General features: G+C 42.7%; 3 protein-coding genes across 4 annotated transcripts; 2 read left to right on the top strand and 1 right to left on the bottom strand.

Moving 5' to 3' along the window:
- The first annotated feature begins 5,724 nt into the window (after positions 1 to 5,724).
- LOC130488109 (solute carrier family 15 member 1-like) lies at positions 5,725 to 42,524 on the top strand. Its single transcript, XM_056861690.1, has 22 exons — positions 5,725 to 5,784; positions 7,146 to 7,230; positions 7,317 to 7,458; positions 10,132 to 10,251; positions 12,730 to 12,829; positions 13,558 to 13,648; positions 14,396 to 14,479; positions 17,833 to 17,915; positions 20,903 to 20,989; positions 22,632 to 22,721; positions 23,234 to 23,278; positions 23,537 to 23,569; positions 23,660 to 23,748; positions 25,498 to 25,579; positions 28,142 to 28,264; positions 29,235 to 29,381; positions 30,574 to 30,623; positions 32,541 to 32,648; positions 34,584 to 34,677; positions 35,248 to 35,394; positions 37,583 to 37,690; positions 42,304 to 42,524. Exons 1-22 carry the CDS (start codon positions 5,725 to 5,727, stop codon positions 42,490 to 42,492), a joined length of 2,157 nt encoding a protein of 718 aa, XP_056717668.1. The 3' UTR covers positions 42,493 to 42,524.
- Positions 42,525 to 50,263: 7,739 nt separating this feature from the next.
- Positions 50,264 to 91,075, top strand: STK24 (serine/threonine kinase 24). The gene is made up of 11 exons (XM_056861691.1): positions 50,264 to 50,367; positions 56,407 to 56,637; positions 70,410 to 70,466; positions 79,278 to 79,386; positions 80,861 to 81,018; positions 81,419 to 81,604; positions 83,584 to 83,729; positions 84,601 to 84,724; positions 86,424 to 86,492; positions 87,595 to 87,731; positions 90,977 to 91,075. Exons 1-11 carry the CDS (start codon positions 50,275 to 50,277, stop codon positions 91,011 to 91,013), a joined length of 1,347 nt encoding a protein of 448 aa, XP_056717669.1. The 5' UTR covers positions 50,264 to 50,274; the 3' UTR covers positions 91,014 to 91,075.
- Positions 91,076 to 96,220: 5,145 nt separating this feature from the next.
- FARP1 (FERM, ARH/RhoGEF and pleckstrin domain protein 1) lies at positions 96,221 to 272,309 on the bottom strand. 2 transcript variants are annotated; one of them, XM_056861737.1, is made up of 26 exons: positions 272,120 to 272,309; positions 170,704 to 170,808; positions 167,274 to 167,316; positions 163,433 to 163,511; positions 161,598 to 161,695; positions 157,784 to 157,898; positions 156,504 to 156,651; positions 155,885 to 155,980; positions 151,686 to 151,849; positions 146,125 to 146,193; positions 144,389 to 144,464; positions 141,810 to 142,050; positions 129,744 to 129,931; positions 126,263 to 126,352; positions 124,301 to 124,434; positions 113,720 to 113,801; positions 112,158 to 112,395; positions 109,119 to 109,249; positions 106,949 to 107,017; positions 104,854 to 104,943; positions 103,161 to 103,243; positions 102,334 to 102,446; positions 101,411 to 101,574; positions 98,703 to 98,810; positions 97,686 to 97,837; positions 96,221 to 96,685 (listed from the first exon to the last, which is right to left on the bottom strand). In XM_056861737.1, exons 1-26 carry the CDS (start codon positions 272,288 to 272,290, stop codon positions 96,604 to 96,606), a joined length of 3,129 nt encoding a protein of 1,042 aa, XP_056717715.1. In that variant the 5' UTR covers positions 272,291 to 272,309; the 3' UTR covers positions 96,221 to 96,603. The 2 variants fall into 2 exon arrangements, with proteins under 2 accessions (XP_056717715.1, XP_056717716.1); XM_056861738.1 differs by having other exon boundaries at positions 102,334 to 102,443.
- Positions 272,310 to 285,520: the final 13,211 nt, after the last annotated feature.

Genomic DNA, 285,520 nt, shown 5'->3' with positions numbered 1-285,520 from the left:
TTTAATTTTATATGGTGGAAAAGCAAGTATTCCCAGATCAACATATTTTCCCCCATGCAATATACAGGCCCAGGGGGCTTTTTTATGCTGCCAAAAAAATAATGAATGCATAATATATAAGTTGTTTGTGAAAATACATATCTGAGCCTGCTGAATGTTACCACCCTGGTATTATAGTAGAGAGGTCTTTTGTCAGCTTCTGCATAAGAGCTCTGCTCTCAGGTAGCCATTGTGGTAAAGGAGAACAAAGAGGATTTGCATTGTGAAGAAGCAAAGGCGGGTGAAATAAAACTTGAATTGTAACAATTCTGTTTTTAACTTTACTTTTGGAGCGAGGAAACAAATCTGGCTTTCTATTTCATGTCCACTGGGGTAAGCGTGGAGCATTCTGATACTAATGTTTACTGAAGCAGAGCTTGTTCATATATATCCCTGACTATGCCAGATCTAAAAAATCTAAAGCAAAGGTTTGCAATTTCACATGGCGGTGTGGCCTATGGAAGTGTCTATGGAAGTGTATATCAAAGTGATTTGCCTACAGTTTGCATACAGTTTCTTAGAGGATATTCCACACTTCAGAATGCTAGAAAAAATTTGATCGCTTCCCCCCTAAGATGTCTAAAGGCCAGCGATGCCAGCGAAAAAGAGCAGAGTGGGATGGGATACATAGGGAGGCCAGCCTCTGGGTGGGACCTGAGGACCCCCCTGGAATGACAGCACATCTCCAGACTACAGAGTTCAGTTCCCACGGAGAAAAAGGATGCTTTGGAGGATGAGGTCTATGGCATTGTACTCCACTGAGGTCCCTTTGGTCCCCAGGTTCCATCCCCAAATCCACAGGAGTCTCTCAACCTGGATTTGGCCACCCTATCTCCCCATCACCCACTGGTGGCCAGGGGCATCCTGGCAACCCTAGGAATGTGGCATATTGATAAAGAAAAATACTACAACCATGTTCATATCTAAGGTTACTGGAGTAATATTACTCTTGAACATAATCCATTTGAAAAGTGGGACATGCTCAGGTTATCACTTCAAAGGAAGTCTATCGTAGGACTCCCTGCTGTTAACATTAATTAAAGTGTATTTTGATCAACTTATTTAGATTGTCACGTCCTATCCCAGTGATTTATGGCAGGTAACAGTGTGAAAAGAAAACCCGTGAGAGAGGCAGAAACAAGCTGCATTAACTCCCAGCAAGGGAAGGATCCTTTCCCATGTACGTTGCTCATGTGTTCATGTATGAAAGGATCTCCGTCACAGATCCCTGTTCTTGGATTGTGTTCACAGGCACTTCACACCCAGGTCATGTCTACTGAGCAGTTACTCTATTGCTTCCTGAGAAGGCTAGTCTATGCCATGGCATAAATACTTCAGATTCTATAGAATCTTCACAACCTCCTGCATGAAAACAGTGGAGATGAATGTGGGTATAAGCCTTCCCCCAGGTCTCATTTGGCTTTTGCAATCTTTTGGCCTTCATCAAGTAATAATTGTGAGACAGGTTCCATACTATGGGTGTAATACAGTTACTGGCTTAATCAGAAACTGATAAGTGAGTATCCCAAGAAAGGAATGCAATTATGACAAAGTGAATAGGTGTTAAAAAAACATTTCTTCTGATGCATTCAAATGCATGGATTGCTATATGGTTCAGATCAGTTTTATTATCTTATAAAGAGAAATTGAACAGCTACTGATCCTTGTATCCCTGAAGACTCAACCGAAGGAACGCGTGCAACCACGTCTTCCTTTCCTCTTCTTCATTTATTTGTGCAACTTCAGGTTGCAAAACCTTTAAAAAAAACCTATGTGGGGCAACTAGCAGCTCCCTGGAGTTGTTTCTTTGAAAATGATGTCTGTAAGAGGCTTTAGCTCCTTTTCTTTCCTGCACTGAATTGGGCCTGTGCATGTACCTAAGTTCCCAGTAGAGAACTCCTGCAACAAACATAGGAAAAGTCCATGTAGGAAATATGTGGACTGTGTAGTATGTTAATTGGCCCTTAGCAGCACAAGATAATGACTTTGTAATCGTAAAGATTAGATGTCTCTCATTCCTTTTTGTCTTGATGGCTGTAGTTATAACAAGCTCCCTGCTGAATGGTTATATGTAAATAAGACAGTTATATGGGTTGTGGGTCATTGTACCTTGTGTGTGGGCAACAGACTCAGAAGCTGTCTTCACCACAAAAGACAATACGAGAGAATTTAAGCATTGTTTTGTTCACGGGAAATGACAAATCAAGTAAAGAATTAGATGGGATGACTATGCAGTGTTTAGTAATTGTTGCATTTAAAATAGTTTCCAATCAATTTTCCATTTTTATTATATGTCTTAGTACTTGCTTTGCAGTAGACAAACGCTGAATACTTGACATTAAGTCATTCTTAATGCAGCGATGAAAGGCTTGTTTTATATACCGTGTATTTTTCCTTCCACAATCCCTGGTATACAGCAGTCTTTTCAAATCATGCTTTGCTTTGCCACGAGGAACGATTGCATCTAGATTTATTTTATTTATTTATTAAATTTATACCCTGCCCTCCCCAGCACTGCCCTCTGTGCATGTATCCCCTGCAGGTGCCCAAATTTCAGTGCTTGGTCTTCCTACTGCAACCTTTCTCATGCAGCCTTCTGCATACCTTCTGTTGGGTTCTCACTAAAGCTGTATTTTCACATGTAGGAGAACAAAAGGGTGCCAACTCCAGGGTGGAAAATTCCTGGAGATGTGGGTATGCAGCTTGGGGAGGGAGCTCTGATGGGATGGGATGCCAATGAATCCACCCTCCAAATCTGCCATTTTCTCCATGGGAACGGATCTCTGTAGTCTGGAGATCAGTTGTAATTCTGAGAGAACTCCAGCCCGCCCACCTGGAGGTTGGCAACTTTCAAAGGAATGCATCACTTCAGACAGCAGGATGTGCATTCCAGTGCTGAATGCTCCTTTACATGGAAAACCTCTTAAGTAGCAAACTACCACTGCAGGGAGAAATCTTTTGCTTGTTGTGCTGCTTTTCTATTGCAGGGAGTTCTCCACACGAGTAAGCATTCAAACGTGCGATCCTCCACCTGAAGTCTGATATGGTACATTCCTATCTACTACCTCATTCCAGGTGGAACCTGGAGTTCTCCTGGAATTACAAGAGATCTCCAGACTACCGAGATGTTTCCATGGAGGAAATGATAGCTTGAAAGAGCAGACTGTATGATGTACCATAGAGTCTAGGAGAAATGGAAGTCCTAGAGTGACATCTCATCCCTGCTGAACTCCACCTCCCCTGGCACTGCCCATTTTTTCAGTAATTTTTCAAACCAGAGCTGGCAATCCTATCTTATTCCTATGTATGTGTCAATCAAGGTCTCAGTTCCTCATAGAATCATAGAGTTGGAAGGGACCACCAAGGTCATCTAGTCCAACCCCCTGCACAATTCAGGAAATTCACAACTACCTCCCCCCCCACACCCCCAGTGGCCCCTACTCCATGTCCAGAAGATGGCCAAGATGCCCTCCCTCTCATGATCTGTCTAAGGTCATGCCCTCTCTTCCTCTTGTGACTACAGTTCAAAGGACACACCTGTAAGAGGTTTGATATCAGACTGTGGTAGGTATCTCCTGTGTAATGTCTGTTTTGCTCCCAATCCTGAATGTCTCTGAGGACCAGACTCATATTTTTTTCTTCAGAATTCTTATATCCTCCGCTGCTTCTTGATATTTGACGTTTGGGGGGAAAGAGAGAGGATTTTTACAGAAATATTATTACTGCAGAGAGTACTCCAGTAAGGCAGTTCAGCATATTTACAACACAGGTTTAAACTCTGTGGTGCTGTAGTTTGGGGGTGGAGGGGAATCGAAGACAGAGCTTCACTGAGTTACAGTTCCCACTGTTTTTATTCATTCCCCTCCCCAAATGACTATGTAGCTTTGACTATATGGGACTGACTATGTAGAGACTTACTCTCCAGTTATTGGATATACAGCAATACGCACTTTGATGAGTATAGCAACATCCAGAAAGATGCATATACTCCAACTTGATGGAAAACAGCCTTCTTAAATGGAGAACTAACAGAAGAGATCTACATGAAAGTTCCACCTGGACTAAAAGATTCTGTCAATAATCAACAAGTTTGCAAACTTCAGAAAACATTGTATGGACTAAAGCAGTCAGCCAGAGCATGGAATCAGAAACTGACAACACTGTTAAAAGATCAAGGATTCAAACAAGGAAATATAGAAAAATGTTTGTTCAGAAGAAAGAAAAATGGACAATGCCAATACATACTTACATTTGTAGGTGATATCCTGATATGTTGTGAAACAGAATCAGCAGCAAAGGAAATAGCTGATAAACTAAATCAACTCAGTAGTAGAAAAGGGCAAGAGTCCAGTAGCACCTTAAAGACTAGCAAAAATATTTTCTGGTAGGGTATGAGCTTTTGTGAGCCACAGCTCACTTCTTCAGATACAGCTAGAATGTTTATCCATCTGTCTTTAAGTAGAGGAGAGTGGATTCAGACAAGCATTAGTATGTAAATGTTAACAGTATGTAAATGTGAATAGCAGGCGTGATGGGATTAGGTGTGGTATGCAGAAGAGTCTGTGATGTCCAGGGGAGAGATGGGTGTGGAGAAATCAGCATTGGTAAATCAACTCACCCTGACCTGGATGGCCCAGGCTAGCCTGATCTTGTCACATCTCAGAAGCTAAGCAGGGTCAGCCCTGGTTAGTATTTGGATGGGAGACCACCAAGGAAGTCCAGGGTTGCTGTGCAGAGGAAGGCACTGGCAAACCACCTCTGTTAGTCTCTTGCCATGAAAACCCCAAAAGGGGTCTCCATCAGTCGGCTGCGACTTGAAGGCACTTTACACACACACACACACACAAATCAACTCAGTGAAAGATAAGCAACAAAAGGGGATTATAAACGTAAAATACTGTACATCAAAAGAAATGGTGGCTGACATACTAACAAAACCAATCAACAATCAGTTTGAGTATTTGCGTGATAAGTTGTGTTTGCATGCCTGACGACGACTAAAACTTGAAAAGGGGTTTGTTGGGAATTGGACGACGAGTTCTGTCTGGATCAGGAATGCTAGTTAAATGTGTTTATTTATTTGCATGATTTCAGGGAACGGTGCTGCAGCACATAGTGTTATTTGATCAGTTGGCCGTGTGACATTCTGCTGCGTTCTGAGGGGCGGCAGTTAAACTGCCGTTTTAAGTGGTCGAGACAGACTGGCTATGAAAGAGGACATACTCCTCAAACCATAAGCGACAAGACAGCTGTTGTTATGTATCCCATGTTTACCCTCCCTATAATAAGCAAACGTTTGTTAAGTTAAAAGAAAACTACAAGTTCAGAGTCGTTTACTTGGTGTGCTGGTGTGCAAAAACCCACAAGATCACGGTCTATCTAATATTCAAACTCAACAGAAATGAGCAGATGTCTGACCCAGCTTTCTTTCTCGGTTCACCCAGGTAACCAAGTGCTTGGCGGTATAAAGAGAGCTGCCAAAGGTTTTTTTTTATTGGGAGCTGGTTACAGCCCTCTCCCATCCTGTGGTTTGTAGCAACCAGAACCACGGCCTTCCTTAGAAGCCCATTGGTAGGGTTGCCAATCTCCAGGTACTAGCTGGAGTTCTCCTGCTATTACAGCTGATCTCCAGACGACAGAGATCAGTTCACCTGGAGGAAATGGCCGCTTTGGCAATTGGACTCTATGGCATTGAAGTCCCTCCCCAAACCCCGCCCTCCTCAGGCTCCGCCCCAAAAACCTCCTGTCAGTGGCGAAGAGGGACCTGGCAATCCTATTCTATGTGTTTATATACGAGTTACAGCCTTAACTGTAAAGTACTTATACATTTCCTCAGGGATTTCACAGGCAATTGCTTCCATTTTATCTACATTCAAGCTTGTTGGAAATATGACCCCCAAATCCCTTCAGGGGCTTGTTGGTTTTTTAAAAGTCTGTAATACATAAAATACAGCTAAGATCTTATTTTCTCAGTAGTACAGTAAAACTATAGACTTGTGTGTTTTCTAACGTTACATTTGTGAAAGCTGCTTACGGATTTTCACATTCTTTCTTTCCCCTCTAGAGAAAGAAAAAGGACCTAGAAAATCGGTGGTAAGTGTTTTTGATAAGTACTATGGATTGGATCCAGATGAAAGAGAGGGGTAATTTCCACCAGTTCTCCCTTCCTGCTGCAGACTCCTGATTTGCCTCTCATGCTTCTTCTTGAGGATTCCCTGGACCCCAGAAGCAGCATTTTGGGGAGATCCGTGGTTTGCAGTGGGGAGGGGGAGGAAGGAAAATTGTTTTAGCAGAATGTATGAGCGCCAGCATGGTGTAATGGTTAAGAGCGGCAGACTCTTAATCTGGAGAACTGGGTTTGATTTCCTGCTCCTCTACATGAAGCTTGCTGGGTGATCTTAGGCAAATCACAGTTCTCTCAGAACTCTCTCAGCCCACATGGAGGCAGGCAATTGCAAACCACCTCTGAACATGTCTTTCCTTGAAAACCTTACAGGGTTGCCATATGTCAGCTGTGACTTAGCACACACACGCGCACACACACACACACACTATTATGTATATAAATTAAATATTATTTAGTTTTGCAAACTTTATATTTTTAGTACATTTTATTTTCTTAGTTGCTAAGCCACTGGAGGCTAAGGGGTAAGAATGAGTAGAAATCTGCATAAATTATGTTTAGGGCAACAATGGTAATTGGTATGTTATTGATGCATTTATTTTGCTACATTTGGGTTCTGCTTATCTTCTATTAAGTTCGGACCAGTAGGCATGCCATGCCTAGCTGATCTCCCATCCTCTTAGGCTGCCACCTGTTGAAACCTAGCGATGAAAGCCATGTCATGTGTTCAAGCTGTTCTATAGGCACATGCATTTCCCCATATTCACATGAGGATGGTAGCATTATATGTTCACATTCCTGACACCAGGTTACCAAAATATTTGGGCTTATATGTTGACTTATAGTCAGACAACAGAAAATAAATATGTTGCTGTTACAATCAGCTGTGCTTATTCTCTGTTTTCATTTGCCTGAAATTATATTCACTTAATTGGTCGTAAATTGTTGTGGTTCAATTTCTTCTCTCTCTCTGCTCTATCAGCCAGGTTGCTTTGGTTACCCAATCAGTATCTTCTTCATAGTCGTCAGTGAATTCTGCGAAAGATTCTCCTATTATGGAATGCGAGGTGATTTTTTGTTTCTTTGACTCTTGTTAGAAATTGGTGCCTACCGAATGGTTCTTTTCTAATCCCTTCTTGTTTCCTTCCAACAGCTGTGCTTGTCCTCTATTTCAAGTATTTTCTCGACTGGAATGATGATCTTTCTACAGCAATATTCCATACATTTGTTGCCCTCTGCTTTTTAACGCCTATCCTTGGAGCACTTATAGCTGACTCCTTTTTGGGAAAGTTCAAGTGAGTGCAAACTTAGAATGCGAAATAATTACACTGGAGGGACAACCGATCAGAGTGAAGAAACATATTCATTGGACCTGAGCGGTTTGGTTGTCATCATGTGGCTTTCTCCACTTCCCTCTTTTCTGCTGCAGTCCCCGAAAAGCCACTTTTGAGGATCAGATGCCCTTTGGATGGCATGCGATGTAGAGGGAGGGCGTGTGTGAGAGTCTGTAATAACGTTCACCCTTCCCATGTTGCAGCAGAAGGCACTTCTGCTACAGCAAGGCCACATTTGGATCCAAGCCATTGTTCTGACATTACGAAATTACTTCAGGTGGCAAAACAATACTTTTGTGCAACTAATTTAATTAATACAGACTTATACCAGCTCCCTGCTCTTGGCGGTGTGCAACTGACATCTGCACCCACCGTCAAGAGCTTTGGTGTGATCCCGGATACCTCCTTCTCTGTGGAGGCCCAGGTCACATCCATGGTCAAGGTGGTTTTTTTCCATCTACACGGGGCCCTGCAGCTGGCGCCCTATCTCTCCTGCCCTGACCTAGCCACAGTGATCCATGCGACAGTCAACTCTAGGCTAGACTACTGTAACTCGCTCTATGTAGGGCTACCCTTGAGACTGATTCGGCGGCTCCAGCTGGTACAGAACGCGGCGGTGAGACTCCTCACAGGGGTCTCGCCCCGAGAGCGTATAAAGCCAGTGCTCTGCCAACTGCACTGGCTCCAGCTGGAGTATCGGATCAGGTTCAAGGTGCTGGTTTTGACCTTTCAAAGCCTTACACAGTCTGGGACCTTTGTATCTTCAGGAATGCCTCTCCTGGTATACCCCCCCCCCCGAAGGTCTCTACGGTCATCTGATAACAACTTACTGGTGGTCCCTGGCCCTAAGTGTGCGGCTGTCCTTGACGAGAGCCAGGGCCTTTTCAGCCCTGGCACCGGCCTGGTGGGATGCTCTGTCTGGTGACACAGGGCCCTGCGAGACCTTAAAGAGTTCTGCAGGGCCTGCAAGACAGCTATTCTGCTAGGCCTATTGTGTCACCTGCTGGCCTCCCTGTCCCCCACCCCCTGTTATATTAATGATGTCAACTGAGGGGTAACCTGCTGCTTATATCCGGCAACATGAGTACTATTTAAGTGCCATCTGTAGTTTCTGTAGTTTTTAAGTTTTAAATTGGGATTTTATTGTTCTAAATTTAGATTCTTTTGGCTAATTTTATTATTGATTATATTAATGTAACTTATATGATGTTACCTGCTCTGAGCCTGGCTTTGGCTGGGGAGGGTGGGATATAAATAAATAAATGTGTGTGCTGACATCAATGCTTGGCTCAAGAATAAAACAAAAATTGGAGTTATTTTCTCTCTCTTTCTGGCTGCCATTCTGTCCTTTTAACAGATGCCAGCCAGCCACAACATAAATGTGCCTTTCCTTAGTAAGGTGATGCATCCAATTTCTGCATCTGTTGAATTTCTGCCTGTCTTGCTTCTGTAAAGGTTTGACACTACTCATATTCTTGTTATGGCAAGTTTTATATTTTTGTTCTTGACAAGTTTTAATCATGTAAACGAATGTAACAAACTTTTGTGTGTGTGTGAAATACAACTTTTAAAAAAGTATTTATTGTTTTTTTTAAATCTCTTACACCGATAGAAACTGAAGCATGGGCTACCAAAGAAATTTATCGTTTTGAAAAAGTGAAGAGCGAGAGAGAGTTTGTTAGTTATTACGAGTATCAGAAGCTTTGTCGTAACAATTTAAGAGAAGCCCTGGCTCTTATGTTGCAAGCTCTTGTGGAGCAATTTTGGAGTTTTCTTCTTACTTCATTGAACTGGGAACTCTGGTTAGTGGGAGAGAGTAGGTGCCACGTATGAAACCTTGTGTATGTACAAATTGTGTAGCGGTGTCTTAAGATGTAATCGATCTGCGAGCTCTTGAAATAATGATAGTCAACTCATTTCTGTGTGCCTTTGTCGATGGTGACCCACTTCTTTATGAAATGGTTTCTTGGGATTTATGAGCAATCAAAGAACTTTTTGCATTAAGTGACTTTTGTTTTTTCATTGCATTTATTTTAAAATTGGTGTGCATAACAGTGCACCAAATTGAAAAGTCCCTAGAGTTCTTTTAATTTTTTTAAAATAGAAAATCAGCTCATCGAATGCAACCTGAGAACAGAAACAGGTTGCTGAATGTAGATGTGCTTGACTGAGTGCATACAAACCAGCGTTACCCAAATGAAATTATGTGGGTATTTACAAGTGTGCATAGGCTTTCCATGCTCCATGGATTTGCTGCAGAAAGCACCACGTAACACCAATGTGCACACAGCAACAACAGTGTGAAGTGTGACATTGTCTATAGTTCAAACTAAAATTGGTCAAAATCTATTAGATGTACCTTCAGGCAAGTATGGTCAGGTTTAGACTGTTAATCTCACTCTATTTTTCATATCTGACAATAATGTACACGGTCACATTCACATATAGGGGTTGTGGGTGAAGCAGGAATAGCCCAGCCATCGGATATTGAACTGACATTCAGTGATATTTACATATGCCTCACAATAGGAGCTTGTATCTTGTCATGGATTACTTGTCCAAACAGTGAAGAACATGTTCAAGAGAGAAACAGCTGTTAAAAGATGCATCTTTTGTCTGCTTCCTTTCTGATAGGACCATTATTTCCTTGTCCATTGTATACGCAGTGGGTCAAGCAGTCTTGTCAATAAGTTCCATAAGTGAGTTGACAGATGGCGACCGGAATGGAATCCCAGATGATATTAATATTCACATGTAAGTTACAGCACTTATTTCTCATTTTACACACAAATGCACATTGGGACATGCTAGAGAATCAGTGTACCACAAATACTATATTTACTGTGGCTTTATCTGCTGTAACCTTGGCTCTTTCTCTTTGCTACATGATAGGAGTAATATGCTGATGCAAAGTCTACCGAGCATTAACAATAAAACTGCAGATCTGATTTGATGAAGGAAGTATAGTAATTGGTTCTTGTAGGTTATCCGGGCTGTGTGACCGTGGTCTTGGTATCCGGTCACACAGCCCGGATAACCTACAAGAACCAATGAACTCTGACCGTGAAAGCCTTTGACAATATTTTGAAGTATAGTAATCCTCATGTTAGCGTCACACACTGAAAGATCTGCAAGACTTTAAATGTTGCTTTTGTATGTGTGTGTGAAGTGCCATCAAGTCGCTTACGACTCTCGGCAACCCTGTGAATCCATGTCCTCCAAAACATCCCATCGTCAACAGCCTTGCTCGGGTCTTGTAAACTGAGGGCCTCGGCTTCCTTTAGAGAGTCAATCCATCTCACGTTGGGTCTTCCTCTTTTCCTGCTGCCTTCAGCTTTTCCTAGCTTCTGTATACAACTCTTGTAATCTTCACTGTTACTTTAAGAAATCGTCTGTAGACGATCACCGAAGCTTAATTGCTAGATGTGTATAAATTCAGATAGGCAACCATTTTGCACTTTTAATTTAAATGAGGCATTACAGGTTATTGGAAGCACTTGGCTTTAACATAACAATGCAGGCACATAGAAAGAGGGGGGAAATGTCCACAAAATTAGAACAAACAGGTGTCTGCTGAACAGCAATAGTAAAAATTATAACAATAGGAAGACAGCCTGTCTCACTACTGCGAGGTTGCAAGGCAAGCTGGAATGAAGATGCCAGTTTTGGGACAAAACTTGGGGAAGGGATGTCTGTTATCACTGATCAGGGTGAGACTTGTACTCAGGTGTGTAGTGGTATTCTTATGATTTGGGGTGAGGAAAAGCCTTAATCTGAACAGCTAGAAAGTTAAGTGAGTGTGAACCGGTGGCTGTTTTCTGTGCCGACAGGCTTCTGCTCCCCTGCCTTCAACAGTGTCAACGTAGGATAACAGCTCAGGTGGAGTTGTAAAGCTGGCTAAGAGAGAAACTGCGTTTTTAAAAGGAATGATGGAAAAGCTGCCACTAGGATTTGTTTAGAAATTTTTTTGTGTGCTGCCTCTCCAGGGAACCTGCCCGAGGCTTCTTGCAAAATAAAACACAGCAACATAAAATATTACAAGCTGTTAATTAGAGCAAAGCGTTTATCAAAACCAGGATAAAGCGGGTGGCTGTGAATGGAATCCTGATTTCATGGAACTCACTATGCCTGAACCAAGCCTAGAGCGTTTAAGGCCTTTTATGCATGGCTCTTTCCTTCGCAGTCACCCCTCTGACGACTTCGGGTCTTTGTGTTGATTATGCATGCCGTTTCCAGCTGTCAGAGGTCGCCTCGCTCTCCCCCTGTGTTTCCCTGCGTTTTGCCCGCGTTTTCAGAGACCTGTTTTTATCTCTAATTTGAAAACGCGGGGAAACGCAGGGGGAGAGCGAGGCGACCTCTGATGGTCGGAAACAGCATGCATAATCAAAACACAGACCTGAAGTCATCGGAGGGGTGACGGTGAGGGAAACAGCCGTGCATAAAAGGCCTAAGAGTGCATGGGGCGTCCTGCAGTATTTTGCATATTCATGTTAAGTATTAGATTGCCCCGTTTGGTTTTTGTCTACCAGCACATGCCTATTGCTTAAAGGCGTAATCCATATTCCAATGGAGGCAAGTACACATTTTATTCTTTTTTATATCTCTCTCAACATACTGTTGGGCAGACAGTACTGCCTCTTATTTCATAGCAGTGATCCCTGTGGGCCATTCAGATAACCTGTTCCATATGTGTTTATTCCTTCACCAAATGATGTGAAAGTGTCAGGGTTCATTTTGATTTTGTTTCAGTTCTCGTGATAGTAAGATCCCAGATATAAGAGGATACAACATATTTGTCTTTGTGAGTGATTTACTTCCATGTAACATGTTTGGGATAAGGCTATTAGCGAATTTTCCTTGTATAATGTTGTTGCTCCTTCTGTTTATACACACTTGCTCCTTCTGTTTATACACACAAGTACATAACCCCCCAGCATCACAGTGATCCTTTTTTAGAATGCATATATCATGTGATCCCACTCAAAGCAACTTTCTAGGTTCCAGATTATAACTCATGACATCTTTGGGAAGCATATGGTGGTCTGGTCCATTTTCTCGCCGAACCCACTGGCAAGTTTATCTTGACATCAAAAGCATTTTGTTCATTTTCTCACCAAACCCATTGGCGAGTTTATCTTGACATCGGAAGCATTTTGCAGCTGGAAGAGAACATATCAAGTGAACAGGCTCATGTTCCCCCCTTTTATTTGTCCCTGTTTGTTCTTGTTGCAGTGCTCTTTCTATGGTTGGCTTGGTTCTTATTGCTCTCGGAACTGGTGGGATCAAGCCATGCGTGGCTGCATTTGGAGGGGATCAGTTTGAAGATCATCAGGTACAACAGTATATGCCAAGAAAAGCGTAGAACCCCCCCCCCCCCTTTGTCATTTGCATTGGTGGTTTGGTTAAACTTATCCCTGTTTATAGCAGTCAAGCTATAAATAGTGTTTGTAATGGAAAAGCTAGAAATTGATACAGACAACAAGGGTTGGTTCCAAACTGAATTTTCCATGGGGGAATGGAACTTTCCTGGAGCTCTGTCCCTACAGCCCACTGATTGCTGGCACTTGTTAACAAGGGCTTGACAGTAACTTCCCAAATGCGCTGCCATATTGCTCCTAATATATGGGAAGACTATTTTGGAAAAATCTATTGTTCATCTTCCTTGCCTGCAAACAGTAGTATATATAGTACTGCAGATAACCTTCCTTCTGGGCCCCAAATAACAGAAAAAGGAGTGGCCAGTCTTATTAGAAATCTTAAAACAGGTAAGCCCCCTGGTCCAGATTTCATTGTTAATGAACTCTTTAAGAATAATGTTTCTGGCTGGAGCAAGACTTTAGCACCTTATTTTTCTAATAATAATCCCACTGATTGTCACAAAAATGCTGCTCCTGGGAACAGGAGTCCCTGAGGAACAATATGAGGGGGAATCTGCAGTTGGAATGCGGAATTGGTGGGAGACGCTGGATCAGTTTGTCTATGTGGTGCTTGTTCTCTATAAGTAAATGCTGAACTTAAAAAAAAACACCACAAAATATAATTTTCTTCTTTGTACTCTAGGAAAAACAAAGAAGCACTTTCTTCTCTATATTTTACCTGTCCATCAATGCTGGAAGTCTGATCTCCACCATAATCACCCCAATTCTCAGAGGTAAAATTTATGCTACTTATAGCCAAAAGAAAATCCTTAAAGGATTGAAAGCTTACTTTTTCCATTATAACCATAGCAGTTTTCTTAACAAATGAAGGCAAGGCGTTTTGGAAATGTGTACCATTTAAGAAGGGCACGGTGGTCATTCCATATGTTTGTGATACGACTGTTGTCCAACAACACCTCTACCACCAACTTGTGAATGGCCAGACATGGGTCTATATATTGAGGCGGTCATTGTTAAAACAGTTAAATGGGGTTATGTACTAAAACGTACAGCCAATGGCACAAATTGCTTTGTTGGGATGAAGTTGACTAATCTGTGCCCATTATATTACTATAATTGTCATGAAGTAGTAAACCCAGACCTGGATGGCCCTGGCTAGCCCAATCTCATTATGTCTCAGAATCTAAGCAGGGTGGGCCCTGGTTTGTACTTGGATGGGGGACTACCAAGGAAGTCCAGGGTTTGCTATGCAGAGGCACACAATGAGAAACCACCTCTGTTTGTCTCTTACCTTGAAGCCCCTATGGGATGCCATAAGTGAATTCAACAAATGTATGTAGCTACAGTCCTGAATATATCAAAAAGTGGGCCTGAGAATCTTTCCCCCTCCCCAAACCTGAAGGCTAGGAGGAGAAAAAAGGCACACACCAAAAGATGATGGGTAAAATACAACCTGTACGCACTTCTGCTCTCAGAAAAAGAATTCGTGATGAGATGTTTTATTGTTTTACCTGATTTAGGTAAAGAATGTGGAATTCATGTCAAACAGAAATGTTATCCTCTGGCATTTGGTGTCCCTGCTGTACTAATGGCAATTGCGCTAAGTAAGTTAAATATTTTTTTCACTGATAACCACATTTGCTTTAATTCCATGTGGCTGCATTTGTTTCCAGCCTCTCCTTCTGCCCAGAATTCTGCTCTTGAGGGTCGAGGGGCCTCCGGGAACACCAGGAGGGACAAAATTGGGACCTGTAATAGGAGGGGGGATTGGCAGAAACCGTCAGCAAAATGCCATTATGCTGTAGTTGTCAGTAAAATAGCCCCTTTGGAGTTATATACCATCTATAAAACATTTTATATAAGTTCTCTCTAATTTCATTAGTTATTGTGAATTTGAATTCTTTCTTCCACAAGTTTCCCCATATTTCCAAATCAATATTATATCCTAACTCCTTCATCCATTTCAGCATTGCTGGCTTAATTCTTTCTTGTTCTAAACCACCACTCCTAACCACTTCACCACGCTGGCCACTGGCCACTTTGTTTTGCACCACATATCTCCCATGTGGGGAGCCAAAGCAGCTTACATCATTTTCCGTCTTATCCTCACAACAACCTTGTGAGGTAGGTTGGGCTGAGAGACTATGACTGGCCTAAGGTCATCCAGCAAGCTTCAGTAGCAGAGTGGAGATTTGAACCTGGGTCTCCCAGATCGTAGTCTGACACTCTGAATCATGGAACTGACAAAAAAAATTGGGGGGGGGGGGAGATTTAGCTATTGTGCCACTATCTGAGATGAAAAAAGAGGTACCAGATCAACATCTGAGAATCACTGTTGATGGAAAAATACCTGGCAGCAACTCATTGGGGGGGGGGGGTGACGATATGAAGGAAATGGCTATGCTCAAGACACTTGTGGTGATGCTAAAACAGGAAGAAGCAGGTACCATATCTGCTCTGAGTGGCCAAAAGTGTTAAATGGGAAAAGGCCATTCACAAATGTGTACAATATTATGGGGGGGGGGGGAGTATAGTGGGTAAGAAACTGAAAATGTGTCTCAGTTAAAAATGGGTCTTTTCACAGGTGCCAGAAAAACAATGCAACAGTTAGGAAATGCAGTTGTAAATTGACTTTCCTGTGCGGTGAATTGACTTTGCTGCGTCATCGTCAGTCAATTAAGAGAGCCAGAGACAATCACAGTTACAACTGGATTTCTGTCTTTCACACACGCCAGTGGGAGAAGGGCTCAGAAGGGTTTCAAGTGGCACAAGTGAAATCTGTCATACGCTTTGACTTGAAGCCCCATTCTCCAGTGAGCCTCTGTCCATTTTAATTACTCATTAATGGGGCGGGGGAGGCTTTCTGCTTGCAGCTCTCTCTCTCTCTTTTTTTTTACTATTCCTCCTTTTCTTCCAAAGGATTGAAAAATGTCCTGGAATAGTGCCCTGGTGTTACCATAAACAGGTCCGGGCTCTGGCAGTATCACTGGGAAGGCTTGGTTCAAATTAAGCTGAGTGTGTGTACGGGGAAGGGAAAAACGGGAAAAGAAGAAGGAAAAGGGAACTGGGGAATTGGTAAAAAGGAAGGGAAGGGAAGAAGTGGGAAAGAAAACAGTTCTATTCTCTAGTTTTGTTTTTTAATGGAGAGGAAGAACGGCCCAAAGAATTATGAAGTGGAAGGAGGAAGAGATGACAGGAAGCAGCATCACGGGAAAACTGTACACAGCAGGGAGTTGATGGATAGGAGCACCGTGTGGGAGTTTTCCACATAGGAACAGGCTTATGTGGCTTGCCCGTGGCTGCTGAATCCAACACAGCAGAAATCCCCACCCACCCCCAGCCTTTCAGACGCCAGCAGGCAATAAATGGGTTTGGGAGAGACCTGGCAACCCTAGGAAAAACCAGCCTGCTTCTCAACAGCATTGAACCTGTGGCAAATCATTCATGTGGAGAAGGTCTTAGGCTGCTGTGAGAGGCAAGGGTCTTGACTGAAGCGGCACGTTCTGGCCTGCTATCCAAAGCTTTTCCCGGCAGGGCCTAAGCAGGCTTCAGTCCAGAGAGGGGAAGGGATTAAGCTCATCTGGGTTGTCCTCTTCTCCTGCCGGTGCCCCTCCCCGCTCTAAGTCAGAATGGATGGTGTATTAGAATCGCAGTTACTGGAAAAACTTGGGTGGAACCATGAAAACGTGGTCTTTCCAGCCTAAAATTGTTAAGGTGATATGCCTGTATCATTGTATTAATTCCCAATGACAATAACACAGTAGGAGGTTGAGAGTTCAAAGCAGTTTGTTTATTAGGCCCAATATACACACCGGGTGAGAAGTGCCCCAAATGCGCAGGACAATGCACACACCAGAACAAAGGATTGCAACAATGTTTATAACTTCTGGTCAAGGGTGTTAAAATTACGTCATATAGTGCGTAGAGACACAAAGACCCAATAATGGATACATTTGGATTAGCATATTCTATCAGTGTGGTTTTGAGGCGTGGATTTAGGTGGCTACATGATCTGTAATGGAGAAACGAAACTTAACATTCTCATCTGAGACCCCTAAATCACTGCCTTGGGCCTCATTAGGGTGGCTAGCTGTACCAGGCCTGCAAGGATGATCTCACTGGCACCTGATTCGTAATGGATGCCAGTTTACGCTAACACAGTGACCACACAGGAGTGAATTGGAACCAAAGAATAATACTTGACCCCTTATACATGGGGTATTGCCATTATATATGTGTGCAGAATATGGTATTGTGCTAGATGCTAACCCTTATACCCCGGGCTTAGCATCTTTATAAGTGTGAGTATGCGGACTGAGTAAAAAAGCATACATTTCCAATAACAATGAAGATTATATAGGCATTACAAAGGAACCTTTATTTGAACATAGGAACAAATTGGAGTTAGACCGAAGACTTCCAGGAAGTCTCCAGTTGTGACTCCACATTTATTAAGTATGTGTTTTTTTTATTTGGGGTGGGGATAAACAATCTCAAGAATAAACCAGATTCATACTTGATACAAACAAACTCTGGACTGAGGCTTTATTCAAATAAGGACAGAAGTACACACAGGAAGAGATGTGCTTTGTTCATTCTTCAGGAGACCAAGCCCCAGTCACCCAGGCCCATTTCTCAGGGAATGGATGCACAAATCTTGACGCCCCAGCATGATTCTGTTTCTTAGCTGTGCTCACTGTATATATATATAGTACAATATGATTGCTTTCCTTGTTGTGGCAGTAGTTATGTTCTCCTGGCAACATTTGCAGAAATAGCCTGTGTGAAGCTATTAGAATATAGGTGAAGAGCTCAGCCTTGCTTGCACAAAATCTAAGCTGGGAGACATCCTTTCTATAGCTCCCAGCCAAAGCATTAGGTTCTTCTACTGGCATAGAATTCCTGTCTAATTATAGCAGTTTGAGCAAATCTTGGTGTCTTTTATTTATCTCTACAGTTGTGTTCATAGTTGGAAGTAGAATGTACAAGAAAGTTAAACCTCAAGGCAACGTAATGGTCCAAGTTGCCAAATGCATTGCGGTAAGGTATATACTGTGTGGAAAGCGGAGCTAGCATTTTCAAGGGTCTTGAAACCAGCGGGTTGGATCCAGCAGGAAAAGTACCTCCGATGGAAGAGTGATGATTTTCATGGCAGACCCCCGCTGTGTTTTTTTCTGGGGGGGTCCTCTGTCCCCCAAGAACAGCATTTGGAAGGCATTTTAGCTGCAGCGGGAGGGAACAGGCAGGAGAGTTTTGTTCCACAAATGGAAATCCCTTCCATCAGCAGAGAGTTTTTTGTAGGATCCAACCTAGTATTGTGTGTGTGTGTGTGGGGGGGGCCTATTCCTAATTAAATTGAAAACTGATACTCAAAAGCAGAGCTTTATGACATTCAGTCAAAAAGACAACACGTAATTCTGAAACTAGATAAGGAAGAGATGAGGGTATTATGGGTAGACAAAGAATTTTTGCAAATGCAATTACATGTACACGTCAAATATATTTACCAGTAAATACACTGTACACCAGTAACTTTTCCCCATTCTGCTTTTAATTTGTTTGAATATTTCACTTGAGTTGTAAACCCCTTATTTAAAAAAAAAATCTGTTTGGTTCCAAATGAGTTCCGTTTATTAAAAATCCGCCAGTGTATCTACATTTAAATGAATTGGTAATGTTATGCAAGGTAAAGGTAAAGGTCCCCTGTGCAAGCACCGGGTAATTCCTGAACCATGGGGTGACGTCACATCCCCACATTTACTAGACAGACTTTGTTTACAGTTTGGTTTGCCAGTGCCTTCCTCAGTCATCTTCCCTTTACCCCCAGCAAGGATGGAAGGCTGAATCAACCTTGAGCCGGCTACCTGAAACCAACATCCATTGGGATCGAACTCAGGTTGTGAGCAGAGCTTTTGACTGCAGTACTGCAGTTTACCACTCTGTACCAGGGGCTCCTAATATTATGTACTACAATATAATGACTTTATTCTGTATATGTAGCTGTTAACTCTCAAATCCCCTCTGCCTTTTTTTATAAACTACTGAATAATTCAAAGGAGACATTACTCTTTCCAAAGAATGCACAGCTTTCAGTACATTGATTCCACAAGGCCAATTCTATTCCCCATGCTTTTCAATCTCTGTGTAAAGCCCTTTGGTCAAATCACAGTTTTGGGGTTGGTTGTCATCAATATGCTGATGATACCCAGCTCTACATATCCTCATTCAACTCTCCTGGTGATGCGGTAGTAGTCCTAAAAAGCTGCCTGGCTGCTGTGCTTAACTGGCTAAAAGTTAACAAATTGAAACTAATGCCTGAAGAGACAGAGGTAAATCTGGTTGGGAAGGTGGAGGTCTTGAAGGACATTGTTCTCCCCACTTTGGATGGAGATCCACTGACCCTTGCTGACTCACTTAAAAGCCTTTGGGTTATACTGGATCCAACTTTATTATTGGATAAGCAAGTTAATGCAGTTGCAAAATAATGCTTTCTGCCAGCTCAATCTAGCCTGTAACATGGTCCCTTACCTTGATATGACTGATCTGGCCACCTGGATCCACGCCAAAGTAACACTGAGACTAGACTACTGTAATGCATTGCACACTGGTCCCCCCTCAAAATCAATTTGGAAACCCACTGATGCAGAATGCCACAACTCGGCTGTTATTGGAAGCTAGACGAGGCATGCCCCGACCTGGATGGCCTCTGCTAGCCTGATCTCAGCAGATCTCAAAAGCTAAGCAGGGTCGGCCCTGGTGAGTATTTGGATGGGAGACCACCAAGGTGGTCTAGAGTTGCGAGGAAGGCAATGGCAAACCACCTCTTGCCTTGAAAACCCTACTGGGTGGCCATAAGTCAGCTACGATTTGAAGGCATTTTCCACCACCACTACCACCAGACCGAGCATGCTCATTACTCCCATTCTGCAGACACTCCACTGGGTGCCCATTTGTTACCAGACTCAAGGTTTTGGCTATCACACTGAAAGCCCTTCATAGCCTTGGTCCCTCTTATCTATGGGATTGCCTCTCCCCCTGTGCTGCACCATGACAGTTTTTCTCATGTTAGCAGGGACATGTGTGTGTGCCAACCTTGAAATGAGTTAAATGTGCTTTCTCTGTTGTGGCTCCCCCCTTATGGAATGGCCTGCCCAAGGAAGTCATAAAGGCTCCCACTCTCCTGGCTTTTTGCAAACTACGCAAAACGTAGTTGTTCAGTTGGTAATGTACTACTTCCAATGCTTCTGTGTTAGAACTATGACCTGTGCCTATACAATATTTGAAGATTTGATCCACTATTTGAAGATAATGGATCATTCCCCTGGTACAAGCCTCGGTATCCATCATTCTTCTAGGTCCCACACTGTCTCAGGCATCATCCTGGGATTGTCATGAATGTCTGCCTCAAGCATCAAGAAAGGGCATTCTAATCCCCTTAAACAACAATCACTTATATAGCATAATTGCAGGACTGCATATTTTTTTAATTATAAATATCTTTCAAGTAAAGTAGTAGTAGAAGAAGAGTTGGTTTTTATATGCTGACTTTCCCTACCAGTTAAGGAAGAATCAAATTGGCTTACAATCGCCTTCCCTTCCCTTCCCCACAACAGACACCCTGTGAGGTAGGTGAGGCTGAGAGTGTGTGACTAGCCCAAGGTCACCCAGCTGGCTTCAGGTGTAGATGTGGGGAAACAAATCCAGTTCACCGGATTAGCCTCCGCCGCTCATGTGGAAAAGTAGGGAATCAAACCCGGTTCTCCAGATCAGAGTCCACTGCTCCAAACCACCGCTCATAACCACTACACCACTAAAAGTGCAAGAGTTGCACCCCTCCTAAGCTCATTGAAGTCAGTGGACTTGGAAGGGTGTAACTCTTCTTAGGGTAGCACTGCAATGCAGTACCACATCTGGTTAATAATATTTCAGTTAGTAAGTTATGCTAGGAAAACTTACTTCTTTCCGTAAGTTATGTTTGAATTAATATATAATTTTAAAAAATAAACTATCAAACTCTTTCTTTGCAGTTTTCCATCAAAAACAGATTTAGATATCGCAGCAAAGAATACCCCAAGAGGGAACATTGGCTAGACTGGGCGAGAGAGAAATACACTGTAAGTTGTGCTATTTAGCTATATCTTTTTAATATTAAATCTTTTTAATATTAAAATTCTTTTTATTAAAATGTTTGCCTCAAGTATTCATACTTTGCATTGACCTATTCTTATTAAATTATATGTATAGCCAAGTTGCCCAGAGCGTATGGCTAGAAATGCCATTTTCTGCAGCCTAGGGTTTCTCTGCCTTGACCTAAATAGCCACAGGCTAGCCTGATCTCGTCAGATCTCAGAAGCTAAGCAGGGTCGGCCCTGGCTACTATTAGGATGGTAGACTTCCAAGGAATACCAGGGACATGATGCAGAGGCAGGCAACAGCAAACCACCTCTGAACGTCTCTTGCCTTGAAAACCCCACCAGGGGTTGCATAAGGCAGATGTGACTTGACGCCAACAAAATGGGTTTCTCGGATGGCCCAGGCTAGCCTGATCTCGTTAGATCTCAGAAGCTAAGCAGGGTCAGCCCTGGTTAGTATTTGGATGGGAGACCACCAAGGAATACCAGGGTTGCTGTGCAGAGGAAGGCACTGGCAAACCACCTCTGTTAGTCTCTTGCCATGAAAACCCCCAAAAGGGGTCGCCATAAGTCAGCTGCGACTTGAAGGCACTTTACACACACACACAGGTGACTCCTAATGTTAATCACATCACTGTTCCTCTTGATTCTAATGGTTTATATCATTGTTCATAGCAGGGAAGAAGAGCAAAAGGCTTCTGTTGTGAAAGGGGAGGGAAATGAGATTCAAACCCTGAGAGACAAGTGTTTTACATGTCCAGTCAAAGAACAGGCAGATTTGTGTATAAAGCATTGGTAGGGGCCTCGATGTCCCTGAGCCATAACCAATACTCCTTCCTCTTCAACATTTGTATACAGTGGGTGTGCTTACTGGAGAAGACCTGGAGCTTCCTCTCTGGCCTTTTTCTTTTTTTGGCCCCCTATATGGGCCAGGCCTCTCTGTCATAACCAGCCAACTCTGCCTTTCTCCTAATAAGCCACCTGTAGTCTGAGGAGATAAAGTGAGACAGAATATTTTAAATGGATATAAATAATCTCCTTGGCTTGGGATCACCCAATCTGGGATGAGATCAGTTTGATTTGCTACCAGATCTTTGGCATTCAAGGATTATGCCCTTTGGGGATCTTATGCAATAAACCCAGTATTTTGGCCAGACTGCCAGATTTTGTTTCACAGCTTGTAGCTTGTAGCTTTCCTTGTCTTGAGTGAAAAGCCCCTGTGTTCCCTCATCAGCCATATAATGACTGTACATCAGAGTCCCATCTGGGCTGATTTCCTTCGGTATGGTTTTCTTAGTGTATTGTTAATGTGACATTAGTCCGTAACTATATTTTCTAATAGTCTGGTTATTAACCAGTTTTACAGGAGGGCCATTTTGAGAGGGAAATGGATGGTGGTGGATGAGGCACCCTCTGATCCCCCCACCAGTGACTTTCCACACATTTTTCTTACATGGCCATTAGCTACTTTTTGAAAGGCCTCATGGTGGTGGGGGTACATTAGTTGTTACAGATTCCTGATGTAGTATATACATGGAAAAATCTGCTTGTCACTCCACAGATAATGCTTTTAGTTTGTATTATTTTTTAACGTCAACATATATTTCTTGCTCCTTTCTTATAGAAACGTCTTATCACTGAGATAAAGATGGTCATGAGAGTACTGTTCCTGTATATTCCAATTCCAATGTTCTGGGCTCTTTTTGAACAGCAGGTAACTTAGGGAAACTGTTCACTGTTACTGGTGATCATGCTTCTCCTATTGGGGGCATACTGTTAGACACACATTTTGTTTTAGTGTGTGTGTGGTTCCCCCCCCCCCCCTTATATATCTTTGTGCATTAGCATTTACATTAATGTGTTTTGGCTTGCAGCCCAAGCATTCCTGTTAGTAATTTTGTTAATTCACTAATTTAATAGATAGAGCAAAGTGTAAGAGAAGGTACAGTTGATCTTCAGTTAACGATGTGTTTCCATAGATACTATTTGTCAAGTGTTAACTTCATTATCACAAAGGCTGTAGGCAAACAAAACTTTTAATTAGTTTTTCTTGACTTTTGCTAGTTTTAACAACCATTACATTTCTTCTGTTTCTTGTCTGCCCTTCCCTCAAAACATAGACTCAAGGCGCGCACGCACACACACACACACAAATCTTGATATTCAGAAGATTCCTACTTTAGTGTTTAAATTATTTAGAGATTTCTTGTGTGTTTTGTTTTTAAGGGATCCAGATGGACACTCCAAGCCACAACGATGGATGGAGATTTTGTAAGTTATTTCTGAAACTCATGAGTCAAAATCCAGGTCTGGTTGCGCTTCCAAAAATGCAGTCTTTACAGGTTGTGCTGTCATTGAGAGCACATACTGTGTCTATGGTTCATAGTATTACACATTATATCCTTGTAGAAACTTGTTTATTTGGCCAAATAGCCTTAGTTGGATTTTGACAATGATGTGTAACGCTTACTTTTTTGAGCACTTGTAGTAATTTTGAAAGTAAGACACATGTCCCTCTCTCTTCTTTAGGGATCTGTTCAGATTCAGCCAGACCAGATGCAGGTACAGTAAGCTGCTACATTAATGCTATTTTACGAAATGCATATTTGTTGTTTGAAAGTTTCTAACTCTCTTCCCACCCACCCCCAACAGACTGTTAACCCGATCCTCATTGTTATAATGCTCCCGGTTGTAGATATGGCGATTTATCCACTAATTAATAAATGCTGCTTTAACTTCACGTAAGTAAACGTATGGTTGGAATCCGCTTTTAAGTCTGTTAAGTTTTTTTTCCTTTATTTTTGAGGCACACATGAATACATGAAGCTGCTTTATACTGAATCAGACCCTTAGTCCATCAAAGTCAGTATTGTCTACTCAGGCTGGCAGCCATTCTCCAGAGTCTCAGGTAGAAGTCTTTCACATCCCCTACTTGCCAAGTCCCTTTAACTGGAGATGCCGGGTATTGAACCTGGGACCTTCTGCATGCCAAGCAGAGGCTCTACCACTGAGCCATGGCTTCTCCCCACAGAAGTATGGCAGTGAAAATAAACACTGAGGGGCAAGAAGCATAGAGGTGTGGCTTCATATAAATATAATTTTGATTAGTTTCCTATTAATTGGTTTATAAAAAGGGAAAGATGGAAAAAGGAGAATTGGTTTGTAGGAAAGAAATTGGGAATATGTACCTGTCTTCTGTTAAGCAGAGGTTTAACCAAGCAGCAATCAGCCCAGTGTAGCTAGCCTGTAATGAAACACAGAAGTTTGACATCCTAGTTTTGTAATATCTGGAAGCACTCGCTTTCTTCAAAACAAAGGAGCCGTGGTCTGATTTCTTGAATGATTGAATGCCACTATAGGAACACAGAGTGCCAGTTGCTTTAAATGTTGGAATGAGTCTTCCACATATTGGGAATGAATTAATGCAACTGTTCTGATGCGGATTCCCCTGGTTGTGCCAGAACTTTGAGCCAGCGTGGTGTAGTGGTTAAGAGCAGTGGATTCTAATCTGGAGAACTGGGTTTGGTTTCCCAACTCCTCCACGTGAAGCCTGCTGGGTGACCTTGGGATAGTCACAGTTCTCTTAGAGCTCTCTCAGCCTCACCTACCTCCCAAGGTGTCTGTCGTGGGAAGAGGAAGGGAAGGAGATTGTAAACCGGGTTGAGTCTCTTTTAAGTGGTAGAGAAAGTTGGCATATAAAACCAACTCTTCTTCTTCTAAATAAATAAAATACTATAAAACATCGCTAATTAGGAAGGACATTTATTCCTTTTTTCTATTTTTAATGGCTATGTATTTCCATTCTTACTTTCTGTATAGCAGCATTGAAGGGGAATTAAAATACGTCATGATGCACAGTTATTTGGTTGGATCCAAAGGTGTGTTATTTTACTGACAACTCCTCCTCCACATGAAGCCTGCTGGGTGCCCTTGGGCTACTCACAGTTCTCTTAGAGCTCTCTCAGCCTCACCTACCTCACAAGGTGTCTGTCGTGGGGAGAGGAAGGGAAGGAGATTGTAAGCTGGTTTGATTTTCCTTAAAAAGGGAGAGAAAATGGGCATATAAAAATCAAGTTGTCTTCTTCTATTCCTATTGGAGCTTTGGCCCAAGCAGAGAGATCTGTTCAGGTGAGTTTAAAAAATGCAGCCTCAGTGCTGAGAGTCCAGATAGAAGTTTCCTGTTCTATATGTCACATAATTAGGGATGATTTTGTGATAGTGGTCTGAGGGTGTACTGAATCTGCCACTTTCTGAGCTGTAGCTAAATGTGACAACGAGACGGATGCCTCTTATAGGCAGAGGAATTAATTCAGTAAAACAATAATTACAGCTTAAGGCAATAGTAAAGTTCATTAACTATGAGGTGTCAAAAGGCCAATGGTGATCTTTTTTGGAGACCTTGAAGCAACAGCAGGTTTGATAACAACAACTGGAAGATTCAAGTAAAGCATGTTACTAAACAGCCTCCTTGTTCATTCTTCCTTTACCAGGCCTCTGAGGAAGATGACAGTTGGGTTGCTTCTGGCTGCTTTGGCTTTCATTGTTGCTGCTGTGGTGCAAATCGAAATAGATGTAAGTAAACTTCAGCTGCCTTGACCTGGATGGCCCAGGCTAGCCTGACCTCGGAAGCTAGGCAGGGTCAACCCTGGTTAGCACTTGGATGGGAGACCATCAAGGAAGAGCAGGGTATACAGAGCAAGGCAATGGCAAACCACCTTTGTTCGTCTCTTGCCTTAAAAACCATAAGTTGGCTGCAACTTGATGTCATTTTCTACCACCAAAACTTCAACCAAGGGGTTTCCTCTTGTGTTTTGGATGTGATACGGACTTGGGATTTAAATTCCAGTTTAGGCTCCTTTTTCTAATTTTGACCTAGTTAGAAGAAAGGTGTTAATTGGTGCGAGGTCAATTTTTTGAAGCTTAATAAGTATACACCTTTTTCAAACACAAACGCCAAATCCTGCAACTGAAACGGAACATGGAGCTAGATTTGAGTGATACTTGAGCGGAATGATATTGAATAGAAATGGAAAAACAAGAAGTGTGCAGGGAGTGGGGCTGATCGTGGAACACTATGAGAAGTAGTTAAAGAAAAACAATTTTTCTTGGTTGACAGAGGAATGACATAGCCAGTAGGTTCTGCTTCCAATCCCCAACATCTCTGCTAAAAGAGCCTTAGGTAGCTAGTAGGCATTATAATGCTTAGCTAAGACAGAGTAACTACACTGTTATTTTTATGGGGCTACACAATTAAGTGTCTTTGTGAGGGAGGTGGAGAAGGTCGGGCAATGAAATGCACATAATCAGAATCATATATATTTCTATACCTTTGGGTACAGGCATATATTTGCTATCCAGTACACTGTGATCTAATATGTATAGATGTTAAGTTGTTTTCATCTGAGAAAGCCCTCACAACATGTCTTTGTTTGGCTTGAAGGTGTTATGATTAATACAGATTTTAAAGACACTCTTTAGCAGAGTTCTAAAAATGCTTAGCTGTACTCAACCAGTTACTCCATTTGATTTTTAGGTTTTATGTATACTTGGCCTCTTCTAAATTGGAAAATACAAATATTTTTTATATTTGTCTTCTTCTAACTTGGAAAAGGCAAATATTTTTGATAGCCTAACGAAATTAGGAAGTGGTTGAAGAAGTCTGGCTGAAAAGTCTGGCAGAAGAGGTGGATCTGGCTTTAAGATTAAATTTGTCTTCTGCTTAATCTGTTTTATTCTTTTATCTACAGTTGGACCAGGTTCTTGATTACTGTCAAAACAGATTAAAAGCATTGCTAGATTTATTTATCTAGATTACACCTACTCCACTTTTCATTACCAGACCTTTTTAAAGCTGCTAAAAGTACTATAAAAAAGAATTGTACATTAAGGAACACAGAGGAGAGGCAGGATGGCAAGGCTGAATGGTTGCTTCTTGCCTGGCCCTTGATGGCAAATTAAGTCTTCCCTTCAGAGCTGCATGAATCTTATACTGGTCTTCTTGAAGAGGAATTATTTTAAATGACATGTTAATATTGCTTAAAGATGAGCTTAGCAGCCAAGTGGATTTCCTTGATCAGTGGTGTCCAGTTTTTCCAGATTTACTGAGTAGTAAGCACTTGGCAGAAAGCCACACCACAGTCATGTGACAGATAAGCATCCTGAATCTCTGGGCCTTTCTTCTGTTTTAGAAAGGAATCCTTGTGTTTCCTCGGTGACCTCACCTTGTAGTCCTACTGGTCATCTAAGTATGTGTTCAAAGAGAGGCAGGAATAATGGCACCCTTACTTTCTACATAGGTGCTCAAACAGAACAACCTTCCAAAAAGCAGCAAACAACTGGCGGCTTTTTAGGGGCTGTGCAACCCACCTGAAGGTCCCATGCAAGGGCTGGGTTGACCCATTACTCACGCTGACGGGTAGCAGCATGTTTTAGGATTATAGGAAGGAGCAGGCTGCAGAGTGGTTGGTTTCTTCCCATCACAGTAAACTCTCTGCCTTGGAGGTTTCTGTCCAGAGGTTTTGGCCCGTTGGTTTTAAAGGTCTTCTTGCAACTAATAGTACTGATGACACAAAAAGCATTGAATCAGCTCAAGCATCATGCAGGCCCACAGGAAGATGACTAGCAGCTGCAACAACATTCAAGAGTGGTTATGATTTAAAGTAGTTATATTGAATTGGCCATAGAAAGAAACGGCAATTGGGTAGCAGATATTGTCGAAGGCTTTCACTGTCAGAGTTCATTGGTTCTTGTAGGTTATCCGGGCTGTGTAACCGTGGTCTTGGTATTTTCTTTCCTGACGTTTTGCCACAGCTGTGGCAGGCATCTTCAGTGTTACTCCTCTGAAGATGCCTGCCACAGCTGCTGGTGAAACGTCAGGAAAGAAAATACCAAGACCACGGTTACACAGCCCGGATAACCTACAAGAACCAATGGGTAGCAGATGTTTAGAATAAAGGAAGCGTAGCAGAGATTCCCTTGCTCGGGACATTAAGGTGGCTGTGGAAATAGGCATTGGCATTTTTATGACAACCTCTTTAGAATGTAGACAGATTACTGTTGTTTCTCTTTCCAGGTGGATGTTGATAGATCACATTTGATATTGACACAGCATCTCTTTGTTTCTCTCTCCTACAGAAAACTCTCCCAACATTTCCTGAACTAGGCGAGTCCCAAATAAAAGTAATAAACTTGGGGAACAGCAATGCAACCGTTCATTTTAACACTGGAACATCTGTAAATGTGACTTCTTTGAAATCAGTAAGTTAAGATTATTTTTAATTTCCACTGTAACTTCAAAACTATATAGTGAGATACACTTTTTTTCCCTTCTGTTAATTTGATACCAGTAGGCTTATATTCCTACCATTTATATGTAGAGTTTAGTGGTCTTGAACAACACCATAATTTATTCACAGGTTTTAAATTATTTTAATGCATTGTTTTCTTTGGGGAGTTGAGTAAAAATGGGATTAAATGGAAATAATAAACCAGGTAAATCAAACGTATTTTGGGGTGTACCCTACTTCCGTGTAAAGTAGAGCTGTAATCATAGCAATTTACAACTATCCATTTCTTTTTTTTAGCTTAGACATTTCAAGACTGTTGCCAAGTGCTTCTTAAATCTCATTCATTCTTTTCTAAGCTCCCCTGATTTGACCCAGTTTGTAGATACTTAACCCATCCATGTTTCTGTTTAAAGTTGCTCCAGTGTTGTTGTACTTAAAACTGTCACAATGAAAAATTGCACAGAACAGCCCAAGCAAAGCATAATTTTTCATGTCTTGGGTTTGCTGCTTCTGTAGTGCATCCCAAAATAGCATTTTGATTCCCCCACCCCACATTCAGCTGAAGCCCCTGTCTCTCTAGGTCTTTTTCAGATGGATTACAACCAAAGTGGTTATTCTTCCTTTGAATATGTTACAACAGCAAACTGGGAATTAATTCAGTGTCACTGGAGTCATTCTTGAGAATCAAAATATTTCTTCCAGGGAGCTGACATTTTTTAGATAGTAAGTATTAGAAACAAGTGGAGAGAAACCGAACAGTCCAATTATTCTAATAGCAACAATTCTGGCAAATCAAAGGCAGGAATGGGTTTTTGTGCCAATCTTCAAGTAGCACAATTTATTTAATCTGCAGAATTCAGAATGCAGAGGTAGTCTGGATAAACCTATAGATAACATGTAAGGGCTGCTACTGACTAACTGTACATTCTTCTAATTTGTAGACGGGCTACCTCTCTTTTGACACTGCAGACTTAAACTACATCAATGTGACATATGGAACTGAAACGAGAAGCAATCAGTTTGCATTTGTGGGAAAAGAACGACACACCCTTGAAATAACGAACGTGGCTGGGATCCAGGCTGAACTGGTAAATATTTTAATGGCTAGTAAGAAACCAGCCTCTAGTGTCACTGTTCTGTTTTGATATGCTCTCTTTGCTTATTTTTTGTTTGATATAAAACATATGCATTTATAAATGTTGCGAGTGTATGTGTACATTAGTTCTGTACAGGAATTATTACAGCTGATATAATGTACGCATGATAGTCTTTCAACTAACAGTGTGAGAGAAACTGAAATAGTCTGATTCTTCTGACTGTTTAATCAATCTTTAACCATGGCTAAGGCAAACGAAGATTATAATCTGGTGAATAGCTGGTTTCAGATATTGGTCACTAGGGCACATTGTAAGCCTTTATTGTGGCTGACATTGGTACCAATAAACAGCAGTCTTGTGGCATCTTAAAGACCACCCATTAAAAAAAAATTAGGCTAAGCTTTTGTGAACTGGTGTCTACTTCATCAGATGCATGTAGAGGATCTCTCATTTGGCAGCCTTATGCATCTGTGGTTATGAAGAAAAAAATTAAGCTTCTCAGCCTTTTGGCTAAGATCAAGTGTAGAAAAAAAAATTAAGCTGCCAAAACGCACTTGTTCTTTTCTTCAACATACTAACCTAGCTTACTCCTCTGGAACTGGTAATGTTATAACACTTAATTGTGGTTAAGGCACAGGTATGTGTGAGTGGGTGAGAATTTTCTCTCCCACTTCCAACTACATAAATATTACTTAGGAACACTATGGGTGCACTGTTCTTAAGGCCATAATTAGAATACTGTATATATGCTCTCAGTGAACATATGAAGTTGTCTGTCAAGGTCTGCTCTAGCTGGCAGAGAATCTCAGGTCAAGGTCTTTCCCATCATCTACTACTGGATCCTTTTAACTGGAGATGGCAGGGATTGAACCCAAGGCCTTCTGGGTGCAGAGCTTATGTTCTACCATTAAGCTACAGCCCCTCCCCAAAGTTCCTTCCCTTTGTGTACTCTTTCATTATGTTTGGAATGTGTAAATTTCAAAGAAGACTTTTTCACTAAATATAAGTTAAGCAGTCTTTGTGCAAAGCATTCCTGTTCGTTAAATCATGAGATAGGCAATGTTAATAAAAAATAACTGTCAGACGACTTAACTGCATGCAAGCATTCAACTATCATATCTGATGCAAAAGATTCTACATCTTGACACGTGCTCTACTTACTTACACTATCTTTTCCCACCAGCTTGTGGACGGTCTCACAGTAAAGCCGGAGCAAGGAAACAATAAAATCAGGTAATATGAACTGTATTTTACATATATATGAAGTATTATTAGGTGCTTTTCATCTTTAAAGTCTTCAGATACATGCTTTTGCTCAGTGGGAAACTTACAGTATACAGTAGGATGCTGCTAATCCAGTCCTGTGTTCCCGTTTCTCCCACATAGCATCTAGGGATCCTTAGTGTGTCCAGTGACATCATCTTACTGAATGTTTCCCTTCTACTTATCTTGTGGGGACAGGGGAGCTAAGCACAATGCTGTTGATATCAGACTGGGACCGTACCTTCTCTTGGACTTAACCAGGTCTGCAGCAACTGGCCATAACCCCAACTGGCCATTATCCCAGTCCAAACCTTTGGGCCGTTGACAGTTTCGGTGGCCACCCAGATGGCAAGAGGGTCAGCGCTGCCAGACCAGGCGATGCATAGCTCCTGCACAGCATCAAGCAGCCCTTTATGGAGCTGCCGGAAGTAGCTTCAGCTGGGCCAGATCGACTAAGCTATCAAGCAAACGGAGAACAGGTGTGAGAGGTTAGAGACGGCTGTTGGGTATGCGTGCAATTAAGCTTGGCCAAATGGCAGGCTGGGGAGGAGGCTCCAGGTCTTCTCCAGGGGCAGAGGGAAGACTTGGGAAGAGAAGAAATGGAACAACGTGCAGTTAACCCCCTCCCTTCTCTGCATCTGAGGCCTTTGCTGGCCCTAGGGTCTTGGCTGGAACCATGGAGGTGGACAGGGAATACCAAGTAGCTGCGGGATCCCTGCAATATCCTATCACATTTTGATAGGGAGAAGGGAGATATAAGAACACAAGAAAGGCCATGCTGGATGAGACCAAGGTCCATCAAGTCCAGCAGTCTGTTCACACAGTGGCCTACTAGGGCTGTAGTTTTGGCATCATCCTTTCCCCTGCTGTAATGCTTAGTTCCCAGCCTAGTATCTTTGCTCTTTCATATGTTATGAAATAATGCGATGGTGAACAGAGAGAACTATGCTATGCGCGTTCTTGTTAGAGGTTGATATGTAGTGATTTTACGGCATATCAGTATATTGAATTTTAAAAACATTCTCTCAACAGTATTAACTCAAGAGAAGTTAAACGTCAGTAAGGAAATCTCTGTGAAATACATATTGCCGTGCCAGTGTAACAGCAACTTCTAATATAAATTTTGATGAAAGAGAAATACAGCATTGTGGAATGATGGCTGTTGTCAAAGAGTCCCGAAGCCTGTAAAAATCTTGGCAGTGCTGCCACCACCTGGGACAGCCACACTGCTGTATTTCAGTCCTCTTATACAAGGAGCAAAATGTTATCTATGTTTATTCAGATATGATGAGCTTGAGTAAGCAGAGTATAATGTGGACATTCTTCATCAAAAAAATTAAAAATTCACAAATGTCAAAAAATTGCAGAAGGTGTACAGGCTCGCTACAGTATCTGATCGTAACAAGTTTTGTACTTTGTCTGGTTTAAGTTTCTGGCTATTTCTGGAATCACGCTTCAGACAGAACCCAAGCAGAGTTAGAAAGATAGCTCCATATTGTTTAGAAACTGTCAACAGAACTTGTCTCCTACTGGCAAAATACGTCCAAGTCCTCAGTTTCTTAGATGAAAAGGCTTTTAACTGGATAAGGGAGGGTTAAAGACTGGCTAGTTAGATGAAACTTGATGCAAATGAAGGTCGATTGACACCAACCGCCTATGGAGTACCATATTCTGGGCCACCTAGGCCATATGGACTAGTCCAGCAGAAAGGAAAACAGTCTACAAAAGCAATTCCAGGTCTTACTTATGGAGGGAGTTGAGTTTTGAAGGCCTGTTGAGTTAATGATCAACACTAAAGAAAATTTCACCATTTGTTAGCAAATAGGTACCCATAAGGCTGAATAAAACTGGTACAACATTGATATCTTAATCTTATTTTTTTTTAAGATTTATAAACAGCTTGAATTCAACTATAAATATTACTATGGATGGTATTAATTTTGGAGAATTGATGTATTTTTCTGCCACCAATTATTCATCTTTCCAAAGAGGAGTGTAAGTATTTCAGCTATTTCCTTTTGTCTTGGTGCCCACGCTTCTGTCCAGTGATGTAGCTTCTGCTTAGTTTTGGAAAGAGTGGGTGTTGTTACTTTAGGGGGTAATATGAGTGCAGGAGAGGGGATAGTGGGACTTCTGGTTGTATCTCCTAATAATTTATTATATAATAACAGAGTAATATTCGTAATATGTGGGTCTGAAAGTTATGGCATTGGGAGGAGTGAATATTATTGTTGGGTGGGGAAGGTGTTAAGCATCTTGGTTTCTGAAGCTGTTTTCCATTCCACATCTAATGGTCATCCCAAACTAACTGGTAATTGTGAGTCGGTTGGTTTCTGTAGGAAATTTAAGTTTTATAAGGGAAATCCTTTGGGTGGAGGCAGCTGGGAGGCGAAAAACAGACACCCACGCGTTGGTAGCCATAAAGGCCACTGGAGGGGAGAAGTCAAAAGAGAACTACAGAAGATATTTTGGACATGCCTTTCCTCCCTTTCATGGTATAGGTTAATGACTGGGCTGTTAAAATATACATGAAAATACGCATGAAGCTGCCTTTTACTGAATCAGAACCTTGGTCCATCAAAGTCAGTAGTGTCTACTCTGACCCGCAGCAGCTCTCCAGGGTCTCAGGCAGAGGTCTTTCACGTTACCTACCTGACTAGTCCCTTTAACTGGAGATGCCAGGGATTGAACATGGGGCCTTCTGCATGCCAAGCAGAGGCTCTACCACTGAGCCACAGCCCCTCCCCGAGGCCTGTTATTGCAGTACGTTAGTGCTCTTGCTGGGGTACCATCTACCTCACTCCCCAGGGAATTTCCTGGCTGAGCCAGGAGATGATCTCTGGAGATGATCTCAGGCATGTTGGAAGCGGCTAATAAGTACCAGGAGGTTTCAGTAATCATGCTGTGTTCCCCTTGTCCAGCCACGCTTGTGACCCGGTAGCATAAATACAGAGGTGGCTGGGTGGGGAGCAGAATTAAAACCAGAGCTGTCATGGTAGGGGAAGGGGTATTTAATCTCTTCCCTCTCATATACCTTTGCTTCAGTCTGACTCCTTCTCCCCCTGCAACTGCTGCTGGCGACACAGAGTGAAATACGTAGTGGTGTAGTGTGAGCTCAGGAAGCCTTGCTAAGGTTGCCAACCTCCAGGTGATGGCAGGAGATCTCCTGCTATTCCAACTGATCTCCAGCAGATCAGTTCCCCTGGAGAAAATGGCCGCTTTGGCAACTGGACTCTATGGCACTGAAGACCTTTCCCTCCCCAAACCCCGCCCTCTTCAGGCTCCGCCCCCAAAACCTCCTGCTGGTGGCGAGGAGGGACCTCGCAACCCTATGACTAATGCTTTGTGTTCTAAAACAATGTTATTGAAACTACCTGAACTCTGCTGGTCAGTATTTTAAAAGAACCGTTGTTTTGAGTTTGGCCAAAGGAAGTTTCAGACTTGTAACCCAAATGCTTCTGCGTGGCTACTGGACAGCATTTTAGGATCTCGGGTATTGAACTGATGATGATTTTGGCCTAGTGTTGCTTGTGTATGTGCATGCGTCCTTCCTGCAGAGTCAACCTGAATGTTTATAAATACCCCAAGTCTTTCCTCACAAGTAAATTGAATCAGTGAACCTGAATCCGTGTCTATGGTTTCTGGAAGTGGGAAATGCCATGGAATAATGTTGACTTTCATCACTAGTAACACTGATGTTTTATAATGTTGCATTGCTCATTATGCACATCTTAAATGATATTTTTCCTACCACTCCCTTAAGATCAGGAATCTGTCCCGTTGACCTCAAGTATGTAGGCAACATTAGCTTGTGGATGATGTCTAAAATGTTAACAGGCAATAGTAAAACTTTCAATAAGGTAACAGTTACGGGAATTAAAAAACAATGTGATTTAAATTAGTCATGTAGATTAACTTTTTTTCTTCCAGAAAACCGATTAAAGTTATTACTGACAATCAGCGTTGTGAAGCACAGTCTTTGCCATTTGGGTATGGTAGTGCTTATACCATTATAGTAAAAGAGGTAAGTTGTAAAAACAGCAACACAGAGGCAGATTCAGAATTGTGTTGCATATCTTTTTTAAAATTAAAGCAACCCTTGAAGTTCGTAGTGTTTTTCTCACTAAAAACTAGTTGCATTATTATATAGCTTTCTTGCAACTTTTTCTTAAGACCTGCTGCACTGCTATACAAGAATTGTGCCAAATGTTTTGCTGGCCTAAGATGACGTGATTGAAGCAAAGGGTATTTGGCTTGGAGACAGATGTGCCTTAGACTCAAATGCCCATTTAGTTGTATATAGAAGTAGCAGTTGTGACTCACCATTTTATGATGTAAAGGCTTTCTGTTAACATTCTTAGAATGTAAATATTTTCATTCATGGGAGCAGCCTATGTAAAATTCTCTCACAGTCGAAATGCATGTGTACAATCTGGGTCTCCCTCAACTTGAGTAGAGGGGGGATTTTTGCTGGAGCTTGTTAGACATCTTTATGGCTATGTGTGTGACACTCAGGAAAAAAAACTTGCATTTTTAAGCACACAAAACATTTTAGCTCTTCATGCATTAATATGGAATTTGGTTTTGATTTCAGTGTAACAACACTGTGTTGAGCGTCACATATGTTGAAGATATTCAAGCCAACACTTTCAGTATGGCTTGGCAAATCCCACAGTACTTCATTATTACTTGTGGTGAAGTTCTCTTCTCAGTCACGGGATTATCATTTTCATATGAACAGGTAGGTGACTTTACTTCAGAAGATAAAGGCCATTTATGCTCGGTAATTAGCAGCGCGTTCCAGACTGAATTGCCCCACATATTTTTTTTTATTTTTCACGCTGAACCATCATTCCAGAAGTGACTGTGAAGCCGGCGCATACCTGCTTCGCATTACTTAAGAGCCCCTTTAACGCGACCTTTGGTGTTTGCTTTGCCCGCGCCGGGAAGAATTCCCTGAAGGAACCATGCAAAATAACAGCGGCGCATTAGCTATGCACACGCTAATGGCTATGCAAACAGGAAAGAAGGAGCAGGCGAGTGGATGTGTGTGGAATTTCTCCTTTTGCTTTGGGACCGTGAATATGCATTTTTAAAGTAGCATTTAAAAAAGCTTTGAGCAATCATCAAAACTGACCATGCATAAATGGACACAATGTTAATATTCAGAAGATGACAACAGAAAACGATTTCTATAGAAAGACTGGTTAATAAGCCTTGGACGTGGGCTTTCTGTCATTTGTGCTAGATAATTTCTGAACCATGTGAATTTTCATGATGGTGGTTGCTTTGCAATCGGGTTCAAATTTCTTGCTGTATAGAAAAGGGGTATAAGATTCTGCAAATGTTGTGTTAGCTTGAGGTGTTACTTCAGGATTGTACTCTATTCAAGAATAAGTTTTAACAAGTGGGGACCCGTAAGAAACTTGCAGAGAGGGTGCATCCCTTGCTACCCTCCACCCTTGACACTCTACTCACCCCCATCTTTCAGCTCTCCCAACCTATACCCACATCATTGGCACTCCTTTCACCCCCACCCTCGCTGCTCTCCCCACCTACCCCCGCCCTGGGCATTCTTCTCACCCACCACCTTTGCTGATCACCCCACCTACATCAACCCTTGGCACTTCTCTCACCCTCACCCTTGCTGCTGTCCTCACCTACCCCCTCCGGCACGCCGGGACTGGTGCGGCTGCCGGTGTCCTCCTTTGGCGTGCCTGGGCCCAGAGTGGCTGCTGGCGTCCTCCAGCATGGTGTAGTGGTTAAGAGCGGTGGTTTGGAGCAGTGGACTCTGATCTGGTTAGATATTAGGCCCATAGATCGTGTGATTATGGTCAGGTTACAGTCATTCAGTGCACACAAATAGACAGACAGAGTCTTTCCTTCTTTTAGAATCAAAACTTTATCTAAAAGGAAAGGGTAAACTGGGATAAAAACAAATCCAATCCTTACTACCAAATCTAGTTTCCTATAAACTTGCTAGATTTCTCTAGCAGGAATCTAAAAGCTTAATGGCGACCCTCTCTGCTCCTGGGAGAGCAGAGGCGATCCATGCTGCTTCTGTAAAATCCAAAGGTGTGTGTGACACTGCCTGGGGCAGCTTCTCTTCCTGTCTTAAACAAAGGAGAGCGGTTACTCCTAAAACATTCGACCCGACCCAGGGACGTGTGGTCAATGGCGATTTGCTGACTAATTCACTAGAGGTTGCAATGACATGACATCATATTCCTGAGTCTGTCTGAACATCAATACAAACAACTCTTTGCTCTCTGACAGAAATGGAACTCGCATTATATTCCCAACATGGAGAACCGGGTTTGATTCCCCACTCCTCCACATGAGAAGCGGGCGCTAATCTGGTGGACTGGATTTGTTTCCCCACTCCTACACATGAAGCCAGCTGGGTGACCTTGGGCTAGTCACACTCTCTCGGCCCCACCTTACCTCACCGGGTGTCTGTTGTGGGGAGGGGAAGGGAAGGTGATTGTAAGCCAGTTTGATTCTTCCGTAAGTGGTACAGAAAGTCAGCATGTAAAAACCAACTCTCCTCCTCCTCCTCCTCCTCCTCTGGCATGCCCAGGCCCCGAGTGGCTGCCAACGACCATCTCACCTCAGTTCTTTTTTTTAAAAAAACGGGGTGGGGATTTAACCTCCCCTTGTCCTTGTCGTTGTTTTAGTTTTCACATTTTTCTGCAAACTCAGGGAGAACCCCACATTTGAAAAACATCTGGTTGGGGTGAGTGCCGCTATCTGCAGATTTATATATATATAGATTGTCCATAAATTCTAAGCTATACTTAATAATTTCCCAGCCATTAGAAAGCCAGTTATAGATCAGCTAATGTGTCTGACTTGAAACATAGTACCAATATGCAAAACAATTCAATTATATATATATATATATATATTATATATATTTGTTTCCACAGGCACCCAACAATATGAAGTCTGTGTTGCAAGCTGGCTGGCTGTTGACTGTGGCTATTGGCAACATAGTTGTTCTTATTATAGCTGGAGCTACAACAATTAGCAAACAGGTAAATTGAAGTCAGTGTTTATCAGCTGTACTGAACCTGAATGACATAATAATTAGAAGTGGTCTTCTGGCCTTGAGTGCATGAAGTGATTGCTCTAGTAGTGACTGAAGATTGGGGGGGAAATCAGGGTATGCAATGTTCTGAAACATATGGAAATGGGACCTTACCATAGGCCAAATTCCAAGCTAGGTAACACTACCTTAACCAGATAGAAAATGATAATAGAGAAACAAAAACGTAAGGCCAATAAGTTCCCCATCATTTTGGTCGAAAGATAATGACCTGAATGCCACCTTTGAGGGTAGGAGAAAAAAACAGGTCAGACATTGCCATTGGACCAAAGGTTTATGCATAAGTGGCAAGAATACTATATAAACTCCAACAAGAATAAGGGGCATTAGCACAAAAAAAAATAGGCCAATCAAGGCCCTCAAAAACCGTGGTGAAAATATTGAGTAAGAATTAATCAGAGCATGGAGGACCGAGATGACCGCCAGATGATGCTTGATGGAATAACGGTCAGACAGTTTCAAGTATGAGTAATGACACACCTCACATAATGGTGACGTATGAGGTTGGAGGCCGTCTTGACCCCTGTTCATTTGAAAACCAAACCCACTTGGCAGCATAGGACTGTCATGTGGAAGGTATACATAGTACTATCGACACCACTCTAGCTAGGTCCCGTCCAATGGTTGGGATAACCACGCCATTTGTCGTAGTGAAAGGACATTGTGGCAAAGAGTGGAAAAAACTAAAAACATTGTGGTCAACAGGGAGCTATGAGCATTTCTGTTGTCTTGATCCTGTGTAGTCAGGGAAACAAAAAAGGGCATCATTGATAGAGCATGACCAGCACTGGAAACCATCCACAATGGCTCCATGGCAGCCAATGGCCTTGAGCAATATAAGGACATATTGCATCAGCGCTTGTGACAATAGGAACCTACAAGAGCAAACTCCATTATCTAAGAACAAAGGAGAAAGGTAGACAGAGGAACTACTTGGGGGCTGACAAAACTGGGAAAATCCATAATAGTAGACTATGTCTACCACCTGAATGACCTAGAAGGAAATGTTCTGACTTCCCATAATGTGAGTTTATGAGGGGAAATAATTAGGTAGACCTCTTTAAACAAATGCTGTGAGAACCTCAGTACTGAAGGGATTAAGCACAGCTCTGGATATTGGAAGACTATAGCCTTGAGGCATTATCAGTAGAACACTCGCCCTGTCAGACAGAATCTGCCTCACTAGTCTGGGAAGGCGTAGGAGACTAAGGGATATGCGATCATCCCAACCTAGGGAACAAGACTGCAAACATCCCATGTGCGGAACTAGCACACCTTTTCTTATAAATGTTCTCTTGAAACCCCTATTATGTAATTTGACTACCAAGGGTCTATCAGCCTTAGCGTAAAGATGGACAATACAGGCAAAGGGATCTTTCTCTAGTCTCCAAGATTCCTCTTGGGAACATATCCACAATTGCAGAAAAAAACTTGCAAGGAATAGCAAAACCAAGACATACCGGGAGCAGGAGGCTACAAATGGAGAAACCTCCAGGTTGGTAAAATGAATTCCCCATAGCCAACAACCCAATTACAGCTCCACAGCACCACCTGTTGATGGCAAGGAAGTAGGTGCAAGAGGGCTGCACTTGTAAACACACTAGGGCCAATTAGAATAGTAGTACATTACACTAAAAATAGTGAATCGCACATCCAAATCATAAAACAAGTTCCGTACAACTTGTGGATAGAGCAACATATAATCGTATTTCCATCCAGGGCTACAAACCAAAAAAGGCCCCCAAACAACAGAGGAAGGACATCTGAAAAAGGGGATATCCTAAATTTGGGCACCATATATCCTTATCAAGGAGTCCGAGTTCCATTCAGGGCCTCTTCCCAGCATTCACCATATCAAGGCCAATATTCAGACCGACAGTGGAGTAAAATTGTCCGCTCCCAGATAAGGGGAAGCCATAAGAGGGGGTTATTTGCATCGCAGCATAGAGACCTCAGCTGCAATGAACTCAATATGGAAAGAACCAGGTGCCTAGGATGGTGAAGACCATCATTCAGCACACAGCACCAACATAATCATACAGTATCCTGTAGTGACGCTACCCTTGGTTGGCCAATGTGTGAACAGACTGCTGGACTTGACGGGCCCCAGTCTGATCCAGCATGGCTGCTCCGGTATTCTTACCCATTTGTCCCTGGGAACTCAAAACCCTTTGTGAGGTGGAAAAGTCTCCCTGATGCTGGGTAAACGGAATGTGTACATATTAGAAGTGTACATAAGTTGCTTAGGGTAATTACAGCCCTATCACTGAAAGTGCCCTGGCCATAATGGGTACTTCTGGCCAGTGTCAAAGGGGCAGCCACTGCAACCTTAGGGCAAAAATGGGACCCTGACCCATACTGAAATAGGAGTGTCCCAGTAACGACGAGGTAAGGGACACTGTAAGAGGAATCCAGTATCCTCGTCTTAACTTTATACAGAATGTCAAACTTCTAGAGGAAAACTTGGCTATAAAAAGAATTAAGCCAAATGTATTCCAAATCGATGTCACATAACACAACCCTATTGGGTCTGAGCTAAGAACTAAGAGTGGGTAGCAAATCCTCCAGCCTATGCCATCCAGATTAATAGCTCTGAATGGAGCTGAAGACCCCTTGAGAGACAGGCAGGAACTCTGATGGGATCCATCAAATCGGGCTGCCCATGAGATGTGGCTCATAAGACCTCCCTCCTTGATGTCGGGGGGGGGGGGGACAAATGTCAATGCACCAACAGAAGTGCAATAATTCCAGAGCAGATGGCTCTGGGGACATAAAGGGAGGGGAGCGGAACATGGCTAAGAAGCCTTTCCCATTTGTTGGACAAAGTTTCAGCCCAAGCCCAATCCCTGCTTACCACACGGTGACGACGATGCTCAACATCGAGGGAAGTGGGGGGGGCAGCGCCAAGCCCTCTTCCTCGAGTCTGTAACAGACCCAGCCTCAACAGCGACATCTACAATCAGCATGGAGGCGAACTTGAACCAATTATTCTCTGCATCGAAGAGGAATCGGCGTACACCATTGATGAGAACCAAGAGGCTGCCGTGCTGGGGCATCGGTGAGCTGACGTGGAGAGGTTTTCCACCCGGAGGAAGGATATACGCTCCTGTCTCCTTGGAGCCTCGACCTCGAAACCTTCCTCCTCCTCAAAACCTCCATGGGGGAGTGATCCCCTAGTGCTGTAGAGCAGCAGGATGTCCTCGGAGTATATGACTGCAAGGTTTCATCCATGCGCGTTATGGGGGACGGAGCCCCTAGTGCAACAGCAAGGGTAGATGCTCTCATCTTCTTGAAGATCAGAGATCAGATCACCTGGACAAAAATGGCCGCTTTGGCAATTGAACTCCATGGCATTGAAGTCCCTCCCCTCCCCAAACCCCGCCCTTTTCAGGCTCCGCCCCAAAAACCTCCCGCCAGTGGCGAAGAGGGACCTGGCAACCCTACCCTGCCAACCGTACCCCTCTGCAGCCTCTATCTTGCAAAACTAGTCTTTCTCCACAGTGAAGACCAAAGCAATTTATATTCTCCTCTCCTCCTATTTATCCTCACAACAACCCTGTGAGATCTGCAGTCTAGAGATGAATTGTAATTATAATGGAATTGCAGACAATAGAAATCTGTCCCCCAGGAGAAAATGGACGCTTTGGAGGGTGGGCTGTATTGCACTATACCCTGCTGAGGCCTCTTCCCTCCCCAAACCCTGCCCTCCTCAGACTCCAGCACAAAATCCCCAAGAATTTCCCATCCTAGAGCTGACAACCGTAGGCCTGACCCCAGTGAATCCTCTCTCAAAGGCCAAAATAAGTCTGGAAAAAGCCCCACCCCCTGCCTTTTATTCACATAAATGGAATCCTGGAATGCTGTGGTTGCCTAGCAACAGCCACGGAGGTAATCCATTGTTTAAAGCTACAGGCGCTCCTTTTATCTTTTTTTTTAGTTCATTTTTTTAGATTTCACATTTTTCTGCAAACCTGGGGCCCTTTTCAGGTTTGTAGAAAAAGCTGGCTTGCCCCTTCACAGCTCCAGTCACTGGATTTAAGTATCCAAAGATTTGGCCAACTTCACTATTAGAATATAAGATAGTTAATATGGAACCCTGAGACTCTTGTAAACCACGGTTTTGTAGTTGCCTTTGTTAGATTTATCACTGAAAAGCCTGAACAAGTGTGGAGAGTTTCTGTCAAATTTGTAGGAAATTGAAGAAGTCTAAAGGTGTGTATTGTACTAGAAAGAAATCTACCAAATCGCCTCGACCTCTGATCTAATGCTATCATACACCTCCCCCCACCACATGCAAGGTTTTTCCTAACCCACACCTATGAACTATGTGAGTGTTAATTGGCACAAGCAGAAAGCTGCCCATATAGTTTGGATTCTCATGACAGCAACCCCAGTGCAGTAATGTCTGGAGCAAGTTTAAAAGTCATATGATTCGTTTTTACTTTTTCAGCTAACCCAAATCGGTTTTTCCCTTTACTAATAAAGTAGCATACTGTGCTAAGAAAAACACTAAAATCCTTTCTTCCCCCTTTTAATCCACAGTGGGCAGAATATGTTCTGTTTGCTGGTTTGCTTGTTGCGCTGACCATTATTTTTGCCATCATGGCCTATTTTTACACCTATGTGGACCCAGCTGAGATCGAAGCTCAGCTTGTAGAGGAAGAAAAAGAGGAGAAGAAAGAATCTATTCATGAAAATGGGACTGTACCAGACGCACAGACTCAGATGTGAACATATATTCAAGTCTGAACAAGAATGTAAACTGCCATCCAGCAAACTGCATTCCCAGGTTGAGATCTAGAAGCGTCACATGCTGTCACTGGACATCACTAGACAAGGATGAATAAAAAGTACAGTTGAAAAGCACACATCCTTCAGAGTGTTGCTCTTGGTGATGAAAAAGAGAAAAGCCCATAATCTCATATTTTCCCCCATGCAATATACAGGCCCAGGGGGCTTTTTATGCTGCCAAAAAATAATGAATGCATAATATAGAAGTTGTTTGTGAAAATACATATCTGAGCCTGCTGAATGTTACCACCCTGGTATTATAGTAGAGAAGTCTTTTGTCAGCTTGTGCATAAGAGCTCTGCTCTCAGGTAGCCATTGTGGTAAAGGAGAACAAAGAGGATTTACATTGTGAAGAAGCAAAGGCGGGTGAAATAAAACTTGAATTGTAACTATTCTGTTTTTGACTTTGCTTTTGGAGCGAGAAAACAAATCTGGCTTTCTATTTCATGTCCACTGGGGTAAGCATGGAGCATTCTGATACTAATATTTACTGAAGCAGAGCTATCTTGTTCATATATATCCCTGACTATGCCAGATCTAAAAAATCTAAAGCAAAGGTTTGCAATTTCACATGGCTGTGTGGCATATGGAAGTGTATATCAAGGTGATTTGCCTACAGTTCGCATACAGTTTCTTAGAGGATATTCCACACTTCAGAATGCCAGAAAAAATTTGATTGCTTCCCCCCTAAGATGTCTAAAGGCCAGCGATGCCAAAGAAAAAGAGCAGAGTGGGATGGGATACATAGGGAGGCCAGCCTCCGGGTGGGACCTGAGGACCCCCCCAGAATGACAGCACATCTCCAGACTACAGAGATCAGTTCCCATGGAAAAAATGGATGCTTTGGAGGGTGAAGTCTATGGCATTGTACTTCACTGAGGTCCCTTTGGTCCCCAGGTTCCATCCCCAAATGCACAGGAGTCTCCCAACCTGGATTTGGCCACCCTATCTCCCCACAACCCACTGGTGGCCAGGGGCATCCTTGCAACCCTAGGAATGTGGCATATTGATAAAGAAAAATACTACAACCATGTTCATATCTAAGGTTACTGGAGTAATATTACTCTTGAACATAATCCATTTGAAACAGTGGGACACACTCAGGTTATCACTTCAAAGGAATTCTATCATAGGACTCCCTGCTGTTCTGTCAACAACAATTAAAGTGTATTATAATCAACTTATTTAGATTATTGTCACGTCCTATCCCAGTGATTTATGGCAGGTAACAGTGTGAAAAGAAAACCTGTGAGAGAGGCAGAAACAAGCTGCATTAACTCCCAGCAAGGGCAGGATCCTTTCCCATGTAGCTCATGTGTTCATGTATTAAAGGATCTCCATAGGGTGTCACAGACCCCTGTTCTTAGATTGTGTTCACAGGCACTTCACACCTAGGTCATGTCAACTAGTTAGGTGGTCTGTGCATATCTCTTTCCAGCTGCCCTGTGGGTCAAGGAATGTAAGTTTATGTTCTTTGAGCACAGGGGGCAGGATGGAAGGGATGAAGGAAGCATACATAGATCATGGCCTGGTTTGGTACCTGCACATTCTGCAGAGGCAAAGACACTGTTACTACCTGTGGGCTAACTCTAATTTGAAAGCAGTAGGAAATCTACTGAGCAGTTACTCTATTGCTTCCTGAGAAGGCTAGTCTATGCCATGGCATAAATACTTCAGATTCTATAGAATCTTCACAACCTCCTGCATGAAAACAGTGGAGATGAATGTGGGTATAAGCCTTCCCCCAGGTCTCATTTGGTTTTTGCAATCTTTTGGCCTTCATCAACTAATAATTGTGAGACCGGTTCCATACTATGGGTGTAATACAGTTACTGGCTTAAGCAGAAACTGATTAAGTGAGTATCCCAAGAAAGGAATGCAATTATGACAAAGTGAATAGGTGTTAAAAAAACATTTCTTCTGATGCATTCAAATGCATGGATTGCTATATAGTTAAGATCAGTTTTATTATCTTATAAAGAGAAATTGAACATTTACCGATCCTTGTATCCCTGAAGATTCATCAGAAGGAACGCGTGCGACCACGTCTTCCTTTCCTCTTCTTCATTTATTTGTGCAACTTCAGGTTGCAAAACCTTTTTTTTAAAAACTATGTGGGTCAACTAGCAGCTCCCTGGAGTTGTTTCTTTGAAAATGATGTCTGTAAGAGGCTTTAGCTCCTTTTCTTTCCGGCACTGAATTGGGCCTGTGCATGTACCTAAGTTCCCAGTGGAGAACTCCCGCAACAAACCTGGGAAAAGTCCATGTAGGAAATATGTGGACTTTGTAGTGTGCTAATCGACCCTTAGCAGCACAAGATAATGAATTTGGAATCATAAAGATTTCAGAGGGCTTTGTAACAGAATAAAATGTCTCTCATTCCTTTTCGTCTTGATAGCTGTAGTTATAACAAGCTCCCTGCTGAATGGTTATATGTATATAAGACAGTTATATGGGTTGTGGGTCATTGTACCTTGTGTGTGGGCAACAGACTCAGAAGCTGTCTTCACCACAAAAGACAATACGAGAGAATTTAAGCATTGTTTTGTTCATGGGAAATGACAAATCAAGTAAAGAATTAGATGGGATGACTATGCAGTGTTTAGTAACTGTTGCATTTAAAATAGTTTCCAATCAATTTTCCATTTTTATTATATGTCTTAGTACTTGCTTTGCAGTTGACAAACGCTGAATACTTGACATTAAGTCATTCTTAATGCAGCGATGAAAGGCTTGTTTTATATATATTTTTCTTTCCACAATCCCTGGTATACAGCAAAGTCTTTTCAAATCATGCTTTGCTTTGCCACGAGGAACGATTGCATCTAGATTTATTTTATTTATTTATTAAATTTATACCCTGCCCTCCCCAGCACTGCCCTCTGTGCATGTATCCCCTGCAGGTGCCCAAATTTCAGTGCTTGGTCTTCCTACTGCAACCTTTCTCATGCAGCCTTCTGCATACCTTCTGTTGGGTTCTCACTAAAGCTGTATTTTCTCATGTAGGAGAACAAAAGGGTGCCAACTCCAGGGTGGAAAATTCCTGGAGATTTGGGTGTGCAGCTTGGGGAGGGAGCTCTGATGGGATGTGATGCCAATGAGTCCAGCCCGCCCACATGGAGGTTGGCGACTTTCAAGGGAAAGCATCACTTCAGACAGCAGGATATGCATTCCAGTGCTGAATGCTCCTTTACATGGAAAACCTCTTAACTAGCAAACTACCACTGCAGGGAGAAATCTTTTGCTTGTTGTGCTGCTTTTCTATTGCAGGGAGTTCTCCACACGCTTAAGCATTCAAACGTGCGATCCTCCACCTGAAGTCTGATATGGTACATTCCTATCTACTACCTCATTCCAGGTGGGGCCTGGAGTTCTCCTGGAATTACAAGAGATCTCCAGACTACCGAAATGTTTCCATGGAGGAAATGATAGCTTGAAAGAGCAGACTGTATGATGTACCATAGAGTCTAGGAGAAATGGAAGTCCTAGAGTGACATCCCATCCCTGCTGAGCTCCTTCCTGCTCTTAAACTCCACCTCCCCTGGCACTGCCCCCCATATCTCCAGTAATTTTTCAAGTCAGAGCTGGCAATCCTATCTTATTCCTATGTATGTGTCAATCAAGGTCTCAGTTCCTCATAGAATCATAGAGTTGGAAGGGACCACCAAGATAATCTAGTCCAACCCCCTGCACAATTCAGGAAATTCACAACTACCTCCCCCCCACACCCCCAGTGGCCCCTACTCCATGTCCAGAAGATGCCAAGATGCCCTCCCTCTCATGATCTGTCTAAGGTCATGCCCTCTCTTCCTCTTGTGACTACAGTTCAAAGGACACACCTGTAAGAGGTTTGATATCAGACTGTGGTAGGTATCTCCTGTGTAATGTCTGTTTTGCTCCCAATCCTGAATGTCTCTGAGGACCAGACTCATATTTTTTCCTTCAGAATTCTTATATCCTCAGCTGCTTCTTGATATTTGAAGTTTGGGGGGAAAGAGAGAGGATTTTTACAGAAATATTATTAGTGCAGAGAGTACTCCAGTAAGGCAGTTCTGCTGTAGTTTGGGGGTGGAGGGGAATCGAAGACAGAGCTTCACTGAGTTACAGTTCCCACAGTTGGTTGAAGAATGCCACACGAGTTCCAGTCCTATAAAACGTATAATGTAGTTGTATCCCTAGGCCACAAATTTGAAGCTACTTGTTCAAAAGTTTTGAGACTTGCGTTTCCATCAGTTACTATATGCTTGAAAGAACATTAAAAACAGCTTTCACTAAATTCCCCATATGAAAGCAACTGTCTATCTTATTGTTATCCTGCCCTTCCTTCAAGGAGCTTATTACACGGTTCTTTCCTCCACCTGTGAGGCAGATTAGGATATGTGATACTGAATGCACTAAGATCACCCAGTGTACTCCATGCTGTGTTGGTAGAACTGAGCCAGAAGTGGAAGGGTTAAACCTCCTTCTTCCTTACCTGTATGGCCCCAATGCAAACTGAGGCTGCAGGATCTTACATTTTCCATTTTATAGATAAACAGAGATCCATAGGGTTGGGAAATACCTGGAGATTTGGGGAGCCTGAGAAGGGTGGGGTTTGGAAAGAGGAGGGGCTTCAATGCCATGGAGTCCAATTACCAAAGCGGCCATTTTCTCCAGGGTAACTGATCTCTGTCTGGAGATCAGTTGTAATAGTGGGAGGTCTCCAGCCACCACCCGGAAGTGGCAACCTTAGAGATCCATGAACTTGATCTTGTCTGTTTTGATCTGAAGCTGTGGTCACCCTTGTCTAATGCTAACCATGCCCTAGTGGTAGCCTGTCTGCTTTGAGTGCACATGGTCTCAGGATCAATCCCCTGCATATCTAGTTAGAAAAGGTAGTAGGTGAAATAGAAGACCTCAACCTGAGAGGGTAGAGAGCTGCAGCCCGTGAAAGGAGATAGTGCTGACCTTGACAGACCACAGGTGTGACTCAGTATAACGCAGCTTCATGTAGGTGTTTACATCCTGTTGACTTTTTAACTTTCAAAAAAGGGTTTATTTTATATGCATGTGTATATTTCTGTATATTTTTATTTATTTTTCAAATGTATAGCCCACCCTCATTTCCAGCCAGGCCTGGCTCAGGGTGGGTAACAACCTCTAAAATACATAATATGTATATATGTGTGTGTGTACATATGTCTATATATATGTGTGTGTGTAGGGTTGCCAGGTCCCTCTTTGCCACTGGCGGGAGGTTTTGGGGGCAGAGCCTGAGGAGGGCAGGGTTTGGGGAGGGGAAAGACTTCAATGCCATAGAGTCCAATTGCCAAAGCGGCCATTTTCTCCAGGGGAACTGATCTATATCGGCTGGAGATCAGTTGTAATAGCGGGAGATCTCCCGCTGTTACCTGGAGGTTGGCAACCCTGTATATGTGTGAGTGTGTCTATATATATGCATGTGTGTGTATATGTTTATATATACGACAGACGTGCCTAGAAGTCTGTATGTGCATCATTCGCTTAGTCCAGTTGTCTAATGAATAACGAGATTTTTTCCATCGCTTTTCCTCGCTAAATTCGCTAAGAGCCAAAACTGATCTATAAAGTGGTGCTAGGGGTGAGAACGGGGGCAAGAAGCGGGCCCAGCTGGGTGGGGGTGGGGGCCACAGGGCTGAGTCCCTGCCTATTCCTTTCCAAGCATCCTGTCACTAGGGCTGGCTCAGCGCTTGTCTGAATAGGTCAGGGTATGAGCATTGGTGGCCCACAGCTCACTCACTTCTTCAGATAAACTGTGGCTCACAAAAGCTCGTACCCTGCCAGAAATTTTGTTAGTCTTGAAGGCGCTACTGGACTCTTTCTCTTTTCTACTGCTATCGACAGACTAACACGATTGCCTATTACAAATAGGTAGGGTTGCCAGGGCTCTCTTCGCCATTGGTGGGAGGTTTGGGGGCGGAGCCAGAGGAGGGCGGGGTTTGGGGAGGGGACTTCAGTGCCATGGAGTCCAATTGCTAGAGCGGCCATTTTCTCCAGGCGAACGTATCTGCTGGAGATCAGTTGGAATAGCAGGAGATCTCCAGGTAGTTACCTGGAAGTTGGCAACCCTGGCTGGAGATCAGTTGTAATAGCAGATCTCCAGCTGGTACCTGGAGGTTCAACCCAAAAGGCAGTATAGGGAGCGGTACACCACTCAAACAATAATAACTACAAAATGTTCCTAAAAATGTCTATTGCAGTTTATGCATAATGCCAAACACTGCTTATGACATATACAATGAGAATTTAGTAATAGTAATAGTCCCTGACCTGGATGGACCAGGCTAGCCTGATCTCATCAGATCTCAGAAGCTAAGCAGGGTCAGCTCTGGTTAGTATTTGGATGGGAGACCACCAAGGAAGTCCAGGGTTGCTGTGCAGAGGAAGGCACTGGCAAAACACCTCTGTTGGCCTCTTGCCATGAAAACCCCCAAAAGGGGTCGCCATAAGTCGGCTGCGACTTGACGGCACTTCACACTTCTCAATAGTAATAGTAGTAGTAGTAATAATAATAATATTTATTACGGTCAATTGACCAGTCTCATAAAATTCCAAGGTCTAAAACAGTCACGCTACCATCAACCAAAAAGTTGGGAACGCGGACTAATAGTTAAAATTCAATCATATACATGAATAGAATTAGAAAAGGGCAGGAGTCCAGTAGCACCTTAAAGACTAGCAAAAATATTTTCTGGTAGGGTATGAGCTTTCGTGAGCCACAGCTCACTTCTTCAGATCTGAAGTGGTATCTGAAGAAGGGAGCTGTGGCTCACGAAAGCTCATACCCTACCAGAAAATATTTTTGTTAGTCTTTAAGGTGCTACTGGACTCCTGCCCTTTTCTACTACTGCAGACAGATAATAATAAAATAATAAAATAAATTTTGTTAGTCTTGAAGGTGCTACTGGGCTCTTGCCCTTTTCTACTACTGCAGACAGACTAACACGGCTACCCACTGTGAATGAGAATTTAGTAATAGTAATAATATATTATTACGGTCAATTGACCAGTCTCACATAGAATTCCAAGGTCTAAAACAGTCACGCTACCATCAACCAAGAGCCAGTGCCTTCCTCTGCAGATTACCAAAACATTTTCTGGCAGGGTAGGAGCTTTCGTGAGCCACAGCTCACTTCTTCAGATGTATCTGAAGAAGGGAGCTGTGGCTCACGAAAGCTCCTACCCTGCCAGAAAATGTTTTTGTTAGTCTTTAAGGTGCTCCTGGGCTCTTGCCCTTTTCTACTACTGCAGACAGATTGAAAAGACTTCATGAAGAGTTACTGAACGAAAGGCCAAGGGTTGTGACTGAACTCTCGGGAAATGAAGGCGGGAGTTGGGGGAGGAGGAAAGCGGCGGTTGGTGGGGGAGGAGCCGGAGCAACGGACCCCAACCGCCCGCGGGCTGAGCGGAGAGCGCGGCCCCTCCCCCTCCTCCGATGACGCAACCAGGCCCGCCTCCCCACCAACCCGGCTGCTTTTTTTTCCCCGCCCCGCCCCTCTGCGCGCGTGCGCCCGGCCGCAAGCCGTCGCGGGCAGGTTCCCCCCCCGTGGTCCGTCGGGGCGGCCTTGGGAGCTCGTAGGGAGGAGGGTGGATGGGAAGGAGGAAGAGGAGGAGGTGAGCCGCGGCTTGCCCCGACGGAGAGAGGCGGGCAGGGGCGCGCAGAGAGGAGACCGGGGCGTGTGTGTGGGGGGGGGGAGTGCGCGCATGCGCGTTGCCGCCGCCGCCGCCACCACCTCTACCGCTTCCGTCATCATGGCTCACTCCCCTGTGCAGCAGCCCGGCCTGCCGGGGATGCAGGTGAGAAACCCGCCTCCACTCTTTCTCCCCCCCTCCTCCTCCCTGCCTTCACTCTCTTCGGCCTTGAAGCTGCTCCTGGGTCCTGGCTGTAGGGAGGGAGGGCAGCTGCCCCCCTTCTGCCCCCCTTGCCCTGAGAGGGTCAGGATGGGGAGGTCTGGCTACAGTCTCCTCCCCACATTCTGGGCTAGGTTAGAGAGGGAGGGAGGGAGGCAGTGTGTATTTCCCTTTCCTCTTGGTGGTGTGTCTTTTTTTGGGGGGGGGGAGTTGTGGAGGGGCAGGACCTGTGTCAGATGGGGGTGATGGAGGAGCAATAGGTGTAGGGGGGCCTGTGTCAGATGGGGGGGTGATGGAGGAGCAGTAGGTGGGGGGGACCTGTGTCAGATGGGGGGGTGATGGAGGAGCAGTAGGTGGGGGGGACCTGTGTCAGATGGGGGGGTGATGGAGAAGCAATAGGTGGGGGTCCTGTGTCAAATGGGGGGGTGATGGAGAAGCAATAGGTGTGGGGGGTCCTGTGTCAAATGGGGGGTGATGGAGGAGTAATAGGTGTGGGGGGTCCTGTGTCAGATGGGGGGGTGATGGAGGAGCAGTAGGTGGGGGTCCTGTGTCAAATGGGGGGGTGATGGAGGAGCAGTAGGTGGGGGGACCTGTGTCAGATGCGGGGTGATGGAGGAGCAGTAGGTACAGGGGACCTGTGTCAGATGGGGGGTGATGGAGGAGCAGTAGGTGGGGGGACCTGTGTCAGATGGGGGGGTGATGGAGGAGCAGTAGGTGGGGGGACCTGTGTCAGATGGAAGGTGGTTGAGGTGGAAGAATAACAACGGGCTCTAGCAGCGAAGGAGTGTGGGGTGGGAGTGTTGTTCAGCCTTCCCTGCTCACTGTGGAACGTTGCCTTAAATTAAAGATATCTACATGCCCTAATTTGTTTTTTTTGGTGGGGGGAAAGGGATATTCTCTCCTAGTGGGGGGGGCACTCAGGGTGGCTGAAAATAAATTTTGTTGCGCCTGTGGTCCATATCCCTTCTGCGAAAAGCGAGCCCTGAATAGTTTGGGTCTAGTCGAGCCTGAGGATCACAGCTCGCAGAGTTACTGTAGTCAGCTGAAGTCAATGTGCTTAGCCTGGACTAACCCTGCATATGATTGCACTCTTGGTGACCTTCAGAGTGACCTGTGGTGCCCACCTGGCTAAATGTGGCGTGCGGCATGACTTTGAGTTCTAATGTGGAAAGCAAATTCATGGACTGTGGGGCATAGATATCCTGGTTTGTATCTCTAAGACTGATTTCCCTCATTTTGCTTTTTTTGTTTTGTTAGCAGTGTTTGACAAGTTGACAGCGTCGTAACAACCCTGAAATAATCTTTGTGTGTTTGTGAAATTGTAATTTATAGGGTATAGATACTTAAAGTGTTCGCTGCCTCACAAGCTCTCCCTTTATCATTTTGTCTTAATGACTTCAGTAACATTTTGGTTTTCCCCTCTTGAGGCTGCAATAACTCAGCTGTCGTGCAAAGGTTATTTTGCATCTGCGTTTGAGTAATATAAAAATATATCTGACAAAGCAGGTGACAAATGGAGACGCTTCAGATACGCACCGCATGCTTTGTTTGTAGCATATATATTTTTATTCCAATCCTGGTGAGTCTAGTTTCTCCATCCACAGAATGCTGCATTTTGAAGGGCAATGGGTGTTAGAAGGTAGGCTCTGTAATTTGCTTTCTGGAAGGGGGATGTGGCACAGCATATTGGTCCTTCTGGTGTGGTCTGCTTTATGGTTTACCAAGGGTGTGGGGAGAGAGGCGGGGAGGGGGCTCATAATCCAGTAGGTCAAGGAAGGATAGTTTTGCTTAGGCCCAGAGTTTCTGTTTTCCACAAGATGCAGCAGATATAGTTTGGTTGTGGTTGACTGGGGTGTGTCTGTCTGTCTTCCCTTGCAAGTCTAGTCCTACTCAGTTGCAAGATCAGGGTGGGCTGAGGAAAGGAGAGAGCCGAGGTGTGCCTTACACAATGAATGAGGGCCTTACTGGGTTTTTGGCATTTAACCAGCTGACAAAAATATGATCAAACATTTATCAGATTTTTAAAAAAGCATTAATTTGGAAAAAAACAGGCTAGTTATTGTGAAATAACGACACTTTTTAAAGTATTCTAATGCATTATTGTGTAGTCACCTTGGTGGCCCTGTGAAGGCAGAAAGGTAGGGGGGAAATTAAATAAAATAAAAACGCTCTATTAAGTAAGGATTCTGTGACTATGAACAATGTAATAGTACTTCAATTTGGCTTTTATCCAAATGAGTCTATGATCACTGAATTTTTTTTAAAGCTAGAAAACCCCCCAACAACTTGGACATAGTTAAATAGGTGGTCAGTTAGCATAATTTGCCTAATCAGTTGTTGAGTCGTGAGTATAGACAAGGTCCTAGAGGTCATCCTTCCCATGAGTGGGAGTTACCCATGCAGACTCGTGAATGCTTGTTAAGTCATTAATACCTTGTGATCAAGATTAAAGTCTATAGAGGACTGAAGAGGGTAATGCTACCCTTGGTGAACTTCAGGCAGAGATTGCTAACCAAAGCCTCAGTGAAAGTTATGTTTAGCATCTAGCTATAAAAAATGTAAATAGGAAACTATTGTGTCTGGATATTTTGATGTGTTGGACATGATTGGTCAGTCGACCATATTAATAAATTTGAATTTGTGTGTAATTGTCTACAATATTGCTGTAAAGTTAGAATATACAACTTTATTGCTGTACATAATGGAAACAATGCTTGTCTAAAGGAAGTTTTTACATTGTCTCCTTAGAAAGGTATTTATAGCTGGCAGTTATTAAAGCTTTGATTTCATCCTGATATGCATATTCTTACATTGGTTGCTTTTAAAGTGGATGGAGATCCACTCATGGAGGCATGAGTACACTTCCTGATGTCTACAATGTTCCTTTCTGCTGCCTGTGTGGTTGTTAATTTGCTTACTTTGGGGAAAGATGGAAAAACCGTGTGGGTAATGTGCTCAACTGGATCAAGCATCTTTGTATTTTAAACTGGGTGAAAGCAGTGCAGTATATTCTAATTTGATAGACCTTTTTTCAGCATTATGTTGGGCACATCAGTACAAAACCATATTGCTACGTGCTACTTAGTGGGAGTAGACTCATATGGTTTATGATGTGAAACTCCATTGCACTTAGCCACAAAAATCCAACCTCACCGTCATGTTTCATTAGTGCATTCTGTAACTGTTTCTTCATTTCATTTATATCCCACCTTTCTTCCAGTATGGATTCAAGGTGGCTCGCGCAGGATGCCCTGGAACTCTCCCATCCTAGCACCGACCACACCCAAGCCTGTCTCGCTTCAGCAGGTTGCTGTGTCATGTGACTTCCAACCATACTTTGGAGCCTAACAGCTTGCTTGAATGTTCAATGCAGCAGGTGCTAACAATTGTTTCAGGCCATTTATGCATGGGAGGTTTTGCCTGGGATTTGCCACACTCTAGATGCACATTTTCCCCATCCAAATTCTCAGAACTCAACAATAAGCTCCCACACAGAGTTTTGAGAATTTGGATGAGGAAAATGTGCATCTAGAGAGCAGCAAACCCAAGGCAAAACCTCTATGCATAAATGGCCTTGGAGTCTGTTTTCTAGACAGAATTTTTTTCAGAATGTTTTTCCGAAACTATTATTTTAATTGGTCTCTTTTTTGTGTTGCTGTTAATTTGAAATATTAGTATCAAATATTATGGGACAGACTGTTTTTTCTGCATGCCTTTAGTCTAGGATTGACATTTGACCAGTCAAATAAATATTAAAAAAACAGAACTGCCAACAGAGAGTGGCTTCTCACACTCCTGTCCTCAAGCGTGGATTATCTCTCCTCACACAGCCTGAAACACGGTGCAGCGATTAAGAAGTTTGTCGTCATCATCATTCCTTTATTGGCATAAAAACGTAATACAGAAGGGTACAAAAGGAATGGAGATATTAAAAAGTGCCCTTTACAGAATAGTTAAAAGACAGTTGCATTGAATCGCGCTGTTTGTTGATACTTCCATCTAGTTAACTGTTTGGCGGGCTTTTAAAACAAGCTTTAAAAACTGTGCCACTGTCTCCAATATATGGGGCAAACGATTGTTCAATAAATAGGAAACGTTAAAAGAATCTGAGACATTCTGTCTATTAACCAACGGGGGCTTAAAAGTTCGTTACGAGATTCTGTGTAGAAACTACAATAAAATAAGGCATGAGCAAGTCGTTTTGCTCAGGGGGAGAAGATTGAGTTCTGTCTCGCTGGCTTGTCTGCACTTTGAGACAAATACACATCACTCTAAAGCGTGCTTCAAAAATGGTGCCAAACATTTCCATTATTAAGGGATGGAGCTGTGCAGGTCGACAGAGCACCTGCATTTAAATTCGCGGTCTGGTCTTGCAGCACACAGGTGCGCTGTGGTATAACTGCAGCCAGTGCCCTGTCTTTAATGTGCATGGATGTGCTATGAGCCCTGCTTAGTATTTGGATGGGAGACCAGCGAGGAAGTCCAAGGTTGCGATTCAGAAGCAGGCAATGACAAATCGCCTCTGAATGTCTCTTGCCTTGAAACCCCCCCAGGGGTCACTAAAAGTGAGCTGTGACTTGATGGCGGGAAAAAAGCCGTGAAAGCTAATGAAAATAGTGGTGTAGTGGTTAAGAGCGGTGGTTTGGAGCGGTGAACTCTGATCTGGAGAACCGGGTTTGATTCCCCACTCCTCCACATGAGCGGCGGAGGCTAATCTGGTGAACTGGATTTGTTTCCCCACTCCTACACACAAAGCCAGCTGGGTGACCTTGGGCTAGTCACAGCTCTCTCAGCCCCACCTACCTCACAAGGTGTCTGTTGTGGGGAGGGGAAGGGAAGATTTGATTCTGCCTTAAGTGATAGAGAAAGTTGGCGTATAAAAACCAACTCTTCTCGTCCTCCTGTTTTGTGTCATTCTGACAAACTTAACTCTGGACCTGTGTTACTGTTACAGTGGCGATTGCTTACTACATGTCCTTGCTTACGGAACCCTGTATTTCTGTTCAAAGATGCCTACAGTTACAGCACATGGCCAGTAAGGAGGCTGTGTGGCTTAATTAGGAGGGGAGTGCGCATAAGTGTTCTGGAGACAGTTGCAGGGAAAGTGCGTGTCTGCTTCTAAATTAGGGATGTGCATTTGTAACCTTGACAACTGCGAGGCAAGAGAGTCTGTCGTCCCTACTGCTTCTAGTGGATGACATCGTAATGCAATATGGAAGAGAATTTGCCACTTCAAGAAAGGCATTCTATACTACATGAAATATTTTGATAAAATATTGTTGGAGTTTATGGTCAACTGGCATTTCACTTCGTGCCTGTGTGCATGCTGTGCTTTGTGGAATTGGCACTGTCACACTGCATTTTGTTACCCTATAATCCCTGCTGCTTATTAAAAAGCAAGGCTAGTTCATAGCCTTCAGGGTTTGCAGAGCAGTCATTGAAAGTATGTTGGCACTGTGTGGTGAAGGTTCAGTAATCCACAGTAATTTGGGGGAGGAGGCAGTGCTGCTATGCCCAAGGCAGGAAAGCTTTTTTCTCCTGAGTAGCACTTTTGTTTTTCCCAGCACCGCAGTCTCTGGTTTCTTGCTTTTTTTTTGAGTCACATATTTTTCTTGCTTAAACTATCTTAATTTTCAGATATATAGATACAGATTTGTCTAATTATTAAACTTGTACTCAGAACTTCAGTTTCCATAGTACTTCATTAGGATTCCTTTAGAGTCAGGGTTTCTGACACGTCTTCATTTTTGTAGTTAACCTTCCTGCAGACAGAGTGTCTTATCTTCACTGGAAGAAGAACAGTACCAGATTGCACTACAATAAGCTGAGAATACAGAGTAATTCTTTTCTCATTTCAGATTGAAATAGTTTTCAGATCATTGACCATTGTCAGCCTATGCTAACTTCAGCATAAGTGAACAGTGGGTGTGAAATGCTTTAATCATCAAACTCTAAGATGTTTTTTCTCTTCCGTATTTCTGCCAGAATCTGAAAGCGGATCCAGAAGAACTTTTTACAAAATTGGAGAAGATCGGCAAAGGTTCATTTGGTGAAGTTTTTAAGGGAATTGACAATCGAACTCAAAAAGTTGTTGCTATTAAAATTATTGATTTGGAAGAAGCTGAAGATGAAATAGAAGACATTCAGCAGGAAATCACGGTGCTAAGTCAGTGTGACAGCCCCTATGTTACCAAATATTATGGATCCTACTTAAAGGTGAGAGGTTACCTTTATGTTGAAACACTGTATTCAGAATATTCCTACTTACCAGTCAAGGTCTTGGTGGAAATAGTAGACTAGCTTTCAGTATAAGAAGAAATGCTTTGAACTCCAGACAAAACTACTTGTTGATCTTCTAAGATTTGTGCTATCAGCGTAGAGAGTATTTTGTAGGCTTGCTTAAATGGAAACTACCTCTATTAATGTGAGCATTGGAAGGAATACTGATCACATCACCCATATGCTTGCATTTTTCATTAAGAATGAAATATTCTAAAGTAGGTATGTGTAATCACATGCAGAGAACACTACATAATGAGTATATTATTTAAATACCAGTTGAACTGCTGTGACTTCCTTTAAAAGAATCCTGACAATTGTGGTTTGACAAGGCTGCGAAGAGTTGTTAGAGATCTGTGATACCTCTTACAGAACTACAGTTCCTGGGGTTACTGTTTCACTTAGGCATGCTTAAATCTATAGTGTGGGCATGTCCAGAATTTCCATTTGGTAGCAAAAATCATTTTGCATTTCACTAAAATTGTATAACTGCTTCTGTGCTTTCGAGAGTCAGGTAATGAAGGGCGCTTTGACTCTTGAAAGCTCATATCCCCCACCCCCCAAATCTTGTTGGTCTCTAAGGTACTACAGTCTGTAGTTGTATGTCTTGGTACTTGGTGCAGCTTGGTTATCTTGGTCATCATGGAGGCACAGCTAACTTACTAAGGGCACTGTTTCTGCTTAATCTGAAATTAGCCTCTCTTTTGTAAGAATTCTTGGCTTCCTCTTTAGTTGCAGGCTAGAGCTGAAAGAAACACATGCTTCACGTCACATGGCACAACTCGGACTGGGGATTGTATGCTTTGTGTGCTCCCCCCGTTAAAAAGAAATATGCACGAGCAGAAGTTCCTGTGCATGTTAGCGAGATGAATTGGAAGTTGGGTATTGCTTTGACTTGCTCTCCTGTCCACAAGGGAGTATTTTAAGTCTGTGGTCCCACATCTATCGTCTGACATGCTGCTCCAGACAAGTCTGCCGTTTGTGTGATCCAGCTTTTAGTGTTGGACATCTTAGGATTCACTTGGCAGCAGTCCTGCGTTGCATGCAGTTTGTGGTCTATGTGTTACTCTACCTAATTTCTGAATTTATTAATCTAAATGATGAAAGTGATCCTGTATCTGTTACTGGAACTGTAATGGTGACTGTCCAGTTTTGGCAGAGTTTTCTAGCTGCTTTACTGCTGAAAGTGTTACCCCACAATTATGTATACCTCTGGGGAAACTGGTTCTTCAGGATGTTCATGTCGACTTTCTTTCAGGTATTGAATTGCTGATTCCTTGTATGTAGTATTTAGGTTTCCAAAAAGAAAATGTGTTAGCTTCCTTTTGGCTTGGCCATCTTAGTAGAGGTTCTTAACAAATGTTTCACAAATTGTATGCAGATACTGGCTCTTCTGTCGTAGTCTGTTTGTGTTTGATTTGTATTTGGCAATGGCTAGCGCTAGCAAACTAGAACAAGGAACTGTTCTGGCAAGAGGCCTTTGCTGCTTGCCATTAATTATGATGACATCCTTAAACTATTTGGATATATCAAGCCTACATGCAAGTGAAAATAAAGTCAGGATCAAGCAATGAAGTTCCTTAAAGCATAGCAATTGTGAAAACAAAGTGGTGGTATGGTTTCCCCCCCACTATATACTGTACATAAACAGAGGAGTGAAACTGCAACTGCTGTCCTCACCCCCTCCATGTCTACACCTTCAGACAAACATTTACAGGGAATTCTAAGTCTGTAAGCTTTGTTTTCTTGATTGGAACTGTGCTTTTTGCAGTGTTTCCAATTGTGCACGATTGGTCGATGACAGTAGAAATTGGAAAATTGGAAGTTAGTCTGTTCTGGGTAAGGTTGCACTTCCCCCAAAGAACCTGTTTACAGTTGGGAACTTCTGTGTCTGCAAAATTATCTGTTTATTTTACAAAATATATATATACACCCCACCTTTCTGCACTCATCAGGGCTACCAAGGTGGCTAACAACTGGGTGCAATAGATAAGTTTCAATTCCTCCCTTTGTCTTAGCGCTCTTTAGATTGCTTGTTGGCCAAAGTATGGCCATTTTATAACTGCCCTGTATTTTGTATTGGATGTCCCATTTTTGTACTTGACGTTTTAGCTACTATGCCAATAAATAAGGCTATAAATGAATGAATGAAAGATTGCTTGTTTTGCCCAAAGGAAAGTCCCCCCCCCCCAATCCTCTAAGAATAACACAGAGCAAATTTTGTGTTGCACATTGAGGAGGCGAGCACAAAAACCGAAGAATAAAGTAAATCCAGTTAAAAAATGGGAAATAAGGCCCTTGTATGTGGAATAATGCCCCGACCTAGATAGCCCAGGCTAGCCTGATCTTGTCAGATCTCAGAAGCTTAGCAGGGTCGACTCTGGCAAGTATTTAGATGAGAGACCGCCAAGGAATACCAGGGTTGTGACATGGAGGCAGGCAATGGTGAACCACTCTTGTCTTGAAAACCCTACAGGGTTGCCATAAGTCAGCTGTGACTTGATGGCAAAAAAAAAAGTGGAATAATGCATACACAGATCCCAGATCCTGGGCCAGTTATGTGTGTTGAGGACTGTGCAACACACTGGGGCCTCTGCAGATGTCTCCATTACTGCCACCTCTTTTAGTAAGGGTCCTGGGTGCTGTTTGAGGTTGGGATCATGACTGTCCAGACTGCCAGTTGTGCAGATCCTGAGGAAGAGTTTCCATCTAGACATTAGGGAGAATATTGTCGAAGGCTTTCACGGTCAGAGTTCATTGGTTCTTGTAGGTTATCCGGGCTGTGTAACCGTGGTCTTGGAATTTTCTTTCCTGACGTTTTCTTTCCTGTGGCAGGCATCTTCAGAGTAGTAACACTGAAGAGACACTGTCCTTCAGTGTTACTACTCTGAAGATGCCTGCCACAGTTGCTGGCGAAACGTCAGGAAAGAAAATTCCAAGACCACGGTTACACAGCCCGGATAACCTACAAGAACCAATTAGGGAGAATTCCTGCTCTGAGGGAAAGGGCATCTTGGAGCTCAGGTTTTCCCGCCCTTTGCTCGGGGAGGCATGACCAAAATCTCACTTACTGTCCTCTGGGCGGGAAAGCCTCGACTTCCCACTTTTTCGTCCTGATATATTAAAAAAAAGGATTCCCTTCTTCTATCTCTGTCTTCTGGTCCTTCTACGGCTCTACCCCGGTCCCACAAAATGAGAGGACGACTTGTTGTCCATGGAGGACTTGTTGTCCAGGGCTTTAATTGCTCTTGAGCTTAATCAAGAGCCAGGCTCTAAGCCTGAGGATCCTCAACCTGAGACATGGCCAGTGGGCACTAAGGACTATTTTCCTCAGGGATCTTCCCAGATTAAAAAGGTCTCTCGTCCAAATTATTTTGTAAAGCTTATCAAGGCTGAGTGGGACAAGCCAACCCAGAACAGGCAGTTCCCTGGGTCCATTAAAAAGCTGTATGAGATGTCTCCCCCCGCAATGGACCTTCTCAGTCGGCCTGTAGTCGATGCTCCCGCGATCACATCAGCGAGAAGGATCTCAGAGCTGGGGGCGTTATCAATTAGAAAAGAACTCTGTATTATCCGCTGAGACAAGGTCGTTCTACGTCTCGACCCCACGTTTATTCCCAAGGTTAACACTACCTTTCATCGTCAGCAGGAACTCCTCTTGCCATCCTTTTGTCCTCATCCGGCTAGTCCCAGGGAAAAAGAATGGCACACCCTGGATGTTCGCAGAGCTATCAAGATCTACATTAGCCGGGCTGCGTCATTCAGATTATCGGACTCCCTCTTTATTTCTGTTTCGGCCCCTAGCAGAGGCCGGCGATTGTCTCGACCTTCTCTAAGCTGGGCTGTCAAACGCTGCATTTCTGAAGCTTACCAAGCCTGCAAAGTTCCCGTTCCCTTAGGGATCACGGCCCATTCTGTGCGCAGTGCAGCAGCTACAGCGGCCTTACATCATCAGGCCTCGGTGGAGGAAATATGCAAGGCGGCCACATGGTCTAGCGTGTCCACCTTTGTCCGCCACTACCGCATAAATTCCTTTGCGTCCGCTGAGGTGGCCTTTGGCCGTAGAGTGCTACAGCACGTGGTCGAGGATAATAATGATTAACCCAGGTAGTCTACAGCTCTTGGACATCCCGAGCTCCAAGATGCCCTTTCCCTCAGCGGGAATGTAGCCTTGTTACTCACCGAGAGGGCTCTTTCCTCTCTAAGGAAAAGGGCATCTTGCCCCGCCCAAAAATTGGTTAATACAGTCTAAAAATCTGATTCATTCCTGTGGGTATATGCTACTACCTATGGATACCTTAATACCTAAGCACAGGCACATCTGACCTACGTTAAAGGGGTGGTTTCCTTCCCTTTCACGCCAGCTACTCTCTCATTCCTTACTTGTTGTCTGAGAGTTTTTTCCTACTTGTCTACTTTGTTATGATGTAGACCTGTTATTTACACGTTGGTTGTATTCCGTACCTGTTCGGTCTGGTTATCAATGTTTTTTCTAGTTCTTACTCCTGTCTACAGCTTCGGCTCTTTGTAAAGTGGGAAGTCGAGGCTTTCCCGCCCAGAGGATAGGAAGTGAGATTTTGGTCCTGCCTCCCCGAGCAAAGGGCGGGAAAACCCGAGCTTCAAGATGCCCTTCTTCCTCAGAGCAGAAAGAGCCCTCTCGGTGAGTAACAAGGCTACATTTTCTAACAGAGCGCTTCCTCAGTGGAACAGGCTTCTTCGGGAGGTGGTAAGTGCTCCTTCCCTGGAGGTTTTTAAGCAGAGGCTAGATGGCCATCTGTCAGCAAAGCTAATTCTATTAACTTGGGTAGTTCATGGGAGGGGGGCATCTTGGCCATCTTCTGGGCACTGGGGTTGTGTGGGGGAGGTAGTTGTGAATTTCCTGCATTGTGCGGGGGGTTGGACTAGATGACCCTGGTGGTCCCTTCCAACTCTATGATTCTATAAAAAGTTCTTATGAGCATAATGGTATGCTTAATGTATGCACGCACGTTTCTCCAGTTCCTCTTCTTCCAGTTCACAAATGAAGACAGTAGATTACCATGGGAAGCAGAATTAGATTTAGAAGATTTATGAACTTCTGGTGTTAGTGTGTAATCCTTTCCATCCTGTATGAGTGGGCAGTGCCTGTGTGAGTTAGAGGCATGCAGACCCGTCAGGAACAGCTGCGTTTGATGGCTTTTGGAGAGGGATGTGTTCTCAGCTTTGAAAATGAGAAATGGTGTTTGAGTGTTCCTAAATACTACAAATTCCTCATAGTTCAATGACAAAATAGTCTGCCTTGTAGTTACCATTTGTTTTGGTTTTGTACCAGAGGTATGCTAGATGCTTCACAGTCTGTACCAGATATGTTAAAATCTGTCATGTCAGGATAGGGAAGACCAGAGGTTGGTATATGAGTAATGTGGATGAGCTAGAAAAGAGCTTGGGTTCTGTTCTTTTGCAGTGTTCTCACTCCCTTTCCCCCTTCAAAATGCCATTTACGTCCACACAGATCTTTTGAGCGGTAGGGTATAGGTGTCATCTCGCGACAAAGCCAGTGTCTTTGGCCATTCACGCATGGCTGATTTGTCTTGCGATTTGTCTTCATGGTAAGTAATACAAGGTTCGTTCTCCCTGTCATGTCTCACACTTTTTTTATCCTGGGAGGCAAAAATTGAATGCATGATGAACTCCATTCTTCATCAATCCCACAAATGTTCAGGGAGGGATGTTCCCAAGTGAAGCACCGTGGGATAGTAGGGGAGTGATCATTATTTCGCCAGTGCTCTGTGATTGGCTGATGCCAGTTAAGGTCTGCCTTAACAAGGACGTTTTCCAGAGTTCCACCGAGAGGGAGGCGGGAGGAGGAGTGGGAGGGGAAAGTGGAATGGAGAGTGTCAGAAGGAAGAGGAGTCGACCTGAGCTCTGAAATGCAGCAGCAGGCACTCGCAATTGCTGCGCTTCTTTGTTTTTAATCGGGATAAAGCTGGGATTGGAAAACCAGGGGAAGTTTTGCAACGGAAGTGGGTTGGTGCCGCAGGAGGGGGAGGATCATGCTTTTAGGCAACGGAGATTCGCTACATTCGCGGGAGAATTGCAAGACAAAAGAGCCATGCTTTAATGGCCTTTGACCAATTAACTGCTTCCCCTGATGGTTTCATGAACTATCCTCTAAGGCAGAAGTCATACATCACTCTTGGGACCTTGAGGTATTTTGGAACCTCAGTGAGTCTCACTATTTAGAGATCCTGGTGTGAAGTCCCTCTTGCAGGAAGTCATGATGACAGTCCCATCTTGGATGTTAAAATAATAATTTTAGGTTGTGTACATGTGATCTTCCGTTGGCACAATCAGTGGTGTAAAAGTATTGAGGCTTTAACGTTGCAGAAAAAAATGCAGCAGATGAAGCAGACTTAAAATCAAAGAGAAATGGGTTTTTCTAAAGTTACTGTGTGACCTGCTGCGCACTGCTCAATATCTAGAATCACCTGCTCTTTACACCAAACTAAAAGCTTGCAGTGGAGATATTGCTGGAACATGTTTTAGGAATACAGAATATCTGTCAGTCTTGCAAGCCGCATCTCTGGTGCAAGTGACCATTGCTTCTAGGAGACAAGCTTGGTTGTACAGCCAGTAATACCTGGGAAAGACCTGGGGGAGGAGGAGTCCCTGAGTGGAGAAATCTGATTTGCTGCGTAGACAGGGAAAAGCGTCTCACTACTGTTCTGTGTTTTAGGCTGTGGATCTCCTTTTCTGTGTTTTTGCTTCTGCTTGAGCTTCAGCAGCTCTAACTCCTGTAACCGTGAACCATTCGGTGTCTTTTAAAAATCAGATTCTAAAACCCAAGGAAATAGAGCTGCCATAGGTCCCCCTGATATGGTCCTGGATATCCGATGTACAGATAAAATCCAGTCAAATACAAAAGCTTTGCCCCATGTTATTGCATTGGCTGTACTCAAGCTTCTAATGTCACACTTTGGCAGTTTGGCTTTTCCTTCTTTTGTATCTTTAAGGTAAACGTTAAAGTTAACAGCTAGATTATACATTTGACTTTTTGAAAAACATGCAGTTGGTCTTCAGTGATCTCTGTTAGAGTAATTTCTTTCTCTGTTTAATAGATTGGAGAAATCTGCATGTTAGTAACTGAGATTAATGCTGATGTGTGACCACTAGATGGCCCTAGATTATCAGTGTACCTTGAGCAACAATGGTTAGGTGTCTTTTATTAAGAAAACTGTTTATATTTGTGTGTGGGGCAGGGGTGGGAATGGACTACTCTTTACAATTCAGGCTGGCTAAAATAAGCAAACATTACAGAAGAACCTTAAAATACCTAGCTAGTTAGGGTCAGCCTGTTTACAGCCATCTGTTGAATGGAACATGGCAGGGAGGAAGCATGATTCTTGGAGCGAGAAAAATAACCTGGTTTGGTTCCTTAGGGAGAATGAGGGGGCATAAGTTCTGTGAAGACTAAGTGCCTAACATACTAAAGTACACAATTTATAAATGCCTAACATATTAAAGTATACAATTACTTTTGAAACTCGTGCACAAAATACTGGATGCTTAGATTCCGCCCCCCCAAATGCTCAAACTGTTCCATTTTTCTAATAATTTAGGCAGACATTTTCTGTTTTGTAGACATGTGCAGTTGAAATAATCTGTACATGAGACATTGGTTTCAAACATTGGTCTTGCATATAAACTTTCGAATGAAAACCTCTTATGTCCAAACCTATTTGTTTAGTCACCGCTTGTGAGCTATGTCAATCTTCTGGTGAAATTACTTGTTTCCCCACTGCCTCTCAAGAGACAGATTTTTTAAAGATGTCGTTGAGTATTAGATGGCTGGAAAACATCTGTGAAAGAACAAATGTGCCATGTGCAGAACAGAATTATTTTTTGTTGATCTCAGGGAGCTTCTGGCTAGCTTGCTGTAAGGATTTGTTTTTAGAAGATATTTGAGCTCATCCGTTATCTACCCTCAAAAGAATGCAGTGCAAGACACCAGCCAAATGCTTCTCGTCATTAGCTCTGCACAGTGACTTGAGAATGATCTTCAGCACAACCATTTCCATCTCTCAAAGGGCTTTTGGGGGGAAATTATGAAGTGCCCATAATGACTATTTCCTGAGACTGCCTCTTTTGGCTCTAGGTCTTCTAATGTTCAAGACAGTAAACGTTGGCATGGTTATTCTAGTTGCTCCAAAGAGGAGGAGGAGAAATCATTGATTGTAATTAATGGACCTCATTTACATTTTAAAATTGAAACAAAACTTGAGTGTCTGGGAGTGAACTGGGGGCTCACCGTTTAAATTCACGTGGCTGCCTGTGAATTCTTTGAAAGGCACACTTGTATGAATGCAAGTGTGCCTTTCAAAGAAAATGGAGTGCGTGGGTGAAGGGTATGAAATCATTCTCCTTCCTTGTTCCATGCCCGTGTGCTATTTTCTTGCATCCTGGCAATACTTCTGGTATTAGAACTGGACTGGGAGAAAATGCTTTTCTGCCTCTTAGCAAGGACTATTCTTGGATGATGCACCTTAATTAGTTGCTGTAAGAGTACCAAAAATAAGAACCTGTCTCCTTAGCACTTAAATGTTAATTTTTACTTGTGTGGCTTATAAAACAGATTCTTGCTCACAAAAACATCATTTTTGGGGGGCACCTTAAAAACTCACACTTACTTATACGCCTCTGTGGGTTAGAGCTGCTTCATTAGATATTCAATCAACAGGCACACACTCACGAAAAGATGGTGAATAGTGGTATTAAAGCAATGAAATGTAACGGGTACAGTCTGTGGTGTTCATATGTCTCAAAAGGAAACAAGATAAACAGTGAGACCATTTGCAATAGCTTTAATTGGTCTTTCTAATTATGTTAAGCACCATCTGTACTGGGTGAAAATTTGTCTCTGTTTACACCCTCAGTTATTATACTTACATTTAGCAATTTCACATTGTATTCTCCTTTTGAAGACACTTGTTGAAGAACGGGTGACCTTCAGGTCAACAGCAGAGTCTTCTGCGAGGTTGGAATGTTCTCCCATTGACTTTTGAATGTTGCCATGTTTTATATCAAATGTGTTTTCCCTGCTGTCGTTGAGTTTTTGAAGTGTCTGTTTGTGTGCTTTTGCCGTAGAAGAATAACACCAATGATACGGAATAAATCTAGGATAAATACAGATTTCTCAGTCCTAGTCTTTGGTTTGTGGTGGAGTGTACTCCCTTTGTGTAAGTGTTCTGAAAATGGTTGCAATGCTGTTTTGGGAGGCGACATTGAAAACCAGAGGATGTTGATCAAAAGATTAGTCCAAGAGCAATCCATGACTTTAGGGACAGAATATTTGGATAACTTCAGTTATTTTTTAATCTTAATTTGCCTGTTGGCTAACTGCCAGGCCTTTTTTTTCTGTGGAGGCCCTTAGAATACAATAACACTGTGGGCTGATCAAGTAGTACTTTATTTGTTTATACTCAAGGCATGCAGCATTAAAGATCCATCCACAAGTGTGGCAGAACAGTCCCGCTGACCTATGAGCACTGCTCCATTCTGCCCTTTGAAGCGTCTAGGTGCCCACCAACTGTCTTGAGTCTTTGCCCAGCCATGCACCACTGTCCTGGCTCACCTAATCCTTGGTGCGGATTTCCTCTCTCACTGCTGTGTCCTGGCTCACCTCACCCTTGGTGCGGGTTTCCTCTCTCACTACCGCCACCAACTGTTGATTTTAAGAATTACCCTCCGAGAGGGCCAGTACTTCCAGCTTCCCTTTTTGTGTTGCCGTTTTAAGGTTCTGCCTAGTGCCTGCATCTCCCACTACCCAATGACTAGTTACCACAGATGGCTTATTGCACGTGCACACTCCTGGGGAAATAGCAATTTAGAAACTAATGCCTCCCTTTCCTTGACACCTGTTTTGAGTAATGTGTTTGGTGGAGGCCTGGTTGGTGTGGAGAATGACCACTAGAATGTAAGATAATAAAGAATTAACAGTGAAAAGTCCACACACAGAGACAATTTGCACAGCAATTGAGCATGGAATAAAAGAGAAAGTTGTAAACATGCAGTAACTTTGTCACTCACTCTATGGTGCTCTAGTTGTGGGAGGGGCTGTGGCTCAGTGGTAGAGCATCTGCTTGGCATGCAGAAGATCCCAGGTTCAATCCCCCACATCTCCAGTTAAAGGGACTAGGCGAGTAGGTGATGTGAAAGATCTCTGCCTGAGACCCTGGAGAGCCGTTGCCAGTCTGGGTAGACAATACTGACTTTGATGGACCCAGGGTCTGATTCAGTAGAAGGCTCCTTCATGTGTGTTCATGTGATCATATTCGAAGGCAGGCTCCTTAACTTGGAAGTTACAGTGTTCTGACCATTTCATTGTCTTCAGCCAGGATGGCCATTAGCATTTCCAGAGCTTTGATGTTGGTACTTCGGCAGTACTTGGGAGCTATTGACTTCAAAAGTCCACTCTTATCCAGGAGTCAGCATGGACAGACAGCCTGTCTGATCCATAAAGCAGGTACAAAAATCAAAAGGGCCAGGTTGGTTCAAGGAGCCATGAACAAAACTAAACCGAAAATGCTAAACTTTGTGGCCAGGAGTCTGAGTTGACCTGAGCTCAATTAACCAATCGGATCCATGGTGGGAGATGTTAATTAACTATGTAACTCTGTTACTAGCCATGTTTCCAAGGTGAGGGGGTCAAGAGTGAGATAGTGTGGTTGAGTTTATCTGCAGCTAAGCCCGCCCGGTTCTCACAGGTTTCAATTCTCACGATTTCATGTTTGCTAATTGGCACCACTGTTCTCTGCCTTGGAGACTGGAGGGAGTTTGGGTTGAAGCTAGTCAACTGCCTGCACCTGGCCTCTTACCTGGGTTGCAAAAGGTCACAGCTTGCAGGATCTCAAGCAACAGCACAGCTATTTTCCAACTTAACTTCCCCATTGTACACATGAACACATGAAGCTGCCTTATACTGAATCGGACCCTTGGTCCATCAAAGTCAGTATTGTCTACTCAGGCCGGCAGCGGCTCTCTAGGGTCTGAGGCAGGGGTCTTTCACGTCACCTACCTGCCTAGTCCCTTTAACTGGAGATGCCAGGGATTGAACCTGGGACCTTGTAGTCCTGAAAGTCTGAACCAGTCTTTGAGAAAACAAGAACTGCACTAAAAGACTCAGTTTCCTGACAGCACCTTTTGGGGGGCCCCCTCAGGCAGTCTTCCGAGTAGTTTGGAGCCATTTCTAGTAATTTTGTTGCTCTGAATATCTGCATTAATGGCTGAAGTTCTGAGAATATATTGAGCAGTCTAATTACCAGGCTTTGCCTTCCTAGATTTAGACCTCTGTCTTCATTTTCTGACTTCCATTAATTGAAATGCTGGTTAAGACATTCGCAGGGTCAGCTGAGGTAAGGTTATCGGTTGTAAACAACCTTTGCTGTGTTGGCTGATACCGCGTTGGCTGAGTGATAAAGCTCTGTCCCTGGTAACTAATCTGGGCTACCTTTTCAAAGACATGCAGGTGTATAATAGTTTCAGTAAGGACGTGTTGGGAATGGATGCATAAATCAGTCCTAAATGTGAATAGATCCAACCTGTTGTCTGTAAATAAGATTTAATGAGTCGTAATATCACAAACAAAGCACATTTTTTGGCTATGATATACGGGACCCTGTGGGCAAGTGCTGTCAAAGCAAGCTTCTGTGTTTTATCAGCAATACCACACTTCGTTGCAAACTGTGGTTCAAGTTCCTGTTGTGTTCATATGTCCAATAATGGTGGAGGCTGTAGCAGACTTTTTGAAAAAAGGGAGCTCTGTTGGACCTGTGGAGTTGCATACTGCTTTGGTTCCAGGAAGCATGTGTAGTGAACAAGTCACAAGAATATGGGATTTTTTAATATACCAAATGAAGATTTATTAACAGTGACTTGTACCAATGAAGGATTGGCAGACTCATTGAGCACTAAGGACTGTGTTGAAGGTATACCCTTGAGAGCTTCGTATAACTTCAGAGCTGCGTATTAGGAATAGGAGCATGTGCAATAATATATGGATGGTATCTTTGTAAGTTTGTTAAGCTATGACGGATATATGCTGTATTTATATTACAAAAGTCTTGCCCTGAAATATAAAAAAAGTATTCTTGCTGAATGGACGATGTGAAGATAAAACAGATTTTGTTGTATCTTTTTATTCCTGCAGTCATATAAGGACTAGAAAACTTTGCTAGAATCCTGAGAGGTCCAGTTTGAATGCAAGTGTGAGAGTTTGGTCAGGTATCAGACTTGGTCACAGGAGTCCACAAATGGGCTCATTTGATTCTCTCTCATTGTGGAGACTTTGTGTGCTAAGCTGCAGTGGCATTTGTAAGCAGCGAGCAGTCTTACTGTTTCCAAGTACCTCTGAAGCTCAGCGTGTGGTCAGAGGAGAAAAGCCCTTGCCTGTTTTCTAGATCTGGAACTTTCGGTAGTGTCAGGAGAAGCAGTCCACTGTTTCTAAATGCCTTCGAAACCCATTGTGGTATCAGAGACAAGTCTTACCTGTCTCACTTCAGACTGGGGCAGGCATTTGCAGGGGGGGGATTAAAACGTACACTTTCTGCTAGCCGGTCTGATTCTCAATAAACAATCTTCTCTAGATTCTTTGTTGTCTCTTACAGCAGATCAATGTGTTATGTGTAGTTCTATGATTGTTAAGGTTTTTTTTTTCCTGAGTGGGTTTCTGAATCAAGGGGAACAGTCTGTAGAGAAAGGAGTTCTTTAACTGTTTTCTTTCACACCATTATCTCACTAAAAGCTGCTTCTGCCCTGCTGGGGAAAAGGCTTGGGGGTGCTTGTGGACTCCACCTTCCTGTTTAAAAAGCAGGTTAGTGCAATGGGCAAGAGAACCTTCTATCACCTGTATCTGGTTAGGCAGCCGACTCAGTTCTTAGCCTCAGCTAACTTGACTGCACTGATCCATGCTTTTGTAACCTTGAGTTGGACTGCTGCAGCATGCTATGCGGGCTGTCCTTGGAAGACAACCTGGAAACTTCATCTGGTTCAGAATGCAGGTCCCAGATTGCTGTTGGGCCAGCTGATGGTAACATATCTTTTTTAAAAATAAATTTTATTATTTTTAAACATAAAACAACAATAAACATACATTCAACCCATACATAACGAAATTTCCCAATTCCAAAGTGTGCCTACACCTATCATCAGTTGCTAATCTCTTGATTATTGAAATGAAATCCAATTAACAGATATTATATTTAAGAACCGCTAATGCTATATTGATACTAATTGTTACTGTTTTTGATTTCTGTTTTTCTACTTAATGTTGTTCATCTTAATACTGATACAAAAACTTTCTATCTAAGAATAACATTCTGTATTAAAAACTGCTCTTTAATATTTTAAAATATTTTCTGTAGCATTTCAAAAACATACTGTTGAAAAGGAAAACTGTACATATCTTGCTGAGTCTCAGAAATACTATGCTATTCAGTGAAAAACATAAGAACTTTGCTTGTCATGAAATATCAAGGAAAATGTGTGCTATTTGTGATATTATCCATATCTCAAATCTGTCCTTTTAATGCACTTGTTTTTCATTTATTCATGTTTAGCATGCATGCCTAAACACAAATGTAATATGAAACATGTGGCTCATATGGCAAAAAGTTATTTGATAGTGGAGAGTTCTTATAGTTTATTGTTATTTAGATGGACTTTTATTTTCATAGGATACGAAATTATGGATTATCATGGAATATCTTGGTGGAGGTTCTGCCCTTGACCTAGTAAGTAAACCACTTTTATGAATGAAATTAGAGACTATATACATAAACTCATCTGAATGTATAATTATTGTTCTGGGCAGGGAAAGGGGCATTGTGGCCACAAGAATATAAGATTCACAAAAGGGAGTGAAATACTATGCTTGTAACCTTTAAAAATACTTTGCTTGCTTTAGAGACAATAATGGTCTTGTGTACTGGTGGAGGCAACCATTTCGGTCTGAATGTCAGAAAAAAAGAAATGTCACTTATAAAAATACTTCTGTGCTGGCAAACAAAAACTGAAGAGAGGACACAAGGATTGCATTTGGCCAGACACACTGAAATCAAGCTGAACCCCACTTTGCTACCTTCTTGCTCTGAGGAGGAGGGCATCTTAAAACATTGGGTGATTCCCACTGGTTGCTCAGGGAGGCAGGATCAAATTTCAACTTCCTATTCTGAGGGAAATGGTATGATATGCTGCCGTTTGGTACACATGTCAGAGTTTGCATACCTCTGTTGTAGCACTTTGCATTCACTCTTTTATTTGGATTCATTCTTTTTTAATCCAGGGAAGTAAGAAAAAAAATTCTAGAAGCTGCAGTCCACTCTATATTGAGATAGGAATAGGGTGAAATTATATGCCTTAACTGTCTATAGTTCTCACGTACAGGAAAAGACAGTTACAGGAATTGAGACGAGGATGACATAGAGAATTGTTGGGGCCAGATATTAGACTAGAGCAGGGGACGCTAGGGAATCAGCCTGCAGAAGATACCCTTTACCTACAGATATAGTAGTTTTGCTCTACAAACAAATAATGGAACAATATAGACTTGGATCACTAGGAACAGTATGATTGTTTACCAAGGAGGCTTCTAGCGGTTGATGTTGGCAGTAAATTTGAGTCTGCCTATGGTCTAAATTTTGGGGGGTATAAAAATTGGAAGATACAGTCATAACACAATTGAGGATGAGTACGTGATTCCTTGAGAAGGGGTTGGACCCAGCACAAAATTTAAAGAAAAAGATCATGGTAGCCACTTGTGTGAAGTCAGACTTAGTGTATCCGCTCTTGTGCTTCCACTTGTGAAAGATATTGTGTGACCAGTTTCTGGGCACTATAATAGGGAGGAAAGTGTTCAGTGTTGCACAAGTAAACAGCGCTGTGTGTTTCTGCTTGCACAACGCTGGATCCCAGATGTGTGTATGAAGCTGTAAGCCCTTGTATGCTAGGCTCTGAAAAGACCATTGTCTACTAAACAGGAAGTAACCCATGAAGGCAGTTCTTCAATTTACTCTGTAAAATTGTTGTTCTTGCTGGTTTGTAATCTTTTGCTATTGGGCTTTGTCAGTAATAATAATAAACAATTATTAGGAAGGTAATTCTCCAGTGACTTGCAGTTGAATCACTTGAAAAAAATACCTCACTGAGGGAGCCCACCGTAGTTGCTTAAGGGCAGAATCAATCCTTTGTGCTGAGAAGAATGGTGTGGTAGAAACTGACTTTAAGAATACCGTATTTTTCGCTCCATAGGACGCACCTGACCATAAGACGCACCTAGTTTTTAGAGGAGGAAAACAAGAAAAAATCTTGTTTTCCTCCTCTAAAAACTTGTCTTATGGAGTGAATGCCGGCTGGGCGCGTGCGCGTCGGAATGGCGCGAGCCAGCGTTCCCCGCCCCAACGGCCACCTGGGAGGTGGGCGGGGCTGCACAGAGCCGGCTGGACACGTGCGCGTCGGGACTGCGGTGTTCCCCGCCCCGACGGCCAGCTGGGAGGCGGGCAGGGCCACACAGAGCCGGCTGGGCGCGTGCGCATTGGGATGGAGCGAGCCGGCGCACGCGCCCAGCCGGCTCTGTGCGGCCCTGCCCGCCTCCCAGCTGGCCGTCAGGGCGGGGAACACCTCCGTCCCGACGCGCACGCGCCCAGCCGGCTCTGTGCGCCCTGCCCGCCTCCCAGCTGGCCGTCGGGGCAAGGAACGCCGGCTTGCGGCGTCCCGACGCGCACGCGCCCAGCCGGCATTCACTCCATAAGACACACAGACATTTCCCCTCACTTTTGAGGAGGAAAAAAGTGTGTCTTATGGAGCGAAAAATACGGTACATACCTCTTAGAAGAATGTTATATAACTTTCATTTCGTTCTGTACAAGAAATTGAAATCCTGGGATATATATATATATATTTAATGGAAGAAATTTACTAGTAGTGTTTTTTTTTTTTTTTTTTTTTTTTTTTTTTTCCATCTCGTATATATAAATTTTATTGGGTTTTATGATAGAAATTTTCCATTGCATTAAACAACATCTATAACAATATCGAATTTCAATTCTAACCTAAAGTTGTTATAATTCCATATCATATAATAAAAAAGAGAAAAGAAAAAAGAAAAAAAGAAATGGAAAATTTTTTGACTTCCCCATCACCTCTATCTGCCTCTTAATAAAAAGTTCCTCCCGTCATAGGTAATCTAATCTTGATAAAATATCAATACCATATATAAAAAACCATAATCTGTTAGTAAATATAATTATGCTTATTCAATATAAAAAAAAATCAAAAATAATCCTCTGGATCAGATTAGAAAATATTCTTCCATTCTTCCCAATTTTAACTCATATTCACAATAATGCATCCACGCCCCCCATTCCCCCAAAAACCGAACGTCATTTTCTTCATTTAGAATAGCTGTGAGTTTTGCCATTTCTGCCACTTCAAACATTTTAACAATCCAGTCTTTTTTCTCTGGAGTTTCTAGCCCTTTCCATTTCGCTGCATAAAGCAGTCTCGCAGCTGTTGTGGCATATATCAAAAAGGTTCTTTGTGTTGCTAAGTCATCTGGAATCATACTCAATAACATCATTTCTGGTGTTTTGGATATATTCTTTTGTAGTATTAATCTCAGTTCGTTATAAATCATGTCCCAGAAGTCTTTGGCTTTGTCACAGGTCCACCACATGTGATAAAAGGAACCAATTTCTTTGTTACATTTCCAACAAGTAGGGGACATCGTTTTATAAATCTTTGCAATTTTCTTGGGTGTTAGATACCATCTATACATCATTTTATAGATGTTTTCTCGCACTGACTGTGCTTTTATTCCTTTTAAATCTTTAGACCATAATCTTTCCCATTTATTTAAAACAATATCATGTCCCACATTTTGAGCCCAGTCGATCATAGTTGGTTTAATCGTGTCCTGCTCACAGTATATTGTTAAAAGGAGATTATACATTTTAGAAATCAGCTTTGTATTATTGTCTAGTAGAATCCTTTGAAAAGGAGATTTTTCTTTAGAGAAACCTTTTTTTGCATCTTGTACAAAAACTGATTTGATTTGGTAATATTGAAGCCATTGTAAATCATCCTTAAGCAGTTGAAAGTCTTTTAGTGAGCATTTCTTTCCTTCCCAATTAGTTAGATCTTGATAAGTAATAAATTTGTCTGGTCTAAGTGGGCGCAAAGTTAGCATTTCTTGGGGCGATATCCACATCGGTGTTTCTGGTTCCAAAATGTGTTTATATCTCATCCAAATACGAAGTAGAGAGGACCTGATTATATGATTACGGAATGTTGCTTGTAATTTAATTTTATCATACCACAAATAACCATGCCATCCACTTAAGTTATTATAACCTTCCAAGTCTAGCAAACGTACATTTGACAAATTCATCCAGTCTTTTAGCCATACTAAAGCTACCGCTTCAGCATAGAGTTGAAAGTTAGGCAGTGCTAAACCTCCTCTAGTTTTTAGATCCACCAAGTATTTATAAGCAGTCCTTGGTTTTTTTCCTTGCCAGATGAAGTTTGAAATGTCTTTCCTCCAAGTTTCAAAATATTTTGTTTGTGATATTATTGGTAAATTTTGGAATAAGAAGAGCATCCTCGGTAAGACATTCATTTGGATCGTTGAGATACGTCCCATTAATGACAATTTTTTGTTTGACCATATAATCATATCAGTTTTAATCTTACCCCATAACTTGAGGTAATTGTTGGTTAACAGATCTTTATTCTTTGCAGTGATCCAAATTCCCAGGTATTTAACTTTGTTAGCTTTCTCCCAGCCAGTATATGATATAAATTCCTGTTGTTGTATTTCCGATAAATTTTTAAATATTATCTTTGTTTTTTCTTGATTCACTTTAAAGCCTGATACTTTTCCAAAATCATCCAAAGTCTCCTGAAGTATATTCATTGACTGTGTTGGGTTTTCCAAAATTAGCAGTAGGTCATCCGCGAATGCTCTCAACTTAAATTCATGTTTTTTAATTCTTAGCCCACGGATGTCCTCCATACTTCTTAGTTTCACACATAGCGGTTCCAACACCAACAAAAATAAAAGTGGAGACAAGGGACATCCCTGTCTAGTCCCTTTCGTGATTTGGCAGTTATCTGACATTGATTCATTAACCAAAATTTTAGCTTGTTGGGAGGTATAAATAGCCGATATACCTTTCTGAAAACGATCTCCAAAATTCAATTTATCCAAAATCCGTTTCAAAAAGTTCCAAGAGACCATATCAAAGGCTTTTTCTGCATCCAAAAATACAAAAGCCGCAGTTTGTTGAATATTATGGTCATAATATTCCAGTGAATCTAGTAAAATTCTTACATTGTCTTTTATTTGCCTTCCTGGTATAAAACCTGCTTGGTCCTCATGTATAAGATCCTTAATAAATTGCTTTATCCTACATGCCAAAACCGAAGCAAAAATTTTGTAATCCACATTTAAGAGCGATATAGGTCTGTAATTAGATGTTTTTTCTGGATCTCTTCCTTCTTTGGGTATCAGTGATATAAATGCGTGTGACCAAGTCTCCGGGGATGTTCCCTCGTCCAAAATTGCATTGTAAAGTGAACCAAAAAATCCAACTAAATTGTCACTAAAAGTTCTATAAAATAGTGCAGTAATTCCATCTGGTCCAGGTGTTTTATCCGTTTTTTGTCTCAGTATTGCTTCTTGTATTTCTTCCCTTGTTACTGGAGCTTCAATACATTCTCTCTGGGTCATTGACAAAGCTTTCATCTGTATTGAGTTTAGAAATTTATCTATTTTCTGTTTTGGAGTATTTTCTTTCTGATATAACTTAGAGTAAAATGAAACAAATTCTTTCTGAATTTCTGAAGTTGAATAAACTGGTCCTTTAGCAGTTTGGATTTTTGTTATAATCTTCTTTTGAAATGAGTCCTTCAGTTGTGTTGCTAAAAATTTTCCTGGTTTATTTGCATATTCAAAATACTTTTGTTTAGCAAGTTTCAGATTTTTATTCATTTCCTCCATTATTACCAAATTTAATTGGTGTTTAGATGCAGAAATCTGTATTTGAATTTCTCTTCTCTCCTCTTCCTGTGTTACCATTACCAATTTCTGCTCCAAATTTTGTAAATTCCAAAGTATGTTGTTTGTAAATTGCAATTGAGTCTTCTTCCAGGCCGAGTGTTTCTGTATCATAAAACCTCTCAGAACAGCTTTGAATGTGTCCCAAACTGTATTTAAAGAAGTTTCCCCATTAAGGTTAATTTCAAAAAAATCTTTCATTAAAACCTGTAATTCCTTTTGTATCTTGTTGTCTTTTAAAAGTTTATCGTTCATTCGCCATCTAAATGCTTGTTTATTGTTCCAATCAAAGGTAACAGGATTGTGATCAGAAAAAGTTCTAGGTAAAATATGAATTTTACGTAGTTGCGTGAAAATTGATTTACTGGCCCATATCATATCGATTCTGGAGTGTGAATCGTGTCTTGCTGAATAAAAGGTGTATTCTTTAGCTGTTGTATTCATTGTTCTCCAAATGTCTTGTAATTCTAATTCTGAAGCCATGGCAAAGAAAGTTTTAGGCAAGCATCCATCATTGATATCTTTTGCTTTTGATTTTTTGTCCAGAGATGGGAGAATAATTCCATTGAAGTCGCCCATCAATAAAATTTGGTCTTGTGCGTACTGGGTTATCAGGTCATGTAATTTTTCATAGAAGGATTTTTTCCCTTCATTGGGTGCATAGATTCCAACCACTATTGTCCTTTGTCCCAATATTTTAGTTCTGATAATTACAATTCTTCCTTCATTGTCTTTATATACTAGTTCTGGACAGAGACTGGGGTGGGCATAGATTACCACTCCCTTTGTTTTAGTTTTAGCAGAAGCAATAAATGCTTGTCCAAGCATCTGTTTCTCCAAGTATTTTTTATGCTTTAAAGCTATATGGGTTTCTTGTAAGCAAATTAGGGAGTATTTATATTTCTGTAGATATTTGAAGATTCTGGCCCTTTTAGTTTTCTCATTCAGTCCATTTACATTCCAAGAAATTGCTTTTGCCATAATGTAGTATTTTTTAGCAAAATAAAAAGTCTATAGTTTAGTACCACCTTCTGCACCCTGTACCTCTTCTTCTTCCTCTTCTTCTTCCTCCTTCTCTCCAGGTAATTCTTTAAGGTCCATTTTATATTTTCTCAAAAATTTCCCCACATCTGCTTGGGATAGAATTGTCGTTTTCACTTCCTTATAGGTGAAAGCCAAACCTTGTGGCATAATCCAACGATATTTGATGCCATTAGCTTTCAGTATAGACACAAAGTCTTTGTAGTTATTCCTCTGTGAAAGTAGATGCCTTGGAATATCCTTCAGTAGTATAAGAGAGGAGTCTCCTGCTGACACTGGATTTTCATAATGAATCTTCATAATCTTGTCTTTAACTCTGGTGTCATAGAACACTATCATCAAATCTCTTGGCTTAGATCTTCTCATTCTAGCAGGTAGTGGTATCCTGTATATTCTATTAATGGCTTGTTTTAATTCTTGTTCATCTATCTGAAATAAGTAGGCCAAATTTGGTATTGCAGATTCTTTATTATCTCCCATCATATCTGGAAAATTGCGTATACGAAGGTTGGTCTCTTTCACTCTCATCTCCATCATTGCCATTTGATTTTTTGCCGCCATCTGATCCGCTTGTATTGTTTCAATCTGTTTTTCTTGGCTTGTTAATTTTTTCTTTGTGTCCTTGTGCTCATCCATCACTTTCTTAATTGATACATCCATCGCTTGCATATCTGTCTTCATAACAATCATTTGAGTTTTTACTTCTTTCAAGTCTCCAGTGACCACATCCAACTTCTGATTAATAGCTTGGGATGCTTGACCAAGATTTGTCATCATAGAAGTCAACTGTGCCATCTGTGCAGACATCTGTTCAAACTGTTTATTTGTTGCCTCAGTTTGTTTAGTTAGCATATCCTGTAACTTTTTTTCCATGGTCGAGGTTTGTAAAGAGTCCCTTAGTTTAGTATAGGCAGGGCTATGTAGTGAGCCAGAGCGGGGTCGAGACATTTACATTCAAAAAAAGCTGGTAAAATACATGTCCACCGACAGGGCCTTTAAGGTGCTGGTTAAAAGATGATAGTTCAAAGATCAGCCTAGTAATTTTTTCGGGTTGAAAAGAGTCGAAATTGGCTTTAAAATTGCATTTTAAAGTTTTAAAATACCAGTGAGTTTTTTCGGTCGCTCTAGATCGGATTAATCAGGAAGTAAACAGGAAGTTACTAGTGCTGCAGACCTTCTATCGCCTCTTCTCGATGGTTATTCCTTCAGGAATGATTTGAAAGTAACTCGAGTGCGACGGATATTCAGTCCCGCGGCTACTTCCTGTTGTTTTAGTTCCAATGATAGAGAGGGTGTTATAGAGAGTCTTCCGTTCCAGGCACTCCCTTACTGCAAACGTGGCAGGAATTCGCCGGAAAATCAGGAAGAGAAATCACCCTCCCCTTCCTTCGGACCTCTCATTGGTGATAATTCTTGTCAGTCTAAAAGGTATCCTTCCGACTCTTTGTTATGGTTTAGGCTGATCGATCCGATAAGGCTCCTGTCGCTAATCCCGATGACTAACTCAGATCAAACTTTTTCAGTTCGGATTATGGAGGGGTGGGGGTCCCAGAAATATTCTTATCAGCCTCCCGTCTGTTCAAATTTCTAGTAAGTAGACGAAGAGTTCTTTTGTACTCACTTGGGTGTCAAGAGGTGAGGTTCTTTTCTTTATGTAGTCCTTATGTTGGTATTAAGGCAGTGGAGGGTAGAGCTTGCTGCCAAAGTTGCGTTTTGGCGATGTCCTTCCCTAGTGCCCTCGCAGGACCGGCGTCTAGGACTCCGAGGGGCTTAAAAAAGCCCCCTCAGAGTACCTAGGAGGTCAAACCGCGTTTGCGGGCTGCAGGGAGTTCCTGCTTTCCAACCCACTTGCAAGGGTCGGATTGGGGTATCTATGTACCCCAAAAATAACGCAAACTTGGATTTCTCCCAGGACAACCTGGGGAAATGGAGTGCTCTCTCCAACGGCACCACCGGAAGTCAGGAAATTTACTAGTAGTGTTTGAGTCGGAACTAATGCAGTGATTCTTAACCTTTAATCCACTGCTGCCCACTACACATGCAACACTGAATGCCCATAAGCAGAAAATTAGGAAACGAAAAGAAATCTCATTCTTGATACACACGTTGTCTTTCCTCCTTTCCTCCGTGTATTTAAGTATCTGCAGAGGCCATAGCTTTTTCTATTAGTGGAAAACCTAAATGTATCAAGAAATTGAGATATTACTCATCTGTTCCTTTTTGGCTTTTAGAGGCATGATAATAGAATTCATTTTTCCTCAGCCCAGTACTCATTCTATTTAATTCAGACCTGTTATGTTTCGCTTCATTTCCATGTTCACCTCTTTACCTCTTCTATTGTGTTGGTTTTGTAGCATAATACTAAACTTAATTTTTCTAAAAACTGGTATTTAGGATTTATTATTTTCTGGGGTTTTGTAGGGTTTTTAATATGTTTTTGTTTTTTTAGTTAGAACCTGGCTCTCTTGATGAAATCCAGATTGCTACAATATTGAGAGAGATTTTGAAAGGACTTGACTACTTGCATTCTGAAAAGAAAATACATAGAGATATTAAAGGTAACGCTGGAGAACCTTCAATATTTGTTAAATGTTTTCTTGTTTTCAATTTAGTAATTAAATTAATCAGCTTAATCTCTTTCCACTCCTTTCCATAGCCTTTATATTCTACCAAATTTGTTACTAAAATCAAGTACGGATTTTCCTTTATCTGAAGAGCAGATCTTTTGTTCATGAAATTCTTCAGTTTGTCTTCATTTCCCTATTAATTTGTCTTCATTTCTCTATTAACATTGTTCTCTTTTTCTTTAATGGTTTCCCCCCCAAAAAACTGAGTTTATTTGATTATACTTTTTTGCTTTGTTATTTTTTTCTATTATGCAGTAATTCCTTCAGTTTTATCTTGGCCAATTCTGTAATCAAGATTTTAAAATAGTTCAAATAACAAATCATACAAATTATTACCGTCATGTTGTTTCATGGGAGCAAAGAGATTAATAAATCAACTCAATTAATTCTCTATTAAACAACTCTGCTTCCCCACCTCTGATAATTCACTTAAATCTGTTGAGTAACTTCACCTTCAATTTGTATTGTTCTACAATTTCCATCAATATTATTCAGGTTTTACCTGGTTAATTAAATGGAAAAACAAATAGTTATAAACTAGGTAAATGATTCTAAAGCACGGGTGTCAAACTTAATTGTTAGGAGGGCTGGATATGACATAAATGCCAGTTGGTCCGGCTGGGCCATGCCTTGCCAGCTCAGATTGAGAATGGGGTGTGTGGCTGCCTCGGATGGCTTGCGGGCCGGATAAGAGCTCTTAAGGGGCTGGATCTGGCCCGCAGGCCTTATGTTTGACACCCCTGTTCTAGAGGCTTAAAGTCAGTCAGTGTGTCTATAAAAAGAAAAATTCATTTCAGAAGTTTTGGTACTACTAAGGATTCTACAATCCTTCAGATTTCTTTAGTGCTTCCAGTTGCAAACAGTTGACTCAATAAATAGTGGGTTGGCTTCTCTTCCCACATCTAAGTGGCTATAGAACAAAAAGGCAGCTTGTTGAGTTCATCCTGGTTTGTTTCCTTAATTAAGCGCTTGGCATGAGTGCCAAAGGGGCCTGGAGACCTCTCTATTACCTAATTATCTCCAGGACTCTCCAAGGTTAGAACTTCTGATCTTAACAGACATGGGCACCTTTTTAGCTCAAACTTACCACTTGTTTTCCAGCATCTAATGCCCTTGACTACAGTGTTTTCACCATGCTTTCCAAGTGTGTTGCTAAATGTGCCCATCAGGCACTTGGCATGAATGCCAAGGGCACCTGGAAGTCTTCCCTCTGAGGCAGCAGCCACTGCAACAACTGGCCTCCCCACGCCTGACTGGGGCGAGGACTGCAGACCTGCAGGTGGTATTAGCAGAGGGAGGCAACTTATGGGGCTGCTTTCCTTGCCATTATCTTCTCACCCGTTCATCAGTGCTTCAAACATCTTAAGCTAAAAGCTCATACTGCAAACGTCTTCATGTTTTCTAGCTGCTAATGTGCTGCTTTCAGAACAAGGAGAAGTAAAACTGGCAGACTTTGGTGTAGCAGGACAACTAACCGATACACAAATAAAGCGGAACACTTTTGTGGGTACCCCATTTTGGATGGCACCGGAAGTAATAAAGCAGTCAGCATATGACTCAAAGGTGAGATTAACATTGGGCTGTTCACCATATTTAGATAGCATCTGAAGCTTCCGTTCTTCTCTTGCCTTGATTAGGCGAATGACATATTTTGCCCAGCTGAGATTTGCATAGGTGGATTTTGATTACTGTTTTCCTCTTGGTCTGTGTCCATTATTTTTCATGCACATGCCCGGTTACCATAGTGATCTCTGTTCTCCCAGAGATATGATATGTTGAAAACATATTCATTAAGTAAGTTGCCCACGTATAATCTGTATGTTGCTTTATTCTGAATACATAAAATGAAGGTGCAGAGGAGAGCACGTGCTTGCTTTACATAACAATAAAACAAAGGGCTTCAGTAGCAGGCTCTCATCTTTTCCATCTCTGTTGCCATACATATGATTGTTTTGTATTGCAGGCAGATATTTGGTCACTCGGCATAACAGCCATAGAACTCGCAAAAGGTGAGCCGCCTCATTCTGAACTGCATCCTATGAAAGTTTTATTCCTGATCCCAAAGAACAATCCGCCAACCTTAGAAGGAAGCTACAGTAAACCACTGAAAGAGTTTGTTGAGGCCTGCTTGAACAAGGATCCGAGCTTTGTAAGTGTGCCTTCCCCCCCCCCTCCCTTGCAGAACTGGAGATTTTAACTGTGGCTTGCATTTCGGCATTGTATTTGGATGAATGTGTACATCTTGTGCATCGGTAGAAGGCTAGAAAGAACAAGGATTTTATTCTGCTGCATGCTTTTATTTGAGAATCTATCCACTATTTGGATTATTTGCCTTTCTCCTTTCCATCCCATGCTTAAAAATAAATTTTACTGAATTCTAAAAATTAAACTGCAGTGTATAACTTATTATTTTCTATATTCAGTTCTCTGGTAAGATAAGAGAGCTCAGATGGGGAGGACTGTATCATAGCATGTATTGCCATTGCTATTTAACATGGTGCATGAGGTATATGGCTTGTTAATGGCCTTCCCAACTCACTTTCTGCTTTGTTTCCACCCACATTTTGTCCAGATGACATGTTTCTACCACTTCCACCAAAATCACTTATCTTAGTGTGGAATTGCTCCCCTCTTGGGTATAGTACCAGGCCATTCAGCAGAAAACAGTGTTGCTTAACTATAACTGTTGTTACAATTGTTGTGGACGGGCGAACCTCCTGAGCAGGGACAATGGTCCCAGTGTTGGTCTGGAGAGCCCTTCGTCCTCCAAAGGGCTGATCCCGACGAGTCAAATTGACGCTGACCTCGCTCTGGCGTTTGGTCTGGTGGGCTTAAACAAACCACCAGACCGAGTGCCAGCGCGAGGTCAGCATCAGTCTGTCTCGTCGGGATCAGCCCTTTGGAGGGCGAAGGGCTGTGGCCCCAAATGATTGGAGTCGAGGAACCTCTAGGGGACGATGCCCCTTTCGAAGTCGATGGAGCTGCCGGCCCATCAGGTGCAGACTTAGAATGCTTGCAACCCAACGATGAGTGTTTCTTTTTTTTAGAAGATTCCCCAGGGAGTTGAGACCCCAACCTCTTCAAGCTCGGGGAGAGGCCTTTGGTGGTGGCAGAAAGAGAACTGAGGGAAAGATGCTCCCCACACCTCTGTCACGTGTCCGAAAGGGAGGGAAGGACCATTGCCAGAGGGGAGGGGGAGCAATCCTTGTTGCTGGGCTAAAAGCGAAGCTTTCTAAACATCTCTGCGGCTGGCCTGCGTGTGCACAGTCCCCACGTGGGACTGCAAAGAGGCCACGAAGATGAACAGCTAGTTACCTTTTTTCTGGCTGGGGCTAATGTGCATAACACTGCTGACCTCTTCCAACAGCCAGGCACTTATCTCAGTGGCTATACTAGAAAAACTCTGTTAATCAAACACGCACAGTTACTACGTTTTGTTTTAACAGTTGTATTACTGAAAGCGGTTGACCGTTTAATAAACTTCTTGTTATTATTGAGCTTCTCTTAGCAAAGATCCAGGTGGGTTTGGAAAAAATCAAGAAAACTATTTGTACTTTTAAACAAAGTCTCTTAATTTTTCTGATCCTTTTATATCCTTTATTGGCAGCTACTCTAGTGTAGAACCATGTGGATGGCCGGAGCAGTCACAGCTAATACGCTGCTCACCTCATGACCTCTTCTTATCCTCTGTTCCTTCTAGCCAGTGTCCCCTTTTATCTCACTTGGCTCTCTCCTCCCTCTCCGGAACCATTCCTGAAATGGCTGTTTCTTGAAGTAATAAAAAGAAAGTTGTGAGGAATAAAAGCATGGCCCTCTGAAGGAGGGTTCTTAGATCCTCTTACTGTGTTGTTGAGTCTTGTCAATGAATCTATACTTTTTTTTCTTTTAAAGCCTATTGTGGTCCTTCTCTTACCCATTGATTATTTTAAACTGAAAGCAAGATGCGGGGGAGAGAAGAAAAGAAATAAAATTTGCAGAATTAAATCTGGTATCTCGGAGTAAACATCTCAAAACACCATGCTTGTCATCTGCCTAGTAACTCTATATTTAGACCCTAGGTAGACTTCATCCCCCCCCCCAGTAGAATCCCTATAAATCAACTGAACAGTATTTATTTTTGTCTTTAAGAGACCCACGGCAAAAGAACTCCTGAAGCACAAATTTATAATACGCAATGCAAAGAAAACCTCTTATTTGACGGATCTCATTGACAGGCATAAAAGGTGGAAGTCTGAGCAGAACCATGATAACTCCAGCTCTGAAGATTCAGATGGGTAAGTGTAAGGGCGACGTGGGGGGGCTGTTTCGGAAGGGGTAAGCAAGGTTGACCAGCTGCCTCTTAGATATATTCAGGATAAAATGGCTGAAAAACAGTGTAGTAGCATGGCTGGAATTATTCATGTTATCAAAGAGAGCTTCTGGTAAGAAACTGTTGTAGGTGATTTGAAACATGGGAAGGAGTCACCTAAAACAAGTGGTTCTCTCCTCCATTATGTATGAGGACTGTTTGATAAGAAGCTCTAAAATATTTACATATTCCCTTAGCTCGGGAGGATGTTGAAGCTGCAAGCCGTTGAAAATTGTCTCTTTAAAAAAGTTATTGTAACTTGCAGTGTGTTTTGTTACATTATGAAGAGGTGTATGAAGGTAGAAATGAGCCATGAGAAGGTCTATAATTGAAGCTACAAATAAAGTATTCCTAACTAGGTGTGGGACTAGGACCTGGGAAACTCAGGTTCACATCCCCACTCACGCCATGGAAGCTTGCTGGGTGACCTTGGACCAGCAACACACTCTAAGCCCCAACCCTGGCTAGTATTTGGATGGGAGACCTCCAAGGAATACCAGGGTCGTGACACAGAGACAGGCAATGGCAAACCACCTCCGAATGTCTCTTGCCTTGAAAACCCTACGGGGTTGCCATAAGTCTGCTATGAACTGACGGCAAAAACTCCCAAACTGCTAAACACTGGGAGCCCGTTTTAAAACTACCTTTTGTTTTAAGATAATGTAAAAGTGTTCTGATCTTCTATGTTGCTCTAACAATACTCATGCTGGAGATTGCCAGCTTTTGTATCATTGTGGGCTACTATTAATCAGCTGCGTGAAACTTCGGTAATAACTCATGAATTTTATTTGTTGAAGAGAAACAGATGGCCAAGCCTCAGGTGGTAGTGATTCAGGTGACTGGATATTCACCATCCGAGAGAAAGATCATAAGAATCTAGAGAATGGAGCTACTCAGCTACACGAGTGGGAGAGAAATAAGGTGGTATTTACGTGAGAGACATTGCAAGAAACTAGAAGTTTGTAAAAAAATATTAACAAATATGCTTTTGACATCTTTTTGGAAGTTTGTTCTGGGTTGTGCAGACTTTGCAACTGTTACACTTGGTCAAAATTTTAGCGTTTAATTTAAAGTGCAGTCTGTTAAGGGCAGGCTTCTGAATTGAATAGGAACATTGCAGCCTCAGCACCAGTGAATTGAACACAGATGAAGCTGCCTTATACCGAATCAGACCCTTGGTCCATCAAAGTCAGTATTGTCTACTCAGACCAGCAGCGGCTCTCCAGGGTTTCAGGCGGAGGTCTTTCACATCAACTATTTGGCTAGTCCCTTTAACTGGAGATGCCAGGGATTGAATTTGGGACCTTCTGCATGCCAAGCAGAGGCTCTACCACTGAGCAACGACCTCTCCCCTTTTTTTTTTTGCATAGCTGCACAACATCTGCAATGATGCACACCTTTTTGTCATATGCAGTACTGGCCTTTGCACTTCCCATGTTTTGCAAGTGGGGCAATTCCAGCCCTCCCTGTTTTTTAACAGTACTGAATTGGGGTTCAGAGATCTGAGGATTTATTTTGCTGTATATGCACAGATTTCTTGGACCCTCCCTCCTTCCAACACCCCTACCACTTTGCCCTTCCTCCTGTTTATAAGGGTCAGAATGACACAGCGTGAGAAATTGCAGTTGGAAGGAAAAACTGGCAAAGTTCTGTGCAAGCATGTCAAGTCTCCTGGGATTCAAGGACAGATACTGTAGATTGCACTTAAGTAAAAGTGGCTGAAATGCATTTATGATATTTATTAGGTGGGGTGTTCTTAATCCTCCCTCGAGCATCTGCTCAAATCTGGGCCACATAGCAGTTTTGTGCAATGCCCTACCTGCTGCTGATGTATACTCTTATGGTGACAGAATGCACTATGTTGGCCATCGCTGCAGCCACATTGTGACTCGCCACTAATGCAGTGGTTGTTGTGTGGTGTCCCCAGTACTTATTGGGTTGCCCATTTACTTGTATGCTGTGGATGTTCCTGCTGTGGGTTCCCCTTTTCTCATTCTTAATAGTAAAATAACCCCAACCCTAACGTTTCTTCAGAAGCGCCCCATGGCGCAGAGTGGTAAGCTGCAGTACTGCAGTCAAAAGCTCACGAGCAGAGTTCGATCCAACAGAAGTCGGTTTCAGGTAGCCGGCTCAAGTTTGACTCAGCTTTCCATCCTTCTGAGGTTGGTCAAATGAGTACCCAGCTTGCTGGGGGTAAAAGGAAGATGACTGGGGCAGACAGTGGCAGTCATAGTCTGCCAAGTAAACGTCAGGATGTGACTTCACCCCATGGGTCAGGAATGACTCGGTACTTGCACAGGGTGCTTTGCACCTTTACCTTTTTAAAAGCTCCATCAGATCTTTCATTGAATTTTCTTGAGAGTACATAGTTGATATAGTCATAATTTTGGAGTATAGTTTACTGTATAATTGGGTTGCTGTAACATCTTTATTTAAAATAACAGCATTTTCTCATTTTTTGTAATGTAGCCTTGTTAGAACTGTTGTTTCACCTCGACATATTAAATGGTAATGGATTTTGTAGTTATTTGTAAGCATTGCATAGAATTGCAAATGTTTAAACACTATTTGCCAATGTATGCATTTGTACTCAATTTATTGTGGATTTTTTTTCTTAAAGGAAAATACTATTCAAAGGCGGCCTTTGTCTCGGTGCTTATCTACAATTATATCACCTTTATTCACAGAGGTAAACTATCACTGGCTCTGTTATCTCATCTGTTTAGGGTTGTATAGAGATAATAGAAGGTGCGAGCAAACGAATCCAATATGGTTTAATCTGATGGAAGCGTACAAAAAATAAGTGGAGTAAACTGCCTTTTGATTATTCCAGCACGAAGTGGTTGAGATAGTTGTCAAACTTGGAGCCTGTCCCCACCCCCTAGGGCCATACATAGCACAGCCTGGGGATCTGCTGGCCTTAACTCTTTCAGGTCACCTGACAGCCATAGGTGCAATGGCCATAGGAAAGGGTTGGTGGGCAAACATTTATTTAATTATGTTCTGTCCTTCCTTTCAATTTTCTGGCCAGCTACTTTGGGAGCCGATACAGTGAAAATTCAGAGAAAATGTTCTTGGGCTCTTGAGTTTCTCAGTGGACCACCTAGCTATACTCCCTCCAGGACCCCCGTGGTTGGCAACTGGGAACTGGAAAGAAGGTGCTGTTAGCTGCCTCTGGACCCAGGCGTGGTGGAGTGATGAGTTTCCCCAGCATAGTCCTATGCTGTGAGAATGACATAAAGCTCCTTCTCTCCTCTCTTTCCTCTCCTTGCTTTCTTTGTGGCAGGAAAGCTGGGGGCGGGGGGCTGACAGCTTTCCAGTTGTGAACCCTCCTACCCTCTTGGAGTAGAGCTTGGAAGGGAACATTAGAGTTCTTGTGGTGAGCGCTGCTCCCCCTGCTCAAAAGTTGTGAAGGAGAGGCAGAGCAAGCACTAATGTGTGAGTGGGCATCCCTGTAATTCGCATATTCAAAGTAGTTAAATTATTATCTTTATCTGGGTGTTTGTGGTTTAGCTGGTTATTGTTTGATCTGTCCTTGTGGTGTTGGGGTCCTGGACAAGGAGCGGAGCTCAAATAACAGAGCATCTTTCCTAAAGGCCGCATAACACGCATGCTCCTTTGCATCACTGCTGTTAAATCTTATCTGACACTAATTCCTGCTGAAAGCTCTATCAGAGATTCATACTTGTCTTCGCTTGGGTTTATTTGATGGCATGTAGCGTTCAATGAATATAATCTTACAAGCATTCGTATTTTACAGTGACGCAGCTAACGCAGTCTTGGTTTTCTAGCTGAAAGAAAGGAGTGAAGCGTGTGGGGGAAACATGGGATCCATAGAAGAACTGAGAGAGGCTATTTATTTAGCCGAAGAAGCGTGTCCGGGCATTTCAGACACCATGGTGACAGAGCTTGTACAAAGGCTTCAGAGGTACCAATAAATAATTCTTGATTTGGGCGTACTAGATACGATGGCACAGATGTACACACTTGCCAAGGAACCTTTTGAAATTTTGATTATCATGGGTATGCTCTGCATGGGTTGGGTTCAGAAAACGGATAGGAAAAACACTACGAAAATTTGTAGGAGTCTTGTGTTCCCACTGTCAAGTATTTTCATATTGGGAAATTAATTATCCAAATGCAGGGAAGTGATATTTTAAAATTTTCCCACTGTGCGCAAAGCCTAATGAGACAGTAAAGTTAAGAAACCTGAGTAATGAATTCTAACACCAGAAGAAAATAGTTGTTGACTTGTACAGGCCTGAACTGACCGTAGAAGCTAAAATGACTAAACTGAGGCTATCATATTTTGGTCACATTATGAGAAGACAAGAGTCACTGGAAAGGACAGTCATGCTAGGCAAAGTTGAGGGCAGCAAGAAAAGAGGACCCAACAAGAGATGGATTGACTCAATAAAGGAAGCCACAGCCCTCAAGATCTGAGCAAGGCTGTCTGATAGGACATTTGGAGGACATTGATTCATAGGATTGCCATGAGTCGGAAGCGACTTGACAGCACTTAACACACACACACACACACACACACACAATACACTAGCTACTGAAGATGTGATTCAACTGTTGGGTGATTTCGTAGGGTTTTTTGGGTAGGTATTGTCAAATTAATCAGCTTATAGAATTATTCCTTTTATAGAATAACGCTGTGTGATAATGAAGTTACAGGTAGAGTGATTAATAGAACAACAAGACTCTTCTTTTAATGTAAAGGCACTGGTTGGGTAATATGACCTCAAGGTTTTCATTAACTTACTATGTGGTACCAGAATGGCAGGCTGGAGAAGTCCATAAACTTTAGATGTTTGCCAGTTCCTTAGGACAGTGATCTTCAACTTTTCCAGACTTGGGACCCATTGAGCTACGGTTGTGGAGCATCAGTTATCGCAGGAAGAGCCAGCATTAGACTTGACTGAGTTGAATTCAGGACATGGGCGGCAGATTTAAGAGAACCAGGGACAGAAACGCAAGCTGAGCTTCAGGAGGTGAAATGTACTAAGGAACAAACCAACAGGCAGATTTAGAGACTTTGTCCTCCACATAAAAGCTTCCCCTTGCCTTACCCAACACAGCCCAGCCACCTGCATCTCTGCCAGTGCTCCTTTTCTGTATTTGTGGCCCGGAGCCCCCCACCCCCACCCCATGAAAATCAGTTTTCTCAGGGAGGTGGGCATTGAAGCACAGGCGCAGATCATTGGAGACCTGACTGGTTGAGGTGGCTGAGCTTTGCATGTGGGGGGAAGAGAGAAGGCAAGGGGGATTGCTGTTTGCAGGCTGGGAGTGTCTTTGAACCGGGCTGTGTGCTAAAAATGAATCCTTTCACCGCTTACTGATCTGCCTGCAGGGGCCTGGCGCCCTTCTCCATGGATGTGCACCAGCAGCCTGCTTTCCTGAAAAGCAGGAGAAAAGCAGCTCTGCAGGGACTCATGATGTGGTGTAGTGGTTAAGAGCGGTGGTTTGAAGCGGTGAAGTCTGATCTGGAGAACCGGGTTTGATTCCCCACTCCTCCACATGAGTGGTGGAGGGTAATCTGGTGAACTGGATTCGTTTCCCCACTCCTACATGTGAAGCCAGCTGAAGTTACAGCTCTCTCAGAGCTCTCTCAGCCCCACCTACCTCCCAGGGTGTCTGTTGTTGGGAGGGGAAGGAAAGGTGATTGTAAGCCTGTTTGAGTCTCCCTTAAGTGGTAGAGAAAGTCGGCATATAAACCCCCCCAAAAAAACCAACAACTCGGCATATGGGGGGGGGGATCTGTAACCCACTTGAGGGTTGTGACCAGTGAGTTGATGATCACTGCCTGAAGAGAATAAAATAAAATGACAAAAGATGCTAAAATTATCAGGCTGTGTTTGGGAGGCTGATTCCCCCCCTCCTGTGGCAGTTATAAATTTTGTTCTGGTGGGAAAGTTGAGCAAATTCTCAGGGAATAGCATAGAGAGCAAAGGGTCTGCAGTGAGAGGAAGGAATCGGCAGAAAGTCCCACCCGCCTTCTGGAAACTTAAGTGCCCTTAAGTCTTTGGGATGTGTGATTGGATAATGGCCCCTAGGTTTTTAATTAAAAGAGAATGTGAGTAAAATGACTTCCTAAGAGACGGCTCTGGCATGATGTTATATGTTGCCTTATTACACAGATATGTGCAGCAAATGCCCAAGGGCTAGATAAAAATGTATAGACACTGGTGTCTGATGATAATACATGACCAGAATAAACTGGATGTTCGCACTGGACATGTAATGAACTATAGTTTCAAATCTCAATGCACTTAGAGAAACGGTGTCATCTTTTTCTAGTAATTTCATGTGTTGAAGCATATTTGCAGATGTGATTTAATGCAATAGGATTTAGGTTTGCAAAGGCTGGAAGGGAGTTCAGCTCTCACGGTCTTCCCTTCATTATTCCAGGAAGGATCTTTCAAGAAATCCGTACACTGAAGCAGAGTTTCATGATGTATTTCAGCCACTGCCTAAGTTGGATAGCCCAGGCTAGCCTGAGCTCATCATATCTCAGAAGCTAAGCAGGGTCGACCCTGGCAGGTATTTGGATGGGAGACCTCCAAGGAATACCAGGGTCATGATGCGGAGGCAGGCAATGGCAAAACCACCTCTGAACATGTCTTGCCTTGAAAACCCCACCAGGGTTGCCATAAATCAGATGTGATTTGATAGCAAAAAAAAAATGTTTGAAAAAATCCAGTCACTGTTGTCCTCTGCTTTTAACCACTTAATTTCATTGCCCATAGCATTGCCTTATGCTAGAAGTTTTAAGGAGTTGTTAGTCGTTTTCAACATGTGATTTCTGTGTTGCTGTCTGATTGAAAGGTTGCATCTAAGGTTAGGAAAACTGATGTCTGATGAGCATTTCATGCAATCATCCTATCGCAATCGCAGTGGTTTTCACATGACCATTTGAATAAGCCCACAATAATGCAAGAACTGCTCAAGTCCTCTTAACTGTGAAGTAAGTTCTGAGAAGGCTGCAGGTAGCTTTTGGGGATCTTTTAAGGCAGCTTGGAGCGTTAATGCTTACATTCAGATTTCTGATTTAATAGAGGACTTTTCAAAATGGGCTTTCACAGGGCAATGAAAGTCTTCCCTGTTGACATAATAAAATACTTTGCTTACTGCTTCGCTTTGAAACAGTTACTCTGTTTCCACCAGGTATTCGGTAACCGGAGGAAGTGCATCATCCCACTGAAGTATTGTTCTGCCAAGCTTGTTCACGCAGTGGGCTCCTGCAGTCACCTGTTCTGATGCCGGTCTGCCATTCAGTTGGTCAATGATGTGCTCTCCAGTAAATGGACATTCTTGAAGGTGCAGCAACAGAAATAGGTGTCTCACCGAGGGCACTGTGGCTCAGTTCTGTATAGTTTTTTTTAAAAAAAGAAACAATAATGCACATATTCAAAGGAGGTATCTTTTTAAATCTCTGAGATGTATATTTAGGACTGCAGTTAGGAAACTGAAGCTATTGTGAAATCTCAGGTATCTTGCTTTAAGTCATTGGTCTTCAGCTGCTGGGCGAGGATCTGTGAGTGGGTTGCGTCCCAACCTTTTGTGGGTGGACTAGTGTCAGCAATGCCATTTTCTTCTATGGGGCGGGGGATGTGTATTTTAAGAAGGGAGGGGGGAGGGAAGAGGAGAAAAGTTAAAAGTGGGCTCCATGTTACAGGTAGGTGTTAAGGTGGGTCTCTTGTCCCAAAAGTTGAAGACAACTGCTTTAAGTCGATAAATCTGTGAACTGGAAACATACGATTGGCTCTGTGTATAGATTTGTATATAGTCACTTTTTTTACTGAAACCTACTCAATGTGCATCTGGAATTCCCTCTGTACAAATGGCCAAGTGCTTCTGTAGATAATGCTTGTGAGGCAAAATATTTTGGCAGATCACAATTGATTACTAGCTTGCCTTTGTTACATGGACATTTTGAATTGTGTGACAAGCGGTTTGATTTGACCTTGTGTTTATAGGTCAGAATAACTAAAACCCTGCTATAAAGATGCAGAGTTTCCTCTTGTTTTGTCATACAATGCTCCTTTTTGTATAATCTAGGGTTGGCTCTTTAATCACGGTACGACTTTGATTATTTTAATTTACTGCATCTTGTTTCCTTTGAAATTATCTAATATTTGTGTACTTTGAGTGGCTTTTATATCTGTTGAAAATTGTGCCAATTCAAGGTTTGAGTTCTCTTTTGATAGGTTTATTTGAAATTAGCTGCAAAATCTGACCATCTTATACAACAAGAAAAATATCTTGAAATACCTCCTAGAAATGTTGGCTGAATAATGGCAGTTTTGTAAAGCATTGATCTTAAAAATGATTAAGTTGGTAAAATGTGGTGCATATGAGAACATATAATCATATCTTCCTCTGCAACAATCATAGATGTAAAAATCTGGCTTCAACTTTGTGTCCCAAGATCTTTTCTTGAGGAAGAAAATGCTTGACACGCCATCAGGACTTGAAATAGAAATTCTCGCTGCTGCTGTTTCTTCTGGTTAATTTGAATATCTGTATATTTGGTTGTTGCTTCTTTTTGCGGTTCCTTTTTTTGAACTTGGCCTGTGTTAAAATGGCCAAGAAGTACAATGTTCAGGCTGGGGATGTCTTTTGGTTGATGCTGTATAATGATCAGATGGTTAGGGTTTGTTTTTTCCCCAAATAGAGCAAATTTTGATCGTAGCCAATATTTTTAATATTTCTGCACAGTTTTAAGTAAACAGAAAAACTTAAAAGTATATTTTAGTCTTTGGAAAAATTAAAAAATGTGACAATGGTAAAAGTCCATCTTGGTGTGGTAAGCGTGCCCTCTTGGGCCAAACCGTTAATGATTAAACCTTTAATGATAGGTTTGTTATGTGAAGAGAGTCTTGATAAAGCGTTGAAATGGATTAATAATGGACAGGGTGCTGGAAACTTTTGGGCTATGATCCATTACTGTAAGAATAAAAGTAGAAATTAACTTTTAGTTAGGAGCTTCGGTTTAAAGGCTTTTAAAATGAGAGGCAGGACACCTGACTGAGGATTTGGCTGTTGGTTATCGTTCCTGCTTTCACATTTTAGCTTTGTTTTCTGTGCTACTTTTATAATTTGACAGTTCAAATATTACATTTTTGTACAAATTTCCTTTTAGGTGACTGGTTGAAGTCTTGTGAAAAGATCATTGTTCTGCTAAGTTGCAGTCCACCCCTATGCATGTTTACTCAGAATTATTTTAATGAAAATATTTGGATTTCCTTCCATTTAAACATGTATGGGATTGCAACTTCAGAGATCTGCTGTTTGGACATAGGCAATTATATATGAATCAAATAATTTTTTCAGTTCAAAGTGTAGTATTTTGAAGAAAAAGTAGCGATCTCTCCTGATTATGGTAGAATTAAAATCTTTTAATCCACAAGCATTTCTCTTTATGGTGGGGTACATTTTTTTATGTTGGCCTTTCATATTAATGTTTGTAGCCCTTCAAAACTGTTAACTGTCTTCTCCCAAAGAAATGGTGAGCTGAAATGCTTTATGTACGATGGGGGGCATTCTCTGTCTATGGTGTCACTAATACAACTCGTTATTCTAGATATTCTTGCTAGTCATCAGGATCCAGTTTTGCTCAGGATCCAGTTTACCGCCTAAACAGTCACTTAAGAGCGCCAAACTGACAGAAGATGCCAATAGGAGGAGGTTGAGCCTGTTGCGTCCTCCCAGATTGGGTCCGAGGCAGGCAGCAGAGTTTGACTGCAGTGGCATAGAAGGAAATTCATGCTCCCAGTGGGCTGCAGAGAAGTGCTGGTGCCATAAGTGGGGAGGTAGGGCGCACTTGCCTCTTTCTGTGCAGCTACCACCCCACGTCTCCCAACAGGCTTGGATCTGGGAGGGGAGTGCAGGGGGAAGCACACCCCCTTACTCCTGCTGCCTAGCTGGGGCCAGGCATCAGTGGCGGGAGAGAGCCAGGCAGCCTCTTCTCGTGCTGTACTCTCCCTCTGCTTGGCGAACCGGATGAGTCGCTTTTTCAAGACGCAGGTTGGAGACACTTCTCACTCTTCAAAGTTTAGCGGAACGAAGGCTGTAAAAAAATAAGGTCTTTCGAAATAGAAAGGTTTCTTGTTTGTGTAGGTCCTATCACCTTCAAAGTTGGTTAGAACACTTTCCCCCCCGTCTCAGTTAGATTCTTGTAGTTGAACTAGGAGGTAAATGACCGTCGTATTGGTGCGCAGAACTTCTGGTGGTTATAGCGAGTCTCTCCAGTTTTCTCCCCACGTCGTTAAGTGCCATGGCCCTTTTTTGGGGTTCCCAAGTAGTTTGATAGGTGGATCTTGAAGTTGCGATTCTGCCTCGCTTTGTTATTAGTCTTCATGTAGCCTTTGGTATCAGTGGCACCTTCAGTTTTAGGACCGTGTCAGAGAAATATATGTGCAGTCTGGCTGACCTTGGGATTGCATGCTGGAAAGTGTGTGTCCTGGTTTATGTGCATGCGGGATGAACACTTGAGTCACCTGATTATCACCCCCCTGGATCCCAACATTTGGGTGAACGCAGTGCAGTAGCTCCTGAACAAAAACTCTGTAGCAGAAACAGACTAAGATGGGCTACTCCATGAAAACATCATTAGGATGTTTTCTTAAACAAAATTACTACAGACGCATAGGGTCTTGGAGTATAAAATTATTTTTATACCCTTTTTCTGTTAGGCCTGTGGATCTTAAATACAATCTGCATGCCTGTCAGCCGATGCCATATTCTGAGGGCGTGTTGCATATAAGAAGCAACCTCCGATATATGTCACTGGGCTGCTTCCCTCCTTGAATTGGGAGTTGGATTTTTTTTAATGTTCCTATAGATTATTATTAAAGATAAGAATGTCCTTGCCAGACCAGACCAAGTGTCCAAGAGTGGACAACCAGTTGCCTTTAGAAATGCACAAACACTGCTTGCTAGTGGTAACTAGCACCCTCCCCAGCACCTGGTAACTGGGTATACATACTCTCTGTACATGGAGGTCCCACTTTTAGCTAAAACACCCAGTAATAGGCCTATCCTTTATCAAGCTGTTTTCTTCTGTAATACTGCTCTCTATTTATAACCCTGTATAAAACTTTGCTTCTGTCACGGCATCAAGCTATTCTTCAATTCCTTGTAAGTTACATGACACAAATAAAGGAGAAATGCAACGATGTTCTGGTGCGATCTTTTGTCAAAGATGTTATTTTTTTTTAAAAAACGCTCATACTATTTTAAAGGATCAGAGAAGATGTAATGATGGTACTGCATTTAAACAAGGGATTGCTGTACTGTAGCAGTGAATTACTGTTACAAAAAGGACAGCTCTGTGCCTTGAGACGGGACAGGGTTTTTTGGAGACTAGAGCTTGGATCCATACCATTAAGTTTTGGTTACGTCTGCACTTTCTAACTGAATATCCTGGTTATATTCCTGCACTGCTGGGAGATTCTTACATAAGCCAGTGGTCGAAATTAATCCTCAGGAAAATCAAGTCTGTCGGTATTCCATTTGATTCTCTCTTGATGCTTGGGAAAGAGCAAGCATTTAGATTGATACGTCAGCGCCTACTAGATATAGAAATGCAGACCCTAACCTCCCTAGCTAATAGACACTGTTCCCCCATGTTTCATGGTATTACTCCGACTTATGGAGCTACAGTTTCCTACTTGTCTTATTTGGAGTCACCGAACATTCGCAGAGTTTTCATGCTCGCTAGACTTAACATTCTTCCTTCAGCTATTCTACAAGGAAGATACAAAGGAATCCCTTTTATTGATAGGTATTGTCCATGTAAGACTGGGGATCCTGAACACGTAACCCACATGCTGTTGTACTGCCAGCTTTACATGAGGCCGAGGAATACCTATATTAAACCCCTACTGCCCAGTGATCAGAGTCTCTCAGATCAGCAGTTGGTGATGTACCTTTTATCTGATAGAAACCCATCACCCAACAAGTAGCTAGTTTTCTCCTGTCTGCACAAAGGATTCGCGAGCAGTTTGTTCGTACTTCTAAGTAATGTCATTTTAATGTAACCTGTTTTAACCGTTTTCACAACTTGTTTATTGTATGCTGATGTAAATGCCTAATAAAGGTGGTGATGATGATGATTACTTCTCAGAAATGCAACAACTTGCACCGAGTAGGCAGAAGTTTGGTTACTACTGCTAGGAATTTTCAAAGAGATGAAATGAGTGAGCTACACATTTGGTTGGTATTTTTAATTTGCAGAAGCAAAATGTATAGAAACATCAAGAAGAAGGTATGAAAGTAACCACTTTGAGACTGCTCTTTATGCACGTTTTCTGCTCAAGGCTGTTAATGCAATACATACAAAGTACATTTTTAAAAAAATCAGCAGTCTGATCATTCCTCCTTTTGTGGGGCTGTTTTTTTTTATCCTTTCAAAGAAGAAAGGGCATTTGCTCTCCAGGAAAATACCAAATATGAAGTTACTACAAAAAAACTGTACCATATTTCCGGTGCAAACTTTTGAGGCAAGGAAATGTCTTTTGGCATTTGGCACTCCAAGGACAATATTTTAATACTGGCACAAGCTTTAAAAAAAAAAAACCACACCAAAAGACAACATACGAGACGTGTAACTTGTCACCTGGCCGATCATAGTAAACAATCCTGCTGAGGCAATATTACAAAAAAGCTGCTCCAAAACTTTTTTTTAAAACAAATCTGTGTTTTTACTAAACTTTAAAAGGAGAAAATAAAATCCAAAATGTCCTCTAGAAAAGCAGCAACTGCTGGAATGAACAACTTGTTGGGGGTTGTCAATAAACATGTGACTCTTCGTGACTAAGAACCCGGATGCGCGAGGCTGGGCTGGTGGCGCTTCGGATTACCTCCATCCACCTAAGCAATGGAGAGACAAAGTCAGGAGGCTACAGTGAATGTCTGAAGGCTTACAAGCTTCCCAGTTCCCTAAGAAAAGAGCATGATGTAGTGAAGTAGAGATGAACGGGTGTCGCTGCAGAAAAGCCCTGACTGCTGTGTCATGGAACTACTAAGCTCCTTCATTAAATAAACTACATGCATACGATCTCCAGCTGATTAAAACAGCGCTCATGTACGCTCACCACTAATTTATAGCATCCAGTAGCAACCTCAGTCAGCGAATGCTCTTCACATATCATATATACAACGCCGCTGCCAGAACTTTTGGATAATCTCCAACACAATGTTTTTCAGTGAAACCAATCCATATATTCAGCTGTTATTCTTCAGTTACTGAGTTACCAAGCAACTTGCGTGCTTGTTTGAGCTAAGGTTGGGACTTTGGCCACTACATTTTAAAAGAGGTTTCCCATGTCACAAACTTCCTGCTTACAGGAAAAATTACCATTTTATGGGGGCTAGGTTTGAATATTTTTTCTTTCTCTTGAAGTTTTATATCATGCAGGTAATTTTTTTTTTTGACAAAAAGGAGATTCCCCATCCCAGCTGCCTATATTTAAATGTCCTGAACTGCCTGCGATATTTAAGTGGAGCGTTACCTCAGGACAAGAAAGATAATACTCCATTTAAACATTACATTCAGCCTAACATTCTTAAGAGAAGGTCTGTAGCTATAAAAGCTTATAATATCCCCCACATTCAACATTGGGGGATTGGTGTGTATTGAAGCGTCCTGCCTCACAGAAGATGCTTCGGTGTGATTCGTACTACCACCATCACACTTTGCAGCTTAAAAATAAATAAATAAATAAAAACCAGACATTTCAGCTGATTGAACTGTTTGCCAGAGCCCAGGCGGACTCTTGCTTATGTCTAGGTTTGACTGTTCAGCACCTACTAGCCAGTATAATGTCCCACAATTTCAGAATTCAGTAGCGCAAACAGAAATAATGCATACCGTTCAAATGTGTATTCACTTTCTGCCCTGAAATAGTACACGTGGGATTTGAAGTGTAGCTTAAAGACATAGTCTTTATGGATGTTCTCAGATTCGGAAGGAATGGTAAGAGAATAACCCAGCAGAGGAAGGCTAGCTAAAGGATGATTGTCCTAAAAATAGAAAGATGAAAGTGCTGTTAGAACGTTCTGTGTTAACGGCCTTTGCACCACAAGACTGACACAGCGGCATTCAGGCCTATCCAAAATTGTCTTATTATCAGTCCCGAAGTTCAATAAAGCAATGCTGCTGCCCAATTAAACCAGTATTGAGTTTTTAATGACTTGATCAAATCTGCTTAGATTAATGTATGAATTCAAATATTATTTCCGAAGGGTGGGGGGGGGAAAGCCACCGTGTCCATGTGATGTACATCCATGTCACAACGGATACCTCCTTAGAAGAGAAAAAAGTTGGAATTCCTCTTCTAAAATTATATTTGCCAGTTTTTGTCACTACATTTTTTTAAACTGCTGATTTACAGCATTAAATATTGGACTGCCTTCCTTAGTCTGATGCAGAAAGCTGCACGCCCATTGTTGTGTTCCCCATTCTCACTGAGCTCTTGAATTTTTGAAAGGCGTCTACTGTCAAGGCCCAGTGAACTCTTCAGTGAGGTCGAACTCAGGGAGATGGGGCACACGGATTCAGCACAAGATCATTATTTCGTTCATCTTGCCCTTCTACATCCAGTCGCCATTGGGGAAAGGAGGTTTAATTGTGGAGGCATGCTCACCCAAGTGAATTTGATGGCAGAGTGGGGAATCTGAACCCCACCCGTCAAACTCCAGCCACTAGACAACCACTGGCTGCACTGAACTTAACTGTAGCGTTTCAACTTTTCTGGCATACCCATCAAGTGCCTTTAGGACAATCAGCAGAACAGACTTTCAAGAGTTAAAGGTTTTCCTCCACGTGGTCAAAAGAGCCCCACATTAATACAGAAGGGTTCTTCTTTTGCCTCGGCCAATCAGTTACCTGATGGGATTTGTAGAAAAACATGCAGAAGTTGGTGAATACCACCCACAGCTTCTGCCACCCATTGCTGTTCTTGAATTTTCTCAAAAGGTTTCCAGAGAGTTGATTCTGAAAGTGAGAGAGAGAATGCAGTAGGATTGGGCAAATTCACACAGAGATGGTAACAGGCCCTTGGAAAGAAAGCAGGCAAGCCTCAAGAAAAATTCTGCTGATAAGGGATTACTTTCCCCCCTCTTTTCTTCACTTTGATATTGTATCAAATACAGAATTCCTCATCATCAGCCTTTGAATGAGGCTTGCCTATACACTGGCTTTCTTAAGAAAGAAATTATCTGCTGTTTCTTCATTAGATGCAGAAGTACCAATTTTTTTTTTGTGGGGATAACAGCTTAATTTCACCCTAAACTAGCATGCTAATATTATTTATTATACCAACAGTTTTATATACAAATAGTTTAAATTCCACACTAACATTTAAAACTGCTACAAAAAATTATGCATCATCCTTTAAATAATGCAAGGTAGATTTCTCCTATCCACAGGTCTGGAATAGTGGCACATTCTCTTTTGACTGTGAATGGTATAGCAGTCCCTGCCTCCAATAAAACACTGGACATTATCTTTGTGGAGAAATTAAGGACGCAGCGACTAAACTGAGGAGCTCTTTGCCCTTTGATTAAAAGTCCAATGCTGAAACACACACGTTTTCTGATGTACTTTGACGGAGGCATTTAAATCCTTACACACTCAAATTCCTTCACCATCTCTCCTCACTAAAAGGAATCTCTCCAGCCACTAGCATTTACTATCTGCTTATTTAATTATTTTATTTATAGCCCACCTTTCTCCCAGAGCCTCAAGGTGGATTACTTGTGCTTGTGATTTAACAGAAACAGTCTCCAGTCGAAGAAACTAAACCGGTGCAAAAGGCAAAGAGGAACACATTACGTTTCCCCTCTGTTATCAGAAATGGCAAACGATTTTTTTAAAATTAAGTCTTTTTTTAATAACGCAAATAAATAAAGTTTAAAAATCTGAGAGAGAGTATGTGTACTCCCTTTTAGTTTCTGCTTTCTGCTTTGGTTACCTCATCACTGTGAAGGATATCATAAAAGGACAGGCTTTGCATTCGGTACCAGCAGACATATGAAATGGAAACAGGCCGCTGATCACTGATCAGTCCAGCAGGTAGGGAAGTACAGTCACTGACAGTGAGAGGATCGTCTACCATAAGAGAGAGAGACAGACAGACAGAAAGGAGGGAGAGACACAGAAAGAAAGAATAAACTATAATGCTAATGTGACATTTGTCCACAGAATTAGGGACGTAGAATTGTGACTTGCCCTGTTTAAGGAGACAAGATGTGGAATGTAAGACAGATGCATAACATGTGAGCTCTGCTTTTAGGTTGCTTATAGTGCATTCTGAAAATTCAAAGTAAAAAAAAATATGACGATGTTAATGCAGAAGAACAAGCTTGCTTAAGGCAATTCGGAGGGGCACTTGGTACTTTGGAGGTTTAGCTTGTATTACTGCTATTAATTGATTCAACAGAGCTATCAGCTAAACCTTTAAAATGTTCCTAATGGTCCCATTACACAATGCAGCCACAGCAACCTAGAGGCACTTTCTGGAGAAATGGGCGTCTGCAGGTACCTTGAAGAAGCTAAACCAATTTACAGTACAAGCTGCATGTTATCCTCTCCCCCAGAACCAGCTTTTTTGGTGAGATGTTTGATTCTGCAAAAATGTTTATTTTCCAGCCAATCTGATGTCGTGGTTGTTGTTTTTTTAATTTATAGCAGACAGACCAGAACAGGCCTGTAATAATAATCAAACAGCATCTTTATAATGGTAGAATTAATTGTTATGGTTCCACATCAAATTAAAATGTAATTTTATTGAACAGGAGCCAAAACATTTTAATTCACTATTCCAATGACTTGAGTAAAATTGGTTTAGCTTTATTAAAAATAAAAAATAAAACACAAGGGGGAAGGGTAAAATCACACGGATTTCTGTGATAGAGAAAAGACAAGTGAGGAAAGTGAGATAAGAACTTCGTAAGATTCCAAAAAGGGGAGAAAGCCTACAATAAAACAAAACTGCATTAAAATTCACATTTCAAACTGCAGCTGCCAGAGTCAGGGCCAACATCCTTTCCAAAATACTGAGGTAAAAATAAACAGCAGTAACAAAATACTGACAGGAAACAGTTTGTGTCTTTAAATTAATTTAGAAATGTGAAAAGTGCCTTAAGGGTATCAAACTTTAGCGTTAAATAGATGTGTGTGTGTGTGTGTGTGTGTGTAAAGTGCCGTCAAGTCGCAGCCGACTTACGGCGACCCCTTTTGGGGTTTTCATGGCAAGAGACTAACAGAGGTGGTTTGCCAGTGCCTTCCTCTGCACAGCAACCCTGGTCTTCCTTGGTGGTCTCCCATCCAAATACTAACCAGGGCTGACCCTGCTTAGCTTCTGAGATCTGACGAGATCAGGCTCGCCTGGGCCATCCAGGTCAGGGCGTTAAATAGATAGGTTGTTTAAAATGATGAAATGCTTAATATTGGAATGGATGTAGTACTAGCTCCCAAGAACCAAGGAAGGGCACGGACGGATTACTGCTTCCAAACATGAGGCAGAAAGGAAATTGTCACTGAAGGGTCATGTCTCTCTGGGGCTGCAGTCCAGCTTGTTCTGAGGCAGATACCTCCACAGCAATACTAAAGTCGACCATGGAAACGCTGGTATTTCTGTGCCAGCAGACGTGCACCGTAGTGTTGCCACGGTGAGGAGCTTGACGTTCAAGTGAAGTGCGCGATGCATTGAGATCGTCCTCCGATTCTTGATCTACAGTTGGCTCCTCTGGGGACTCTATGAAACGTAGGGAAAAACCATCTCTTTTTTTCCCCCTTGTACAAAATATACACTAAGAAAACATTAAGCAAAAGACCCAGCATCCCCAAACTTTGGAAGACCCATTCTGTTTAATATGGGGCAGGGAATGAAGACGGAGCAGAAATTTATGGGAAAATATCCCATGTTCTGTAATTTGAGATAAACCGTAGCTCGAAACTGGCACAGAATTCAGTGCGCCGAATCTTATGGCCATCACTGAGCTTGAGCAGACTTAACTTTGGGCTGTTTTGTGGCCTACATAAAGCAACTTGGCATAAATTTGTTTGCCACATTTGGCCCTGTTTAGTTTTTTCTTTTCTTTTCGGTACAAACCCATCAGATTCTGTAGATCTCAGACACTGTAGATCCCAAATGTCGCTAAATCCTGATAACTTTACAGAAATTAATTTAATTTTTAAAAGATTGTTTTAGAGCATTAAAAGCATATTTGGGTCAAATGGCTTCCTACTTCCCCGAAATGCACACTGCTAAAATTGTAACCACTGAATAAAAAGAGACAATTTGTTGCAGTAAAAAAAACAAAAAACAATGTCTGCACATTCTATCTGAAATGCAATCAAAGGAGAGACAATGCTGAGAATCCATTAAAAGTGCACATGGGCACAGCTTTAGTTATAACGGCACTGTTAAAAGTAGTACGCCTCATTCCCTTAACGGCTCTAAAAGATCTCCCCACCCCCCGAATTTGGTGGGCTTTCCTAATTCTGTACTTACTAGTGTCAGGTGGGCTACTCCCCAGAAATTCAGGAGCGGGGCCATTACATTTCTCAGCCAGGTCAATTGCCATCTGTATGTCCTCGCTCCACTTGTCCATTTCAGAGCGGCTGCTAGGAAAGGAAGGCAAATCCTTGTTGATTTTATTGCAAGCCATATTCAGCTTCATGAATGGGTAAGAATTAACCTGATCTTCTCATATTATACTTAATCTAAACAGGCTACAAGTACATTACAAATGTACAATACCTTGCTTGTAGCAGCTTATTAAAATATATCCAGAGTCAACTATTGTAATGATTTCTCTAGAAGCATGTACTTATTTACAACGCTTCTATGCTGATTTTCCATCCAATTCAGGGTAAGCCAAGGCAGTGAACATCAACACATTTCAGACATTAAAAAGCATTTAAAATACAAATATATATCAAATATTTAAAACATTAAAATAAAAACAATACATAAAAACAATAACATAAATAGAGGGGGGGGGCTAAAGAATTAGTACAGGAATGGCAAACAAAACAATTCTTCACTTACTGGCAGAAGACAATGATAGTGGGAGGCAGACAACTCTCCCTGGGAAGGGAATTCTGAAATTTCAGCGCCACAATCAAGAAGGCCCTTCCTTGGGCTGCCACCCATCTAGCCTTAGATGGCAAGGGCACCCAAAGCAGGGCCCCTTAAGATGACCGTAGTGGTCGGGTAGGTTCGTATGGGTTCAACTATTTGAAAGAATATTTTCAGGGTTTCTGCAGTTTGTGTACTGTTGCTTGGAAAGTCTAACGATGGGCTTAGTAAAATACACACAGTGCAAAATCAATTACCTCGCAGCAACAACGATGGACTGGTGCTGACCTCTCAGTGTAAAGCAGTGAGGAACCCCCCATTCTTCTTCACTCTCTTCTATCTGACAACAGGAACATATAAACACCCTCACATAACTGGAAAGGGAATTGGCTGATACTTGTCAGAGAAACACAGTCGTGTACCAGCAAGGAATAGCAAGAGGATTGTAGCAATTGTTGTAGTAGCTTACTAGCTATTGTTAGCTAACAGATATCTACTTGGGCATGGCATAGCTTAGGGCCTCTACAAAAGGAAATGTTATCTGTAGATCTTAAACAGGTCCACAGAGATTAAACATCAACATTAAAAAATAATAAATGGGCTGCAGAGGAGGTATGTTTGAAGCATGTGAACTCGTAGTAATGATCCTTTTATTCAATCAAAATTGTATTAGCGCATCCTTGAAAGCGACTAAACTATAGATGGCTCTATAGTGGAGGATGTCAAATTAAACCTAAACTTTCTTTACAAAATATTATACATTTCCAGCAAATCCTTCACTTTATCAACTGATTTTCCAATAACACAGATTCCTAGAAATCAAATGCTTAGCTAAGGTTCAAACCTCGATACACACAGATTTCCCAAGCCACTCGATCTCCAGACCATATGCCAGAGCTATTTTATTTTATAATTCTACTTTGCTCCCCACAAAATACTTGGTGACTTACAGTTCATAAAAACAACAAACTATTGTTTTTTAGAAAGAAAAAAAGTCACTGAATTATGAGCCATCTATGTTGGGGGGAAATGGCAAAATTTTATTTTCCGTTTAGTTTCTGCGCTCAAGCACGACATAAAAGATACAAAAGAAGCTTCTTTAAAACCAACACCATACGTGCCAAAAATATGTTGTAATTTTTTTGGCACATAGTTTCAAAAGGATTTTTTTTTGTAGTTATTGAGTTTTTGTGCTATTACGCTGTTCAGCCATCATGCAGCTGAGAAGCAAAACAGAAAAAGACCAAACCTTGCCACATTTAAAAAGAAACGCTTTGCTTGAAAAACAACACCACACTTCACCTTACTCCATGTACCCCTCCCATCAGGATACCCCTCCTCCAAATGACCAATTTTGCTTCAGTGCCCAGTGGCTGGCCTTCTTCACTGATTTCAGTTAGATGGACAGCGCCGTTTTTCTTTCAGGTACACATTCTACAAAAGCTCACTTCACTTGCCACACAAGCATTCACAGTGTGCCCTGACTTCATTGAAGCGTCATAACTTTGTTACCAAATGGATTTTCACCAAATTAGTTAGCGCTAGACCCCTCGAGTTTTTTGACAGAATCTAAATCGTAAGAGAGAAACACGAAGTATTTTTTTGAGCGAAGGAAAAAAATTAGTTTTAAGATTGTGTAATGTCTATAATTTGGCCATTTTAAATAGGATTTTTTTAAAAAAATGTTCTGATTTCCCCCCCCCTTCCCCAAAAAGCTGCTTTCAGCACAGATTTTGCAAGACACATTTCAGATAGATTGGGGCAAACTGCCTTGATTTCATGACATACGATGATGACCTGCCCCATCTATTTGATTTGTAGCCTGCCTTTCTTCCTGAGCCTCAAGGCTGATTACACCATCAAAACAAAGCAACGGATACTCTCATGGCTGAATAAGAAGTTCAACAGTAGTAATAGCCAATTAAGAGCCTCTGTTCAGCACATATTTACCATCATGCCATACAGTGGAAGCTGTCCGTGGACTTTAAATTGATTTGAAGCTGTCAGGCCCCTGCTTGTGTATAGCAAGACATCGTTGAACTGAAAGGGGGAGAAAAGCACAAATGAACACTGTCAAAAGGTGCCGTGTTGGGGATCTCACCAAGGGACGTGTTCTCCAGTGCCCCCCCCCAAGGTCTCTCACAAGCCCCAGAAGAAAAAGGAGGGGGTAAACGAAGGGTTGCCAACCTCCAGGTATTAGCTGGTGGCGAAGAGGGACCTGGCAACCCTAGGTTAACCCTACCCTGTTCCGCTTCTTTGCCTTCCATGGTGATTCCCATTCTCAAGGGCTCTCTTTCTCTCCAGGTGCCTACCATATGCCTCCTCCCTGGCCTGCAGCGGATCCTTTTATCAGGGCAAGGAAGCTCTGCCCACTCCTTCCTGGGATCCCTGGCCCACTGCAAGGCTGCTGTATCGGGAAGCCTGCCCCTTCCCTGTTGATTCGCCTGCAGTTGGCTGCCTCTGCTCCCAGTTCTTCCTGCCCCAGACCACTTTGGCTGTCTGGCCAGACCCAAAGAGGGTGGGGCCAGAAAGCAGAGGCTCACCCCTGCTGAGTAGGGTTGCCAACCTCCATGTACTGTCTGGAGAAAATATGCACAAGTACTACAGGGATAATTATGGAAGTATAGTACTAAGCTCAAACAAAAAGACACAATAATACTCAAGCAAACTATGCAAACATATATTGTGAAAGACGTGTAACATCTACAAACAAGTGAAAACAACTATAAATATATATACAAGTGAGATCAAAGTAGAAAGTCTTTTTTTCTTTTTTCAAGGTAAGTGAATGTCTTATCTTAAGGTTGTTTTCAACACGAGGAAAGCTGGACTTTCCTCGTGTTGAAAACAACCTTAAGATAAGACATTCACTTACCTTGAAAAAAGAAAAAAAGACTTTCTACTTTGATCTCACTTGTATATATATTTATAGTTGTTTTCACTTGTTTGTAGATGTTACACGTCTTTCACAATATATGTTTGCATAGTTTGCTTGAGTATTATTGTGTCTTTTTGTTTGAGCTTAGTACTATACTTCCATAATTAAACCTCCATGTACTAGCTGGAGATTTGCTAGAATGGATATCCAGCCAATAGAGATCAGTTCACCTGGAGAAAATGGCCGTTTTGGCAACTGGACTCTATGGCATTGAAGCCCCTCCCCTCCCCAAACCCTGCCCTCCTCAGGCTCCGCCTCAGGCTCCAGGTATTTCCCAACCCAGGGCTGGCAACCCTACTGCTGAGGCTGCCCTGCTCGAGGGATGGGGCTATGCTCTGGAGAAGGGTGCGGCCTGGTCCATCCCCTGCATGGCTACCATCATCTCACCCCAAAGTGGTAAATAGCCCACTGCCCACCCCAACTGGAGCTGGAAGCTACATTGGTCCCAGGTGGGGCAGGCGGTGGCTGGCCTTATGACGAGGGTGGCCACCCACAGGATCCTTTCTGGGGGTCATTCTGGGGCGAGTGGGGGGTGGTGGTGGAGCAGACATGATCTTTAGCTGCCCAAAGCTCCATTGTATCAAGATGCACCACTTGTCCATCTAAGTCCAATACAGCCTACTTCAGCTTGAAGAGCTCCTCACAGTCTTACGCAGACGTTTTCTCCCAGTCTTGCAATCTGAATTTCTTTTGAACAAACATGGCTAAGAACAGGGCCTGGGACTTTTCTGCAAGCAAAGCATGTGTTTTACCATTTACCTTTTTTTTTTATTTTAAAGAACTGGATTTAAGACTGGTCCTCGAGGCGGCTATCTGAAAAGCACAGGGGGGGGGGAAACGCAGATACTGGGTATGGTATTCAGCAACCAGCCTCACAATTTCATCTTTGCATGTCTTTACATTTAATCAAAGTTAAGGTAACCAATTAAAGCAGAAACCAGGAGAAAACATTCTGCTCTGTGTAGGAGAACACATCACACTCTTGCTTGGCTTTCTTTCCTTCACAATTTGTATCTCCTCCTGTGCAATGTCCTCTTTGCCATCTTGTGCGTTTATTCCAATGTTGTTCTTAATTATACACAAGTGCAAGCCATTTCTGTCACTTACCAGGAAGAACATCCGCTGCTGTAAGCCTTTTCCAGACAACTTACTAAGGCTGCCCAACCTAATAAATTCCTGTGTAGGGATAAACAGACACAAGACATGAAATGTCAGTGGTCTTTGCAAACATCTGGCTCAAAGTCTGGAAGTAATTAATGTTGCATCGCTGACTCGATTCTGTCAGCAGCTCAGACTGCCTGCGTCTTTCAAGTACATTTAGGTGACATTCAGCCAGGCCAGTTTTGCCTGCCTTACAGCGCATTCCTGAGAGGACTGCGTGCGCCGGTTGCCTCCTAAGGTTTCAGCACAGCCGAAACCTCCGCCCAGCGCCAAAAATCCATGCAACCAGATACGCCATCTAAAAGGTATCTCGGCCCCCCAAAAAGTTTCCTGAGCTGAAACGGTTCAGGAGGCCAGCTAACGGCGGCCCCACCCTCCGGCCGGTGCCGGAACACCCCAGGAACGCCTCCCAGGATACCGTTACACCCCGGGAATGCCTCCCGGGATGCCGTAACGCCTCCCGGGACGCCGCCACGGCCACTGTGATGCAGGACTTTATAAATACCACAGTGATCGGATCCATCTCTGCCTTGTCCAGTGATTCTGCTAGGCTAGGTATCAGTGACTCAGCGACTGGTGCAAACTCCACTCCCCCTTTTCAACACTGTGGGAAATCGGGGTCCTCATTACATAAGATGCATGATGTGAGACAGGTGGGGCATCCCCCCAACCTGATTTGCACTCACGTGTATGACAGCAGACTCACCGTAAAAAGAACTCTGGAGTCAGATTCTGCTCTGCCGTGCAGTGGCAGGAGGAGCTTCAGCCTTCCCTCCCATGCTGTTTTCCTAAGAAAAAATGGCCACCGGGGAGGCTGGCTGTCCCACTGCTGGGGCTCACAGCAGTGGAACAAGCAGGGCCTCATTATGGTTATTTCTGCTTGCATAAACGGCATGGGAGTGAAAGCCCCTCCTCCTGCCATATCAAGCTCTAGAGCAGAATTGGGCTCCACACAGCTTTTTAAGGCGAGTCCCCTGTCGTACGTGTGAATGCAAGTCAGATAAGGGGACGCCCAACCTGGTTTGGACTGCTTGTCTCACGTGATAAAGACCTAGGGCTCTAATTCCAAGTGCCAGTCATCCACAAAACCAGGCATGGATCAGCCACCAGTGATTCTCAACACACTGCCTGAACAATGCAGGCAGCCACTTGCTCCAACTGTTCATCCTATGAAATTACATCCAATTCCTCCCTCCTCTTGTAATTAGACCACAGAGACTGATATTGCATAAAAACAAATACATGCAATTCATTATTATTGTTGTTGTTGCTGTTGTTATTTTATCTCTGGGACTGGTTTGAAATAGGCCAGGGAAAAGTGATGAGAAACACGGATCAAGTGATGAGAAACAGGGATCACCGCACACCACTAAAATGAGCAGAACTACCACGTCACCTTTTTAGCACAGTGACCAGATGAGAAAGTATCTGCATGATTTTCTCTGCAGGGTAAACAGCAACTGGAAGAATTTAGATCAGGAAAATGGCCCTGTCCCTGCAGACAATTTGTAAAGCCAGCTTGTCTGCTCCATTTTGCCAGATTCACCTCTTTGCTGCAGTTCCTTTCTTGCATGGTTCTTGTTTACAATGGCCCCATAGTCCCCATCATTCCAGCAGAACAGCACCTTTGGCTCCAATCAATTATGCAGTAAGACTGGAACCAAATATTTGTGCTGTTTGCCCACATCAAAAAGTTCTTGTTTCTTAAAATCTACCATGCTAGAAAGCAGGATTGTGTGGTGGGTTTCCTGAGGTGGAAATTTTCTTGGTACTGGAAGCATTTTTACACATAGGAAAGATGGAACATACTAACTGTCACTCACATTTTGAAGCGGTGTAAACCTAGAACTATACTATTGTAAGCAAGCAAAAATGGTAAATTGGCTCTTTTGACAATAATCAAGGGCAAAGGTGTCAGGAGATCACATACACACACCATTGACTTCCTCAACATATTTGCAGAAGCACATACAAAGTTTATATTATTTCCTTTCAATATTTATAATAAAAAGTATAGAACGTTTTAAAAAATTGTGAACTTTTTCCCCTCTAAGAAGTGTTGAGTTTTAATAGCATTATTCCTTGAATGTGCTTTTATTTTAAGCCAGCTACTTACCCTTCCTGGAATCACCAGATTGTCGATGCCTATCAAATCTTTTTTCAATTCATGCAGCTTCTGGAAGTTTTCCATCTTCAGCATACTACTGTGGAGCTGAGCCACCATCTCTGAGATCTCTGCCAGAGCAGCTGTAAAATGTAAAACATACAAACCCAAAGGATTTCAAACTTTCTGCATGGGAGTTGGTGGGTGCATTCAAACTGATTCCCCTTGGCCAGATGTCTCCTGAACTGCCCATGTAATAGTACTATAATTTTTTGTGAACTCTACAACTGAACTGTTGCATGTGGTAGACTGGAAGCACTGCAACTGGATTAGCCAAGATCTTGATGGAGTCTGTTTTTTTTAAGTGCGCCATAGCACAGAAATGGTATGCTCCTGTGGCATTTTCTGCTACCTCTCTCCTCTGTTCCTTTTGCTCACCCACCTCTCCTCCTCAGCCACTTTGGGGAAAAGTCCGCATACTGCAGGAGGGACCACATTATGCCACGAATGTGACAGTGGCTCCACACTATTCAAAAGCCCTGCAGCACCAAGAGGCAGTCACCAGAGAAAGGTTAGGGTTGGATCCCATGACTCCCTTCCACCTAGTTCTCCTCACGACACAGAATGACTTCCTTCAACAAAGAAAGCAGTAGAAAAGAGCAAGAGTCCAGTTGCACCTTAAAGACTAACAAAATTTCGGGCAGAGTATGGGCTTTCATGAGCTACAGCTCACTTCATTTCTATTGTTAAAGAATGGTGACCTTCAGGTCAACAGCAGAGTCTTCTGTGAGGTTGAAATGTTCTCCCACGGGCTTTTGAATGCTGCCAAATTTTATGGCAAACGTGTTTTGCCTGCAGTCATTGAGTTTTTAAAGAGAATCACGAAAGTTCATACCCTGCCAGAAATTTTGTTACGTCTTTTAAGGCGCTACTGGACTCTAGCTCTTTTTTACTGCTATTGACAGACTAACACGGCTGCCCATCGTGATCTTTCAACAAAGAAAGGCACTTTCCCATTGGGGGAAGCCTTTCTCCATCAGAAAAAGTCATTGTTCGTTGGAGCAAGTCATTGAAGGTCAACTTAGTGGAAAACTGTCATAGGGCCAAGTTTAGTGGAAGGGAGTCATATAGGGTTGCCAGGTCCCTCTTCGCCACCAGGTGGAGGTTTTTTGGGGCGGAGCCTGAGGAGGGTGGGGTTTGGGGAGGGACTTCAATGCCATAGAGTCCAATTGCCAAAGCGGCCATTTTCTCTAGGAACTGATCTCTATTGGCTGGAGGTTGGCAATCCTAGAGTCATAGGATCTAGCCCCTAGTAACCAGAATTACAACAGAAGTAAAGCAAGAAGTTGCAGACAGAATCCCAGCCAACAGTGTCTATCAAAGCAGACAGAACCCTACTACCCCAATGCTGTTACACCTTTCAGAAGTGGCCTTTTGTTACCCTGGCTATCCAGAACTATTTTCAAAGAAATCTGACTCTTGGTATTGATAAATCTGTGGTGTCTCCCAGCTTCAAGGTCAGGCAACCTTCCCTTCCTAATGACATCAGGGCCCTGTGGGACCTTAAAGAGTTTCGCAGGGCCTGTAAGATGGAGTTATTTCACCAGGCCTATGATTGAGGGCAGCCGTGGGTTGTCATCAGTACTGGCCTCCCTACCCCCCCTCCATCTCCCCCACACTGGTGGTCTGATGGTGTGGGTTCTTAAGTTGTTGAACTCTGCAGCAACTGCTCTGTGGATTGAGCACCATCTTTGTACTTAGACTGAATTATTTTATTGTTTTAATATTCGCTTAAGAGATGTCAAATTTTAACTGTTTTATTGTAACGAATTGTTGTGACCCGCTCTGAACCCAGCTTCGGCTGGGGATTGAGGGAGGGCTAGAGATCAAATAAATAATAATAACAACAATATCTCTCCCCTAACATGTAAAAAGTAAGCAAGCAAGCTAAGAATCACACTGAGAAATATCTATAATGCATTGATTTTGAGTATATTTCGAAGTGGGAGCTTAGCATCTGTTCCATACTAAAACGTAGAATATTTGAAGCTAACTTTTCCCATCCAAAAGCATCCTTGTTATTCTGGATGGCAGCCCAGAAAATATTGTGAGAAGCTTGAAAGCTTGAAATCGATAATTCTCATAAATAAAGGGCTGGTTGTGTGTGTGTGTTTTAAACTCTTTTTAGAGGCTGTATCTACAGAATGTATCTGAGTGCCAAGACTGAGGCATTATCATTACCACTGAAGAAGCCTAAGGCATAATCCCATTGTATCCCAACAGAAATAGCTTTAAATATTTACCCTTTCTTTCAGCTTTCTATGTGATAGTTTAATTGTTTCCAGTAGCAACTAGAATGGGAGCACAAATAAACTAATCTGTCTCCCACTCTGGGGTGGGGGCTTGGCAGTTTAGAGCAAAGTGTTGTGTCTAAACACATAATTTTGTCTTATATGGAGTCCAACCCTTGGTCTATCAAGGTCAGTCTTATGTTCTGTGACAGGCAGTAGCTCTCCAGCATCTCAGGTAGAGGTCTTTCACATCATTTACTACTGGATCCTTTCAACTGGAGATACCAGGCACTGAACCTAGGACCTTCTGCATGCCAAGCAGACACTCTACCACTGTGCCATAGCCCAGTTGGGTAGGTCCTTAACCCTTTCCCCATAAGCTGTTTTTTTCTGTTACAGAAGAAAAAGAGTTGGTTTTTATATACCAACTTTCTCAACAATTTAAGGAAGAATAAAACCGACTTACAATCACCTTCCCTTCCCCTCCCCACAACAGACCCCTTGTGAGGTAGGTGGGGCTGAGAGAGCTCTAGGAAAGCTGTGACTAGCCCCAAGGTCACCCACCTGGTTTCATGTGGAAGAGTGAGGAAACAAATCCAGTTCACCAGATTAGTGTCCGCCACTCATGTGCAGGAGTGGGGAATCAAACCCGGTTCTCCAGATTAGAGTCCACCGCTCCGAACCACTGCTCTTAACCACTACACCATGCTGACTCTTCCAGAGCCTTTCTGGCTTAGGAAGAGCTTTCCAAACCACTCACCTCTGGAGTCCCTGAAGTCCACGTGATTTGGTGGATAATGTTTACAGAGCCTTTCCATTATCTGCTTGTAGTGCATAAGCCGGTGCAGAGGCCTGAGCAGGAAGGTATTGAGGGGTAGGTAACAAACTTTCTGCATCTCAAAGTCCCTGCATAAAGTTTCCAACTTGCGTGAGTTCTTGATCCCGTTCTCTAGCTCAACCAGAACCTCGCTGTGCTTCCGTAGATGAATTGTCATTTGCTTAAGAGAAGCAAAGAGATGAGCTCACACAGGAGAACGAGGGCTTGCACCCAGACATTTCCATTGGAGAACCTCAAATGTTGAAACTCTCCCATTTTCTACATTCTGCATATAAGTTGAAATCATTGGCTCTCCCTGTGTTATTTTAGCTGTTGATTTTCTCATTTTGTATTTACTGTTTTATTTTGTGTACCATCATTTATTTCCTAGGTTGTGACTAGATTGTTGTAGCTTATTGTTGTATTAGTTCTTGTTTTGCTTTGTAGTTAAATATTGCCATTAGTTCTTTTTAGACAGTCAGGTATAATTAGATAGTTTATTCCTTGCTGTATTTATTAGTATACAGTCCCCTTTACTTAAATTATGCATTTACTTGCCCTAAACAGCTTCCTGATCAACCATTTGTATTCCCTTTTTTGGTTTAACAAATAATTAAATTAAAAAAAAAAACACATTTCCACAGGCTCAAGAGTTTTGATCCATGGAATTTAATTTTCCCACCTGTCCCTTCTCGTGGCAGCTCAAAATGCCCCCCAGAATCTGGGTCAAGAGTAAGGAGAGCTGGGGGTGTTGAGAAGAGAATCACCACGCAGGTCCATTACTGCAAGCCCAGATTGAGTTTGGTCCCAGCGGATTCTCATCGAGTCACCTTCCTCCTAACTTGGGCCATGTGCTGCTCCAGTAGACCAACCTCATCCATGCTCTTGTATGACCCAGGTGAGAAGTACAAATAATTGGTACTTTCAATATCATTTTTATATATACTTTAATTTTTTAAAAGTATTTATTTGCTGCTCTTCCATAAGCTTAGAGAGTAGCTAGGAAGGATAGTTCAAAAAACCAGTTCTACAGATTAAAACCCAGTAGAAGCTATCATCTGCCTAATCCAAAATTCTTATCCATAATTCAACAGTCATAAAAAGTAATTTCTCCTTACACCAGTGGCCTGCGTAATTATTCAAAGGCTTTCTTTAAAAATCATGCCTCCTAGAAGTGATGGGAATTGACCGACAGCTGATATTCTGTATCTCAAAAAAGTTAAACCTATGATGCCATATAGAAAAATCAAAGTGCAAAACCAGGGATCCTCTCCTACTTGTAGAAAACAGCTCAGTTTACTGCTGTTTTTTAGCATACAGAAGGGTGATCTTAAAAAAAGAAGAAGTTTTGGACACATAAAATCTAGATGTTTGTCACTAGTACAGGAATTTATCGACTAGCCTCTGTTCTAGTGCACAACTCCATTATGACAAAGAACACATCCCTGTGAACACAACCCAGTGGATCCATCTGATCTACCCCACGGGTTAAAGGCAATTCATACCTTCATACTCTGAATGTTCTTCAGCATAACGTCCCCAATTCTTTGGTAATCTCCTTTCAAATGGGCATTAGAGCGCCCTTCCCTGACAACAACAGAATAATCTATGTCAGTCAGGCATTATAACTGTAGCATAACTCAGAGAGAACGAGGATTTTATATTGAAAGGAACTGTTCCTCCATGCTGCCTTTTGGAGTGAATCTTCTTAATGGGCTGTTAATTCACACAAGAAGTACATCCTTCATTTGCAGTGGCTGTGCTTGTAATGATATTGAAGCTAGGAACTTTGTAAGGGTATTAAATGTTTTGCAAAATAGAAACCCGTGAAACTTCTCCATGGAGTTTTGCTGGCTTAGCAGCGCTGCAGCATCGAAAGGCGTTCTTGGGCCGAAAGGCCGACCACAGCGGGGGCATTCTCGGGCTGACCACAGCATGGGCATTCGCTTCCAGGATTTTGCTGCCCACGCAGCAGTGTTGCTCCCTGGTGCCAGCATAAGTGTCCCCCGGTCCGGTGTCCGTGCCACTTATGGCGCAATGTGGCACGGACGCCAGCATGGGGTCACGCTGGCTCCTGTGGCGCTTCAGGATTGCACCGTTAATTTCCCAAAGAGAAGAAACCACAGAATTATCTCAACACGGCAGTAACGTTTTCAAAAACCCATAACAATAAGTGATCATGCTAAACAGCATCATGTTCATTTCAAGAGGAACAGAAGAGTTAGCCGGCTGTTTCATATGTTGTCTTATAATTACATCCCAGAATACAACATCTTCCTGCTTTTATCCTCAAACACGAACAGAATCAAGCAAGCAGAACAAAGTAATATAATATATTCCTGAAATGCACAAGCAACATCCCCCACCCAAGAACTTAAGAACATAAGAAAGGCCATGCTGGATCAGACCAAGGCCCATCAAGTCCAACAGTCTGTTCACACAGTGGCCAACCAGGTGTGACTAGGAAGCCCACAAACAAGACGACTGCAGCAGCAGCATCCTGCCTGTGTTCCACAGCACCTAATATAATAGGCATGTTCCTCTGATACTAGAGAGATACTTGTGGCTTGCTATGAGCTCATCACACTTTATAATAGTGCATTGCAACTCTCATGATCATCCTGAAGCCAGTGACCAAATCTGAAACTTCTACCTTTATTTTCTGAAGAGTTAACACTTCAGCGTATCACATGGAACAGTTTAGTTGCTCTGTCGCTGCAAACCCAAGACCTTTACAGCTATCATTCCACACCCCTCTTATTGGCATTTACATCTCCTGTGCTAATTTCATTACATCAGGGGAACGGCGGAATGAAAACATCTTGTTGATTTTTTGCCAAGATGAAATTTCTTAGGTTGGCCTTACTTAAATTATACAATCAATAAAGGGCTAGCAGGCAATAAATGTGCTCTGTTAAACCTGAAACGAACATACTAATTACGCTGTGGCCAGGTTGAAGAACATATGATAACAGATAGCCTACCCAATGCATGTATGAACATAAAATCACAGTCCTGCACCTCAGAGCAGGACGAAGAACAATTTTTATAAACCCTTCTACCAACAGGTATCTCTGAGCATGATGCCCAGCAACTCTGTCATGCTGTGACTCAGCTATAAGTCAACTGCAGCTAAGGCTATTCTGTCCTGTGGCCTGCATGTACCTGGTTCGATTCCCGCTCTGAACATGCTATGTGTAACAGCCTCCTGGTAAAGGACTCGTTGCTAGATGCTAACATGTGGAAACCAGTGTCCATGCACAGCGCAAAGTTTCTACTGATTGTTGAAATATTAAACCTTTTAATATTCAACAACCAAAAGATTTTAACTGCAATCCAAGTGAACAGAAAACTTTCCGGCGAGAACCTGCAGAAATAACTGTCATGACATTGGACAGCATTTATGGCATTTCCCCTGGATAACAGTGGCTTCCGGCAAAGAATTAGGGACATTGAAAAACAGATCATAAATGCAGGCCCCACTATGACATGTTCCCCGTTTCCACAGACTGACGACTTATATGCCCGGAGGTGCCCCCTACATACAAAACCTCACTAACCCCCTTCATCGACGGGCTTTTATGCTCGCCAGATTTAACATCTTTCCCATAGCAGTTCTCTCCGGGAGATTCCACAATATCCCATTTAGAGACAGATTATGTAAATTTTGCCACCTTGAACCCGATTCCATAACTCACAGCTTATTGATTTGCCCTTTTTTCTCCGGTTTAAGAAATCGTTTCATAGATCCAATCAACATGAATCTCCCTGGCCCAGCGAATAGGACTACCCAACTATTACTAGTGGATAAGTCCCCCAACTCTACAGAAGCAGTTGCCGAATATTTGGCAAAAAATTTAGCTACTGATTTTAATACTGACAAGTAATAGCTGTGCCAATTGCTTGTGTTCTTTGGTGCCTATAGTGGAACTCTACTATTGTATTATATTGAACTTGATAAGTACTGTACTATTTTAACATGCTCTTTCTATGCTCTTTCTATGCCATTAGTTTTTTGACTTTGACCAACTGTGGAATGAATTCTGACCAACAGTCTGTGTTGTGTTTGTACAGTGTGTATGTGTTAGATGTATAATGTTTGTAACTTGTAAGTATAACATTTCAAAAAAATCTTCAAAACAAATATTGCTTTCATCTTGATGGGGAAATTGACTCCAGTGTAAAAAACCCCAGCCATATGTAAAGACACTTACTTGATCACCACTTGTTGCTATGTCTGATAGAAAGCCACCAGGCACCCATAAATATTTACAAGAAACGTGACTTCCAAATACCACAAGAAGTTTATAGAGGCAGATGCATTCAAAGACCACCCTTGGTGATAAAACCTCTGAGTTTCCCCAAGAGACTAATACAACTTCCAAATTCATTCTTCATAGTAATATGTTGCAGAGATTAAATAAGCAAACCAACATTTATTGCCTGGTAATTATACTTTCCCCCTGTAATTTTTCCAAGGAGCTCAGAGCAGCCCAGTTAAGTCCCCAGGTGGACAGCTGATCCATCCATCATGTTTTTATCCTTCCCTTCTGAGGACCTCAGAGTGGCATATGTGCTTTTCTCTTCCCTGTTTTATCCTCACAAGAACTCTGTCAGGGAGGTTTTGCTGAGAGACAGAGCAACTTGCTCAGAATCACCCAGCGAGACTCAAGAAAGAGTAAGGATTTGAACCTGCGACCTCTTGAGTCATATTCTGACACTCTAACCATTAACATGGCACCATCTCCCATCCAAGAAAGGCACATGGTCATCTAAGGTGCTTCAAGCACTTGGGAAAACATGTCTTTGTTTCGTTTTTAAAATAATACCAGTTTTATTCCTTTAGTGTGATCTGAAAGTGAGGAAAAGAAAGCCACCAGTCTATAAGCAAACAGCCCTTATTCCACCTTTCTGATACTGTTTAAGCAAATATACTCTGTTGTACTGTTCTTAGCCAATGCTAGCCTAGATTTCTGGGCTACTGGATGAGAGAGTCAAACTGATAAATTCTTCATGCTCCCTGCTTCTGATGTCATTATATTAAGTTGCTGCTGTAATGCTGACTGTCTGGAACTGACACATCCTATTAATATCCAAGCAACATATTTATTTTAAAAACAGAGATCTGAGGGTCTGTGAATGTAAGTCATGAGAAACACAGGGAAGTTTCCTCGACCCAAGGTCTCCACTCTCAATGAAAACAAAAGGTGTAAACACTCAGTCCCACATTAAAATCCACTGCAATGTCGACAGACTGAGGAAACACAATGCACAACAAAAATTAACAGCACTGGCCAAGCTTTCAGATGAAACCTTGCAAGAAAATATAGGAAACCACTGAGGATTTTTTAAAATGTGAAACAGTGTAAGATGAGAAATGCCTCAAAGTCCATTTACATCTTATTCGCAGCTTTTGTGAAGGAGAAATGGTTTTTGAACCCTTCTTGGCATTGAAATCAACCACATCCAGCATGTTAAACCATAAGGGATCCAAGAGAGGAAATGAATGTTGCATTCTTCACATCCTTTAAAATATTATTAACCTTCATTCATAACAACAGTAAGATTTTAGAGTAGAAATTAAAACTTAAAAAGTGCAGTAAGAGGAAGAAACTGGCTTGCTTTACTGGATGGAGCAAATTTGATTTCAGAAAACAACTCGCAAGGTCTGTTTACAACATCTGAACAAGCAGATAAATTAACTCTACATATCCAGTGTCTCATTATTTTCGCTTGGCTTAAAATTTCAGAACTAGTGGATAAAAACTAGTGAAACGCCATGCATTTTGCTTCCAGACTGCTGGGGAAACCTATTATCTTAGAATAAGGGATTTGCCAAGGAGAAATGGACCAGGATCAATCTTAGCACACCGGATTGCCTCAAGTGCAACATAAAACTCATGTCACAGGCCAGAGAAGCAGATCTGCCATGTGTAACTGACCTTGTTTGCAATCAAATTCTCCAGGATAGACCTATAAAATGTTATGAGCCTTGGGGTTAACTTGTTCCCTTGGACAGGCACAGTTTGCTAGAAAACAAGCAAGGATTTGCGAAAGCTACCTCCCCTGTGAAGTTTCCCAGTGGGCAATTTACACTAAAGGGATTCATTTACTTTTGAAATGTGCAACAGTGACGAAAAGGGGCCGCTATAAAGCCAAAATATGATAACCCCTGAAAGAGATGGATAGGAAACGACAGCTCTCGCTTGTGGAATAGCAACACTGCCATCCTAAGTGGCAACGGCGGCAGTGGCGGAAGGAGGAGGAGGAGGAAGAATAGGAGTTGGTTTTTATATGCTGATTTTCTCTACCTTTTAAGGAGAATCAAACCGGCCTACAATCTCCTTTCCTTCCTCTCCCCACAACAGACACCCTGTGAGGTAGGTGAGGCTGAGAGGGCTCTAAGAGAACTGTGACTAACCCAAGGTCACCCAGTTGGCATCATGGGGAGGATTGGGAAAACCAACCCGGTTCACCAGATTTAGAGTCCGCCGCTCATGTGGAGGTGGGGGGAATCAAACCCAGTTCTCTAGATTAGAGTCCACCGCCCTTAACCACTACGCCATGCTGGTTCTACACCACGCTGAAGTCAGCGGGCTTAGAGGGGTATAAACTCTGGTTAGGACTACACTACAGGTTATGTTGTTCTTTCAGACTTGTATTACACAACTGAACACCAATGGGACCCAGCATTATTGAACACCGATGAGAGCTGAAGTGGCCTTTTGGATGTTCTATGGAAGTAACTAGCAAGGAAGCATTCCTTCTACAGAACGTGCATAGGGCCTACAGAAGCCATTTGTCTAGAATTCCCCACTTCTGCTTATAACTGACTAAAAACTGAGAAAACCCGTCTTAACAGGAAGAGGCTGTGATGCTAAGTTTAACCCCACAGACTACGAATATCTAACGAACCTCTGTTGCCCCTTCCAGGCAGACACAACCCAACAAGTTATGCTGTTCTAAAGAAGGTCTTTGCTCTGCTGTACACAAATGTGGGACCCACTGAAAATAAGTTTAGTGGAAAAGGTGAATTTTTCTCAGCAATGCTGGAACTCCGGCACTGGAGAGCAACAGGAAGAGTCAGCCTTCCATTCTTCCAAAAACAAATGCAAGAAGTAGCCGGCACCAAAAATGTTTCTTTTTCTTCTTTTCTCCTCTTGTACAAAAAGGAGAGCCCTGACCTGGATGGCCCAGGCTAGCCTGATCTCGTCAGATCTCAGAAGCTAAGCAGGGTCAGCCCTGGTTAGTATTTGGAAGGGAGACCACCAAGGAACACCAGGGTTGCTAGGCAGAGGAAGGCACTGGCAAACCACCTCTGTTAGTCTCTTGCCATGAACCCCCCCCCAAAAGGGGTCGCCATAAGTTGGCTGCGACTTGACGGCACTTTACACACACACACACACACACACACACACACACACACACACACACACACACGAAACAGACTAAGCCTTGTCCTGCCTCTGACTTTACATTCCTACCCAGCTCAATATTGCTCATTTCAATTTGACCGGACTCTTATGACCAGTGAAGCGCAGTATCCATATCACACAGAAAGGAAGCTGCAATTTTGGCTACAAAACTGTAGCGTCCACCTAAGAAAAAGGACCCATCATTCCATGGAAGAGCACACACTCTGGATGCAAAAATCCCATGTTCAAGCTCTGGCATTTCCACTTTTAAAGGATTTTATGTAACAGGGAGCTGCCAACACTGGGTTAGAACAAGAAACAGAAAATTAATGCAAGAGCGGTGAATGCTTCCAGTGGACAGTAGCGTTATCTATTTCTTAAATCAACATATAGTATTGGTTTCCTGCCTTCAGGGAACTCTCCTTCCACCAGAATTCAAAGAATCATAGAATCACAGTGTTGGAAGGGGCCATACAGGCCATCTAGTCCAACCCCTTGCTTAATGCAGGATCAGCCTACAGCATCGCTGACAAGTGCTTGTCCAGCCTCTAGTTAAAGACTGCCACTGAGGGGGAGCTCACCACCTCCCTAGGTAGCTGATTCCACTGTCGAACAACTCTGACAGTAAAAAGTTTTCCCCTAATATCCAGCCGGTACTTTTCCATCCACAATTTAAACCCATTATTGCGAGTCCTATCCTCTGCTGCCAACAGGAACAGCTCCCTGCCCTCCTCTAAGTGACAGCCCGTCAAATACTTAAAGAGCGCAATCATGTTCTCCCTCAACCGCCTCTTCTCCAGACTAAACATTCCCAAGTCCCTCAGCCTTTCCTCGTAGGGCTTGGTCTCCAGGCCCCTGATCATCCTCGTCGCTCTCCTCTGCACCAGCTCGATTCTGTCCACATCGTTTTTGGAAGTGAGGCCTCCAGCACTGCACACAATACTCCAGGTGTGGCCTGACCAATGATGTGTATAGCAGAACGATGACATCTTGCGATTTGGATGTTGTGCCTCTGTACCCCAAGATCGCATTAACTTTTTTTGTTGCTGCATCACACTGGCTGCTCATATTTTACCTATGGTCTGCCCGTACCCCAAGATCTTGTTCACACACATTGCTGCCCAGAAGTGTATCCCCCATCCAGTATGCATGCCCCTCTTTTATGTTATCCAGATGTAGAACTCGGCATTTACCTTGTCCTCTGAGGATCTGCATAGGAATCCCTGCATATTGCAGGCAATCATGTTTGAGGATGCTGCTGGGTCCCCTCTGTAGCCCTACAAGAACTGACTGGACACTCCGGAACCACAACCAATACCCCCTCCTCCGTAGTTGCATATAAGTGGGAGGATAAGCTCTTTTCCAGGCACCTGGCCCACCATTACTGATCTTCTGATTGAGGAGCCTCTGAAAAGCTTCCAGGAGACTCAACTTTCCCTGAATTATAGTTTCAAAATCACTAGCTTAGAATAAGTTCATTGTTTTCTGGCTGAAACTTTAAATGCAGTTTTGGTTCTAAATGGGCCTTTTCAGCACCGTGCCGTATATTATGCTCTTAGAAAGATTGCAAAAGCTCATGCTTGGCAGTCAGATCACATCTGTCATACACACATGCCAAGAAAAACTGAATCCACGGGCAGTTTTTTTATCTACAAACACTGCCATGGTGTAGATTTATTGCTCCACACAACGTGTCTTGGAAAGTATTATTTCTGGATAGACATTTAACACACTGAAGGTAACTGGTGTGCATAGCAAGGCACGTTCTCTGAGCGTGATAGAAGGACCGAATAACTCTTCCGTTTCTTGCAGCAGAATCAATCCTGATCTCAACAGGATTATCCCTCCAGTACTAAAGAGGAGAATCTTGCCCCCCCCCACTTTGCACTACACCCTCCTTTCTACCACCAGAGGACATATGGCTACAGTTAATCTAAACTGTAAACCCTTGTCAATCAGCAGCTTTCCTCGGCTAATACTTAGAAAATCCTTTGCAGATTAGGAGAGCTATCTTGTGGAAAAACAATGATATGACCAAATGAAATTACGTTCTCGTACAAATCAGACACATGTGCACGCATCTTCCTAATTTATTCTAGTGCAAAAAAGCTGGGACGGGTTTGACAGGAAGGGATCCACACATACAGAGAAAGGAAGTATGTACTGAGGTGCTGAGAAAGGAATAGGAGTCCTATGGATGGGCCACTGAAGGATGCAAAGGGCAGGTATCCAAGGAATGGACCCAGAAAGGTGTGGACATCTATTCAGAACAATCTGAACAAGAATTCAGTTAGTTCTAACAGAGTGGTTCCTCAGTGGAATAGGCTTCCTCGGGAAATGGTAAGCTCTTTTTTAAGCAGAGGCTAGATGGCCATCTGTCAGCAATGCTGATTCTATGACCTTAGGCAGATCATGAGAGGGTGGGCATCTTGGCCATCTTCTGGGTATGGAGCAGGGGGTCTCTGGGGTGTGTGTGAGGGAGGTAGTTGTGAATTTCCTGCTTTGTGCAGGGGACTGGACTAGATTACCCTGGTGGTCCCTCCCAACTCTATGATTCTTCTATGATTCAGAAGACACTACTTAAATACAGTGAATCCTCCAGTGTATGGTACTACCACAAATTCTGTTTACGTTGCAAATGCACAGTTCAGGCAGTGTGCCAACTAAGCAGGTCGGTGCTGTTGCTGTCAGTTGCCTTCTTCTGACTATATCTGGCTCAAAAGCTTACTGAAGCTCTGCCGAGTGAGCCACTCAGATCCATGGTACCATAACCTCCTGTAGAACACCTTTGAAGATGTCTAGAAGCTTTGAAGATGTCTAGAAGCTTCAGCTGGGATAAAACGCAATGCAAGGCTCCTGTCCAGGATCTGCTGCTCAGAACTAGCAACTCTAATGGTGTGTTAATTGCACTGGTAACCTATTTGTTTCCAGGCCCAGTAAAGTTATTAACCTTTAAAGCCCTTCATGGCCTGGGTCCCTGCCACAGTGATTGAACTGTCCCTCACACTGATTGAACTGCATCCCACAGTACATCAGAGCTATTCATGTAAACGGAGCTGTGGTCTGCCGCTAAGCCTGATCTGAATCGAGCCCTAGATTTGGATCCTGTGACTGGGGCTCATTGAGAAACCTGGATCTGGTGTGAGGGGAAGTGCTAGATTTACTGTGCGAGCCTGAAAGGGGGGGCGAATGCTCTTTGGAGCCTGCGTGACGCCGTGCTGGCCCCTCTGGACCAAGGCGGCATTCTCCCAGTGCGATTCCCCGCATCTGCGTCCCAGGAGGCGTTCCCGGGGCATTCTGAGGGGTGGAGCTACCTATAGGCAGCTTCCTAACCCCATCCATGCTGTTTGCAATGGGGCCTTCCCCCCTGCCCCATTTTAGGGTTTTTAGTGTACTGAAAACTCCTCCCACCCATGGCGGACGAGAAACCTCTGTGGAGGTGCCAGGGCAGTGCCGCAGCTATGCCGTCCCCAGCTGCTGCGGTTCCCAAGATTGCGCTGCTGCCTTATTTGCATTTCACCGGTGCTGAAAGCTCAGGATCACAGAAGCAAGGAACCCTGATACTAGCAGAGATAATGCATTTTGAAGTAGTAATGTTTAGAAGGAACAGTTCTTTACAATAGGATAAAAGAAATTTCAACACCTGCATTCAGCATGGTAATGTTGTACTTCCACAAATTCTATATTTATTCACCCTTTTGTTTGTTTGCTTTGAATGAATGAGAACGCTAAACTGATTAGCATTTATCTGATCTGATTGCCTGGTTGTAATTCCCTCCATCAATTCACTCACAAAGTGAGGGCAGCAAACCTTTCCTCTTTCAAGACGGCACCAGAGATAAAAAGAGCGAGGATGACAAAGAGGGAAGGCATCCCACCAAATACGCTCAAATAATTAATTAGCTTTCTGCTAGCAAAGAAATGCCTCCTTTGATAACCATTTCTTAGATGAGGCAGGGCTCCCGGGATGAAGATTCTTTTATTACTATTAGGGCTAACAGGGTTTTTTTCTGCGCCCAGTTGATTAACTGCCTTACTTTTAATCAATTCAGTAAAGAACTAATGAAAAGCCTTTATCAAGGAAAATCTGGAGATTTGCAATGAAGATAATAGGTTTTTTTAATCAGATCACACAGTAAAAAAAATGTACTACTTGGGAATTATTTCTGAATTGGAAAATTATTTCTGGAAAATTATTTCTGAATGGAGACATGCACTGACACAACAAAATCATCTCAAAAAAGCATTTAATGGAACTTGGACTAAATTAATTCAGTGGTCCACCTTTCATAATCCGGATTAACCAATTTACTGGTTAATCATACTAATTAGGGTCTTCTGCTAGAATTGCCAGACCATTCTTCATAGTGCCTAACTACTGGATCCAGAGTAGTCCCACTAACTTCAATGGGGCAACTTCTACCACTAAGCAACCAAGTAAAAATGTTTTTGCACAAATAGATGAGGCTGGCTAAGGTTATAATATAAAATTCTGTTAACCGAACAAGCAAAAAAGCAATATTCGTCTATCTAAATTCGGCATCAGGCACCTAAGATTGAACTGAGAGTCAACTTGCTCTGACTGGGCTGTAGACTACAGAACAGAACGTGGGAACATTTAGCACTGAGAAACTATTTCTAATTTAAAGTAGTAACCAACGCCATACTTACCAAAGGGCAAGGCGTTGCTCTATTTCCTTTAGAAAGGTGGTGTGGAATTTGTGCAAAGGTTCAAAGTTGGAAAAGATGAGATTCTTCAGGGTATCCGGCATGCAGTCATCTTTACTCACTGAGCTCTGGAACCACTACAAAGACCAAGCAAAATGTTCTTAGGCCTATCAAACAGTGTAAACTAATTAATGGGGGAGGTTCCAGCTATTGTTAGATCTTCCAAAAGAATGGAAAACCAAGATTTGCTTTAAAAATAGACCATAGAACCCAGTAATGGGTAATCCCATCTTTTCATCTGGACTATTCCAACCCACTATGTCCTTTTCTGATCGAACACTCACACCTGTATTCCACCCTTCCTCCGAGGAGCTTAAGGCAACATGCATGCTTTCTTCCGCCCCTCATCCATTTTATCCTCACAACCTGTGAAATGTGTTAGGCTGAAAGATAGTGAGTGGCCTGAGGTCACCCAGCAAGTTTTGTGGCCAAGGGGGGAAACTGAGCCTGGGTTTCCTGGTCCTAGTCCAACAATCTAACCACAACACTACACTGGCTATGGCCTGCGAGAGCTCATGCCACAAGAAACCAGTTATTGTGGTGAAGTGTCAGAGCACTCAGCCCTGTTCGCACAAACTGTGCAATCCTGAAGCCCCCCCCCCCGAATGCTCTTAGGAGCTGGCAGGATCCCTACACTGGCGTCCTTGCCACTTGCGCCATGCAAACTTGCGCCCTGGACCATGGCGGCAGCGTTCTCCCATCGCAATTGCCTGTGTAGGCATCCCAGGAGGGGTTCCAGGAGGTGGAGCTGCCGTTGGGCAGCTTCCTAACCCCGTTCGCGCTGGGAACAACCCCTAACACAACAGTGTCGCTGCGCCACCATTTTTAGTGGCGCAGCATCGCTGTTTGCAATGGGGCCTTTCCCCCCATTTTAAGGTCTTTTTCATTTTTAAACTCCCCCTTTCCCCCTGCAGTGGCTGGGAAACCTCTGTGGAGGCGCCGCAGCAGTGCCATCCCTGGCTGCTGCGGTTCCCAGGATTGCTCTGAAAGACTTCATCTGAGGAGGAAGAGTGGAGAGATCAGGAGCAGGCCTTGGGTTCATGCCTTCTCTTTCCATGGGGAAAAAAGACCATATAAACCTTGCAACTATTTTCTTCCTACCAAAAGAGTACAAGGACGGAGCAAGCATATTAAATATAATTTGAACAGCTTCTGTGTCTAAATATTGTCGAAGGCTTTCACGGTCAGAGTTAATTGGTTCTTGTAGGTTATCCGGGCTGTGTGACCGTGGTCTTGGTATTTTCTTTCCTGACGTTTTGCCAGCAGCTGTGGAAGGCATCTTCAGAGGAGTAACACTGAAGGACAGTGGCGAAACATCACGAAAGAAAATACCAAGACCACGATCACACAGCCCGGATAACCTACAAGAGCTTGTGTGTCTCTTTGGTGCAGCAGGCTAGCCACAGGTTTAAGACTTTGTCATTAGATCCCAGTTGCCACTCATCACGCAAGCAGCCTGCAGTTCTCCCATGTGTAAAAAAGGTGTCTGAATTTTTCCTGCTGGAATGACAGGCTATAAAAAAGCACTAAGAACACAGCTCTGAAGGTAGGCTAGCATGGTTGGAGGATCATGTTACAAAGGGTGTCTGTACGACTGAAATCCCAAATTCAAAGTGTTAGCATTATATGGATGGCAATGCATTGTGTTTTAATAAAACAAGCAGAGATTAAAAATAGGCCCCTTTTTTAAAGCACCCCTCCAAAAAACAAAAACAGTCAGGTAACTGCAATTGCTGCCTCACCACAAACGTCTTCTAGAAGTGGAGAAAAAAAGGGGGATACCTTTCCCAAGCCAGAAGATAAACTCATCGTAGAAGATAAATAGGGTACAAATCAAAAGGTACAAATGATAACGATCAAGTCCTCTTTTACTTTCAATGTGGAATTTAAAAAGGAAAAAAATACCGATGTGATGACTTCAAGGTCTTTCAGGTAAGTTCGTTCTGTCGTGGATGCTTCTTTCGCAATGAAGTATGCTTTATCCGTTGGAAACCTCTGAAAATTACAAGAAAGGGGGGGGACACTTTTGTTCTGCGCTCAAAGCCAACATCTCAAATAAAAGACAGAATTGCCAGGGGTGGGGGTGGGGCGGAAGCAGGAGGACCATTAAAAATTAAAGAGCTCTGTCTGAACGCTGAAGTGTTAGCTGTTGAAAAAGTGGCAGATAAAGACTCAATAGCATTAGCTTTGTCTTCCCAGAAATTACCATACCTTCAAGGTGAACTCCAGTGTTGCAAGAGGCAGGGCAGTTAGGATCTCTGCTAAGTGAAAACAACCTGTCAACCACAATTCCCACTGCTTACTTTTCTGAAACATGGGGCAGGTGTCAGGTTGGGGAGAGGTACTCAGGAGAGCCACAGGTGGCATGGCAAATGAGCCACATGTGGTTTCCGAGCCACTAAGTGGGCATCATGGCTGTAAACTTTTCAGGATTCTTTATGCGTTGCAGCTTAAGAGACCTCAGCAGGCATATAGGAGCTGGAGGAAGTGCTTCCTCTGATTCTAGTTAATCCCCCCCAAAAGACTCTTTAAGTGGCTAAAGAACAGGTGCACACAGAGCTTAAAGACAGACACATTTTCCTCACTCCCATGCACAGTGAAAGAAAGGAAGATTCCTTTGCCTGCGTGGTGTAGTGGTTAAGAGCAGTGGTTTGGAGTGGTGGACTCTAATCTGGAGAACCCGGTTTGATTCCCCACTCCTCCACATGGGCAGTGGAGGCTAATCTGGTGAACTGGGTTGGTTTCCCCACTCCTCCACACGAAGCCAGCTGGGTGACCTTGGGCAAGTCACAGCTCTGTTAGAGCTCTCTCAGCCCCACCTACCTCACAGGGTGTCTGTTGCGGGGAGGGGAGGGGAAGGTGATTGTAAGCCGGTTTTAGTCTCCCTTAAGTGGTAGAGAAAGTCGGCATATAAAAACCAACTCTTCTTTTTCTTCTTAGTCTGAGGCAAGCAAAGTGGCGGGGGGCGGGGGCAGAGCCTTCCAGACATTATACTGCACAGCAGGGAGATAACACTTTGGTTACATCCTTCTCAGTGGATCCATGTGAGTCAGATTCCTCTGGCTTTCCTCTGAGGAAATGTCCCAGATGTTGCTCTGAGCTACAGACTATGCGGGCTCACTGCCTGGCCAGGTTTGTCTAGCGGTCGCTATTTATTAGTATTGGATGCCATCTTGTTTATTAATTATATGGAGTACAGAATTTTTTATGAAGTTTTAAGGTATGTTTTAGTAGATGTTTTATTATGCATTGTTGTAACCCACTCTGAGCCCGGCTTGCTGGGAATGAGGGTGGGCTATAAATATGAGAAATAAATGAATAAATAGAGGGGCTTGCGAAGAACAGAGACAACTTCCTGCTTCAATAACTTCTCCAGAATCAACGTAAGCAGTTCAGAAAGCAGGTTCCAGAGAAGGGACTCCATGGCCAGCTTGGTGTAGTGGTTAAGAGCGGTGGTTTGGAGCGGTGGAGTCTGATCTGGAGAACCGGGTTTGATTCCCCATTCCTCCATATGAGCGGCGGAGGCTAATCTGGCGAACTGGGTTGGTTTCCCCACTCCTACACTGGGTGTAGGGCCAGCTGGGTGACCTTGGGCTAGTCACAGTTCACTTAGAGCTCTCTCAGCCCCACCTACCTCACAGGGTGTCTGTTGCGGGGAAGGGAAAGTGATTGTGAGCCAGTTTGAGTCTCCCTTAAGTGGTAGAGAAAGTTGGCATATAAAAACCAACTCTTCTTCTTTAACCTGCGTGCAAGCCGATTGCTTTCCTTCCATTTAAAGGCCACCAGGGAGAGTGAGAGCTTGCTCCTGTATTCTGCCCCTATGGTTATGGGGTTTGAGGGCATGTGTCTGTGCAGTCTTTTTGTTCCTTGTAAGCCATTTTTTTTCCTGCATGCCTGAGGCTTCCCATGAGTATTCAGACCCCCCCACCTTTTTTGGCATCCCTGCTGCATTTTGCCGTTATAGCGATCAGCACATGGCCAAATTCTTTGCTGCTATAATGAAAGATGTGAGGATGGCTAGCTGTCAGAAACCCAGTAACACACACTGTGGTCAAATAGTACCCTCCTAAAATAGAATATTGCAACGTTAATAAATTATAAACATATAATCTTTTTAAATTTCAATAATTAGTATGGCTCACCAAAAGATATACATCAAAATTATAAGAGTTAACAAATGACATATTCCTATAGGAGCAAACAGGTAGTATTCAACAGGTAGTTTCCCAACACTCCAATAAGACTAGATCATTTGTTAACTATTAATTTAAACTATTCTATTTTAGGAGGTACTATTGACTACAGTATGTCTAGCTGACAAATTTAGTACCTTCTTATTCCCCCTTTGGGGGCGGGGAGGTTTAGAAACCCAGTAATGGCTGGAGGGATGAAGCTGGCTGGCTGGGGAGGCAGAGAGGGGCATGCAACTGCCTACAAAGAGGTATGGTGGCTTAGGGGAGGAGCTTGTCCTCTGGTTAATGCTGGTTAACTGAGCATTCTACACTCAAGTGCAGGATAACAAGGTTTTTAACCATATAATTGTCTTCTGTGTACAGGGAGCTTTTCTTAAACTGTGCAGATGAGGCACTGTAGTCTAAAGTGGTACAGTCCTACAAGGGCTATAGCAAATCATTTTGCTTTGTTTATGCTCAGCATCTGAGAACTTGAGGATTCCATCACCAGATGCCCTGACAAAACCATCTCTAGCAAAGGTAACACTTAGGGTTGCCAACCTCCAGGTACTAGCTGGAGATCTCCTGCTATTACAACTGATATCCACCTGATAGAGATCAGTTCACCTGGAGAAAATGGCCGCTTTGGCAATTGGACTCTATGGCATTGAAGTCCCTCCCCTCCCCAAACTCTGCCCTCCTCAGGCTCCACCCCAAAAACCTCCAGTCGGTGGCAAAGAGGGACCTGGCAACCCTATTAACACTGTCAATCAAAAGGATTAGGGGAGAATATATTTATGGGTAGATATGACGTCACATACTTCTGTATTATAGTTAACAATGACACCCTCTGAAAAGGCAGAAGCTACCTATTCAAAATGCATAATTCAAAACACTTTTGTGACAATGCTAATAACTTTTCCCAGTGTTTTAAGGCTAAGAAAAACAAGAACAAATCTCAGTCTTGTGTGAAGTGCTGTATCTCGGTGGGAAAGCATGTGTATCAAAAGTTCAGTTTCTATCTCAAAGACTCCCAGAAGATCCCCTTTCCGCAAGGGATGTCAGAGGTGAAAATCAGCAGCGTCCAGCTCCTTGTAACAAGAGGAGGCTAAACTGAGTCCAGTCAAGGAAGGGAGAATTGCTCGAGTCCAAATATCCTAGGTATGCCACACATCCTAATAAAAAGTGAACAAGGGTAGCAGCAGCTTTGATACCTTTCTCCTGACTTCCTCTTCATCGTCAGTTCGAATGCCAGTTTGGTCATTCAGCAGAGGGCTAACCAGTGGAGAAGCCTGCCTATTATCGGGGCTCAGATTAGGAGATAACGTCACATTGGCCATGGCTGGTCCTCCTTGGGAATTGATTGACAGTTCTGAAAGGTGAGGGCTGCCAGCAAGAGAGCCTGCTGAAGGAAGAACATAACAACATTGAGAACGGGGTTTCCCAGAACAATTTCATATCCACCTTAGCGTACGTTGGCTCTTTTGTGCAGGGAGGGCCCAAGCAATACCCATTTGGCACGAGGAAAGGGTGGAAAAGGAGTCTGCCTGTTTCATCTCATGCTAGCTTCATAGGATGTGATAGACTGACTGCAGAGTTGATGGAGAAGCAGCTACAGGGGATTGGGTTCACTTTTACTCTTAGATCTCATACAACCCATTCTTTGTCATAGACACAAGACTGTGTTTGCTTTGGCCAGGCTCAGCAAGGGGATAAAACTGGCTGACTTTCAGCCAGCTCAAAAGCAGACGGTTCTAGCTTCCAAAAATTTGTAGTCTTAACCAGTTCAAGGGCAATGTACAGTATCCAGATAAGCCTGCTGTGAAAGACGGTGGCCCTGCCTGGATCTGACTTATCACCGCCTCAGTGCACAAAGGATTGGCAAAAGGATTTCAAGGCTTGCGTGACTACTCCCTGATCCACCTTTGCTCTTCCCCTTCTCACTTCATTGAAGGTAGAAGGTTATACCTGAACCAGAAGATTACACCTTTGAGAAAGCAGGCTCTTCAGGATCATGGGATCTAGACTTGGAAAGAAAGGAGTGCTTGGGACAGTTAAATCCCATAGTCCAATAAAATGGCACATCCAGGTTCAAACATCACCTTCCATTTGTGGTTGGAGATATGAAGAAGCGCTCATTCCTGCCTTCATCTTGCGCAGGGGGCAAGTAAGAGAAGAATAATGTGCACACAGCACTGAAGCTGTTAATGCTTTCAGTGTTTTGCTTTTAATTTTTGTACAGAATAACTGTATGAATAAAATGAATTACCCTGTATTTATTAGAGCTCTTTCACTTTCCTAAAAACGTAAACCCCCAAAACGCAACATTAGATTTACTTCAGAGAGTACTAAGGAAGATACAGCGGCTCAGTTCAGACAAGACACAAAACTATGGTTTATTGTGACTACAGCTCACTGGTGAAGCCAGGGTTCAGTTCAAACACACTCAATCAAACCCCGGTTTTCCCTCAACAATTGCTGGTATGATTGCCTACTCTCTATATCCTGGGAGGGTGTCAACAGAAAACATGGCAAGAGGAGTCCAGGATTAAGCTAGGGTGTCTGCATTCAGACACCACATGAAACCAGAGTTAAGACTAACTGTGGTTAATCACTCAACTGGGACTCCTAGTCCAACGAACCCCAACCAACCACAGTTAGTAGGGCAGCCTGCATTCAAACAATCACACTAGCCACAGTCAGTTTAATTAAATCATGGTTTCGCACAATGTCTCAACTGAGCCATTATAAGGAACAGGGTCTAGGGAATAAAATTTGCTAAGTCAAAGTCACATCTAAAACATTGAGAGGAAACTACTCCGTTCCTCTTCCTACATACAACAAAAGCAAGGTATACCTTGTTGAGTTATTCCATGCTCCTCTGATTGTTTGAGGTGGAAATGCTAGCGTTACATTCACATAAAAAGGTGTTATGTTTATAATAGGAAAACTTTAAATATTCACAGCCATGTAAGGCTCATTACCTTTATAAAACTCGGGGGGGCGGGGAGCACAAGAGTACACAATGGTGGGTATGTGAAACAAGATGCTAAAAGTTGCTTTAAGATGTGTATTTACAAGACAGCCAGGTTATGGTTTGTGAAAAACAGAAAACTAATCAAAATGTACACTTTGTTTCTAGAAATCACATGAGAAGTTGTCTACAAACTCTTTTGTAAAATATTCCCAGCCTCATGTTTCTCATTGATTTTGTTTCATGCTTTCCAAGAAACATCTTCATTAAGAGAAATGAACCCCGGTCAGCTAGCAAACAATGTCCAGAGTTGAAATGCATGTATGCAGTCTACAAAACCAGTCAACACAATAGGTTCTACATTGCAAACATAATTAGAAATTTCATCTAACTGTGAATTGTTTGTTTCCTATCTGCAGCAACACCAGTCAATAGTGGAACAATACCAAAAATGTACATAGACAGGGTAAATTCAATTTATTTATTAGTGAGGCCAAAATTTGTATAGATTTTTGTGTCAACCCAATAAGATGCATATTTGTCACCAATATATTTTATCTGCACCAAATCAACTACTGTACCCTACAACTACTCAAACCAAATCGGATACTTACTCAAAGTAGGGTATTGTGTGTTTTGTTTTTTTGCTTAACGAAATAAATTTACCCACAGTTCCATGCTAAATGGACGCTCAGGAAAATCTGAGAGAAAAATCAAAGCTTGTTACACAAATGTCAATTTTATTGACACTACTACACAACTGTATACAATAACTTCAAAATCAAATGAATGCATTGTTATAAGAAAAACACAAGGGCAGGGGAGCCCTTAGTGACGAGGTTGTACTTTCTATGTTTTATAACCGATATGTTTTCAAACTACATTTACAAAAGACAAAAGGAACAAAGATCTCACCTCAAACATGAAGGTAAAAATAGAGGAATTCTGGCACTCAGCCTGCCCCATGAGGGAACATGAGAACGTTTGCATGTGTGTGAAATTGCCTACGTGTTGGGCATAAGCATTTGTAGACGTGGACCCCAAATTCCTCACCTTTAATGGCTAGCCACAGGGGCTATTCTTGGGAGGAGCTTCATTAAGATGCTTGGCAAGATGCGCATGATCACATGTGGAAGTGTCTGTGGTGCTGGTGGTTTAGTGACCCTACCAGGTTCATGTGGAGATTCCAGTTGCACTAAATGGTACATCCACAGAAAGTCTGCAATTGTAATTGTAACAGAAGCTGAACTGGAATTCTACGGTACTATGTGGTTAGTTTATAGCAAAACCAAGTCAGAAAGGTCCAATCGACTCAAGTAGTTTAACTGTTATTCAATGAACACCAAAGTGTAAGCAAGCTGCATTTCAAGATGTTTAATCCAACATACTGGTGTTGGGGAGCAAGAGAGAGGAGACTCAACTTTTACAGACTGAAATTAAAGGAACAGGGTCTCATATATCATGGGTTTCAAAAGGATTCTTGAGGCCAGACTAGAACATAAACTGGATTTAAACATTTTGAGGTTTCCCCCTACATTGTGCATCCAGGCGAAAGGCAGCCATGCCTTTCTAGAAAATCTGTCTACTTGTTTCCTACATGACATATTTTACCCTTATTAAAACTATTGTAATGTTCCCTATAGTACAGTGTGTTATATTCTTCATCTAGGACAGCCCTAGAATTTCAAGAAGAGTGCTTTTAGCTGCCAAACAAGCACAAAGTCTAGTTTTAAAAACTCAAAACTGTGGGGGTCAAACTGCGATATTTCAATCCTGAGAAGGCAAAACAGAATCCAGCTTGCCTTCTGTAGCAGCATTAGTGTAAGCACAGCTCATCTTAATTTTTAAAATAACCAATTTTTAACTGTCAAAAACTAAAAAGAGACAAGATTTTCTAAGATGTATAGAAATTAGACTCATTCAATAAGAATGCATTAGAAAAATGCAGTCTGAAACCAGAATGCTAGCATGGATATGTATCTAATAAAAACACTCTTGATGGCAGTAGCAAAGAAAGCTGAGTTCATAAACTTTGCACTGACCTCAAGATAGGGGAGCTGGAACAAACCCGGAGACATTCATTTATTTGACCAAGATGTGTATTATTAATTTTATAGAGCCCTTTTTCTAATTAATAAAAATGGAGTTGTCACAAAGACTGTTCTACAGAAATGAGAAGAATGAGTGAACTGTCTCTCTTCTTTCTCACGCAAAGCCAAAGAGGAAAAGAAGGATGTGCTAATTTCTTGGAAAGTCATGCATTCTGTCCCAGTGCCAGAAGGAAGAACTACGGGGAATGCACACATACACTTCTTCCCTTTTGCATGAGGTCCAGGAAAGGGGGTTGCAATCATGTCTTCTCTCCTGCCACTTCCATGAAACGCTTAAGGAAAGGCATTCGTCTTAAGCATTTTCAAAGGAGACAAGATTGACAAAGCTGAGATTAACAGAGTTGTTTATATGTGAGCACCCCTGAAATGTAACAAGGAACGCACACCCAAAAAATAATTCAATTCCAGCAAAGATAAGTGCTTTCTGACAGAGACTGTCTTGCTCCAGGAAATAGGAGGAGAGGGAAGAGAAAGGGCTGCTTGGACTCCCATAGCCTGAAACGTGCCTCCATAGCGGTGGTGATTGTCAGTGATTTGCGAGAATGGTGCGTCATACCAATGAACATGTACTTGAGTCAAACATTTCAACCAGCAGCTGCACAGCACAGTTAAGCAAGAGACAGTTTTACAGTAAGATACCAGTTAGCAAGGGTAAAAAAGCCTTCAGTACAGGCAATCGAGAAAGCAAAACAAAAAATTAATGTCATGCATACATAGATAAATAATTTTGGCTTGACATGCTTACAAGAAGTCACCAAATTCAGCATTAGGTTTAGTAGCCAGGAATCCTCCTCTCTTGGGTAATAGAGTCCATGCTACATTGATATATAATAGTATTAGATAGTGGCAGGTACAAAACTGGACAGTAACTGCAGCTGTTGGCCACATAAACAGAGTCACTTTTGATCAGGAAAAAAAGACAAGCGATTGCAAACTGCATAATAGCAAGGAGGGAAAGTTTTTTTTTTAAGCTATTGGGTGTTTCTCTTCCTACTGTTGTTCTTTCCATCGCTGCAAAAAAAACAAAAGGGATGGAAAGAACAGCTTGATTGTAATTCCCTAAAGCACACATGCACATACAAAGGGGGATTTGCTCTGAGTAAAACGTATATTAAACAATTCTAAACGACACTCACTTAACCCATATGCAAGCTGACCCTACAGCGACTGCCTATTTCTACTCAACATCTCCCCCGCAAGACAGTGATCCTGCTAAAAACCATCTCCCCACCCCCACCCCCCAATTGATTCAATCGTTTTAAGCGCTGCCTTCACTGCGAAGTGTAAAGCAGGCTGTCCCCACATCCTCATCATGGAGGCCAAAGATTCGGGTCAAAAGTCACCAGCCCATCGGTTTCTATTTTGGAAGTCTGCGCAGCAGGTTCCTTGCAGGTGACTGTGAAAGAAGGCATTTTTTAAAAATATGAACGCAGGATCACTGGAACAGAAAGATACGGACACTTCCGTTACCAGCTGAGCTACCTTTGCATTCTAGTAAAATGACATAGGGGCAGTATGGCAAACAATGCAAGGAACAGAAGATACACCATGCTTTGAGAATAAAGAAAGAACAGTGGGGGGAAAAAGGCTTTTCCCTCCCACAGAGGTACATGCTGACAAAACAGTGCATACAGCGAAATAAAAGAAGTCTCTTTATAACACTGTTAAACAAATGACAAGAATGAGAATGAAGATCCCAGTATTCTTTAAAAAAAAATAATTTGCCATTGCTTTTTAATTGCACAATCAGATATTATTTAAAAGGTATAAAATGCACCAGGAAAAGTGGTGGATAAAGAAAGAACTAAAAATTTGTGCATTAGTGGATTGCTTTTGGTTCATGGTTTAAGTCAGATGCATATCAAAAACAATGGTGGGAAAATAAAGAACTGGGGTGAGATATTCCATGCCTTCCCCAAAACAACAAAATGCTTTTCTTGGATCCGTCTAGGCTGCAGCAGGAAAGGGAAGGAGAGGAAGCCCCATTTTGCAGACCAAAAATCTCTTCGGTCGGCAGAGATTTACCTTGGGATCCAAGCAAATGAGTGAATGGTGGTATGAGCATTTTGGTTCAATTACTATAGAGGGAAACCGCCATGAAAAGTTGTCTCTGGCCGTCCATATTACAAGTAGCAACTTCTGCTGCCATTCACAAATGCTCTTTTACGTGCATTTCCAACATGAGTTTTATTAATTTCACTGGGGGAAGAACCATTATTGTGTTTGAGCTGCTTTTACTTATGTAACATAAAGCTCATCTTTCTCTAATGAGAAACCGTGTGAGAGACAGCGTGAATCCACTTGTTTTCTAGAACTCAGAATGCATTATTCTCAGAGATATCCCTAACCTCTGCCTGTGGTTTACTTAAAAAAAAAAAAAAATTTACCACGGTTGTGAACCATCACTAGGGTAAAACTATAATGTCAATGACCATTCTGAAAACAGTTCTGTCTAAGATAGCTGCATTTATGTGTGTGCATGTGTGTGTATGTGTGTGTGTGGGGGAATATGTCAATACAACTCAGTTAGGTGCAAATTTCCTGTTTCACTAACATCAATAAAAGGTGAGTTGCTTTAAAAAATATTTTGTAAGAAGCTTCCTAACCTGTAGCACCTCCTCCCCTCCCCCACCCAAGGCACAGGACACATAAAAGGGGTGTGTAACATTTTAGGGAACGCAAGGATGTGAAGACAAGTGGAACGTCCCTCCCTCTACCTAAAACAAATCACAATGGGAATCTCCCTGCCCAAGACACTGCTTTCTTCTAATGATAATCTCCCTATGTGTTTGGGAAGGGGATCAGATGTCTTCCTTTAATGCCAGTGTTGGATTAATAATCCAACCCAATCTGCAGAACAGGCTGCAAGCAGCCAAATAGGAGAACCTCCGTGTTCAACATTCAAAAAGTCTGAAGAATTTCACTGAATGAGTAAAGCAAACCCTCCCAATATGCGCTCATGTTCAAAAGGAAACACCTTTAAATGCCAGTTAAAAGCGGGGGGGGGGGGGGAGAAGTAATGTATGAACAGCTACGCAGACAGAATCTACCCGGAAAATCAAAGTCTGCGAAATGACTTTGTCCACAGACTGCAAAGCATGTAAACGAGACTCAAAGACAAAACTGAGGAATCATGCTTGGGAAAACAAGAACATGACTTGAGGGTCATTTTACATATTCTATACTATAGAAGCTGCGATAAAGGGACGTGTGAGCAAACTGCATCTGCTCTTCCTCTTTTCCACAAGACCCAGAAATCGGAAAGCAGTGCATCTGCTTGACGATGGGACATAATATCTCATAGTCCTGAGGGAGAAACCCTCAACACTCCTTCTCATGTGAGACCCAGAAGCCCGGAGACAGGAGTTCTCCCACCTACTCACAATTGCCCCCAGCTTAGAATTTCTCTTAGAATCAGTACAATTTTTGTTCACTTTTGAAGTAATTTAGAACTTGATCCTAATGAGACAAAGTGGATTGAATATAAGCAAGAAGGAATACAACGGGCAGTAGGCTGTAATTTCCCTCCCCATATTTACAAGCTGCAATTAGGGATCTGGATCAGCTTCATGTGATGCAATTAACATCTTATCTAGGGGTATAATGTTTAATGTAATGATATTTTTAAGAGGACATGGGCATGATCTATCTGAAAGGCAACGCCAACTATGATTAACAGTGGGAGAAACGGAATCGTATCGTACTGCTTCATTATCCCCCTGAGATGATGAAACTGAGATGATGAAACACACGATTTGCAAAAAAAGAAAAGTTGATATTCATAGTTTGCAGGAAATCAGATGGCTTGTAATCTAATTATGTTATATCAATTAACAGAAGCTTCTGTTTTAAAAACCAAGAACATATCACCAACTTTTTAATATAAAGCAGTCCCTGTAAAATTTGGTCAAACATTTCAACTTAATCTTCATGTTGGAAGGAGTGTGTACGAGAAGGACTTTCGCTATGGCTGGATACTTGGATCTGCTGAGTGCATCAGCTTCCCAACCAATGAGCTTACACTAGCGCTGTCATTCACACATTACAAAGGAGAATGGATTTTTAGCCAGTGGTTTGCATCTAATGAACTGTGAGCAGAATGAGTTCATGGAATGCATCTCTCCCCATTTCCCCGGCAGCCCCCTGAAAAGCTGCTCCCGAGGGTCAGGGGGCGCTCAGAAATAGGGCAGCATGCCACACAACAAGATGAAGCTGTGATGGACAACCAGCAGAAATGGCCCTCCTCTCCCCTCCTGCACGAACTTTTGTTTCATCTGCAAAAGAGCTTGCACAAGGTGGGGAGAAAGGGGAAATTTCCCCTCAAACTGCGGCCCCCTATGTTGCTTCTGTTCCTAAGGGTCCCCCAACCCACAGGGGCAGCTAGGAGCCGAGGGAGGGGAGATATAGAAGTCTGTTCCACAAACTTATGCCAACTATGGTTCTTTCCTTCCAACTCACTGAGATCAATCTCCTTGTCAAGAAAATGTAGAAGCGGTGTTCACCTAGAACATAGCTAGTATGTTAGAGACGAGGAAGTAGAACACAAAACAACCAAATAGCCTTAGTTCCACAGATTGTACCATAAAGTAATAAAAGCCCTAAGGGAAGCATATGTGAGTGAAAGAGTGAGGGCATATGTGTTTGTAGGGGAGTGGCTGCTGAATATTTGGGAATTGATGAGAGTTGGATGGAGAATATGTATAAACACTAGTCAATGTGCACCTTCCTCTGGCAGGATGGAGAAATACGCATGTAAACACCATATTTTATTAGTCAACGTCTTGCCTGCTGTCTAAATAAATATCTGAACTGTATCATCCGATGCCCGTACTATGAAGAGATTTGTGGCAAATTTATCCAGCCTTGGATTGACAGGCTCTCAGATAATCCGGAATCGGAGCGGGCAAGGAAGCTGCTCTCAGATGAAAATCCAAGGGTTTCTGTTGACACTGCTAACTTTTGTGCTGCCGCGTCCAAAATTAGGCACAAATTGTTGTGATCACCTGCCTTATTATCTATGTACATAGTAATGTCCTCTTAGGATTTTATGTAGTCTGCAGTGTATTTTATACTTGGAATTCCTGGTTTTAATGTTAAATGTTTTAATGTTTTTTTGTATATGTTTGGCTATGTGCAGTATCAATAAATGACTGACTACCTGAACTGTATGTGTATGGGGAAGTATGAGTTAGTAGTGCAGGAATGAGCAGGAGGAGAAAGGAGACCAGATTCTAACAGTTAAAACATGTCAGTGTCCCAAAGGAGTGGGTGGCATTTGGCAAAAGGCCTCTTAAAAGGACGAACTCCTTTGGGTTTCGTTAGGATCCTGAAAATCCCATCCCTGTTAAAAGGTAGTTTTCTAGCCCCTCGTTGCAAATGGATGCTATGTCAAACATTTTTGATGCAGTCTTCAAAGGGCAAACAAGTTGCCCGTCTATAGTCCATTCTATTCTGAAAATAAGTGAAATACCGAAGAGAGCTAAGCATCTATAAGATGAAACTCTTATTAACATATTCTTACAACCGGCTCAATCATTTAACACATCTCAATTCAAGGCATCAGAAAAAAATTACACACATATTTATGTTTTCTTGTATAAAATCTAACAATCTAAAACAATTTAGAAAACTGCAGAGTTTTTTTTTTTTTAAGGTACGTTGTTAACTGGCTTTTCTGATTTCAGGTTGACAAACAAATATTTAGAGCCAACTATGTTCAGCAAAACTTGTCCCTTAGTACTTAATTCTGATAAACTCCTCTGAATATATTTAACTGACAACATTTATGTCTGTACCAATTAAAAAAACCCACAATATTTAACAAGAGCAGTAAGGCTACTGGGCAGATAATGGATATATCTTGCTGCCTGGAAGAAAACTTCCCCAAGTACAGGGTTAAATTCTCACTAGCCTCTTTCTGAATGTTTTGTTTAGATCTCTAAATTCTGACATCTAGCAGACCATATGAAAATGGTGACCAGAACATTATATACCTAGGCAACATTCAAAGACAATCCGGCCCGTTACCAACTGTGGCTGGGGAGATAAATCACAGATTTCCAAATGACGATATGTACATTCGGCAAAGTCTGAGGGCTTCCTCTAGCCTAAGGAGCCTTCCTCCAACTCAACTAGCTCTTCTATTAGAGGAAGAGCCTTTTAAGATTGAGGAAGTCTCCTTTGGCTGGAGGAAGGCTTCCAAACGTTGCCAAACCAAGTGGCTGAATAAACCCCGCTACTGCTGCTTTTCCGAAAGGGCTGATCTTGATAGAACTACACGCTCAGAACCCATTTACACTCACAACTCATTGTCGATCTTCAGACACATGTGCAATTGGGTCAGATCGCACGTGCACACAAATTTTACCAACTGCACCAAAAGTAACCTTGTAATCAACTTCTGTAAATTATGATGACTGATATTTAAACGAGGCATTTAATAGTTGCAAGATAATTTCAGCTGAGCTAGCTTCCCCGTAAGAGTGTTTAAATCCAAATTCCTCCCATCTATCTTTTTAAATTAACATCCTCTACTCTTCAGTGTGCTAGACAGGAGAAACCAACTATTTAGCCGACTGAATAAAAATGCAGTGGCTTTTGACATTTCCAGCACATGAATAAACGTGGAATTAAGACAACCAAAATATAGAAGTAGTTCTTATAAAAAGACGTCACCAAGCTCTTTAAAAAAGAAGATTCACTTAGATTTTACACTGAATATTAAATTTCTTGCATTTTGACTACAGTGTAAAAATTCTAACTGTAAACCTACGAGGCACTGAATAACAAGCTCTCCTTCAGAAGGAGAGAAAAGCACATATGCATACCATAATTTCAAATCATGGTGCTTCCCCAAACAACTATTCCACTTCTCATGTTACCTACCCTGCCTTCACTCCATTAAATATGATACACAATTAAGACTATACAGTTTTCTCCTCTTCATGAAGAGTCTAGCCCAAAGGTGACCAGAATCTCCTTCAAAATCCACACAACACTCTTCGATTTCACTGCAAACTACCATCACCGCCACTACTACATCTAGTAAATGCTCCTTCTAGTTTTCAGTAGGGCCATGAGTGTGCTGACATACTATGTTTGCACTCAGTCAACAACCCTCCAAACCAACGAAAAGCACTGGGAAAGTCCTCAATCTGAACTGGGAAGCCCTACTCATGTTCCTTAGCAACCAAAGACATGGACACCGTCTTCATCGCCAAGGCCCTCAGAAGCATCCTCCACCTCTTCATCTAGCTGGAGGGTGCCAAAGGAATACTTGTTCCTAGACGTGGGAGAAGAATTCAGCACTATGGGATTCCCAAACACGAGAGGGTGGGTGAAAGGATTGACCATTTCTGAATCAGAATCACTAGACTCTGTCCCACTGCTCGTAGACCCTTCCATTATTTGGACACTAGACATATAATCCATCATGCCCCGGGCATACAACGTTTGCATAACTGGACTTTGCTTTGGCTGTCCACAGGACGGCACACCATTTGCCATACTCTTGCCATCTAAAGGGACCCCTTTAACTATCCCCCCCGTACAGTGTCTGTCCGGCCTACATTCTTGACCAGGAGTTGAAGTCACTTGGCTCAAGATAAATGGATCTGTTTCAGATCTGTTGCATGCATTGTGAATCCTTTGCATGTGAGCCCTCTGCAAGACTGGGGAACACTTAATATAACCATGGCAGTTATATGTACAAACATCATCACTTTCAGACTTAGCCCTGCAGTTACGCCCATTTTCCGAGGTACAGCTCTGGGAACCTGCTCTGCTGAAACTCATGCGAGGACTGGATCCTTTGCTACCGGAAGGCAAGGGTGTGGCCAGTGGGCTACGGGTATCTGGACCCCTGAACATTTCATCAATCAGAGTGCTGTGCCGCGGGATTCTGGGGCTCCCCCCAACATAGAAGGACATGCTAGCAGAGCTGCTGTCATTACAATCTTGGGAGGTCTGGTGGGAAGACTTTACAGAGGCGGCCGAGGAATCCCTATACCTGTTACGTTTTTCATCCCTACAATCGACATAGGCACCACTGGTCGAATCACCCTCATAATTGTCATTTGTTTGGGAATGTGACCGGGATATTTGCCCTCTGAGGAGGTCATACTCGCTATCTACGTCACTGCAGTCAATGAAAGGAATTGAGGTGCTACTGCCACGAGCAGCTCGGGATGCAGGACCTGTGCTCGGCTGCTGTGCCTGAGGTCTACTGTGCTGTGGTCTGTCCTTTACAACCTCCTCCTCTTCCTCCATGGTGGCCATTGCTGCCCTGTCCAGCCTCCTGCCTTCCTTTGGGCTCTTCTTTAGGGAAGGGCTTGCCCGCTGCCCGCCATCTTCCACCGAGACTTTCAGTTCTTTCCCCTGCCGGCAGCTCTGCTCAACCGGGGAATCGGCACTGTCGCCATATGTAAAACTACAGCTCTGGAAAAAGAAAAGGGGGGGGGGGAAGAGAGGAAAAGGTAAGGCAGGATGAGGGCGAGAAAGCAAATCTGGGAGCTCAAGGGCTTTAATAATCATAAGTGTCATAAAGGACTGCTCTCACTCTTGACAGCACAACTGATGATGATGATGATGAAGAAGAGTTGGTTTTTATGTCAAATTTCTGTACCACTTAAGGGAGACTCAAACTGGCTTACAATCACCTTCCCTTCCCCCCAGCAGGCACCCTGTGAGGTAGGTGGGACTGAGAGAGCTCTAACAGAGCTGTAACTTGCCCAAGGTCACCCAACTGGCTTTGTGGGTAGGAGTGGAGAAACAAATCCAATTCAGCAGATTAGCCTCCGCCACTCGTGGAGGAGTGGGGAATCAAACCCGGTTCTCCAGATTAGAGTCCTCCACTCCAAACCACTGCTCTTAACCGCTACAACACACTGGCTCTCTGATCTCATTCTTGACAGCACAATTGATTGATTAAAGCTTTCAACCCTAGAAGAGGCGACAATTCCTCTGACTTCCAAAATCAGCAGCTACGCTGCAAGGAGAGCTCCTCACAGAAAATACAAACTCAAAAGTACCACTGCAGATAGGCCTTTGGGTACCGAGCTGCTGGACTCCCGTGATCCAAGCAGATGGTGAGATGCTTTACTTTGCACAGAACAAGTTTGTAAAATTCCACCCTATTGCACTAAAAGGAATTGCCGGTTCACAGACCAGAGAGAAAGCAGCACAACCATTAGAAAAACTAAAATGTGATCTGCAGCAAACGATGACATAAAGGATCTAGGTAATATAAAAGTAAGAGCCCCGTGGCGCAGAGTGGTAAGCTGCAGTACTGCAGTCAAAAGCTCTGCTCACAACCTGAGTTTGATCCCAACGGAAGTCGGTTTCAGGTAGCTGGCTCAAGGTTGACTCAGCCTTCCATCCTTCTGAGGTCGGTAAAATGAGGACCCAGGTTGCTGGGGGTAAAGGGAAGATGATTGGGGAAGGCACTGGCAAACCACCCTGTAAACATAGTCTGCCTAGTAAACGTCGGGATGTGACGTCACCCCATGGGTCAGGAATGACCCGGTGCTTGCACAGGGGACCTTTACCTTTTACCTAATATAAAAGTACCGGCCCTGGCAAAGGCAATAAATTCAGGTGACAGGTACCTGCAGGTTTCAAAAACCATAAAAGCAAACTTCATTACATGGTAACGGAAGTGCTGTTATCAGCCAGCCTGATTCGTCCAAAGACCTCTTTCTCGAATGGATAGTTTTTAGCAAGAATGCTTACGAGGGGCGTTATTATAGAGGTCATCTTTTCATTAGATGTTTTGCTTTTCACTTACACGTTACTGAAATTCCACCAAGTCATTCTCTTCCTAAGAGCAGTTTCTAGGTGACACTATTAAGCTGTCCCTGGAAGCAGCAGGTCAAGACCACAAAAAAGTTAAGAGGTTGGGCTCTCTTGTTTTTAATTAGAGTTCTGGAAATCAGGACTGGTTTTGGGGCGAGGGAGGTGGTGGGGTGAGGGAGGTGAAAATGGAGCTGCTCCTGTAGCTATTAAACAAGTGGGCAAAGTATGGAATGATTTCTTCTACATTTGCAGGAAGCAGGATGGGGTATTGCTAAAGACCACCTTTGGGCCAAGCAGCTCTTTCCCCCCTCCATTAACCCTCCATCTATGGCCTCTGCTGCTACCTATGAATTCATCCCTGATGTACTCCACAGTTCTTTGCCTTTAATCCTAAAGAGGAGGGGGGAATGCTAAAATCCTTTCCAAGTATGTAGATTGTGTGCCAGGACCTGGATGGCCCAGCCAAGCCCGATCTCATCAGATCTTGGAAGCTAAGTAGGGTCAGCCCTGGTTAGTATTTGGATGGGAGGCCACCAAGCAAGTTCAGGGTGGCTATGCAGAGGCAGGCAATGGAAAACCACCTCCGAATGCCTCTTGCCTTGAGAAACCTATGGGGTTGCTCTGGTTGGCTGCGACTCGTCATCGCTTGCCACCGCATGTAGATTATGTACATTAAAGCATACCTGCATAACAGATTTAATTTGCCAAAGACCAGTATAGGAATTTGCTGGACACACAGCTTCAAATGCTTGTTCTTTAAAGCACCCTAAAGTCAAACCTTTTCATAGTGCTTGTGCTTCTCTGTTCATCTGGGAGCCTTCCAAAGCAGAGGAAAGAACAAGGAGGCTTAAAGCCACGGGGTGGCTATTCAGTTTGGCCTTTCCTGACGCTGAGTTATGGTGCGCAATACTGAACGAGGCTCGGAAAAGACAAAAAGCACTACCAGTCCCTTTTGCTTGCAAAAGCATGAAATATAACTGACTTGCGTTGGCACCTCTGAATGCTGTCCGGAAGGCTTTGCGGTCAGGCTCCTGACAGAGTGGATCTTGCTGTGTTTCCTGGGGAAAGACAAAAAACAAACATTTTTCCCCCCAGCAAAACCCGTGCAATACTCCCCACCTCCACGCATCCCACTGGGTGAATAATCAACTGCAGACAATTTCGTATCAAAGCAAAAAGCTCAAGCTTCAAACAAAAGTCTTGCCCAGAAACAGATTTCCTCTCTGCTGGTGAATGCGCCTGATATTTTAGAGAAGTATGTGCTGGGTAAACATCATAAAAGGAAAAGGACAGGGCACTAAAGCAGCGATGCTCTTAGGGCCAAAAGATGACTCAAAACACAAACCTGTTGCTAGGATCATTACACAATTTAGCAAAAACACTGAACACGCTGAGACCCAGATGTGTTTGGAAAGGAGTTTGGCAACAGCCTGCGGAAATCTACACCCTTCCATCGGCTAACATTTTAGTACTGCTCACCGGCTGTGTTAAGCGGTGGCTCAGATCTTTTATTCTTTGGTCTCCTTTGCTTTTTATTGAGGAAAAAATAATAATATATAGTTATTTCTGACAGTACAGGGTTTAAAAATTGAAGTATGGGGAGGGGGAGACAGAACAGGCTTCCTCGGGAGGTGGTAAGCGCTCCTTCCCTGGAGGTTTTTAAGCAGAGGCTAGATGGCCATCTGTCAGCAATGCTGATTCTGTGACCTTAGGCAGTTCATGAGAGGGAGGGCATCTTGGCCATCTTCTGGGCATGGAGTAGGGGTCACTGGGGGTGTGGTGGGGGGAGGTAGTTGTGAATTTCCTGCATCGTGCAGGGGGTTGGACTAGATGACCCTGGTGGTCCCTTCCAACTCTATGATTCTATGACTGCTTGCTGGCAACCTATTCTGCAAAACACCATGTCCTATTCATGAAGAGCAAGAACAGCTGGCTTCACAGGGCGAGGAGGAAGCTAGTGAAGGCTCCAGTATCATTCACGGCTGGTTACAAGACTCAAGTGGAAACCAACCAGTTTTCAAGTAGCTGCTATTTTTGCAGACCTAGAGTTATTGACATGACCAAAACAAAGGAGAAACTAAAGGGCCATATAGTTCCCAGACTCAAAAGCAGTTTAGCACCTAACTGGAGTAACAGGAAGCGGACACACACACACACACACTGAGACATATTGTTTTTCTGTACCCACACTGCTTCTTTCCTTATGTAGACCAAGCAGGCTGGGTACAGCCCACAATTTCACGTATCTTTCCTTTGGCTAAAAGGTCAAAGTAGTCCCCTGTGCAAACACCAGGTCATTACTGATGCACGGGGTAATGTCACATCACAACGTTTACTAGGCAGAGCCGAAAGGGCATGTGAGTCCCTCCCTATTTATTCTGAAGTGATCTTAAAAACAACTACTCCAGTTAAATAATGGTGGATTAGAGCAAAGGTTCAGCTGGTCCAACATCCTATTTCCCAAAATGTCTACCAAGATGTTGCAGAGAACCTTGAAAGCAGGACATGGAAACTGGACCCTTGTTGCTGTCCCCCAGCAAGCGGTATCCAGAGGTACACTGCTTTGGAACATGGAGGTTCCATTTGATCATCATGGCAAATATCCATTGACAAGCCTATCCTCCATGCGTTAGTATAAACCCACGTTAAAACCATCTGAGATGGCAGCCATCATTCGATCTCTTGGCAGTGAAGAAGCTGTTGAATAGTTTCTCTGACCTTTCAAACTGGACTTTCTTGTGCCCTCCTTCTTTAACATAGTCAAGAACCTGCTTCTGAGTTCGGCCACTGTGAAGAAGAAAACAAACAAACCAAAGTTAAATCAGCTAAACTGGTTAATAAAGCACCTTCTAATTGTACTGTGCCTATTTCAGGGGACAGAGCGACTACAAAGTATGTTAGTTTTGGAATCTGATCTGGAGAACTGGGTTTGATTCCTCTCTCCTCCACATGAGCAGCGGAGGCTAATCTGGAGAACTGGGCTGGTTTCCCCACTCCTCCACATGAAGCCAGCTGGGTGACCTTGGGCTAGTCTCAGTTCTCTTTGAACTCTCTCAGCCTCACCTACTTCACAATGGGTCTGTTCTGGGGAGAGGAAGGGCGGAGGCTAATTCACCTGATTAGCCTCTGCAGCTCATGGAGTGGAGACTCAAACCCGGTTCTCCAGATCGGACTTCACTGCTCCAAACCACCTCTCTTAACCACTGCACCACACTGGCATCTGTTTTTGGTGCCTGTCCGGAAATGCAAAACTGGGGGGGGGGATGGAGAAGAGATGGCACTGTCAAACACTTGGCAGGCCAGAATGCATGGGCGGTGGGATTAAACCCTGGCTTCACGCACTGCACCACAAGTACCAGCTTTCAACAGCCTGCATAAATGCCTGACACAGAATTTAAAACTCAGCGCATTGCTTCAGAAGACCCAAAGAGCTGTTAACATGAACTAAGGCAGGGTGCATTTAAAATAAGTCCAGAGATATAATCTAACCAACTCTCAAATGTTGAGAATGAAACTTGATAACCGGGAATGCTGCCCAGTCACTCTTAAAGAGCTGAAAGGTTTAAAGCAAACATTACGAAAACTCTTGTTTCCATTTGAGCCAATTGTCATGTTTGACATGTACTTAAAAAGTGCTCCCTTGTACTGTATATTCAATACCTTGTCGCCATAAGCGTCTATGCTCAAACCTCCATTGTAAATTGCTTCATGTGCAGCTTACTTCACACCGTTTCTTATAAATGATACAAGATCCATTCAGGAAACTTATGTTACTCTGCATTCACTTCATCATATAGGATGACATAACCATTAATTTATATACCTGGGACGGATTCCCTGTTTTATGCCCTCTTCTTCCCATTCCTTTTTTGCTGGGAAACAGCACAATGTCGTATTAATAATGGCTGTCAACTTCCAAGAACAGTTATTTAGAAGAAGAAGAGCCGGTTTTTATATGCTGACTTTCTCTACCACTTAAGGAAGAATCAAAGCGGCTTACAATCACCTTCCCTCCCCACAACAGACACCCTGTGAGGTAGATGAGGCTCAGAGAGTTCTGTGAGAACTGTGACTACCACCCAGCTAGCTTCATGAGGAGGAGTGGGGAAACCAACCTGGTTCACCAGATTAGCGCCCGCTGCTCATGTGGAGGAGTGGGGAATCAAACCATCACTATTAACCACTATGCCACATTGGCTCTCTTTAAATATTTATACTCCACTTTTCTACCCAATGGAGAGCCAAAGCAGCATACACCATCGTTTTTAGTTCCTCCTTTTTATCCTTACAAGAAAAAACCTAGGAGGGAGGTTAGGCTGAGACACAGTGCAACTGGCCCACAGTCACCCAGCGAGTAGGGATTAGATCCTGGGCCTCCTAGTCCAACCACTATACAACACTGTGTCTCTGGAAACTGTTGTTCATCAAATTTTCACTATTCAAACTGCTCCAGCTCAGAAACCTTTGGACCAAAAATCTTCCTTGCTGATGCTAACCAACCAGAGTCTTCATTTTTTTAAATTCCCTCACCTAGAGATTGTAGGGGACAAATGTGCTCTGCTGGGTTGGGCTGCAGGCACACAGCCAACAAGCTGCTGAAATCATGCCAACTCTGCCTGGCTTGGTTCCCTTTGAGGGAGTTCATATCTAGATTGAAAATGTGCTTCGCTGTTCAGAACAGAAATATTAAATTGCATCTTTTAATAACAGTCAACGTATTCTGTGTACTCATTTTGCTCCTTTCCATAAGAACATAAGAAGAGCCATGCTGGATGAGACCAAGGCCCATCAAGTCCAGCAGTCTGTTCACACAGTGACCAACCAGGTGCCTCTAGAAAGCCCCCAAACAAGACGACTGCAGCAGCACCATCCTGCCTGTGTTCCACCGAACCCAAAATAATAGGCATGCTCCTCTGATCCTGGAGAGAATAGGTATGCACCATGACTAGTAGCCATTTTAACTAGTAGCCATGAATACCCCTCTCCTCCATGAACATGTCCACTCCCCTCTTAAAGCCTTCCAAGTTGGCAGCCATCACCACATCCTGGGGCAGGGAGTTCCACAGTATCTTTAGTTCCACAGTATATTTAGGACATACGCCACCCCTTTCTCCCCAGCCTAAATTACACTATTGCCTTTTCTGCCATATGTACATACAGGTTAGGTATCCCTTATCCGGACTGCTTGGGACCAGAAGTGGTCCGTATTTTGCATCTTTCCATATTTTGGAATTTTGACATATACATAATGAGATATCTTTGAGATGGGAGCCAAGTTTAAACATGAAACTCATTTATGTTGTATATATATTTTATATATACTTTATACACATAGCCTGAATGAAATTTTAAACAAAATTATTAATAATTTTGCGTACACTGAACCATCAATGGCGCTGCTGAGGGCCTGTGAGTAACGTCTGTATGCCAGCTCAAAATGTCTAGTTTTTGGATCAGTCCGGATATCGGATGTCCGGATAAGGGATACTCAACCTGTACATGTAGAAGCCAGCTACTAAATGTGCACGTGGCATGAGAAACATAAGATATATTCATCACGCACAATGCCGTGTGTGCAGTTCTTTACAAAAAACTGATATACATGGAAGAAATTGGCCAAGCGCGGGAGACCCTAAAAAGGTTAACCCCTGTGAATAAAGCAGAGTACTCTGTACACTATCAAAAATATATAAACCAAAACTATGCATTAAGCAACCATATAGAACTAGTATTCAGCTGGTAACAAACCGTGTATAAAACGCCCCTTTCCTTTTTGGCAACGAACCTACTTTCATAAAGGCCAAATTAATTTTTTTTACTGAAGAGTCAGATAAAGACAGTTTCATATTTCTAGCCAGTTGAGGAAATCGGAAACAAAAATAAGTGCTGATGAGACAGAGAGATCTCATTGTTCTACTTGCAATTTAAAAAAAAAGACCCTGGAATATAGCTAGTCAAATGTTAATCTCTTATTCAAGTCTTCAAAAAGGACTGTGATACTGCTTTAAACTAAACAGGCTGGGATCCCGTGAACATCTGTGCATGCTCAACAGTCCCTCCCATGGAGTGCACTCTTGTTAGGGTTGCCAGGTCCCTCTTTGCTCCCAGCGGGAGATTTTTGGGGCAGAGCCTGAGGAGGACGGGGTTTAGGGAGGGGAGGACTTCGATGACATAGAGTCTAATTGCCAAAGTGGCCATTTCTCCAGGTGAACTGATTTCTATCGACTGGAGATCAGTTGTAATAGCAGGAAATCTTCAGCAAATACCTGGAGGTTGGCAGCCCTACCTCTTGTGCTAAAACCTCAGCTTGTGCAAGGGCCTACTGAAAACCACTGTCTTTGCGCAAATGGAAGTTTTAGAGGAAGAGGAAGTGTGTCCTGTAGCAGAGACTATCTAGCACATACAGAACATGTTCATAGGATCCAAGCCAATGCAAATATATAGGCTCAAAAATCTCAGTAGACAAACAACTTAAAACAGGAAAGGCAAACAATCAGATATGGACATACTGAGTCAAACCACTAGTGCTTCTAAGCCTGACTCTTTGGCAACAGATTTTTAAAGCAGCTGTCCAAGAATCCTCAAGATCCTTTTCTAGCTAGAGAAGCAACGACTGAACCTGAGAGCTTCTGAATGCAAATTATGCTCTCTACCACTGTGATATGGCCCCTAAAAAGCTACAGTGAACATTTATTCTCAAATACTTATTTTAGATTGGGGGGGGGGGGAGAATCACGCAGCAAGCAATAAAATGATCCCTACTTGTTAAAGATGCACCAGGCAGGCTTTTATTACGAGACTGAATACATTTCTAGGATATTCGGTGAGAAATGTGGAGATCAGCACAAATGACTACCACAAATTACATGCTTCAAAAAAAAATGCATCCTCAGCACTTCCAAAAATACGCATGAAAAGCTCAGTATGCAAAAGAAACCCGTGCAAGTCCAGCTGAAGGTGTACTGTGAGGGGGACACAAAGGAACAAACACTTTGACACAGAGCTGGGATAGCAAATGACATGCTGAAGACCAGCACAGATGTAGCTAGAAAGGAATAATGTTGTTGTTCCTTTGAATTACTATCCAGATACACAATGTAGTTACCATTAACAAAAGCATTAAAAGTAACTCTTTGTACTATACACAGCATACAAATCTACTCCCCCTCCCACCCCATAATTAGAAGAGATTCGTATCTTAAATTCTCCTCCCTTCACATATGGTGCCAGCCCAGATACGACCAGCAAATCTAAACAAACAAACAAAAAGTTTGGCTCCAGGCAAATTCCAGAAGGTAAGAATACTGCTTTGTATTCTCGTAATTCTATGAATTGTTCATCAAGTCAACAACAACATTCACAAGGCCTCATGAGCAACACTACACAGGGGCATTTAAATTAAGGACATCACCATTTTTATGTGGCTGTGTATACATGGGGGAGAGGGGGGGAGAGAGAGAGATTCCTTCCAGTAAGCCAGGGGTATCAAACTCATTTGTTACAAGGGGCCGGATATGACATAAATGTCACTTGGTCGGGCCATGCCTCGCCAGCCCAGATAGGGACTGGGGGAGTGGTTGCCTTGTGGGCCGGATAAGAGCTCTCAAGGGACCGGATCTGGCCCACGGGCCATATGTTTGACACCCCTGCAGTAAGCAGTGGAGGCATCAGGAAGGCGAGGCAGCTTGAGGACTTGGGAGAGAACTTCGTGGTATCACTGCCCTCTAGATCAGGGGAGTCAAACATAAGGCCCGGGGGCCGGATTCAGCCCCTTGAGAGCTCTTATCCGGCCCGCGAGCCAGCAGAGGCAGCCAACCCCCCCGCACTCTCGATCTAGGCTGGCGAGGCATGGCTCGGCCACCACCAAGTGACATTTATGTCATATCCGGCCCTTGTAACAATTGAGTTTGACACCCCTGCTCTAGATCCTCTATTCCCTGGAGGGAGGGGTATTCCCAACATCATTTTCCCTAGCCTTAGAAGAGCCGCAAACAGCAGCTGGGACAAATTCTAACCTTGCTGTTTGTATTCTGTGTAAACCTCCCTGACAGCAAACCGCTGAAATGTTTAAATACATAAACAAATGAAGTGAGCGCTAGTATTCTGAATCCACTATGCTTTTAGGAGGCCAACACTTGGCACCTAACTGGAGAGGAGGATGTAAAATGCAAACATGAATCATATCTCCTCCAAAAAATTCAGTCCCTTTTTCATCACCTTAGGACTAGGGAACACAGCCTTTGGGTATATTTGTATAGTAAAAAAAAATGATATCCTACCTGAACCGAAAGGATGAACCTCTAGTAAAGAGAACAGGTTTGGGCTTTGGTTTGGGTTCCTCAAAGAGCCTGAAGAAGGCATGGTGTTCCACACAGATCTTCCAAAAGGCCTTGCAAAAATCCCGGTTGGCCATCAGGAATTCTAGTGTGTCCTGGAAGGAGCTCTGAAAGAGAATGGAAATAGGCTTGAGTTGGAATTGTGGGAGAAGGGGGGATATGTTGTAATCATAGAATAACAGCGGATTTCCCCCTCAATATTCCTTTAGTTCATGCAGATTGTCTCCTTTTTAATTTAATTTTTTTTATGGCACAGTGTTCAACCTTCTCAAATGAAGTCCCAACACCTATTCCACTAGACTGCAAAAATGGAGACCATTTCGCATCACATAAATTACTGACATGGAACAAAACGGTGACCTATTTTTTGGGAACTCTTTTAAGAATGAAACTGAATTCACTATCATTTTTTTCAGACAATGTAATATCTTGACAGGATGCAGCTGAAAGGATGCCTACTTGTGTTATTCTTTAGAAGAGGAAAACACATGATAAGCTATAACTTCCCTGAGATGTCATTATAATGGCAGTATCTTGTATGAAGCCCTTCGGTTAGATCAACATGCCTGTCTCCAATTTCCTAAAGCGGTCACTTAAATCATTTCTACTGCTGACCTACTTCACCTCCCCCCAAATCCTGTTATCTGATTTGACTGCAAACCTGAAAACATTTGTTTTGTGTAATGTTACAGGGTGTGCGACAGGCAATATTTTAGAATGGTAAGAACTTTCTGAGTCATGAAGGCTCATAGGAAATAAGAGGCTGCCTTGGTTTTGAATAAGCAGAACAGACGCTTAAGCAGAGTCACAAAGAATTAGGTTAGTTCTCATTGTGGTAGTAAAGCTATATCTGGCCTGTATCATGACTGAATGTGTGTGTGTAAAGTGCCGTCAAGTCGCAGCTGACTTATGGTGACCCAGTAGGGTTTTCAAGGTAAGAGACTAACAGAGGTGGTTTGCCATTGCCTTCCTCTGCATAGAGACCCTGGACTTCTTTGGTGGTCTCCCATCCAAGTACTAACCAGGCCTGGCCCTGCTTAGCTTCTGAGATCCGACAAGATCAGTCTATCCTGGGCCATCCAGGTCAGGGCTCATGACTGAATACTCCTCCATTAAAAACAGTCTGTCTACACAGAAAGCTAGATGTCAGAAATAAAAATCTAGCTAAACCTTCCCCCGACATCTATCATTTTACATGCAGGGAAATCTCTATGCAGGTACTTTCAATCTTATTAGTCTCTCGTCTCAATCAATCCAACAGAGACACTGAATTATTAAGCAATATTTTTATCCCATCCTTCCACCAAGGAGCTCTGGCTAGCTCAGATGGTTCTCCTCTACTCTATTGTATCCCCACAACAGTCCTAAGAGGTAGTCTGTGAGAAAATGACATTTGCCAAATCTAAGTTTTCTAAGTCATTTTCTAAATGATGTTCATGGCAAGTGAGAATTTGAACCTGGGTCTCTCCAGGCCAAGTCCAAAACTCTATCCACTAAACCACACTTCTTCTGTGAGAAACAAGCCTAATATTGTGTATACAACTAAGCATGTATCCTCTGATTTGGCTGATTGCTGTACAGGGAATTATGTTTGTTTACTAACTAATGAAAAAAATGAATTGAAAAAGCATTCATTGGTGTAATGTAAGCAAACGAATAAATGAAAAGCATTTTGTTCCTCTGTGTTTTGCGGCTTAACTGTGTTACATTTTCATTTAATTGCCTATAAAACTTATCTTCTTGACACTGGGCAGAGAAGATCCCTTGGGCTGAGGGGCCCAGTTCTGAAAATTTCAGCTAAATTGGATGGGAAACAAACGTGTTGCATCCAGAAACACTTCCCATTAAAATAAAGTAAAAAGGAATCTAATCATGAAAGTGAACCTGTAAAATAACATGAGACTGAATGAAGCACTTGAAGCAAAAATACATACATTTTGCTCTCAGTGGAGATCATTAACATGGTAGAGAGAGGAGAAATATACATAGGACCTCAGAGAGCTGGGAGAAAATTATTTGTATCCAAGACCAACCTAAATGAACACAGCCAAGCAGGGTCTTAAAACTGTACAACAGACCTACAAAAACAGTAAATACAGCATCCCTGGATTAAATAATCATTCCCCCCCCCAAAGACTCATCTAATATCCCAACTTCTTCTTCTCCATTCATCCACTTTCCAATTTCATCAGGCTTAACTCTTCCGCCTCTCAAATTTACCTTTGGAACCAGGGTGTTTTTTTACAACCATTTAAAAGAAACATTTTTTTGGCTGATGGGGTAGCACTGACAATATGGAAACAGCTGAGATCGAAACAGCTGAGATCGAAACAACAGGATTTTGGGGTACGTGTGGACCGTTAAGTTAAATATGAGCAGCCAGTGTGACGCAGTGACAAAAAAAGCTAATGTGATCTGGGGTGCATCAACAGAGGCATAACATCCAAATCACAAGATGTCATAGTTCCGCTGTACATTGCATTGGTCAGGCTGCACCTGGAGTACTCTGTGCAGTTCTAGAGGCCTCACTTCAAAAAGGTTGTGGACAGAATCAAACGGGTGCAGAGAAGAGCAACGAGGATGATCAGGGGCCTAGAGACCAAGCCCTATGACGAAAGGCTGAGGGGAATGTGTAGTCTGGAGGTTGAGGGGGAACATGATTGCACTCTAAGTATTTGAAGGTCTGTCACTTAGAAGAGGGCAGGGAGCTGCTCCTGTTGGCAGCAGAGGATAAGACTACCAATAATGGGTTTAAATTGCAGGAAGAAAGGTACCGGCTGGATATTAGGGAAAAAAATTAACAGTAAGAGTTGTTCGATAATGGAATCAGATACCTAAGGAGGTGGTGAGCTCCCCCTCCCTGGCAGTCTTTAAGCAGAGGCTGGACAAGCACTTGTCAGGGATGCTGTAGGCTGATCCTGCATTAAGCAGGGGGTTGAACTAGATGGCCTGTGTGGCCCCTTCCAACTCTATGATTCTATCGGAACCTTGGATACTCATTGTGAGGGTTCCTTCTGCTCTGAGGTATGGAGGGCATCTTAGAGCTTGGGTGATTCCCACTTGCTGCTTAGGGAGGCAGGACTAAATTTTTAGCTTCCTGTCTCCCTCTCAGACTTCCCGAGCTAAATCACAGGAAGGAACAACTATAGAAAAAACAATCAACATAACATTGAAGATCAGGTAAGAACTCTGAAACAACAGTAACAGATAAGGAATATAAGACACAGGTAAGCAAAAGGATTTACTGATTCCCTATTTTTATAGTTCAGACACTTCTCTTTTTTTTATTTGTTTGTTTGTAGATGTCTTTGTATGCTCTTGATCTTCAGACTGCTTCTGTCACAATGCAGTGAAGAGTTGTAAGAGTTCAGACCTCACTCCTAAACTGTCCAGCCCATTTTCCTGATTTTCCTTCTTCTCAGGTGGGCAAGATGCCCTCTATACCTCAGAAGGAACGTTCACGGTGAGTATCCAAGGTTCCGTTCTCTCTCTGAAAAGGAGGGAATCTTGGTGTTATGGTGTAGGAGGAGAGTTGAAATGTGGTGTTGGAGGAGAGATTTATGTATACAGAACTGTCAAAAAAAGGGGTTCTAGATCATATCAAGCCTGAACTCTTCCTTGAACCTAAAATGACTAAACTGAGGCTGTCATACTTTGGTCACATTATGAGAAGACAAGTCACTGAAAAAGACAATCATGCTCGGAAAAGTGGGAGGCAGCAGGAAAAGAGGAAGACCTAACATGAGATAGATTGACTCTACAAAGGAAGCCAAGGCCCTCAGCTTGTAAGACCTGAGCAAGGTTGTTAAGACATTTTGGAGGACATTAATTCATAGGGTTGCCATAAGTCGGAAGCTACTTTATGGCACTTCACACACTCACTCACACACACAAGCTCCTGTCAGAGCCCAAACCTTGAGACAGGAAGGCCCTTCGGCGAGTAGGCAAGGATCCATCTCTCACATTTTTTAAGCAGTCCAGAGCCCATTGGGGATAGAGAAGCCAGCACTTGCATGTCAGAAGTGAAGAGATTTTTAAGCAGTCATCATGATTTCAGAAGTCAGTCAGGTATGTGAACAGTGGGAAGGAGTTTTCCAAAGGAAAATGGCTGGCTGTTCTATACCGCTATTCCAAAGACTTACATTGACATCTGGCCGCAGCTTAATAAGAAAACGCTTCCTCTTAAAGCTCAGCTTTCGAACTTTAGCCCAGTTGAAGGCATTAATCTTGGTGTGACCCTAAAAACAACCGATAAGAAAAAGCATTATTTGTATATTTTCCAAAAAAAGCTCATCAATAAAAATTAAAGTCGACTTTTACCTGTCATTCACTACTCTTACAATACACTTTGAATAAATCTGTCTGCTTATTCTGCCCTAATCGTAAAGGCAATTAACACTTACAATGACCTAGATCCACTGTTTTGCTCAAGTCGGCGATAATCAGTTCCAACCCCCATTCTGGACAGAGGGGACATTTTCATATGAACATTGGGATTCCCAGGTGGCACTGTGTTACTCCAAATATGTCACAGTAACGTAAGAGGTGGTTTAGGAGACCCCAGTGGCAACGTTTCCCCCATATTCCCAGGGTCTAGCAAAAATGGGTTGAGATATTCAAGGCCATAAAGTTTTGCCACAACTGGACTCCAGCACACCTGCATCTCCTAAGATTTGTATTCAAGGCTAATCCAAACCAACTTCCATGACCAAGCAGTCTCTGGGGTTGTGCAGTTTAGATTGATCAGAGCCGTTCACATACCTGAAACACCAGAATGCCCGTATGGGCAACTGCCAAGTTGATCTTTGTTCCTTCTCTGTCCTTGGCTGGATGCAACCGGATTCCATACATTTCCAAACGGCGGGCAATCTCAAGCAGCTGGAAATCTGATTCTGCTGGTGTTTGTCCACTGGAGGAAAGATAATTGGTTTTTACACAGGATGAAGCAAGTTGTAAGGATCATTATACAGATTTTCATGCCAGATGTTGCTTCCTGCTCAAGCTTGTATATACATTCACTGTAAAACAAGACTCCAGCAACCTCTTTCGCCATTTCTATGACTTCATGCAAAACATTGTTGCATCTGTCTGAAGTCCAAGCGTACATACACATTTTGTAGCTATCTGCTGAACAAGCAACTACCGTGTCTGATCCATACCAGTAGTGGTTCCCAGACTTTTTGGGCCACCACCCCCTTGGTTCCACAAACTCAGCCCGAGCGCCCCCTGCCCAATCCAACAACACAGTTTAAGAGGCCCACCTCTAGCGCCCTCTGCTGCCCCCTTGCCTCTTAATGCCCCCCTAGGTAATCCCACCACCCCCAGGGGGTGGTACTGCCCACTTTGGGAACCACTGCTTACCAGTTAAATGCCAGCACTAAGTATGGCTTCACAAGGAACAGGAAGCAGAGCCGTCTCGTGCTTTCTGTTTTTCTCTCACACTGCCTTGCCCCCAAAATAATTTTGGATATTTCCCCCCAGCTTGGAAGATGTCCTAATGGTGAAAGACTAAGACCTTTCATGGACAATTGCATGATTTTGTATGTGATTCAATACCAAAGTGTGTTTTCTACCCCATTAATGTAATTACTCTATATCACTGTGAAACACTTCTATGAAACAGTACAAAAATGGGCAGGCATTGGTTTGTTGTTGATGTGTCAGTAGTCTGAATTATTCAAAGAGAGCTGCCTTGAAGGTAAAGTGGGGCATACATTTGAAAACAAAAGACAAGCAAAACAGAGACTCATCTCGGCTTTGTTTCCTAGTCCAACTCCCTCATGTGGCCTTTCTGCCATGAAATCTCTATGCCACTCCAAATCCCTCCCCCAAACTCACTTCTGCAAAATCTTACTGCGACCTCCTCAGCTTTCCTTTTCTCTGGTTTAGGTATCAGATAGCCCTCCACCATTCAATCATTACTCCTCTGTTATAAATTCCTGACCTCCCCACCTCACCTTGCTGCTTCTTAAGTTATAAAACAAAAACCCCACGTTGTGTCCCTTACTGTACCACTCCATTAGTAAATACGTAATACTTGCATATGATTACGATGAAATTCCATGATTTTGTCTTCTAATGCTTCTTGCTGAGGTATATACTTGTTCTTTGCTAAGTGTTCACGATCGACGGTTTCATCAAAATCCCCAATCTCAGCTAGAGGCGCGGGGGGGGGGGGGAGAAAGCATCTGCTTAATAGGTGTAAATGAAGAAAGGCCCATATAAGATCCACTCAAATGAATGTCCAGCCCTTTGCGTACTAATTCAAAAGGTCCACTGACATCAAACAGATTCACTCTGCTTTTGCCTGCATGCTTATGCACAACATGATTCAAAGACATAAAAGTAATGGTAAATTTGCTGGAAAATGCCATTTTTACGCTAATAAGGAAAGGAATGTGTTTGTTTTTAATCACACTTGGCAAAGCACAGAATATATTAAACTCAAGTCCATTTAAAACTTATGCAGGCAAGAGCCAAAAATCTCATACCAAATTTCAACCTACACTCACCACCACCTGTATCAAACAGAAAAGCACTGGAAAACAGACAGAAGGCTCTGAATCCCAGTGGTTGGTGATCACAGGTCCTAATTCCCTCTCAAGCCCACACACCCCCTTTTTACAGAGTAATCAGAACCACAATGAATACTGATGCTAAAGAAACAAATGTCAAATCCCTTTTAAGTGTTGTTATGGTTTTGACCCTGACATTTAGAAATGCAATAGGCAAACGGGAAATCCGGAATACTGTTGCTTTTGACTTGACAGCCTGGTTTCAAATCCTGGTTAAGCAGGAACCCAGTTGTTTTTAACAACAGCTACCCTTAGTTTTGCATACACAACACACATGTGTACGGAGCCAATGTGCATGGAAATGGAACAGGAGTGAGCACACCAGCTCTCCCCCCTTCTCACCACCAAGCCAGCTCTGGCCCTCCTATATGCGTTCACCTCAATTGGGAACAGTACCTATGCCCCTCAGAGAGCTCTACAATGAACAAATGCAAACCTCCTGGTGGTCCCTGGCCCAAATAAGAAGAGTTGGTTTTTATATGCCAACTTTCTTCCTTATGCCTATTCTTCCTTAAATGGTAGAATCCAATGGGCTTATAATGACCTTCCTTTCCCCTCCCCACAACAGACACCCTGTGAGGTAGGTAAGGCTGAGAGAGCTCTAGGAGAGCAGTGTCTACCCCAAGGTCACCCAGCTGGTTTCATGTGTAGGACTGGGGAAACCAACCCAGTTCACCAGATTAGCCTCCGCCACTCATGTGGAGGAGTGGGGAATAAAACCCCGTTCTCCAGATTAGAGTCTACCGCTCCAAACCACAACACTTAACCACTAAACCACGCTGGCTGGTGTCTGGCTGTCTTTGACCAGGGCCAGGACTTTTCCAGCCCTGGCCCCTGAAGGGGTGGAACTCCCTTCAAGTGACATCAGGGCCCTGCAGGATCTTAGACAACTCAGCAGGGCCTGCAAGACGGAGTTGTTCCTATGGTTGAGGACAGCTACGTGTTAATATTTAAGCTGGCCTCGCACACACACCTGGTTCCTTATTTTATAATTGTTATTATCAACAGAACTGGGGCTCTGGTTTCCTGAGTGCTGCATCTACCTTATGATTTTAGCCATGTGTGTTCTCTTTGTTTCCTTTTTAAAAAAAATTCTGAACTTGGATGTTTTTACAGATTGTTTTATTGTTTTCATGAATTTATATGTTTTTATGTTGTTAGCCGCCCTGAGACTGGTTTTGGCTGGGAATTGAGGTCAGGGTGCAAAATGAATAAATAAATAAATAAATATCTATGTGCACACTGCAAGTCCCTGTGCTTGGTAATGCTCATCTTTGAACATTTATTTATTTATAGTCCGCCTTTCTCACTGGGACTCAAGGCATACAGAGAAAATCAACGCAACCAACAAGATGAGACATTCAATAAATGAAATAGGATTTGGGTTGTAGAACCAGCCAGAAGTCTAAAAAACAGAACTGAAGCAAAGGGTATGTGTTAACATGCCATATTAAATGATGCAAAATTACACAATAGGATCCAACCCACATCAAACTATACACAGCAGTGCAGACCACAGTCCCCAATAATTTATCCAAGTAACGTTGTGAAGCCTTCTGTACAGTGCTATCCTATTGCCTGCGTAGAAAAGCCTGCTTGAAGAATTCAGTTGTGCAGTTTGTAGAAAGCCAGGAGACCCCCTGGCCTCCTGAAGCAGGCCATTCCACACGGTGGGGGCCACAACAGAGAAGGCAAGTGCATGGGAAGTTGTAGATTTTGCCCATTAGCAGGTTGGCACCTGCAGAAGGCCCTGCTTGGTTGAGCAAAGCAACCATGGTGAAACAGTCTTGCAGACATGAGGGTCCACAGCCATGAATATCCAGCCTACATAGCATTTCTTCCTGTGGTTGAACTTCTATGTACAAGGCTGACCAATTACATGCCCTGATCATTTTTGTTTACAGAAACTAAAGGTAAAGGTAGTCCCCTGTACAAGCACCGGGGCATTACTGACCCATGGGGTGACATCACATCACGACGTTTACTAGGCAGACTATGTTTTACGGGGTGGTTTGCTATTGCCTTCCCCAGTCATCTACTCTTTACCCCCAGCAAGCTGGGTACTCATTTTACTGGCCTCGGAAGGAGGGAAGGCTGAGTCAACCTTGAGCCGGCTACCTGAAACCGACGTCCATCAGGACTGAACTCAGGTTGTGAGCAGAGCTTTGACTGCAGTACTGCAGCTTACCACTCCCTGCAAACGTAAGTTTGCAGTCAATTCCTGAGTTTGCAAATGTAGCTCTGCTCCTGTTGAGAAGTAAAGGTAGCTGCTAGAGGAGACAATAACTCTTTCAAACCCAGTTTCCACTTGCGTATATGAAAAAAGGTTAAGCAGCACAGTGTACTACTCACAGGTGAACGGACTGTGCCCACTTTCACCAGCTTTCGATGCTGTTGGCACAATCCCTAAATCCTTTGGTTTAGCATGCAGGGAGCTTGCAAAATTCTGTCCCTTCCATTTCCAACTGTATGCTCCAGATCCTTATATAATATGATCCCCCCTAACAGTTATCTGATTCATCTGGTGAGAATGCAAGCTCTTAAATATCACTGACTAGAAGAGACAAATACTTACAAGGGGAGAAAGCAGCCTTTCTTTGCCCATTACCTCTGTAACCGAGAACGGCTATAAACCTTTGCTCTAAACAATTACATGTTCCAGTGTAAAAGTTAAGTGCGAAACATGGTTACTTTGAGGCAGCGACCTCTTTACAAGGTGGCTTTGATGGAAATCTATGCCCCTTTCCCACCAAACTCAAGTATTTGTGTGATCTTACATTTATTTTTATTATTTATAGTATGCCTTTCTCAATTAGGCTCAAGGCAGATTACACAGAGTAGGCCAAATACAATCAGCAGAATGGGACACCCAAGAAACAAGGAAATAAGGTTTGAACTGCAGATTTCAGAAAATAAGCAGATATTTGCAAACGGAGCTGAAACAAGGTGTAAGCTTTAACATGACACTTCAAATGAAAGATGCTTTGAGAGCTTCTTTAGCTGAAAATCAAGTAAAAATGGACAGAGTAAATACACTGGGGTGGAATCAACCATCCTCTAACCCACTTGTGGCTCTTCCTCCAATAAAATACCATTTCAGTTGGAAGAAGGCTACTTAGGCTGGAGGAAGGCCTCAAAGTCTGCTCAGTGGATGGGTAGGATCCACCCCACCATGTATTTTACAATCTAATGGAAATATGTTCACAAATTACAACCTGGCAAGAAATATGTTGTTTCTCAAAACACAGACAGGGTCAGGGATTAAATGCGCTTTACTTACACTGTACAATGTGTGAGATTAAGAGAGCAGCGCTGGTATCATTACAAGTTAGCCTTCCTTTTTCCAAATCCTGCTTTACTTGCAACGCAAATAGGTACCTGAAAAACACCAATACTGCTATTGTTTCTTTCCTACAATGTAGAAAAACAGCTCTTAGCTCCCCTCTCCCAACACGAGCTGATACTCGACCATTCAAAGATCAGGAATTCATTCATTCAGCTGGGGGTGGGGGGAATAAGACAAAAATTGACAGGAGCAGTAGCAATGGAATCCTAGACAGAGCTGTACCCTTCTAAGACCACTGACTTCAATGGACTTAGAAGAGTACAGCCTCTGTTTAGGATAGCACTGTATTAAGATGCCTCAATAGTGCCTCTGGCTCGCAAGACAGAGCAGGTTTGCACTGACACAACGTTGGAAACCCAAGAAAACCACTCAGAAAACAGGCCTGTAAAAATATGGAATGCTGCCATAAAAACACGGGAGTGCAACAGGTATGATATTATCTAGATTTAAAAAGACAGAGAGAAAGAATGACCGTATCATGACAATTATAGAATGGAGTGGGTAACCTGGATTGGTCCTCAGGTTCTGTCTGAAGCTTTCAATTTAAGATCTTTTAAAATGATTGTATTCAGAATGGATCCATACCCCCTTACATACCATTTGCTGTTTTTCATCCACCTCTTCCAGTAAAAAAAAAAAATTAATTGTAATATTTGTTCTAGAATCTCACCTGCTAGTGAAGCTAAAAGGACCGCAGAGACTTGGGTGGCTTTTAACATCTTCCTTAAACATAGGCACAAAATTAGCTGTTTCAACCGTCAGTCTACTGCCGCCCCTTTCCCGCTTCTCCAAGTTAATTTGTTTAGCGGTGAGTTATTTTAAGAAGTGTGAAATCATGGCAGAAAAATAAATAAAACAGAGGAAGAAATCAGAGCTGATGAGTGCAAATATATGCACGCAGGTGAAAGAAATGGAAACCAGGACACGGTGATTGCTCAAATGAAACCTACAATATTTGGGACCAGTGGAAATGTATCGTAAATGTAATTTCAGAAAATTGGGAGCATTTGATATCAAAAATTCAAACAATAAATCTCACAATATTAATCACAGTTATTGCAGGCCCACATCAAAAATTAAAACTATGCTAGTCTCCCTTGCTCTTTATTTTTTGCTGTAAGTTTGTAATAGAGCCAAAATACATACAGAAGAGTTCAAATTACACAGGTAAGAACCCTGAGAGGTGGAAGGGGCTAATAAAGTCTCCTAAAGTATGAAGACCACATGCTTCATGCTGGCCATGAATCTTCCTCACAATCAAACTCCAAAATACAAAATCATGTGGCTAAGGGACAATACTCATAAATTTAATTATGTACTGGTGTTGCATCATTGAAGAGATATCCACAACATATGGAAAAACAAGCTCAAGGATTGTTAATGGACTCTTGATTCTATGAAAGTAGAATTATTGTGTATTGTTACTTTGGATGTATTTCAGTCAGTATGTATAAGTAGTTATAATGTTGGTACATAATTAAATCTATGAGTATTGTCCCTTAGCCACATACTTTTGTATTTTGGGATTTGACTGCAGTATTGGTGTGGCATAGCTACTGCTTTTTTCTTTATTAATCTTCCTCCACATGCATATGTGCAGGGCAAGTGGAGAAGCTGTCCTTCCCACAGATACACATTCACCCTGAAGTGTAGAAATGTCTAATAAGCTGCCTTGGCCGGATTTATTCCATAGCTCAGTACAACTCAACTCAACCACTTGGTTGGTTTCTCCCCATTAAGTGCAAATGAAAACGACCGGCAACACTAACCTTGTTAACTCTTCTTGCAGCTGAGCATGATCAGGCGGGAAGAATTTCACCACAAATTTTACAACTACATGTTTAGGCCCTAGGGGAAGAAGAAAGAGAGGGGGAAACTAAATTAAACTAAACATTCTGAATTTGTGCCTCACAGGCAAATAGTCGCAAGGATCCAGCCATGCAGTTCCAAAGTTTTAAGGGTGCTCAAGTTTTCAGAAAAGGGGGTGGTGATTTCTGCCAATACTCTTCCACAGATGTTCTCCTGAGGTCTGCTCACTCCAGGGACAAAATTGCAGGGGCTTAGTGGGCTGCAGGGGGAAGGAAAGTCCTGCTTTGCAAAGTCTATGGATGGTTGCATAGATATCAATATATTTTTGTCCTGAATTCACTCTCTCTCACACACACATGCAAGGTTCCCCCCCCCACTGCTACTTTAAAGACCACTGCAACTTCTTATACTAGAGTAGTGAGTGCAACCTTTATGTTTTAACATGTTCTGATTCCCATGAAATAGCTACTCCCCAATGAACACAATTATGGTACCTGGAAAAGGACAGTACCCACAGAATGAACACCTTCTACATTTATATCTACTCGTGCTTAGACTTGCATATCCACATGTGGCTTTTTATCATCAACGATAAAAGCACAACTCAATTCATCCATAACAGTCACTTTTGGTTCTGAACTCAAAGCCTCGTCCTCTTTTCTTCTCGTTCTCTAAACGTGCCCATTCTGCATATCTGACAGCCAGCTGTTGCCCGCCATATGCTACATTCCTTCAATTGTGAGACACACCTAGAACCTGAACCTATACCTCAAATCTGAGTGTGGTTGTTATGTAGCCAACAGTGCAACCCTAAACAGAGTTATAACCTTCTAAACACACTGGCTTCACTTAAAAGGATGTACCTTGGAAAAATGTAACTCAAGAAATGTGCAATCCTATGCTAAATTACTCCATTCTAAGCCCACTGAAATCAATGGGATTAGACTGCAGTAAGTCTGGATAGGGCTGCATTGTAAATCAGAGGGGTACAGCCCTGACCTGGATGGCGCAGACTAGCCTGATATCGTCAGATCTCAGAAGCTAAGCAGGGTCAGCCCTGGTTAGTATTTGGATGGGAGACCACCAAGGAAGTCCAGGGTTGCTATACAGAGGAAGGCACTGGCAAACCACCTCTGTTAGTCTCTTGCCTTGAAAACCCCATAAGGGGTTGCCATAAGTCTGCTGCGACTTGACGGCACCTTACACACACAGAGAGAAGGGTACAGCTCTCCTTAGGACTGCATTGTAGATTACTTTTGGATCTTTTTCCCAGCCCCAATTACAGCGGCTCTTGCATCATGGTTTATTCAGGAGAGATCACGATATTATAGGAAACCAGCCACTTATGAAAGGGTCTGAGAGCGAGGGGTATTCTCTTCCTTCTCTTTCCACACACTATAACATCACAATTCACCGTGCCCTTTACATTAAAGGAAGGAAGCATTTGGTCTACCAAGTTCCGCTGTCATCAAACCCGTGCAAGCAGAAGTCTGCTCGATTTCCCCAGAGTCCCAACAAATTTGAGGCTCTACAGAGGAAGGCAAGAATGTAGATGTCATTGGGGCACGACTTAAATTGGCCATATGAAGGCTGTTGCGGCATCATCTCACCCCACATCATTACTGAAGTAAGCAGTTTCTCTTCTTTTGAAAACACAACTGTGCAAAGCCAATGAAAGAAAAAAAGAAAACCCAAACCACTTGTAGTTCATCCTTCACATGAGATGTATTTCAGTCTCTGCTCTGAAATCTATCTTCGCAGACACTTCAGGGGGGGAATAAACTCCTTCTCTAAAGTAAAACTAGATAGTGCACCTTTATTTATCTTTTGTTGCTTTTCAATACAATTGTTCACAAGTTTGTAATCCTTTCAGCTTCCTCTATTTTAAAATGGTTTTCCTGCTGACACCCGTGGGAGGTAGAGTCCAAATCCAAATTTCCGTATACAATGCATGCACATTCAAGTTTGGCAGAACTGTAATGTTTTTAACGCCCAGGCATTTAAAACCAGCATGCCCACACTAGTTCTCTTGATCAACACTGGACCCAATCACAAAGAAATGAATTGTGTTAATGAATTTCTCTGGGTCACCCTACTACTGACAACATGTAGCCCCAACCTATTCATATTTACTCACAAGTCCCACAGATGTCAACGGGGCTGACTCTCCATAAGAGCTGATCTCTACAAGACACCAATGTTTACGAATCTGCCCCCCTCTTCTAAATTAACCTTACCTTCTGCTCTTGTCAACCTAACACCAAACTACCTGCACTGTAAAGGTGTAGAGATCTCCCCCTGAAGTTTTTTTCTTCCAGTGTGGGTAAAACTTATTTAGGGAATTTATATGTTGGCTCTCCAGAGCTCAAGGCAGCTTACAAGTAAAAACAATACCATAAGAAGAAGAAGAAGAGTTGGTTTTTATATGCCGACTTTCTCTACCACTTAAGGAAGAATCAAAGCGGCTTAGAATCACCTTCCCCTCCCCACAACAGACACCCTGTGAGGTAGGTGGGGCTGAGAGAGCTCGAAGAGAACTGTGACTAGCCCAAGGTCACTCAGCAGTCTTCATGTGGAGGAGTGGGGAAACCAACCAGGTTCACCAGATTAGCTTCCGCCGCTCACATGGAGGAGTGGGGAATCAAACCCAGTTCTTTAGATTAGAGTCCACCGCTCTAAACCACTGCTCTTAACCACTACACCACGCTGGCCACGCTGATAGTGGTGGTGGTGGAAAGTGCTTTCAAGTTGCAGCCGACTTATGGCGACTCCGTAGCGTTTTCAAAGTAAGAGATCTTCAGAGGTGGTTTGCCACTGCCAGCCTCTGGGTATCAGCGAGGGCCGACCCTGCTTAGCTTCCGTGATAAGTTTAGCCTGGGCTATCCCTATCAATACTAATAACAAGTCATCAAAAAGAAACTTGGATTTGTCAGTTTTCAGGAGGAAAACAGGGGAGGGGGAAATAGAAAGCACCTCCCTCCCCGAAACTACAACTCCAGGGCCATAATTTAATTTTTAAAAAAAGAGAGGGGACCACACACACACACACACACACACACATGATGTGTAGTTTCCATCCTAAGACTGGAACCATACACCGGCAGACTGACCTTCTGTTCCTGTTATTCTTGTACTCTAGTATGTGTGTGTGTGTATAAAGTGCCGTCAAGTCGCAGCCGACTTATGGCGACCCCTTTTTGGGGTTTTCATGGCAAGAGACTAACAGAGGTGGTTTGCCAGTGCCTTCCTCTGCACAGCAACCCTGGTATTCCCTTGGTGGTCTTCCATCCAAATACTAACCAGGGCTGACCCTGCTTAGCTTCTGAGATCTGATGAGATCAGGCTAGCCTGGGCCATCCAGGTCAGGGCAGTATGTACGTGTGCCCCCCACCCCCAATATGGCCTGTATTGTCCTTTTCACACTAGAGTGAAACTAGAGAAAGAAACTGGTTTCAAAGGTTACAATAAATTGTGAAGGAATACTGACAGGATTTGAAGCAGTTTACCTACACCAAAAGAGAAACTAATCCACCACGCAAACCAGCACTCACATGTGCATATCCTGCTGTGTAAGTATGCATAAATAAAACTGTGGAGAGTATTTCGGGGGTTTTTGTTTTGTCTAGAGCTGAATTTGGATAAGCAGCTTGCTGAAAACCTGCAACGTTCTGCTGAGGAGGGAATACATTTTCACCGTCACACCAACAAACCAAGCAATGCACACAGCATTCAGAATGAACCAGACAGCCTCCACGACAACACAGAGGAACTACTTTTGCATCGTTAATTACCAGCACTTACTTCTGATCTGTTTCACAATTGGTTTCAAAAGGTCCAGCCATACCTGAAAACAAACAATTACATTTGCAGCAAATATAACAAGAAACAAAGCTGTGCAATGTAGAGCATGGCTTAAATCATTCAATCTATTTTTTCAGCACATTAAGCAGTCAGTGTCTCTCCCAGCGACTGCCCCCATACTTTCCTCTTTCACATTCTAGTTTCTCTGCCAAGATATACTAAATGCCTAAACTGTCATTGCTCTTCAACCAAAAGGATCTTGATTTGTACATGATAAGGTAATGAGAGAAGGATTCAAACGCAGAAGTTAAAACGCTTCACTTCCTGGTGGAAAGCACAGCCACATAAATGAAGTCCAACAAAGGTCAAAGAAGTCTGAGTCTAACAGCCCATTTCTGAAAGCTGGAGTGGCCGGGGATGGCGTGGCTGTGGCACAGCTGCGGCGCCTCCACACAGGTTTCGTGGCCACTGCAGGGATTAAAATGGGGTAGAAAAAAAACCAAAATGGGGGAAAAGGCTCCATTGCAAACACCAATACTGCGCCAACAAAAAAGGTGGTGCAGCAACACCTTTGCATTAGGGGGTGATCCCAGGCTAAAAGGGATTAGCAGCCTGTCTAACGGCAGCTCTGCTCCCCAGAACGCCCTGGGAACGCCTCCCGGGACGCCAGTGCTGGGACTTGTACCAGGAGAACGCTGGCGGGAGGTTGTGCCAGCTTCCGAGGGCTACGCTGCCGCCCCGGGGCCAGGGGGGCCAGCGTAAGTGCCCCTACACCGGCCTCCGTGCCAGTTTGCACTGTGCAAGTAGCACGGATACTGGCGAAGGGGTCATGCCGCCTCCAAAAGGAGTTTCAGCCCCCAACCTCAGGAATGCACTATAATGTTACTAGAATGGATTTGCTGCTGCTCCTCCCCATCTCCATTTCACATGTAAGAATGCAGGAACCATATGGAAGGGTTAAATCATGTACACAGAATCCCAGCAGTGTCTGCAGCCAGATCCTTGGCACAGGAGAGAGGTATTAGCGTGGTTCTTCCCATGTGACCTTGCCTTTTCCTTATGGCTCCTTCATTTTTACATAACTGGAGTACCCTGGATGGAACTGAATCCTAGGGGAAGCAGCAGCCATGCTGCTCCTGGAACATAAAAATTGGGCAAACTAGACTTGTTGAAATTTCCATGAGTTTCTGATGCATGGAGGAATGTGTGAGAAAGGCAGAACGTGAGTGAAGGCAGGTGACAAACTTCACAGGAGGACAAGCAAATAGTTTCCATAACATGCCATACAACTATGAATTAATGTGTGTACAAATCAGAACCAGTGATGCATATTTATACGCTATTCAATTATGCTTATAAACATGCTTATATTATTATGTTTATAAACTGAATATATGCAAAAAAAATTAAAATGTTGTAAAATCTGTTTTTCTTAAAGATAAAACTCATTGTTTGCCCAAAAAAAAAAACCCAACTAAGAACAATATGTTTTTAAAAGAACACACATTTATGCTAAGTTTGACCTTGAGTCGCTTTTAATTATGCAGAAGCAGGAACCATTTTCAGCATCCCTGCTATAGAAACATTGCCCCAGGTGTCAAAATGAAGGGGGGGGGGATTTACATTTTTAAGCTTAATTTTGTTCCCAGTAATATATTTCCTTACTAAAGAGCTAAAATAACAAGGAAACAAAGTTAGTTTTGTTTTGAAGTCTTCTTCTACTTAGGTATGTGAAAATTCATAAATAAATTCTTTTAGGGAGCCTTTGAAAAGCAAGATTTGAATGTTATAATTTTGTTGTTAATCGATAAAAGCATTTGAGCTGTGGTCATGTACTTATTATCCAACTGTGGGGAAATAAAGAGCTTTTCAGATGTTTGAAAAATAGGTTTTGATGTTTCTTGGCATTCTGTTTTTATTTGAATGGCACACTTTGCACAATGGAAAACACATGCACTGCCAAATTTCTAAAGCAAATGACTAAGGCATACCCAAGCTACGGATGACTGGACACAGTGTAATAATACACACAGGAGTAGGTGGCTCTACTATGTTATTTTTGGCACAAAGATTATAACCTTAAGAGGGTAATAAGCAGCTCAGACTGGTCTCAACAGTAATGTGCAATGCTTTATTTGTTTACTTCATTTACATTGTGCCTTTCTCCCCCATGAGGAGCCAAAGCAGCTTACATTGTTCTCATCTCCTCCATTTGATCATTATGACACTCCTGTGAGGTAGGTCAGACTGACAAAGTGTGACTGGCCCAAGGCCACCCAAAAAGCTTCTATGGCAGAGTGGAGATTTGAACCTGGGTCTCTCAGATCCTAGTCCAGTACTCTTCACTACTACACCATATGGGCTCAAAAAAAAGAAGAAGAAGAAGAAGCAACATTACCCTATTACCCTTTGACTAGGCCAGGGTAACATGTAGGGTTTCCAGGTCCCACTTTGCCACCAGCGGGAGGTTTTCGGGACGGAGACTGAGGAGGGCGGGGTTTGGGGAGGGACTTCAATGCCATAGAGTTCAATTGCCAAAGCTGCCATTTTTCGCCAGGTGATCTGATCTCTATCGGCTGGAGATCAGTTGAATTAGCAGGAGATCTCCTGCTACTACCTGGCAGTTGGCAACCATATTGGCAACCCTAGTAACATGGGAAGTTGACTCCAAGCTACAATACATTTTCCAACTTTCCCCCAGGTATATTATGCTAGCTTATAAATGGAAATAAACCTCATGGAGTCGACTCAACCTGTGATATACCATCTGTGGATCAAGACAAGAGTCTTCTTGCTCAAAGAGATCAGGGAAAAATAGAGCAATAAAGGGAAGAGGATGTCTGATGTTTGTATCAAATACAATCATACCTAGATGCCATAGGAAGGAAAATAGTATGTATAGTGAAAGGAATCTTTTTTGCCTTCGTATAGACTGAGCTTATACTCTGGAGAGGAGGAATATACATTTCCTAAATAAATAAATATGTATAGACAGAGGTTTTTTGGTTTAAAAAATGGTGCTGGTACTCATATATAAAGTTGCACTGATTTCCACCAATTCCCCCCATAGGACTTGGGACATCCCCCACCCCCCAAAAAAGGTGCCATAGTACCAGTGAGTACCACCACAAAAAAAGCCCTGTAACACACTATATTTTAGTTGAGATGATAGGCGAAGAAACAAATAACCAAGCATCAATATAGCTTTCGTAAACATTACATACAAGTTGCATGATCCCATATCATTTTGAAACATAAAAAACTATGCATGCAATTCCGAATTTTGAACAAATAGAAAAAATAAAAGTGGAAACCACTTAACCATTTATAAGCAAAAAACACTTATTTTTTCAAAGTGGAAGAGGAGGCAACTAAAGCACTGAGAAAATGTGCAAAGAAAACGAGTTACACGAGAGACAGCTTCACATACCATTATCTTTTTATGATCCAGAAATTCAAGGCCAAAATAGTCACCTTCGACAAGGTTTAGGTGACTGCAGACTGCATCTAGCAAAACCTTCCCTGGAGCTCTTTGCTGTAATTAAAAACAACAAGGTCATACACTGTTAGGTATACATACCTCAAAAAACAAGGCCATTTTATAAAAATAGATGACAATAAAAGCCACGTTGTGCTCCCTCACAAATGAACACAAAACACATTAAACACATGATTATGTTTTCTTGTTAAGGCAAATAAGTTGCTCCTGTTCCATTTGGATGTTAAAAGTGTGGGAGTACAGAGTCAACTGTGAGTTTGATTCTTCTCATTTATTTCCCAAGAAAGCGAGTACAGCCAAGATGATAAGAACTCATCTGGAAGGCGTTAGTTACTCAAAACATTTTCATCCTGTTTTCCTTCAGAAACCAGCCTTGAACTAGCTTACATAAGAAACCTTAAATCATCTATGTACAATCATCATCTATGTACTACTTCCCAAGTGTGGCCCCCATCTGCAAATAGCTAAATCTATGGATCGAGGCCACACTTGCACTAAACAGACTTGGGGTACCCCCCTGCGTTTGCAGAAAAACATTGGGGGGGTTATATTTCCCACAAAATAAAATAGCATTGCATGTGCAAGCGCAGAGAATGCACCTATTATTATTTATTCATTCAATCTTATATCCCACCCTCCCAGCAAAACCGGGCTCAGGGTGGCTCACAGCAAGATCATATAAATACAATAAAAGGCACCATAAAACAACATTAAAACAGTTCCAATAACATAAAACCAGCTCCATAAACATTAATAAATAAACGTTGACACTAAATATATCGACACTAAATATATCAAAAGGCACTCCAATTGCACAGCATAAGCTCTGCAGTAGGGCCCGTAACAGTAGGCCCCTGTAACATTAGTAATAACCACAAAACAAGTTGAGGTGGGGGGTAGGGTTGCCAGGTCCCTCTTCGCCACTGGTGGGAGGTTTTTGGAGCAGAGCCTGAGGAGGGCAGGGTTTGGGGAGGGACTTCAATGCCATAGAGTCCAATGGCCAAAACTGCCATTTTCTCCACTTGAACTAATCTCTATCGGCTGGAGATCAGCTGTAATAGCAGGAGATCTCAAGCTAGCACCTGGAGGTTGGCAACCCTAGGTGGTGGGGAGGCCAGCAATTGATGGAAACCCATAGGTGTCCTCAACCATAGGCCTGGTGGAATAGCTCTGTCTTGCAGGGCCTGCAGAATTCCTTAAGACAGGGGTGGGGAACCTTTTTCCTGCCAAGGGCCATTTGCACATTTATAACATCTTTCGGGGGCCATACCAGGTGTAGATCTCCCGTGGGGGGGGGAGAGGCTAGGGCTGCCAGGTCTCCAGCCACCACCTGGAGGTTGGCAACCCCAGGGGAGGCCACCCAGAGAAAGCCTGCAGGGCGCCCCCACTCCCCTCTCCCAGGTGGGAGGGCAGCCAGCAGTGGGCCTCAGAAAACGAGGCGCCAGGGGGGCGCAGCCCACAGTCGATTGGCAAGGGAGGAAGGGAGGAAGGAAAACAGAGAAAGAGGGAAAGGGAGGGAGGGAGAAACAGAGAGAAAGGGAGAAAGAAATGGAGAGAGGGGGAGAAAGAAAGAAAAGGATGGAGGGAAAGAAAAAAAGGACGGAGGGAGACAAAGAAAGAGACAGAAAAAGAGGGAGGGAGAGAAAGGAGAAAGAGTGACAGAAAAAGAGGAAGAGAGAAAAGCCTCCCCCCCCCCACACACACACACACGCATGCCGGCCTGCGCGACCGGGCCCCAGCCACCCCACCTCCCCCGCCCACACACACACACCTGGCGGTGCACGGAGCACCAAGCAACCGGGCCCCAGTCTCAGTGCACCCCCCCCCAGAGCTCCGCGGCAGGATTCCTGGAGCTCCTGAGGGCCACAAAAAATGTCCTCGGGAGCCGCATACGGCCCCCGGGCCTGAGGTTCCCCACCCCTGCCTTAAGATCAGACTAGTACATGTAAATGAAATAAACAATAAACATACCTGAAGATGGAAGGCAGGTAAAAGGTAGGTTTGTGAATGGGTGAGAAGGACAGAATGAGGTAGGGAAAGAACAGCGAATATGGGGAAAAGAAGAGCGGAAAGGGAAAGAGGAAATAGTGGGGAAGGGGGGATGTCTCCTGCAAGTCATTGTGAGTTCTCACTTGTATATTCTAATAGCAAAGTTGGCCAAATCTGAGGATACTTAACACCAATGACTGGAGCTGTGAATGGGCAAGGCAGATCTTTCTACACACCTGAACAATTAGGGTTGCCAACCGCTGGTGGCAAAGAGGAAACTGGCAACCCTATGAACAATGCCCCAAGTTTGTGGAAAAATCTAAAAAACAAAAAACAAAAGTACAGCCACCACATAACTGGGCCATAGTTTTCCTAGGGAGAGACTGCTGAGGGCGGGAAACCTGAAGACAAAGGAGCAGATAAATGGAGGTTAGTTGTTGGGTGGGAAGGAGAGTAGGAAGCAGGAAAGGGGGAGAGGCTATGGGTAGGGTTGCAAGCTCTGGTTTAGGAAATACCTGGAGATTTTGGAGGCAAAGCACGAGGAGGGCCGGGTTTGGAGAGGGGAGGGACTTCATTGCCACAGAGTCCAATGGCCAAAACTGCCATTTTCTCCAGGTGAACTAATCTCTATTGGCTGGAGATCAGTTGTAATAGCAGGAGATCTTCTGCTATTACCTGGAGGTTGGCAACCCTAACCCCATTACGCTTGGGAACGAGCGCTCAACACTGAGTAGAGAGTGAGAAACCTTATGTGATGCTGCCTTTGACCAGAGAGTGATGCTTCTATCCTATGCTGCCCTACCTCATCAACAGCAGAAACAGAGTAAATTGTGCAAAACTTAGTGACAATTGCAGAATAATTCATATGAATGGAAAGAGAGGTGCAGATTTTATTTGAACAAAGCAGAACTCAGAATTTGCATTACCTTGGCACTGAGTTTAGAGGTTATTTTTAGAAACAAAAACTCCATTATGGATCTCTTCTCAAGAAATGTTGACATTACGCCCATTAAGACCAGCTCAATTTGTAATATATCAGGATCTTTTGAAATGGGAAGGTACAAAATGCTCACTAAAAGAATATGAAGAAGTTAAAGACTTATTATCTTGGTTCCATTATCATCAAATAAACTCGTTTTTTTTACAAGATGTGAAAACAGGATTTTCTAAAACTAAATCAACTCTACAGAAACTTTTGCTGGATACAAATGATCATCTTATTTCCAAGATGTATACATTATTGTTAGAACTTTAATGTGAACAAGAACGAATAAAACCTACTATGATTGGTTGGGCACAAATGTTGGGGCATGATATAATGTTACAAAAATGGGAAAGGCTTTGGACGAGAGATCTGAAACTTATATCTTCGCAACTACTAAGAGAAAATGTATACAAAATGATGTATAAATGGTATTTAACACCGAAGAAATTAGCAAAATCATATGCTTCAATGTCACCAAATTGTTGGAAATGCAATAAAGAAATAGGATCTTTTCATCATATGTGGTGGACTTGTGAAAAAGCTAAGACATTTTGGGATATGATATATAATGAAATAAGGTTGATTTTACAACAAAATATTCCTAAAACACCTGAAATGATGCTATTAAGTATGATACCGGATACCATTTTTACTCACAGAACTTTTTTGATGTATGCCACCACAGCTGCTAGATTGATATATGCAGCTAAATGGAAGACAGTTGAGATACCAGATAAAAAAGACTGGATAAAAAAGATGCTGGAACTGACCGAGATGGCGAAACTTACAGCTTTGATAAATCAGAATGATAATGTACAATTTTGGGGGGAATGGGAGGCTTGGAGAATGTACTGTGAAAATCATTTTTTAACGGGACCATTTAAAGGATATTCTTTGATCTAATCTCTTATTTATATTTTGTATTAATTTTTATATTAGGTATTTATTTAATAATATTGGATACGACGAGAATAGGTTAATTAAAATAATATTGGGATTTGTTCCGTTAGCAAAAGTCTATACAACTTAAGTTTAGATGGAAGAGGGAGAGGGGGAAGTCATTTGATTGTTAAACTAGAGATATTACTTGTTTTTCTTTTTATTATTACTATTATATTGTTTCTGTTGATATATTAAATGAAGAAAAATAAAAAAAATATTATATAAAAAAAAGAATCTGAAAGATATTCCAACTCTGCTTATAAAAACTTGTAAAGATGTGTTTAAACATCTAAGTTAAAGCAGAGTGGTCATTCTGCTAGGAAACCTGAATTCCTTCAGCCACATTTTCATAAGTATTCCCACCATGTGGAAGACATCTCACCAATAAGAATGAAAATATTCAGTAAACTGAAGAGCTCTATGGCAATAAATGATCTCCCCCCACCTTTTAAAAGGGAATCTAGTTTTATTGCATTTAACAAGCTGAACTGTTTCAAGAAGCGAGTATGTGATTTAATAATGTCGTTTGAACTGGCCTTTAAACTCTGTATTTCTTTTTCTTTTTTTAATTCACATTACATTTGACGGGGAAATTGAGATGCTTTTGACAAATTAATTTCAAACAATGTGAGTAAACCTATCTGGGTTTAAAAGATCTTCCAACTAGTTATTTTGCATTCAACAAGATTTGGGTCTGCTAGTCATTTTCATTACACCCCAATTACCCAACTACAGCTGGAACAAGGATATTTATTCTTCTTTCAATAGGGAAAGCTTTGGGGTCTGTAATAGCTTTAACATTTGTTTGACCCTAAGTGAAATCCCCAATCAATAAACAGATGATCTTCTGCTTTAATCAGAGCTCTAATTGTGTACCTCATACTTTAACGTGACCTTTTAATAAGGAAGTAGCTGAAACAAAAATTGTTCGGTAATGTTTACAGAACCCATGTCTTAGAAGGTTTTATCTGCTGTTTCTTTTCGCAAATTGATTTTTGTCTAGTTTAAACACAGACACCTCATCAATTCGGCTAGACTGAGCTACAAACACACAGCCAAAGACTTAATATTTCAGCAGACTTTCATCCACCAAAGTAATCTCAGCTCAAGATCTTACAAGTAAGGTTCTTCTCTATTTGTTCCCTAAAACCCTTTCCCCGCCAAAACAAAACAAAATGGCAGATCAGAAGAACAAGAAAGAGCCCCAAAGGGACTATTCCCCTTTTCAGACCCCACCACCATGTGTGCTCTAGCCAATATAGGTGCTAAGCCTTGGGTCTCCAACCTGACCCTCCAATCAAAAGGTGTTAACACAAAGGGCTGGTATGTTATCACTCCTAGCTGGAAAGGATGCCCCTGAGCATGTTTTCTCCTCCTTCCTAGCCATGAAGACGCCTGGACCTCTTTCCATCATCATTACTGTCTCCTGTCCCACCTTTCCGCCTGTCATCTCACTGTGTGTTAAGTGCTGTCAAGTCACTTCCGACTCATGGCTAGGGTTGCCAGCTCCAGGTTTGGAAGTACCTGGAGATTTTGGGGGCGGAGTCTGAGGGCGGGGTTAGGAGAGGGGATGGACTTCAATGCCATAGAGACCAATTGCCAAAGCAGCCATTTTCTCTAGGGGAACTGATCTCTAACAGCTGGAGATCAGTTGTAATAGCAGATCTCCATCCAGCAAGTACCTGGAGGTTGGCAACCCTACTCATGGCTACCCTATGAATCAATGTCCTCCAAAACGTCCTAGCTTTAACAGCTTTGCTCAGGTCTTGCAAACTGAGGGCGGTGGCTTCCTTTATAGAGTCAATCCATCTCTTGTTGGATTTTCCTCTTTTCCTGCTGCCTTCAACTTTTCCTAGAATCCTAGCATCTAACTACAGTTAGAGTAAGCTAAGATCTGTAAAGCCTATTAGTTTATATAAAACTCTTAAAAGAAAAATATCCAAAGTGATGTAACAAATAACAGAAACAATATTTAATCTATTTAAAAATGAATTAGACAATAAGGGAAATAAGAAGAAATGCAGCAGTATTATGTTAAATAGCAGTAATTGGCTGGAAAGCTAGATCCTCCTCTTTAACAACTTACTGTAATGACCTGGTGGAACACGAAAGGCTTCATATCTTTTCTAAACTAAAGATAGATGTAAGCCAATGGGGCTATGCAAGAAAACATATTCCAAACAGAAATGGACATGGTACTGAAAATCACCTGATATCACCTGCAGATAAGCAGTTTGCCACATGGCAAAGCCCTCAGATGCCTAGGTAACACCAAGCTGAATGCTTGTGTTTTGGAATCAGAGGATTTTGGAAATTAACTTATCTGGAGCATAAACTGGAGCATGACACTACGTGCAAATGAGATCCCTGAAAAATCCAGCGCTCAGTTCATGCATACTGAAACTGTACATACATGCAAAGTATACACATTACCCCTGTTCACACAACATGGTGACCATGCCTATCAGGCAGGGTAACATGCAATTTGGGGTTTCCCAGGACGCACTGATGAGGCCTAATGGCAAAATATGTTGAGTCAAAATTGGTGCATAGTAACAAGACTGAGATTTGTTAAGCTCTAGGAGGTCACCTGTATAATGTCATACAGACTAATTTCTAAAACAGATTCTTTTTCTAAATGGCTAATTTCATAAAATGGGTACATACAAGTTAAACAAAGGGCTGACATTATTTTTCCTCCCTGAAATTTTTTTGCAAGCACTGAATGAAGTATATCCCCTTGGCCTCCAAGCTATTCAAAAGTACACAGCGCCCCTTGTTTCTTCACAGAGGCTGAACCAAGGTTTAGAATGCTCATTAAAAATACTTCAGATTGAATTTCATAGTCCACAACTTCTGGAGAGGAACATAATAGTGCCATTCAGATTAGTTTAGCTGCACCGCAAATACTGTGTAATGAGGTATGGGCAATCCTACCCCCACCCATACCAGATGCATCTCCAGTGAAGGAAGAGAGAAACTTTCCAGTTTTATTGCTGAGGATTTATTTTACAGATAAGTTTATAGCTTGACAAAATGCTCATATAGAATATCTGCAGGTTTGGGTCTTAAGACTACCGTTTTCTTCTGCCTGGATTTCTTTCTAATTTTGTTCCCTCAAGACACATTATTGAAACATTGCGTGTACTAAATACATTTTCAATGGAAATAACTGGATTTTAGGAAGTTTACGGAAGACTGAAACTAACAATTATGAATATTGTGTGGCTGCTGCTGAAAACTCTTCCTCTTCTCTTGGCCAAAATGTTCCATAAACTAATATGTGAGACATGATGTCATTGCATTGTGAGTTTCCCCCAACGAGGGGGAAACAATGACACCACAACGTATGCTTCAGTCTACTGACTGCTGCAAATGGGAGAAAAAGAGAGGGCACAGAACGAACCTTGGATTACTCACCATGAAGGTTTCTTCTGCTCTGAGGTAAGGAGGGCATCTTGCAGACTGGGTGATTCCCACTGCTTGCTCAGGGAGGCAGGAACAATTCTTCACTTCCTGGTCTCCCATGAGGGAATCGCCCCCTCCTTTTCAGTTTGTTTCCTGCCTTGCTAGGGGAGAGCATAATTGAAGCAACTCTCTGCTGCTGCTAGGTCTTTTTCTTAGGAAACCCACCTCTTCTATTTTTATTCTAACTTCAGTATTTCTATCTGTCCTCCTCTTTCTATTTGGGACTGTCACTCTTCCCTCCTTTGATTTATTTATCCGTCTGTGCCCTTTTGTCTCTGCCTGCTTCTTTCTCCCTGCCTAAAACATGATGGCGGGACAAGGACGACGAAGGATATACTTCTGAGGAGGATTTGGCTTGCTTGCAGCTATGCCACGGTCAATTGAACAGATACTCTCCTGGCCTTACGGAGGTGGAGAGCAGGGGAGAACCAGTTGTGCCAAAAAGAAAATGAACAGATTATCTGAAAAAGGTGCAAAAAAGGCCTCCCAGGAGAGAGACACTCCCAAAGCCACCGATCTGATTGCGGCCGAGCAGAAAGTCTTGCCAGACGCTTCTGTGGGGATTCCACTGACACAGTCTACCCCATCGCACTTGCCAGCCAGCTAGCTGTGGGTAATGTACCTTCCCTCCCGCTGGGACAGGTGGCTGGGGAGATGGGACTTTCTACCCTTCACTCTGAACTGGCTGATTTAGTTAGAAGCGCCTTCCTTGATGGTTTCTAAGATTTGCAAGACTTTAACAGTTGCCTTCTGCTCCGTCCGTTGGGGAATCACAGGGCTCCTTCCCGTGGGAATCACCCAGTCTACAAGATGCCCTCCTCCTCAGAGCGAGAAGCAATCTTTTTAACATCTCATTTCAATCTCAAAAGAAGGGCATGCTTCAGATGTGGCCTGTGCTGGAGATTGGTGTGCATGGTGCCCCCTCATGCCCTTCCATGTGCCAATGCCAACTCCTCCTACTTGCACTAGTGTTGCATGCTATTATCTTCATAAAATCAAGACCCCAAGACTCTGAGAAATTATTCTGATGCTCAGGGTGGTACAAGGGGTAGGACCAGACTGGTGGAGGAAGGAATGTCAATGACATCCCCCAAACCACAATACTGTGGAAATGAGAGAAGAACTATAAACACCCTCAGTGAAAGAAATAGTAACATAATACTTTACTCCAGGGCTCAACAAAACCCAAGTGCCATGGCGCCTAGAAATTTCATTGCGGCTCTTAGTATTCTTATCAGTCATTTATCACAATGCCCCTTGGGGAATCCCAGTAGAAGTTTATTTAGGTGACAGATACAGGTTAGCATTTATTTAGATACTACAATGCTTTTGTTATATCTTCAAAAATGACAAGAAACAGAGAAAAGTCTAGGATTAGGTGTTGTGGTACAAATAATGAGAATCTATGGTCATCAAAAGATAAAACCCTGAAAGCTGAAAAATCAGTCTGGCACTTAAACTTTTGCGGTGGCTCCTAAAGCTAAAGAAAATTTGTCCAGGCCTGTTCAAGTCACTATACAGATGGTATAAATTAACAAGTTTATAAAAGCCCACCTACTTTCTTTTTAGAACTCAAAACCCTCAGGGTCCTCATATATGTTCGAAATGACCAAAGCAAAAACATATACAGGATCTGTTAACAGCTAAGGTGTAACTCATCAATGCAAAGTGATATTGAGAAGCCATTTGTGCAACAAATGCAACAACCAAAAAAAATAAGATTCAGCTGATAAGTACATATTTTTGATTGCCTGCCTGAAAAAGTCTTTCAAGAAAGAACACTATATAAACTGAAACAAAAAATTTTTTCTTTACAAGTCTCCCTATAAACTAATATTACATTGCTATATGATTAAAATAATTATTTTTTGCTAGAAGGGCACTAGCTTTCTTCAAAATGGTTTTAAAAATGTTGTTTGCCCTTTCTTAACATTTTTTTTAAAATTCACATCAAGTCAAGGGCTTGATTTGAGCAGAACATTATACGGTGAAATTAACCAAATTACCTCTGACCTTTTCCCACATTTCCAAGTTTCATATGCTTGAGTTATACTTCAGAAGTGATCTCTTACGGGGACTCAGCCAACTAACAAAAACTGCAACACCACTTCCTCAACAAATAAGCTGACTGAAACAGGTTTGTCTCGTAACTGGCCAGTTTTAAAATTGTAGCTTGTTGTTACTAAAGATGCAAGAAGTCCAATAAATACATTCAAAAGCCAAGAACATGAAGTGGTTGATCACTATCCTCCCAGAAACCTCCCATTTATTCCTACTGTTCCCCCTCCACCCCAGAAACCCCTTCATTTTGCTTCATTCTCCATTTCTGCATCATAGAGAAAGGGAAGGGGGGCTGAATGGGGAAAGCTGAAAGGAATAAGGGGGATTGCTTGGAAACCAGGTTAGCACCCCCCCCCCGGATTTCTTCACCACCACGAAGTGCAATTTTCTTCCGCCTCCCAACAACGTAGATGTTTGCTGTCTGGTTTGGCCTTCAATTCTCACTGGAAACAAAAGGGATGCCATGCACTGCTTCTTGTCAGGTTGTAAACGTCTGCTACTAATGTTTTTTACCATTCAAAGTGAAGAATAATTCTTTATCCTATGAGCTCTAGCCTGTGACCTGTAGCACTCTAAGAAACGGAGGCAATTAAAATATTTCAGATGGAGAACCGAGACATGAGAACATTGCTTAGGTTTTTTATACTGCCAAACAGATATACCAGATCTGGTAACAAAATCCTATGGTCCCTGAAAGATTAATACACAAATGAGTCTAGTGGCATCTGAAACACCAACCCATTTGTTGGGATGTAAGCTTTTGAGAGCCAGAGTCCTGGTTTGTCAAGTGCATGAAGTGTTAACAGTCAGTTGGCAGAGAGATTTATACCCAAAGCTACAAACAGGGGCAGAAGGAGGGACAGGGAGAATTATTACCAAGAGAGGCCAGGAGCCCCAGTTTTCCCAGGACACAAATGTGTTGCGTTACACTGTAGAGGACAGAGGGAAACAAGGTCCGGTCAAAAGAATAAACTATTGAATGAGAATCTTTGGCCGAGTGTTCAAATGGCAACTCGTTCTGGAACTCTGAAACAGGAGTGGATGCAAGGTAGAAAGCAAAGCCATTCAACAGAGTCCAACCTAATCCATGTGCAACAGGAAAATGCTTCTCCTATGCATGCAAAGGGAACAGAATTTCATTTTGGTGGAAACCCTCATCCTCATGGACTGCCATTGTGCATGGTGCCAATCTGTGGGAGGGGCTGTTTCAGCTTTTCTACATGCACGGAGCACCCGATTTGGATCCTGGCTACTGAGCTTATATACTAAATATCAGCTTTTAAACCTACCCCTCAGAGCCTGTGTCCCAATAAAGAATCCTCTATAATCTAAAACCTAGTAAATATGTTAGGAAAAGAGACAGGCAAATAAAATCTGGGCATCTCAGTCCTAAGGATATATCTGGTATGTGGAAGTGGAAAGTGCTGTCAAGTTATGGTGACCCTGAAGAGTTTTCAAGGCGTGGGGCATTCAGAGGTGGTTTGGCATTGCCTGCCTCTGAGCAGCAACTCTGGATTTCCTTGGTGGTCTCCCATCCACATACTAACCAGGGCTGCCCCTGCTTAGCTTCCAGGCAGGGAATATCTGGTATAGGCACTCTCTATTCCATCTGATGAAGCAGGATCTACCCTATAAGATCCCAAGTCAAAATACACCTCTGCAACTTTCTACATAAATCTCTAAACTGTATTTACTACAATGTATGATACACACACAGTGTGTGCATGTCACATCTTTTTCATGTTGTTAAAGAGGACTGTATAATAAATTCAAGACCACACCAATCTTCTATGGCTCAGCAAGATGGCAAGTTAGATCAGCCATTTCTGTTCTTCGGATTAATGAGAACTTGACATTTTGAAAATAAAGACCTCCTGACCACACATAAAGCCAGAAAATCAATGAGTAAAGTTATCCAAATTGCTGCTATAGTTCTCAGAATGATGCACTATAGTAGAAGCTATTTGTATCATTTACCCAAAACATTAGTAAGGTTTCTATTACAGTCATCAAAAGAAGATGTAAGGTTATTGCTTAAAACTGAAGAATGGAATAAGCAATTTATTATCTCAAGTAGATCTGATTTTAATGTACACAGATGTTACTATTAGTAGTCTTCTTTGTGTGTGTGTGTGTAAGGTGCCGTCAAGTCGCAGCCGACTTATGGCGACCCCTTTTGGGGTTTTCATGGCAAGAGACTAACAGAGGCGGTTTGGCAGTGCCTTCCTCTGCAGAGCAACCCTGGACTTCCTTGGTGGTCTCCCATCCAAATACTAACCAGGGCTGACCCTGCTTAGCTTCTGAGATCTGACGAGATCAGGCTAGCCTGGGCCATCCAGGTCAGGGCAGTCTTCTTTAGGGGTGTGCAAATTTTTTTTTGTAAAATTTGGATTTGGATCTAATGGACCTGAATGTTTTTTCAGGACTCCTGGATATTTCCAAACACTCATATCAGAAAATCCCGGATTCCCGAAAACATCTGGGTCCATTAGACCTGAATCCCCTCACTCACCTAAACTCCAGCAGTGGGGGTGACCACCTCCAAGTACCATGTGGAACTGGGAGGCCGCAGTGGTTGAGTTCTGCACCTTCTGTAGTCTCAGAATCCCACATGGAACCTGGAGTCTGCAGCAGTGGACCCGACTCGTAAATGAGGATAGAGGGGGGAGAGGGGATTCTTTTTTTTTTTTAATGGCAGTGGAGCTGAGGCGGCCCAAATCATGCCAGAAACAACTGGCATGATTCGGGGTCAGCTTTTTGGCTCCCTTTAAATTGCTGACTTTTAAAAAGGTAAAGGTCCCCTGTGCAGGTCATTCCTGACCCATGGGGTGACGTCACATCCCGACGTTTCCAAGGCAGATTTTGTTTGCGGGGTGGTTTGTCAGTGCCTTCCCCAGTCGTCTCCCCTTTACCCCCAGCAAGCTGGGTCCTCATTTTCCCGACCTCGGAAGGATGGAAGGCTGAGTCAACCTTGAGCCGGCTACCTGAAACTGACTTCCGTCGGGATCGAATTCGGATCGTGAGCAGAATTTTTGACTGCAGTACTGCAGCTTACCACTCTGCGCCACGGGGCTGTTTGCTGCCTTTTAGGGGGTGAAAAACCCCACCAAAAAATACCTTATTGGTATTTTTCAGGGTTTTTTCCGGTTTGGCTTTGCTGAATGCACACCCCTAGTCTTCTCTTTCATCAAAAACGTGACCCAAACACTTTACAGAATGAGTGATCATTTCTCTACTCCCATTTTAATTACAGTCTTCTGTCAGTAATTATATGAGCCTACTTTAGTAAATGTATTGCCAAAGCTACATTAGACTGTACCATTACAGTATAATGTTCTGGGGACATGATTGCTCTCTTTAAGTATTTGAAGGGCTGTCACTTAGAGGAGGGCAGGGAGCTGTTCCTGTTGGCAGCAGAGGATAGGACTCACAATAATGGGTTTAAATTGCAGGTGTAAAGGTACCGGCTGGATATTGAAGGGGGGGAGGGAATTTACAGTAAGAGTTCTTCAACAGTGGAATCAGCTCCCTAGGGAGGTGGTGAGCTCCCCCTCACTGGCTGTCTTTAAGCAGAGGCTGGACAAACACTTGTCAGGAATGCCCTAGGTTGATTCTGCATCGAACAGTGGATTGGACTAGATGGCTTATATGGCCCCTTCCAACTGTAAGATTCTATTATATATATACAATATACAAATAGCCAAAAAAGACAAAGTACTAAATTCCCATGGAGACATTACTTGGGCAGCATGGCAGTTGTTTTGACATTGTTAAATCCACACTGCTCTGGTAATGGAATTGCATGAGCTGCGCAAATTTGGAGATTATCTCTTTTACTGGTGTAGGAGGGAACCAAGTCAGCCACTCGATTCACATAATTCCTTCTCAGCAAGGAGATGTATCTAATTATGATTATGTAGCTCCTACATTGCTCAGGTGACATATGAATCAACCCACAGTCTTAGGTGGGGAAATCATCAAGTGGGGCAAAATCTGTTTACAGTTATACTTTTTGGGGGGGGGTTGTTTTGCCATGTAGCTCATACCAGCAGTTCCAGAATAGAAGAAGAGGAGTTGGTTTTTATAAGCCGACTTTCTCTACCACTTAAGGCAGAATCAAACTGGCTTACAATCACCTCCCCTTCCCCTATCCACAACAGACACCCTGTGAGGTAGGTGAGGCTGAGAGAGTGACTCACCCAAGGTTACCCAGCTGGCTTCATGTGTAGGAGTGGGGAAACAAATCCAGTTCACCAGATTAGCCTCCGATGCTCATGTGGAGGAGTGGGGAATCAAACCCGGTTCTCCAGATCAGAGTCCACCACTCCAAACCACTGCTCTTAACTACTACACCATGCTGGCTCTCTAATTGTCTGGCACTCATAGGATCTTTTTTGGCAGCCTGCCAAACCGTCAGCGCAATAAAAATTACACCAAGAGGGAAATCTGCTCAGGATACCCAATGCAAAGCTCTACCTGATGGACTTGAAAACTGGTGTTTAGTTTTCCCTGCACAAATGTGTGTGTGTGTGTGGGGGGGGGGGAATACCCTAAAAGCAGAGTCCTGGAAGCTGCTGCATTCCAGCTTTTCAGAAAGTCTGAAGTTTGTACTAGCAGAGAGAATTGCTTGATATGTTGAAGAATTCTAGTCCAATTCCTTGTGTTCCTGGAGTTTACCAACCGTCCAGTGTTTTTAATCTCCTCTACCCATGCATTTCTGATACTCCTCCAGGCTCCACAGCTTTACAATTCTTGCTGCCTCTTACGCAGCGCTCTGTGCTATTTAGTCGCTTCATATCACCCATACTTTCCCCTCCAGCAGCCTGTGTAAACTGCTGCTACAAAGGATCATAGCCTTAGGATTCTGCCTCACTAGCTCTGCTGACAGTAGCATGCACTGCATTATTCATAGGTTCCCATTCTACCAAATGAACAATTACACAGTTAAAGGGACGCCTGTGTTTTGGCTGGTAATTGCTAGAGAGAGATCAGCTTCTGTTTTCTTCCGTTCTTATTCCAAAATTGCTACCCATTACATTTCATGCACTTTGTTTATTTCATTGTATTTTCTAGTTCTCCTCATCACTAACAAAGCGGGTAACAACAGCAACAACAACCATTTTAAAAATCTCAATTAAAATACCTAAAAATTGCTAACAACTTCTCAGAAGAGATTGGCCATGATTTCCAAGCACCAAGATAAGCACACCTTTAACAATTTTAGCACAGTCATCTTAGGTGTGCTTTCCTGAGAGTAAGCCCCATTGCAAAGACCTCAGTAGGATTCTGAGCAGATCTGCTCAGCATTGCACTATAACAGACTCGCAAGGCTTTGAACTGAAGAGTCTTACAATTATGGGGCAGTCACAGTGAGCATCTCCTTAGGTATTAGATTTTGGATAGGGATTGGCTGAGAAGGCTTTTTAGCAAGATCTAAGAGAGTTTAGTGGATTTAAGTGGCTTCTGCAGTATGTAGGGTCTATTTAGGTTTACACTATAGTCTATGTTATTTGCAAAATGCAAGTAGTTTTTATGAAACTCAAACGATGTACACAACCAGCAAAGTGGAAATCACGTGTCCATATGCTCAACACAACTGGAGGAGGAGCAGGAGGGAGGGAGGGAGGGAGGGAGGGAGGGAGGGAGGGAGGGAGGGAGGGAGGGAGGGAGGGAAGAAGAAGAAGAAGAAGAAGAAGAAGAAGAAGAAGAAGAAGAAGAAGAAGAATCTCTTCGTGCTGACAGAGGCGGAAGCAACATGCAGTTCTTCCAATAAGTTGTCTATTTGTAATACTAATTACAGCAAATGGTCCATGAAAATCAACTGATGATCTCCAATATGACGTTAAGTTGCATACTGGAATTATACTAGCAAGAATTTGTCTCTTGGATAACTCAAATCATAAAACAGAATTACCAAATGGTAGCAAAAGGTATAAATCTGTTTTGATTCTCTAACTTTTTGTTTCATTTGTGTTCATCAAAAAATGGTCAATATATAATTAATCTTACAAAAAAGCATGACGACTATTTAGCAAATAAAATTTTATTTAATGATGAGTCGGGCTGACTGACAGAACTTACAAATTCTGTTATTTTTAACTACTGAACTTTATTCTAGTAAAAGCAAAGCACTTCGAGGAAAAGTTTGCTTTGAGAATTTAAGGTATTTCCTCCTGCCACACTCTTGCACCCCACAACAGCCTCGCCTTTATACTCCACATAAATAACTTTTCATTTACCCTTTGCACAAAATATTGCTACGTATAAAATCAGGAAACAAAATGTTCAAAGAAATCATCTGCACTTTCCTTTTTAATTCTAAACCAATAGTCATCACATACATCCCCATGTTAAAGCAATGCAGAAAATACAGATCAGCTGCGTGGGTGAAAGCACTGTGTTTAGTTTAGTTTTCTGTGTATGAACAAATGTCTACCTTGATTCAAATTTCAGTATGCAAAATTCCAGTATAATGTCAGTATGCAAAACAACACTAGTGGGCAAGTTTTCGAGTTCTCCAGAAAGTTCTTAAAAAGATGCTTCATGCCAAGACCTTACGGTCTTTGCCTGCATTCTGTGCAGAATGTTAGTCGGTTTGAATAGATAAAATGGATTTGATGTTACTTTTGATAGAAAGAATCAAAAAAGAAACTGAGCAGTATGAAGTAATGACCACCTTTTTTAAAAGAAACATACAGATTCAGGAAAAGCATGAAAATCAACTGATGATCTCCAAAATGACGTTAAGTTGCATACTGGAATTATACTAGCAAGAATTTGTCTCTTGGATAACCCAAATCAGAAAACAGAATCTCTAGCTTCTCCTTTCATTCGTGTTCAACAAAATATGGTCAAGTGGCTTAACCATACCATTTTCCTAGAGGCAAGCACCAATCTTAACTTTTCCCATATCTCCTTTAACAGGATTTTATGCTCATAACTTGAGCTCTCTCATACCGTGTGACCAAAACACAAGATGTGTCACTCAGCAGGACACTGAGAAACCCCTAAAGATACAGTATTGGGAGTCTCTGATCTGTACTAAGTACCAGCAACCAGTGATCCAGACTATGAATCTTTCCTCACAAGTGCCACCTAGTCCTAGGCACAGCATCCCTCTGCCAGTCCTTCTCCTACATCAAATTAAGCTGCAAAAATGGCATAACTCTCCTAGCTGGATTCATGTCAGTGGCACTGAGAGATAGTTAATGCTGAATGGGAGTGGAAGAAGATAAATCGCAGAATCACTTGTGCGGTTGCCAGGCAACCATGCAAGCATCCTCTATTGCTTCTCGAGACCTCCCAGCCAGCATCTCTTAACTATCATGAAGCTAGCTGGAAACATATGCCAGACAACAACAGCTTCTTAAAGAGGTGGTAGGAGGAGCTGCAGTAGTAGTTCTTCCATCTTCTCTTCTTCCCCCTAAATACCCTGGAGGAGGGTCTGTCCAACCTATGCAGCACTCAGGATAAGACTGATTTGATGGCCAATCTAGTTGTCAATCAGGACTTTAATAACTATGTTCAGAAGAAGAAGAAGAGTTCGTTTTTATATGCCTTTTCTCTACCTTATTAAGGAGAATGAAACCTTAAAGGAGAATTTTTAAGGAGAATCAAACTCTTTCCATAACAGATACCTTGTTAGGAAGGTGGGACTGAGAGAGTTCGGCGAGAACTGCGACTGGCCCAAGGTCACCCAGCAGGCTTCATGTGGAGGAGTGGGGAATTGAACCCGGTTCACCAGATTAGAGTCCACCACTCTTAACCACTACACCACACTGATTCAGAAAGCATATGGAAATGGCAGGTCAGAAACCAACATTAAACTAGATGCCTCTTTGGCATTCCTCTAAAAGTGCTACTATGCAAAGTGACAAGCACGGTACCCGGAGAGGACTGGAGAGATCAGGGTTCTAATCCCTACTCCGCCGTGAAACTCAGTCATTCACTTTGAGCTAGTCATTCTCTTCCCACAGGGTTGTTTGTGAGGGTAAAACGAAAGAGAGGAGAAACATGTATGCTTCCCTATGTTCCTTGAAGCAAGGGCAGGATAAAACGTGTGAGAGGAGAAAAAGAATGGAAAATGAAATAGAACTCTCAAGGAATGAAAGGAAATCACAGCCCGTTGGTTTTCCTATCATCCACTGTGTATCCTTCTCTGAACTGGCCCAGTTCCATCTTGGCTGGAATGACAATTTCAAATGAAGACATGATGGGCTGAAAGATTGGGCATTCAGCAATGCTTGTAAAATACTCTGAAATGCACTCTACACACAGCACAATTCCTTTTAAATAAAATTGTTAATGCCTGTAAAATAAAACCGCTTGAACTCGAAGCACTATATAAAAGCACTAAGTGACATCATTAAAGAGCTAGAAAAAGTTGCAATCATTTAAGTTTCACTACAGTATATTAAGATAGCACAGGATTCCGAGGTAGTGGTGATTTATACCGCCTGAGGTTTGTGACCGAAATATACAAAGTACTTAGTTTAGCTTATTGGGAAACAATATTTAGAGTATTATATATATAACTCTCTCAGATCACTTCCTACTTTTTTTCCAAAAACAAAAGCAAAAAAAGCTGGATGGTTTACTTTTTTAGGTACAAGTCCAAGACCATATTTTTAATTTACCCACAGCGACCATCAGACTGCTTTGCACTTTCATACACCTTCAGAAGATAATTCCTTGTCTGAAAGTCCCAGGTCCGTATAAAGGTAAAGGTCCCCTGTGCAAGCACCGGGTCATTCTTGACCCATGGGGTGATGTCACATCCCGACATTTTCTAGGCAGACTTTGTTTACAGGGTGGTTTGCCAGTGCCTTCCCCAGTCATCTCCCCTTTACCCCCAGCAAGCTGGGTACTCATTTGACCGACCTCGGAAGGATGGAAGGCTGAGTCAACCTTGAGCCGGCTGCCTGCAACCGACTTCCATTGGGATCGAATGCAGGTCATGAGCAGAGCTTTGGACTGCAGTACTGCAGCTTACCACTCTGTGCCACGGGGCTGCCTACCCCATATACACGCTATATTTTATTAAAAATCGTAATCACACATACATTCTTGGGAGAATGCTCCAATGAATATAGTGGAATTTCCTTCTGAGTAAACATGTAAAAGATTTTATTGTAATTTGCAAATCCATGAAAGTGACCAGACTACGCTATTTTTACTAGCCTGCTTGCTCATACATGTGTACATACTAGTGCCTCTGAGATGCTCAGCCCCTGGGAACCCCCATTTTGTTACGGCGTGTTTCACCTTTTGTACACCTGAATGTGGGCCTAGTATTGATTGATGGAACTTGAGTTAAAGTGATATCAAAAGGCAGTGAGTGATGCCAAAGGAAGAAAGGAATGCAAGGCCTCTATCAATCATGCAAAAAACCACCCTAAGAGAGATTCAATCGAGGGCTGTTTCCCCCGAGGACCTCGGAGCCGCCTCCCAATTTTTCTTTATCTCAAATACCGACCCAGATTGCCAAAAAAATAAGCAATGGGACTATTCCAGTGATTTAATCCATATCTCGATGACTGGACAGGAAGGTTCCAGCCCTTCCTGAATTATGACAAGTACCCAGCCACAGATCTAATTCAACAGCCTTCCCTAGGGAATAGATTTGATACTTTCCATGCACAAAAGGAAAATTCCCCTCTACCACATAGACACAGGAGTTCTTTTCAGGCTGGCTCCTGCTCGAAAGATGGTGTTTTTATTATTCCCACACCCTGATGCCAGTACCAGTTCCCCTCTTCATCCCAGGCAAAAATTGTATCAAAAGTTCCTCCTTCAGCTACAATTTTTATAGCCCTTTATGGACATATCCCATTACCCCAGCCATAGGGATGGCCCCCTCATCTCTCCGCTCGCAACTATCTGCTCCACCGACCTTGTATTTCACATCCCTTCCCCGCCTGGTCAGTTTCGCCTCCCGACACAGCTTCTTCCCAACTGAGGACAACTTCTCTTTCTTCCCCTCTCTTCAGGAACAGGCTCATATGTCTCCTTCTTTTTCATAGGTTTATCCCCCATTTTAGGCAGGCAGTTTCTCTAGGGGAAGGTTTTTTGTGCTTCACTTGCTGCTTTGCATTTTTCCATTCTGTAACTTCATTTTGCACTCACTTCAATTTCTAAACCCAGAAGTGTGTGAGGAAATCTTCCTTTCTTGTCTCAAGGTAATGACACCAAGCCACTAACCTTCCTATTGAACTCACATCAATTTGCATGCTCCCCTCCCCCCTTCTGAGCACCTCGTATCTAAAAAATGCCTTTAATTTTTTATTTCTTTACTTCATACATACCATGCCCTCTTCTCCAAAGCAACTTGTCCCATTCTCCTCTACTCCAGTTTATCCTCACAGCGGTAGGTTAGGAGGAGTGAATTACTGGCTCAAGGTCACCCAGAAAGCTTCCATGGTAGAGAAGGGATTCAAATCTGGGTCTCCTAGTCCAACACTCTGACCACACCACCACAATGGCTCTCCCACTACAACACGCTGGCTACTGAGACTTTGGGTACATGCAATCAAACAAATCAAGAGCCTAACCCTAACCCTAGAGGCACCTGTTTGGCCATTGTGTGAACAGACTGCTGGACTTGATGGACCTTGGTCTGATCCAGCACGGCCTTTCTTATGTTCTTAAACTCTGGAAATCCTTGGGCTTGTGCAGTTCCTCCTACCCCTCATGCATGACTCACAGATTGAAGGTTTCCGGGATTATAACAAACCACAATTAATTCTAATGTTCAAACTGGGGGAAAAATGACAATTTGCAGTTTGTTTCATCCTTGCAAACCAGGATTTCTAGCCATGGTTTAATCCAGGTTTTTCAACCACACGCGCACCCCACCACCACCACAACAATTAGTCACTGTGTCTGATCTGGATGCCACAACAAATTACAAAAATTTGCAATCTCGTAGCTGCATGCACAGAAGAGGGAACACACAAGCTCAAGGGCTTCTCCGGTGCATAGGCAGACCTCTGTCTTTACAATCTTCTCCTTGCTGCCAGAAAAGGACTCAGCATATGCCTGCACCTGACACCTCCACTCCCTGGAAGAGAATTATAACACACAACCTGACTCATAGTTAATCACAACTCAAATATCCCTGTTCACACTGTTTATTATTAACACAGAACCATAAACAACATACCAGCCATATGCAGAGGAAAACTCAGGTCAAAAAAATTCTGGTATTTGCTGTCAGTATATTATGTTTGCCTGGAGAAAATGGGGTAGGGAAAGGAGATGGAAAGATAAGGCAAGGTATTATAAGAGCCTGGGGCTCTCTTCCCTGCATTATTGGGCTTAGATCTCTAGAAACGTTCCCTACTTCTATGAACGGGCTGGGGAGGAAGTATACCTTCTCACAAGTAATCAGAATGTATCTCCCTTTATTCATACCTAGCCCACGAATACAGCTGTGCAAATACTCCTACAAGAAGAAGAGTTGGTTTTTATATGCCGATTTTCTCTACCACTTAACGGAGACTCAAACCAGCTGACAATCAACTTCCCTTCCCCTCCCCAAAACAGACACCCTGTGAGGTAGGTGGGGCTGAGAGAGCTCTAGCAGAGCTGTGACTAGCCCAAGGTCACCCAGCTGGCTTCATGTGCAGGAGTGGGGAAACCAACCCGGTTCACCAGATTAGCCTCCGCCGCTCATGTGGAGGAGTGGGGAATCAAACCCGGTTCTTCAGATTAGAGTCCACCGCTCCAAACCACCACACCATTACAGAAGAGATGCAAAAAATGATGGACTTAACTGGGGCCGACTCTAGTTATTTCCGATGGAGCCAGAATTTAGAGCTATCAGTGCCTCTGGCAGCACACTGTGTGGGGCTGCCCTTGAAGATGGTTCATAAAGTTCAATTGGTCCAAAATGGCTAGGACCCTTTTTGGCATCTGTCAAGCAAACTGCTAGAGTAACCATATTAAGCCAGGGCTAAACCATCTACATGCCCTGACCTGGATGGCCAAGGCTAGCCTGATCTCGTCAGCTCTCAGAAGCTAAGCAGGGTCAGCCCTTATTAGTATTTGGATGGGAGACCACCAAGGAATACCAGGGTTGCTGTGCAGAGGAAGGCACTGGCAAACCACCTCTGTTAGTCTCTTGCCATAAAACCACCCCAAAAAGGGGGTCGCCATAAGTCGGCTGCGACTTGACGGCACTTTACACACACACACAAACCATCTACATGGGCTTCCAATATATTCCCAGACAATATAAGATGTTGGGGTTTTTTTACCTTTAAAGCCCTAAATGGCTTAGGCCTGAAGTACCCGAAGGAGATATTTCGCCTGTATCAATCTACCCAAGGCATGAGTCTGACCCTGGGGGCCTTCCTCCATAAACCAGGCTCAGCATAGATTAAGCTGTTAGGGAGGGTTTTCTCAAATCTCCCTCCACCCCAAATTTTGGAACTCCCTTCTGCAGAAGTTAAGAACAGCTACTCCCTTAAATACTTTCTGGATAGGTTTGAAGGCTTGTCTTTTCTAGAAGGTCTTTGTGTTAATAAGCAGTATTGTGACTGATTGGCATTATTGAAAAACTGATTCTTATTGATTTTATTTACTGATTTTTTATTTTGTTACTTATTTTTATTGTATTGTATTAAGACTTTTTTGGTTGAAAGGTGATCTATAAATAAACCAAGAACCAGTCCTTCCAGTATCACAGAGTACCCTTCAGACATATTTACCTGGCAGTTTTATTTGGTAACAGTCTATATTAATTAGACCTTGATAAGTCATGGTCCTTAGAGGGGAAAACAGGGCAACAAAACACGCTGTCCACCGTTTTAAGGCACTTATCTCACATTTTTAAAAAATGAAGATAAGCAGGCATGAACAAGTAGTTTCAATGATATTTCATAAAGCAAACAAATGCCTAGTGAGAAAGAGCTACTGCTAGAATGTATTTTAAACAAGGAAGGGGAAGAGCAACTTGTTTAGAAAACTCACACCTACGTACAACTGTTTATTCAAAGCTTTTATTGCTGTCCCACAAGCCAGAACAATGGAACGTCTATGCTCACTGCCAGTGTGCTAGAAGGCCATCTTTAAACAGCCAGCAGGGTTTTCAGCACAAGGAAAACAAAGGACACAATGCATACTTTCCTGCTTACTGAGGAGGTTTCCAACAGAAATTAAAGGAGGTGACAAAGAAGACAAGTAGACAGGATTGGGTCGGCATAATCCTGAAGTGTGCCAGCGTGGTGTAGTGGTTAAGAGCGGTGGTTTGGAGCGTTGGAGTCTGATCTGGAGAACCAGATTTGATTCCCCACTCCTCCCACATGAGCGGCGGAGGCTAATCTGATGAGCTGGATTTGTTTCCCCACTCCTACGCACGAAGACAGCTGGGTGACCTTGGGCTAGTCACACTCAGCCCCACCCACCTCACAGGGTGTCTGTTGTGGGGAGGGGAAGGGAAGGTGATTGCAAGCCGGTTTGGGTCTCCCTTAAGTGGTAGAGAAAGTCGGCATATAAAAACCAACTCTTCTTCTTCTGAAGTGTATTTATCACTGTTATCTGACATATGAGAGCTTATTTAAAATCACATAGAATGGGGTTGGATCCTGCAGAGGATTCCTGTGGCTGGGGAGGGGACAGGTTATTGTTACCAATCCCCCCCCCCAAAAAAAACCTCTGGCTCCCCTTCCTTGCTGCTGCTGGGAGTCCCTGCCCCAAGCAAGCAGTTTGCCGGGAGGGAGGATTTTCGGACGGCAGCAAAAAGGGGAAGCTGGAAAAGCATGCTCTGCTGACAGAAATCCTTTCCATCTGCAGAAATTTTCTAGTGGATTTATTTTTAGTTATTCATAGTCCGTCTTTCTCACTGAGGGCGAAAACGCATGGTCGCTTTAGCCTCCTTTATTCCCTGTTTTAGCCAGGATTCAGCCAGGATCGAAAGCACGTTTGGCAAAACGCATGCGTTCGATCCTGGCTGAATCTTGGCTGAATCAGGGAATAAAGGAGGCTAAAGTGACCATGTGTTTTCGCCCTGAGACTCAAGGAGAATTACACAATGTAAGGGGATACAATTAACAATGTGACATCTAATAAGCAGCATAATAGAACTAGGTTTTCAGAAATTTGCAACAAAGCAAAAAGTATTAGGTGTAGTATGTTAAACAACAAAGAAAACAGTATTACCATCAGTAGAAGACAATGCAGGGAGCAGGAGGGGCTGTGGCTCAGTGGTAGAGCATCTGTTTGGCACGCAGAAAGTCCCAGGTTCAATCCTTGGCATCTCCAGTTAAAGGCAAGTAGGTGATGTGAAAGACCTCTGCCTGAGACCCTGGAGAGCCGCTGCCGGTCTGAGTCGACAATACTGACGTTGATGGACCGAGGGTCTGATTCAGTATAAGGCAGCTTCATGTGCTCATGTGATAATACATACAGCAAACAGATAATACATACGATATGCTACTGCCTGACCAGCAGTCGAAAGGATCTACAAGGATGTAAGAACGTAAGAGAGGTCAAGCTGGAGTAGTTCAATGGTCGGTCTAAATGTAACATTTTATCGAGCAACTGGGTTGAATACTGCCTGCACGTTTCCACTTATAAGAGAAACTTGCTTTTAACACATAAAACTAGTAATTCAGGGGAGCAGCCAGAATATCTATGGGGGGGGATTCCACAGCTCCTCCTCGCACACCAATGGGTATGAACCTTGCAAACAACTGGGATGACAACGAAAGCAAGTCTTCCTGTGACAGAGAATACACACATGAGCACATGTATGCAAAGATGGGGAAGGAATCTGTATGTGTAGGTGGAAGTAACATGGCCAGGAGTTGTAGAGTCCAGCATCAGTAGCATCTGTTCAAGCACATAGCGGTGTCTTCCACTGGGGAAATTGCCCAGTTTGAGTCGCTTCAAGAAACAATGAAACTAACAAATGTGCCCACTGACTGAACGAATATTCTCAGAAAACCGTCTTAAGGATGCTTTTCATACTACTTGAAACATTCGTCTGGACAGTAGTTTCACGATGGCAAACAAAATCACTGAAGTACAATCTTTTTTCTCTGTATTGTAAAAGCCAACAATGGCCAACTTACAACTTGGACAGTTAAGCTAAAGTGTCTGTTAGCTGCCACAGAAAACAGGGTTCCAGATGTTTCAGAAGACTGTCTAATCCCACAGTAAGGTTTTAAATTAATATTTTCTAAAACTCAGCCTTCCAGTAACTATCCAATGGTACCATGTGTGCCACCAACTCCACAAGCTCATCATTCTGCAAGTGTGTGTTTTTTGGGAGGGAGGGGCACCCAGCCGTTTTCTTTCTGAACTGTCCACTAAGACCACTTATGTTCTCATAGCCAGGTCAGGTCAAATTCTGGGAGCAATTTTTTCTCTTAAGCCAATACGCGAGCTCATACATACATTCATGGAGCAAACCAGAAATTGAATCGAGCTAACAGAGAATCAACAATCCCTGACAGTTTCTTATTCATATATGAAAGTGAAGGGGGTGTGGCTCAGTGGTTGAGTATCTGCTTGGCATGAAAGGTCCCAGGTTCAATCAAGGTCCCAGGTTCAATCCCCGGCATCTCCAGTTAAAGGGACTAGGCAAGTAGGTGATGTGAAAGACCTCTGCCTGAGACCCTGGAGAGCCGCTGCCACTCTGAGTAGACAGTACTGACTTTGATGGACCAAGGGTCTGATTCAGTAGAAGGCAGCTTCATGTGTACATGTGTTCATGTGTTGCCGTCAAAGAATAGCCAGCTTGAACTAACCAAATCCTGCCACCAAGATAGGTAATATAGGCAGTTGTGCTACCTCCTCCGTTGGTTTATGCTGATTTCACAGTAAACAATATTATCTTTTTTGGGGGTAGATCTCTGGGAATTTTCTCCTCAGGAACACAAAAGAATATTATGCTGTTTTCCTAGGGTTGCCAACCTCCAGGTACTAGCTGGAGATCTCCTGCTATTACATCTGAACTCCAGTCAATAGAGATCAGTTCACCAGGACAAAACGGCTGCTTTGGCAATCGGACTCTATGGCACTGAAGTCCCTCCCCTCCCCCAACCCCGCCCTCCTCAGGCTCCGCCCCCAAAACCTCCCGCCGGTGGTGAATAGGGACCTGGCAACCCTATGTTTCCTCCATGCATTGATTTTCCTTGCAGAGGAATGAATGCTACTTGATACAGTATTGTCAGCTCGCCTTACAGCTGTTTCCTATACATAATATATGGAAATGCAGAAATCATAACAAAAACCACATGTAGATGCCCACAGTCAGCCAAGGCTGCCCACTGAATATCCCTTCACACTATCTATTCTGGGATAACAGCTTTTAATGAACGCTACCTTAATTACTTATTTCTTGACCAGAGCAGATTCAATATGACTAAGTTTGAAAATCTCTAACAAATAACTGCTGATAACTTGCTAGAGACCAAGCAAAGTCACAGAAGCAGAGAAAAAAGCCTCAGAGGGCTGAATGTGAAACAAGGCACGTGTATTTACACTGGGCTCGATCAATTATTACAAGATTTGAGAACCGAGTGTGCGAGGCAGGTGATTCTAGCAACGGCTAGCGGTGTCAGGAGAGGACAGGGCGCCTGCCATTTATAGAAACTGCGTCTTTAAGTAAGTTAGGTAAATCAAATTATTATGTAAAGGCTCAGGACTTCTACTGCACTACAGCAAGCCAAAAGAGAAAACACCTCAACCCAAAGAGATTTTTCAAAAAAAGAAAAGAACCAACAGCTCACCGTTTCTTTAAACTGAGCACAGGGTATGAGACTCTTTGCTCGCAAAAGCTCAGAGATCAAGTTTCAGGTTAGAAGGAAGGAAGAAAATGTACGCATCCGAGTATGATTCAAGGTTTTCTGCAAAAACACACACTGTTTCGTCAAATGATGTTAGTCATACTGGGGTAGATTCAAACCTGTACTAGTTTCTGTTAATTTGCCCTTCCCACTGCAGCCCCCCCCCCCCGTCCCACACTCTTCCCAAGAGCTCTTTGACCTTCATGAGTGACTTTCTGGGGGTGAGGGAGGGGATGCGGGGCAGCAATAAGAAGGGTGGGGCAGCCAAGATCTGTTCGGGGAACATATTATAATGAATTAGAATTTAAATGCAAAGGGGACAATTAAGTTATCAAATAGACAGAGGAGGGGAGAGGGGAAGTCAATGAAATACTAGCATTATTTAGTTATTTGGTTAAGAAAAATAATGTTTATATCATATAACAATGTTATTGAATGATGCAAATTGTTGTGATATTAAAAAAACAATAAAATTAAAAAAAAAAAAGCTTGCTGTTCTTTGGATCCAATCCAGGCTTGCTGATATCAGAATACCCGCAAAGTCACTTCAAACTGGTAAACGTACAACAATACAACATACAAGCCAGGCCCAAGGGCCCTTGGAGTTAAATGGATTTACAAACAAATTCAGAGAGGCGGTCTGATCTGTGTCAGCTGCCTGGGGGACCCAATAATCTCGGCTGCCTTCGTGTCCTTATAAACTAGGGGCTGTCAGCTTCTAGGGGTCGATGGGGCCGTACGCTCACGGGGCAAAGACACTGTGACCCCCATCAATAAATACAGATTTCCGTTCCAAACTTCAAAGCACTGTTTGATTTTTCTTAGGGCTTCGAGTTACAGCAATTCCTCCTCTGGCTTTATACAGTCATTTGCCAGTTTTATTACAGGAATCCTTGTCTGTAATTACAACCATGTAACTGCAGTTTAAAGAGAGAGAGAAAGAAAAAGAGAGTTCCTAATTAAGGAATTTCTTCTGGCCATGCACTGCAAGGCCTTTAGAGAACTCTGAAAAAGGAAAAGAGTTGTCAGTTTACAGATCCCTCTCTTCCTCACATATACCCACTCTACAATATACAATATATGTAACTAAGCAAGAGTGGTGTAGTGGATAAGAGCGGTGGGTTGGAGCGGTGGAGTCTGATCTGGAGAACTGGGTTTGATTCCCCACTCCTCCACATGAGCGGCGGAGGCTAATCTGGTGAACTGGATTTGTTCCCCCACTCCTACACATGAAGCCAGCAGGGTGACCTTGGGCTAGTCACACTCTCTCGGCCCCACCTTACCTCACCGGGTGTCTGTTGTGTAAGCCGGTTTGATTCTCCTTAAGTGGCAGAGAAAGTCGGCATATAAAAACCAACTCTTCTTCTCAAGGCTGCAAACCAAAGATCATTTTCCTAGGAGTAAGCCTCATTGAACAAAAGGAGTCTTACTTGTGAGTAGACCTACTTAGGATTGTTCCCTGAATCTTTTAAAAAGAAGACCAACTCTCATTGAAGTCTAACAAACAAATAAGGCCATCTTTGTGTTACCAGCTCTCACTACCATTATAATCAAAACACAGACATATCTCCCTCCCTTGTGCCTGATTTTACATTTAAGATTGAAAGTCTGCATACAGAGCAGGGCCTTATTTTTAAACACTGTGTAATGTGTCAAGCAATTTTAGGCACATTATTTATCAACATAACCATCCACCATCAATATCAACAACGAAATCTTCAGGTAAGTGAAAACCCCTGGTTATAATAAAGTAAGGTTTCATGCACATCGTCTTATTATGGGCTCCCCTGAAGAGCCAATGGCTGCATTCCTATTTTTAAACATTCTGGTGGCTTAAGCAAAGTGATACAGACATATTGTAGGATTTACACACAGCAAGACACTTACTGACTACACTCAGACACCAAAGATAAGAACATAAGAAAGGCCCTGCTGGATCAGACCAAGGCCCATCAAGTCCAGCAGTCTGTTCACACAGTGGCCAACCAGGTGCCTCTAGGAAGCCCAAAACAAGCAGCAGCACCATCCTGCCTCTGTGTTCCACCACACCCAAAATAATAGGCATACTCCTCTGATACTAGAGAGAATAGGTATGCAGCATGACTAATATCCATTCTAACTAACAGCCATGAATACCCCTCTCCTCCATGAATATGTCCACTCCCCTCTTAAAGCCCTCCAAGCTGGCAGCCATCACCACATCCTGGGGCAGGGAGTTACACAATTTAACTATGCGTATTTTGAATCTCTCACCCTCCAGCTTTAGCAGATGACCCCGTGTTTTAGTATTATGGGAGAGGGAGAAAAACCTCTCCCTGTCCACTCTCTCCAAACCATGCATAATTTTATAGACCTCTATCATGTCTCCCCTCAGCCGCCTTCTTTCCAAGCTAAACAGCCCTAAGTGCCTTAACCGCTCCCCATAGGACAGTTGCTTTAGTCCCCTAATCATTTTGGTTGCTCTTTTCTGCACCTTCTCAAGCTCTGTAATATCCTTTTTTAGGTGTGGTGACCAGAACTGTGCACAGTATTCCAAGTGTGGTCTCACCATAGATTTGTACAAGGGCAGTATGATATCAGCAGTTTTATTCTCTATTCCTCGTCTAATTCCTGGGTTGGCATCTTCATTGAGCTATCCACTACCACCCCAAGATCCCTTTCTTGGCCTGTCACTGCCAGCACAGATCCCATCAGTGTATATGTGAAGTTGGGATTTGTTGGTCTGTGTTGAGAATGAGCCAAGGTTATTCATCATCTCTCTCTCCTTTCCCTTTGCAGAAGGGGCTGAAACTGAAAACTTCCTAGTTTGAAATCAACCGCAGTCTGTTGGACATTTAAATTCTGACTCTTAAGATTGCAGTTCTGTAAGCAAGAAATCTTCAATCTCCGCTCTGAGGGCAAGGGGAAGAGGAAATATACAGGCCAGATCAGCAAAGCTGAAGGGAAAGAAACACTAACAGCCAGCATCTGAAGAAAGAACTGCAATCTTGAAAAACTTCATTGTAATACTTTGATGGATGCTTGTTAGTCTATGCTTTCACCCTCACCACGAAACCTAGATTACCTCCAAGAAATCTGCTGGCACTCAACATGTAAAATTTAAAAAACTTTTTTGAATTCACACAAATCTATACAGATCTACACAGGTTTGTAGTTATAAGGAGACAAAATCCTTGGAAGAACCTTACAGAAGAACCTTATTTCCAAACACAAATGTGGTTATTTACAGGAGATTTTGATAATCAGAAAAAAATAATTGAATTTACAATGTCATTGTTACAGCTACTGGAAGCTATGATTAGGCATATGTTACAGCAATCTAGCTACCGTTAAGAGAAATGTAAACATAATGTAAAGTTAAATGTATTACATACAATATAACTTCACCCAGGATACAACCTCCGCTGTTGAGAGCAATTTAAGTTCTTTCTCATAGTCTAACCACAGTTTTATTTATACAACAGAATTACAAAAGGTAAGAAGAGGGAGGAGTGTACACATGTTCCCCTGAACTTAACCAACTGATAAATTTAAAATTGGCAATGTGACCCTCATATCTTTACTTCTGACCTGAAACAAAAATGCAAGATAAATATTTACTGCATGGCAGAAAGAAAGAAAGAAAGAAAGAAAGAAAGAAAGAAAGAAAGAAAGAAAGAAAGAAAGAAAGGAAGGAAGGAAGGAAGGAAGGAAGGAAGGAAGGAAGGAAGGAAGGAAGGAAGGAAGGAAGGAAGGAAGGAAGGAAGGAAGGAAGGAAGGAAGGAAGGAAGGAAGGAAAGAAAGAAAGAAAGAAAGAAAGAAAGAAAGAAAGAAAGAAAGAAAGAAAGAAAGAACAGTACAGAGAATCTACTGTCTGCAAGTCAGGAAAAATTCTCATCATAGCAAAGCTGTTTTCAGTGACTACAAGGTGGATAAATAACAGGGCTTAAATGGATTTTCCTGTTAATAACAGACTGAAGTATGCTTTATTTCTTTACTTCACAGCTCATAAAACTATTCTCTAGCATTTTTTAAAAAAAAGACAAAATAATATGGATTGTATGGGAATATCATTTGTTAAACGTTGCTTGTAAAACATTTGACTAATTTATATTAGTAGCATTACAGGTTTAGAGATTACTATAGCTACACACTTATTCTGTCAAGTGACAATATGGTGATGCATCTGAACCATCTTCTCCAACACACCTTGCACAACCTCTGTCACATACACATCTGATGAAAATATTAATTATTGAGAGGCAGTGAGGTAGAGAATACCCTGATTTATTTAGTGGCATTCATTAGCACTTTGTGACAGCACAAATGGTTTGCAAATTAACGTTCTCACATAAAATCTACAGGCTACCCCCTTCTTCTACATTAACTCATGAGTATTATGTGATTTTTAATAGTGAGATGTTAGCTCATAGGGAAGTGGAAATAATTTGTGGAGCAAATGCCACAGAATTATCAAATCCCTTTCCTACCACAACATTTTAGTTAAAAATGCCAAGGGCAAAAGAAAAGCAAATCCTTGAATTAATTAAGGGAATTTAACAGTTAGAAAAGAAATCTGATGAATGCAGTTATCCATTACACTATTAAATTTAGGCAGCCTCATTTGGCATAAACCCCAACGATCTTAGTGGAGCTTGATTCTTGGGATGCGTAGGATCAATCTTACACTTGTTCAAGTTCCACAAAGATCAACAGGACATAAACTGTTTAAATTATACATTTTAGAAACTCTGAATGCAATGGTACATGTGAGTCTATTGTTTTGACATCTCCACCCACCTTCCCATATGCTTCCATGCAATTGCATTTACATGAATTTACTAATTTTTACCCCACTTTTTGTTGGCGTATGTTAGAAAGCGTTGCAGCTCTACAGGCGAGTAAGCACAGAAGACTCAGCACGTAGTACAAAAGTGCTCTTTTATTCACAGTGACAGAATGCTCCGCTTGGTCATCAACTCTCCACAACCCACAACCCAATACATATATAACACACCTATATACATATCTGGTATAGTCTCTCAGCCAATCACCTGTTGGCTGCCTTGTCTCCAGGACTATCTAGCTCAGTCCAGTACAAGCCAGTTTTTCTGCTCAGTCATTGAGCTGTCATGTGACACCACCAATCACCTGGCTGTCACATAGATCTTTTACATCTGCTTGCCATCTGCTTGCCATGTGCAGTCTCATATTCCAACACTCCTCCTAGACTGACATTGCAAGCCCCAATTTGCTTCTAAATAGTTCAAACTTTTCAGTAGACAAACATTTGGTGAAAACGTCAGCAATATTTACATTTGAAGCACAATGTTTCAGAACCATTAAACCATTGTTTACCGCTTCCCTGACATTCTGGTATCTTATTGTGATGTGTTTACTTCTTGTTCTTATACCTTGATATTCAGCCAATTGCTGTGCTGCAGTATTATCACAGTAAACACTTACAGGCATTTCACATTCAAGATTTAGGTCTTTAGCCAGTTGACACAGCCATTCCAGCTGAATCTCACTGTCGCTTAATGCAGAATATTCTGCCTCACATGTGCTGGTAGCTACATGAGTCTGTTTTAAAGACTTCCACATAACCAGTGCCCCATGTAGAAATAACACGTACCCAGTGGTAGACTTTCCTTCTTCTCTTTCCCCCCAACTGGAGTCACTATACACTGTGATTGTTTCCTCTGCATCAGCCTTTAAACACAACCTGGCTGAAGCTGAGCCTTTTAAGTATCGCAGCACCCTTTTTGCTGCATTCCAGTCTTTCATGTATGGACATGCACATTTCTGGCAAAGCAAATGTACTGCCATACAAATGTCTGGTCTTGTCCAACATGACAGATATAACAATGAACCCACCAACGATTGGTATTGATTTTTATCATGGAATACCTTATCATCCACCTCTTTCACATACCCTGTTGTCATGGGAGTCTCAGTGCTTTTGGCCTCTGTCATTTTAAATTTTTCTAGGAGCTGTTCAATCTTTTTCTCCTGGCACAATTCAAAATATCCTTCTGGGTTCCTGGTAATTTCTACCCCCAGATAATTTTGAATGTCACCAAGATGCTTCATTTTAAACAGTTTTCCAGTTGCCTCCTTAAACCAGTTTAGTTGTTCTTTTGTATGACACAACAAACAAAGATCATCAACATATAAAAATACAACACAGTCAGAGCCCTTTACACATTTGGTAAACATACAAGGATCAGCAACACCTTGCTTAAACCCAAGATTTGCCAATGCTTCACTAATGCATTAGGACCATGCACGTGCACTCTGCTTTAATCCATACAGAGCCTTATGCAATTTTAATACTCCTTGTTTACCCTTGCATTCAAACCCAGGGATCTGCTCCATATATATTTCTTCACTTATTGTTGCATTCAGATATGCAGTGGTGAAATCAAAATGGTGCACTAACATGTTATCTCTGACAGCTTTACACAATGCAGCTCTTATAGTATCAGCCTTCACAGTGGGAGCAAATAATTCATCAAAGTCTTGCCCTTCAACTTGGGAATAACCCTTAGCCACAAGCCTGGCCTTACGGAGTATCTTCCCTTCTGGACACTGTTTGACTTTGTAAAGCCATCTGCACCCTATGGCTTTTCTCTGAGCTGGCAGTTTTGTTACAGAGAATACCTTATTCTCTTTCAGGGAATCAAACTCAGTTTGCATGGCTTCTAGCCAGGCCTCCTTTTCCCTGCTTTCCAAAGCCATTACCTCCTGAAAACTCTTTGGTTCTTTGACCTGTACATGATTGACATCAGTGGTCTCAAAACCATACCTCTCTGGGGGAATTCCTTTAGTGCTCCTGCTTGACACCCTAGGAATCTGTCTCCCCTCTTCAGCCCTTGGCGATGAAGCCCTCTGAGGAGATCCCTCCGGCTTCACCCCATCTGCATCCTGTGAGAGATCTGTCAATGGTAGCCCAATTTCTTTTGGCTCCTCCTGTCCATGAATTCTGGCCCAGTTATTACCCTCACAAAAATTCGCAGCTCTGCTGTAGCTGAGAGAATTATGTTCATCAGCAAACCTGTATGATTTCATGCCAGACTGATACCCAAGGAAGGTTAGTTTTTTAGCTCTCGCTCCTCCTTTCCTTCTCTTGGATATTGGCACATCAACCCAGGCTTTTGTACCAAACACTCTGAGGTAACCTAAGCTAGGATCCCTCTGGTACAAAACCCTATAAGGTATGTCTTGTATGGACCTGGTCCAGATCCTGTTGGAAACATAGGAGGCGGCCTTTATTGCTTCTGCCCAGTATGTCATTGGCAACCCTGCATCCTGCAACATGGAATACATTTTTGTTTGTAGCATTCCCCCATGTCGTTCAGCAACACCATTTTCTGCTGGCACCGCCACGTTGGCAACTCTGTGCCTCACACCTTGCACCTCTAACCATTTCTTAAACTCATTTGACATGAATTCTCCCCCAAAATCTGTTTGGAGAGAATCCAAGGTACATTTAAGTTGTTTCTGCACTCTTTTGGCCCAATACTTAAATGTTTCAAACACCTGTGACTTCTTTTTCAAAGGATACACCCAGGAGAATCTGGTGCAATCATCCACCAGAATCAACGCGTAATGGTTACCTGAGTGACTCTCCCTGTAGGGGCCTATTACATCTGCATGCACTACCTTTAATGCAGTGTCTGAGAGTCTCTCACTATGCTTAGCCACTGGGTAAGCCTTAGATTTGGAACTTTTGCATACCTCACAATCCAGGTAGTTCCCACACTCTTTAACTTTTTCCTTCCCCAGTAAGGCTAGCGTTTTCTTTATGGTCTCATAATTTGCATGAGCCAACCTTCTATGTAGCAGATGTATGCAATTGTCATGGGGGCTCTTATTAGTTATCATCTTTGCCTCCACATGCCTATTTTCTACCACATACACATTATTACACATTTTCCCTGTAAGAAGCACTTTCCCACCTTTGGATATCTTACAAGCCTTGTCTGTAAATGTTACAGTATATCCAGCCCTGTCAAGGGCACTTACACTTAGCAAATTATTCTCTAGTTCAGGGACACATAGCACCTTTTTAAATGTATAGTTCAAAGCTGGGAACCACACACTCCCCTCACGTGTCACCTCAGAATTCCTTCCATCAGCGAGGCTTACGTGCGGCAAACTTGAGTCCCGTGTGTCTTTTAAAAGTTCCTGATGCCGGCAAATGGTCTGTGACGCACCAGAGTCTAAAATCCAGACACCGGCTGTGTCACTGTGCTCAGTCAGCACCAATGATGCCTTCTGACCGCTCACAAACTCACGTGACGACTGGTCCCTTCGGCTTTTCTTCCTTGCTTCTGGGCAGTCGCGCTTTAAGTGATTTGTAGCCTTGCAGATGTAGCAACGTCTGACCCTCAAAGCCACGTGCTGCTGTAAATCACCCGGCTTTCTCTGCTCCGCATTCCTTTCTCCGCCGGCAAACCTCCGCGTCTCCTGGCTTGGCAGGTTTCCCTCCGGTTTGGCAGGCTTCTCAGGATTTCTTGCAAGCAATCTCTTTTCATGTTCCAAAATTCTTCCAATAACATACTGTAACGTTAGTTTATCAATTTCAACCGACTCCAGAGCTGTAATTAGCATGTTATACTGCTCAGACAGAGAGCTCAGGAGTATATAAACTTTATCATCCTCCTGTAGAGTCTTCCCCCTCTGCTCCAGCATTTGGAAACATTCAGTCAGTTCATTTATATGGTTTCTCACAGGAACTGACGGCAAAAGAAAAGTTCTGTACAAACGTCTCGTTATGGCTATCAAAGAGCCAGCTGTTTTTTGGACGTAGACCTGTGATAATGAGTTCCAGGCTGCTTTCGCTTTCAAAGCTCCCGTCACATGGACAAGCTGGTCGTCAGCCACGCTCAGCACTATGCTTGCCAGTGCCTTCTCATCTTTCACCACGTCCTGCGGCGTCTCAGGATCCGGTGGGTTGGAGACATAAATCCACAGTGCCTCTCTTTTAAGGTAGTGTTGCATTTGTAACGCCCACACATTGTAGTTGGTAGAAGTGAGCTTCTCCACAAGCAAGGACATTGCAGCTTGAGCCATAATTTCTCCCGCTCCCTGCTGCTCCTGCTCCGTGTCGCTCTCCTCCTCCGCCTCAGACGCACTGCTGCTGACAGACCTGCTGGGCACCTCCTCTGCTCCGTCTGACTCAACCTCAGACATCCACTCGCCTTCTGCTCACTACAGCCCTTGTTCCACAGATAGTACCTCTGCTCAGAACCTCCAGGATGTAGCGCAGTTGAGCTGAACTGGGCCCATAACCCTGTTGGCGTATGTTAGAAAGCGTTGCAGCTCTACAGGCGAGTAAGCACAGAAGACTCAGCACGTAGTACAAAAGTGCTCTTTTATTCACAGTGACAGAATGCTCCGCTTGGTCATCAACTCTCCACAACCCACAACCCAATACATATATAACACACCTATATACATATCTGGTATAGTCTCTCAGCCAATCACCTGTTGGCTGCCTTGTCTCCAGGACTATCTAGCTCAGTCCAGTACAAGCCAGTTTTTCTGCTCAGTCATTGAGCTGTCATGTGACACCACCAATCACCTGGCTGTCACATAGATCTTTTACATCTGCTTGCCATCTGCTTGCCATGTGCAGTCTCATATTCCAACACTTTTCTCCTCGACAGAAGACACACAGTGGCTTATAACAGTGTTCTCCCCTCCTCCATTTTCTCACAACCCCCACCACAATCCTACGAAGTAGGTCAGGCTGGGATAGTGTTATTGGCAAAACGTAACCCAGTGAACGTCCACCGCAAAGCAGGTTTTTGAACTGGTTTACCTAGATCCGTGTTGACAAACCTATGGCACGCGTGCCGGACTTGGCACGCCGAGCCCTCTCTGTGGGCACGCGCAGGTAAGTTGAGCAGCCGTCACGTATGCCTTCCCTGGACTCCCCGCCGCCCAGCTTAGGGGCTTTGAACAAACATTAATTGTTCAAAAGCATGCCAAATGCAAACTTTTACCTTTCAATAAAAAGTTGTTTGTATCATTGAAAGCTCTATTACTGTGTTTTTCTTTTAAGGCAAAAGATGTTAATAATGTATGTGTTGTTTTTTCTAAACTAAAACCTCAGTATTCAGGTTAAATTGCCGTGTTGGCACTTTGCGATAAATAAGTGGGTTTTGGGTTGCAGTTTGGGCACTCGGTCTCTAAAAGGTTCGCCATCACTGCCCTAGATCCTCTATCCACTATGGCTTCCTAGGTCTCTTAGAGCTCATTTCTGAGCCTGGGGGCCTATTGGGCTCAGGAGGCAGAGCGACCCTGACGCCAGCATGTGCCTCTTATTCTGTGATCAGAGGCAGTTACCCTGGTGGCGAGGGCAGTCCTGTCGGCGCCTGGGTGCCACAGAGCTGCACGCCACTCCCCCAGCGGCGCAGTCTATATGGGACCTAAATTACGAAACAGACTTGCAGCACCAGTGTGTGTGTGTGTGGGGGGGTGTTCCTGGGGGCTGAACTGACGTTAGTCGGCTTTCACAGCCCCTCCAGGTCGGGAACGCCCCTTCAGCAACAGCGTTGCTGCACCAGGTTTTTCCCCAGCTGCCGAAAGGCTCAGGAATGAGCTGCCCTACACTCAAGATCTAAATTTCTAATCAATTCCATTACAGCTATTTTTTTTAATTCTTCACTGCCATGGAGTGACAGATGTGAGCCAACTGATAAATCTTAGCTAGCAAGCCTGCAAGAAGAGATTTCTATTGTGGGGTAGGTTACAGCAATTGTAGCAAATTATTTTATTATTGAAGGTTGGAAAGTGGGCTGATGTGCTTCCGCTTGTACACAAGACTGAGTTCTAAAATTTCATTTAAATGGTCTATTGTTTTCCTACCAAGTTGTTTGCAACTGACAGAATTTTTCTTGCAATAATGCTGGTACTAAAAGCATACATGTGCATTGTGCATTCTGCTCAGCTAATATCACTCTTCGAGACTGCAACTGAATAGCACTTTCTGAGCTAAATATATCCCTTCAGCTATGTCAGTCCTCAGCTGCAAGTCGAATTTCAGAGCCTACAAAGCAATTCTTGAAAGAAAGAAACAGAAACCTGTCCTACTTCACCTAAAAAGTAGAGCAAGCGTGGGAAGCCTCAAGACGGGGAGGAGATCTATTGTCTTCTAAGTCTACAGTCTACCTTTTTGCCAAAATATTTTCCTCAAAACAAGATCCTTCCTTTTTAAAATGAATATATCCAGTGGGTTAGATATATACATCCAGCTACACATATGAGATAAATCTTACCATCAGTCAATCTATGGAAAGCATGTGGAAGATAGCAAGGGACAGCCAAAACTGTCTTGATTGATAACTGTATAAGTCGTCAATCTGTTATGACTGGCATCCCTAGGGTACTTCAGAAAGTAGTTACTCCCCTTCCTACCCTGGCACCTGGGCTTGCTCAGTAGGGGTACATCCACTCCTACTTTACTGATGTGACTCTAAGCACACTACACCTGTACCAATCACTTTATAAATTTTACTATCAAGAGATGACAAAGGACATTATCCAATTCCTCAACTTCAGAGAAACCTTTTGTTTAAACAATTTTTATTATTTTCCATAGCATTATAAATAAACATTTCAACAATGCGTACAATTTATCAATAAGCAAAAGAAAAAAATACATTATCATTGAAAATACATCTCTGTTATTAAGTAAATATAAAAAACTCCCCCTTCATCTTCCTCCATCTAGTTATAAACCTATTTGCTCTTTTGTATTAAAAATTCTAATCCTAATATGTTTTGTATAACTAAATATAGTTACTTTGCTCAATATCCATTCAGCTATAGTTACAAAATATTTCAAACCAGAGATGCTTATTTCATGGTTTTGAACTAAATATAACAATTATAAGTTTTAATTATTAAGCATTGTATATAGTAATAAAGAAGTTATTTAAAACTAAAAACAAAATTAATGTATCACATTTTTTCAACAATATCTTTGAAAAGTGGATTAGATCAATGAGTAACCTTTAAGTTTCCCCATTTGAATTTCAGTTAACTTCAGAGAAACCTAATGTTATCTTTTCTTTGCAACTTGTCTGAAAACATAATGTGGGGCCTTATAAAATTAGTGCATACCCTGTAGATCAGTTTTATTTAACCAAGTAGTTGGGTTTATAAACTTATGCAAGATCAAAATTAGATTCGGGAAGGGGGGGAGCACCATTAACTGTTTCTGCCTTAATAGACTTGATTTTAGTTGACAGACGAAGAAAGCATTTACAGTTTGTTTGGTTACACAAGAATCCACAGTAAAATGAAGAACAGAAATCTAAGAACAGAAATCTAAGTCCCTCTCTACCTCTAAGACAGAGGAAACACAGTGTGAAATTCAGCACTCATCTCCATGATGGAAACTGAACCTCAAACCCAAGACTTACATACTATTTTTGCGTGTGTTGTGCCTGGCTGAATGAACTAAGTGAGGGTTTAATGAAGACAAGACAGAGGGGATGATCATTGGGGATTAGCTGATCCTAAAACAGGAATACGGCCGCACTGGTAGCACAGTACTCCATCATTTCCGAAGTCCAGGTTCGCAGTTTGGGGGTACTCCTGACGACAGCCTTTCACCTGGATGTTTAGACATCAGTTATAGTCAGCAGTGTTTTTTAAAATCAGTTTAGGCTAACATACCAGCTATGAATTTCCCTGGAAAAGCCCGGCTCAGCCACAGAAAAAAGACCGCGCTGACTCCTCTCAAGTGGTCCACAGTATGACTAAGGAAGAAGCCACACTGCAGATGCTCCCACATCACAAAGGAAAGCAACATGACAGAGGGCCTCAAAGCCCTCCACCTGGAAGCCCCCAAGGGCTGTTTATTTCTGACTTTTGGAAAAGTTTTAATTAAGAGGAAATAGAAAGAACAAAGTTATGACTCATAGGCATTTGATAAAGATGCTTAAATGCCATACAACTAAATCACTAAGAATTGTTTTTCCCAATCAGCAAGCATCAAATATTAAAATTAGCCTACTGGCAACATGTTTCTTATGCAGTTAAGGGAAGGGGCCGTGGCTCAGTGGTAAAGCATTCGGTTGGCATGCAGAAGGTCACAGGTTCAGTCCCTGGCATCTCCAGTTACAAAGACCAGGCAACAGGTGATGTGAAGGACCTCTTCCTGAGACGTTGGACAGCAGCTGCCAGTCTGAGTAGACAACACTGAGCTCGATGGACCAACGATCTGATTCAGTAGGAGGCAGCTTTGTGTGTATTCAATTCATATTTGCAGAAAGAACTCTAAAATGCTTGCCTGTTCCCAAACCTTGGGATTCACAGATTTGTGAGAGTTGTTTTCCCTTCCTTGGAGAAAAAGTGGGCCAATAGCTAACTTGGTAGGCTAGTCGCCCATTGAAAGAGACATTGTCTTTGTTATGTTCTCTACTCATTATGCCCTAAACTTATATTCCTTAGTTACTTAGCCAAACCACCTATGTGCCTATTTCAAAATATTCATTATTATTTCATTCAGTATAGATCTGAATTAATAATATTTAATCTTTTAGTAAAATTAAATGCAAGCTTCTTCAATCTTTGAATTATTTGGATCGCCCATTACTGCCAGTAATTGGAGGTAACCCCAGGCCTTTTCCTACAATTTGCTACTATGGCTATCACAGTAGGTTGCCACCAGACTTTTCACATTTCAGTAGTAACTACGCCCATCTCAGAGGGACAGGGGACCCTGCGTAAGCATTTCCAAACAGGAAAACAACCAGGCGGACAGAGCATCTTTTTGGTAACTGATGTAACCATTACCTTTAGCAGCAACATTTTTCACAATGTAAAGTGTAAAATGAGGGAATAACCAGGGGAAAAAGCAAGACCACCATGTACAAATGCTTCAAAAGTCGAAGTGGTTCATGAGTGATACACCTTTAGAAATAGACTGGAGACTAAAGTGTACACACTAACACAGCCATGGCCTATATCCTTCCACTCCATTCAACAACGTCTGAAGCCTTAATTGAGACTAAGGTTGCTTCTTCCAACTTAAGTGGCTCTTCTTCTGGAAAGGGAAGGAGGAGGAGGAGGAAGAAGAGTTGGTTTTTATATGCTGACTTTCTCTACCAATTAAGGGAGAATGAAACCGGCTTACAATCACCTTCCTTTCCCCTCCCCACAACAGACACCCTGTGAGGTAGGTGGGGCTGAAAGAGTGTGACTAGCCCAAGGTCACCCAGCTGGCTTCATGTGTAGGAGTGGGGAAACAAATCCAGTTCACCAGATTAGTGTCCACCACTCATGGGGAGGAGTGGGGACTCAAACCCGGTTCTCCAGGTCAGAGTCTACCGCTCCAAACCACTGTTCTTAACCACTACACCATGCTGGCTCTCCACTTAAGATCCACTTAAGATGGAGAAAGGCTCTGAACTTTCTGAGAGGAGTGGTAGAATACAGGCCAATAGCGACATTTCCACTAATTACCAGCAACTGACTTTTATAGCAAATTTCTCTCTTATCAGTATGCAGCTGAGCTTCTTAACAAAAAGAGACAGGAAGACAGAACAGGGATGAAACATTGCTGTGTTTTTGAGTGACACTTTATTGTCCAAATAACAGCTTGGAAGTATATTTTGCTCCACACAGAATTTCTAACAGAACTGATGCTTTCTCAGCTATAACCTATGAGTGGTTAGACATGTAACAAATGTGTATGTTTACACACAAAATCCAAAAGAGAAGTATGACATTAAAGTACAAAATTAGTCTTTTACATTTTAATTTCTTCATATGCAACTTTGTGTACAAACTTTTTGCCATGTCCTTGATGAAAAAATGATAGGACTGTCAGAGAGCAGATAACATTCTTTAAAAGCATTCTATATTTTCATAAAGAGAAAATATTTCATAGGAGTTTTTTCCCCAGAGTTTCCCAAAATTTCCTATTTTTTTCTGTTGGAAAAATTGAAAGTCCTCTGACTTTTTCATGGCATGCATTAAAAATGAGTGAAACACTTTTTAAGACAAGGTTTCTCTCATTCAAGATTTTAAAAAAGCATAGAAAGTGTTTTTTTCACTGCTCCCAAAATTTCCCATCAGAAAAACTGAAAAAAGTCCGGGGGGGGGGGGGGAGGAAAAAAACCTTCTAAAAACTTTCTCGGGGGGGGGGGGTTAAGCTCCTCTATATTTCCTTGCTTAAGATACTGATTTTTCCCCCAACCATTTTTGTATGCTTATTAAAAGAAACTTTTGAACAGACCTGTCTGAGTGCTTGGCATTCATTCAAATTATCAAGCCGGCAAAACAGGGAATGTGGCTCAGATTTCCAGAACGCCTCATTTATAAAATACACTTCCGGTGTCGGCAGCAATGAACCCTAGTGTCTGGGCAGAGACCCTCACGTACAGTTTTCCTCTTGTTTGTGTTATTAAGGCAAGAATAAAGGGCAGCTTATATTCAGTACATCATTTAGGTTAGAGTGGTGGTAGAGGATCATAAAGCAATGAAGTTCTGCTATGAGTTTTCCCAACTTCTGTAGCTGCATTCTTCCTCATTTTCCGCTTTATAGATACTGCCCAGAATTCGCCTTCAACACAGTTTTGCAGGTTCTCTCAGCTTGAAATACAAACTGTCAGGAAAGATACAGCCTGCCAGCTTAAATTTACTCATGCAGCCAGCTGAATAAACCTTTTCAGTCTGTTTTAAATAGCACTTTTCCACGGTATGAAAAGGTGGCCTTGTAGTTTCACCTTACCTATCAATTGTGGGCTGATGGGAGCACATGAAGAAGGTAACCTCATCCTTCTATGCAAGGTTACTTACATGTAAACATCCACCTCCTTCCATCTCAGCTTATTCAGCATCTCCTAATTCCTTCCTGTAGTCACAAAAAGAATCTGGCCATTGAAAGTACTTCTAGAACAAGTCTTAAGAGTTGGTTTTTATGTGCCGACTTTCTCTACCACTTAAGGCAGAATCAAACCTGCTTATAGTCACCTTCCCTTCCCCTCCCACAACAGACACCCTGTGAGATGGGTGGAGCTGAAAGAGCTCTTACAAAATTCATCCCAATGTTTAGCCGGAAACTCTTTTGATTTAATTTCAACCCACTGGTTCTGGTCCAGCCTTCTGGGGGTAACAGAAAACAACTCAGCAACATCTTCTATATGACAGCCCTTCAAATACTTGAAGATGGTTATCATATCACCTCTCAATCGTCTCCTCTCCAGGCTGGGTTGAGGAATTAAACTCCCTTCCCCTCACAGCCTCAATGTAAATTCAAACCATGTATGGAGGACTGAGAAGGTCCAACCCCTGGTCAAGATGTAAAAGCTAGAGACAAGCAATAATGACAGCAGTTATCTCAGCAGTGCCCGCCCCCATCTCCTTATAAATGCCCTTTCCAATGGTTCCTTTCTCTGTAAATGCTGGCCTCCCCAACCCTCCACTGCTGATTCCCCCCCTTTTACCATCTATGGGGGCTATTCATCTGTTCGCCCCTCTGTAGCTCCATCTGACAATCTGGGGGGCGCCACTGAATAGCTTTAAGCTATTTAGGTTTTACAAGGCTGTTTTAATCACTGTTTGTAAATGTTTCATTCCATTTTAATGAATACTGGAGTTTTATGTGAGGTGCTCTGAACCTGGCCTTTGGCTGGGGAGGGCGGAGTATAAATTAAACAGATAAATAAAAGCAGGCTGAACAGATCAACAGGAAGAAATGGAGGACACAGTCATTCCAATACCACAAAGGCAACCAAGGCATGGAAGACGCTTCCACATGCAGTTCATTCATCTCAGTCCAATACTGTACTTGCAAAAAAAGAAGAAGAAAAATACTCTTCTACCAGTTATACTTAATGTTCCAGAACGATGATTATGACATAATGACAACTGGTATAATCAATGATATATTCAGAGGGGAAAACCTCTTAAACAAAGTAACGAGCATGCACCACACTCCCGCAGCCAAGAATCTCTGGGTTGGTGCCAGCGGAATTGGATCAGAAGGAATTTTCAAATTGCTAAAACTCGGTTAACGGGTTCTTGTCGAACTGCATAACCTCGAGGCAGTTACAGTATTCAAACCCAAAGGCTTACAAGTGCTCTGAAGGATAACAGCATCCACTGAATTACTACGTTACAGTTCCCAATTTTCTTGGAGAATTAGCCGGACAGACATCAAAGCAAAAACTTACAACCTACTCAAGTTGAATAAATCCAAGCATTGACCGAACATTCTGCCAGTTTCGTAGCATTTCATTAGTTGTTCAAAAGCTTAACCTGGATCAGTCTGAAGGGTTCCCAAGTTCAGGGTTGTTGTTTTTTAAAAGGGGGGGGCTTAATGGGGAAGGCCTTCCAAGGAAGGGTTCTGAGGCAGGCTGTGCTGATTGACCAAAGGAAGGAGCAACCATAACAAGAAAACCCTCCTCGTAATACTGAGACAAATTTTGCTGCAAAAAAACAAAAACAAAACAAATTAACATATTTTAGGACCTATTTATACAACGTGTAGATCTTCTTGGATTATACTACCTTAGGCCAAAATGGCTACTCATCACCCTGACATAGTTGTGTATATGTAAGATTTTTTTTTCAAGGGGAGAATATTCAATCATTCAGTTCCCCCTTCTGCAGCCGAAAGTGACACATATCAGGGTAAGTTTTACCACCCAGGTTTTAATCGAATTAATTAACTCATTTTACATCAGCTTTTCATTGGACCAGCAGGAGTAAAAGTGAAATACATCAAATTAAAAGCAAACACAATCTCAAATAGCAGAAATACAAGTATAATACCACGATTTTATAAGCTGTCAAAAGCACATTGGAAAAGCTCTGCATGAACCCTTTGCATTGTAATAAACAATCACACCACCTCTATGTACAATGTACAGCAATCACAAATATAATTCATAGAGATGAGCCTACCATGCAGAAGGTCCCAGGTTCAATTCCCGGCATCTCCAGTGAAAGGGACTAGGCAAGTAGGTGATGTGAAAGGCCTCTGCCTGAGACCCTGGAGAGCCGCTGCTGGTCAGAGTAGACAATACTGACTTTGATGGACCAAGGGTCTGATTCAGTATAAGGCAGCTTCATGTGTTCAATAACATTCACAAAATCATGATGTATGTATGCAAAAATATATCCAACCACTACATACAGCAATCATACAATAAACACATACACTAATATCAACTATGATCCTAAGTAACTATCTGCTATACAATGAAAATCCCAATTACAGAACAATTCCACATAAAGTCAGCTCAGTGCAGCTGTAGAGACTTGAATTCACTAGAACTCAGTTCAAAGGCAAATTAGCTTAACAACAAGTGTGAGCAAATGATTCCAGGCGAAAGGCGAGCTGACTTTATGTGGAATTGTTCTGTAACTTTAGGATTTTCATTGTATAGCAGATAGTTATTTAGGATCATAGTTGAAATTAGTATATGTGTTTATTGTATGATTGTTGTATGTATTGGTTGGATATATTACATTTTTGCATACATACATCATTATTTTGTGAATGCTATTTCATAGGGTTGGCTCATCTATGTGAACCCTTTGCATAACATAACCATATAGGAGCCCAATGCTGGAAGCTAATTTTCATGCAGAAAATTTAAAACTAGTTGCTTTGGGTAGAACTTTCTATCAGCCACGTACCTTGTGCAACATTTTTTGGGGGGAGGAGTAGTTAGCAAGTTCAAAAAAATTGAGCAATTTAGAATGTTCTTTCATGAACAAACTGTTTTTCCCGGTTGGATGAGGTTTCTCTCTCTAGCAAGGGTGGTCTTAACCAATGGGCAATAGGGGCCTTTGCACAGACCACCACCACCCCAACAGAGGGGGGAGCCAGCCAGGCAGCTCAATGGTCCTGGCTGCTCTTGTGTGCCCTGCCTAAGGCTGGGGCAGCCAGCTTTTGGTGGTGGCAGCGGCTTTCCCTTGCTTGAACCCCAGCAATGGAGGGCCAGCATGGTGGGGGGCCCAGCAGGGGGTGGCAGTGATTCTGGGATTCTTTCCTCCAGTGATTCTTTTTCAAAAGCAGGACACACTGTATAATGGTTGTATGACAAATTGGTTTCTAGGTGTGTGTACGCATGCAGTGGTGAGATCTTGCAAACCGTTGTCAAATATTCAGTGCTCCAAAAACCACTTGACCAAGTGGTGCTATTAAAAAAAAAAAACTGTTCTTCAGAAAGCCAACTATAACAGCAAGATAGAAAGAAGATGCATTTCAAACGCCATAAGATTTTCCACAGAATCTGTCAAGGCGTTAAGCCTTCATTGTCAAGTTCACTTTGGCACAAAATTAATGGGTTGCATTCCGCAATCACATCTCTTTCCTCTTCTGTGTAGGGCCAAATCAATAATGTCCTCGGCCTCTATCTGTATGAAAGGGGGGAATATCAAACCTCATTGTATGTGGTGAATTCCTTGTTCAAGGCTAGCACTGTGGCTTTTAATAGCACTCCTTAAGACCGCATGAAACTCTTTCGGTATTTTTAACAGGATACTTTTAAGTAGAGCATTCTATTTTCAGCATCTATGATACTAACGCTCAGAGTTTAAACTCTAGACAGCAACAGTTTTTTTTTAAAGCAAGAACCCTCTATTCCAGAGGGTAGTGAGATTAGTAGGCAAGTATACAATTCTAGGTGCTACATATTGGAGCAGGGCACTTGGTCAACACGCTTGTTCAACAGGAAACCTACTGCACAGAAGCTGAAAGCAACAAACTGCACTGCTTAATGAATGGGAAAAAGTAACAAGATTTGCTGAAGAATCGTGAGGCACAAACCCTTCCCAGAGAACCGGAAAAGGGAAATACTTCGCTGATTTCCAAGCTACCAGCACAAGGTGTGGGACCTCAGCTGCTGTCCCCAGGTTCATGAGAAAAAACAGGTTAATCTCCCTGACTTTCTGCTACAAGGTTTGGTTGACTCTCTCCAAAGATCAGCATAACAGGGATCAGCAACCTCTCTCGGCTCAGAACTGGCAAGAGGGAGGGTTGCCCCTCACTTATGCTGGGCATTTCATATGACATCTCAGCCAATAGCAAACTTTTCCGCCTTGGGAAAGGTGGCAAAATATAAATGTAGTTTGGCTACCATGGCATACTCTTGTCTAAGTCCCGCTGAATAATGTGGGACTTCTACCTTTTTATTTGTCTATAGATCACGACGAAAGCTCTCACCCTGCCAGAAATTTTGTTAGTCTTTTAAGATGCTACTGGACTCTTGCTCTTTTCTACTTTATTTGACTATGTTTAGGAGCTGAAATGTGTGGTCCAGTTGAGGATCTTTGGTAACATATTTGTTTTAATTTTTCATATTATGGTATGTGTTTCATAACTTTCGGTACATTTTAATGAAAACTGCTCTGGGCTACTCTTACAGCCCATTCCTGGCCTCCGAGGACAAAAGCCCTTTGGAGGCCAAAAAGGGGCTGCGCCGGTATAAGTGGGACAGCCGCTGGCAAACGTCCCACTTAGGCCGTCCAGGAGGGCTTGGATGCTGGCGGGGGGACCCGAATGCTGGTCTCCCAGTGGCCAGGGTTGCCCTGCGCAGGCATTCCAGGGGGCGTTCCTGGGGGCCGAGCTGCCAGTAGGCAGCTTCCTGTCCCTTTTCAGCCCAGCACACCAGCGGGGAGAACAGCATTGCTGAGCCTGCTTTTTTGCAGGCGCAGCCTTGCTGTTCTCACTGGGGCAAAATGTCCCATTAAAAAAATTAAAAGCCATCGAAAGGCTTTTTAAAGCCTTTTGGCGGCTGGGTAATGGCTTTGGAGGCGCCGTGGCAGCGCCTTGGCCACGCCGTTCCCCAGCCTCCAAAAGGTCAGGAATGGGCAGCCCGGAGAGAAAAGAGGAATATGAACATAGATAGAGTGAAGTCCCATCAGAAATCCAATTATCCAAGTGCTAGGAAGTGCTGAAGAAGTTCCTGGATGACAAGACTACTAAACAGTATAACTGGACAGATGTATATAACACATTTTGACTGGCCAAATCAAAGAATGAGAGAGAACCTAAATAAAACGACTGAGTGTAACTATTAGAATTATTTTGCAGCTTGGGGATGAACTGTAAATTTTGTGTAGTTCTTCCCTGATATCTGATAACCTGGAAATGAACATTTGGTTCTACATTGTTGCATTTATAATAATAGTGACCAAGAAGTTAGTTTCAGGTTTTCAGCCATGTGGGTCTACAGTAGAAGAGCAAGATTCAAGTCCAGTAGCACCTCAAAGGCCAACAAGATTTTACAGGGTATAAACTTTGATGGAGGGAACTCTGACTCTTGAAAGCTTATACCCTGGAAAATCCTGTAGGTCTTTAATTGCCACTGGAATCGAACCTTACTCTGTTACCAGGAAGTAAGCCCTATTGCGGACTTCTGAGTCAAGTTGCTTAGGAACAGCCAAATCCCCAACAAGGCCAACCCCATTCTTTCTACCACCAAACCCCTAGGTAATACTGTAAGAAACTGGCAGGACAAAATACTACATACCTAATGCAGCCAGGAATAGTAAACCTCCAAACCAAGATGAGGATGAAGAAGAAGAGTTGGTTTTTATACGCCGACTTTACTACTTAAGGAAGACTCAAACTGGCTTGCAATCACCTTTCCCTCCCCTCCCCACAACAGATAACCTGTGAGGTAGGTGGGGCTGAGAGCTGTGACTTGCCCAAGGTCACCCAGCTGGCTTCATGTGGAGGAGTGGGGAATCAAAGTGGGGAATCCGGTTCTCCAGATCAGACCCCACAGCTCCAAACCACCGCTCTTAACCACTACACTATGCTTATATCACATGGCCTCCCCAAAACATCTCTGCCAATAGTAGTACTAATTTAAAAACACACACACAGAGAAGTGCTGCACTTTTATATAAGAAAGTAACTTGGAACAAATGTGTATATTAAATTACAAACAGAAAAAGGGGTAGTTGCTTTTCCCCCCAACTACAATGCGAGAACCCTGCTCTCTATTTGTTGGTCTTTCCATGAGGGCAAGTGATGATTTCATCTCATCTGAATCTCTGTAATAACCGTTGACAGCCCCAGATGCTAGACCCTCGGTGAGAGCATCTGTTTCCCTATTGAGGATTAAGTTAAAACTACTTACTGCTTAGCCTTCAGGACAGTAAATCCTTCAATGCCTTAAGTATGCTAACCATACAGGAGAAAGAAGACTGAAGCCCGAGATTTTCGCAAGATCAGATCTCACAATAAATAAATAAATCCAGAAATGAATGAAACGTGTATGTGTACATTTAAATAACTCCAGGGCAGGAAAAATCATTTCCCCCATTCTATCCCTCTCCTGCATTCTGTATCAAACCCTCAACATTGCTGTCTTTTATCTTCATTCTTGTTGCTCTTTAAGATGGATGTGGAGAGGTAGGCCTTCCTCATATATCAAAATACAGCCTGAAATTATACACACAATGTTGGAAGCAATATAAAGACATTTGTCAGGGAGCCAGAAACTGTTCAGGCTCCCCTCTGTGATTTATACTGTAAGTATACACCTTTACAAACATGCCTTTGTTTCCCAGAATTTAATCCCGCATCATAAAAGAGTTCACAGTTTGACCTACATCATACCACTGCATAGCCTTTGCTAGGTAGCAACGTAATCTGACGTGTATATGTGTACGCATTTTAAATCCCTTGTCTTTGAATGAAGCAGCATTTCATAATTAAATTCCTCTGTCACATATACTCCCAGTGCAACAGGATCCAAAACACATCCCCCTGCACCTCCACATTTAATTAAAATTCATTACATTTATTGATATCTTACCTAATGCCTCCCCCAGGATCCTTAGTTGATGCATCATCAGTGTAATTAAGATTAATGCTCTATTTAAGGAGGATCTGAAATATGACATAAGAAGGCTTTGTAACAAACAATGCCCAGTTAAAAGAAAATGGCAGGAAAAGACACTTGTTCAGTCCTGGACAATACTTTTAACATTAGCAGTGCATTCCTGATCTTTAAGGGCAAAAGCCTTTAGGAGGCCAGGAAGGCATTGTGCCGGTGTTGGGGCGCTCAGTGCCGGCCTCCAGGCTACATACCCCGCCGTAAGTGGCCCCAATGCCGGTGGGGAGGGCCACCCCGGGATGCCGGCAGGGCCTTCCGCCAGCGTCCTGCTGGTGTAAAAACCCACGCCAGCATCCCAGGGGGCATTCCAGCATCCCGGGAAGCATTCCCAGGGTGTTCCGGGGTGGAGGAGTTGCCGTTAGGCAGCCTCCTGTCCCCGTTCGCCCCGGGAACGCAAGCGGCGAGAGGAGCGAGGATTTCTCAATGGGGCAAGAAGGCCCCATTTGACAAAAAAAGCCTCTAAAAGGCTTTTTTTGTTTTCAGCGGCCATGGAACGGCTTAGGAGGAGGAGCAGCAGCGCTTCCTCCCCACCATCCCCAGCCGCCGCCAGCTCAGGAATGGGCTGTAGGATGGTTAAATTGGCTAAGAAGCTGACAGTGCAATCCTATGCAAAGTATTGGCTCAGATCTTGCTTCTGCCATAACTTCTGCGTGTGCATGTGTGTGTCATCAGCTGACTTATGGCGACACCTTGGGTTTTCAAGGCAAGAGACATTCAGAGGTGGTTTGCCATTGCCTGCCTCCGCGTGGGCTGAGAGAGTTCTGAGAGACCTGTGACTGGCCCAAGGTAAACCCAGCAGGCTTCATGTGGAGGAGTGGGGAAACCAACCCGGTACACCAGATTATAGTCCACCGCTGTTAACCACCATACCACGCTGGTTCTCTACAACTTATCTAAACCTTGTTATTATAAAGATTACAAAAATGTGTACGAAGCATAAAATGCTGTATAAATGGTAATTATCACGACTACTATAATATTATATACATTTGTTAGACTGAAAGTAATAAAGAATATTTTTCTAGCCATTAAAAAACAACAACAGAGTGATACTGTGGGTAAAGCACTAGACTCAGGCCCATGTTCAAATTCCTGCCCAGCCACAAAGCCCCGTCATTACCTTTCAGCCTAACATATCTCACAGGGTTGTTGTGAAGAATAAGAAGGGGAAGGAGCCCCATGTATGCTAACCTTTGTTCCTCAGAGGAAGGATAGAAATGTGATTTAATAGACAGAAAAAAACACAACGGAAAACTGATCTGAAATTCACCTTGTCCCTTTTGGTAAACTGGATTCTCTTAAAATCAGAGCTATTGAAATCACCAAGTAAGAAGACAGGTTAAATTATCGGTCTAATAAAATTTGCCAGTTTGTCATTCATGTAGCATGCACACTAACTGGTTGAGAAACTATTACATCCTGTTGGCTTAGAACTAAATAAACCTTTCGTGCCACCTAAAAGCCGAACATGAGACTTCTGGTTGGGCTGCCCCCCTTTTTGCAGTATATAATTATATCAGGTTAGACATGGGGGGGGGTTGTGACATTCATGGATTTCCTTTTGGTTGTCTCTATACATGTGGCAAGAAATTCAAGCAAGAAAAGTTAGCCAAGGGTGTGCTGGCAAGTTTGAGGGAATGTTCCAGAATCAAAGGCTTCATAAACAGGAAGCAAATGCCCATGCTGTTTGGTCATAAACACGGATAATTTTTCCGCAAGATTAAGATTAATCCCCAACCTAATCCACAATATTTCTAACTGACCTCAAAAGTACTGTTTCTTTGATCATGAATTCAGCTTTAAGCCATTACAAGCTCAGGCTCACAAATCATTGTGTGTATGTAGGAAATACAAATGATTAGGAAATTTCCCCACTCAAACCAAATCCTCCTACGTTCTTGCTGGCTTCTGCAGACAAACTTGAATTTCCCCATCTCTCCCTTTTTTCTTCAACTGGCTCTCAGTTACTTTCATCATTTTGAGGGAGATGAGCATGCTCAGTTCTTACTGTGCTGGGGAAGGATGCCTTCTTCGTTTTAATTTCAAAATGAATATTATTGTGCTTAATTTGGGAATCCCTTAAGTATACAGAGATTTCAACCTTGTCTTCAGTCAGGGCCCTTTGTTTCCTTCATGATGAATGCTCTACCATGCATTTGTTATTAAAGAGAATAACCTGGGGATCCACAAGAAATCACAGGAGGGGAGAACAAGTTGGAAATCTCCTTCCAAGAGTCCTCTCCAAGATTCGATGAACTGAGAGACATGAGCAGGCTATCTCGTTTTCTTTAATTGCACCCATCTTTATGAACTTCCTGAAGAATATTTAGTATTCATCAAGCTATTGGGAGGCAGGAATTGGTGCTTTTTCCTTTCCTGTTAATTTACACAGACATATTTTCCAACATACCTGGATGCTTAAAAGAGATAACAAAGTGATCTTTAAAAGCCAGTTACCCACCTGCTCCCTTTAACCAACTTTCTATTGTTACATAAGATAAAAAGAAATTGTTTCAGAATCACATCATCAAAAAAAAAAAAAGGTGAAAGTGATCTTGAAATATTTACCTGAGCCAGGGAAATTACGAGTGAGCCGAGCTCAGGAGGATGATTTTGGAGAACTGCCACATTTTGCGAGGGAAGGGAGAGCACCACCTGCCCCCGACTTAGGCACAACATTTATTCATTTTTAAACAGATGTCACATTACAACTAAAAGTCTTCTTTGAAAAAATGTTTAAGTGAATCAATGTACCCGCTCGCCTTACCAAGCTAAGGGCCTTAAACACGAAACTCCATTTTAAAACCAGAATTGGGGCTCTCAATGCATTTATGAACATGGTTCCATATCCCGCCCGCCCCCCGCCAAGCTATACGGAGCATCTAAAAGTGCTCTTTAGCAACCTTGACATGCGCTGTGCTGATATGGCAAGTAAAGTGTTGCAAAATTAAAGCTATGGCTAAGCTGCCAGAGGGCATGAAACGTAAGAACTTGTACACAAGTCAGAAAAACTGATACACATCTAAACATATTGCCAGTGACACAAACATGCTCTTTAGTGCTATACATCTGTGTACCCAATGTATTATTTCTGTACCTAGGATAATACCCTTCTTTATGAAGGCTGGAGACCATAGTATTGTGACTGCTTTGGAAAAGAGCTGATTTTTCTTCTGTCCCCAAATACCAAGGAGATCCAAAACGTACCACCAGGACACACTTTGGGCGAAAACGCATGGTCGCTTTAGCCTCCTTTATTAGCCAGGACTCAGCCAGGATCCAACACATGTGTTTCGCCGAACATGCGTTCGATCCTGGCTGAATCCTGGCTGAAACAGGGAATAAAAAAGGCTAAAGTGACCATGCGTTTTCACCCTTTGTCTAATGCCCTCCTCATTAAATATCACACATTCAATTGAGAGGTGGATAACCAGAAATATTATTTTATGGGACACCGACTTCCAGTTGGGCTGGGTGGTGTTCCAGCTGCATGCAGCTGCCGATCTGAGGAGTTTTGTTTTAATACTTAATGTTTTAGTTTGTTGTATCTGTTTTTTAAAGATATTCAGTTTGTTTTAGATATTCTTTGAGATGTTTTGTTCATTTGGTATTTTAGTTTCTGTTTTGATAGTGGCTTTCCTATGAGGAAAGGTTGAAGGAGCTGGGTATGTTTAGCCTGAAGAAAAGAAGACTGAGAGGGGATATGATAACCATCTTCAAGTACTTGAAGGGCTGTCATAGAGAGGCTGGTGCCGAGTTGTTTTCTGTTGCTCCAGAAGATCGGACCAGAAACAATGAAATTAAATCAAAAGAGTTTCCATCTAGACAGTAGGAAGAATTTTCTAACAGTTAGAGCGGTTCCTCAGTGGAACAGGCTTCCTCGGAAGGTGGTAAGAGCTCCTTCCCTGGAGGTTTTTAAGCGGAGGCTAGATGGCCATCTGTCAGCAATGCTGAATCTATGACCTTAGGCAGATCATGAGAGGGAGGGCATCTTGGCCATCTTCTGGGCATGGAGTAGGGTTCGCTGGGTGTGTGTGGGGGAGGTAGTTGTGAAATTCCTGCATTGTGAAGGGGGTTGGACTAGATCAGTCATGTCCAAAGTCCGGCCCGGGGCCCAATTGCGGCCCCTGGGCCGGTTTAATACGGCCCCCCAGCCTGTTTTGCAGAGAGAGAAAAGGGGGCGCATGGGGAAGGGAAACGCAAGGGAGGTCAGAGGCTGGCCCCAATCCGGGAGAGGAAAGACACCCCACACACAAACACAAACACCGAAAAGCCTGGGAGTGGGGGGGCTACGCCATCTGGCTCTCCTTTTTCCTCCTTTCTCTGTGCAGAAGGCTGGGGTGGGGGGGAGATGCAGCCCCTTCCCTGCATTGCGGAGGCCTCGCGAGGGATCCAGATTTGCAGGGTGGGTGGGAGGGAGGAGGGGAGAGACTGGATGGGTCTTGAGTGGGAGGATTGTGAGTCAAGGAAAGGCAGGGGGGAGAGGGGGCTGGATTTGGGGGCGGGAAGTGTTTGGAGTCAGACCCCCTAGCAGGTTCTCTCCAAGGCAAGTGGCTGCTTCGAAAGAAGGGATGGGGTGGGGAAAATAAATGACTCCTGGCATGTATCGTGTTTGGAAACGAGGCACGTTCAGACGGGGCCGAGTCTGCAGAGGACACCCGTGTTCATTCCGGAGGTCAAAGCCCCGAGCAGAGAGCAAAGAGGTCAGAAGGAAAGAAGAAGAGAAGGGTTGGTTTTTATATGTCCACTTTCTCTACCACTTAAGGGTGGCTTACAATCGCCCTCCCCTCCCCCTCCCCACAACAGATACCCTGTGAGGTAGGTAAGGCTAAGAGAGCTGTGACTAGCCCAAGGTCACCCAGCTGGCTTTGTGTGTAGGAGTGGGGAAACAAATCCAGTTCACCAGATTAGCCTCCGCCGCTCATGTGGAGAAGGAGTGGGGGAATCAGACCCGGTTCTCCAGATCAGACTCCACCGCTCCAAACCACCGCTCTTAACCACTACACCACGCTGGCTCTCATGGGGAGAAAAACTCCACCTTCCTCCCTGCACAGGAGATGTCAGAGTGTTTGAATCTTGGACTCCATGAGAATGAAAACCCGTTTATTTCCTGGCTCAGATGAGGGGAGGACAGAATACCCCCGGCATGGTTGAAGGGATAGAAAAGAGCAAGAGTCCAGTAGCACCTTAAAGACTAACAAAAATATTTTCTGGCAGGGTATGAGCTTTCGTGAGCCACAGCTCACTTCTTCAGATACAGCTAGAATTTGAATCCATCTGTCTTTATGGTTGAAGGGAGAGAGTCGACAGTCCCAGAGAGGCACATGAGCAGGGCGCGGGGAGGAAGAGTTCCTGCTCCCTCCCTACAGAAGGAAGGTTGGAGATTTAGAAGCTGGGGGGCGTCCGGTGAGCTTAAAGGGATTTTGGGGAAAGAAAAGAATGTAGCCATGGTTTTTGTGGTGCAGTCTGTGGTTATGGGCATAATAAGTATGCCGTTTGCAATAAACTTTGCATAAAATAGTTAATTTGCATTTCATTAATTTAATTAATTAAATGTCAGGCAAAATGGTCGGCCCATTTTACTATTGCTAACTGGACTGGCAGGTGGGGGGGGTGCTGCTGCTTTCTGTTCAAATTTTTTAATTCATTTTATTCCTTGTGAGTAGTTGTTTCATTTTGTTATGCCTGATTAATGAATATTCCTTGTATTTGTGAGACCTTTGAGCCTCTGTCCCCCACCCCTCTTTAATTATAATTATCTTGGTTGTTTCGACCTTGAAGCAACAGGCAGTATGCTGAACCTATCTTAAACTAAAAGGAGTTCTGATTACGCCCTCAGCTCAAGTTTTGAGTATTTCATTTTATTTTATCTTTCATTTATTATTTGATGTGATGGTCTTGGAAAAACAGCAATAAAATATTGGAAAATGATACATGATGAAATGCAAAAAATACTGAAAATCAAATTTGTGTTAGATCCAAAAAAGTATGTTGTTAAATATTTTGCCAGATAATATGCCAAAAATATACAATGAATTATTTAAGTATATGGTGACAGCGGCAAGAGTGGCATATGCAAGAACGTGGAAAGCAGAAGACTACCCAGATGTAACTGAATGGACAAATAAAGTAGCAGAACATACAGCTATGGCAAAGTTAACATCTTTAATGAATAACAGATCAACCTCTGATTTTTATGAAAAATGAAAAGTATTTCTTGAATATATAGTTGTTAACTGATAAAAAGTAAAAATTTAAGTAAGAAACATGCCACTGAATATGCATGTACAAACAATGGTAGTGTTTGACTATATTTGACTAGCGTGGAACCGCCCTATTTCATTCACATAACACAACTCAGCTGTTAAAGGGGGAAATACAAACATTGCATCAGTCACTAAGAGACAGAAAATAAGGCCAGGGCTGATGGTGCAAAATAAAGTAAAATATATTACTTATTAATCAGTTAAAATTCCCAAAATTCCCTCTGCGTTTTGCCAACAGGCTCCTTTGGGGGAATCTGCTGGTCTTGCAGTGTTTCTTCAACAAGACTACAAGATCAGTAGCCAACTCAGCTGCTCAACATACAGTTATATATATCCTATACTTTGATTCTTTGCCACAATAATACTGACCCCCCCCCAGGTCAAGTTTTCTTTTTTAGCAGCTAATAAAGAGCGGACTCCTTCTGCCTGGTCACTTTAGCATCAACATCTCCAGCTGGCATTAACCGACAGGAAATTCCAGGCTGGGAGGTTCTCACACAAACAGCCCTAGGACTTTCTGAACAATTTGAACTGCTTCAGATTAAAAGGGCAATTTGCTGTGGATGTTAACAGCCTTTGAATCTTAACAGTTATTGTCCAGCCAAAATGATGTCAATAGATCTTTCCACTCAACCAAAACAGAAAATTCTGCCTCTTCTCCCCAACATATGTACTTTTCTGTCTAGTACACTGATACACAAATTATAACTTGCTATCACCAAACTCCAGCCAGTCTTTGAAGAGGAACAATATACATTTCCTAAATAAATAAATAAGAATAGTATCTGCATTTTTAGCCTAAATTCTGTCTTGGGAGTTGTAAAGCCAAAACAATAATAAACAATGGAGACAGCTGGGAACTCTTTCTCAAAGCTTTATGTTTTCTTTCCTGCAAGAGACTAATACAGCTATCACACTTGAATTTATAAAAATAAAAGAGGGGAGTCCCTGATAGAACAACAGAACATGATTGTTCCTCCGAAAAAACCTAAGGGTATCTTTCACACACTTGACCTTAAATTAATGAAATGAAACTGAAAATGTGTATTTGTTCATGCACATTAATAACACATACCTACATATTTTATACTAAACCTTTCTTCCAACAATCTTTCTCCAAAACAGAAAGGTTTTGCAATGTCCATATCCAATAGGACAACATATGAGAAGTTTCTTCTGAATAGGGTTGCCAACCTCCAGGTACTAGCTGGAGATCTCCTGCTATTACAACTGATCTCCAGCCAATAGATGTCAGTTCACCTGGAGAATAGGGCCGCTTTGGCAATTGGACTCTATGGCATTGAAGTCCCTCCTCAAACCCCACCCTCCTCAGGCTCCGCCTCTAAAACCTCCCACCGGTTGCCAAGAGGGACCTGGCAACCCTACTTCTGAATCAGTTGAAATGTATGAAAAAGAGGAGGGACTGCATGATGCATTTTTTAAAAAGTTTACTATATGTTTGAAGAAAGAATGTCTTGTTCACTGGGGCAGCAGGGAAAGAACAACAAACCACCCACTCCGTCCAGAGGAAAAAAGGGCACTTGCTCTAAATGGCAACTACTACTTCTGAACGCTGATTGAAGATCCTTACAAGTTTGTTTGTCTATACCTTTTTATCCTGATCTTCCTCCCAGAAGCTCAAAGTAGGGAGTGCAGTTCTCACCTTCTCCATTTTATTTCCAACAGCCCTGTGAAATGGGATTAAACTGAGGGAGAATAATCCGACCTAGGGTTTACTCAGTGAATTTCACAGCAGAGATTTAAACTCAGTTCTCCCAGACCCTAGGCCTGCATCTTGTCTAAGATGCCAGGCACCAAATTAGACAGAAATGAGCTTTTCTCTAAATAAAAAGGAAGTTAAAAAATTAACATATTTATTCCTACATTTTATTTCAAATACCAAGTAAATGAGGATAATAGTGCATTTCAGACTTTCTAATTTTTCTCCAGACTGAAATGGGGGGCATCAAAGTCACAGTTCACCTAGAGAGCAAAAAACCTCTTGGGTTGACCTTGACAACTATACCACACTGGCTGTCAGATATGGAAATTACACTGGATTACCAAGCCTACCCTATAAAACAAGCATGCAAGTGCCCAGGAAGAAAGGCACAAGTAGTTTAGTTAGTTAATTTATTTACAGTCATTTGACCAGCAACTGTAAAACATTTTAAATCTTTAAAAATATCAGTACAGAACCAAGACTACAATTTTGTTACACCAACCAGAGATCTCCGCACTTTACTGGCTATATAACAGAACTTTGCCACTGTGTAAGAAATATTAACTTCTTTGTCCTCTAGTAAAAGGTTAGCAATACAATCGTCCGAGTGTCTAAAAACTCTAGTCAACAATGGTAAATTCAGCCTATTTCTGACATCCCAATAAAATTCACAATACAATAAGATATGGGTAATTGAAAGGCGCCCTGACCCGGATGGCCCAGGCTAGCCTGATCTCGTCAGATCTCAGAAGCTCAGCAGGGTCGGCCCTGGTTAGTATTTGGATGGGAGACCACCAAGGAAGTCCAGGGTTGCTGTGCAGAGGAAGGCCCTGGCAAACCACCTCTGTTAGTCTCTTGCCATGAAAACCCCAAAAAGGGTCTCCATAAGACGGCTGCGACTTGACGGCACTTTACACACACACACACACACACACAACTGAAAGGCAAAATAAGGTAATGAGCAGAGTAAACAATACCCTGCCCCCAAGAAAACAACAAGGGAAATTCTGGACATACTGCAGAGCCACAAGGAAGCGTCAAGAGCACAACTGTGATGCAGGATTTTGCAGAAGGGTGCAGAATGGGGAGTAGGGGTGGGGGAAGAAAGCGAAAGTTTGCATCATCAGCTTCACCTCTCCGATCTGGTCGAAATGACAGACTCTCTCTCTTTTATTGTCGAAGGCTTTCACGGTCAGAGTTCATCAGTTCTTGTAGGTTATCCGGGCCGTGTGACCGTGGTCTTGGTATTTCCTTTCCGGACGTTTCGCCAGCAGCTGCGTGCTGGCGAAACGTCAGGAAAGAAAATACCAAGACCACGGTCACACGGCCCGGATAACCTACAAGAACTGATCTCTCTCTTTTGCTACCAAATCAGAACAATGAAAGGGACTCCCTGCCGCCTTCCCCAGTGGAAGAGGTTGCAGACGTCTCCCACCATTGCTCAGTAACGAAAGGTACGCGCACACTTACAAACAGCAGCAAGCAGAAGCTACAAATAAGCGGCCTGCAGCCTTGCAAAGAAAACCAAAACTATCACGATGACCCTCTCCAGCTAAGCTTTACTAACTTCCCCATCACATGCGTAGCACAACGCAGCTTGCCGTGCGTCTGATTCGGCACTCTTTGAACTAGAAAATGAACAACAACTGCAAAAACATAAATAGCCATTTTCTTCCCCTCGACAAAGGGACCACATAGGGAGGTAGGTGGTACGGAGACTTACTCCCAAGCCTCCACCCCTCTTACAGTTTTGGCTGTCATGGCAACTAGATCCAGCGGCAGCCTAGTTAGCATGATTTCTACTTAGCAGAGGCACCAATTTAAGGAAGAAAGGGACGACAGATGTGGCAGGCCGCTCCGCAGTGGCTATAAACGGTGTTCAGCCTGCCTGCCTCCAGGTCAGCGAAAAATCCTGGACCGCTTCTTCAGACCTGGGTTTTTCTTCCCTGATTAGCAGCTTCAGCCTTTGTTGGACTGAACTTTGTCCCGCACCGACCTATTCTGGATCCTAAATGGAAAGTCATCCCCTTTCCTTAGGGCACAATGCAAGGAGCACAGGTTTTTAAAGCCATGGGCTTAAAAAACGGAGGCAAACTTAGCAATACCTTGTCTATTAAAAATCTATTAGATCCTGCCTCCCAGAGCATAGGACGGTGAAAATCAGCTGATAAGATGTCCTCTGAGCTCAGTTGGTATGCTCAGCATGAAATGATCAGAGAGTGGGAAAGTTCTCTAGACAGCTAAACTTTCTCTCCCTTATAATCCCCTTCCCATTTTCATTACTCAGTGTTCTGTTAAACACAGATATTTGCACCATCTCCACTCTGCTAACACAGCCCTTCATTTTTACAGAAATGTGATGCTAGCTAAGCAACGCTATACCAGTACACAGTAGTTCATTAGACAGTATAGATAATGAAAAATTTCCCTCTGGTTTTTATACTTCAGCTAACCTCCCCCCCACCCCGCAAACCTTGTAACGACATCGCTGCTGGTTTTTCAGCAGCTAATGAAGACTTTTTTTTCCACTTAAAAAAGCATTCCTCGTCTGTTGAGTCATTTGCTGTCAAAATGATTACTTACGCTGGTTGCAAATAATATTTTTGTACTGTTTTATTAGTACTGTTATTATTTTACATGTTATCAAAGCTTTATAAGGGGCTTCAAAATATTTTTATATCTTGACTGATTGCTCTTGGGGTTTCTTTTGGCTGTGACCTATAAATATTGGCGTGGATCCTATCTAGCACAAGTGGAACCAGTGAGCACCATAAGAAAACTTCTCTGCCCCCTCTCCACATTTCAGCCTTCTGATCCTAAAATCATGGCCTGGGGAGGGGAAATAATCCCCCCTTCCTTGGCTTGGGAGTAGGGAGCCCCTTGGCGCAGAGTGGTAAGCTGCAGTACTGCAGTCCACGCTCTGCTCACGACCTGAGTTCGATCCCAACAGAAGTTGGTTTCAAGTAGCCGGCTCAAGGTTGACTCAGCCTTCCACCCTTCCGAGGTTGGTAAAATGAGTACCCAGCTTGCTGGGGGTAAAGTGTAGATGACTGGGGAAGGCACTGGCAAACCTCCCCATAAACAAAGTCTGCCTAGTAAACGTTGGGATGTGGCGTCACCCCATGGGTCAGTAATGACCCGGTGCTTGCACAGGGGACCTTTACCTTTACCTTTTACCTTGGCTTGGGCAGCAAGTTTGGGCAAGGCCACTGGGAGAGAGGGCAGGAAGCAATGGGTAATGTGTTCCCCGTCATTAAAGACCAAGTGTTGTCTCCATTGTGGAGGACAGCTTTGGAGATGGGAATGCTTGATCTAAAATAACAATCCAAGGCTGGTATTTTTAAGCATTTAATTTGCACCTTTTTTGGAAAGGTGGGAAATGGGTTGCTATTCCTGGGGTTCTCCTGGGGGCTCTGCTAATTTCAATAGGAAATGGCCTTCTCTCGCTCAAGAAGGAGCCTTGATTTGCTCTGTCTGATGGCTGGGTATTATTATGGATATTTGTTAAATACTCTAGAATGTCTCACAAGCACCCACCATCCTGTAATTCGAAAACCTTTGAGGTGATCTGATGGAGTCAAAAGACAACCCCCCATGAAAGTCTACACAATCTTTCAAGGGGACTAACATTGCCCTGTGGGGCAGAGTGGTGAGCTGCAGTACTGCAGTCAAAAGCTCTGCTCAAGACCTGAGTTCGATCCCGATGGAAGTCCGTTTCAGGTAGCCGGCTCAAGGTTGACTCAGCCTTCCATCCTTCCGACCTTTACCTTTTTAACATTGCCTTACCAGGAGAGGGCATTCTTACAGTATTTACTCAAATGCAAGACAAGGTTTTCCCCCCAGGTATGCCATCAAAAAAAAAAGATTGCCTTACATTTACATACAAGTTACAGTTATCTCCAATAACAAGTGTGTGTGTGTGTGTAAGGGGGGAAGGGAATCTACCATTCAGAGTCATCTTCCTTTTGAGTAAATATGGTAGTTGACTCACTGTTATAAGGTATGGCATACTTCTGCTGTACTTCTTTGTTAACCACAAAGGGGCTGTGGCTCAGTGGTAGAGCATCTGCTTAGCATGCAGAAGGTCACAGTTTCAATCCCCGGCATCTCCAGTTAAAAGGACTAGGCAGGTAGGTGATGTGAAAGACCCCTGCCTGAGACTCTGGAGAGCCGCTGCAGGTCTGAGTAGATAATAGTGATGGACCAAGGGTCTGATTCAGTATAAGGCAGCTTCATGTGTTCATGTGTTAGCTGTTACCTGTGATAACTGAATAGGGTATCTTGGTTCAGAGACAGAATGCCTCCGGTTCAGATGCCAAGGAAGTCAGCAGGTGAGGTCTGTTCCCAGGAGGCCCTGCTTCCAAGTGGCACCTGGCCACTGCTGAAAGGATGATGATGTAGATGGACTAGTACGGTCACCAAACTTGGATATAAAGAATCTTGGAAGTGCATTTTGACATTAGCACCCATGTCTAGAAACATGTTCATGCACATCTGTGAATATAACAAGAAGCTCAGAAATAGATGTAGCCACATCTTGCAGAGAAGTCTGACATGTTATGTGTGGCAGCCCTCATTAAAGCAAAAATGAAGCTGAACAATGCAAAGTCCAGCTGTGGATAAAAAAATGACAGAATTTTCCGCATTCCACCCAACCACTGTATGAGCTCCCACATTTCCACTACCATCACAAAGCCGTCAGTTGAATTCAACATTAACAGTAAGATTGCATTTCTAAGCATGCTTAATTCTATGGGCAACCCATTGAAATAACAGTTACTTTAAAGCACTGGTTCCCAACCAGGGGTCCGTGGACCCCCAGGGGTCCGCGAGAACTAAATTAAGGTCCGCGAAACAAAGTTATAAACCCATAATAAATTAATATTTTCAATTAAAAGTTCTCTATTTTAAAAATATATATTCAAATATTGTTCTAAGTTTAATGTTTAACTAACAGTTATGATTAAAGTTTATTTTCAAATTCTCTGAATTTTTATTTTGAACCTTGGGTCCCTGCACCAAACAAAAAAGTCCTAGTGGTCCCTGGTCAAAAAAAGGTTGGGAACCACTGCTTTAAAGTAACAAGGCTAGAACTGTGGTATAACAAGGGCAACATTTGGCTAGGCTCTTTAAAACCTTTGGTAAACATGAGCTGTTAGTTTGGAAAACCACACACGTTTGTGCAAGTTGTACGGAGATTCCTGTAACACAAGATTGGAAAATGCAAATAAATATTCAGTGTGATTTGCTTAAAAGCTAAAATTTAGAAAAAAATTGGACAGTCCAATACAGCTCGTTCAAAAGGGTTCCCTCCCCCCTCTTATCTCAACATTTTGGTCTTGACTGGGCCATGCACTACCTAGAAAGATATGAAAGATCCCTTATCACAAGCAAAAATCAATCTTCCTTTGGTGAAAAGTAGATCAGGAACCAGTTACTATGAAAAGAATGTGCATCATTGTTTTGAGGAGGAAAAGCTAGATCAATCACAAAACAAACAGGGCAAGCACTCACTTCATAATGCCTTCAATAATGAAACACATTCTTAGGTTCCCTTGGGAGAGGTGCAGCCCAGGAAAAGGATTTCTCCATAGAAGGCAGATCTCTACACACGCTGGGGAATATTTTTCCAACTGGAGAAGAATGAAATGGCCTGAACGAGTTATCGATTTTTAATCTACACTGACCTTTGAGATTTTAACCTTCACAAAAAGAAAACAAACCAAAACCTGAGCCTTAGAAAACACAAATTTTGCTTTCGCTAGACAATCAGCATATGGACCAGTGAAGGATTTATGACTACAGCAGTTTCCAAATTTTGAGTGTTTCAACTGAATATTTCTTCCTATCGGAACTGCTGATGTAGAAGTTCCAGACAGGCAGACAACATCTGTGTTTGCCTGCAACACAACCTGGCTGCCGCTTTCGTACCTCCTTTCAAACAGAGCTTTCTTTCTGAAGATTCCAGCTTAAGTTTTTTTATTTCCATCCCCCCATCTCAATTACTGAAGCAAAACATTAAATGCACACACACATACAGGTTGGCTCTAGTGGATATGGTTGCCAGGTCCTTCTTCGCCACTGGCGGGACGTTTCTGGGGCGGAGCCTGAGGAGGACGGGGTTTGGGGAGGAGAGGGACTTCAATGCCATAGAGTCCAATCGCCAAAGCAGACATTTTCTCCAGGTGAACTGATCTCTATCAGCTGGAGATCAGTTGTAATAGCAGGAGATTTCCAGCTACTACCTGGAGGTTGGCAACTCTACTAATGAAATATTTCCACTGCTGTGGTCGGGGGAGACAATTCCCCCTTCAACTGCAGACCTCCAACTCTCCCATGATGCTATTCCTGGTGGTGCCCTGTCTCCAGGGAGCATATTTTGGAGGTCTTGCTCTACTGACAGAGACCTCTTCCATCACTGAAGGCATTCCACAGGAACCAAGCCAATATTAAAATATTTTATACCCTGTTTTTCCAAAACAGTTATGTCCAAAGCAGTTACCAACAAAATATAATACAGATGAACTGCCAGCTTACTTGTTTCTGCACATTTAGTCTAAACAATGTTATAGCCACTGTCTGCAGTTATTTAGCTAAGTAGTAGCAAGAAAAACAAATTGGAAACTGGCCAAATCTCTGCTCACGACCTGAGTTCGATCCTGAAAGAAGTCCGTTTCAGGTAGCCGGCTCAAGGTTGACTCAGCCTTCCATCCTTCCGAGGTTGGTAAAATGAGTTCCCAGCTTGCTGAGGCTAAAGGGTAGATGATTGGGAAAGGCAAACCACCCTGTAAACATAGTCGGCCTAGTAAACGTTGTGATGTAACATCACCCCAGTAATTGCACACGGGACTACCGTTACCTTTTTATATAAGGGCCACTGACTTTCAGACGGTGTTCCAAATAACACCAAGTCCTTTAAGCTCTTGAGGAACTCCTCAATGAGGAGATCAGCAGTGGCTGAGAAACCTCCTGAATTTGTTCACTTCCGCGAATAGCTAACAGGTCTGTCCATCGTAACATACTTGATAAACGATTTTGAGACAAAACATGGTTTTGGTTTAAACTGATCACACTGAAACAATATAATGCTTCCAGACTCCAAATGTCCACCAATTACCAACTTTTCCCTTCTTTCAGCTCCACACTATTCTGCCTGGGGTGGGAGTCCACCCTGCAAAGTAGCCATTTTCTCCAGGGGAACTGATCTTGATCATCTGGAGATCAGTTGTAAAAGCGGGAGCGCTCCAGGTGTCACCTGGAGGTTGGCAATCCTATCCATCGCAGGTTGTATCCGGAGCACAATGTTTAATAATTTGGGGGAAAGTCCCATTCTCCTTCTCAAAGTAGCTCCCCAAATATCACAGATCTCTCTCTTGCTGTTCAAAAGCACCGAACACATTTGGTTTTACAAAAAAAAACACACCCAGATTTTAGGATCCCTAAACTGCATGGTGTGAACTGCTGACCTCCAAAAGAATCATATAATTTGCAGTAGTTGTTCCCTCCCAGGTCATGGAGGAAGGGAATAATAATCAGGTGGTCTGAAAGTAGATTTTGCAGAAAACTCAAACTGGTTGTAACTGTTCCCAATGGAACTTGTTGCATGTAATAATTTAATTAATTCTGGTTCCGTTGCCAAACGATGTTTTAATGATGTTATTTCCACATTTTTTAAAAAAACACCTTACCTGCTGTGGATACAGAGATTGATTCTGAAATAAACTCCTTCTCAAACTAGCTTTTCCAGTTATCCCTTGGGGAAAAAACAAAGAGAAGACGCTGGTATGCTACGCTGTGCGGAAAGACAGGGCTAAAATTGAAAAGATAGGGCTATAGTGCCAACAGCAAATAGCCAATTAAATAAAGCTCAGTGCAGTTAGGAGAGTAAAGCAGTGCCACTGAACACAAACGACTAACAAAGTATCATGTCTGAACCTGAAGCCCATGACTTTCAGCTCTCCCAGAATTAATATGAAACAATTAGGGCATTTTCACACAGCCCAAATAATGCACTTGCAGTCCACTTTCAATGCACTTTGAAGGTGGATTTTCCTGCGTGAACTGGCAAAATCCACTTGCAGGCAATCATTAAGGTGCACTGAAAGTGGATTGAAAGTGCATTATTTGGGCTGTGTGAAAGTGCCCTTAGTCAGCATCGAATTTTGAGGGGACTTTTCATGCTTCTCTCTCTCCTGGCTAAGCAATTTTTTAAAAGGGCAATTAGCTGCAGTCATGTAGCTTTGGCCTAAAGAGAAAGACAATGCATTGCTGAACAGCTGACATTCTAACATATTCTGTTGTGCAACAAGCCCGTCTGCTGTTGTTAATTTATTTACTTACTTTGTACCCTGCCTTTCTCCCTAATGGGGACCCAAAATAGCTTACATCATTCCTCTCTCCTCCATTTTATAGAATCATAGAACCATAGAGTTGGAAGGGACCGCCAGGGTCATCCAATCCAACCCACCCGCACAATGCAGGAAATTCACAACTTCCTCCCTCCCACACCCCAGTGACCCCTACTCCATGCCAGGAATATGGCACCCAAAAACACACACAAAAAACCCACAACCCTGTAAAGTAGGTTAGGCTGAGAGTGTGTGACTGGCCCAAGGTCACCCAGCAAGCTTCCACGGCAGAGTGAGGATTTCAACGTGGTTGTCCGAGATCCTAGCCCAGCACTCTTACCTCTACACCACGCTGGCTCTCCACTTTACACATTTTGGGCATTTTTTCCTGGGTTAAGACATCGACAGAGGGTTCTCTAGCTTTCTTTCCTCTAGTGTGAACACAGGAACAGAAGTTCTGCCACGGGAAATCTGGCTAGAGCAAGCTCTCGGCCTAAGGCTCTCTCGAGTTCACTTGTAGGGTAGAAGATAGGGATCTCATGGCTGCCAAGGTTTTCCCCTAAGACTTCAATTTCAAATACAAACCAAGACCCAGCAATTTTGCTGGCAGTTCCAATTTTTTGCTTAGTTCAAAATATGGAAGTTGTTCGTTACTAACCAAGTTGTAAAGCATGTGGGGGGGGGGATCAGAATTTGCTTTGTTTCTCTCCTTCTCCTCCTATTGCCCATAATGCAAAGAATAATTGGCTCCTTTCTGCTTCACAGAGTGAGTAGCATAGGCTATCTATTGATATTTGCTCCAGGGAGCCATGACCCAATGGTGAATTTACTGGCTCTCTTTTCTCCTGCAGGGTATTAATTATGTTAACATTGGATTCAAAGGAGTTTTCAGAGGGGAAGTGAAAGTCCATTGGGAGGCTTAATTCATCAGCTCCACTTTCCTAACGGCAAAAAAATCTCCCTGGTCAGGCCATGCTTTTATAATCTCTCAAAATACACAGTGTATTTACACAAATTCATTCATCTATACATAAACATGCGCTATCTGTTTCTAAAAATGAACACTTTATTGGCTAACTTAAACATGTGCTCTTCTTCTGTTCCGCAAACAAAATTTATTTCAGTGCCTGAAAAATTCAGTTGTTCTTTACAGCTGCAAATAATGTGTTCAAAGAAACATGAGAGTAAAGAAAGTGTACTATGGTTATAGTACACTACAACAGAGTATGTTAATAAATGGAGTTACATTCATTCAACTCACATCTGATTTATCCATCTGAAGAAAAACGGTATCTTTAAGGGGCTGACCTGCAACCCTGTTACAACTAACAAGTTATTAGGATATATACACATTGTTGTACCAAAAACTCTAATTAGGGTCATGATCCACAAATTTTTTTTTTTACTGTTAGAAAAAATTCTATAAGAACAGGCATTTCTCGCACAAACAAAACGACTAACTGCAGTTATTTAGGTCCAATTAATCTAACAAAGGCTTTTAAACAAATGGTTAAACAGCAGCCTATAAAGACAGATGCAGCGAGATCTGTATTGAGATCATTTGGCAGGTTTTATCAGCCAAGAAGGACATGAATCCAGAGGTCAGGGAGTTTGCCTTGTATCTCCCAGTACTCTATCCTCATCCTCAGGCTGCAGAAGGGGAAAAGGCATTCATTAGACCAGAACATGCAGTAACATTAACCAACACTGTAGTTAAAAGAGCAGACTGACTGAATGCAATCAATTTTATCTACAAAGTGCTCAGAAAATTGGTTACAGTGAGCAACTGGGAGTTCCACTATTTCTTCCCGGAGTCCAATGTAAAGGGCCTCAATAGTCAGCCTCAACATTGCTCAGCAGAATGATGGAAAGGCAATGGAGGCTGCAGGCTTCTTTGCCGCCATCACAGGCTGTAAAATGCACTATATCCGGTTTCGATCCGCTTCAGACAACATTCCTCCACCAGCGCTCTGTTGTCTGAATTTCTTCGTATTACGTGGTTCTTCTGAGAACTACAGAGCGAGATGTTTTCTAGCAAGTGGGAAGAGGGCTCTTAGGAGCAACAAGCAGCATCCTGATTAACTGATCGCCAGGACTGCCAGTCATATCAGTAGGAAAATCCTGCGCTATCAAGACACCATTAGGACCCATTGTTCTCTACAGGTAACCATTTTAATTAATTCCTCACCCCTTGAGGTACTCTGAATCTATACTAGTTCCCTTCAAATAATGATGTGTCCATGACAATAGAATTATATCAAACTCCTCCACCTCCAAAGTCAAAGCCTCTAATATTGCAAAGAACACTAAACTAAGTATATATACAGCTATGGGACAGTGGCACATAGTAGGGTTGCCAATCTCCAGCTTTTAATAACTGATCTCCAGCCAGTAGAGATCAGTTCACGTGGAGAAAATGGCCACTTTAGCAATAGGACTCTATGGCATTGAAGTCCCTCCCCTCCCCAAACCCCACCCTCCTCAGGCTTCACCCTGAAAACCTCCCTTCGGTAGTAAAGAGGGATCTGGCAACCCTACACATTGTCATGACAGCCAAGAAGTCTTGAGCGGCTCTCAACATGGTATTGTAAGACCAGCATCACATACAGACACTGGACAGTTGCAGAATGTTGAACAGGACAACTGGTGAGACAATAATACTCTCTAATTATAATTTTTAAAGGCAAAGAAAGAATATGGATTATGCATTTTTTCCCTTCAAAATATCAATCCACAACCCAGTTTTGGCGATTTAGTCACACAGAAATGGCATACCATGCCTTTCCTTTTATAAATATTTTATTCATTAACTTAATTGCCAATTAGCAAACAAATTCTTAATTAATACAAAGTTAGTGGTTTATCACCTATTGATTTGCAATTAAAAATGCTCAGGGGTCATTAATCATTTCCATAAATACAGGAAGTTCTTAATCTGTCTATGTTTTCTCTTCTCCTTCACTCCTCAAGCAAGCAAACCAGCTCACAAGAAAATGGGGAGTTGAAGAGGATAGAGAGATGTCAATCAGTTCATTTCTTAATTTTTTCCCCGTCTTATTGCTGCTTCATGTCTCTGCAGTGTTGTCTTATGTTATATACATTTGTTACTGGCGTTCTTGTTCTTTCTGTGATTCGTTCCTGTTTTCAGTTAGCTCTGCAGGTTTGAAACTGAGCTGGTGGGATGCCCAGAAGACAGAAAATGAAGACTTGGTCCTGCCTCCCCGAGCATGCAATGGGAATCACCCACAGTTTCAAGATACCCCTCCCACTATTCCAAGAGCCCCGTCTCTGATCTGTCCTAAAGCATGGAAGGGATTGATGGGACCGAAAGGAGGGGAATGAAGAGGAACCTCTATTATCCGTCCTGATGTGCTTTGGTAGGGCTTTTTTCTTGTCCTTGGTATCTACAAAGATTCTATCTAACCTATCACTGAAAAGCCTGTCCCCTTGAAATGGATAGGCCATCACAAAAGATTTAGATCTAAAGTCAGCCTGCCAGGCTCCCAGCCACAGGGCTAATGGCTGATGTGGCTGCCACCGAGGAGGCCGCAAAGGTCATGGCAACCAGGGATACATCAGCCATGAAGGTAGATGCCTTCAGCATCCCACTTAACCCTTCTGCCACTCTTCTGTTGTCAACTGGTATCAACTGAATAAGTCTCCTGGCCCATACTATGGAGGCTCTAGCAATAATAGATGTTATAGCAGTAGCCTGAATGGCCAAAGTGGGAGCCTCACGGGCTTTTCTTGTCAAGAAGTCCATATTTCTATCTAATGGATTTCTGACAGATCCTACCCCCGTCCTCAGACAGTAAGTCAGAGGACTGTATGGCAGCCACTGGGGCATCTACTAATGGCATCTGAAACATCTCCATCGCATGTGGAGCCAACTTGTAAAAATAAATTAGTGTTAGATGGAAACTGCCTGTTTGTGAGATTGCTTGTCCCATTTGGCCCTTAGGGAACGATGGTGTTTTGGCTTTGGAACCTAGGGAAATATTCCTTATTGCCCTTTGGCTTAGACTCGCCCTTAGACTCCTCAGCAGGATCAGGTTCTTCTGACAAATCTAGAGCCATTATAGCCTTAGTCAGTAGATCCTGGTAGTCCTCAACAGCAAGTAATCTGGGTTGCCGATCCTCCACAACAGTGAGTTCATCCGAAACAAACTCGCCCTCCTCATTCTTCATCCGAAACAAACTCACCCTCCTCCCTCTCGTCATCGTCTGAGTCTGGAAGGGGCAAGGAATAGGCAACCCAGTGTCTGGGACCCGTATTGGAAGCTTTCATTGCTGCCTTAGTGGGCCAATGCCTTCCAGCCCTCTGATGACTATACTGATCGTGCCTTTTGACATAACAGCTGCTGCTGCAGTCTCACAGAGGAGGGGGAGGGGGAAATGGAGCCCAGAGCACCCAAATGATTGTGATCAGACAAGGTCTTCAAAAAAGGCACGAAAAAGACCAGGCCGATCAGCCTCCACAACAGCCCAAATGACCATACGTAGCACTGAAGGCCTGCAGAACACCACAGAGCAATCATCTTCGGCTCGGCTCCCTGTATCAGTGGCCAGTAATGTACCTTCCCCCCCTTCTATTGAAGCTGCAGGTAGACAGCCAGTCACCCAATTAGATGTAACAGCCCTAGTTAATACGGTCCTGGAAAGGCAATGACAATCCTTGCAAGTCCTGCAGCTTCCTGTTTCCATTCCTTCATCTATGGGCCCCGGGTTCCCCCTGGATCTCCCCACTGCGTTTTCAACCCTTGACCTGGGCTGCTGGCAGAGTAGACAGCTCTGGACTAGATGGTCTGTCATTGTAGCCCTCTCCATGACACACAGATAGACAGAGCCAATGTATGTAGACAGGGAGCAAACGAGCTGGCCCGACTTGTGACTGAGTACACTGTCCCTATCCCCTGTGTGTGTGTGTTAAGTGCCATCAAGTCGCTTCCCACTCATGCTGACCCTATGGATGAAAGTCCTCCAAAATGTCCTATCTTTGACAGCCCTGCTCATATCCTGCAAATTGAGGGGCGTGGCTTCCTTTATTGAGTCAATCCATCTCTTGTTGGGTCTTCCTCTTTTCCTGCTGCCCTCAACTTTTCCTAGCATGAATGAGTCTTTTCTAGTGACTCTTGTCGTCTCATGATGTGACCAAAATACGACAGCCTCAATTTAGTCATTTTAGCTTCTAGGGTCAGTTCAGGCTTGATTTGATCTATAATCCACTGATTTGTTTTTTTGGCAGTCCACGGTATCCCTATCCCCTACCTGAGTACATTCACCAGATGTTTGTGTGACGTCTAAGGTGTACAAGCTGCGTGCAGACAGGCTACATCCCCATGATTGGGAAAATTCTAAAACGATGCTCCATTCCTACGATCAGTAACATCTGAAAAGTAGTATTCCGGATAATTATGATCGAGCATGGGCACTGTGCCCGCTTGCAGCAGGGGCAGCATCCTCCCATGCACACAGGCTCGGTTCACGCATATGTCATATGCACATGAGGGCACTTTCATAAGTCCTGTAAATTCAAGATCTAGCCAGGGCTAAATCCTCTTAACCCCTTTTCAGGTACGAGTTATTTGTAAACGGCATACATCACAAAGCACCATAGCTGTACAACTGCTGTAAACTTGCACCTTTAATTCTGCAAAAACCTTTCAAAAGCGATGTTTCGCAAGCACATGTGATAAAAAGCACGGAACCACAAAGCAGCTGGTCATATTCAGCCCTGATATAAATAGACTCAACATGAAAACATGAATTCCTGAGCTGCTGAGAATTCAGAATCCGGCTTCACTGCTGGGATTAATTTCTTTTCAACAGACTGGCTGTCTAAAGAATTCCCATGATTCTGTAAATGAAAACATATGGACATGTTACAGCCAAAAGAGGGGCTACATGGACTGTAACTGATGGATATTCAAGGAACAGCAACATACAGAGGAAATTGCTGGTTTGGCAGCTATGAGGAGATCCAAAAAGGCCATATAGTAAACGCTTTCCTGTGCACTGCTGATTTGGCCTGTTCATTCTGGAACTTGCGCATACTTGCACAGTTTCCAGACAGAAGGCGAGAAATAAACATCATCCTTTTGAACACCAGGAGCACTAAAGAGGAGAAGAATTCTCTACACTTACTAAAGCTTTCCAAACAGATAATAGCCATGTATTTAAATGTTATGCTCACAAAAGTGGAGGGGGCAACAAAAATGGGGGGGAAAGGAGAAATCTCTCCACCTCCAACACCACATAAGAACATAAGAAAAGCCATGCTGGATCAGACCAAGGCCCATCAAGTCCAGCGGTCTGTTCACACAGCGGCCAACCAGGTGCCTCTAGGAAGCCCACAAACAAGACGACTGCAGCAGCATTATCCTGCTTGTGTTACACAGCACCTAATATAATAATCCTTCACGCACACACTCTATCTCCCCCCCCCTTCCCTGCTGCTGGGTTCAGTTCTCTCCCTTGCTGCCTCCTCTACCTACCACGGCCTCCTCATGCTGGCCGCATCTGCCTCCACCTCTCTGCATTCCACTTGTGTTGCTATGGTGCGCCACTTGGGAATGCGCCGCGTTTGTGTTTGTACAGACACTATTATTAACTCACGAGACTCCCCAAAATTAGCAGTCTGTTTTATAAAGCTGTTTTTGCAAACATGGGGGCTCCCCCAGGTTTGCAGGACTGTAAGTGATCAGATGAAGCTCACCTGGGATTTGCCTATCTTGAGCTATTATAGATGATATTATCATAAATGCATCATAAATGCATGATTGTATTTAAAGAAAAAGAAGGAGGAGTAGGAGTTGGTTTTTATATTCCAACTTTCTCTGCCACTTAAGGAAGACTCAAACCAGCTTACAATCATCTTCCCTTCCTCTCCCCACAACAGACACCCTGTGAGGTGGGTGGGGCTGAGAGAGTGTGACTAGCCCAAGGTCACCCAGCTGACTTCATGTGGAGAAGTGGGGAAACAAATCCAGTTCACCAGAACAGCCTCTGCTGCTCCTGTGGAGGAGTGGGGAATCAAAACAGTTCTCCAGATCAGAGTCCACTGCTCCAAACCCCCGGTCTTAACCACAACACCACGCTGCTTGGTTACTTCCTTTGTACCCTGCCTTTCTTGCCAGTGGGAACTCAAAGTGGTTTAGATCATTTGTACTTGAAGAGGAACCCAGGAAAAAAAAGAGGAGAAAGGCAACACTGAGAAAGTTTACATCTTCAACTTATGTATGACAGTAAAGGGGAACCAAGGTTTTCCCCTTGTTTTTCTTTTGACTGGTGCTTTTTTCTAGTTGGTTTGCAATCCTACCACAACAACACAGTAAGCAAGTAGTCTTTAGCAACTGGTTTCTTCTCTGCATTCCCATATGCTACATGGGAACAAACAACACCGGCTTACGGGGTTTTTTAAAGGATTACACGGAGAATATGCATGTGACGTACTTTAAACATGCAAACAGCACTATACAGAGAGCACAAACCAGTCAAGCAGTCTTAGACCTCATTGATTTAAACATGTGAATCAGGAAAACATGCTTAAATGTGTCACAGTGCTTAACGGACAGCACATAAGCACTTCAATTTAATTGAGTAATCCTCTGCATATTTTTATAAGTTTGAAACTAGAACTACACCATGCTTTGAACATTCTTTTAATTGTTAATCATGTACTACTTATTATTTTAGAAGATCCACATAAAAACTATGATGGTATTAAAGCAACGGAAGGAAGAAAATTCCCTGAATTAGGGAAAGAGATCAGCCATACAAGTGTGACATGCAGCCTGGCTCTGATTCCTCAATCCCTGTATGACAGCTATTTAAACTGAAAACAGAAACAACCATTGACTGCTTTTTTGTAGTTCAAGGTCAATGTGACAAGAATAATCAATGAAGTGAACATTTCTCAACCAAGCAGGCTGGCATGCGGAATCTGACATGTTTGGCCTTTAACTCTCTCGGGTTCTGCTGTTTATGGGCTTCTCATATTCAGCCTTCCTAATGAAACTGTACAGTGTCTGCATATTCCCATTCATAAATAGAATTATAGAGTTGGAAGGGACCACCAGGGTCATTTAGTCCAACCCGCTGCACAATGCAAGAAATTCACAACTACCTCCCCGCCAGTGACCCCTACTCCCTGCCCAGAAGATGCCCAAGATGCCCTCCCTCTCAAGGTCTGCCTAAGGTCATAGAATCAGCATTGCTGACAGATGGCCATCTAGCCTCTGCTTAAAAACCTACAGGAAAGGAGAGCTTACCACCTCCCGAGGAAGCCTGTTCCACTGAGGAAGCACTCTGTTAGAAAATAACAGAAATAAATAAATAAAACCATGCATTTGAGTGTTTTAGAGCACATGGATTTGAGCTGGGGAATTGGAGAAGTTTTTGAAAGATTAGCGCAATACATTTCCACAAATATGTGGTTCCAGCTGTCTGAGCTTTACTCAGTCCTTGGCACAATGGTATCGTGGTCTTAGGATATCAGTCTGTACCTCACCCTCTGCTCCACCTATTCCTTCCAGTTCTCTATGTCTTACATTTACAGCTTGAAGGCTGAGACCTATGTCTTAACCAAGACAACTGCCTGAAAAGTAGAATACATAACAAAATAAAATGCATATATCTGCTCCTTTTAAGCCAGGGGTGTCAAACATAAGGCCCAGGGGCCGGATTCGGCCCCTTGAGAACTCTTATCCAGCCTGCGAGCCAGCCGAGGCATTAATTGGCTTTGCCTGTGTCTTCTATTAAGTTTGTATCTCCAGTACCTGGCATTACATTTTAAGAGATGCATGGCCCAAGCCCAACCAAGTGACATTTTTGTCATATCTGGCCCTCATAACATATGAGTTCGATACTCCTGTGTTAATTCATTCAGAAATCTTCTTTCCCTGCCTCTGAGCATGTTGCAAGGAGGAAGCAGTACGCCACCCTCAAGTGGAGAAGCATATGCGCACTTGATTTGGGGAAGGGATGTTAGCTTATCTAACGTAAAACATGCTAGGAAGGTCATGTGACCCAGCGCTGGCCCTGGTGTACTACAAGTTCTTGGAACAAAGGCTACGTTCGTCATTATAGGCATGCATAGTGGTTGTCAACGTTAGCCCTTCCGTCTCTCTTAGGAATCCTTGTGTGCCCTCATGATCCGCAAAGGCTAAAATGGGGAAGGGAGGCTTAGTTCTGTGCCTGGATTTTGTGCCAGAGCAGATGCATTTTGCAACCGGCATGCATTCTGCAGATCTGCATCTCTTCGTGGCTAGACGGATCAGCAAATGAGCTTCAAAAAAGGACCAGAGGTAATTACTCCTTGCCCTCTGTTAAAAGTCCAAGCTCGTTAACTGTTCTGAGAAGTTATGAAGCTGCTACTTGTGCCAACCCCTTTCCTCTCTGCTTCTCACCACCCTCAGCTAGGCAGAAGCCAAGTCTGACGATCATTCACATGCTTGAAAGCTTCACAAGCGTCTGCAGTTTGTGTGTGCAGAATCGCGGAACACGACTTAGCACAGACGTGGAACAGGCCCAGCGCTAGGATCGAAATAAAACTGGAAGGCAGCTCTATTTCTTCAATCTCATACTACTAGAATGCGGGGGCAACTGCTGAAGCTGGAGGGTGAGAGATTCAAAACAGATAAAAGGAAGTATTTATTTACACAATGCATCATTAAATTGTGAAACTCCCTGCCCCAGGGGGTGGTGATGGCTGCCAACTTGGAAGGCTTTAATAGGGAGGTGGACATGATCATGGAGGAGAGGCCTATTCATGGCTACTAGTCAAAATGGACACTAGTCATGATGCATACCTATTCTCTCTAGGATCAGAGGAGCATGCCTATTATATTAGTGCTGTGGAACACAGGCAGGATAATGCTGCTGCAGTTGTCTTGTTTGTGGGCTTCCTAGAGACACCTGGTTGGCCACTGTGGGAACAGACTGCTGGACGAAGGACCTTAGTCTGAATCAGCACAGCCTTTCTTAGGTTCTTATGATATGGTAGTCAGAACTTTACCCAGAAATAAATGTGTTTCGAAGCTGGCAGGGATTGCAGCAGCAGCTACTGCAAGGTCTTCCATTAAGGGTTATCTTTTCGTACGAAGACGCTAATTTGAACATGTGAGATCTAAAAGGATGTGTTAATCTCTTTTAATAGCTTATGCCAAGTCATAGATCAAGATCTTGTTTCCTCACTAAATATTTCATTACTCAGTGGGAAAGGGAGAAAAACCCTCCCCAAAGAAGAAGCAAGCGTTTTCCAAGAGGGTTTTTTTTTTACAGCAGCTTGTTTGCATTTTCCTGTTCCACAGAGTAAACTATAACAGCTTAAAGAAATAAAAGGCAGCCTTCAAAAGAAAGAAGAAATTTGTTTATGTAAAGAAACATGCCATTTCCATGGGTGTTTGTTTGGGTAGAATATGGTTGTTTCGCTCGTTGGACTCTTAAAAACACCCTACATCCTCAAAGAGCATCAAATACCCCACATGAAAATCTAGGACTTTCCTTCTGGAAGAACAGCAAAACTTCCATTACAAAATTATCAATTAAAAGAAGGTTTTAGTATTTCTCCTCATGCTTCTTAAAATACAGTTCATATAGGAGAGGTGGGGTACTTTCGGTGTTCCTCTCCTGAAGGCGAAAATCTGTAAAGACTAAGCCAAAGCTAAACTTTTTTACTTTGAGAATTCCTAGAGAGCTGACCAGAGTTCATAGAATCATAGAGTTGGAAGGGACCACCAGGGTCATCTAGTCCAACCCCCTGCACAATGCAGGAAATTCACAGCTACCTCTCCCCCACACACACACACACACCCAGTGACCCCTACTCCATGCCCAAACCAGTGTCTCTCAGTGGGCTGAGAAGTAAAAGTGAGACACAACTCTCTCATAGATAATGAGGCCAGGAAGGGATGAAGAAGGCAAGCTGGAATAGGAAGCTCAAGGAGGCACCAATGACAAATCTGAGTTGCTATTTGAATAATGTGAAATATGGCAAGAAATACAGCCTTCTGCTCAGTAATGTTTATTTATGAACAACGAAGATTAAAAATGTATTAGATTTGCTCAGTGGTAAATGATGTGAGATTCCTTTGTTTTATGGTGGGGAAGGGGAAAATGTCATGGAGGTCCTTCCAGGCAGGGATAGTCAATGCAACGAAAAGGAAGTGTCAAGGATCTTGACCTCTAGCCCCATCCCATCATGTTTCATAGGGTACAGATTGCATATAGGCTCCGTGCAGAAGAGCTGATCGATGTGAAGAGGATGGAAGTAAAACCAGAGCCAGTAGGCACGATCCTACCCACACCCCATTCCAGCACAAGCACCAATTATATCCAGATTAGTTAACTGCACATTAGTTCGATGCTTTACTATGGAACAGATCTTGCAAGGGGAAAAAGTTTTCTAGCGCCTGCTAAACCAAAGCTAAATACTTTCTTTGAAAAATTATGACAATCACACCTATACACTTTATTCCACATAAAAGAGAGTCGGGTTAATGAACCAAAACTTGCCACTGAAATAAAGATTTCATATGGAGTATTTAACACTTCCTTATATCTCACACACATATCTATAATAGGAAGCCCTCAGCTTCCAGGTTTTGATTAATTTTCTGCTTGATTTAAAAATCATATATACTTCTTAACAGTTTATAGCTCTGAACAGCTTAGATTTGCTCAAAACAATCTGGGAAAAGTCTATTGCTGTTCAAGTTGGAACAGAACCAGTACACCAAGACCGTGCTAGCCTACAGTTTGTTCCTATGCAGAGTTACTCCAGTCTAAACTTATTTATTTCAATGGGCTTACACTGGAGTGCCTCTGTGTAGGATTGTACAGTTAAACTGGCTGACCTCTGCATATGCACTGTAGTAACTGGATAGGTAAATCTCAGGGCTTTCAGATTTTTTAGTAGTTTGCTTTATGTTACAGATATATTATTTTTGTTAATCATAAGAGAACAATATTGTTTGTAATCTCTAATAAATGTTTACAGTAAAGAGATTACAGAAACTGGCAACTTTAATAATATAGTTCTTCTGATTCTTATTTTGTAAATGTCCACAACTGATTAAAAGCAAAACAGAAGACATTCTTTTGACAGGAGCTGACAACTCTGACACTTGTTGACCAACAATACTATATTAAAAGTGTTAACACCTTTTTTAATTTCGAAGCTTCTTGATGTACAGATCTGACAAAAACACTCACAACATATTTGGATATTACAAGATATATATTGACTTAGCCAAAGGGCTAATATTTGTGTAGTAAAAGCAACGCACACCACCTGTACTCCCATGCACAAATCTAGACGTCACACCCATTCATACCATGGGAAACAAATGCATACAATCTGCTTACTTGGCCAGGTAGAGGTGGCACTCTCTGACTTTTACGCACGCCTTTCCAACATGAAACACCAGTAAACATCCCATCTGTTAAAACTGTGGTAAAAGCGATTCCCCCCCACCCCTGAATTCAAATGGTATGGTCCGAAGAGGCCACCAGACAAAGTATTTTTGAAGATGGTGTTTGAGAGGAGTCACATGAGCGCATTGCCTGCTGCTGACTATCTTTTCTCATTCACTCAGGCTCCCTCCCTTGGCCTCTATGTGGCTCAGTGGTAGAGCAGCTGCTTGGCATGCAGAAGGTCCCAAGTTCAATCCGCAGAATCTTCAGTTAAAGGGACTAGGAGAGTAGGTGATGTGAAAGACCCCTGGCCTTAGACCCTGGAGAGCTGCTGCTGGTCTGAGTAGACAATACTGACTATGATGGACTACGGGTCTGATTCAGTATAAGGCAGCTTCATGTGTTTACCATGTATTCGCTTTAACAACTCCTCTTTGCCAGCATCTTCTTACCCCTAAAAACTAGGGCTGTTAAAAAAAAAAGGTTTAATTCGGTTTTGGGTTTAAATGGCCTTTTTTATTTGGGAAAACCTGAATGCTGAATTCCCCTATACTTGTATAGGTGGGAATTTGGCTTTAAATTCAGGATTCCCGAATAATTCAGCCATTTAAACACATTAAATGCATTTTGTGGCTTTTCGTGGCTCCGGCAGGAGCATTTGTGCAGGTAGAGGTCCCAAATATTCAGGGTAGCTAGAAGGGACTCTCCTTGCAAGAACCCCCACATTTGGTAAAGATTGGGTCAGGGGGTCCGGAGTTATGGGGTCTGGAAGGGGTCACCCCCATCCGCCTCCATTTAAATGCATTGGCAAAGTGGCTGTGTTCAGACTCTTTAATGTGATGTTTGCAATGCATCTGAATGGAGAAGCTGGGCTTCAAATGGTGGGTAGGTTCACCCCACACCTCCATAGAGACAAAGTGTATCACACTGTATCTCTGTGAAGGCACTGGCGAACTTTCCCACCCACCGTTTGAAGCCCAGCTTCTCCAGTCAGATACATTGGTAAGATCATATTAAAGAGTCTGCCAATGCATTTGAATAGAGGACGATGGGGGCAACCCCTTCCAGACCCCATAACCCCGGATCCCCTGACCCAATCTTTACCCAACTTGGGGGTTCTTGCAAGAAGAGTCCCTTCTAGCTACCCTGAAAATATGGGACCTCTACCTGTAAAAATGCCCCTGCAGGAGCTGCAGAAAGCCGAATATTCAGGAATGGCAAATTCAGCTTTGCTAACCTCCCGGATTTTGTGGACTCAGTAAACCCAAACCAGAAATTTACCGAATTTGAATTTATTCGGTATTTTTCTGGTTCGGTTTTTACCAAATCAACAGCCCTACTAAAAACCTGATTCTCTGAACACGCAGTAATCCTAATTTTGCAGTTAGAATCAGACCTCTCATACTTGGACAATTATTTCTGAAAACAGTATTTGTACAGGACTGCTGACCCTGCTTCTCTCCTTGCTCAACTATTTCAAGCTTTAAAAAAATTAAAAAGTGTCAGGGGCCGGTTCTCAAGAGAATGCTCAGCTGGATTGTTACCAGTCCTCCCCTTTCTGGTCCTAAGAGAGAATAACTACATCCTGCAACCATAAGCCAGCTGGATGCCTTCTCCCCCTGAGAGACTTGGCTTAGTACACTTCCATGACAGTGTTCAGCTTCAGTTGGACCAAGGACAGAATCTGGCAGGACATTTTCCATCTCCACATTCAGTTCTCCTCTCTAGCAAGGCCCTAAACATGGGCATGCCAAGAAAACTAGGGAAGGGAGCTGAATGTCAATGCAACTGCTAAAGGAAAATGAATCTGGGATGAATGGCGTGCTAGCTGAAGGCTGGGGTTACTTCCAACACAACATTACATAATTTATCCTTAAACACAGCTAAACAGTTAAGACCAAAGAGCATGGAAAACCTCAGAAATGTTTGTGAAATTTTCTGTACCAGAATTAGGCGTAGCAGCTTTGAACAGAGACTTTCTAAGTATTCCAACTCAAAGTTCACATTTTCTAGATGTGAAGACTTTACATAACTGATAACTACTATTTGTGCGTCACCCTTTGTAAAACACAGTGTTTGTTTTCTGCATTTGAAATTCAAATAGTTTCAACTTTGAACATTTTAAAGAGTAACGTAGGAGTTTAAAAAATTCAATAATGTAATTATTTTTAATTGCCTGCCACAACAGAAACACAAACCTAAACATTAACAATGTGGAAAAACAGAGATCTAAGTTTCTGTAGCTATTCTAGGTAGGTAGATGTTTGTGAAAACTATCTGGCCTTGTAAGGTACATCCCATTTTCATATGCACCTTATTCCTAAATTTGTAGGACCTCTTTATCCATTACAGATTGTAAATCAACACAGCTTCCTAGATTGTATGCATTTTTTGGAACACAATTATTAAGTGCCGTCAAGTCGCAACCAACTTATGGCAACCCCTCATGGGGTTTTCAAGGCAACTGATGAGCAGAAGTGGTTTGCTATTAGCTTCCTCTGCACAGCAACCCTGGTCTTTCTTGGTGGTCTCCCATCCAAATGCTAACCATGGCTTAGGTTCCAGGCTCTGCCAAGCGTGGGCTATTCTGAGCTATTCAGGGCTCTACACAACAAAAAAAGATGGCATTTATTTCCTAGGGCAGAAGGTAGGAAAATTCCATTCCCCATCAATTGCAACATCTGTTCACCGGTGCCCGGTAGAACTGTGCCTGTTTGCATAGTTCTGAATTATGTATTCATCAAATTCTCTGGACTTTTCCATCACAACTTTCAACCACCTCTTTATTAGGAACAGTTACTAGAAAAAGAGCCTGCAACAGAGCTCAGTGTTCGGTGTGACTATTTACAATCACAGCTAGAACAAAATATTAAAACATCAGAGCAAGGGCAGGAACTGCCTGTCACTGCAGCAGTGAGATTAAAAAGATACCAACAGCATATATCAAGAGGACAGCGAGTGGGATCTTTTATGTCATGCACAAAGTGAACATAAAGCGAACTGCAGGTGGGAATGATGGGACTGAATCCCATCAAGGCGCTATTTGTTTTCTTAGTGTATAACCAGAACACTGGGTTCTGTATGACCATATTATAAAAGTGAATGCCCTACCCAAGGTAAACAAAGCATCCAAGAAGAAATGATACAACAGGTATAACTGAATTTGCAAGTACCATCATTAAAAAAAAAAAGAATTCCATACAAATTATTCTATTGTTTGGGGATCTTCTTTTTTATTATATCATAAAAAATGCATAAAAATAGAAGATACAAAATAGAAAACCTAATACAGATGATGAAGAAGATGAAAAAGAAGAGGAGGGGGGAGGAGGAGGAGGAAGAGTAGTTGGTTTTATATGTCGACTTTCTCTACCACTTAAGGAAGAATCAAACCGGCTTACAATCACCTTCCCCTCCCCACAACAGCCACCCTGTGAGGGAGGTGGGACTGAGAGAGCTGTGACTAGCCCAAGGTCACCCAGCTGGTTTCATGTGTAGGAGTGGGGAAACCAACCCAGTTCACCAGATTAGCCTCCGTCGCTCACGTGGAGGAGTGGGGAATCAAACCCGGTTCTCCAGATTAGAGCCCACCACTGCTAACCACCACTCTTAACCACTACAAACAGTTAGTAACCTAACTGAGTTTGCTACAAAATATACTTTTAACCTAAAATATTATGACTACTTTCATACATTCATTTACTCTAAACAACCTTTACATAACTCAACATCACTCCCGGTACATTTTAAAATACCTTATCCACTATCTTTCTTCTTGATGGCAACTCACTAAAGCAAACCTCGAGAATACAAAAGTGCATAGAAAAACATACTACCACCAGAAATCGGTGATATCAAAGAAAAACTGCACATCACATCAGTGATCAAAACATTTTTGTTTGTTTACTGGAGCCACAGGACACAGCCAAATCACCCCCTCCTCCCTGGTTTCCTGATCAAAACACTCTTCCTTCTGCACGGCTGTTGTGAACAGACTGGACCGCTCCCTACAGCTGCATTTCAGTTATTTAAAAAGCTGTCAGATCCATCGATCAGTCTTCCCAGTGCAACATTTGGTCTGGCTCTCAGGTTCTTTTATGCACCATGGAAAGACAAGAAGACGCCAGAGTTAACGAGAGTGGGTTACAAAAACGTTTGAATTCGCGTCTATGGCAAAATTAACTAATTTGCTTCAAAAAAAAAGATGACAAATGACCATAGACAGAGGTGGCAACCCTTCTATGATAGTCATGTTTTACCTTAGTATCAGTGCTCGAAGGTCAAGATTATAATATTTTAGGTAATTGACAGCTTTATTGTATAACAAGTATGATTGAGAAAGACTATATATTCTGAATGTGTGTGTGTGTGTGTGTGTGTGTTAAGTGCTGTCAAGTCGCTTCTGACTCATGGCGACCCTATGAATGAAAGTCCTCCAAAATGTCCTATCTTTGACAGCCTTGCCCAGATCCTCCAAATTGAAGGCCGTGGCTTCCTTTATTGAGTCAGTCCATCTCTTGTTGGGTCTTCCTCTTTTCCTGCTGCCCTCAACTTTTCCTGCATGACTGTCTTTTCCAGTGACTCTTGTCATCTCATGACGTGACCAAAATACGATAGCCTCAGTTTAGTCATTTTAGCTTCTAGGGTCAGTTCAGGCTTGATCTGATCTATAACCCACTGATTTGTTTTTGTTTTTTGGCAGTCCACGGAATCCGTAACACTCTCCTCCAACACCACATTTCAAGGGAATCTATTTTCTTCCTATCAGCTTTCTTCACTGTCCAGCTTTCACACCCATACATCGTAATAGGAAATACGATGGCATGAATTAATCTAGTCTTAGTGGCCAGTGACATATCCTTACACTTCAAAATCTTTTCTAGCGCCTTCATGGCTGCTCTTCCTAGTCTCAATCTCCTTTTGATTTCTTGGCTGCAATCTCCCTTTTGGTTGATGGTGGAGCCAAGGAATAGAAAGTCTTGAACAATTTCTATTTCCTCACTGTCAACCTTAAAATTGTGTAATTCTCCTGTAGTCATTACTTTTGTTTTCTTGATGATCATCTGTAGTCCTGCTTTAGCACTTTTTCTTTTAACTTTCAGGAGTAGTCGTTTCTGAATAGTGTAGATTAACTAATCACAAGTTTTCAATGGAATATTATTTTTTTTGAATATTATTTTTTGATGATGTTGATGGGACTCGGTCCCGACACAGGCCCAACTGTGTGTCAATGCCTTGCCTCCCCCTCCCCCTACTTTTCTCTTTCTGTATCCCATATAAAAATTTAACATTTAAAAAAAAAAAAGTTTAAAACTCCTCCTTCTGCACAGCTGTTGTGAACAGACTGGACGTTCCCTACAACTGCATTTCAGTTATAAAAAAAACTGTCAGATCTATCGATCAGTCTTCCCAGTGCAACATTTGGTCTTGCTCTCAGGTTCTTTTATGCATCATGTATAAAATGTTTTGCATACCTTCCTTCCCCAGTAATTTTCTTTCAGGACTATTTTGTTAGCTTCTGGTCTCTTGTTAGCACTGATCTCTTCTTATAAGACAAAGTCATCAAGGAAAGTCCTTTCTAATTCTCAGACAGCGGGGCTTGATATACTACATGATATTTACTCTAATCAGAGCTACAGAGGAAAGCCATTAAGGATGAGTATACATAACTTTGGAACAGGTTTTTTTGGGGGGGGTTATACATTCCAGAAGACATCTCAAATTACAGTATGTTTTGACTGACACAATATAAGAAGCCATGCATGTAAATGAGGACAGGAACTGCACTGCTGTGCGGATTAGACCAAGGTCTACCAGCAAGGTTTTTGAGCTGGTGACTATTGTATTAGGTGCTGTGGAACAGAGGCAGGACAATGCTGCTGCAGTGGTCTTGTTTGTGAACTTCCTAGAGGCACCTGGTTGTGTAAACAGACTGCTGGACTTGATGGACCTTGGTCTGATCCAGCATGGCTTTTCTTATGTTCTTATGACTCAGGGCCAAGTCTCCTGGACAAAAGTGACCTGACTTCAGGCTACAAACTGCCTTAAATCACCCTAGTGGATGACCTATGCCAGTAGATAGAGGGAATGACAGGCTTGTATGGGCAGCTTTCAATGCCATCACCCACAATATCCTCCTGGTGCACCTCACAGGGACAGCATAGGGTGGTACCGCACTTCAGTGGCGTAGCTCATTCCTTGAAGGTTGGCTCCTCAAGGTGGGAAAAGAAGAGGCAGTTAAGTAATGGGAGGACAGTGGTACTATGTCTGCATCTTCAACAAGTGTTTCATTCTCTTTCCATTAAATTTTATGTAAGAAAATGCAATAGATGTTTTGGTCAGAGAACAAAAAGAGGATTGGATTACTCTTGTTCCATTCCACTCTCCCATTCCTTTAAAGGGCACCATTCAGTCTGCTTTGGTACAAAAGCTGAATGTAAAGTTGCTTAACATCTGGCATTAATCCAGATGTGCTTTATTACAGCGGCTTGTTCTCATGAAGCCCTAGTATTCTCATTATTCTTGAAATTGGCAGAATAGCAGCTACATAGAAAGACATAACAAGGAAGAGTTGAATTTATGTATTTCAGGTGCAATCCTTTTAGTCCTATACTAGGTTATGCTACAAGGGGAGGGGGTTACTGCCATAATCCCACAGGGCTCACTCTTCACGTGGTGCCTGTTAGGGGGAAAAAACAGACACCCAAGACAACTGTAATTATGCGTGGGAAAGTCTTCATTTTTTCAAGTTTGCCTCCAAATGCATTTATAAATAAAGTTTTTCATAAAGTTTTTCATAATATTGACAAAGGCTGTCACGGTCAGAGTTCATCGGTTCTTGTAGAATATCCGGGTTATGTGACCGTGGTCTTGGTATTTTCTTTCCACAGGATATATTAGTCAGTTTTGATGTTGTATCCCTCTTTACCAAGATTCCAGTAAAAGACACAATCTCTTTGATTAACCAGATTTTTCCGGAAGATATAACAGCCTTATTTCACCATTGTTTGACAACAAGTTATTTTATATGGGATAAAGAATTTTATGAACAGGTTGATGGAGTAGCTATGGGAAGTCCTCTCAGTCCAGTAATAGCAAACTTTTACATGGAATATTTTGAAAACACAGCATTAGAATCAGCACCTTACAAACCTACAGTCTGGTTCAGGTTTGTGGATGATACATTTACTATTTGGAGCCATGGTGAAGAAAAATTAATGGACTTTCTAAACCATCTCAATAATATCCATCCAAACATTCAGTTTACCATGGAAAAAGAAACTGAGGGTAAACTCCCATTTCTTGATACCCTTGTCATCCGTAAAACAAACTTTCAGTTAGGTCACAAGGTCTACCAGAAACCAACTCACACATATCGCTACTTACACAAAAACTCCAACCACCACCCCCGACAGAAAAGAGGAATAATCAAAACATTAATGGACCTTGCAAGATGGATCTGTGAACCACAGTTTCTCAAGGAAGAAATCAATCATCTAAATCACGCACTGCTAGCAAACGGCTATTCCAGAAATGAAATCAGAAGGACCATTAAACCAAACAAAAATCAGAAAACTCAGGAAAACCAGTCTCCCATAGGAAAAGTATTCTTGCCATTTATTAAAGGAGTCACTGATAGGATGGAGAAACTTTTGAAAAAACATAACCTACAAACAGTGTTTAAACCCACCAAGAAAATACAACAGATGCTACAATCAGCAAAAGACAAAAGAGACCCTCTCTCCTCTGCAGGAGTATATCGTATACCTTGCAGCTGTGGAGAAGTTTACATCGGGACCACAAAACGCAGCATACAAACAAGGATAAAAGAACATGAAAGATACTGCAGACTGGGCCGACCTGAGAAATCAGCAGTGGCTGAACATGGACTGACACAAACAGGACACAGAGTCTTATTCCAAGACACTGAAAGACTGGACAATTCTACCAACTATTTTGTCAGATTGCACAGAGAAGCCATTGAAATTCATAAACATCAGCACAACTTTAACAGAAAAGAAGAGAGTTTAAGAATGAATAAGGCTTGGCTTCCTGTCCTGAAAACCTCCAGACTAACAAAGACTACAGTCCACAATAGCCATGCGGATTAGCTTTGAACAACAGATCACTTCAGGATACAATGCTTCCACATTAACATACCACACCCTCATTAACGCATTATCTTGATACGTACAGGACAATGATTAACACATTACCTTCAATACTTTGCAGGACAATGACTCAGCTCAAACCCAACCCCCTTTTAACTATATATTGCTCTTCCTACACACTTGACACTGAGAAACACTGTCCTTCAGTGTTACTCCTCTGAAGATGCCTGCCACAGCTGTGGGCGAAACGTCAGGAAAGAAAATACCAAGACCACGGTCACACAACCTGGATAATCTACAAGAACCTAAAGTTTTTCATCTTTGCCTCCACTTACATTTATAATCTGAGCAACATTTGCTTTCATACAACCACATGGAGAGATGTCTATATTGCTCAAGATTAGCCTGTATTGGCATACTGTGAAAACTAGGCCTTAATATCTGTGCATAGGAAGGCCCAATCCAATGACACATGTAACTGGTTTTATGCGCCACAGACTGTCATGGCCTTGTTTTGAACAGCAACCCACCACCACCACCACAGCTACACCATACTACAAGCTACTTTTGGAAAATGAGGATTTCAATGTCCTATTTCAGAGAAATTTCAAACACACTGTGATCTAACAAAGGGATTAAAGTTTGTTTGTTTTTTAAAGCAACTGGTTGTACATAAGCACTGGGGTAAGCCTGAAATATCTTTCTGGATCCTGACCAGAAAGTATTAGTGATTCTCAGATAATCACCTTTGGTTTTGCCCACAATACTCCATCCCTTTAAGTTCTGTGCAATAGCAAGTTAAGACACCATTAAATACAAGCTGAATTGTATAAGGAGCTGCTTGCCAAGAAAGAGAAACCTGATGCTTTTTGTTTTTGTATAGAACATAATAAGCCAATATAAGCTGAGCTAACTACACATCACAAGAAAAACAATACCATACAAAAAAACAGCACCTCAAAAACGGTCATACCTTCAAACCTGAGAACAAATGATTTTTCATATCCTTCCGGTTTTGCTGCTTGTTCCCAAAATGCTTGTTCTAGTGAGAACAAGCACACACTGCCAACTTTCCAGCACCAGCTTTGGTGCTTGGGATCAAAAAGAATTTCCTGGCTCAACCTGAAACATCTAAGCACATCAAAACAATCTGATGCTATTTGTATTCTTTATCGTTGCAGTGCTAGGGGGGTAGTGGGAATGAAAACACCTACACATACATAGTGATGACTATTGTTTTACATTTCAGTACTGCCTGACTACTTATGTGAGCCCAAATTGTTATAACTGGCAGCGCATTCCTGACAGGAATGCCTGCTCCTGGCTTATGAGTCATCACATCGGTGCTGCCTCCTAAAGAGGTTTCGGACCTGCCGAAACCTCCGCCTGGCGCAAAAAAAATCAGGCGCAAAAAAGATAGGTGGCGTATCTCGGCCAAAAAAAGGGGGCATTCCCGAACCATAATGGCAGCCTCACCCCCGGCCGGTGCCGTGACGCCCCGGGAACGCTTTCTGGAATGCTGGGATGCCCCAGGAATGCTGCCTTTGCTGGTGGCCAGACGCCGGCAAAGGCTCCAGCAGCGTTTGGGCCCAGCGCTGCCATGGTAGCGGCCGGCAACCAGTCCTGCACGCCGGCACTGAGGCCACAAACACTGGCCTTTGCTGGCCTCCAAAAGGCCTTTGGTCCCGGCAGCCAACGCATCTCAGGAATGCACTGTAAGATTATTGGCAGCTTATCCCATAAGTATCTTCTTCCAGTCCCACCTCCATTGCACTGTTTAAGCACTCATATGGGGTACCTCTGTCTCCTACCGCTTGACAAAGCCATAACCTCCGCTGCTGCATCATGAGTTGGGTCCACGTCTATGCCTCACCTCAAGGAACCAGATGCACCTATGAAGTCACTGGTATTTACCCGTTAGACCAACGCTTAGACATTCTAATGGCAGAACATTAAACAGAAGGCCAGGATGGAAAGGGAAAAAAAGAATTTGCAGATGATGCTAACCTGTTTTGTGAAGAACCTAAAATACTAGGCAAATGTTGACAGGCTTATGTTAATTTCAACTTCACTGAGGTATCACAGATCACACAGCAGATGATGCTTTGAAGACCTGAAAGATCCAGTCAAAAGGATCTCTTGTTCATTTTACTTAAGTGACTTGAGGTGCTTTTTGTGTTTGGGCGTGTATTCAACTGCTCGCAAAAAAAGGTTGGGGGATACAGACAGAGCTAAAAAAATAAAATAACCAGACTCCTACAGATGTGTTGCGGACATCTAGGAATGTGAACTATTTATTCAGCCTGTGCAGAGTTGGTATCTAAAAATATGACTCTGGCATCCAGGAATCTGAAATATTTTTCCAGCCCTCTTGTGGGCATATTTAGATACTATGAAGAGCTGGGAGGCCATACAAAGATAATGAGCCATGACTAATAAGGAGAAATGGTCAAGTAGCTGAGGGATAAATAAGTTAAAATTGAATCCATGCAAGGCAGAGGTGGTAGGCAGGATGGTAAAGCTGATGCTCTAGAAGGGACTGTATTTCCTACTCAGGATTAAGTTTACTCGGATGGACATTGTGAAGAGTCTGGAAGTTTTATTGGATCTTGTCTTGTTAGGACAATGTGGTTCCTTACTGGCTGAGTTGCCCAGTTTCAGTTTGGTTACTACATGAGTTAATGAACCCAGGAACAGGATGGAACGCCACCTAAACGGAATAGCTACCAAAACAGAAATTTCCCCACCCCTGCTCTACAAACTGAGCCACAGCAACTCAGAGCAGAAGGAACCCTTTCCAAGATTTCATTCTTGTTCTGAGGAGGAGGGCATCCTGGAATGGGACTATCTGGATATCTTCTTCCCTTTATTAGGGGCTGATAAAGAAAGGAACAGAGAGTGTGTCTTCCTGATGGACTCAGTATACCAGAGGTAGATTCTGAGGGCCCTTCAGAGGTCTAAGAAGTGCCACTCTCTCTCCTTGGTCACTGGAACACAGACAGTTTTTGTTGAGGGTTTGTCTGCTCAGCCAGTCTGCCTGGACATTCAGGGATTCCTAGATGTGTTCTGCTGATATGAACTGTGGGTATTTCTCCTCCCAGAAAATAACAGATTGGGACTCTGCATGTAGAGTGGATGACTTAGAACCCTCCTGCTTGTTGATGTGGGGCTTGGCTGAGATACTGTCTGTCCTGATGAGTATGTGCCGGTTCCTGACATCTGCCTAGAAGTAGGTGAATAATTTCCTGACAGCTCTGAATCCCAAGACATTGTTGCTCATCGTCTTTTCCTTTGATGTCCATGTGCCTTAGGCTGGATGGCCAAGCAGCAACATTCCCCAACCAGTCAGACAGACTTGCGTCTGAAGAGTTGAATGATATGCACCGTAAGGTAGGATTGGCACTGCCTCCGTTGTTGGAGTCAGCCTACCAGACCATGCTCTATCTCAGAGACAGCATTAGGCTCAGGGCTTTGTTGCTCTCGTTGGTAAGTTGACAGCTGATAAGACTGGAGGAACTACTGGAGTGGTCTGGCATGTAGGTGGGCCCATGGAACTGCAGCTATACAGGAGATCAAGAACCCTGAAGGTGTGCCAGAGACATCAGCTGGGCAGTCTTGGCCAAGTTTGATATTCTGGAGTCCTTGACTTCTGGGAGGTACAGCATGTCTATGGTCATGCCAAGGCACTGCAGCCTCTGCAATGGGGAAAATTGCTCATTTCCTTGTTCAATATGAAGCCATGGGCCTCCAGGTACTCAATGATCCTGAGTGTGTGGTCGCACACTCCAGATTGGGCGAGCAGATCAGGATGTCATCCAAATAAGGATGAATTTGGATGTCCAGCCAACAGATCAACGCCATCAGCACCACAAAGACCTTACAGAAGGTTCAAAGCACCGATGGCAGGCGAAAGGGGAGAACTCTGAATTGGAAATGCCAGCCACTGTAGGCAAACTGGAGAAACCTGCGATGCCCTGAAAATATGGGCATGTGCAACTAGACTTCTGTAGGGCCAGTGGAATTCATGAAGGCCTTGAAGCAGAAGGCATCTGTGATAGACTGTAGGGTCTCCACATGGAAGTGGTTGTGGAGCACGAACCTGTTCACATACTTCATGTCGAAAATGGTTCTCCAGTCCCCACAGAGGGCACTGTGAACAATAAGGAGTAAACTCTTGAGTGATGCTCGCAGAAGGGAACTGGCTCTATCGCCCGTATCTTCAATAAGTGTTCGATGGCGGCTGTAGTCCTGAGGTGTTTCTCCTCGTGGATGCATCTGGGAGACTGAAGGAAATGTTCTGGGCAGAAGCTGTGAAACTCTATGGTATAGCCTGATTGGGTGGATGCAGAACCCATTAGAGAGGCCAGGAGTGAAGCCACTGGGATTGGCATTCCCATAGTTGGCCCCCCACCAGAATGTCCCTGGCATCATAGTTTTCCTTGCATGGCCAGCTGATCAGATTTGTCTGACCTGTAGGACTGAATTTGGGGTGACCTGCTGTCCTGGGGGCCCCTTCAAAAGGAGCTTCTGGTGCTTCACCACTGGTTCTTCCACTGGCTGGAGCATATACAGCCAAATCATATCACTCCTAGCTTAAAACGGCTTCATTAGTTACCTATAAGTGTCCAGGCTTAGTTCAAGGTGCTGGTTCTTTCTCTTTTAAAATCTTTCAAGACCTGCATACACTTAAAAGACCTGTAGGAACAGGTGTGCCAACTTAGATCCACCCCGTGATTTCTTCTAGATGTTTCCTTACCCAAGTTTATCAGAACAGCCGCATCCTGGTCACAAGCATTTTCAACAGTGGTGCTGTCCTTCTGCAACAGTCTCCCAAAGGAGGAAAGGAGAATGCCTGCCTCAGCAAGCTTCAAGAAGCCTGTAAAACAGTACCTGCTTAAGAGGGCTTTTGAAGGATGTTGTCATTTTAAGTCATCAGGGCTAGGGAGGAAGTCCTGAGAATTATGGGCTGTCCGATCACTGTTTTTACTGATCTTGTACTATGCCTATTTTGGTACATACAGTTTTGTTACCAGCTTTGAGTGATGTTGAATGGGGTGGGGGGGAGAAGGTGGGATAAAAATGTTGAGAGGGAAAAGTACACACGTTTTAAATTTAAGAGCATACTTGCAAACCAGAAGTACAGCCATTAAAGAAGTAAAGCTAAGGCAAGACGTGCAAACAAGGAGGTGACACAGATTACTGGGAGACAAACCATCTACCAGAGGCCAAATGTAGCAGCCAGGCAATACAATTACAGGAGAAATAATAAGCTGAAAAATAACGTGTCACACAAGGCTTCCACCATTAGATAGTGTGCAGTATTCACATAAACTGATTTCTCCTGTCACATCATGCAGGTCTTCCTATCTGGCATTATGCCACTGAAAAACAAACTGGCACAAATCTCAGATGAACATTTGCTATTTGTACTGTAACAGCGATATTGTTAACACAATTCCTGACAATCAAACCCTCCTTTTCTGTAAAAGATGACTTCACTACCACTTTCTCCCCACCCCCAAAAATTATCTGAATATAGACTCTCTCATGGGGAGTTGGTTTTACATCTTTCACACACAGTTTTTCAGGACACTGTTTGTTAAATAGCCATGTTAGTAGCAAAAATCACTAGGCCTGTCGATATGGAACCAACTATCCTGCAAAGAAATCAGCTCCTTTTTTATTTTAAGCTATTCTGATAAAAAGAAATGTGTATGGTCTGACTAAATAACTGTCTCACCATAATATCATTCAATGTGCCTCATGTGCCAGGGGGTGTAGCTGTGCATCTACCCCCACGATGGAATGAATGAGCACTATAGGAATCATACACCCCTCTGCAGAGATGGGCAGCTTTACCTTGGCATGCAACCACAAAAATACAAAAAGAGGAAACGAATATAACTCATACTTGGTCTCTCTCGACTTGTTTCTCATACGCAAAGTATTTGAAGTTGGCTTCCGCTGTATCAGAATAATGGATGAATTCAAACCTACCAACTCAAAACAAAAACCCATAATAAACACATGAACACATGAAGCTGCCTTATACTGAATCAGACCCTTGGTCCATCAAAGTCAGTATTGTCTACTCAGACTGTCAGCGACTCTCCAGGGTCTCACGCAGAGGTCTTTTACATCACCTACTTGCCTAGTCCCTTAAACTGGAGATGCTGGGGATTGAACCTGGGACCTTCTGCATGCCAAGCAGATGTTCTACCACTGAGCCATGGACCTTCTCTATGGAGTTGCCTTATACTGAATCAGACCCTTGGTCCATCAAAGTCAGTATTGTCTACTCAGACCGGCAGCGGCTCTCCAGGGTCTCAGGCAGAGGTCTTTCACATCACCTACCTGCCTAGTCCCTTTAACTGGAGATGCTGGAGATTGACCCTGGGACCTTCTGCATGCCAAGCAGATGCTCTACCACTGAGCCATGGCCCCTCCCATAATAAACCTGAACAACATTCACATCACTCTGCTGTACAGATACGTAACTGATGCAAGGATTCCCAGAGTAAGAAGTGAAGAGGGAAACAGACAGCAGAAGCGTTCTGAAGTTTCATTACCAAGGGGGTGAGTCCTGGACCAGTTGGGTGGGGAGGCAGAGGGAGCAAAGAAGAATGGGTTGCAGTCCCCCCAAAAAGTGGCATCGCTGCTCCAAAAACTTCTTCAGACGAGCACACAGGGCAGTGCTACAACCACTGAGGTAAACACTATTGTAAACACTAATGATTCTTTTGCAGTAGAAGTCTAAAGTGTGTACATGCATAATTTACTTCTTCACTTTGTTAAACACCCCTGTATGTGGGACTCAGCAACCTAGGGAAAAGAAGTCATGTATACACCATATTATATTTTCACACACACCGGCTGTAGAAAACACCACTGTTTCCTACAGCAACCTTAAGGTCTAGCACTGCCCTTAAGATGTTTTGATACACAGAAGAAGGAAAAATGACAAGGGATGACAGCGGTAACCAACAAGGAGTTCTCAACTACTATGTATTTTCCAAAATTCATTCTTATTAAAAAAAAAATTCTCCTATTTTAGTAAAGTATGGTCTTCCTTTAAAACCTTGGATTATACCATTCCTTTTATCAGATCTAGACTCAGATACTGAGAAAGTACATCAGATAGCAAAATACCTAGCACATGTAATGGCCCTAAAGCTATCAAATAGCTCTGATAATGCAAGTTTACCCTGTACCACAAACGGATAAAGTCTTTTATTAAATGTGTTTATTCTAAAATTGCTTGTTTCTCTATATTATGAATGCCGAAGGCTTTGTCAATGAGCAATAAAGATTTTTGAGGTATAAAAATTTCAAATAATTCTGTAGGCTTATGCAAGTTAGAAGTCCAACTGTTTAATACTAGCCCATGCAGAGAAAATATTAATATTTTAAGAGGTGAGGGATATAATCCCTGCATTTCAACAAGGACAATCTAATTATCTTTCAGTTAAAAAAACAGTCCTTTAGGAGCCTGTGCTAAATGTGTTCTGGCGGGAACTGAAACCACTGCATTTTCCAGTTATGAAAGAAAAATGTCACTGTCACTCTTTTTAATTTCACAAGAGCCAGCTTCATTGTTGGGACCACTCACTGAATATTTAAATGTCTTGCTTCCCACTGGGAATAATTTTGACAGTGATGGCCATAAAATTTCAGACATGACGAGAATAAAGCGTTGGAATGATGAATAGCTGACACTTGGCCTGCTGTTCGTTCCCAAAGTTGGGTGGAAAGGCAAATCACATAGCAATTGGGGCAGGCTGAGAATGGATAAAATACTGCTTTGTGCTCCCTGCATATGGCCCTTGTTCAATTCCCCTCTTCCCCACACACGCTTAGGCTAACCAATCGCGCAAAAATGAAATGCATGCCAAAATAACTGTAGCTCATCTATGTTACTGGCCTGAGTGTGTGTCTTTACTCAATTCTCGTTAACTGTTAACTCTGTTTTTAGCAGGGTGAAAATAAGTACAATACAACATGGAAAAATATTCAAAATCTGTGCCAGCATCCTATCATCATAAAACCACATGACATTGCTTTCTTGCTGATAATTTCTTCCTGGTTCATGAGCGTCTCCTCAGCTGTGGGCCACTGATTCTATGGGAGAAATATCATTGGGGAGAAGAATTAGAGTTGGTTTTTATATGCCGATTTTCTCTACCACTTAAGGAAGAATCAAACCTGCTTACAATCACCTTCCCTTCCCCTCCCCACAACAGACACCCTGTGAGGAAGGTGGGGCTGAAAGAGCTGTAACTTGCCCAAGGTCACCCAGCTGGTTTCATGTGTAGGAGTGGGGAAACCAATCCAGCTCACCAGATTATCCTCCACTGCTCATGTGAAGGAGTGGGGAATCAAACCCGGTTCTCCAGATCAGAGTCCACCGCTCCAAACCACTGCTCTTAACCACTACACCACGCTCCCTCCCTGGTACTGCCCTGCACCTTTAAGTGCCTTCCCTGCAGGCATCTTTTGAGAAGAGGGGGGTGTTTGGGGTTTTTATTTTGTAGGCTTTAAATTGTGGTAGTTTTAATTATGATCTGTAAGTCCCCTTGAGCCGTAAAAAGAGGCAGGATATAAAATTTTAATAAATACATCATCTTTATAAAGGAGGCATAAGCTCTACATACATGGGCAGGAGGAAAATACAACGCAGCTCTACACAGATAATGCCAGTCGCCTTCATGAACCTTAATCCTATTTTTAAAAGGAGAGGGGAGAAGCAGAGGAGAGTAGCTACAATCAACCAGACAATGCATTTAATATAAATAATCTATGAGCTCAGTGAATATTTTCCCTGTAAGCGGAATAAAGAAAAGTAATTAACTCTCTCTCACACATACAGACATACCATGCTATAAAGCCCTTGCAAAAATCTTTAATTAAAAGTCACCCATTTCTGTCAGGAAAGAGAGAAGCTGCCCCACTACAGCTTCCTTTAATATAACGTAATGTCTACCAAAGTCTTAATAATAGGAGAAAACCCTGACCTTGCGTAATGGACTGCGATCCCAATTCTAAACAAATCAGTGTTGGAAATTCCATGGTGTGTGATACCTTTGGAGAGGAAACTATTCGTTAAACATTACCTTGTGATTAATCCCAGCGAGATAGTGTCACGGATGGCAATCTGAACGGAATCTGGCAGTGGAGAGGGGAAGCAGGCAAGTAACCAAACAGGTAAGCGGGAGACAGGCAGAGCAGTTCAGCTTGAGGAACAAACTGATTTAAGAGCCAAGTCCAGAGTAAGCTATTTTACAGAACCAGGTGGAAGCCTACTGACTATACTGGTCACTTGATCCCCGCTGAGGCGCTAGCAGCAACTCCATGGCAATGCTGGAGAGTCTGGTGCGGGGTCCCACTCAGGGCCGGATGAAGACCTTTAAAGGATCTAAGCACTTAAAAGGTTTTGGTGTGTGTGTTAAGTGCCGTCAAGTCGCTTCCAACTCACGGCGACCCTATGAACCAAAGTTCTCCAAAATGTCCTATCTTTGACAGCGTTGCTCAGATCTTGCAAATTGAGGGCTGCGGCTTCCTTTATTGAGTCAGTCCATCTCTTGCTGGATGTCAGATAGGCTCTCCGCCGGCCCCGGGTAGAAACAAGATGGTTTCCCCCACGAACAAAATGGAATCCGTTTGCACTCCACCCCTCCCCGTTTGCACCTGGTCTCCTGCCCAAGATCTGCAGCTCAATGGAGACCAGCCCCGGTAATGGCTGATCTGATACCGGGTCCCGCAGAACAATACTAGGAGCCCGGGAAGATCAGCCACTTAACGCATGCATTTAATTTTGAATACTTTTGCTCAAGTCTTTACCGGTAGTTTGCTTCGGTATTGTGTCTTTGTTTCCAATGTCCAATCAACCCCATTGTATCCACCCTATATATGTGTCAATATTCCCCCATACCTGTATGCTAGCCTTAAGTCTTTGACCTGCTGAAATCGCTGTTCTTCTGAAATAAACTTTTAACTCGCTGCATCGTCTGGAGCACTGGTTCCCAACCAGGGGTCCGTGGACCCCCAGGGGTCCGCGAGAACTAAATTAAGGTCCACGAAACAAAGTTATAAACCCATAATAAATTAATATTTTCAATTAAAAGTTCTCTATTATAAAAATATATATTCAAATATTATTCTAAGTTTAATGTTTAACTAACAGTTATGATTAAAGTTTATTTTCAAATTCTCAGAAATTTTATTTTGAACCTTGGGGTCCCTGCACCGAACAAAAAAGTCCTAGTGGTCCCTGGTCAAAAAAAGGTTGGGAACCACTGGTCTGGAGGAAAGTTATTGCCAGGAACGCATCGACTTGCTGAGGCCTGACACTGGGTCTTCCTCCTTTCCTGCTGCCTTCAACTTTTCCTAGTGTTGTGATTGAGTAACCACATTCAGATATACACGCAAGCTACACGTAGAAACTGCTTACAAATAGAACTCACAGAGGCAGCTGCCCAAGCACCAAGCAGGCACACATGCATTCCAATGTGTGATAAGAGAACGCTCCAACAGTCTCCCTCCCACCTATTCCCCCCTTTCTGATACTTTCGCTTCAGCCTGCTAGGGAACAATAGAGTCTGTTCATAGATGTAACAATGCTCGTGCACGTGTTATAGAAAACCATGACGTTGCAGTGACAAGCTAGATCGAATGTTATTGGAATGTGAAATGTCTATAAAAACCTCTTGCATTGACCCTCCCCGGTGTGACCGGATTGCAGAGCTGTTTGTCTTCTGGCTCACCCGGTATGACTCATTGGCCAATAAAGCAAACCGTGAAGCTCAAATGCAGCCTCCTGCCTCATTGATCCATTGGACTCTATGTTAATGGGGGATCACGAACACATCACTAGCATGACTGTCTTTTCCAGTGACTCTTGTCTTCTCATAATGTGACCAAAATACAATAGATTTTGGTGCCCCCATATATTTTATTTTTATTTATTTATTATTTCCATTTGTTACCCCGCTCTTCCCGTCCAAAGCCAGGCTCAGAGCGGCTTTGTAATTACATATATATGTAATTCAAAATATAAACAATAATAAACCATCAAATAAAAGTTTATTTCTCAAAATGAAACAAAACTTACAGTAAGTTGGAAAATGTTTATTTTTGTACACTTCCTCTTTATGTTTGAAAAGTTTTCTCCCACATTTTGTGCCTGGTTCAGCTGCACTTATTGCAGTTTTGCACCGTATGGTCCATGGTAAATCCGGCAATGGAAAATTTCTGTGGTGCCCCCCTTCCCTTGATGCCCTAAGCACGTGCTCATTTTGCTTAATGGTTAATCCGGCCCTGGTCCTACTGATGGAGACCCAAATTTGGGCTCCAAGTTCTGGTGCCCCATAGGCAGTAGGGGAAGGACAAACACAGAAACTTCACTTATTTCAGATTGTACTGTTTATAACTTAACTGTTTTGAGAGTAAACTGTCAAATGGAAAAAAGAGAAGAAAATGCCCAGTAGAAGTCAGTACATATAAAGACCTTTCTGTTCACTCTTCCTTGAAACCACATTCAATGGAGATAAATTTCGTTTGGATTCCAATAAAGGCAAACACACACACACAACCTCCCATTTCTCAAAGAAAAAAAATGTAGGGTCTACATTCAAACAACTGTATTTCCTAATTCTTGCATACTGTTTATGAATATTAAAATAAAGGAAGAAAGACCCTTTCAGAAAACCTACAGGAAAATTAATGGGTATCTGAATTCAAACTTACTTGATACTATTACAACCCAGTCTTTTTCACAAAGCTAAATTTCATGCTTTATGAAAGTAATTATATTAAGCCAGATATTTAACAGTTGGGACTAGCACAACTGGTTTCCAAAAGAAAGGAGTTATAAGGAAACAATCAGGATTTGACAGACGGTATAATGGAGAAACCAACAAGCATTTGTTAAATGGAAATATACTAAATAAATACACTGTGAGAATATGTCAATGCAGCTGTTAACTAGGATTTGCAGCTAAAATGATCAAGTTCTCGGAGAAGCAGAGAGAAGCCTGAAAACGTGCTGGTCCTACCTACTAAAAATGAAGGGTTAAAAGAGATCTGGATTGACATGATTTACTAAGCAATCAGGAACAGATGTCTCCTGTGATTTTACTACAGTTGCTTTCATTCTTTACCCATCCAGATCCTCTTGTCCTTTGGAGAAAAACCTGCTTCCTTCCTACAGACACCAAACTTGCTGTCTGCAATGTTATTTTCTGCCGTGGAATCACTGGCACCCCAGTGGGACTTCAAATCTTCTGCTTGAAAACTTTGTCACCATCACTTACTGCTTACAATCCATCTAAGAGAAAGTTGCAAGTGTGATGTCCAATAGTCATGCAACCTGAACAGTGCCATGACGAGCAAAGAGTTAATCTTTTGAGAGAAGCTCGGAGACAGGGAGCTCAATCTCTCTGTTCTGAAGAAAGGAACTGGATTCTGGTTTTGGTAACCTGCGTGACCAGAAAGTGTGTTTCACTCTGAGAACCCGAGGGTTCAGGTTTGCCTAAGCTGGTGTAAAACAAATCCTGTGGAGTGACAGGCAGCGATTGGGAGGAAAAGGGCCCTTTCTCAGGTCACTAAAGAAAATAGGCTCTGGGAAGGAGATATTCCAGATACAGGGTTTTGTTAAGGGATTACTGCCACTGGAGTGGGGTAGCTCTATAGTGAGAACAGGAAGAGAGATTTGAGGAGAAATCTCCATACTTCTATGTTTCTCTGGGGAAGAGAGGTTGTTGAATCTCTACCTTTCCTGTTAGCTAGGCAGCAGAGTCTGTATAGGAACATCTATAAGAAGTTCTGGGAGCTGAAAGGAATTTGAGAACTTAAGAACTGTAATTCTGTACCATCTAAGCCATCTAAGATCTAAGCCTTCTCTGAAGTGAAACCTATAAAGTATCTCTGGTTCTATGCTTTTCATAACCACCATTTCCCTTCCAAATCCATCCCTTGTTCAGTGTTCAATAAATCTCCGTTACATGTTTGTTAACTTCGAAAAAACCTCTGGTGTCTCATTTCTATGAGGTAAAATAAGTAAAAGGGGACTAAGGAGGAAAAATGAAAACTCAAATCAAACATTTTGACAAGCAGTCTCTCTCTCTCCCTCAGCACACACACAGGGGGTCGTGATAGATGCCTTTTCTATATGGCTAATATGGGGCTATCATCAGTAAGTGATATATGAACAGACAGTGGAAGTTGGTTCTTGTAGGTTATCCGGGCTGTGTGACCGTGGTCTTGCTATTTTCTTTCCTGACGTTTCGCCAGCAGCTGTGGCAGGCATCTTCAGAGGAGTAACACTGAAGGACAGTGTCTCTCAGTGTCAAGTGTGTAGGAAGAGTAATATATAGTCAGAAAGGGGGGGGGTTGAGCTGAATCATTGTCCTGCAAAAAGTATCAAAGGTAATGTGCTAATCACTGTCCTGTAAGTATCAAGATAATGTGCTAATGAGGGTGTGGTATGTTAATATGTTAACATTAACATGATCTGTTAACATTAACAGATCACTTCAGGATACAATGGTTCCATATTAACATATGGTATCCCATGGGGCTGGAGGGGGGGTTAGAGGAGTCCAGAACCCCTCCTCCAGTTCCCTGGACAACAGCAACTCTTAGGGCAGGACTTCAGGGTGGTCATGAAGAGGAGCTGGTGTAACATGAGAGAGGTGAGCTTTGACAGCACAGGGAACCAGGTGCTGGAGCAGGGAGTGAGGTGTTCCTCACAGAGAATGCTCCCAATAAAGCGTGAGTTACAAGCTTACTCAGTGTTTGCACGTTCCTGAAAGTCCATGGATGGTCGGCCCATTCCCAACCTTTTGCCCAACCCCACCTTCATAGGCGGGGCCCAAAAAGACCCAAGGACCACACACACACACAAGAATCAAACTTGCTTTCTAGGCAGAAAAAAGTTTTGAACTTTATAGCTCAAGGAATGATAAATTCATTTGATACTATTAAAAGTATTCATTATATGTGCATGTAAGCCGACGCCCTGTCTTCAGTAATTCTGTTACATCATTCAAACCAGTTACGATTCTTTGAAAAGTAGTTCTATGTTATATAATACATGAAATTAGTAAAGTAGGGTCTTGGCATGCAGAGGTACTGGAAGCTCAACTGAAGAGGAAGGCAGAATAAGAACCCCTACATTTACGGGATAGTATTGGCGTAGGATGCTTTTTCCCAAGTTCCTCAAACCATATCGAGCCATGAATAGTCCACGCTTACTTCCCAGTGATGCTGAGGAATAAACCCAATGGTTGCAGCAAAGCATAGAAACAAGGCCTAAACAGCTCGGCTGATACAAGGTGCAGCAAATCTACCTTGAGAGTGAAGGAAGGCTGACTTCCCACAAAACCCTGCTCAGTAAGGTGGGGAGGAAAGTGGGCCCTCTCTTCATAGTCTCCTTTGCCCTATGAAATATGCAGATGTCTAGATCTGTTTCAGTTATTCAGAACTAATAATTCTGTGCATTGCTTCATTTACATTAATGTAAAGACATATTTTTCCCCCAAGGGCCACACGTGTTTAACTATCCATTTTAATGATGGAAGTCATGCTAGTAGATTCAACTGTTTTGTTCCGTTCACAACTGATTCACTCCAGATGCATTTTGCACCATTATCCAAATATTAGAAGTATAAGCAGCGGTCTTCAGAACACTAACTCATTGGACAAGGCAAGGAAAGAAAGCTCATTCGTGAACTGTTTTTTTTTAAATGAGCAATTTCTGTGTTACAAAAGAATATTTTAAAATTTAAGCCAGTCAATTACTATAACAGGAGCTAGATCATGATAACAAAAACCATCTGATCTAAGGCAATTTTCAGCCCAATCTTACGCATGACTTCTTGGATATTCTACTACATCCACTAGGATGCAGCCTTAGTTCAAATAATATTAATGGGGCGTAATTTACTTATATTTTGGCTTAACTGGCTTGGAATTAAAAGTGACAGGTTCTGCATTACAAAACAGCGCAATGCGATTTTTATTCAAACATTTACTAGGATATATGCAATTATCTGTGAATTCTGCAGGGGAGGATTTTTCCAATTGCCCCGTCCACTGCAGTCCACTGAATCCCCTGAACAGCATCAAGGGGGAAGGGGGGCAGCAGAAATTGCCACTCAAAGACTTAAGTGACAACCAGGTCTTTGGAACTACGAGGTTGGACCCACACCACCGTTTTCAACCATTTTGTGATGCTATTAGAAAAAACAACAGACAACTTGGTTCTTATCGCCATTTCAACCCACACGTACAGTAAAAACAAGCAACAGTCATACGAGAGTAATTTTGTTCAACATAAAACTACAGCCAACCAGAAAAGAACCACAGATTCTAAGTATTGTCTTACCGGAACTTCAAAACTTTCCTGCGTATCATCTAGCATTTGGATTTTGATAGAAGTAAGTTTTCCTGTAGGCGTTGCAGGCAGTTTTTGTCCGTGTTCCAAAGTACTTATCCCAGCATTCTCCTGAACTCCTAACCGGGATCCCGCAGTTGGCCTCTGCTCTACTTCATCCATGTTTAACGAAACAGGCTTCTATACCTAATAAGAGACAGGGGGGAAACATGAGGCCCTATTACTTAAAGTTATTCAAAACACTAACGCACATAGATATTTACTTTATTTATATACCATATTTATAGTCTGCCATTTAGGTCAGAGAACTTCTGAGGCAAACGATGAATCCTATTATTATCGTCCATACAAGTTAACAGCAAAATCAATCCAATTACCAGCAGGTAAATTGCAATATCATACTAAGATGAGACAATAGAATAAAAACAGCCTAAAAACAATTAAAAGCTCCAATAAATAATATGGTCTTCACCTAACACCTAAGGTTCAATACACAAGGTATGAGGTGAGTGACTCTGGAGAAGGAATTCCAAAATTTACCTCACCCTGTGACTACTACTCTTTTTCTTCTAAGTGTCAAAACAAGCAGTAGTATCCCACTGTTTAAACTTTTTCTCTGTTCTACTCCTTGTACTTAAAACCAGGAAGGACCAAGAAAATACACTTGAGACCTGTATTACCTTCAAGATACCTGAGACCTGTATTACCAAAATGAATATTATAACTCCTACATGAATTTTCTTGCACTCCACAATCTCATGCTCCCTCCATCCTCCCCATAAAGGACAACTATTAAGATGGAGCAAAGCATGACTTCTCATTAATGTCTTTTGCTTTACGATTTGATACACAATGAAAGGCACATTAGTCTGATCTGTCAAACCACATGCATCATTTCAAAGTTTTATTTCAACTCTTTTCCTTTGTGCTTCTGACACCTGGACTGAGTTTCAAACTGAGCCTGCTGCTACTGTCTATTTGTCTAAGTTCGGTAATTGCCTTTCCAACCATGATGCCTTTTATGCCCTGATCAATGATCATTAACAAGCATGTAACAAAACAGGAAGAACAGGAATGTAACCTTCTGCCTGAACAAACATGCACTAATAATAGATCTGGTCATTCAGTGCATTTCAATACACAGTCAGACCACTGGAGATCTTAAAACAGGGAACAGCCACAAGGAAATCTCTGCTTCAAGGGTTTTATATAATTTTGTTTTCTATTTAAAATATTTTTCCACCCTTTTCTATTCAGCAGTGCTTAAAGTGGCTATTTATTTTGTTATATGCAAGTGTACAATGCAACACTGATCTAATATACAGATGCTGCTATTACTGTATAAGCACCACCAACCATAGTGATCTGTGAATCCAGAGCTACATATGAACCATCTGAAAAGAGAATATAAAAAGACCCCTGGGGTCCCACAGAAGTTTCCTTTCGGAGAAGATAATAGTGGATAAACGTCTCTTAAAGATAGAATGCTCATCACTACTGATCTTTCCCTGAAATAATGATGATGATGATGATGATGATGAAGATGAAGAATGCCTTTAGCATGGCCGCCCTTCCTTGCTTTAGGCATGAGGAAACCACATGCCCTACACGAGGAAGGGATGAGTCCCTCACCAAGGCAGAAGAAAGACTCCAAATGTTCATCATTCTGCACCATCTTGATGCCACAGGTAAGGCCTTTTTTTTTTAGCAATGCCATCGTGGCTGGTGCTCTGGAACCGATGAGGAAAAAGAATAAACTCACTCAAAGAAGAATATTCCAACGACCTCTCACGATTTCTCGCGTGCCCATTTCGGCTGGAAGGTCTGTTGGACTCAGGCAGGAGACAGAGGAGAGAAGGCATTCTTAAAGTGACAGACCTTGCTAGAAGCTTAATAGATTCTTCTCTGTGGCTGGCTTGTGCATGCGCAGTTCCCATGTGGGACTGCACAGAAGCCACAAAGATGAACATCAGTTCACATGGGCGAACACAGTGAGGCCCAGATCCGGAGAACACCCTTTCTGACCGATTGTCCCCAGAAACTTGTAAAATAGAGAGGGTGCTGAGTTAGGAACATGTATGTGGAAATGGTTTCTTGAAGAGAGAGTCTGAAAGACATTGCAGTAAACCCACCAGCTCACTGCTGTTCTAGACCATGTATGGCCAAAGACGTTTGTCACAAGGTATTCCCTAACAAAATATGTAGAACCTCAAGATGTTTCACTTCATGCTTCAAAAATCTTTGACCCAGTTTTGCATCATCATAAATTATTAATGTGGAAAACTAAGGGCTGCAATCTAGTTTTGGATTTTTTTAAATTAGTAGGCAGACATTAATTTTCTGGATAGGGATTTGTGTTTAATGATACAAAACCAAACAAAACAACACCAAGCTATGAAAACTTAACAATTTATATATAGACAGAAATGGTCAGGTAAGAGTTCTCTTCAGTGAACAACCGGCTATAATCAAGGGTAGATCAAGGGAGACGGACGTTCCGGATAGAAGATTAAGATCCGTTTGCGCCCATGGCTTCATCAGTTGCTTGATCCCCGTAAAGCCATTGTGTATCTCAGTTTTTTCTTTCACGCTTCTTTCATATTGTTTTCAAACTCTCTCTGAGTCTTACATGACCATTTTGGCGATTACCCTCTGCAGAAGATACTTAACCAAGAGTTCATTACTTACCTGTTGTACTTGATTCTGCTTTACCCCTCTTGTGGGGTTCAGTAGGTGCATTTGTGTTCCTTCTATGTAATTTATTATAGGTACGCTAGACCCTTATATTTTCACTTGGAACATTTCTGTCTATATATCAATTGTTTTCATAGCCTGGTGTTGTTTTGTTTGTTTTTTCTATCATTATACACAAATCCCTATTCAGCCATAAAGTTCACAGGATGGCAACAGGACCGTCACATACTCAATTTAACCAACTGCATAGGGTTGTTTAGAGAACAAAAGTGTGGGATTCATATCTGATTAGCCTGTATCATGCCACAGGCACAAGACAGATGCACAAGCAAGCTTCTCCCTTGAACTCTACTGCAGAACTGCAAAAAGGCAAAGGTACAAGCCATTCACCAATCCATTTCCCCCCACTTTTCCACATCATATGAAGCCATTCTTACAGATCATATTAAGATAAAAGGGCAGGAGGCTTTATAAAACAAGAAGAGCTCTTCAAAATTGTGCCTGGAAGACATAATTCACCAGAGAATCAGAGCAGTGTTGTAAAATATTGAGTGATTCACCTTGCCAGGAGGCAGGTCACCCTATTTTGCACCAAGTAAAGCCTACAGAAAGATATCAAAGGCAGCCCCAGATGGAGCGCATTATGGAAGTTCAGACTCAAGGTTATGAAGATATGAATAAATGAAGCACAAGTTATCAAGAGGGAAAACAGAACCAGAGATCCTGCAAGTTAGTCCCTAAAAGCAAATGGCATAATTAGCACAAGTACCCAGAAAGTGTTTAGATCTCACTCAGCCTGGGAAAAATATAAAAAGCTTGCCTAAACAGATCTGAGTCTGCCTGTTGATTTTGGGGGTGGGGAGGGGGAGGAGAAGATGTCGTTTTTTATATGCCGACTGTGGTGAGAATTTTCATATTAAATATTAGTTTGGCTTAAGAAGAACCATCTTTATATCTTAATATATTCTAACCTGTAGTTTAGAAGTTTAGAACACCGACTTTCTCTGCCACTTAAGGGAGAATCAAACCGGCTTACAATCACCTTCCCTTCCCCTCCCCACAACAGACACCCAGTGAGGTGGGTGAGGCTGAGAGAGCTCTAAGAGAACTGTGACTAGCCCAAGGTCGCCCAGCTGGCTTTGTGTGTAGGAGTGGAGAAACAAATCCAGTTCACCAGATTAGCCTCCGCCACTCACGTGGAGGAGTGGGGAATCAAACCCGGTTCTCCAGATCAGATTCCACCACTCCAAACCACCACTCTTAACCACTACATCACACTGGCTAAACTGAGGAGGGAGCACACTATTGTGATGGAGGCAAAAAGCTATCCCCTTTTCCACAAACGCTCTTCCCTCCATAAGAGGGACTATGGCATTTAATCATTATATCCTATAATGTATTTATTACAGTCCTAGACCAGAATGTTATTATATACATAGAATAAAAAGTGTTACATAGGTTGTAAATATAAATATCATGTCTTTAATCAATCCCCATATGATTGATGAACATTCGTCATCACTGAAATGCAAAGTAAAATAATACTAAAACGGATAAAAATAAGTAAAAAGGAAGATATACAATATTAGCTGCTTATGATCCTTCTTGAACCTGTGTAGACCAAGATTTCCTGATCTTTAAAACTAGCCAGCCAAATTTTACCACCTTTAAAAGTCATCTCCTGATTCTTATCTGATAACAGACTATAAAGGTAAAACATTCTATTCTTCCCTGGAGAGCCCTTCATTATTGGAACAATCAAAGCATCCCGAATAGGTTTGTAGATTTTACACTCAAAACCAACATCTTACTTACTTACTTACTCACTCCATAAGAGGGGGCTGTCTATCACACCAACCAGTCATGGGGTGGGTTACAACAGCTCACATGGTGGAATATCCCAGCTCCTGCCGCTTAACGTTGCAGAAAGAAGAGGGGGTGCAGCACCCTTATCAGAGGGCAACCAAGACACCAGGGGCTGTGCCCGCAGCACCATACAGATGTGCAGCTAGTGAGTGGCTAGCAGAACCCGATGCCAGGAAGTGAGGTCATCCCTATTATGTAAGCATGGGTGATACACTACACCATAGACGGAGTTCCAACAACAACTGCTTTATTAACAACCTAGAACTGAACCGTCAATGCTCAACAACCTGCTTATATGCCAATCCCAACCACCCGTAGCCACGTCCCCAAGCCCATGACTGGGCGGCTAGAGTTCATGGTCTAATGAGAAGAGCAAAGGAGCCTGGGGGAAAATAGCAAGCTCAACATAAGTCTTACTTTTCTACTACATACATTACACCACCTGCCGGTGCAAACTTCCCAGTACCTGCAGGGTGCTGCAGCCACAGCCCTGGCATTTGAAACACGGGTAAACGTGCTGCACCCCCCTCCCCTTTAATGGCAGGGATATTTTTTCAACCAACTACACGGGCTGCTGCTGGTTTCTCTCTCCCGCGAAACATTCGGCCTTCCCTCCCTGCCTGTCATAACGGAAGACATTTCATAACGACAAGAACGTTGTCAGTTCAAGGATAAGGATATTGTAAATGGCTTTTATGTTAAAAAGCGGAGACCAAAGGACTCATAATGATGAAAGGGTTTTGCAATGTAACTGAAAGACTATGCATATGGTTGGAATCAGCGATCCAGAGTAAACGAGTGGCCAGCGTCCAAGCCATGCTAAGTGAAGGGAGTCCTTATCTACGCAAAAGACAGCTGGAAAAGAGATAAGGAACCAAAATGTATCAACTGGGATGGTGTCACCACTCATCATTGGCGGAGCAAACGTCGAAGGCTTGACAGATTTGTCTCTACAAAGAAAATAAACGCACTCTCCGGGCCTCGTACAGACAGTTCGCAATAGCAGAAATATTTTCAACTCTTGATATTCCTCATTTGGGAGTTCAGAGGTCTTTATAAACCATAGGCAACTGTGCAGAGTGTAAATTATTTAAGGCATCCAATTATCTTAAAACTGTAACATTTTAGCTAAGTATCTCTGTGTGTGTAAAGTGCCTTTAAGTTGCAGCCGACTTATGGCGACCCCTTTTTTGGGGTTTTCATGGCAAGAGACTACAGAGGTGGTTTGCCAGTGCCTTCCTCTGCACAGCAACCCTGGTCTTCCTTGGTGGTCTCCCATCCAAATACTAACCAGGGCTGACCCTGCTTAGCTTCTGAGATCTGACGAGATCAGGCTAGCCTGGGCCATCCAGGTCAGGGCAGCTAAATATCTAGGACCTGATAAATATTAAGATGAATTAAGAAAACAACAACAACTAGAGTTTCCATCTAGACATTAGGAAGAATTTTCTAACAGAGCAGTTCCTCAGTGGAACAGACTTGCGCAGATGGTGGTAAGCTAAAGGTTTTTAAGCAGAGGCTAGATGGCCATCTGTCAGCAATGCTGATTCTATGACCTTAGGCAGATCATGAGAAGGAGGGCATCTCAGCCATCTTCTGGGCATGGAGTAGGGGTCACTGGGGGTGTTGGCGGGGAGGTAGTTGTGAATTTCCTGCATTGTGCAGGGACTAGATGACCCTGGTGGTCCCTTCCAGCTATTTGAAGATTTATCCGTGGGGGTAGGCAAGATTAACTTTTAGCTACTCAAGAAAACCAGAATTTTCAATTCCTGGTTTCACGTCTCTCCTGAAATACATGAATTACATTCATCACTGCTTTGTCCAAATGAATCAGGAGTCATGAATACTAACAGAATTGATCCCAGTAGGAGCTCACTTCACCAGAATCACTTTTCTTCTACCGTATCTAACTCTTTGTATTCCATTTTAGTCTGAAGACTGTTTTTCAAGGCCATACCACCAATACAGACATCTACCATCCTTTTGCCATAAAAAGAGCATCTAAACTGCACCAGGTGGCAACACAAAAAATGGTAATTAATTAAAGTAGAATTTTGGTGTGAATATATAGATTTGCCAGGTAAAGCAGCAGTTTTCACAGTAACATGCAACACAGTGAATATTCTCATACCGCATCATTTCTGAGCATTTCAGCATATCTGCATTTTTAGGAAAGGCTACTGACACTGACAAGCTTCAAGTCCATCACAGATCAGATATTGTCCTTGGCATGCAGAAGGTCCCAGGATCAATCCCCAGCATCTCCAGTTAAAGGGACCTCTGCCTGAGACCCTGGAGAGCCACTGCCAGTCAGAGTAGACAATACTGACTTTGATGGACCAAGGGTCTGGTTCAGTATAAGGCAGCTTCATATGTTCATTATTAAAAAACAACAACACTTTTAGACCCTGGATCGGTCACTCTCAACCTAACCTACTAAAGAGAGTGCTTGTTGTGATGATAAAATGGAGGGGAGAATTAGGTAGGCCACTTTGTGTCCTCAAATGTGTGTATATCTAGGAATTAATATCTAAACAAATACATTAAATAAATAATGAGATACCAGTCTCCTTCAGAGTGGCAACTCAGAATCCAATACAATGAGGCCCTCAAGAGTAAAGAACAGAGATGAATACCCTCTGAAGTGAACTTTTCAACTCAGCGTTTATATGACTGTCTTTTAATGCAATTAACTAAACCTCAGGCTCATGTGATCTTTTGTGCAGTCATGTTATATAAATAAAACTGTTGTACCAGCTGGGAGGTTTTGTTCTCACTCACCTACATAACCCTTTAATGTGAAAACCAAGCAGCACATGTTGAAAGGGCAAAGGAATCCGATTTCTTTCCAGGTTTCAATAAAAGAACTACGGAAGTATCCAGACATGCATACCCAGTCCCCGGATTCCATTAAGACACCAGTATTTAAAAACAACAGCCCAGAAGCAACTTAGTTTTCAACCTGTAGGTCAGGAACTTCAAGTGCGTCATGGGCTTCCACCTGCTGAGTCGTAAGCCCCTCTAGAGCTGCCATTTTGTTACTTGCATTTCTTTGGGAAGGACCTGCAGCTGGGTGCTCACTCATGCTCCCTAACTCCGCTACTCCCCTGTCTGCATGCGTAAGATGGCAAGCCAAGGTCTGTGAGTGGCTGGAGAGGATTTCTCTAAGGCTCGACTCTTGGCTCGTTCTTCATTACGATACACCTCTTTGTGTTTCACTTGCATTTCCTGCCCGTGATTCTCTTGCCTGACTGTCTCTAGTCCTGATCTTGATACCAGGGAGGCCATAACTCTGGCTCCCCTTCCACCTGGCTCACGACTCATATATTGTATGCTTGCGGCTCAGTAGATCCTGAATTCGAAAGGTGGAAGGGACCACTGGTTTCCCTACTGCCACCACACTAAAAGCAGCATCACAAGCTGCAATCACACATGCACTGTAAGACTGAGGCTGAAGATGAACGTTAAGATAAAAACAGCATTCTCAGCACACACTGATGGGCTTGATCCTACTATGAACCTGCTTTCAGATATAAATTATCATACATACTAGTGATCTGAATGCTGGTTGAAACCTTCAGTAGCACACTGTCATTCACTAACACTGCCTCTGCTTCCTATGGTCCACCACCTCCTCTAACTGGAGACAACTGAAACAGGGGGCTGTGGGATACTTCTCTATCCTTCTCCTGCTGGAGGTGGTAGTAGCGGGAAGGAGATGGTGGTGGCCACAAGTGATGGCGCCCACAATTAAATGTATGGACTGAAGGGCTTCAGCCAACATTTGAGCCTTTGATAGGTCTAGTTGTTGGGGTTTAGAGAGCTCTTTAAGTGATGTGTATGCACTCTGGGCTCTTTTGATTTACCAGTTTCCAGCTCTAGTGAACAATTTATTGCAGCGAGGATCCGGTACAGATATATCACACCAGCTTCTGACAAACCACTGCTTGCTAACTGGGAGCACATGTTCCCTTTCACTCCCCTCTCTTGAGAAATATTTCCCCTCCCTTCCTGTCACTAACCAATGTTTCATGCTATATCATGTTTGTGTTGAAAGCCAGTTGTAGTATAGTAGTTAGAATGCTGGACTCTGCCACGGAAGCTTGCAGGGTGAACCACACTCAGCCTAAGTTGTTGAGAAGATAACATGGAGGAGAGGAGAATGATGTCAGATACTTTGGGTCCCCACTGGGCCACTGGGGAGAAAGGCGGGGTATAAATGAAATAAAACAAACAAGCAAGCAAATATGTATGCTCTAAAGAAAACTACAATTATTTTATATGCCAAGGGACTGAACTATGGTTTGAAGTACATTTGCAAACTATGGTTTCGAGCAGGGATGTAAAACAGTAAACAATAATTTGTGGATAAGAAAGCAAGCTTCTAGATTCATGTGTGGGCTAGATTGCAAGCTTGTTAATGTTATATATTTTTAAGTTTGAGCAATTGCTTTATTGAACAATTAGGACCTTTTATATTGAACACATGAAGCTGCCTGTAGCACCTTAAAGACTAACAAATTTTCTGGTTGGGCCGATTCTGCGGCTCACAAAAGCTCACAACCTGCCAGAAATATTGTTATTCTTTAAGGTGCTACTGGACTCTTGCTCTTTTCTACTGCTATTGACAGACTAACGCGGCTACCCATGGTAATGAAGCTGCCTGATACTGAAACAGACCGTCAGTCATTCAGGGTCAGTACTGCTACTCAGACTGGCAGCAGTAGCTCTCCAGGGTCTCCAAGCAGAAGTCTTTCACATCATCTTAGACCTGGTCTTCTTAGCTGGAGATGCCAGGGATTGAACCTGGGACCTTCTGCATGCAAAGCAGAGGCTCTTCCACTGAGCCACAAACACTCCCCATAAATGTTCTCCAAAGCTCGGGAAACAGGCCAAGTGTTAACTGTGCGTTGGAGGATCGTCTGTGCCTGCTGGCTGTCTGATTTCCATTGCTGGCCTTACTGTTAATCATCTACACCCAAGACAGACACTGAAGCACCTGTTAATGTTTCCTAACAAAAATCAGTAGCAGAGCAGATGTATGTAAGGATATGTGAGGGCTACATATATTGTGAGCTTCTTAATGATTAAACAATGTAATTTTTTTACAGTCCAAACAACAGCTTTATTAAATGAAATTTACATTCCTAGTTTGAGAGAACCTGGTCTGCATTAAATCATGATCCACAATGATGTACTTTATAAGAAACAACAGTAAATGGGAGACAGGAGCGAGGCAATTTTTTTTTAAGAAGAGTTGGTTTTTAAATGCCGACTTTCTGTACCACTTAAGGAAGAATCAAACCGGCTTACAATCACCTTCCCTTCCACTCCCCACCACAGACACATGAAGCTGCCTTATACTGAATCAGACCCTTGGTCCATCGAAGTCAGTATTGTCTACTCAGACCAGCAGCAGCTCTCCAGGGTCTCAGGCCGAGGTCTTTCACATCACCTACTTGCCTAGTCCCTTTAACTGGAGATGCCGGGAATTGAACCTGGGACCTTCTGCATGCCAAGCAGAAGCTCTACCACTGAGCCACGGTCCTTCCTACTGCAGCCCTTTTCCACCTGCCGTGTTGTCCATGAGGATCCCCTGGTCCCGGACGTCGCTTTTTCAGCTGTCAAAACGGGCTTCTCCTCCCTCCCGTACCAAAAGTTAGCAGGATCCAACCCAATATCAACAGCCCTCTGGTTAAAGTTGTACAAGACAACTTAGAGTGTTTTATCAAGCATTATGGCTGCACGGCACTTTACACACACACACGGCTGCAGTGCAGGAGCATGAATCACACATGCTTTGTTATGCTCACATACTGGGAAACAAGTTTCTAGTACTAAGTATTTTTTTGAAAACTTCTGAATGCACTGTGGCTCTATTTGTCTGAGGGGAACAGAATTGCCGTCATTAAAATAGTTAAGGCAAGCCTGCTCTCAAGTTTTAAAGGCTTAATTTGAGATGCTCAGCTCAGTTACACATCACATAATTCAAAATTGTAATTTTCATTCCTAACGGCGTGAAAGAATTCTTGAACTGGACAAGAGGTGATACTAATGGAACATTTAAGAGTTAAAAACTAATCTGAATATTATCTGCTGTTCTGAATTTATCAGATTGCACGTACAAGTTCTAGTGACAAATATCTCCCAAGCTGAGATATTCGTACATCAGCATGCACAGTTGTTCTCTCACTCATACATACCCCAACCAGCAGCATTTTCCCTGCCTTCTTGCCCCAAAGTGTCTGACACTACAGAAAATCACCCTCTTCTTCTCAAAGGATGGTTGAAATTGTGACATTCCTGCAAACACAGAGTTTATACTGACGATTTGGCAGAGATATATACTACAAACCTTACAACTTTGCTCCATTTTGCAATGCCATTTTGCAATGCCATAGAGTCCAATTGGCAGAGCACACCAAACCTTTACATTTCTCAAAGGCTACACCCTACTCCAGGGCCTTTTATGCTTGGTTGTTTCCTTCACAGTCACCCCCACCCCACCCCGTCTACATCAGGGATTTGTTTTGCTCTCTCTGCATCCACAAAATGTGGGGGAAACCCGCAGAAACAAGTGGTGACCTCTGAAGGTCAGAAAATGCATGCATAATCAAAACAAAGCCCCAAAGTAAGTTGGGTGTGTGTGTGACCGCGAAGGAAACAGCCATGCATAAAAGGCCCAGGAGGGAAGACGAAAGGTGTGTGTGAAAAGGATCTTGGGGTCTTAATAGACCAAACACTGAACATGAGTTAGCAGTGTGATGCAGTAGCTAAAAAGGCAAATGCGATCTTGGGCTGTATCAACAGAAGTATAATGTCCAGATCACGCGAAGTGATGGTATCGCTTTACTCTGCTCTGGTTAGACTTCACCTAGACTATTGTGTTCAGTGTTGGGCACCACAATTTAAGAAAGATGTAGACAAGCTGGAACGTGTCCAGAGGAGGGTAACAAAGATGGTGAGGGGTCTGGAGACCAAGTCCTATGAGGAAAGGTTGAGGGAAAGGGGTATGTTTAGCCTGAAGAGTAGAAGACTGAGAGGTTATATGATAAGCATCTTCAAGTACTTGAAAGGCTGTCATACAGAGGATGATGCCGAGTTGTTTTCTGTTGCCCCAGAAGGTTGGACCAGAACCAAGGAGTTGAAATTAAATCAAAAGAGTTTCCGTCTAGACATTAGGAAGAATTTTCTAACAGTTAGAGCGGTTCCTCAGTGGAACAGGCTTTCTTGGGAGGTGGTAAGCTCTCCTTCCCTGGAGGTTTTGAAGCAGAGGCCATCTGTCAGACCATAGATGGCCATCTGTCAGCAATGCTGATTCTATGACCTTAGGCAGATCATAAGAGGGAGAGCATCTTGACCATCTTCTGGGTACGGAGTAGAGGTCACTGGGGCGTGGGAAAGGTAGTTGTGAATTTCCTGCATTGTGCAGGGGGTTGGACTAGATGACCCTGGTGGTCCCTTCCAACTCTATGATTCTATTCCTTTGAATAAGAGCTTAACCTAAGTATGGTACCTTTTAACCCAAGCTAGGGTTGCCAGCTTCGGATTGGGAATTACCTGGAGATTTTGGGGATGGAGCCTGAGGAGGGGGGGTTAGAGAGTGGAGGGATTTCAATGCCATAGAGTCCAATTGCCAAAGCAGTCATTCTTTCCAGGGGAACTGATCTCTATCGGCTGGAGATCAGTTGTAATAGCAGGAGATCTCCAGTTACTACCTGGAGGTTGGCAACCCTAACTGAAGCACATTATTTTTATAACATGTTCAACTACTATACATAAAAATTTTGCAGTACAAACAAAGCTGCAAATGTAAAACATTATTTTCCTTTTCTTAACCTGATCAGTATAAGGTCAATTAGTCTAGGAATTATCTTACTGTTATTTCTTATATTGTGGTGGGATTGCATTTCACAACTGGCTAGTAGAAATTAATAGGTTTCTACTACACCCTGCCACAATCTGTGGATCTTGAGGATAAGCAGAAGTCCAACATCTAAAAAGAATAGGTTTTTGAAACCAATTCCCTCACACAACTTCTCCAGAGTGAGGGAGTGGTCAAAATAATGCTGATTTTTCTTGTTCAGCTTGCTTTCAAATACATTATTCCATTTTTTATTTTTATGCAACAATACATAATCAGAATCACGATACAGAGCAAAAGTCAAATAATTCACACATTAAAAACAAAAGAAAAAGCAAAGATGGCTTCTACTGGGCAGCGGTATGAGAAGGTGTGGAACCTTTTCATTTCAGGTAAGATATCTTCACAAGTCAAATAACTTATCTTACTCTACAAACATTTTAAATAGATGGCTGCCTTTTCTAGAATATGTGGAGAAGGGGGCATCACGAAGTAAACGATGTCCAAGAAACTATCGTATGATTTGCATTTATTAAGTTCTGCTAAGTGGTATGATTCCTGTAAAAAGCACTGATGTATAATATTGGAACATATTTTAGAACCAAGTCTTGAAACATATCTTGAATGTACAAGGATGTTTAACGTACTGCTGTTGAATTTTTATTTTTGTTGTTGTTGTCATCATAAACTAAACTCAAAATAAAGTTATTTAAAAAAAAACAAATGAAAAAAGAAAATATACACAGTTAAGATTGTTCCTTTCTTATCCATTGATTTTTCTAACAGCTTAAGCTTTTCAAACATATCATTTCAATAAATGCCTTCCACCTCTTAAAGGACCCCTTTAGTCTGACATCCATATCCCATGTAAAGCCATTTATCTCAAATGTTTACTTTGATAGCAGCGTCCAGCCTTTCCCTTTGGATTCCTGTAAAATAGCACACTTTCACTAGCGATATTCACTCTT

Source organism: Euleptes europaea, chromosome 16 (genome assembly GCF_029931775.1).
Source record: "Euleptes europaea isolate rEulEur1 chromosome 16, rEulEur1.hap1, whole genome shotgun sequence".
Lineage (NCBI taxonomy): Eukaryota > Metazoa > Chordata > Lepidosauria > Squamata > Sphaerodactylidae > Euleptes > Euleptes europaea.
Note: the sequence above shows the minus strand (reverse complement) of the source record. Positions and strands in the feature narration are given on the sequence as shown.

Coding starts and splice junctions, on each gene's coding strand:
- STK24 (XM_056861691.1), top strand. CDS start 50,275: ATGCGCGTTGCCGCCGCCGCCGCCACCACCTCTACCGCTTCCGTCATC. Junction 86,493..87,594: donor TATCACCTTTATTCACAGAG/GTAAACTATCAC, acceptor TTGGTTTTCTAG/CTGAAAGAAAGGAGTGAAGC. Junction 87,732..90,976: donor CTTGTACAAAGGCTTCAGAG/GTACCAATAAAT, acceptor TGTTTCCACCAG/GTATTCGGTAACCGGAGGAA.
- LOC130488109 (XM_056861690.1), top strand. CDS start 5,725: ATGGCATTGAAGTCCCTCCCCAAACCCCGCCCTCCTCAGGCTCCGCCC. Junction 13,649..14,395: donor AATCACCCCAATTCTCAGAG/GTAAAATTTATG, acceptor TACCTGATTTAG/GTAAAGAATGTGGAATTCAT. Junction 32,649..34,583: donor TCATCTTTCCAAAGAGGAGT/GTAAGTATTTCA, acceptor TTTTTCTTCCAG/AAAACCGATTAAAGTTATTA.
- FARP1 (XM_056861737.1), bottom strand. CDS start 272,290: ATGGATGAAGTAGAGCAGAGGCCAACTGCGGGATCCCGGTTAGGAGTT. Junction 103,244..104,853: donor TTCCACTGTATGGCATGATG/GTAAATATGTGC, acceptor TCCTGTTGTCAG/ATAGAAGAGAGTGAAGAAGA. Junction 96,686..97,685: donor AGTGAATACACATTTGAACG/GTATGCATTATT, acceptor TCCATTGCTTAG/GTGGATGGAGGTAATCCGAA.